The sequence below is a fragment of the Diorhabda carinulata genome, chromosome 8 (genome assembly GCF_026250575.1).
Source record: "Diorhabda carinulata isolate Delta chromosome 8, icDioCari1.1, whole genome shotgun sequence".
NCBI lineage: Eukaryota > Metazoa > Arthropoda > Insecta > Coleoptera > Chrysomelidae > Diorhabda > Diorhabda carinulata.
The window spans coordinates 5,341,532-5,594,281 of record NC_079467.1 but is presented as its reverse complement, the minus strand read 5'-3'; the positions used below and the strand labels follow the sequence as shown (position 1 = coordinate 5,594,281).

General features: G+C 32.8%; 1 protein-coding gene and 1 long non-coding RNA gene across 2 annotated transcripts; both read left to right on the top strand.

The window, feature by feature from the left end:
- The first annotated feature begins 13,729 nt into the window (after window positions 1-13,729).
- LOC130897133 (uncharacterized) lies at window positions 13,730-145,025 on the top strand. The gene is made up of 9 exons (XM_057805761.1): window positions 13,730-13,905; window positions 20,406-20,549; window positions 29,119-29,268; window positions 47,858-47,945; window positions 56,683-56,803; window positions 136,877-137,044; window positions 140,792-140,967; window positions 141,328-141,711; window positions 142,341-145,025. The coding sequence occupies exons 2-9, from the start codon at window positions 20,477-20,479 to the stop codon at window positions 142,507-142,509; spliced, it is 1,329 nt and encodes a 442-aa protein (XP_057661744.1). The 5' UTR covers window positions 13,730-13,905; window positions 20,406-20,476; the 3' UTR covers window positions 142,510-145,025.
- A 10,247-nt stretch (window positions 145,026-155,272) lies between these two features.
- Window positions 155,273-167,845, top strand: LOC130897394 (uncharacterized). Its single transcript, XR_009059699.1, has 3 exons — window positions 155,273-155,320; window positions 155,382-155,479; window positions 162,788-167,845. It is a non-coding gene; the product is annotated as an uncharacterized LOC130897394 (long non-coding RNA).
- The last annotated feature ends 84,905 nt before the right edge of the window (window positions 167,846-252,750 follow it).

Here is a 252,750-nt window from a genome sequence, read left to right as displayed (position 1 = left end):
CTACTAAACCTTGGCCGAATGTCTTCGCCTTCTCAACAATCATTGGTACTGTTACCGGCTTTCCTTCAGAACGTACTGCACTAATCCACTATCTATCATCTTTTTGTTTGTTAATGTCATTAATAGTTGATGAGCCAATATTAAACTCATTCATAAAAACATTTCTATTCTAGCCGTTTGATGATTTCTAGTTTCTGATCGAGAGTCAGTGTTACGTGTTTTCGTTTCTCTCCTTTTGAGCTCGAAGGCTTAGGTTTTGAAAACATGGTCACTGTACAGTTAAAACAAAAATCATTTTATTTATAGACAGTTTCAAAAGTTACGTTTTCTACGATGTGAAAGGACAAAAAACAACAACACATAAAAAAATGGCGAAGACGCTTCGTGATTGATTAACGGAGCTGCACTGCACCTGAATTTGTTGTGACAGCTGAGACTAGCCGGACGTTAGATGTTTTCGAAGAATACCGAGCGCTTCCAGATGATCCCGAACTATCCCGAAAACTTCCGAATAACTCTTAGCGTTTTTATTTACTTTAAAGACACACTTTTGGAGAAAACCAAAATTTTTAGGATTTACCGGAGCGATGCCGGACTATCGGGACTATCTTCAAAAAAAGCAAGTATTGTATACATACAGATGTCCAATTTTGAACACGTGGATGGGGATTGAGTGATTTTCATTCATTTTTTTTTTCATGCCTTTCAATGTAACTTTATTCGTTCTTGTTGATATCATATTGTGTCTGTTGAAATTTTTCATAAATGTGATAGATAGTTAACTTTATCAATCAATCAAAAAACTGTTTCAGTTATTGGCCACCCAAATCAAGCCTAGTCATAGTGGTAATGCTTTTGCTGCTAAGATAAACTTAAGTGTGAAAAATAAAAATTGAACATTATTCTTTCTGTGGAGAAACAATTTAGAAAACTAAGAAAACGTTATGTAAACATTATCTTGGAAGTTCTCTGTCTGTTGGAATGATTTATAAATAATTCTCTATATTTAGAAGTGATCATATGAATACGAACTTATTATTTCGTGAATGTGCAGGTCAGGCATCGGCAATATGGGACTCGCGAGCCACGTGCGGCTCTTTGTGCGTCTGCGGGTTTTTAGTCCCAAACACAAATATTATTGATTTTATAAAAAAATTACAAATCGCTCTGAATTTATTAACAATGATTAAGCATCGATTCTATCTCTCGGTGACTTGTATTCGCTTTTACTGCTTCGTGATTCCAAGAACAAACCAGAAGAAAAATATCAAAGATTATCCGCTAAAACATTACAGAATAGCTAAAATGTTTTCAAATGTAACATATAGGTAGGTGGAAGATATTCAACTTTCTTCTGGCTTATCACTTGCTACCGCTGAGTTATGCAAGATAAAAGATATGGTGCGAGTTGCTATTTTGCCAGATATATGTCTTTACAAGGTCCAAAAGAAGAGCTTCTAGGATTGCTACCGCTCTCGGAAAAAACCAGAGGGAAAGATATAGAGAATGCAGTGCGAAAATGCCTTGAAGACAATGACATGAATTTAAATAAAATCGTTCCAATGCAACTGATGGAGTCAAAAATATTAGAGAAAAAATGAAGAGACAACAACGATTCTTCAAGGCGTAATAAACTATGAAATTCTGTTTCCCAGCAAAATACACCAAGAAGCGCTTTATGTTCAAACATTTAAGGCGGAAATAGTTGAGGTAATGAATTTGGTTAGGTTAGGCATCTTGTCAAAAGCACTATACTATCGATAGCTTAAAGAATTGTTAAGCAAAATGGAGACTCAGTGTAGGTGTTGGAAATCCAGTTTTTGTTTTGGTAAAAGAATTGGTCCGTTCTGAAGGAAACGAAAATCAAATCTTTTTGCTGAAGCTATTCAGAACGGTGAATTGATTCATTTCAATTTTTAAAGTAATATAGAGATATTGTTGTTGATAGAATAGAAAATTTTCAGAGAGTAATCGAATTAGAAGAGTTCGAAGTCCAGAAATGTATATACGTAACGCAACAAAAGTGGGCAGTTTTAAAAGAAATGTTGTAGGTTGAGAATCTTGTATTCGATGCATGGTCCAGATTACTACAGAGAGGTAAAGAAGTTGGAATTTGGATTGCTGTTTATCTTCGAATTGACATTCGAGGTCTGGCTATTAAATAACGATACTGCGCGCCCAGAGGGCGCCCTAGGCGGGTAAAACGAGTTGTGCGTTAGGTATCTACGTGATGTAAAGACTAGAAGTGTGCTATAGCGCACCAGCTATGAAGCTGCCAATGAGAATTCGATCCCAAAACGACGCGCCAATTTGGGAGCGAATTCTCATTGGCTTTTGAGAGATGCGCAGAGCGAGTCGAAAAAGAGCCCTCGGGAAGAGCACACCTTGTAGTCTTTACATCATGGGTATCTAAATATTTTGTCTATGTTCGTCCTAAAACACGTTTCCGTCACTATTATAGTATTTTACAGGAGCGGTTTGAAACCAATGTGTTTTTTTCTCGTCCCGAAAACCATGTGTGACGTAAAACAGGGGCAACGTATCAATCTCAAATTTCTCGTTAAATTGAAAAAGCTCCGAGTGAGTGCTATAAATTGTTGCAAGAGGCCTATGGAGACAATTTTCTATCCCGTGCGCGTGTTTTTGAGTTGTGTAAGCGCTTTAGAGGGTGCCGAGAGAGAAAATCAAACTTAAAGGCAATGTTGATCGTTTTTTTCGACATTAACGGTACCGTGATGACTGAATGGGTTCCAGAGGGTCAGACTGTCAACCAGACTTACTAATTGTCAGCTTTGGCAACACAGTGAGAACGAGTTCGTAAAAAGCAGCCCGAGTTGTGGAAGAACAACTTGTGGATTTTGCACCAGGACAACGTACCTGCCCATAACGCGCTTTCTGTGATGCAGTATTTGGCCAGTAAGCGCACTCACTGGTGGGACGTGCTATTTTGTACACTATTCGACTTTTCTACGTTGGGCGCAGGCGTATTCGAAGCTTCCACGAAATCTCTAAAATACTCTGACTCCGATATAAAAAAAGGTTTGTTGCAAAAAAAAAACTTTCCTAGGAGTGAGTCAGCTTCTTTTTTCTTGTTTATATTGATAGGAATATTTCCAAATCTGAAAATAAATCGGAGCGTTAATACATGCTCAAATTTTTCTTATGGGCGAATTTCAGAGTAATATTTTATTATTATTATTTATTCACCTCGTTATTTCACCCATGGCTCAAATGTATTTACAATTAACATAAATGTATTCGAAAATCGTATTTTCGAATACAATATTTTTTTGGTTTTACGTTATAATGACTTCTCGTTTTATCAATATATTTGAAAGGTTATGTTTTTCTCTACTACAACCTGGAATATGGTGTAGAAAAGTCACTTTTTCACACTTTTCTGCATTTTTTACATTTTACACGTACAATAAGTGATAAATATAAAATGCTTTTGGTTTTCCCACTAGTGAGCGCACTCCAGTGCTCGAACACCCGCTGTACTCGCCAGATTTGGTACCGTGCGACTTTTGTTTGTTTCCGAAGATAAAATCTGCTTTGAAAGGGATCTGAATTGAGTCGATGGAAGCGGTAAAGCAAAAAAGGGCAGAGCTCTTAAAGGCACTTCTTCGATCAATGGAAAAAACGTATGGAAAGGTGTGCGGCGAGGAGAGAGAAGTATATTGGAGGGGAGCATTCGAATGTAGAATAATTTTTATGATAAAACCCTTTTTCGCAACTAATTTAATAGCCAGACGCCGTATTCGTGCGAGCAAGCTGAAGTGCAGGTATATAATTAAAAGTAATGTAAGAAGCCAATTATCAAAAGAAAATTTAGAGTCATGTTTGAAACTTTAAACCACGAGTTATGAGATAAATTTATCCAATTTTGTTTTTATTTTAAGTACAATTAACTTTGTTCGGTAAAGTTGAAATTACCTTACCTTGAATGACCATGCAAAGCCATTCCTCCCATTAAATTTGTTCACCCAATTGGTTGCTATTGAAGTACAAATTAAATAATAGGTAACTATTAATAATTTCTCAAAAATATGTAGGTATGTATATAATCTAATTTATTGTTACCGTAACATACTACAAATATATGAATAATTAGATATTTTTTCTTATGAATAGGCGATTAGTTTTTTTATACCAGAAATCTTTATTTACGCAAAAACGATTTATTATTGTAATTTCTGCACTCCTGACTCAAAAAGTTGCCGACCACTGGCTTAGTCAATTTTTGTTTATATGATGGTTAAATGGTGTAGTTCTGTGATATAAAATCGACATAAAAGTATGAGTAGGACACAGAAGTCACCAAAACAATCGTAAAAAGTATAACTGATTTCATTCCTATTTTAAACAAATTAGTAAAAATAAATAAAAAGTTTCAATTAAACATATTGTTTTCTTCACGATATACAAATTTTACACTTAGAAAAAATTTGAATATTTTTTTATAAAAAATAAAGTATAGATTTGAAATAATGTAAGTGGACTGTATTAATTGCTGATAACGGGCGTTTTACTTGCGGCCCGTCAGCGAATTAAATAATTTCGAAACAAAAAAATCTTGAATTTTTTTGGCAAAAATATGCAAAACAAATACGGAAAACATAGATTGTTGACAAATTATTGTGAATCAACCTTATGCGCTGCGTGTGAGGTTGCCAGAGATTGCACTACCTGCGCTCGGAACTGTTCGGTTAGTGCTCGAGTGAATTCGGGCGAAAGTGGGGTAGTCGAGGTGAGGTAGACGAGGCAGCGACGTGCGCGCGCGCCTCTCAGGTCTCAGTCTCAGGTCTAATGTTATTACGCAGTTTTCATAAACATTACTAAAAACTGTTCATAGTATTCTGAGTGAAATCTAAATGGTATCATTATGTATTACTTTTTATTTCACATTTGTCATTATTAGTATGAAATTAATAACGTATTAAGTACCTACTGTCTTTTTTGTTCAGTTATACAACGGAGCCCACCCGTCGTACCAGAGTATTATATCAAATTCGATATGAACAAGCCAGGACCTAGTGAAAAACGCAAGGTTAAAGATGAAAATCGATAGTTTCAAGACATTTGGACGGAGAAATAGTTTTTTGTTATGTCCCATAACAACATCGTTTGTTTAATATGCAAGAATTCGGTTTCTATTTTAAAAAAATCCTTCATTGAAACGGGAACTAATTGGTCAGCCAGCTATGTTTACGAAACCCGTTCAAGATTCTGAGACTGCTTCTGAAGTGAGCTTTGAAATTTCTCGATTAATAGCGAAAAGTTGTCGGCCCTTTAAAGATGGCGAATTGGTTAAAGATTGTTTAGATATCGCTGCACATAAAATGTGTCCGGAAGTGGCCAAAAAGTTTGAGAAAATTCAACTCAATCGGATGATCATTCAAAGAAGGATCACGGCTTTATCGACTGATATAGAACAGCATTTAGGTATAAAATCTAAAAATTTTTACGAATCTACTGACATTAGTTCCACTGCTCCACTTTTAATATCCTTACGAGGTGTGACGCAAGATTTTGAAGTCAGTGAAGAGCTGATTGTTATGAGTTCTTTGACAAGTTAAACAAAAGGAAGTGACATGCTCACGGCCCTTCTACAAGAATGCTCTAAAATGGATTTAAATTTAACAAAATTGTGTGGAATTACGACTGACGGAGCTCCTTCAATGGTTGGAAGCAAATCTGGAATAATAACTTTGTTGAAAGAATATTTGAAAAGTCTAAACATAAACACGGAAGAAATAATGCAGTTTCATTGCATTATACATCAAGAGGCCCTCTGTGCAAAAACATTGGGATTTGCAGACTTGATAAAGGTTGTTGTTACAACAATAAATATGGTGTTCTGTTATTTTATACTGAAGTAAGGTGGTTAAGTCGTGGATTGACACTAAAGAGATTTCTTAATTTGATAGAAGAAATTAAAATATTTCTGGCGGAAGAGAAGAGGGACGTTCCTGAACTCGTCAATCCTGACTGGTTGTGTGACGTAGCTTTTCTAGTCGATATCACAAGTCATTTGAATGTCTTAAACACGCGTATCCAGGGTAAGGATCAACTGATTTCTAAACTGTACGCTCATGTTTCGTCTTTCAAATGCAAGTTGAGTTTTTTCAGGTCCCAAATAAATTCAGCTAATTATGCCCATTTCCCAACTTATAAACTTATGTTGAGAAAATAGATATTTTGATGATCGTTTTACTGATTTCAAAAAAGTTGAACTACTGTTAGACATTTTCAGCAACCCTATTAACATTTCCCCTGAGAATGCACCCGCGTCAATGCAGCTGGAATTAATAGACATCCAAAATGATGCGAATTTAAAAAAGAAATTTAATGAAGGAATTTTACTCAACTTCTACAGTTGCCTTGATAAAAACAATTACAAAGAATTGAGAAAAAACGCAGTAAAATGCAGCAGCCTATTTCGTTCAACTTATATATGTGAACAAACGTTTTCTCTCATGAATCTCAACAAAACGAAAAATAGGAACCGCCTAGCCAATTAAAGTTTGGAAGCAATTTTACGTGTGGCGATCTCATTTGGAGCCAGATATTAAAAGAATCGTGAAATCTATGCAGTGTCATGCATCAAAGTGAACTTTTAGTTACATAACAATTAAGTTTAGTTTTATAAGTTTAATTACAATGTTTAATTAAGTTTGTTTTTGATATTATATAGTTATATTTCATTTTTAATATAATTTATATTCAGTTAGTTTTGGAATTATATTATCTGAAATTAAATATTATCCAGCTGTTTTTATTCACTATACACCCCATGACAGCAATATTATTATTTCTCTTAATACAAAAAAAAGAAAGATCATTCTGGGATCATTACAGCTACAAGCCAATGTGATCCCAGAAGAAGAACAATACGAAAAGGAAACACACACACATGTTGTCAATCTCTACACCAAATTTGTTATACATATCAGGTGCGGAAACTTGAGGGCGAATGATGATTTTTATTTGTAGTCTGTGCACCCCTGATCTAAGCCATCTAAACCACAATTTTCGGTGGTCTAAATCACGCGAAAAATATCATAAATTTGAATCCCCTCTCAAAATGTTGAAGTGATTTAACAGTAGTTTCCGAAGAATTAGAAAAAAGAAAACTGATTTAAAAATTTGAAAGTCGTCTATTCTCAAATTATATTATATAGTGGGGAAAATGAGGAAGTATTTGAGGGATATGGGGAGGCGGGATGGTAAGAATTCAAAAAATCAGGAAGTATCATTAGAAAATGAGAGGTGACTGAATGTCATCCTTACTAATATTATAAATGTGTATGTAAGTTTGTTTGTTACGCTTTCACGCCAAATCTACTCAACAACTCATCATAATGAAACTTTGTACACATATTTTTCGAGGTATAGTCCAGTCATTTTAGATATTTGAAAATTTCCTAGTTATCTGAATTTTTTTATACATATTTATTATGGTGTTGTTATGAGGATGTGAAAAATTATTTCTAGTAGAATTATATACAAAAAATGTCTCATGCTTTTGTTTTGTGAAGTCAACCGTAGGAGAGCGCAGATAAAGCAACTAGAATGCACTCACCTAGTACGGTATTGTATACCAAGGCGTAAACTGTTTGATATACATATATTATAAAGGTTTAGGAACTTGGTAATATCTGCTACAACTTATCCAAATGACCTTCACTGCAAGATGTTTCGTATTTAATCGTTGGGAGACCCGTCCCTTCATACCTGTTACTGCTTTTCGAACTGTGTTCAGTTCCGTTGAAACTTTCTTGAGGGTTAAACATGTTATTTTAGTTGTTTTTTTACTTTTGAATAGTTTTCATAATGAGTACTCCAAATACTTGATCGATCTACATTATTTAAAAAAACAGGTATAAACAATGTTAAAACAAAAATATATTCGACTGATAACCTCAACAACTCTCTACATTGCAAGAAAAATATTCTATTTCTTCTGTCATTCTCAATGCTAGAATATATTTTCTACTAGCAATATACGGAGCTCTAAATTCAGAACAATCTATAGATAATTACAAATATTGCAGCTTTGCTGAGCTAACATGTCAAAGTACAGCTGAGGAATTTCCTTTATTACCACTTACTTCTTCAACATCTCAACAGCATTTTTATCGAGTACATTATTAAACAGAAACCTGACTAGGAAGAGAAATTGACCCAGAACGGTGGAGCACACGATGATCTACTGAACTCCATCTTTTGTAATTCTACGAAAGGTTGTGGCAGTAAATCTGGATGCAAAAAATTGGATTGAGGTGTTAGAAAGTTTATGGACAGTCATGCTTAAACACGGGATATAAATATATAATTTTTATATAGATATAAAAAAATCTAAAAAAAACATGCCTTGCATTCTATTTCGTAAATGGTGAGGAAAAGAGTGCATTTTTATGATAAAATTGCGATTTCGATGATTTTCTCCAAAAACGGCTATTTTACAAAAAAATGCACGAAACGTTTTATAGATAATTTTACTAGGAACAATGTTTATGAAAAACGCTATTGACCTTCGAGGAATAGGTCGCGAGATATTTGCAAAATCAAATCACTAGGAATTTTTCCGCAGATAAAATCCAAAATGACTGGTCTAGTATTAGAAATAACATAAAATACTTTCCATAAAAAATATGCTTTACGGAAGATATTTGTCAAAAAATCTCTAGATCTAGTTGCTTCAACGCCATCTAGCATTTCAGTAATGAAGTTCCAATCCAGAGTACTGTAATTCCGTTGCACTGTATTACCGACGGTCACGTCTACATCCAATTCATCTGACTATAGATTTAGTTGTTTCAATTTCTCTATATTTATTATTATTTTTCTCTGTCATTATAAATGCAGTATAAAACCATTTAAATCTTTGAGGTTAAGTATGATTTTTGTGGTTAGATGCTATTCAATATTTTAGTTCTTACTCTTATTCTGTTTTTCTTTAAAAATTCCTTCTAAATGAAAATATAGTATATCCAAAGATTCATCGTGGGCCGTGCAGCAAAAGTTGCACGAAATCAAGAATCTTCGGTCACGCAGATCTGAGACAAAGTATATTGAGAGCATCTGAAAGTCCTCTTCAGGTACGAGTTATTTCAGTAAGACAAGCTACGCAGCAGGCAGATTGAAGAGCGATATAAACTCTAGATCAATCGCAGGTGAGAAGAATTCATAATGCAGAAATGCAGATCGCGTAAGTATTGGTCCGTATTACATGGTACTGAATACTTCAATAAACTATACATCAAGGTTGAGAAACTTCATTGTATCTGGTAATTTGTAAAAATTGTTAATTCCTGCCAAGCAATAAAATATAGCAAAGCCGCGGGTAGAAGCGAGCTGAAAATAAAAATGTTTATATCAATGAATAGTTGCTTGTTGATTATAGAATATTAACCCTTAACCGGAAAGGTGGTGTCTGGTAGACTATTGCGCACGTAAATTTGTAAATTATTTGACCGCCATGTGATCCTTAAGTGATTGTACAGCTTCCTCATTTCATACTTTCGAATTTCTAACGGAATTAGGACGAACAATAGAAATTGAAACCAATATCAGGCGACACCTTTCTGTTAGTGTAAGTTTTCTTACATTATAATTATAAGGTTTCGATGATATAAATTATGAACATAATGTGATGCAGTGGTTTGATGAAGCCGAGTGGTATAGACGAAATCCTAGAAAATGAGTATTCGCAATTCGAACATGACAGTGCCTCTGAAGTTTCAGAAAACGAGGAAGAGGACACTGCAAGTGGAAACATGGCCTCATAAAATTTGGAAAACTAAAAAGTAAAAGTGAAAATGCGGGGTGTCAGGAAGAAATACAAAGCCTGAAATTATTGCTCACTATAAATAACTGCAATTAAGGTGAAGTTAACAGAATGGACGAAAAATGTGCCAAAAGTGCAACGAGTCGTCGTACTCGCCGATGACTACTAACAGTATTCTTTCGTATTTTTGACGTTGCATCAGTCCTTTAAAAACATAGATACTGTTAAAGAAAAATATCCATTTGCGAAGAAACTAGCGAATCAATTAGTAGAGGAGCATACTATAAGAAGAATAAAGTGGATACCACAAGTGAATCCGTACTCCGAGGAACGAATTACTCTAGAGAAACGTGAGTCATGTTCATCGAATGACCAGATATGTGCAGATAAAGTGCAGGTTCTTAAGTTGCTTACAACGATCAAAGCCTCTGTGTGATTTTGTGAAAATTAGCGGTTGCTAGGAAGATAATTTTGCTGCTAAATACAATTAATGGGTTGTTTTAGTTTTTTTTTTATATTATAATAAAGTGATTTGCAAAATTTATTTGTACTAGAGGACAAATTTTGTTTATCTAGAGGCGGTTTGAAGAATGTGTGTTAATTTTCTGTTGAAATCAATCAAAATTCTTAAGTTATATTGATTATGCTACATTTTTTTTTCAACTTGATATACTTGTCCTTCAATAAGAGCAGAATATCAGTTTTTATTGAAAATTACATATTTTTCTAGGAATGTAGTTATTTTCCTAGTACCCAGCAATAGGAGTATCTCAGGCGCCACCTTCCCGATGGTGTACTAAAAGTCCAAACTTTCTGGTTAAGGGCTAAAAAGCTTGGTTAACTAGCAGATATAATCAAACTCTAGAAAAAAATGATTTGTATATATAAGCTATTTCCTTGTAGATGGTTCATTTTTGTTAGAAAGTTTCTCAATACCAAATAAATCAAAATATTCATCATTTTCGCTGCCATCGGTAACCAAATTTGTCTTTATCTAAATTTATAATTAGTTATTCCCTTCAGTTCCTCTTTTCATTGGGTGGAAAACACCAATATCAATCTTGTTGCTTTCAATTTAAACTCACAGTATTTCAAAACTCATATTAGTGGCTGCAGCAATATTGAAGCATTGTATATTGAAGTATTAAATAGTGGAAGATTAGAACTATATAAGAAATGGAATATACCTTAGAGGTATTTCTTATGAAACTTCCAGCTTCTACACTAATTATTCCGAATATCATACTCTATTCGTACAAAAGTATTGGTCTTATAATTTGTTCTTCTGCAGTTCCTGTCCAAACATTCACTTTTTCCGAGCATTGATTATGTCCTTCTCTCCTCCAGCGTGGATTTTCATTTATTTATTTTACTTACAGTAGTTTGCAATGTGGAAAGCAAGCAAACAACAAAGTTGTGTGACTTTTGTTATTGTATCCTTGCTCTAGCTCTATATTCAATCAAACTCAAAAATCTCCAGATTAATGTGAACATCGAAGTTGGTCTGAAAGTGAGGATGATCATATGCGGGATGAGGTGATTTCAATTGGTGATCCTTCTGTGAAGAAAAGAGATTTAGGAAATATTTTGAACAGTAATGCTGCTACAAGTCTTGATTTGGCAAAAGCCAAAGCTGCTGTTGTATTGACCAATATATTGAAAAATTTAAAATGTGACCCGTCCAAACTGTATGTCAACGAATCATCTATTGGGCTCAATTAAATTTAGAGTAGATATGAAAATTCAAAAAGTGAATTTTAGTTAACGTAGACAGTTCACTGGGATGGAAAAATTTGATAAAAATTTCAGGATATGAATAGGTGGATACATTGCCTATAATAAGAGATGGAGGAATGCTTTTTTGTCAAAAAATTTCTACAATTTGTAGACAAAAGCTTTTAAAAACTAAACACAAACATAAAAATAACTAAATAAAGTATAGTTCATAGCATAATTGAAGTCGTTTACATAGAATAAGGCACTTTCCAGTAAATATGCCCTCAAATAATTATGGTATGCGGGAAAACATGGTATTGATTTGATTTCAATTGGCAAGTGATGGTGCATTTTTTTGCATTGTAAAATATTGAGCCCTTAACTAATTCTGAACATGGAGCAGGTAGGTAAAGGTCGTACTTACTCCGTGTTCCTAAGTGAATAGCCGTGCAACTATCTTAGAACAATCACAAAAAGTTGTTGAAGTGGAGTAGTTTATGCTTGAGTAGACATTATTTACGGGGGAGAATATAGCATCATTCGTGCATTTGTTACTTAAAAACCCAAATCTTTCTATGAACTTAGATAACGTGGGAAGTAATGCAATTCGACGCTTGATTTTTGTCTCCTCTTTTATGCAGAGGTATAATTATAGTCGCCTTAAAGCAATTGGGAAAAGTGCCATTTTGAAATGAAACGTTAATTGAAATGGTAAGGTGATTTAATGTGCAATCGGGCAGAATCGAAAACATTTTTAACGTAAGTCCATCAGTTTTAGATGAGTATTTATTTTTGATGTCATTAATTGTACTGCAAAGCTCTGCTAAAATTATGGGCATAAAGAAGGAACTGTATGAGTTGGTATAAGCATCAAGGAGATAAATTTTTGGCTGTATTCACAAAGGAATTACCAAGGTTATATGGTGAAGTAGAGATTATACTTGATGAAAAAGCGTTATTTCTTATATATCACAATGGACCATGTTTCTTTAGAAACATTACGAGAATTGGCGAGTCTCCTATTATAATAAATTACTTTGGCAGCTCTTATTGTCTTATGATAAATTTTTCTGAATAGTTTCAAGTAATTTTTGAAGAATACACTATCCGAGAATTTCCTTACGTGAGATAAAGATCGCCTTTAGTGGACCAGGGTTCATTTTGCTTATTTTTCATACTTCGGAGGGGAAAAAATTGGATGCCAGACTAGTTAATGTTTTTATGAATCTAGAAAATTCTAACTCACCAATGAGCATGTTTCAGTCAGAAGATATAGCATGTACCATTAGCGATACTCTGAAGTATTGGGGAATCACAGATGTCAAGTGTATGAGATTTGATACGACCTCAGCAAATCACTGAATTCATACGGAGCGTGTGTCCTTTTCCACCAAAAGTATAAAAAAGAAATGCTGAAAATATTTTTTATTGATATGCAGATATACGACCAATACATTGAAAAATGTAAGATGTGATTCATCCACATTTATTGTCAACGAATCATCTAGTTGGCGCTATAGAATTCAGAGTAGACACGAAAGGACCAAAAATCTGAAAAGTGAGTTTTCAGCTAACGTACCTTCGACAGTACCATTAGCGATACTCTGGAATTATGGGGAATTGCAGATGTAGTCAAGTGTATGAGTTTTCATACGACCTCAGCAAATAAAGGAATTTATAGGAAGCGTGTGTCCTTTTTCAACAAAAGCTTGAAAAAGAAATCCCGACAATATTTTTTATTGATGGCCGGGTATATGACTGTAAGAATTATAACTATTCTTTACAACAAGTTTTTTTCACAGAATAGATCAAAATGACAAGGTGCCCCCTAGAAAATAAATAAAAATCTACCCTATCTTATTTAGGACTTCCCTACTGTATGCTTGTAATTGAATGATAAAAATGGTAATTGGAGATAGAAATCGACGGGTTCAATCATGTTTAAGAAAATTAGGATACCTTTCAGCTAACCTCCTATATTTTTTATTAATATTTGAATATATTTTTTTGTGTCCAATAAATTGGGAATATGGTATTTTGGTTATGTTACAATGACACAAAACTTTATGAAATTAAAACAGAGTAATTATGTTTCTTTGTTAAAATTATCCCACCAACCGCGCCACATTTATTCCTGACTCCATTCCTGTATCCCCGCTCTGTAATCAATGGTGAATTGCGACGCCGCACGAAACGCGAAATTATTTCGCAGCATCTCTCACAGTACCGGCGAGGTGTGTCGCGCAAAACAACCCCTTGCTTTTAACGTCGGTTTTATCCCTTTTTCTTTCAACTTCACAAGAAGTGGGTTTCAAGTACATGTGCAAAGATGGGTTAAAAAAGAAGATTGGTAATAGGTCGGTTTTATGTGCTGGCGTTTGCTTTTTAAAAAGCAGGTAAGTATCACTTAATTATGAACTCTTTTGTCTTTTACGAGTTTGAATACATGTTGATTCTAAAACTATGCCATCTGTTATAGTTTATCGAATGTAAATCGTTTTCTTTAATTGAACCGAGTGAGTTTCACTGATATTTGTGAGTAGTAGTGATGATTGTTGGAAAAAAAACCATTTAATTTTGGATAAAAACAGAAATAAGTGAGATATAACTAGTTAACACGATTCTTATATTCTTATACCTCAGCTGAAAGTTATTATTTATTCATAAAAACGCCAGGAAATAATTTTTTACCTATAAAACTCGGTAAACTTAATATAAACAATATTTAAAATAATTAACAATGACAAATTTTGGCCACATTTTTATAGTTGTTTGGGTCAAGTTCCCTCGTTTCAGACCGACAGTAATACCCCAATATATTTTCATCCCAGAATCCCTTAAAAAATCTTTAAAAATCATGATGAAAACGCTACCTCTGTTCATCATTCATAACTCCTAAGTTGTCAGGGAAATGTGAGATTAGAAAATGAATCTTCAATGTCATATTCACTCCTATCTCTTAAAAACTGACCTCCAAGCAGCTTTTCAACTGGCACATAAATAACTTCAAACCCCACACTGGGAACCTTTTATCACTTTGTGTATCCGTGGGTCAAAAAAATCTTCCCTTTTTTTTCTTTTATAATATTTGGAAATATTTTTTGTTAATACCGGAACGCATCACTATTCGTGTTTATCTCCTTCAAAAAGTTTGATGTGAAATAGGGTGAACCAAAGTTTTTGAGATCTACAAACAACTTACATTACTTACTATACTTTTTTCGAATAGACCATTCTTTTTTATCATAATGGTGCTTTCTGCCTCCGCTATCCCACAGACAAAGGAAACAAGAGCATTTGGTAAATCAACCTTGTAAAAGCAATAACCAAACGACTTTGAGGTCGTTGTATACTGTCCATTGATGTTCTTCATACTTTATCAATTTTATCAATGCAGGTATACATTGATTCATATTTACTACATTACCCAATGGTGTAAATGGTTTTCTATTCCTGTTGTGCAATAAAACAACTTTCAGACTGTACTTCACAGAATCAACGAATAAACGCCATCCTGATTCATTGCTTCAAAAAGTTCTGAGATGTAATTACATTAAAAGCAATCCCTTTTAAAAATTCGAAAGCCGTTCTTCTGGTTTCAAGTAACTTTCGTATCTGGTATCTATGAATTCCACTGTTGTACGCGAGATCCAAGAAGTGTTGTTTTTGATCTTGATATTTGTGAATCTCTAATGCGATTCTTTGATTCAATTCCTTAATTGTCCTCGAATGTCAAGTATGTTCTGGAAGGGATAAATCATCGGAATCATTAGAAATAGATTTAACTTCAATATCACTTCCATTGTCATCTTCACTTCATGCTCTATCAGAAATGCACAAAATTAGAAAAATCTCACAACAGAGTTTTTTTCTGGAGTTGTCTGACCGGTTATCATCAGTAGGTGTATCTAGATCAGGTAATTTATATGACGTAACTAAGATGGACGACTGCGGGAACGTTCCCGGCCCAAAAAGCGAGAGGTACGTGTATGGTGGTGCCAAAATATTTGGAAATTGTGCTCTTTTGAGTTTGCTGGCCACACGGGTACATTTTCTCTCTGGTATTCTGCAATTGGAGTCGTATGCAATCTCTAATATCACGAGATTAGGGAAGACTGTTGTACCTTGAAACACTTTTTTGAAATTTCCACACAGAAAAAATTTAAATAATTATTGCAAAAATTTGGGCCTTTCAATTTGTGTCCATTTATATATCAAATTCGCAAATTGAATTTTAAAAACAGTTATGCATTAAGAGTGAGTAGCACAAACTTTGTATTGCTTACATTGCGTTCTTGCACCTTGAATCGGACAGTAATAAAAATAACAAAATAACATTTAAAACATAAGTTCATTAAGAATTTATGAAAAAATTGTAAAAACTCAAAAACAACACAAAGTTTCTTCTTTTATGAAAATTCTGCATTTAAATAATAGAAATCTTTTTTTTTTTTTTGACCATATTCACACTCATAGATCTTTCACTTGGCCCAACGACCACAATTAATGCAGCGACTCATTTTTCACCACATTTATCAGCATTCGTTGAATTTCCGCAAAAGTAGCACTCTTTATCTGCACTATCTTCGTCATCTTTTGACACATAGGCAACGCTATTTTCACTTTCGGAAGAGGTCTCCACTGCTTGATATTTCCGTTTTTTTCAAGTTTTATTTAATTTTTTAGAATGGCGAAACTTTTGGAGTTGAATTTTTACCAAATTTAGGTCTTTCGTTACCGATTTTATTTTTTTGCTGAGGTTTCTTCTGATTTCATTCTTCTCTGGGGTGTCGGTTGCTATCATTGTTTTCCAGTCGTTCTCCCTTCCTGTCTTTCTGTTTCGAGGGTTTCTCCATTTAGATTTTAAGGTGTCAATAGTAGGGTCTTTATGCCTGATGACCCAGCTCTTGAATCATCTGTTGTTTCTTCTCTTTCAAAGCTAAAGACTCTCTTAGTAGGAAGATTAAGCTGTAGTACGTTATTTTCCAAATAGCGATTCGTTACATGGGTACCCGTAAAATCTTGATCTGAAAATATTTCGCTGTCCAGTGGATATATACCGGAAGATCTAAAGCCACTTGAAATATTGCTGGGCGTGAAAGCTCGAGGAATAGCTGTTCTCAGATACTCTGTTACTGAGTAAATGTCAAACGTTTTTCCTCCATTACTAAACAACCAAGACTCTATACCATGGGAGTAAAATGTTTTAAGAGGACAATATATAGTTAAATCGAGTGGCTGGAGCTTGTTTGATGTAGGGGTAGAAATGTTATCGCGGTGATTCCAGCATCCGAAGCTTTTTCGATTGATTCAATGGTCAAATGTGAATCGTGATTGTCCAAGAATAATAACCGTTGTTCATTTGACCTGCAGCTCCGATTGTTCCAGGAGGTGCGCCAAACAGCATTATGTCTTTGAAAAAACTCTGGAGAATATCAGCATTGACGGAATATAGTTACCAGTAGTATTAACTGCTACTATCATACTCACAAGAGCTTTCGGCTGATGTTGAAGTTCCTAGTTGCTTAATTCTTTTGGTGCAACTATTTTCGACTGCGATTGACAGTGATTACACTCGTTTCATCTAAATCCCAAATTCGGTTTGGAGGAATTGTTCCAAATCTGCTGTGAACATCTTTTATGTTGTCAAAAAATTTTTATACATTTTACACAACTCTATTAAAACTTGTCGATCTGCTTAGACTTGTTGATTCTGGTTTTCGAATTGATAAAGTGTTTTGACGCCTTTTTAAAAGTCGTTTATCCACTCCTCACCAGCAATTTGCTCTGCATTCCATGTAACTGGATATTTTTTTTATTGGACACAGCAAATTTAAAGTTAATTGTCTTTAAATGGTTTCAAGGTCCAAGGTACACCAGTTTTCCCTATGATGCATGGTTATTTATGACTAGTGTTGTCAACATTGTTCGTGACAAGTGCAGACTATTGGCAAATTGCCATAAACCGATATAATCTTTTATTCATTTTATTTATATAATTTTAAAATAAAATTTTCTAAGCAAGTTAAATAGCACAAACTTGATCGTTCCGAAAGTTAAAAAAGAAGTCCTTACCGATGTTTCTTTCGGTATCTATATTTAGTGGTACTATTTTCCCACACAACAACCCTTGACGCTTGGCAATAAATCAAGAAGGGGGATTCTCAGGATTTTTTTCATCTTCTTCCGCTGTCACTTTCTTCGAGTTGAAACAGTCCACTCCGGTGTAGTTGGTCCACTACTGATCTTAGCCTTGACGGCGATGCCACAGTCATCTCTCTCTTTTCTGCTTTTTTCACATTACTGAGTGATGTGTCAGTTTTCAAAATAAACCGCCCAGTGCGGCTTTGTTGGTCAGAAATACTTCCACAACATAGAAAATGAGTCTTGCAATTTAAAATGGGTCCGCTAGAATATCGCTTCACGGCATTAAGATTTTTTCTTTTTGCCAAGTACCATGAAAACAGAAATAGCGGAGAAATTATGCAAAATATTTTCCCTATCCACAAATTACACTCATATATCTTCCTTAACAAAACAGAGAATAAAAAAAGATAAAAACTGCATTCGTGATTATAGAAAAAAAAGGCATTTAGTCACCAAGTCCATGTGTCTACATCTTCCCACAGTAGTCATAAAGTAATATTGATTCCTCAAATTTAAGACGATTCAAGGGTCCACCTTTCTTTGAAAGGCTTATTTTTACTAAGGTGTTAAATCCATGGGGTATCACAGCACAGCAATTACAGAAAAAACACAAACGAAAAATGGCAGTGATGTGGTCACTTGTCCTCGGGGCCTCGCGCCAAGATCTTCTACCACTTCCTCTGCTCCCCTTGCTTCGCACTGCTTGGAGTAGAAACAACAATGGAATGATGCGCTGACCTCGGTGCAGAGTGAGCGACACACCGCATATATCACGAAAGATAGCAAAGCAGCAAACATGTAGTAACAGTTGTCTCGCGATTTTAAAACGTATTTGTAAGCTCTTCAGCTCTGGGAGATCAAATTGCCTACGTAGGCCTCTCTCTCTCTCACACTATCTCTCTTTTCTCCCCACTTTTTTTGTATCAGTGAACATTCAACGACCCCAGCATATCCTCAAGACATTTTTTTAGGTATCATGAAAATATAATGTTATTTATAGTTTTCTCAAAAAATGTTGACAGCATTAGACATAAATACCCACGCGACGTACTCTCATGATGTTAGAGGATGCATAAGACTCCAACTGCAGAAGACCAGAAACAAAAATGTACACGTTTGGTCAGAAAACTTAAAAAAGCACAATTTTCAAAGATTAATTCTTCGAAATGTTCTTGATTCTGGGTCTCTTCAGTTTTAAAATTAGTTTTGTTTTGATAGTTTTAAAAAGAAAGAAAAATTTTGACGTTTAGAAACCTAAAATTAAGAATATTTAGATATATTAATATATCAAAAGGTTTAAGAAATGAGAAATTGAAGAAATTTTCAAATATTTTGACACCTCTATACACGTACCTGTCGCTTTCCGGGTCGGGAATATCTCTACAGTCGTTCATATTGGGTTTATAATGTCAACTACCTGATCAAAAAACATCTACTGATGATAACCGATCAGAAGTGATTGTCTATCGAAATCCAGTTTTGACGCAAAAAAGTTTGTGATTTTCTGAAAGAGCATGAAAATATGAACAAATATTTGCGATTAGACCATTTTTAGTCGAATTTTTCAAGGAAAAATTAGACTGTTACGGTAGGCATTACTAGAAGAAAAATGGGGGGCACATCATTTTTCCCATGTTTTGAGACCTCCTGAACATGATTATGATGGTTTTTCGAATGTCTGTAGTTTATATATATATCTATATATCTGTTTAAGCTACAATTCTTATTTTCGTCTCTCGAGCAATTGCTATGGGTCAGATTTGGTTCAAAATTAGCATACATGGCTTTTTTGGCGGCGGATTGATGTTATTAGAGTTTGGTTGAAAACAAATGAATATTTCGAGGGGTCTCAGTGCAAAAAAGTGGTTTTTGACCTTTGCTCACCTCTGCAGGTCAAACGAAAAGCGACTGAAAAATGAAATTTCACATGTAGGTTCAATTAGTTGCGAGATGATTTCCTGTCTAAGGTCGAAACTTTCCATCTCCACCCCTCTCCATTTTATGGTCATTTTTGTTATATTTTCTTATTTTTTGGCAAGAAAAAGTTTAACTAGAGGGTTCGAACTTCGCATGCAAGTAGGGGTAATGTTGAAGAATTGTCTTTCTCGAGTTCAAAGTTTTCTTCTTCAGTTCTTCTAGCACAAAACGCCAGAAATCATTTTGATCGTTTTAATTGTTGAACTGGACCGCCTCCTATTTAATGAATAATACGAGTATGATCGTTGCTAGGGTGATTTTTTTTACCTCCCATTTTCGAAGTTTCTTGTCATTATGACAATTTTTTCTTTGTTGCCAATTGGAATTGAACAAGAGGGTTCGAGACCACCGGGTCTATTGAAATTATGAATTTTCATTCGAGAGAGAGAGTTAACTTGTGAAATGAAAAGTTATTGAGGAATAGCAAATTTTCCATATAAAGAAATAAGATTGAGAATTGATATCATTTCCAAGAAATTCATTTCATGGAGAGATTTGTTTGTGTATTAGTTAAATTCTTCATTCGACGAAAAATTCGACTTTCGTGATGGAGCTCACGGCTTTTTTTTCAGCTTTTAGTGGTTTTTAGCTAAAGTTCCTAGTCTATAACAAGTTGATAGAGTTTTAGAGAGAGAAATTTGAGAAACTCTGATATTATTTGTTTATACATCCCGAGGAGCTCGAGAACGTACTTCTCTGATTCTAAACAAAAACATGTTTTGGAGAACCTATTAAATCGTCTCGAAATAATATAATTTCAACTTCTTTTCAGATAATTCAAACAATTTTCGGAGTCATTTATGAAGAAATATAATTGCAATCGATTTTGATAGAGAATTCGTAATGACTACGACTCTCCCGATTTTTACAGCAATTTATTCAACAAAGCAAGAGGATGCTACAATTACAGTTCCAGGTAAGTTTCCATTATATCGGTTTTTGTTAGAAAGACGGCCATTAGCGTGATCAACATGGAGTTGAAGCCATCGATTTTCTGATTAAAATTTTTGAATAAAACTCTGAAGTTATTGTTGAAACGAACAAAGTGTCTTCGAATAAACTGCTATAAATTACTCAGGGCATGTTTGTTAAAATGCAAAGATCGTAAAAATAACATACATGATGTGAATATTTAACTTCATTAGGACATTCTGGTCTCATTTTCATTCATGCAAAAAGAACGCTAGTTATAAAATATTCATTATATGACAAAGTAGGTATCTGAAGTAATGGGAAAGAATTTCTGGAAATGTGGAACATGTTTCTTCTGTAAGCCTTTTCTGAACTGAAAAAATACGTGTCTTAATATGTCAGTGTACATGTATAGAATATAATAATTTAGTCAAAGTCATATTAGGAGAAAAATAGCTTCCATATATTTTTATGAAAGTTTATAACATATACAAATTATTATCTAACAAATATAAGGTAATTAAGATGTATTATCAAACGGACTTTCAAAAATTTAATCACGAATATATTATTAGACCAGGGTAAAAGCAATGAAGAGTGAAAAAAATAATAGTAGGATGAAACCTATTGGAAAAGAAGGAGGAGACAATGATAAAATGGAAGGAAAAATAATTTAAGGGTTATCTGAGGTCGGCAAGGGGGGGTGAGTTCTTAGGGGTGAAAATCGGTTTATCTTGATTTCCGGCAAAACTACAAGTCCTATACAGGGCGATTCATTAAGAATGTCCAATCTCTGAACTGTAGATTCTAGACCTCAAAACATGATGATTCTGCTCAACATGCCTTATGCAAATATTGCTAGTTTCCGAGATACGGGGTATTCAAAGTTTAAATTTCTCTTTGAAAATTGGCAATTTAAGTTTTTTGGCATGAGGAATCATAATTTGCACTCTAATTTAACATTGCTAATAGAGGGCGCTAGTTACACTTGTTTGTGTTAATTAAATCAAAGTAAACTTTTTTTGGGCTAAACTTACAACTAAAAAAATATTAAAAAGCTTTGAATTCTACAAACAAAGTTACTCTTCTTTGATTTGTGTAACTTAATCAGTTATCGAGTTATTTGCTTATGAAAAGTTCAATAAATTTTAATTTTTTCATAAAAAAATTTTATTATTCCTTAAATATGTAACAATAACAAATTTGTGAACAAAAATAAAAAACTTCAATACTTCAATACACTTTACGCTTTCGTAAAGATCTCTTAATATCAAATAATCCTTGTCTATTATTTTTAATTACATCCGCGGCTGCTTCTATTTCCGTCGTAGTTGTGGAAGAAAAGTAATTTTTTCTTTGTAAACTAATGTCTTCATTTGCGACCAAATTGAAAAATCCAAAGGATTTAAATCAGGGCCTCTTGGTGGCCAAGCAAATTCACTTCCACGACCAATCCATCGATGCGGAAACTGTTCGTTTAAGTATTGACGATCTTGTAAAGAATAATGTGGTGGTGCTCCGTCGTGCAAAAACCACATATTTTATCTTAAAGCGAGAGGTATATCCTCTAGTAATTCGTGTAAATGTTCTTGAAGAAAATCTAAATAAAGAGGTCCATTTAAATTGGTTGGCAGGTCAAAAGGACCTATTAAATACCCACATATTACACCACACCAAATGTTAACCTTAAACTCGTGCTGAAAATGTGTTTCCCTAATAGCATGTGGATTTCCAGAATCCCACAAATGATTATTTTTATAATTAAATATTCCTCGTCTGGTAAATATTGCCTCATCAGTAAAAAGAATTGTATTCAGAAAATTTGGGTTAACATTTTGTTTATCTTGTAAGAAATGGGCAAATTGTAGACGATTAGGTAAACCTTAAGGTAATAAATTCTGAACAGGAGTGTAATGATATGGATGCAATTTTTCCCTCTTCAGTATTATAAAAATAGATGATTGGCTTATACCTGTTTGCAGACTTAATCGGCGAGTACCGATATCTGGATTCTCCGTAACACAAATTAAAATTTCATCTTCTTCATCGGCAGTGATTTTTTTGTAGCACCGTGCTCAGTTTTAGAGCGTAAAGACCCCGTTTCACCTAAGCGGTTGTAAAGATTTCACTACAGTTTGTAATTGGCTTAATTCACGAATGTGATTTTGATATTGAGACATCTTTACAAAAGCGGATCATGAAGTAAAGTTTTTTATTTTTGTTTACAAATTTGTTATTGTTCCATATTTAAGGAGTAATAAAATTTTTTTATGAAAAAATTAAAATTTATTGATCTTTTTAGAAGAAAATAACTCGATAACCGATTGAGTTACATGAATCAAACATGAGTAACTTTTTTGTAGAATTTAACGCTTTTTAATATTTTTTTATTATTTTAGTTGTAAGTTTAGCCCAAAAAAAGTTTAATTTGATTTAATTAACACAAACAAGTGTAGCTAGCTCCCACTATTAGCAATGTTAAATTAGATTGTAAATTATGATTCCTCATGCCAAAAAACGTAAATTGCCAATTTTCAAAGAGAAATTTAAACTTTGAACACCCCGTATCTCGGAAACTAGCAATATTTGCATAAGGCATGTTGAGCAGAATCATCATATTTTGAGGTCTAGAATCTACAGTTCAGAGATTGGACATTCTTAATGAATCACCCTGTATAAAAAAGCCAAATAGCAAGTTGTAGGTAATGAGAAGATCTACAACTTTTTATTCTCACTTTTTTCACGTAACTCCTAAATTTATGTTAAAAATTCAAAAAGATTCAAGATTTTGCCTTTTAATTTTTATCTTTTACAAATTTTTTTTCACGAAATTTAATGAAAACTTATCTTTTTATATTTCAAATATATTCTAATTCATTCGAATTGGAATATTTATTTTTTCACGTTGTTTTGACATAATATCGAAAAAGACTCTAATTTTCGAACGAAAATTCTCCCGTCAAAACATCAGCCACTTTTAATTAATTCAAGTCGGTGAGATTTTAAAATCTCTACTTTTTGATGGTGTAAAAACCATGGTAAACTTTCTCTGAAAAGGCAAAAAAGAAGAAAAAAATTCGCATCGTAAAATTTATTTATGTACAATTTTTAGATATTTATCAAAATTTTACATTCCAATTAGTTATGTTTATGTAATATGGAATTTCACGTTTTTCTTGTAATAATAGTAAGAAAATTCAATGAATAATAGAAAATTGATTAAAATGATTAAAAAAAATTTCGAATGTGAGTTTTTTTGTCTTATTTCTGTATTTTCTGAGAAAATTTACCATGATAAAGGTAATATTTTTTCACACCAAGAGGAAGTAGAGATTTCAATTGATAAAAATCTCATCGATTTAAACATTTAAAAAAGCTGATATTTTGACGGGAGAAATTTCGTTCCAAAATTAGGGTGCTTTTACAATATTATGTCAAAAGAATGTAAAGAAATAAATATTTCAATTCAAATGAATTACCGTATATTTGAAACAAAAAAATGTAACTTCCCTCTAAATTTCGTGAAAAAAAAAGATAAACATTACAAACGAAAAACTTGATTTTTTGATTTTTCACATGAATTTTGAGATAATGTGAAAAAACTGTGGATACAAAAGTTCTTAGATTATTATTACCCACAACACTTTGCTATTTGAATTTTTTTCCATAAGACTTGAAGTTTTGCCGGAAATCAAGATTTTTTTACTATTTTTTATCTTTAAAAACTCACCCCTTTTTCCTTCTCGACCTAAATGTTTATTCTTCTATTTTTATCGCATTCTCCTCCTTTTCCAATGGGTTTCATCCTACTATTATTTTTTCTGGTTTCAAATATTAACGATCCCAACAGATTATATCACAGCTTCAAGGAGAAAAAATAAACACGTAGAAATTATTTCCAGAATCTTAGGCCTACCACTAGAGTGCGTATTCGGAAATATAACATGAAAAAAGCAATTTTTTTTGAAGTTTACCCAATTAAGTGGCACATTATATACGATAATCGAATTATTCAATAAATTCTGTGCAATTTCCATTTCACAATCTATCTCTTCAAATAAGAGGTGAGGGAGAGTATGAATCTTGTTATGAAAAAAATGGCTGGGAGTCCGGTTCTCCGTAGTCAATTTTTCTAAACTTGATGTTGTTTTGGAGAACTTCTGTCCAGTAATATACAGGGCGTTTCTAAATTCATACGACATAATTCAGGAAGTGGTCGCTTGTTTGAAATTAAGACATGACAAATTACCTTAGTCCACCCCTTTCCGACGTATAACCCTTAATTCAGTAAATATAGAAACTTGAAATTCTTTAATTTAAAGACACCTCCATAGAACTAACCAGGGTGATTTTTCCAATATTTCTGTAACATTATACGGGGGTGAAACTTAATTCATATCAAAACGCATGTCGATTTCTTTTTTTTTGCCACGAGATATCTTGATAAATGTGTAAACTGCTAGAATTTCTCTGCAAATTTCTTTTAGGCTGGTTCACCCAAATGGAAATTTATTTTGGATGGAAGTTCTTACATTGGCCTAACTGCAGTAATTTAAACTGTTGTTATATTAATTTAATTAATAATGCTAGTTGTCGTTATCTAAATGTGAAGCAGATATTTCTAGTAATGGGGACAACTCATTAAATAAGTCATGTAACAAATCTAACAATTAAAAACTGAAATAATTAAACTATATAATTAGCGGTGCCCTAGGTGTTCAAACCGTCGTTCATAATTTTCTAGTTCCAATTTCTGCCATTTAAATACTTCGTATTGCCTGGTGGTAGTGGGTCTACACTGTGTCCCATTTTGGTTGAGACTGCTCAGATATTTTTAGAGATATAGGTAGATATGCGGTATTCGCAACCTGTATCACTTTTTTGTAGAACTTTTAATTTTATAATCAAAAATATTCCAACGACTTTTTGTCCCTAAAACACAAGGAGAAGACAAAAATTTTCGCTTTTGGAGATGCTCTTATTCCTCGGGTGTTTAAAATAGGAAAATGAACTGCTTATAATAGATATTTTGACATAAAAGTCAGTGGTGTATTTAAAAAAATTTTTAGTGCAATGTTTTTCAGATTGGTCACAAACTTGGTATTTTTTAAATGTAAAAATTTTGTTTTCTGCATACATTGATGTATGTTTATATAGAAGGTCATGAATTCTTTCGAACATACATAAAAGTTGAAAATGCCAAAAAATGCATTTTAGAACGGGCAGAAAAATTGGGCATCACTTTATAATCGTAGCATAAAATTAGGTCTACCACTATGGTCCTGAATCAAAAGAAGAGGCTAAGAAATAGTTTTTTTTCCAATGCGAGTTAGGGCCCATAAATCGCACAAGTAAAACAATTAACGCAATGAGTTCAGATTGTTAGAATCACTGTTAAAAATCATTCTTAAAAAAATTTTATAACTAGAGTTGACTTCATTTGACTATTTATTGTTCTAACATTTGAAAAGTTTATGCGAGAAAATGATTCTTATCAAAATTTCGGGGTGAAGTTCAAAAAGTACAACAACATTAACACGAATTCCATTGTAGTTATAGAATAATTAAACCTTTTTCAATTAATAAAATCGTGTTTTTATATTGAATCATAAAACTTATCGAACAAACATGTTCAAGAATAGATTAGATTAGTAGAAGTATAAATGAGTGACCAGAAAAATTTCTCAAGGTATAATCTAAAATAAATCATAATTCATGCAATTATGGCAGTAAAGTTTGGAGCACCCTCAATCGAATGTACCGGGTGTCCCAATAAGAATGGCTCTCGGCCATATCTCGGGAACCGTTTATAGTACAGCTTACAGAAAAAAAAAATTATAGCAAAAGTGACTTCGAGAAAAATCTGGAAAGTATTTACAGAGTTGTAGGTCTACCGCTAGAGGGCGTAATCGAATACCAGACATTATAAAATGAATAATTTACAAATTTTGCCTAATTAAGATGTATTTAAACTATGATTATCGTATTCTTCAAGAAATTCAGCGTATATTTGATTCAAGGACTTTTAGTCTATCTCTTCAAATAAGAGGTGGGGGGAAGCGGGAACTTTATTATGAAAAAACGCCCGTAAGTCCAGTTCTACTTAACCTATCTATGCAAACTTAGTCTTTTTGAAGAGAGCTCCTTTCTACCAATGTAAAAGTTATAATTTCGAAGCAACATAATGAGTAACGTATACGCTAGAGGGCGCTATTTATTTATTTTTTAAATCTAGCTAAAATGTTAAATAGAAACATGCAGTTTTAATTAATGAATATAAAAGTAGACCAAATTAACAACATTATAGCGAAAACCGCATGTCGATATCTTTTTCGTATTACGAGATATCTTAAGAAATGTGTAAATTTTAAGCATTTTCCTTTAAACATAAATTACTCCGGGTTCACTGAACGGATTTCAACATTTTTTGACTCCTCAAAATTGTATTTCCTTATTCTATTAATAATAGTTCCAATTATTATGTCAATATTCTTATGCTATCACCGGGAAACTGCGTTATGGAAGTTAAAATGGAAATATAACTTAAGGTACCTCGCGAGTGACGACCTAAATGTTCAAATTGTCGCCATCATTTTCGATACAAGCGTTTATTCTTTGAAGAGTAGATTGAACAGCAGTCTCAATTTCTGCTCTCGAAATACTCTGAATGGCGTTTCGTATTCTATCGATCATGTTATCTGTAGTAGTGGGTCTAATTGCACTAACAAGATCTTTAATCCGGCTCCAGAGATAGAAATCTAAGACGGTTAAGTCTGGGGACCTGGCTGGCCAAAAAAAATAGGCCTCCACGTCCTATCCACTTATCAGGGTAAGCATTGTCTAAAAATTCTCCAACTTGTCTGAAGAAATGCACTTGACACCCATCTCATACATTCAAAGTAAACGCCTATCATATCAAATGCTTCTTAGTTTGTAAGAATCAACTTAGATATAACTTTCAAGTAAATTTTATATCGAATTTAATGCACACAAATCGCAATGACACATGAATGAACAAATTACTAGGTATATTGATTTGACACAAGACATATTTTGTTTTTTTAATGGCCCACTACTTGTTTTTATATATTTCCATTTTAACTTCCATAACGCAGTTTCCCGGTGACAGCATAAGTAATATTGACATAATAATTGGAGATATTATTAATAGAACAAGGAAAGACAATTTTGAGGAGTCAAAAAATGTTAAAATCCGTTCAGACAAACCGTAGTAATTTATGTTTAAAGGAAAAGGCTTAAAATTTACTTATATCTTAAGATATCTCGTAATACGAAAAAGATATCGACATGCGGTTTTTGCTATTCTGTTGCTAATTTGGTCTAATTTTATTATCCTTAATTAAAACTGCATATTTCCATTTAACATTTTTCAAGGATAGTTATATTTAAAAAAATAAATAAATAGCGCCCTCTAGCGTATACTCATTAGGTTGTTTCGAAATTATAACTCTTACAGTAGAAAGGAGCTCTCTTCAAAAAGACTAAGTTTGCATTGGTGGGTTAAGTAGAACTGCACTTACAGGCGTTTTTTCATAATAAAGTTTCGGCTTCCCCCCACCTCTTATTTGAAGAGATAGTTCAAAACTTGTGAAATCAAATATATGCTGAATTTCATGAAGAATACGATAATCATAGTTTGAATTCATCTTAATAAGGCAAATTTTGTAAATTATTCATTTTATAATTTTTGGTATTTAATTACGCCCTTAGGCGGTGGATCTACAACTCTGTGAATAATTTCCAGATTTTTCTCTAGTTTACTTTTGTCATAATTTTTTTCCCGAAGCTGTACTATAAACGGTTCCCCAGATATGGCCGAGAGCCATTCTTATTGGGACACCCGGTATGAACAATTATGAGTGAAGGTGTTATCCTTGAATAACTAACTAACTAACTTTTTCCATGAGGGAAAAATAAGCATCTAAGAAGAATTACGAAGTAGAGGATATCTGTAATGGGTGCTAATTTCAATAAATTTTCCCAATATCCCAGCATTTCTTGAACAGTTTTGCATTTATCGTTTACATCGTTGCTCTATGGGTACAGAAATTCTATGGCATGAGGTTAAATCGGTTCACCAACCCAGCGAAGGAAGTTTTGTCAAACTAAGTCAATGAGGAAGGTGTTGATTGCCGTCTTTTGTGTCCCATGTTAAGGCAATTGAAAACAGCCGTACTGAGTTCTGGAATTCTACTTTTGCACGATAACGCTCCTGACGCGCTCTAAGAACAGGAGAGCTTGTGCGTGAATTCAAATGGGATGCATTTCAAAATCCTTCGCATACTTGGATCTGTATTTTTCTGAATTGTCTTAAAGAACGATGAGGTACTGAAAGATCTCGTGACACATTGGTTGGTCGTCGACACATGAAATTCTTGATACGCCGAGTGCTTGATTAATGTAAATTGGAGATTACTCAATGAATTGCCGGTATTGTAATCCACTTCATTTGATTAGAAAAAAAAGGTTTGGGTGTTGATTGTTTTTGTTAATTCAGTTGTTGAATTTTTCTTAAATTATTCCTATTGCTCTATTTAATTCTATGATTTTAGGAATTTCAACGAAGATACCTGGAAATGGTTCATCCAATCCCCACATTACTTTGGTACCGCCTGCATTTATTTATAATCGGACGCAAAAGTCAATTACGGAACTACTCTACAATGGAACTGGATATTACCTTGAAGATGAAGATGAAACAGGTAATTTTCGTTATATCATATAATGTTATATTTGCGATTTGGAATCAATGTGTCGAAAGCAAAATAAAACTTGATTGAAATACCAGTAGTTGTTATTATATATCTAATTAATAAAAAAATGATTAATATGATTCATTTTAGTTCGGAAAAATTTTATTTCTGGTTTTGGTTCATAGTACTTTGCTGCTAGGGTTCCCCTCATTAACAACCAACCAAATCATTTACTCGTAACACCTGCATTTTCGAAGAAAAATTTAAAAGCTTGCCGATGAAATGTTTCTTAAAGCACTATTTTTAATGTACGAAAATTCTAACCTAACCAAATAAAATTTCATTGTCAAAATATTTTATTACTCAATATATTCTCCTCTTAATGGGATACATTTATTACCTGCAACGTCTCTAGACCTTTCAAAAAAAATGTTGCTTTCAAGTTCAACGGATAGTTCCTTGGTTCCCATTTTAAAACTTACAAGTCTAAATTTGCGAGAACGAAATTAATTCGTATTCGAACTTCACAAGCAGATGTCTTGATTCAACAAGTTCAAATCACCACACGTTTTTGCGTCTAGCAGGGCTAACTGGGACTAAGCTACAATTGTAAACACCGAAGAAATAATCATGCACAGTTAAAGAATAATAAATAAATCGGACCTACAAGTTTTAACTTGTCGCACTGTGTTCGTATTAAGTAAACAAGTATTATTTTGAAATTTAATGAAAGGAAATATGGGGTGGGCGGCAACTCGGTGTTACGTATTATCATTATTGTATTTAAAAATCATCACAATTTTTTGATCTCTTTAGAATTCCATCTTTTTCAATCATATCATTCGTCATTAACATAACATATGCCAGACATCTATTTCAGTTTCATCAACATGTGCTATGTTTGAGAAGATTGAATATCAGTACAGAAATTTTAATGAATCTTGTATAATCAAATTAAAAATTTATCAGAATATTTTGTTAAATTGAAAAAGTCTGTACTAGAAAAGTGCTTAGATATAAGTCCTTAAATCAAATTTTCGCTGACAGAAAAAAGACTAAATTTGTTACTAATCTTTAGAATAGAGTAGTAAGATGAAATTCAGAGTGTTTCTTACATTTAGTCTAATTCAATTCATAATTAATAATGAGATATAACATTGTCTGTCGTATTCGCAAAAAATGAGCTCATTTAACAATATATGTGGTGTGGAAAAATGACTCCAACTCTTATCCAATAATTCATCAATCTCTGATGTAAAGAATGGAAAGAAAAGGATTACCGAAAAATATTTTCAGATTACATATCTACGTACATGATCATTATTCACTAATGAGTATGTTAGGTTATATTTGAAGTGAAATATATTTGTTTCGGAATTTAGATCTACTTGTTTGTTCACATTCGACTAATTGTGGTGTGAAATCTGGAGTATGATTTAATGCTGACATTAGTGGTTAATTTTGAAAAGATACGCAATCCTCTTTAACACAATAGTAAATAAATAAACGCGGATCTCGCAATTGAGATTAAACAGATGGGGCACAGCGAAAATGTGGAAATAGTCCCAGTTATTATGTCAGAAACCGGCGTCGTGCGCAAGTATATTATGTGATCCGAGCCTAATCCTTTTGATACTTTGTATCCGGGATAGGTAAATAATACCGACTCTAAGCTAAGTAGTGCATAAGTATTTCGCATAATAATAATAATAATGCTTTTGTGAGCGTTCGTTGGTATCCATAGGCCAAAATTTCAAAAAAACTAGTTTTGGAATGAAGGAAATTTCAAATTGTGGGAATATTTATTTTTGCAAACCTTCTATCTCCAGAGGTTTCATTAGACCACGATTGTTGTTTCACTTCCTCAGTGTTAATCGCATCTCTGACTCAATAAACTAATTACAAGACCAATATAAAGAGCTCACAGCAGCTCTACAATTAATAAGAAGTTCTATAAGGCTGGCAACTAAGTATTTACGCTTTTAACTGATAGAGAGCCTTGTTCTATTTTTGGAATAACTTGTACTTGTGCTGTACTTTGCCATTTGTCACGTGAAACTGGTCATGAAGTGGAGAAACGAAGACTTTCAGCTTATTTTATTTTATCATTCCCGTAAAGGAAAGAAAGCTGGTGCGGCTCACAAAGAAATATGTGAAGTTTATGGTGCCGATTGCTTAACAGCAACAGCATTGAGTCCTTAACCCGCAACACTATTCGAAATTACATACTAGAAAGGACAATAGTTTCAACAATAACATCATCACCAGTGTTTTTGTAATATTTAACACTTTTTAAGTTTTCTCCAATCCGTAGTTTCTTGTAACACAAATCTTTAATCTTGTAACTAAACGTTATCAAGTCAGTCATACTCGTATAGTAAATCATAACATTAATTATCATCAGTTCTCTAAATATGTGAGATGTAAACCTTTGGAATACTGCCAGATTAATGCTTAGTCCAAAGAGCACTTCTAAAAACTTATACCATCCGCTAGTTACAAAGGAGATGTATTTTCTGCTATTTTCTTCCAATTTAACGTGGAAAAATCTATTGCGTAAGCCCATTGTACTGAAGTATTTTGCATTTTGTAGCTTTTCAAGAATATCCTCAATTAGCGGTAGCGGGAACCATATTATTAAGTTTGTGATAATTACAACACAATTTTTCTTGGACCCTAGCATGATTGAAATGACTAAATCAGATGGCTATGCCTTTTTATCCACTCTTGAACGCATTTATTAATTTGCTGCTTGAGATTTGGTCATTGTAGTGTTACCTTCTGGTCTCTCATTTGAGTCTGCAATATGTGATATATTCAGAACGTCAAATTCCCTAGCTTCCTCAATTCTTATGTGCTTTTTTTTGTATTATCATAATTCCAGTATCTGATACATTTACAAACACATCACTAGACTCTTGTATAACATAGAACTTCAAAGTAAAAGTTTCATCATTAACCTCATTATTCTTATTAAATCATCTTATTGTATTTACACCACTTATTTCGATGCCTTTAGCAGAATAGTATATTTATTCAACTTATTATCTTTTATAATTATGATAATTCCAAGCTATAACAGATATAACTATTATACTTAAAGTCTTTTTGTCTATTATCAATTAATTAACAATTTAAGTTGCTTACCAAAGTCCTGACTCTATTATTTATTTAAATATTGATAATTATTTCCCGTTGTAGCTATATCTCCGAAATTATGGCATTTAAGTACAGAAAATATTACATGAAAAATAGTCAGTATTCCTTGAGGACATTTAAAAACAAAGTTCAATGTTTTTCCGGAGAAAGGAAAGATCTTACAACAATATAGATACTACCATAATACCAGCCGTACCATTGCGCACAAAAATTTATTTAACCATATGCTTACCTAGAACTAAGAAAAATTTGTATTGGAACAATGATATAAGTGAATCAATTGATGGCTACTCCCAAGGAAAAAATCGTTAATGATTCTTTTATAGACTTCTGTAGCCTAATTTCTCATTGTAGATTAAGCTATTGACATATATTTGTAGCAATTTCACAAATTTATATTCTAGGATAAATATTCTTTCCATATAAATTATTTCAATCAACTTTTTATTGACTGTTTTCTTTCTTTCCTTCAAATAAAATGTTTCACTGATAATACAATCTTAGGCCACTTCTTTCGAAAGTTTAGATATATGTTATTGACAATTTCGATTTACATCTAATTTTAACAGCTTTTGCAAATTTGAGGCTGCCAATTCAGCAAAAAAAAAGAATTTGGCCAACCTATTTAAGCTGGCTTTTGAGATGATTTATATACGGTAACGAACTAGCTGTGTCATAACGTTGAATAATGAATGATCAAATGAACATTAGCTTCCACTTCCATTTTATTACGAAGTGAAGAGCTCAAATGGAAGGTCACTTGTATATTAGAATGCGTGTACTAAGCGCCAAAATATTTTTCGATTATCATCAGAATATTGCTTCTTATTTTTTTTAATAACAGCACGATATGAGAAAGACATGTGGAAACCAATCAAAACAACAAAAGATTTAGTTTAGAATGAAAAACTATTGTTTTTATTCAAATCATAATCTTGCGAATTTTGAGAAATTTCCAATTGCCTCGAGGTGCTGAAGGCGTAAATAACGACAAGATGGTGAAATTTGTAATACATCAAGTTGATATAAGCAACGTTGTAATACGAAGTTTCTAACTATCTTTTCTTCCGTCAACAAAAGTATAATAAAGAGATTCTTTCAGAAAGTTGAATACATTGCAATTGTTGTTTATGTAATAAATGAAGTTAGAACCAATACCTTCTCTAATGTTTCATGAATAATTTTATACTTTAGTAAAGTAGTTTTACGATTCACGTTTCAAATCACAATCGTTCAGTTATCAATAATTCATCATTCATTCATACATAACATAACAAAAAAAGTGTTTGTTTGATACGAGGACTGTTATAAATACACCGTTCAGAACACCCCTAGACCAACACTCACAATCACACTGTCGGACGCTCGTTTCGTGTTTCGTTTCAGTATCTGAAGACGATAACTTGGTTATCGAAACACGCGTCAGATGGTGTAATTGTAAGTGTTGGTGTGGTGATGTGATGTGATGTGAATATGTCAAACCTGATATTGCCATCAGAACGATTAACTTTTTTAATAGTGTTGTCATGTGAGTGCTAATTGAGTTGTTCACAGATATTTAAAACATCATCTCGAGCCATCTTGTTCTGCTATTTTTTCCAATTCAATTAAGGTCGCACTTCGCTATAGAATGAATTTCATGAAGGTCGTCCAAAATCAGCTGTTAACTGATATTGCAAGATCGTCATGTGGGACATACTATGAGATTCGGGAATACTTGGGCATTAGTTACACTTGCACACATTCAATATTGCATGAGCGTCAAAAAAAATATGTTCATGTTAGATACCGCACATTTTGACAATAGATCTGATGTGTATGGTATTATTGGTATTATAACAACTTTGTAAATTCTAGTCTTAGTTTCTGTTCTAATATGTTTGTTTCTCCATATTGGATTATTGAGGCATCCTGCTGCTCTATTGGCTTTATGTATTTGTTTTTTTGCCTAAGTATTTAGTTTTCACAATCCGTTCAATGCTGGTACCGTCAATTTATATCTTACATCTAATCGGTTCTTTGCTAATGACCAGTGTTTTTGTTTTTTGGGATGAAATGGCCATGTTTAACTTCTTTGCTTCTATTTTCAACTTGTGGACCAATCTTTGTAGGTCATCTTCACTTTCTGCTATGAGGATAGCATCATCTGCATAGCAGAGAATTTTTATTTCTCTATTTCCCATCTTATAACCTTTCCTCCTTTTCACTGCATTTATTATTTCATCCATTATGAGATTAAAAAATAGGGGTCTTAAGGAATCTCCCTGCCTTATACCCGTGCCTATGTTTATTTCCTCTGTGAGTTGTCCGTATATTCTAGCCGGTATTTTGTTGTTTTCGATTGTTTTGATGATGTCTAACGGTATTTGTCTATTGGTGAACCATGTATTTTAATCTAACTCTGTTAAAGGCTTTTGTCAAGTCAATTAAGCAAATGAACGCCGGTCGATTATATTCTAGAGCTTTCTCTGTGATTTGTCTAGTTACAAACGCTGCGTCTGTACATAATCTTCCACTTCTAAAACCTTGTTGTTCGTCCTCAAAAGATATTGTTTGATTTATTAGTTGGATTAAAATTTTGGTTGTCATTTTTAGAGTGGCGTTTAAGAGATTGATTCCTCTATGGTTTTCGGGTTTTTATCTGTCACCTGTTTTAACATTGGAATTAGTATACTTGTTTTCCATTCTTCGGGTACTTTTTTGTGTTTCAATATTTTGTTAATGAACTGTGCCAACTGCTCAGTCACTGCTTTCTCACAATTTTTCAAAAGTTCATTTGTTATTCCATCACTGCCTGTGGCCTTTCGGTTTTTTAGTTTTCTCTGAGCTTCCTCCACTACCTTTATATTTATTCTGGTCTCTTCGTCAGTTATGATTTCTGGTGTTTCCGGTTCTTCTGTTGTGAGTTGGTTTCGTGAGTACAATCTTTTTAGGTAGTCTATCTAGGTTTTTATTCCTATATGTTTTACTTCTACTATTTCTTCCATTTCTTGCCTCTATCCTTTTATAAAACTCCACATTTCCTTTTGTAATCCTTAGAACTCATGTTCTAGATCTTTTGAGAAGCGTTCCCAATGGTTATTTTTAGTCATTCTGACGAGCTTATGCGTCTCCTTGGTAATCTAGTTCTCATATGAGAGTGGTGTTTTTTTTGTCATATATTCATTCATATGTCATTTTTCCCTTATTTCCTTACAGAACCAAGGCGTTTTCTTCTTTTTGAGCTCTTTATTTTTACCCACTGTTCTCTCGCCGAGGAATTCCTTTGTGGTTTTTAGAATGTTAGTATATAATCGATCATGGATCTATGTCCTCTTGGAAAGGTCCCCATTTTCGTTCCTGACATCTTCGTTGAATCGTTGTTTTATCCCTGGGATGATTTCATTTCCAATTCGAGCATTGAAGTCACCCAAAACAATCATGCACTCGTTTGATGGCATATCATTTATTGTTCTCTGTAGGTGTTCGGAAAATGTCTGTCCGATAGTTTTTTCTCTATTATTTTCCGCCGCATATATTCCTATGATATTGACTAGCACTTCACCTAATCTCATTCTAATTGCAACAATTTTCTCTGGTACGTATTTGCACTCTTCAATCTGGGTAGTTAATCTTTTCTGAACTAATATGGCGACCCCTTCCTTGGCTCTTGTTTCCTTTGGTACGCCACTGTATATCATTATGTAGCTATCTAACATAGTTTGACCCTTGACTTTTTTCCTCGTTTCTAGAAGAGCGCATATTTCCACCTTTGCATCTGTGAGCTCCTTAGCAAGTTCCTGTTCTCTTCTATTTAAGGATTTGATAAGTTGCTATTCTTAATATATTTTTTCTTTTCCATTGGTGGGTTGTCTGGCTCCTTGCATTGTTCATCATTGCTAAATCCGTCCTGTTTTTCTGAGGCACAATCTTGGTTCTATGAGCGGTAATGTATTTAAAGTCCTCTGATAAGGTGCTAACCTGGTCCATATAACCAATCCACCCAACAACCCTGCAGGCAGAGTTGACACCATTCTATTGGAGAAAAATAGATGTTTGAATGGTACACCAACATTTGTTTGCCAGAAGTTCTAGAAAAATCAGGGAAACCAATCGCGTTCATATCACATTTTTGGAGATTGATCGGAATGCTTTGACAATTGGTTGAAACGCATGCCAACGTTTATTGATCCCAATGGAGAATATTTTGAAAAACAATAAAGCCGTATCCAATTATAAATATTTGCTTTTATTTGTTTATCTCAAAACTTAATTAGCAACTCTCGTAGGAGTTAGTACGTACGTACGATAAGTTAGTGAATTATAGCATGTCCCATGACATCTATTAAATGGCGACTTCCATTGTGTATACAGTGATTTAGGTGATTTCGGATGGGTATGCTGGCAATGTCATCTCACCAATATTGTTCTTCAGGTAAGCAATGATACGGGGTCGATCGTCATAAGCCAGGGATTTCAAATAACCCCATAAATAAGAATGGCATGGAGCCAAATCTGGAGAACGTGCCATCTCTGAGAGAGATGAGGCGGTCGCAACAAATCAATTGGGCCTCGTGCTGTGTGTACTATGGCTCCATCTTGCTGAAACCACATGTCCCTAACGCTCATTTGTTCGAGGCTTGGAAGAAAATTTTCCTCGATCATGTTACTGTAACGAGCTGCACTCACGGTAACTACACACGTTCGTTTTCTTCAAAAAAATAGGGACCAATTATTCCTATTGCCGATATCGCACACCAGACAGTTCGCAATCAAGTGACTTTTGGTGAATTTCACGCGGATTTCCACCACTCCAAAAACGCATATTTTGTTTGTTGACAAAGCCCGACATATTCAAGTGACTGAAAAAAATGACCGCATCTTGAAGAAGGTTGTCAAGCACCACTTCACATGCGTTTTGACGGTAAACAAAATCGCGTTCAGTCAATTCTTACACAACAGCCAATTTATAGAGATGAAAATGGAGGTCTTCATGGAGAATTCCTCGACCAATGGTGTCAGAAATTCCCAGAGCAGCTGCATGTTTGCGATCTACCGCCGAGGAGAATGCAAAATTGTTCTGGTGGTCCTTTAATGTCCAAGTCTGGATTTAGCGACACTTCCGCACTACCGAAATGAGGTAGTGTACGACAGAATTGAATTACGGCCAAGAACAAGTAAGTGAGGAGCAATTTCAAAACGAGTGCGGAAGGCACGTTGTGTGGAAAAAATTGAGCGATTCTTAGAAAATAACTTTCAACGGCGAATGCCCCTTGCTCTCTCGACCAGAGCATGATGGTAACTGACTAGAAAGGGGACAAACTTGGGGACTTCTACCTCCAGATGCGCTCCCTCCCAGTGGTTTGCAACCACTAACTAGTTTCTACGTTATGACGTCTCATCAGAGTGATATAACAACTCTCGTTCAGGCTTGAGACCCGAACTGAGGGCAACGTCAAAGAGGCAAAAAACTATATGAACCAAATAGCGACGCTGAAAAATTGAAGAATACTGGGGTCGAAGAAGCTTCAGACCAGAAAAACGTAGAATCCCTACAAAAAGGTCTTCTAGTTGTCTATTTTAATGTTCATCTAATGATTTCATTAGACCAACTATGTCACAAAGAATGGTGTAACTGTTTTTCTGATATTTGGGAATCGATTTCAATCTCCAGTTCAGTACAGTTGAGCTTGGTATAGATCTAAAACTTACTTCGAACGTCAACAGACTTGTTTTTATTTCGATGAACTGAGCAATAACTGGAACATTCATACTGTTCGGGGCAGTAGTCACTTATTTGGAAATATACGAATATAGCACCAGCAGCGTAAATTTATTTGAATTGAGGCTCTCCAGTGAAGATTGTAGTAGTTGTGTCATCCAACTGGAGGTTGTTCCAACCACTCTTCTCGCGTCTAATGATCTTTTCATATCCTTATAAGAGTATTGTCGAATGTGCCTTTCTAAAAATGCACACATTAAGTTTTCTATATTCATCAATGCATTCTTGTCAATTGTACCGGTGCAGCCTCCGTAGATTTCTCTGTTTGGTATGAATATTGACAAGGATGGAGTGGTTTCCTCTTTAGGGTATCTGTTCTAATGTAGCTATTGACAACTACTCCTATCCATTTGAGTAAAAACGATGTGAGACTGATTGGTATGAAGGAGATTACTTAAAGATTACTTTGGCTTTTCTCCAATGAGGTGTATATCCCAACACTACATTTCTTCGGCCGACGCGGATCAAATGAGCTAAGATTCCTTCGTTTCCTTTCGAAGAAGAGCTGGGAAGATTCTTTCCACTCCTGGTTTAAAAGTGTTCATAGTCCGTTTTATTCGTTTTCTCCTGTACACGTTCTTAATTAAAGCTGCAGTTTCTTCTACAAGGAATAGGTTGACCTCACACAATCACAATCAAGCGTGTAACCATCCTAAGAAATCCATCATCTAGTTGGATATACATTTTATTCACCTTATAAGGTTTCAACGGAAGAAACCAGGTGTTATCTGTTTACATTTTACGACAACTTGTGTTAATGTCCTGTAATTTGACCTCATAAGACACTTTGACAGATCTTTGTAGTAAACCAATACTCCTTCTCTCTCCTTCTGGCACTCTCTCTGTTTAATATATATCTATGGATATTTCACGCATGCCGTAATGTCCCTTTCTTAGGAATGGAATCGATTAATGTTTGCTTAGTAGATGTCACATGTGGGATTTGACATTTGAATGATAAACATAACCTAAAACGTCAAATTACCGATCGGTAATCCTATAATGATTAACTTCAGGAGGCAATTCCACAGGTGTATCTACTATTGGTTCAGGTGCAATCGATACTCTTCCTGAAAATATATTTTTAAACTTTTATATATATTGGATAGAATCACTAAAAATTAATTATATTTCTTTTTTCTTGAGATTATTTCGAGTATTAGTATTAATTTTTGTTTAGTAGATGGCACCACGTGTTTCATAATTAAAAGTTGATATAATTTTATGGATATTTCATATTTCCTCAAGTCAGGTTACACTTTACGGCGTGGAAATTTTTTTTCAGTGTATTATCGCTTCCTTTTGGTTCTAACTTACTTATTGATCTGCTGTTTATCGATACTCTGTCTCCAAATTCTCCAGAAATTTCTCCAGCTTCCTCATCTAATACAACTGCTAGATTGACAGTACCGCCAAGAATTTCCGCTACAATTATGGCTTCTGTAACGGTTTTAGCTATGCTGGATCTTTGTGTTTTTCCCATATTTTGCATCACGCTTAGTTTTAAGAAAACATCTTCTAAATTATCGACTCCGAATTGATTTATCAATCGTTCCGGAGATTCTTCCGCTAAGAAATAACCACCTCGCATAAGACCAATCTGAAAAGAAATTTAGATGGAAAGTTAGGTTAGATTATTTAAGATTTATCATGTGCCAGAGAATTAGCTAGCAAAGTTTGAAGTAATTCCCGTTTTGTTTCGTTATGTCGAATCCTGCAAACGTATTCATGCATATTTCTCTTGATGTTGAAGAAATCCCGAACCATTAGTCAAACGATCAAAGAACTCTTCAAATTAGTATTTCCATTGCCGTTAAGTTCGTTGTTAAGCGTAATGGTCCGATCTGTACGTAACTTTAAAGAAACAGATCAAACAAGCGGACTAGACTAACAGTGTTTCTCAATTTACGAACTCAATAAATTATCTTAGCAAAAAGACTATCCTTTACGTGAAAACTTTCATAGAACTTCTCCAATAAAATTCAATTTGGAAAAGTAAGACGGAAAATAAAGTTTCAACGGCAATGGAGAAGTTTTATTCGGATACTGTTTGCAGAATTACAGTCAGGAAATTCTTTCTAGTCAAACTATTTAAAAGAAAACGAGGACTTTATATTCTGATTTATGTTATTAGGTACTATTAATAACAGAGAAATTATTTGAACTGAGAACAATATTGGAAACCAATACAAATTCTGATATATTCGCAGAAAAATTAATGATATATTTTTCTAAAGTTATAGCAAGATTTGTAACTAGAGATTGTTATGAACCAAACAATTTGGAGAATTTTGAAAAGTTTTGATGTGTAAGGATGTAAAGTATTTGCAAGACAAATAAAAACAAATGATAGAATTTATTCGATCAATGGTACAATTCTGTCAACAAGAAAAGTAAATATATTATTTTGACTAACTTTGTGTGATTGTAGTTCTCCTTTACAAAATTTGTCATAAATACGACGATTCAAATGTTCTGAATCTATTCCCGTTGGCCGATTTTTTTCACCACGTCTAGATTTTTCGATATGATTTTTTTAAAATTTCAAAAATTTTGGTTTTTTTTTAATTTTTTTTGCGCGTCAATGTTAGAAATAGTGTATATACGTATAAAATAAGGTCTAGCGAGTTGTAAGAGAAAGAAGAGAAGTGCCGAAGATGATTTTTATGGTAGTAAATACGCGCAAGCGCAGTATTCGCTGTGACAACAGTGAAAACTTTATAATTGTTCAAAATTTATATCCATTGATTTCGAGTTTTTTATATGTAGTTTTATATTTTGTTATGAGCAGAGCTAATAAATATAAAATAGATGTTTGAAAATTATTTTGAAATGGATTTTACGTAATTTTAGGTTATAAAATGACAGATCTGTTAAAACGGCTTATAAATTATATTTTGGATTTTCTATCGATGAGCGAGATAAGAGTTGGTTGCCAAAAGTATCTTGCAACAGCTGCTCCAGAACTTTGAAAGATGGGCTTGAAGGAAGCCACAAATCAATGCCGTTTACTATGCAAATGATTTGGAGTGAGCCTCAGACGTCTCATCTGCAAAGAGACCAATTCCTCGTGGGGAAGGCTCTTCCCCTCCAGCTCTACCAATTGATGAGAGATGGAAAATAAAAATCTGGTCTTCAATCTCAATCGAGTTTTCTTTCTACCGGTACATCTTCATCTCGATACACTTTGTCTGGATCTTCCAGTCCATCTGAAGAACCTCATCTACTTAAACAAGGTCACTCAAATTATCTTGTTAGAGACTTGAGATTTTCAAAATTTAAGGCGCAATTACTTGGATCAAGATTAAAACATTGGATAGAAGAACCAGAGTTTCATATTTTAATACGAGTCAAGAAGATTTTATGAGTTACTTTTCCAAAGAAAATGATTTGGTACATTGTAATGATGCTGCAAGGCTTCTTCAAGAACTGAGTTTTTCAGAAGATTCTAGTGAATGGAGACTTTTTATTGATGCTTCAAAAATAGACTTAAAATCCGTTCTACACCATAATAAATAATAAATACCCACCTGTGCTCGTTGCACATGCTACGAACATGAAGGAAAATTATACAACCTAGAGGTATTATTTTAAAAAATTGAATATTCTCAATACTGAATATTTGTACTGATTCAAAAGTCGTCGCTATACTTACAAAGTTCTGGAGTTTTCTTTGTGAGTCTCCTGAGTTCAAAAATGTATCTCAGAAATCTTTGGTACCCAATGAGAAAATTTTTCTGCCACCACTTCACATAAAGTTGGAGCACATGAAGAACTTTGCGAAAGCTATGAATAAAGTTGGTGCAGGTTTTCAATATCTAAAAACAAAATTTTCTCGAATCGGTGATGCAAAATTGAAGAAAGGAATTTTTCTAGGTTCGCAGATACATGAGTTAATGAAAGAGAAGTTTTTGATCCGAAGTTGAGGAAAGTAGAAAAAAAGCTTGAGTGGATTTTGTGAAAGTTTTCCATAATTTTCCAAGCTGAGAACGACGGACAAATCATTCGGGAGATTGTTTCTGCTTATAAAGCTTTAAGATGCAATATGTCACTCAAGATTCATGTTTTGGACTCGTATTTAAATTTTTTTCCTGAAAATCTTGGAGCAGTATCAAATGAACATGGTAGAAGGTTTTCATCAGGATATAATGCAGATTAAAAAACGTTACAGTGGGGGAATGATCAGCAGCAATGCTCACTGATTTTTGTTGGTCAATTCGTCGAGAAACTACAATAGAAACGATAAAAAAGAAAAAGAAACCAGAAAATAATAAGATAACTGACCGATATTTATTCATTTTGTGACTACAATTTAGGATTTTTCACTGAAAACTTAGAATGTAATATAATAATCCATACTTTAATAATGTTTGTTAATTAAATAAATATTATATTGGAAATCTACGTAAGGTGCTTAATTATATATCAGATTCCGTGTTTAGAGAACAAAATATGATGAATTCATGCATGATAACAAGAAGGAGAAAAAAAAATTTGCAGACTAGTTTCACGAAAAATTGATCTCGAGGTTTATAAGGGGGGATTGCCACTTAAAATTTTACATATTGAAAGTTCATAAGGATTTACTGATGATAGCCTTCTGATATTTGAATCAAAAGATAGGATTGAAAAGATACCTACAAGTTTCTGAAGAAAGAATTACTTACAAAATTGGTTACACAAAAGGAAAACAACTGAATTTCTTTCTTCCTTGAACAGAATAATTCATATTGTTGTGTGTAAGTTGTGATTTAAATCATCACCCGTGTTTAAATTCAATTGAAAGCGGCTGTAGTGGAAAATAATTCATAAGACTGTGAAAAATGCAGATGTTAGAGCCATAAAGAAAACTAAAATACCTGATTATTTATAGAAGGGTGTCTATAATTTGAAAGAAAGGATTCTAATGTTTGGATTCGGAGCAGTGAACTGAAAATCTTGTAATGGACATGAGATCATTATATATTTATTAATTCCTCTAATGTTATAATTTTGCCCTGGGATTACATGGTTTTTCGAGTATAATATATACTAGCATCCTATCAAAGCAAATTAATCCCTAGTGATCTTGCTTGGGCAGATATAAACAGAATAACATGAGAAATAAATAAAACCTTTAAACTTGTAGATTAACCTACCTGGTTTTTTTTTATCTTAATCGTAAGTCATTTTTACGTCATATAACCATAAAAATCATATGAACATGCCACAACCCAGCGACGTCATTATTTAACGCCCTCTTGATATATTTCATAGATGTATTATTCATGATAGTTTTGCAAATAAAAGTACCTACTGTATATAGGTAACAAATATATCTTCAAAAATATAAAAAATTCCATTTTGATCATTCAAAATCACCTTAAAAAATAAATTATCTTTGATTAATATGTGTTAACTTAATGTATTAATACGATATTCGAGACAACAGATGATAAGTCAGTAAGTTTCTGTCTTCTTAGCTAATGTAAATTGACGAATCAATCTAGTTATTCTAATTATTAGTAAACGCTATTCCTATGAAATAATTATTATTGAAATGGTTAGATTCACTATAGATTCACTATAAAGACAATTAACGAGAATACGGATAATCAATCTGACATAATTCAGATAAATTTGTTTATTTATTTACCAGAGTAACAGTACATTACGTTACAAGGTAATACAAATCACAAAGTAATCCGACAGAGGAAAACGAGTTTCTTGTTTGTCAGTCTGGAGACGCGAGACAAGTATGGCAAGACTCTGTTAGCCATACTTGTTTACCTTGAAAACTAATATGAACAGTTATGTTCAATGTAAGAGTATGTAACGTTTTTCAATAAAATAATATTTATTCTAATAAACGTACTTTATTTCTATATTGACTTTGTCATTTCACTTCGCCATATGCATCAGTGCACCATCACCAAATGAACTGAAGCGTCAACATAGGAACAAAGCAATATAGAGCAGCAAAATCTAAACTACGCATTACCGGGAGACGACACAAGATATAAGAAGCTCAACTTGCTTGCTAATTTCGCCAAGACAAGTTTAGTTCAGCTATTTAGCAATCGTGTAACAAAAATGTGTCATTACTGTCAATGGCAATTGTCAAGGTGAATTAACTAACATTTTTTACATTTTCCCAAACGCTTTCCTAATGTGTGCTCTAAATAGAAAAAATTTGTAAAATTCAATGCTCAACATTAAGTTATTGCTTGTGAGAAAATCATTTTCTGGAAAGTGATTTAACAAATATCAATAGAAAACATTTGAAGTATGAAGCTACACCGTCTATTCCTATCACTCATCTTCCTTCATTGTCTACTTCCATTTATGAAGATCACAGTTATGTCAAAGTTCATGACTGTATGGTGAACTAGTAGTTTTGACAAACAATGATCGTTTTTTTATTGTAGCTGAAACTAATGAGAACAATTTGTTACCTAGAGCATTGGTAATGTATCAAGTTCATCAAAATAAAATAACAATATTATAAACAATTTGAAGAATAATAGAGATCAGTTTGAGTGTTTACAAAAAAGGTCAAATAACGTACCAAGAGAACTTTTCCTGTTTTTCTGTACACAAGAATTATCAACAACCTTTTATTTCAACTTTGATAAATTGTTATGATTTTGTCAATTTGTTACTCCAACGCTTTGGTATTTTATAAATCTCTGGTCTCAATATTGCTAATTTTCGACATGTATAAATCGTCTTGATCTTAGGTCTCTCCTGCTTTAAAATTGGTCGAAACGTAAAATTTTTCATCTGTCTCTCAAAAATTATTGGAAAAAACTAATTTTGAAACAGACAATTTACAGACATAAACTATATAAAAGGTATAAGAAATTGTTTCTAGATGTTCTCGATTTTATGTCTCTTCTGTTTCAAAATTATACTTGATTTAATAATTTTTAAAAGATAGAAATAAATTGATGCTTCGACTAATTTCAAGTCTTTATCAAAATATGATACTCACACTGACAATTTGTACCAAACGCGACGCTCTTTGACGTTGTTTTCAGTTCTGATGAGACGTAATAACGGCAAAACTAGTCAGTAGTTACACCCTCTCCTTGCACTTGCGAGCCATTGGGGATGCTAATATCAACAAAAAGGATTTACATCACACTCTTCAGAGGAGTTGTAATTCAATATTCGTCGAGTCATTAGCAATAAAAGAAGTTTTCTCCTTTGGGAACGACGGAATACATTTTCGAAATTATTTCAGAGGTGAATAGTAGAAATCCTTTATTTTGATACATTTAACACACATCATTTACCATCGAAATCTATATTATTGGCGACTACGCTAGTTTTCTACCTGTCTTATGGTTCGCAGCTGGAACTGAGGATGGTGCCACTTAGCGTTCGCTAGGAAATGTTTAACTACATGTATCAAATGCGACGCTCTGACGTTGTCTACAGTTCGGGTTTCAAGCCCGAACGAGGGGTGTTTTAAACTGCTCTGATGAGTCGTAATAACGTAACTAGTCAGTAGTTACACCCTCTTCTTGCAATTGCAAGCCATTGGAGACATAAGAGAAGTAAAAGTAGTTGTTTTCTCCTTTCAAGCACGGCGAAATACATTTTCGAAATATTGAATTTCAAAATTATTTCAGAGGTGAATAGTAGAAATCCTTTATTTTGCTCTCTTAGGTCTCTTCTGTTTTAAAATTAGTTTCTTTTGATCATTTTTGAGAGATTGATACAAAAATTGACTTAACTTTAGTCTTGGTGAAAATATTTATATTTTGATAAAGATTGATCAGATTAATCTCGAGTTGGTATGATCACATTTGCAACTTTAATGAAGAACTGAAGCTTGTGAACGCTTTTGCCTCAGATTGATTTTGTGTTAGCTTAGTGTCGAATTTTATGGTTTAGATAGATGTGTTAAGGAAAGCTAACGTGTATAAATGTATTGATTGTATTGGTATCGAATTTTAACCTTTCAGTATTCTTTTGTCTTAAGACTGTCTAGAAAATTGGTTCAATTTAATTCTCAGAAATAGTATGTAGTTATATCTGAAGAGTATAGGAATATTCTAATATAGAGGAAAGTCTTCTAATATAGGGTGTTTTTTTTTTAAATACCATAATGAAAAAACAGAGGTAGTTTTAAGCATTATTTACATATATTATGCTTTTTTAGATACATTATAAAGAATGTGATAAGAAGAAAAATGCAGAATTAAGTGCAGTACCCCATATTAGGGGCATATTTTATCCTAATGTGGGGTACACCATATTCGCAATATCGGGTAACCAATTTTTAAAATTAGAAAATAAGTAGGTATATAAATAAGACATGCAGATGTCACAAATATACCGATTTCTTCCACAACTGGCACATTCAACATGAGACCATTTCAAGCAGCTCTGACACATTACCCATTATTCGCCTCTGACATCGTAACACGGATTTTCGCAATAAATACAAACAGTATCTTCTCCAAAGTTTCTTACCTGGTCGTTTGAATCTTGATATTCCGGCGTTTGTTTGCTATTTCTTTAGCAAATGACTTTTTCGTTTTATTCTAAGAAGGTTTAATTTTTTCTGCTGATTTGGTTTTGAACCATCTTTCTTTTGACGCCCGAAATTGAAGGTAAATTTCTTTTTTCTATGGTGACCTCTAGTTCCTCTTTGTGTGGAGTGCTAGTTATAAAACCACATTTCCCATTTCTTGAACTCTTTTTTCTCAGGGCTAAACTGTCTCTCAGGGGATTGCTGTCTTGGAGATATAACTTACTTGTCTTCCAGGTTTTTTTCTATTGGATCGTTGTTATCTAATCGTTCTTCCTCTACTATGTCTTCTTCTACTTTCTCCTCATCCCTCTAATTTTTCATTAATCAATTCTTTGAATGCGTTTCTATCAGGAGGAAACCTTCCAGAGTTTTTAAATTATATAGGATTTTTCTCCCCCCCTCGATAGCCGGATACAACACGTCCTGTGTGAAGCCTAAGCTGGTTTGCGATCTCTTGAGCGTAGAAGGTTTTGAATGGTAACATATATGCTACGTCGAAAGGCTGCATCCCATGTATCCAATGGGGAGGAAGGCATATCATGTTAACATGGTTTTCTCGCTCCATTGTTATTACTTTCAAGTAGTTTTTATTACCATTACACTACCATTTATTATTACTTTTGAATAAAATGTTTTAAATTCCATTCTAAACATTTTTTGTGTTGTTTTCAGATAATTATAATAGAAAGTATCCTTCATTACACGTCTAGAAATGGATTTTTTCTAATCATACGTGTACGAAAAAATCCTTATGCCCAGACTCCTCATGGAATATATTATTTAGGAGTTGACGATTTCTTGCCTTAGAAAATCTTTGAAAGCTACAATTCTGGAAACCATTACCAGCAAGATTATTGATAAGTCCGATTTTGTTTGCAATTTATCATATATTACTTTTGCTTTTAGCATTTTTCCCTTTGAGCCACATAATCATCACCAAATTTAAAGAAAAATGATAAAGACTACTAATTTACCAATGTATCCCAAAACACAAAGCTATCAATTGTACAATTTTTGAAGTAGACTGATAAGGGAAAAACTTTTAATTCGAAAGTTGAGTTAGGGTGTAGCTGAATGAAAAACAAATAAAGAAATTAAAGTACTCATAGGTTCTTTATTAGGTTTTTATTCGAAATATATTATTTTATTTTCAGGTTTAACTGATCTTCATACGTTGTTGTTAGCATGTTTCGCCACAACCGTGTTTTTGGCAGTTACTGTATCTACTGCGTTTGGAATTAGGTAAGTGAAAAATATTTGTTCCCGATCAAGAAATTGATGCATTAGGCGTTAAACTATTTCAATATTTTTGTGACCAATGAATTCTTCGTAACAATGTGATGTGAGATACTTCAAATAACACCTCAAATATCTAAATAAATAAATACTGTTGTGTATATTTTGCCATAACCAGTTAATTACAGTAGTTGGTTATTTAGTAAAAGCATAATCGTCAGGGTTGAAATGTTGTTTCAAATACAAAAGACTTTGAAAAGGTATAATTGTCCCTACAAGCCGCTGCAGTCTTTCGGAAACGGAAAAGTTTATTGTGAACTTACTACAGTTTTCAATATAAATTGGTGCTTGCAGAGAGTTGTTGACCATTTTTTGTTCCTCAGTTATGGAAATTCGACAACCACTTACCTTACTTAATCTATAAAATTCAACCTCACTCATTTCGACCTAACCTAAAAAAATTATTGTCATTCATAATCGAGACAATAAATATTTAGCTCAATCCATATCAACCTAGCCTATTAAAATTCAATGTCATTTATCAAATAACCAATCAATATTCAAGTTCATTCACAACAACCTAGCATAATCTAATCTATAAAAAGTTATGTCATTCATAATCTGATAAGAAATTTAAAACTATTTCTATAATAACTATAAATAATAATCTTAATATTTGTGACAAACGTCAATCTTAATTTTGGATTTTAAATCTTTACATTTAAGTTTCTTGAAATAAACAACGAAATTTAAAATGCTGCAATTATCAATTAATTAATCTAATTAATTTGTATTATTGTTATAGATTTATATATATACTTTTATATTGTACAGTCTCAGACGATGAAAACAAAAGTATTCGAAATCTCGGAAATATATTGGGGCTAGAGCACTTTGGTGTTTAATTTTGCCACAATCCCACTACGAAAACGCCCATAATACGGCTGGCAAAGATTTCGTTCTCATCCACCTTATCATTATAAGTATGTATCAATTCTACTCAGATATTTTTCTTTTCTACTTTTAATTAATTTTCCTGTTATTTTCAAAATTTCATCCTTATTATCTGATATTTCAGTTAAAGTAGAAGAACCAGAACTATTTTTGTTGATAATATAGAATTATCAATAAATAAATATTCTTATAATGTAAAAAGCGAGTTAATTTATTCAACTGATGTATTTAGAACATTCATTTGTATATTGTGCAATTTTTTGGTGATGTTACTTATTTTTAAATCCATGGAGAAAACATCTGAGTATTCTGCAGAATACTGATGGATATCCTTGCAATAATTCCATTCTTCTAATACGTCCTAGTCCTTATTATCTTTATAACGCGAAATATTCGTTTTATCCAAGTTTTTGAATATATAAGTTCCAATGTACATATATTTATAGAAATCCTTTTTTTATTGAAACAAATAAAAAAATGCTTGGTCTCAATGAAGTTTTATTATTATTTTCGATTAATACAATAAAATAAAACAGAGTTTTCCTGAAATACTGGCTATTTATAAGGTTTCAATTTGATATTGTCAGACACACATAGTTATGATACTGTTAAACAATTTAAAACTTTCTGATAAACTATATTTTTTGTTTTGTTTTGTTGTGCGTAAATAAACAAAGATGACGGTTTTCCGACCCTAGATTACGCGACGTATAATTGTCATTGCGCGAAACAGGGAAAGTAAATTTCCAACGACTGGCCTTGCAATTTATTTATGGTCATCGCAAAGGCCAGACATACCGGAAATTGTGAACGTAAATCGTACGGTAAATCTGTTGGAAAAATCGGTATACGCGGTTGTTCCATTGCACAGACGAGGTTGATTAATGTTACGCAGCATGATGACAACTGATCCTACTTTTACCTGCAAATTATGTGGTGATAATCCAGGCAATTCTTGTCGACTGATTTGAAGCAAACTCACTATCCCAAAAGAAAATTCTGAATGGTCGCATTGAGATCCTCGACATCTTTATTTTTCACCGCAAATTTAGCTCGTTCAACCAGCTAATTATGGTTATTAAACTGTTGAGCTATATCTGGGAAAACACGCTGAATAAGCTCCTCTTTTGAATCTGTGATGAATCCGTCGAGGTGTACACTGCGACTTTATTATTTCCAATATCTAACTGCTTCGCAAGCACATTTGCAGTTTTAATTTGAAATGTCACTATCACAAAGGATCTAACGGTAATCGTCACTCCCAAAGATAGAAGGATGCACTCTTTGTCTGAGGTATCAATCGACATAGAGGATGGATCGACATATTAGTTGGTTGTCAAATGTCAAATATTACGGTTGCGTTCAGATATTTTATTTGTGACAAAACATAAAGGAAAAACAAAATTTTTCTTCTTCTTCCTGCTGTGTATAGGCATCATTGCCTGTTTTTCTTCACGTCATTGCCTCTGCTCAGTCACCTGGGAGGTTGTCACTCCATCTTTTCCTAGGTCTTCCAAGGCTTCTTTGTCCTGCTGGTGATTTGTCCCTTGATATTTTCACAAACACACCTTTTAAACCTTCTCTGGACTTCCACAAATAATTTAACAAATCGGTTCAGCCGTTCTCGAGTTTTAGCGAGACTAACGAGCAACAATTCAATTTTATATATAGATATTGTTTTGCAGCTCCTTTCAGAAAAGTCAAGATATGGCATGGCTCTAGCTGTCAAAGATATACATTTTTTTATTTAGTTTACCTCCAGGTGTTTTGCTCCGGAGCTCTGTGATCTTCCAGAATTCGAGAGAATGGGTACCCTCTCCTTTACCATCTTCAGGTGTCCACTAAGGCAGCAATTCTCCAACAAGGCTTCTGTTGATATTCTTGAATTATTATTCTTACTTAAGTGATTCATTCAATAGACCTTCTCTGGTTTTCCCTATATACTTCGCTTCCTATTATTTTTTCCAGTTTCCTACAAATGATTCATCCGACACTCCTTTACCATGTTTGGCTCTTAGCAGGATAACTCAATTTTTTTCCCAACTCATTCGGGCATTCCACGAATCTTATTAAATTGGAGGTGAGAGTGCTAAAGTTTGCTTGGGATGATAATCTCCTGTTTGGGATAGTTGTTTTCTAGATTGAACTAGATTTATATATGTTTGAACTTCTTCATTTTAATAACTCATCTTTTCAAAAGGCACATATCAAATTTGTTCATTGCATGGTTATAAATGATCTTGCAAATCATCATACCCCAGTTTCCTAAAATTTGTTATCCTCCGATTTAGTCCAATCAACAATCTTCAATAGTGTAATTGCTGATATGAATTTCATTGTATTGAATATTATTTTTTCACAAAATGTATGTTCTTCGCTCATGTAATTAGAAAGCTTATTCGATTCATATATGAAGGGTCACCCGAACATATCCCTTTCAATTTATTTGTGTCACTAGATTACATAGCACTAATCTTGACAACAAAGGATCTCTGGTGTGGCATTTGATACTGTAATGTTTTTCTCAACATTCCTCGAAGTAAAAGGAACATTAAAATTCAACGACGAATCGTCGACAACAACATTCCAAATTACTTTGAGAGCAGCAGTCTGAATAGAAAAGTGAGAAATTTCTTACAAGAATAACAGTGATATATGCAAATTTTATGGAAAAAAGCTCATGTACTTATTACAAAAGGGCATGCTAAGACTAGCGAAATTTTTGATTTAAAAAAATACACTCGTCAGCGTATTCTTTTAGTTGATAGAAATAAAAGTAAATGATTGACTTGAATAGTGTAGTAGGCTTCGTATAGACTTAATAATTGATGGATGAATGTGCTAACAAATGAAAAAATTCATTACCATGTATTCAAAACCTAACCAAACACGATAATAAAGTCTAGTATTCAGTTAATTAGTCTGGTTTTTATTAATTGAATCATAAGTATGTAGTATTATGAATATTTTTATTTAAATTTTCTATAATTAGAAAGAAAATGAATTTTCTTTTGGTGTTCATTTATAGCAGGAGTAATCAAACTTTTGGGATACGTTGTCTACTCCACATTTAAAAAATCGAAGGCGGTCTACCAATGGCAGAACTAAATTAACCTAACCTACAGATTTACCCTTGTTACGGGTGCATTTTTTGTTTGAATTTTTCATATGGACTTTTTTTTATCATAGTAAATGATTCTAATAGTAATCCAACAAAAAATTAACCAAAAGTGCATTTCCGGAAGTGTCCTTCAGGAAGAACAACCCGTAAGCGAGGAATTCCACCTGCTTTGCGGGTTAGTATCAATAAACACCGATTAGGTCAGTTTATGCTAAACCCCCTACACCTATATCTAATGTTTATTTATTGTAAAAGAAAACACCAGAATTGTTGACAATTTTTATTAGAATAGCAAATAACAATATATAAAATTATTGATTCAAATTATTATTTTGTTAGACATTATTGGTTCTCAAGGAAATATGCATTCTTTAAATGTATTGTATTAAAATATTTTACTTCAATAAATATGATGAATAAAAAATAAATAAAAAGCAAAAATTACCCGGTGACTCCCAAGAATCTATATCGAACGCTGACATTTACAAAATATCCTTCGTTGTTAATCGAAATTTGCAACAAAAATTCAACAATTTAGTGAATAGTGTTTAAATATATCAAATCATGGAATAAATATCCATTGTATTATAAATTATACTTACTTATAAATAATTTTTGAAAAAAACTTTGAAAATTCATAAAAAATCACCCGGTTTGACGATTCGAAATAGAATGCTCCAACGATACTTAATGCAAATGTCACTATCTGAAGTTGTGAAAGTGAATCCCCTTCACTTATGAACCATTCGAATCTAATGGGAAAAGTTACAGAGGGATGTCCTTTCGTAAGGTCACCCGTAAGCGGGTAGCGTCGCTGCTGTCCTTCTGTAAGGACACCCGCAGCGAAAGTGTTAAACGTGATCGATGTTTGATTTTTATGATGTTCATTGCTGAAAGTAGATTCGCAAAGATACGTCAACGAATCTTCTTCAAAATTCTCCAAACACAACATCTAAGTATTCAGCCTAAGTCTTCGAAATCTCGGTTTGGTTTATGGATGTACTCATTCTCTATGTTCTTGAAGTTTCTCAATTCATGTTTTCTCAATTGAGACGCATACTTTTTCATCGTTTCTTTAAAAGTATGAATCGCGCTAATCATGTTTGTTAAGCATTAATTATTTCCTTGTAGATTTAGGTTCAAGTAGTTGAGTTTTACAGTGATATCGTAGAGAAAAGCTAGTTTCATGAGCCATTTCTCATCTTCCAATTCAGTAATGTACTCTGATTCAGTTTCTTCCAAAAGCGCCAGAAATTGACGTTCTTGAAGACATTGTGAATTGAATTCATGATTTGCATTATATCATTAGACTTTAGTATTTCTGAACACAAGGCGCTAGAACAAATTCGATTCCGGCCATTGCTGGAGCTCCCTCTGTTGTAAAAGAGACCAATTTATACAGGGTAATTCATATAAAGGTGATCTCGTCTCTAAAATAGATAGAAAACTGAAAATTATTTGTTCAGTAAAAAATTTTCGTAACACCATCCGTATTCAAGATTAAGGGCGTTAAAGAAAAAAAATATACATTTTTCACGATTTTGCCACGACTGCTGACAACATTAATTAAATTAAATTAAATTAATTAATGTTTGGGCAAGATATGTACCTGGATTTTTTAAACAATCACTAATTCGAGATATCAGAAGATTTAACGCTGAAAGAGCGAAGATCTCTATTTCCCCATGGAGGAGGCTCACCGCACTTTGATCAAAGTAATTAGTTGAGTAACCATTTTCCAAATCGATTGATTGATAGACATGCAGAAGCTTAGATTCATTGGCCTCCTCCGTCATATGTTTTTAATATTCCGAAAACGGTACCTTTTTGTACCTTTTTGGTGTAAAATTAAATGATGCTTAAGTTGACTTGAAATTTTGTTCAGTAAATTTAATATTGAAAAAGTTATGTTCAATACTACTTGACACGAACCGTGTAACCCCAAATATTTTTCAGTTTTCTATCTATCCTAGTGACGGGATCACTTTTTTTAAAAAACCTTGTATATTGGAAATCTTCTCTTATCAATAGTTTTTTATTGAATTGTAAATATCGTGGCCTCTAGTTTCTCCTTTTAATGGAATTATAGTTAACAATTCTTCTTTTGAAGTCATATCTTTAGAAACTATTCTCATAAAAACGCAGAACTGTGCAATGTCACTTATATCTGTGGATTTATCAAATTGATGTGGTAGGAACAAATTTCTAAATCGTCATTCAATAAATCCTCCAAATTACTATTCATAGCTTCATCACAGTATTACGCGACAAAGAAATAATATTTATTAACGAAATTATTTCAGGTTTGTTTTCAAAATCGTGAAAAACATTTATCCGACTTCACAGAAAGCTTCTTTCGTGAACTTTCCATCTTCGAATGGTTTATTAATACTTCTGTAGTAGCTTTATTTTAAGAATCCGATTGTTGCTACTCTACCACACCCTTGAGCATTTTGATAAATTCAAGATGACGCCCAAAAATCCTAGAAAGTTATACAAGATAGCGTCAAAATTTAGAGTTAAAAAGTTTACCATTTACTCCAATACCCTTACCTAAATATCTCAATCCTACTTAACGCATCCTGTAAAAAAATATACTATCTAGTCCAATACCCCTATCTAAATATCCCCATCCCACATATCCCAATGTGTAATTGTGCAAATAACTACTAATATCAAAGCCCAGTACCACGGAATTGGCAAAAAACAATAATAAAAAAATTGGAAGAGGGTTTTACTTTTAAATATTTGGGTAAATTAGATAGTAATTCAAAAGATGTATTTAAAGAGTGTACCGATTTTGCAACCCGCTATAACGTCAAATCCGTAGACAATGTGACGGCTGCAAAACTGTCTGTTGGACATGCCCAACTAAAAGCACCCTTATTTGCTTCTCTACCGCCGACGACCGAATCTTTTTGCGAAAATGTGAAAAGGGCGCATCTTCAGATGTACTTCTGGATGTCTGCCCAAAACCTTGTTCTTCCTAAAATTAACGTTACGCGATATGGATTGGAAAAAGATGACGAAAACTAAATTTTAAACCCAATTTCTGTCCCGAAAAATACTAAATTGGCACCAGATTTTATTCTAGAGCTTGCAAAATGCTTTTGCAAATCCAATGATCCCTGCAGCTCGAACAGATGTTGTTGTCTATCAAATGGGTTGTCATGTAGCCTGATGTGCAAATGCATGATGGATAAAACGGACGAAAATAAATGTAAAAATCCACTAAAAAAATTTATGGAAACTGCGCAAAATGAATCAGAAAGCGAAGAATCGGACGACGAATAAATTTATGTTTATCTGCAATATTTTTTTTGTTTGCTTGTTATTTTTTTGTTCAAAAATGTATTATATCTTTAAGTAATGTATTGAGTTTTAGTTAATATATTTATTTTTTGCTTGTTTTTTATTTTATTCAGTAGTTCCAGCTTCTCTCCTCAAGCAGTTCCCCTAAAAAAGTTTCTGTTTTAGTACCTATTTTGATCTGAAATTCGAGATTCTTATTCATAAAAACATATAAATAAATCGTTGTACGACTCGTTATTATTGAAAAATATAAAAACCAGCCCCCCCTAAAATACTCCCCACTCAAACAAAACGCCGCCAAAAATATTTTTAGCTGCAAATTTGAATCCAGAAGGTACGAAAACTCTATAATCGATGTGCAATATGTTCATATTTTTTGAAACTATTATTTTTGTATTTTTTTGCTAACTTTTTCATCGCCATCTTGAATCTCTCAAAATGCTCAAGGGTGTAAAGGTGGCATCAAACTGATTCTCAAAGTAGATATCCTTACGAACTAAAAAAAGTCAAAAAACTTTCGCTGTACTTCACTTCCAGGTTAAGCCAAAAATCCCAATTTGGCATCCAGACTAATATTACTGATTTAGTTTTGGTGCCCGGTCTCGTAAATAACGATTGCTGTAGATGTAAATTCGACTTCAATTCATGCATTTTAACCTCATCGAAGTTCACTGCCGATTGGAATACTGTAGCGTATCATAAGTGCATGGTTTTAAAATGTCTTGTTTGCTTTTTTGATAGTGCCACCGTTCCTATCCTAATGTCTTCCACGGCCGACTAACATCAACATCGTACCTTACACAGTGTTACGTTTTCATCAAATTGTTAATATCCGAGGTCATTATCAGGATGGTCACGCGGTTCACCTAAAGATGGATGTCTTCGCGGTCGACGTCTTTTGTTTATTTGTTTATATGTTTATTTTCATTTGTATTGAAATATTTACCTTCTATACTTAATTTTCAAATACCAAATAAGTTTTTTGAAAGTTGATAGATCCCGATATTTCCCAGTTTTTCCTACGGTCTTGTAAAATGAAGTTTCCGTTTTCCTACAACTGTAAGAGTTACATAAAATGATAATTAACAACTATTAAATTTGATAAAACTTTACATCAATACACATGAGAATAAAGTCAAACTTTGGAAGCGGTACCAAATATTATTATTTAAAAAATTTTATTGGTGAGTTTAGATGTGTCTTCCTTTATAAGACATAAAATCGAAATTAAAAATACCCGTTCCCTACAACAATTGAAAATAATTTCATTAAAAATCTGAGTCAATCCATTTCCATTATATTTGTCTGGAATAGAATCTTCCAAATTGAATGCTCCTTCTGTATTTTCCATTCCAGGTTATTATGGAAAAAGTATAGGAGAAGTAAACAAAACTTGAAGTATGACGGGATATTACACAGAGAAGGAACATCCGAATCAATATCAAGGCCATTACATTCCCATCTTCTGGAAGATAAGGTGAGTGAAAAATTTTCAATTTCCACGAAATCTGTGCTAAAATACTAATCAATAAGCTTGTACCTTACAGATATTTTATCTATAAGCAGCCAGTGAATATTATTGAGAAAATGTAGTTTAGGGAGCATATGAGGCACTGAAAAATTTTTTTTCGTTGTGTGTATCATTATCTTTATTCACAATTCTTATGTTTACATGAAATAATCCTTCGATTATCCACATAAAGTGAGGAAAATCCACTATTTATGTTTTTCTATAAACAGAGTGAGTTCTATGTATGGAACGCCTCAATTATTTCAGAAACGGCTTGTACGATTTTTATAAATTTTTGTGTAGAAGGGTCTTGTAATGCGGCCGGTGTTATGTTGGTATTAACATTGTTGTCAGATCTTTCATTTTTCCAGAAAAATAATGAATTTTGTTTTTTCAAATAGATCATCCTATATATTTTTCGCTTTTCGCAATCCGTGAGAAATACATATTATTTTTTATCCAATATTTCCTACATCTTTTTGCCATAATAATACAATTGGGTGACTATGACTGCTACGGACGTTTCAATTAAGTAAGTTTATCGGAAGTCACAATGGATCGTTTATCTGAAAACGAATTGATATTTCATGGTGTTAGGCATAGAAGTCAACAAGGAATGTGTAATATCTTTAATAATTTATATCCTAACCGAAATCCCATAACAAGATCTACTATCAGTAAATTAGAAAAAAGTGTAACGAAACTGGTAACTGACAGTAAGAGATTTATCCAAATCAGGGTGCAGAAAAAGTGAAAACAAATATTTAAATGTTTATGTCCTGTTCAAAGACGATCCACATTTGAGTACTAGACAAATATCCAGGGAACTGGATATTTCGCAAACATCCGTAATGAAAATTTTACGTGATAATAAATTCCATCCATACAAAATAACGTTGGTTCAAGAGTTGTCAGATGACAATTTTGATAGACATGAAGAGTTTGCTGCTCTAATGATAGATATATGTTACAATCAAAACGATCCAAATTTTTTAAGTAATGTTATGTTCTACGACGAGGCCACTTTTTGTATTAGTGGAAACGTAAATCGGCAAAATTGTAGATCCTGGTCACGTAACAATCCTCGTTGGATGCGTCAATCCCACACCCAATATCCCAAAAAACTGAATATATTGGCTGGAATAATACGCGACAAAATAATTGGTTCTTTTTTCATTGAGGGTAACTTAAATAGTCCGGCGTACTTAGATTTATTAGAAAATAGTATTATAACTGACTTGGCTGGGATATTTCCAAATCCCAGTAAGTATTTTCAATTACATTTGAAAAAAACTTCATTATTAAAAATTTTCGGGCATGGTGCCCCACCTCTCTATGCATGTGTGGTGGGGCAATATCTAAGTAATGTGTTTCCCAGAAGATGGATTGGAAGGCGTGGTTTTATTGAATGGCCCCCGCGATGTCCCGACTTGATTCCTTTAAACTATTTTCTGTGGAGTCACTTGAAAAACATCGTTTATAAAACAAAACCTGTCAATATTCAGGAATTAAAAGATAGGATTACTACAGAGATAAGAAGAATTCAGCAGTCAGGATTGCTGTATAATATATTGCAAAGTTTTAAAAATCACATGGCTTTTAGTATTGAAGTAAACGGACAACAGTTTGAGCATCTTCTGTAATCGCCTTTATTATACGTTTTCTAAAATTCGTTTTTTTCTGATTCACAAATGTGGATCCACTTCTAACATGACACAAACAATTTTACTGCACCACTTTCGTTAAATTTACTGTAACTTTGGTGGAGGTACTGTAATGTAGCTATAACTCCAAAATTGTGGCATTTAGGTACAGAAAATATCACATAAACAATAAACAGGATTTCTAAAAACACAAAATATATAGGGTGATCCATTTTAAAAAACAAAGTTTATTATTTTTTCGGAAAAAGGAAAGATCTGACAACAATGTAGATATCACCATAATTTATAAAAATCGTTTAAGCCGTTTCTGAGATAATTGAGGCGTTTCATACATAAAACTCACTCTGTATTTATAATAAAACGTTGATATAAGTAACATTCAATTTATTGTTTGATTTTCATCAACGTAAATATTCAAAGTAAAAAGAAAATAATTCTTGGCTTAGGAATAAAATTCGTGGGACATTTTCAAACTAACTTTGAGTTTTGTAATCTGAGCCTGGAGTCTTTTCCGATTACCGAAAACTATTTACCGAGTTGGACTTCCCTTTCCGTTATTTCTTTCCATTCTCATTTTATTAATAAGCTCTAAATGAGTCTCTACGGCCAGATTAGTGTTTCTCGGTGGGTCTCTTATGTAGGTAATTGGAATATAAATGCGGTACGTGCCTCTACTCGCTTTACTGGTGAGGCTTGTGAGGTGTAACCAGTAGATTTGGGTTCCATTCCTATTTCTTGGTCGTCCGAATTATTTTTCCGTTACTAATAATTACTTATTGAGGAAGTCTTTCTTTTCCTTCATTCTGCATGTTCCCCAATTACTTAACTCGCTCAAAATGGCGATTTTTTATTAGTTTCATTCCGAAACAAATAGTTTGAAAATGTCATAGAAAGCTCTCCTCGCTATTATAATAGTGACAATAATTCCCTCATCTCAAGCTAATTTTCAATTCAATTATTGCTGAGAGCGTTCATTTTTTTCACTTGTTAGTATTAATAACTTTAAAAGCGCTTCATAGTGTTCTTTATTTTCTGTTCAAATTGCTAGGTTAAACCCGTCTTCATTATGAGCAGATGATAGTTGCACTTCGGTTTTGTATGTCTAGTACTGCACCCTTACGTATTTCGCCCAACGGCTCTATCTTTCTTACTCTTATACAAAGGATACATAAAGAGATTTATAAATCCTTGCATACCTAACCAGGATAATAAGATAATTTGATCATACTGTTACATTATACAGGGTGAGTCATGAGGAACTCACATAAATTTACCATAAGTAGAGCGCCTCAGGGAGGATATCATGGGACTACTAAAAAGTGTCAACTCTTCTGCTTTATTTATTTATTGGGTGATTTGTGAAATTGACCAAAAATTTCAATTGGCTGTAGTGCTAACACAGCACATCTTATTTTCATGACGCCCTGCACTAGAGCTTAATTTGGAAATTGCAGGACCGGCTTTGGAAGAATAAATGTTTGGATTCGTAATGAATCTGTATAATACTTTTCTCGAATGCAAAAAGTGATTTAAAAACTAGATAAATATATATGCAACAATGTTGTCGCACTTTTATTCAATTTTTAGTGAACGATCGAAACTCATCAAATATATAACAACTATAATGACGTATCACATAATAAAGTATTAATTTAAACAAATTTTATGAATTGCTAGTATTTTAACTGAAGTGAGTATCTACACTATAACAAAATATGTATGTATGAATTCAATAATTGCTTTACTGTCATTTTGTATTATCTCTTAACAATTATTTTTCAATTTCGAAATTTTAGAACAAAAATCGCATTGGGTCATTATACATATAATACAATAAATGATTTATTTTGATATGGGAATACGAGCCCTTACGGGGCCTAGTTGCTGAGCTATAGGGTGCTCAAAATTTCAAATCAATATCAAAAATTTGCCATAAATCAAGAACGCCTTCAATTAATTCTCAAATTTGGTGATCAATATGCTCCTTGATGAAGTTCTATTTTGACATAAACAAACTTTGGAAAAATTTAACCAGTGGCGCGTTGTCAGGGTTAGTTGTCACTTTTATCTCCCTATTTTTTACGCTACTGAAGCCAATTTTTTATTTAATTTTGTTTTAAATCGCCTGATTATTTTTACTTGAAAAACTAATAAACTTTTATGGACGGTGTTGTAGAAATTTGTCTGTAAACAAAAGTATGCAAGCACGTAAGTAATTTACCAATTAATTAATTATTATTCATTTAATTTCAAATAATTATTAAGCGTAAATAGTTCGAAACAAATGAAAATTATTAATAATCGCAATTTTAAGCAAAAATATTTAACAATTCTAACAAAATTGTGAATGAAAATGAAAATAATAATAGCTTCTTCTTCTTCTACTTTTTGGAGATCTGTCGATCTATTAATTCTGAAGCTGCCTCTGCATCTTTTCCCGAGAGGTGGATTGCCAACTATCTTTCCACCTTTTAGGTGGTCTCCCGAGTGGCCTTGAGCCGGGCAAGTTGTTTTCTAGGACTATTCTATCCGTCTTACATGGTTGTACCACTGCCTCTTACGTTGTCTTCCCCATCCTACAATGTCTTGTATCCCGCACTGCTCTTTGATATCTGTGTTTCTTACTCTGTCTCTTCTTATTTTCCTCACTATTGTTCTCAGTGTTTTCATCTCGGCAACCCTCAGCATTTGTTTCGTCTTGTTAGTGTCCTCGCGGATTTCCGTGCTGTACGTCATGATGAGTCTGATACAAGACTTGTAGATTCTAATTTTGCTATCTTCACGCATGTACGGGTTGGACCAGACTATATCTCGTAGACATCCCGGTAGTGCGGATGCTTTGTTAATCTGGCTTCTTAGATCTTTAACTGGGTCGTGGGTATTTGATATGTCTATGCCCAGATATCTGAATTGCATAACTTGTTCTATGGGATTGTCCTCCACTATCAGCTTACATCTGAGCGGATCCTTCGCGATTGTCATACATTTAGCTTTGCTGATAGAAATGTTCATATTGCCATTTGCACCATAAGCACCATATAAAAAAACGATAGGATTCAAGTCATATGATCCTGGAGGCCAACAATTGGGTCCACCCCGACCATTTCATTTTCCTGTAAAACCGCTGTTTAAGTAATTTCTTGCCCCTCCATCAAAATGAATAGATGACCCATCATGTTGAAACCACATGTGTTGTCTAATATTTAACGGTACATTCTCCAACAATTCAGCCAACATTCCTTCAAAATAGCGCGTTTAAATTGCTCCATTTAATTTATTTGGTAAAATTTAAGGCTCGATTAAGCAATCTCCAGTCATACCCACCCACACATGAACCGAATATTTATGCTGAATGCTGAAATCCCCTTTCACAAACAAAGTGCGGATTTTCTTCATCACAAACGTGACTATTTCAAGAGTTGAAAATTCCTTTCCTAGTAAATTTAGCTTCGTCGGTATACAACACATATTTTGGAAAATCGTCTCAAATACATAAAGTGTCACGAACTATCAAAAATATGACGCGTGGATACTAGATTATAATTTGAAAATTTCGAGTAGTATTTAATTAACTGTCGACTTTTGTTTCGAGGCAAATTTCTACAACACCGTTCATTTTAGCTCCATTAAAGGTTATTAGTTTCTTAACTAAAATAATCAGGCAATTAAAAACAAAATTAAAAAAATAAGTACGCTCCAGTAGCGTGAAAAATAGGGGGATAAAAGTGACAACTAACTTTGAAAGCGCGCCACTAGTTGAATTTTTCCCAAGTTTGTTTATGTCAAAATATTACTTTATTAAAGAGCATATTGATCATCAAATTTGAAATAAAAATTTATTGCAATTTTTTTATTTTGATTTAAAATTCTGAACACCCTATATCTCAGCAACTAGGCCCCGTAAGGGTTCGTATTCCCATATCAAAATGAATAATTCATTGAGATATCTCTGTCGTAGAGCGTTGTCGGTCGAATATAGAAACACCCTGTGGATATTTACGCAACAAGTGCAAAAAATAATTGTTTATTGCAAGCGACAACACGTCGAGTGAAATAAACACTTTTTGCATATTTTTTCTACGTTTATGAAAAAAAAAATGTTTAATTTAGAAGTAAAAGAATAAAAAGCGTAATTTAAGATCCAAATATTTAATAATTAATTAACACTATCGGTTAACATTTAGAAACTTAGGAACTAGTAATTAGGAATAATTCAACTTTATTTGTACCCTTAATATTGAAAGTAAATGAACAATTGTTGCAATTTTCAATATTAATATTTCTTAGTGAATTATTGGGAAGTAAATCCTTCTTCAACCTCACCTCTACTGACAAAATTTCGTTCCTTGTTAGTTTTTGAACGTGGCAGTTTTACAATTAATAGTCAACCTACTTCTTCTACGTCTTCAATACTAAATTTTTAGAGCTCATCTCCACGACATGCCCCTGCGATGCCAAATATTGCAGCGACCTACAACAAGTAATTTTAAAATGTGTTTATAAATTGTAATCATATGGCATTTTAGGAATTGAATATCAATGGAAATAAAATAAAATCCGCAATTCTTTGAAACGCATTACAATCTCCCAGAAAAAAGACTAAATATTTCGCTCATTTGAAAGTTTATGTTTGTCTTGATCACAAACCTCTGTACTGCACTATTGGCAGATGAGTGCAATTAAGATTTACTTTGCCTATGGTGCACTGCATGAACGTAGAAAAATAAATTAAATTGGGTGAATAGACAAACTTCATGTATGTGTTTGTACTATCTCAACCGAGGCTGCACGAATAATACCTATAGATCTTCTAGTTGAAGAGAGATCGAGAGCGATAGGAATGACAGCAGGTGAGAAAAAGGCTCTTCGAAAAGAAACGGTACAGAAATGGCAAAATAGATGGAACGCCAGCGACAAGGACGTGTGGCTTCACAAACTGCTACCAGATATTACGCCGTCGTATGAGAGATCCTGTGGTGAAATTGGATACTATTTGACCCAAACAATGACAGCCCATGGCTACTTCCAAAGTTATGTTAGGAGAATAGGTAAAGCTGAAAATGACCTCTGCCTATACTGTAGCTCGGAGATAGATAATGCAGAGCACACAATTTTCAGATGTCCTGCGTGGGCGGATATTAGAAACTTGTCTGAAATAACAGTAAGAGCTGAGTTGCGACCAGAAAATATAGTGCAGATCATGATGGAAGCAGATTTTAAATGGAAAGCTGTTGAGAGTATGGTGGAAAAAATTCTAAAAAGAAAGGAACAGGACAGTAGACAAAGAGGTCCAAACACACAGCAACATTAGAAGATAATAGATAGACCCGAACTCCTCATCCCTGCATGCAGCAGGGGAAGGGAGACGTAGGGAGCAAAACAGAAAAGAAGGAATCACAAGAAAGGCAGCTCATCACTATGAAGAAATATTTGTTAATGGTGCCATAATGATTAATGAGTGGAGTTTAGATAAAAGCGACAACAGAGGACATACAATCCGTCCGAGCCCCACCGCGACGCAGAAACCCGCAGTGGAGGTGAAAGTTCCCAGCAAAACGATTTGCTGTGGAAGTGCGATAAGTCGTTTTAAAAAAAAATGTATGTGTTTATGTGTCGATTGTAAATTATCAAAATTTTAGGTCAAATAATGATACATTGTATCAACTGCACCAAATAAAGCAAACGTAATAATGTAATAATGTGTGTTATTTATGTGTACAAAAATACATATTTCTTCTACGCATATCTACGTTTCGTGTTATTGTATTAACTTTAGTAGAGTTTTTGTTATCACAGAATATGCCGACATAATTTTTGTTCATTAGTTTTGTAATGGTAGTGGTTGAGCTGCTGCTAGAGACTTCTTGATCGTCGAACTCCCTGTCATTCAACACTTGGATCAGATTTCAATTATTTGCTAGAGGATGCCACTTTTCCTAGTGGAAGAATAGAACGACATCTAGATGGTGCGCAGGAACATGACATTATCGACGCTGTTACTATGAACACAAATAAATCGAGAAGTTAATGTTATTCAATCAAAACTAAGTAGAGACTGACAAAAAAATCCTCTGTACTCATATCATAATCAAATATTTCAGCGACTACATCCTGAAGTTGAAATCTATGGGTTGGAATTTTGTTGATGGATTAGCAATCATTGAACAACGCTGTATATGACACTATTCACAAATGAAGCTCAATTTACAAGAGACGGGATAAATAATTCCCGAAATTCACATGTGTGGGCAGGAGAAAATCCCCATGATATTCGAGATTGTCGAGAGTTAAGATTTTCGGTTAAAGTGTGGATTGGTATTATAAATGACCAATTAGTAGGTCTTCACTTTTGTATGGTCCTCCCAAACGACAGGTCTATTTGGAATTTCTACAAAATATTTTGCCGAATTTGCCTGCTAGCGTGAACGTTGTTATCCGAGGGTTGTATTTTCAGCATGATGTCTCATCCCTCCACTTTTTACTGGTATTGAGATCACATCTGAATAATGTTTATAGGCACAAATGGATAGAACGTTGCTTACCATATTTGAGGCAACTAGTGTACACAGATAATATTTATAACCGTCAACAATTAATTGAGAGGATTATACTTTTCTGTAATACTTTTGTAATATCTTATCAAATTATTTCTATTTTTATGTTTATAAATCTTCTTGATTTTAGGTGTCTTCTGTTTCAAAATTAGTTTTTTAATAATTTTTGAAAATTATTAATTATTATTTTCAAAAATTATTAACAATTAATAAAAAGAGACCTAAAATTAAGAAAATTTAGAAACAAACATATTAAAAGGTCTAAGAAATGAGAAATTAAAGGAAATTATTTTTATTGTGTAAAATTATTGATCGTTAATGTTACGTTTTTGTTGTTTAATGTATATCGTTATTACATTTCTATACAGTTTGTAATTTTAATTGAATTACTCAAAATTATGACGTGAGAATTTAATCGTTATGCAACAACTTTGTAACATATGTCGCATTCAATGGTTATTCATGCTATCAAAAAATCACTTATTGCAATTCAATAACAATCCCTATCAATTCATATTTCCAAATCCAGTCCTGGAATTTTTAAGTTTAACCCATACTAGTGCTTTATAGTAGTGTAATGCATCATGAAATACTTTCAAAAATAAAATGAGCCGTGTTAGCACTATAGCTAATTGAAATTAATGGCCAATTTCACAAATTACCCTGTAAATTAATAAAGAAAGGAGTTGACACTTTTTAGTACCCCCATGATATCCTCCCTCAGGGACTCTGCATATGGTAAAAGTATGTAAAGCTCCTCATGACTTATCCTGTACTAGTAAAACATAATTTAAAAATGCGGAACATTTGAAAATTTTGAAAATTCCATTTATTCTAAAATTCTAAGCTTTCTCTCCAGAAATCATGTGGCGCTTTAGTGATTTTTCATAACTAAATGTCTATATCATTATACGTAATCTAATCAAGACAATCATCTTAGTTTTTAATAAAAGTCAACTGATGTGCGGATCATATTTCCACGTTTAACTATGTCATTTTGACGTATTTAGTGACTTGTTTATAAATAAGCCCCAATAATGAATTAATTTTTCACACTGTGTGTGTAAATATTTCACTTTCACATTGCTTATCTGTATAGTTAAATGTTGATATCTTCTGATATCTGAATTACAAATCTCCCAAAAGTTATTAGCGTCAATTATACGGGGTGTCCCATTACGAGCTAAAACTTTCTGCATTTGGCAAAATACTAATAGTAATATCATGAAAATTTCTACGTTCAGGTTTTCGGATACGATCTTTTTAACTTTTTTCCGGTTCTAGCGGAAATCGACTGTAACTTTGTTATTTTAAATGGAGCACCCTGTTATTAATACATTTTTGAAATCTATATGAATTTCAAGTATACTTTTGTCGAAAAATGCATACTTTTTGAGTTATTAATTTTTTTGTAAAAAATTTGACCGTTGTAGACCCTTATAAACAAACTATTTTTTTACAAGGATACTCTTAAAGATATGAAAATGGTTACTGTTCGGTTGCTTTGAATAAGATCAGACGTATTTGAATCTATGTTAAAAAGTGTTTCATTTTATACAGGGTGGGTATAAAAAGTGTGCAAAGTTTAATTTAACATAAATATCAAATTTCTTTATTTTTTAAAATAGAACCACTCGTTTTTTTCTAATTAAAGACATTCAAGGGTAAAAAATAAGGCAGGTGTGGTCTAAATTTTATTTTTACCTGTTGATACAAGCGCTAAGAAATGAAAAAGTATTTTTCTTTATCTTGTCAAGGTTTGTAGAAAAAATTGAATCAAATTGTATTTACTAATCCTATTCCAACTTTTATTCGTGTCCGAGATATTTGAGGCATGTACTTTATTTGCTTCAAGATATCCAGATAGACCACGATATCCAAACTCGTATACTGTTGAAAAAATCCTCAAGAATTTGAAGCTATACGGTTCATTTGAAGTAAGTAAGTAATTAAGTATTTTTTTAACAATGTGCGATTTCGATCGTGGTCTATCTGGATATCTTACTGTAAAGAAAGCACATGTTCTTGAAAAAACTTTGCTTTTTGTTTCTTATTGCTTGTATTAAAGGGTCAAAATAAAATAAAAAAATAATTTATAAGGGTCTGCAACGGTAAAATGTTTTACAAAAAAATTAATAACTAAAAAAGTATGCATTTTTCGAAAAAATTTTCAGACAAAAGTATACTAAAATTTTACGTAGATTTCAAAAATGTATTGATATATAGGGTGCTCTATTCAAAGTAATAAAGTTACAGTCGACTTGGGCATATTTGGAAATATTTTAGTTAAAAAGATCGTATCCGAGAACCCAAACGTAGAAATTTTCATGATTTTACCATAAGTATTTCGCCATATACAGATAGTTTTGACTCGTCGTGGGACACCCTGTACAATTACAACTGTTCTGGTTCGTAATACTTATAAAAATGAAGATCCGTTTCTTCTAATTCTAAGCACCATTATCTAGAATTACATTTACTGGTGTTTACAATGATGATTTCTTCCACCGCTTTCGCCATAAAACAAACTACAAGAATGGTTTGTATTATTGGTTGCCTATGACTCAATGTTAAAAATCTCCGTTTATTTTATGTACATCCACAACTTATCGTTTATTTCAATTCCACATTTGTTTTCTGATACAAATTTGGAATGTTTATTGTCTATTATCTAACGCATTGTTGTTTTGGAGAATTCTGCGATTGGTTTTCCCAATTTTTTCGAATACTTCTGGCAATCGAATGTTGGTGTACCATCAAAATTGAACGTTTTACTTTGCTCTAACGGAACGGTCGAACATTTTCCTCGGACTGTCTCGTACGCGAATTTTTTTCGATTTGACTCGTCACCTGTCACGATCTCATAGACGTCTTTTGAAGAACTGCCATTGAATTTTCTCAGCATTTCTTTGACACGAGCTTTTCTTGAACGATTGATCAAATTATGCGGTATTCAACGCGAACAAATCTTTTTGACATCCCAAAGTTCATGCAATATTGAATGGATGCAAGTGGAACCAATGCTCAAGTATGTCTCAATCGCACGGTATGTTACATTGCAAAATCAGTTAACGCACAACATCGATGTTTTCTGACACAACAGTTTATTTTGGATAACCTTCACGAAACTCATCCTGTATTTAATTGCGACCACAATTGAATTAAAAAAAAACAGCGAAAAACGATGGCTTCATCACCAAAAGTCGATGTGAGTTGTTCGGCACACTACTATTGATTTGATCCATGTCGAAAGTCATAGAAAATCATCGATCGAAAATGTTCGTGACTCAATTCCTTTTTTCACCAAGATTGGTTCAAATATCTGCAATAGTATGAAAATATGTCCAAGATTTCAAATGTCAAATTCATGATGGCAATATCAGATTTAATATATTCACATCAGTGTTGCCATATCTCAAAACTTAAGTAGATTTGATGAAACTAGATGATGATTTAAAAATGTAGAGATCACTTCAACTCTCGTTAAACTTTTTCGAACAAGTTATTTTTCATACCTGTAGGAAATAATATATAATTTAACGAGAAAGGAGTTTTATTCATTTTCTACGAGTGTGAAGTTCAATACGATTCGAACACTATACTTTTTCTACGACTTAAGTAGATAATAGAGAAATAATGTCACAAAAAAACATAAACTTAAATTTAATGTCATTAAAAATTTTGATTTAGGTACAATAAAATTATCAATTATACATTCAATGAAAAATAAACGGTATTTTTGTATCCTTGAAGGTTTGAAAGAAATATCTAATCAATAATTGATATTTAATTATTTGTTTCACAACTAATTGTAAGTAAATAGATCTGTCATTGTTTGAAAATTGATATTTCATAGGAAACCTGATTTATTGTGTAATAATAACTACAACTGTGACATAATAAAGTTATTGTTGAATTAAGTAGGGAAATGATATTGAAGACATACAATGTAGCTCATTGATCTATCAAGAACCGTTTAGACACAGCAGTTATGTGTAATTTCCGTAGAAAAAGTAGTTTTAGCTCATTTCATGTAAAATTTATGAAAAAATTAAAATCATCAGTTTTCGTAGCGCATTCAAATAGATAGAAAATGACTTGTTATTTCAACACATCCACAGCAACTATCCAAATATTAACACTATTTCTATTGGTTTTCTTTATTTCAAAATCTCCTATTGAATTAATCAGGATAGCAGGTTTTCCAGAAGTGATCAATCAGTCTCAATAAGCAATTCCTTCATCAATCATTTATTTATCAATAACTGAAATATCAATAATCTAAACGTTAAATCGAACTGATTCTTCAACTTTATCACAATTTTATGTTTCGAGCAACAACCTTTAACGTCTCTTTTGGAATCAGCTATTAACTACTTTGTGTAATAACACCAATTTATTCAGAAATAACTACTTGTTTTAATTTGAAACGATCCCGTGATTACTTTCACAACTTTTGCTTCAATTCAAAGTAAATAGCGTAATTTAGAAAGCAGAAAATTGAAAAAAAGCTCACCTAAAAAAACTCCGTTACTATTTAACAATTTACTCGTTTCTCTTTCTCCCTCTTTCACATTCAAGCAAAAACCATTTTCGTCCGGTCAATTGTGTCGAACGTTGTTCTGCCCAACGGAGTATATTAAAAAGAAATTCTCTGACGTGGAAAGTTCTAGTTAAAAAGGGGCTACGACCAAATTCGTGCATTCGTAATTCCACTCTCAGAAGTGCATTTGATATAGCCAAAACGAAATTACTGGTCCGTAAAATCAGGGGCGTCTCTGTGGGGATTAAATGGATATTCATTTACATAATATTACAATCTAGAATAATTTGGTAGTAAAACTTATCAAATGATAAAAAAGTGTTTTGGATATTCACAAGAATTGCTGCAAAAATATGGAAATGGAAAAGATTTTAAAAATATCTCTATGGAAAAATATACAAGATTCGAAAGTTGATCATCCAAGTATTCTAGAAATGATTTATTTCCAGAAAATAAAAAAATCATTATCAAGAATGGATCCCGCTAGATAACCGGAGTATTTGAGTACGTTAATTACTTTATTCCATTCTTCAACTCTTCCAGCTCCTTCCTAATTTTTAGATTTCTGAAGGAAAAAGATAAACTTTAATTAATGAAGACTGTGTATTGGAAAGTCCAACAGAATATTTGCCATAATCAAGAATTATTCAGGAAGTCAGTATTCCCTTTCAAAATAATTAATTCATTATCATGATGACATTTTTACATTGATGTGATGATTAATGTGATAGTACATGATCCCATTAAAGCAGAACCATCGTTATTTTCTAGAAGCCGAAAATTCCGCAGCATATGCTCCTAAAAATAGCTAGCAACTGGTCCTAGGTTTTGATTTTATCTAAATACTAATAGGAAAACCAATATACCTAATAGCATGTTCTATAAGAGTGAACCTCTTGATCAAACGGATGATACTGAATGTACTTTTGCTAATTATTTTGATTCAAAATAAATTCCCTCATCTATTTCCAATTATGATTATATTGATTCAATATATACATTCTTCCTCATTTTACTGAGTTTGAAGTTTCAAGTAGGGATGTGGGGAAAAAAAATTCTAGAAAGCGTAGCTAGTAAATTAGGCGAATGTTATCAATTGCTGCTCGTAATTTGGCAGTTGTCGAATGCCCCAAGTATAAACATTATGTCTCTGTTTAGTTCATATTTACTAATACAGGTATTTCGATTGAAAGGAAGTCATAATCAGGCAGAAAAGCGAAAAAAACTGGGAGTCAGTTTGCGAAAACTAGGCAGAAAATTCAAAATCTATAAGAAATTTGTGAGTAACAATCTATAGAAACAGAATGTAGTTCAAACATCAAGAAAATCGGTACCTAAATATTCTGAACAGCAACAAATAGAACAAATTCAAAATTCTCATCGACAACGAGTTTTCGCCTGCTGAAGGTTTGAAAATCTGACTGATATTTTACTTTTGACGGCAGTAGAACGGTGAATAGAAAGACTTATTATTGTGAGAAGGGAAGGAAGTACATTTTTAAGTGTATTTCAATAGACACAAAAAATTCAATCCAAAATGTTGGTATTATAGGCAATACCTTCTTGTGGTCGTTCTTCAGCATAGATTTGTTTCTCTGGAAATTTTGTAACCGCCAAAATATATTAAAAAGAGGGATCTAGATCTAGATTATTGTTCATGAAGAGAAAGCATCCTGAAGGAAATCTTTTATTTTGGCCAGATAGTGCAATTGTTCATTATGCAAAAAACGTTGTGGGAGCTTTTGCAAAGTTAAATATACTGTGTATTGTTTGGGAATGATCTTAATGTGTCTAAAACTGAGCCCAATTGAACGTTCTTGACGAAATTTGATACGACACGTTTATTTTAAAAATTGGGAAGCAACTATACATGAAGAATTGAAAAACACCAGATTTAGTATTTCATAAGTCTAATTAGAAAGCAAGCATATCAGGTGCTAATTTAGTTATATAAATTGTGTATAATCATAGTTATTTAGTAACCATTGTCATATAAAAGGCATAGTCCTTAGTCTCAAAGAATTAAAGCTGGTCCTGATGGTTCACCTGCATTTAACCACAAGATTAGGCAGCAGTTCTTGTATTTTTCAATTTAATTTGATAAGGAAAACTGAATGAGTTTGTCTCATTTGTAAAAAACATGATAAGGTTGTTATCGAGAGCAATCGTGCCTACAAAATTTTATCAGTCATCCAAAATATTTAAAACTCTTTCTAAAACGTTGTTTTCCACCATATGAAACCATCCATACGACAGTATAGTTTTCAGTTTTTTAGATCTACACTCTGAAATAAGCACCCTCAAATAAAGGTAGATTTATTTATGTCATCTGTACTGACTTTTTCATGGTTTTTCATCGCTTAGATCTCGTGTTTATTCCATGAAGCTATTAAGCAATACCTGAACTGATTTTTTTATGCCACAACTTATGTATAAAATTTTAGTTACTTACCAGGGATCTAGCTACTTAGAAAATTACGCAACAAAATTAGGGATTGCTATGATGCAATAGATGATATGGATTCTAGTATCATGAAAATATGAAAAAATGATTCATGTGTTCAATAATTGAGTTCAATGCTAATATTATTTTATTCCAATACATCAATTAGAAAGATTAATAGAATGAGTCTGATCATATTCAAACAAATCAACTGTTCAATGAATGAATCTCCTATCCTAACTAAAATATCAGGTAATAAGTATGCAATTACATACATTTTTATTCGCTTTCCATATTACAATGCTTCGTTCAGTTTTCGTAGCTAGAAAAGAATTAAATTTATTTTTATCCAAGTGATACTTCTACCTTATGTATAGTTCTTTAGGAAAGATACATAGGTGATCTGTGAAATTGATCATAAATTTTAATTAGCTTCAGAACTTTTTTGATTTTTTGAATTTTTTGATGATGTACAGTGCATTACTATCAAGCATTCGAGTGGTATAGATAAATTTAGAAACTCCAGGATAAGCTTTGGAAAAATCAATTTAGGGATTCGTATTGAATATGATAAGAGATTTTTAAACTATCATCATCTGAACTTAAGGTGTCAATTTTAATTGAGTTTCCACTTAATTTGATTAACTGCTATATCTAAAATTTTTTGTAGGTTTTGATTTGGCGCTGACTCGTGAGCTATGACTCGTTTGTGTAATGGTTCATTTATCAACTTTGTTCAACCTTCCATCGGTATTCCATTTTCCTGATTGTTAAATTAGATTTACGTTAATAAACTTTACTCGCATTTTATGAATAGAGAATTTCTTAATAAGTTGAATAAGACTGTTCGTGTTCAGTTCACTCCAACTATTTAGAAAATATGCTTCCCCAAATAGTTTTGTCATTCACTTCTAGTTTCCGAGTTTTCTACTTCTTGTTTAAAATGGTTTTGAAGTACATTGAGCTGTTTCTTGACTTTAGCACAGCTATTAGGATATAACACAAATATCTTTTTTTCCTTGACGTAAGCGTCTGCTATATTGACGGATTCGTCTGTAAGGAAACAGAGCTTTGTTTTTTTGTCCCGCTTCTGCTATAATTGTTTCCGCTTATTATTTTTGTATCACTCAATTGATTGACAATATTATTCTAATCTATATGGTAGTTATTCATCAAAAATTCAGCAGTAACATTCAATAAGTTTTTAGCTGTCAACAAGAGGACACAATAGATCCTTTAGGTCGCAGTGTATACGAGACCCCAAATCCATACATACATACATATATACAACATAGTTTTAAAAGTGTAGTCTTTATATTTCCGAACATTTTGTTTTCTCGTTTTGAACAACAAGTCTTTCAAGATATCTGCCAGATTTGGAATAACAGTGTTTTTACAAGGTGTCTTAAAAGAAAGGTCACATTGAAAAAAATGTTTGTTACATATCGAAATACATTACTTGGAAATTTAGTAAGTGAAGTAACATCATCCAAATAGAAGCCGTTGCGCATCCCGGCATTCATTTAATCGAGCACTAAAGCTGCCTATGACGGCTCGGCAAGTCGATTTGTTTGCGTGAAATATAGATTTGACATAACCTAACAGTAAAAAATCTATTTGTGTTAAATCGGGTCTGCGTTGAGGCCAACGTATGCCATCTCTCCTGGAGATTAGTTTGCCAGCCAAAATTCGTGGCAGTGATCTTTTGAACATGCGTGAAGTTGCTCCGTTCTACCGTCACCATTTTTTTTGTTATAACCCCTGAAAGTTTTACAGTTCAGGTACGAAGAAGTCGTCTAAAATCTGCACACAACGCTCTGAATTCACTGTATCTGTGAGTCACCTTTAATCTTAAAAAAAGTGAGGACCTTTAATTCCTCGCGCTGATATCGCAGCCCTTACGGTCATTTTAGGCAAATATACAGTCCCTTGCCAAATTATTGGACGCACTGTATTTTTTGAATCACTTGAATCCGCAGCTCAGAGAATGGTTTCCAAATGGAGAACCATTCACTTTCATGCAATATGGAGCTCCCACACTCGATCTGTCTGAGCTTTTTTGGCAGAAAAAAATATGCCTCTGTTAGATTGGCCGGGTAATAGTCCCGATATGACTCCGATTGAAAATGTGTGGGAGCTAATGAAAAGAGATGTGATTACCAACAAAACCCAGCTTTTAGAAAAGATTATTCATGTGTGGAATCATCATCCTCAAGTACAGGAGACAGTACAGTCTTGCATTGATAGCATGCCGCGCAGAATTTAAGCTTTCATAGCGGCTAAAGGTAACTCAACTAAATATTGATTTTTATTCACATTATTCTCACTTTTCTGTAAAATTTAATAAACATCTAATTTTCTAAATTAATGTTGTTCTATTTCTATCTAAAAAACAAAAAAAGGTTGAAATTTAAAACAATAAAACGGTACAATATCACTCGGTAATTAATATAAAAATATTAAACTTGCAGTGCTTCTAATAATTTGGCCAGGGACTGTAGGAGTTTATAATATGTGTGTTTTGGATTGGTTGTACTCCAATAGCGACAATTTTGCTTGTTGACGTGTCCATTAAAAAATATGAGCTTCATCCGAGAACAAGATGTTGGTTAGCCTTGGAAAGAGCTCTGCCATCTGGGTTCCAAATTCCAGCCTCTGGCCACCAGCATCCAGACACTTCAGTTCTTGCACCAACTAAATTTTATAAATGTACAGCTCTAAATATTTGTTCAAAATGCGAAATAATGATGATTTATGTAAATTTCAAGAACCAACAAAAAGTCACGAACAGACCGAGTATCACTGTGTATATTTTCGACCAGTCTAGAAGATCTTGGATGCCCGAATTTTGGTTCATACAGTGTTGATCTGGTCTCTTCAAACTTTTCGACCCAATTTCCAATCAGTCGAGTGACTGGCTCATCATTTAAGTGACGATCATTGTAAATATAGCAGAATTTTCTATTCGCTACAGTCGCCGAATTACCGTTTATTTAATAGATTCCCAAGTGTCAAGCTAGTGGTTCACGCAATATGCAATACAACGATGAACTTTCTTTTAAGGCACCTTTTATATAGAGCGTACCCCCACAACCCTCAAAATAAATGCTGCCAAATATACTAGTTACTTGATTGTTGTATTCTTCTTCTTCTTTCATTTTCCGCTTTATTCTAATGATACATGCAATGCTAAATCGAGATATTTTTATAATAAAATTGCGTTTACGGAAAAGTTGAACAGGTTTATTTACAAGAAAAATATGAAACAGAAGAATCCATGGATAATCTCAATATAGCTATTGATACACAATTCTTGACAGTTATTGGCACTGGAGTAAGAAGAAATTGTCTACTGCTACTCAATCATATGACGTTAATAGTGACAATGTGACATTTTTTGACGTGCATAGCTGGGTTAGTGTGCAGTCAAGTTCAGCACACGCATTTTGATAGGCCTCTCTTGCCTACTTTTTGACTATAAAACCTTGCGATGCAATTTCCAATTTCTACAGTGGAATGAATGCTGTATGCACTTCTTTTATGGAAAAATTAATATTTCAGGACAATATTAGTTATAATATGAGTAATCTATGGTTTGTGTATGGTCGTATTAGATGAATATTTTGATTTATATTCAATACATTTATGGAGTAAAGCGTATCTCATAAATAATGTTGGTTTCCAAAGTTCACTTTGTTTATTAGATAATCATACAAAAAGAAAGCCTGCCTATTCGAAGTATTCTCGTAGCCCATAGTATTCTGTGATTTCAAACCAACGCTCTTTGAAACCTTGGTAAAACCATTATTTGGACTTATATGCAACAAACTGACACACTGCATTTTCAACATTTCCTTTGGATTCAAATTTTTCCACGCCATGAATCTAAAATATCTAAAATACTGCCAAGTTCTTCGATCTTAACATTTTCTTGTCTAAAAGAACCCGCTTTCGATTAACTAACTGATACATCCACAAAATCTGTCCACTATATACCTTGACATTGATAGCTCGACCATTTGGAATGATTTCGAAATACACCGAAATTTCATAAATCTACTATATGTATGCATGTATGTATATGGGGTTTCGTATACACTGCGACCTAAAGAATATTTGTGCACCCCTTTCTTGCTGGAGAACCTCCAATCCCACTCCTTTTAAAAAGTATGTGGATAGAGGTTTCATCCTCTGTTCAACAAAACCTGCACACTAGATCTAGCTTCCTCAGGTGTTTCTTGAGGCGACAGTGCCCGGTAGAGGCCTGTAAGTATTCGTAGATTGTCCTTACTTAGGTTGATACATTCTGCAGATCTATTATGGTTAAAGTTTTCCAGATGAGTCCTTACCTATCTCAGCCCTTGTAGGTTGTCCTAATAATTGGTTTTGGTCCTATCTACCTTCTTTTCTAGTGATTTTCTTATTGTTGTGTAGCTGATAGCACAGAATGGTTCAGGTCCTACGAAGGGCTTGTCTGCCCCCACTTTAGCAAGCTCATCAGCTATTTCATTTTCCTTCGCTCTGGTGTGTCCCGAAATCCATTGTGGGGTAATGTCTAGCTCGTGTAATTTTTCTAGGCAATCCCAAACGAGTTCGGATTTTATGATATTGGAAATTATAGCTCAAATTGCTGCTTGACTATTACAAAAATTTCTGCGTGGAAAATGCTTTGTGCACTGCCTAGACTTTCAGAGTGTTTGTTTCTGGGCCCGTACACCATTCCAGTTTCGTCTGCTGTTCATTCCTTATATGGTGTTTTGATCCCACTCACTTTTACAGTTTATTATTGAGGTGAAATTCTGCTCAAAGCTTAACTTTTTCGATGCAACGTCCTGAGGCATGTCCCAGGGATGGTCATTATTTAGAAACGGATTTTCTTTGATAATTCCGTCTCTGAACATTGTTAGTGATGTTTTCTCTGCCACACTTTCTACAACTATGAGGAGATATGGGAGATTTAGAATCAGTTCTAGTGCAGCTGTTGGGTAAGACTTCATAGTCGTAGCTGCACATAACCAAGCCAGTCTTTGTACCTATGAAAGATTGTTCCTCGAGGTATTCAGACTAGTTCTAGTGCCCCAAACCACTGCACCATATGTGATCATTGGTCTCACAATTGCCATGTAAATCCACCGTAGTATCTTTGGGTTACAATCCAAATTTCTCCCTGCAAAGTTTCTGCACACCATCAGGGCTTTTATGGCTTTGGTGATTATCTCTTTTTCGTGTTTGTACCGTTAACCTACATAAGTGTTCGTTACATAAGTGGAGACGCGACTCTTCTATTTGCACTGTTTAAAATGGTGTCTTGCCCCACTTTCGTTTCTACTGTTCTAGTATATAGTAGTTGTGCCATTCATCTGGAGGTTGTCCTATCTCTTCCTCTCGCATCTAATGCTATTTTGACAGCGTTATGTGGAGTATTGTCAAAGGCGCTTTCTATGTTTAAGAAGGCACATACTACGTTTTTTTTGTACGTCAGAGCATTCTGAATTCTAGCTGTCAATTGTACCAATGTAGTATTCGTAGATTTGCCTGTTTGGTATACAAATTGACATGGATGGAGAGGTTCCCACTTCAGAATCTGTGTTCTAATATAATTGTCGACAGCTTTTTCTATCGTTTTGAGTAGAAACGAGGTGAAGCTGATTGGCCATGGCCCTGGTATGTAACCCACTAGGTATGCAACATGATTTTCCGCTCGAATCCAATTTTCTTTATGACGCGTTCTGGTAATTGTCCTTTGTCTAACCATTGATTTTCCATGTTCGGGTTGTTTAGAGAAATTCGGGAGGATGTATAATATCTTCAGAAGGTCAAAGCGAGTCGGTACTTGGTACTTCAAGCATTAAATCCCCACTATTGAAACGATTAAACCAACGCTCTGCCATTCCCTCATTAACTATGTCTTCCCATTCAATTTCAAATATTTTCCTCGCTACCACATTCTTGTTTCCAATAATGTGTTAACAATACAAAAATATCATAGTTATCATACTATTCATCATAAAAACGTACTGCCGTTATAAAACAAATGTTCTTAACAAGATTAAATTGAGGCGTATAAATTTTCATTACTTATGAGCCACCCTCTGTAATTCCAATTATAAATTTTATCTATACTAAAAAAAACATTCCAAATAATTAGAGAAACAATAACGGTAGCTGAATAATTTCATATAGCAATGAATCAATTTAAACCTACGCACTGTATACCGGTGTGCGTGCTCTTTTTATATATAAATGGTAAGTGGAATTCTTGTTTTGGCATTCGCAAGACCATCGGCATTCATCCATCAACCAAGAAATCGACCATCGGCCTGACCGCTTCTGCAATTACAATCATTCTCCACAAATAATGACGAGAAACAAACTCCCTGGTTGTCATATTCCGAATACGCACAGTGTGTTTTTACACGGCCCTCATTGTTCCGGATGTTTGTTCTTTATTTTCTTAAGGCTCATGTACAAATAAAATCCAACTATTAAACATGAATTATTTTCCGACATTAAATCCATAATGGAAGTTTTGATATATTTCACTACAACTTAATGTTTCAAGCTTCGTTTCTGTCCACGAAAAATAATTAGAATTAACTCCATTAATATACTAATTGATTGATTAATGTGATAAAGTTCAGTGCCTCTTTTGTCCTTTGAGATATCAATTTGGAAATTTGAGGGATTATAGCCATCATTAGTCTTCATATTTTTAAGTAATACATAATCTTACAGAGTGTTCCAGAATTCTATGCCATATCTAAGTTACATTTTTTATTGCATATGTGAAACTATAGAATTGTGATGTATTCTAAGAGGTATCCAAAAAGTTACAACCAATTTTCCACAAAAATCGAAATAATCCTGTACAAGGTAAGAGAAATTAAAAAATGAAGATATGTTTCGGCCAAAGCATTCGAATCGAAGTAAAAATTATGGAAAATTATTTTTTTCTTTAATATTTATTGAATATGGTACAGGGTGAATCAAAATACTAGCATTGTTTTCTCAAATGATTAATCCTGTATTTTAAGTTAGTATCGTAAAATACTACCAACATACTGTTTTTTATCAGGTATTCCCTATATCTAAAATTATGAATTGTACCTTTATTCAATCATTTCACATTTAATTGTATGTTGTTTATGATTTTACGAAATATTTTACCATTTTTGAATGAAGGGCGCAACTAGTTTGTTATGATTCAAGACGTCTTCAACAGTTCTCCACATTTAGCTGCATAAGTTGCTAGAGAAGTAAATAGGGCAACATCTAGATGGATGTCATAATTACTGGCCACTAGAAAAGAAATGAAAGTAGGGCAAGAAAGCATTTTTATCACCACAAATAGAATATGTGTATGAGGGTAAGTTGTATTGTCATACATGCAGTACTGACTGACCTCGGTACACCTTGTCAGGTATATGCCCATTTACGTATTTTGATAATATACTCTGTGATATAGGCGATGACTCACATATACGAAGAACTGGTGTCGATTATTGGAACTAAATGTTAACCTGAACAATTACCATCTCTGGGAAAAAAATTCAATCTACACAAGCAAGTCATTGGGTGCAAAACATAGGGGATATAAGGACTCACCCAGGTAGTAAACTTCTATAAACATAAAAAAGATAACCATTAAAGCCACAGAATACATGATACTGTTTAGATATTTCGTTTAGAACAATGAGGGTTGTAAGATAAAGATCCTGTTAATGCACTCTGCGATAAAATGACCAATAATCACAAATGGGGCAGTGGTCTGGGTACTAGAACTGCTGTAAATACCACGATAATCCATCCCGCGAAGGTGCAAAAACTGGCCTGCATATGTACAAAAAATGTCCAACGTCTACACTAGAAGTCATTCTAAATATTTCCATAGATCATTGGAAATCTTGGCAGAAAAAATCTCATTCAAAAAAATATCAAATCGGGGTTATGCCTTAGAACGTAAGTTTAGCTTTTCTCAGAACTAAGCTTAAGAAGCAAGTGAGATTAAAACGTCATTCTAGAAATGAACAGAGGCAGTACAACGAACGGAAATACGAAATTGGAAAATGTGTAGATCAACTTTACAGCAATTATTATAAATAGGGGCTGATGCCCTTATCCGATAGTCAAACATCCTGGGAAAGGTGAATGAAGTTATCCTCCTCCAATAGATTCCGGGACACACTGGGTTAGTGAAAAGAGAAACAGCAGATACACTTGCTACAGTAGGGGCGGATAAACCCTTTATAGGAACTTAGCACTTTTGGAATTTTGACATCGGCTACAGGAGAAGAGGAAGCACTAGAAAAGAAAATAGATAACGAAGCCAGTTACTACAGGAGTTGCTACATACAAAGATAGTCTTGAGAAATTATAACTAGAGAAGATCTATGAATAAATCTAGGCAAGACAATCTAACAATAGTGCAGGGAGTCTTGTCCTATGGGAAGAAACCTTAAAGTTTAAGAGACTACGGAACTCCAAAAAATTATACATGTCAGCATATGAAATACAAGATGAAGATCTTTGGCGACTAATGCCATCTCACATCTTGAACACCACGAAAAGGTGGGATTAATAGATCAGCTCTAAACTCTGGGGATCCCCGATGCAGCATAAGAGGGACACAATGGATTCTTTGGATCGTAGTATATATTACAACATATATATGATTGACATTTAGTTTTTAGGACTGAAAGACTGATAAAAAGGCATTACTTGTCTGACAGCACTATTCTGTAGATAACACTAGGCTTTTGTATAGTGACCATCTCTCTATGGAAAAAAAATTCAAGTCCAAAACATTTTGTAGTCACCACCAATAGGCAGTTTATCCATATTTTACAAGGTATGCTCATGTTCATCTAGAGCTTAAATTATGATCTAGCTTTATCAGAAAACAGAACGTTTTTCCAATTCTAAATAGGCCAGTACATGTATTGGGGTAATTTGCAATATGTAACCGTTTATTCGCTGGCTAATATGGGATTTTAAGCTTGTTTTCTGCTACCCAATCCCACTTCACGTAAACATCTCAGAAAGAGACAGTATTTGATATTTCAATCATCACATAATTCATTTTTTAGCAGAATCTGACTATTCTATTTTTCTTTTGTCCTAGATTTCATTCACTAGTTTCATTATATTGTTTGACCAAACGGCTGATTACTTACTAGAAGAAATTTGTCGCATTGAGTAGATGCTCTTACAAAAGTTGCTATTTAAGTTTTGAGATAGACAAACAAAATAAATATTTATAATTGGATATGGCTTTATTTTTTCTCTAAATATTCTCTAATGAATTCAATACACTTTTGCACGCGTTTGACATTTTTCCATTGTTATTGGCGTACTTCTAAAACATGTGATTTGAACCCATCATCCCCTTCTTCAGGTGTAGAAAAACTTTGTCAGTGATTTATTTCACTGAGTTTCTTGAGCCCTTCTGGCTTGTTTACCATTTAGAACTGACCTTTGTATGCTGCTCTAATGGGACAACAATTTGCTGGATTTGGCTCGTCTTGACAGACCCAAACAGTCGATTGTTGTTTGATTGGGGGTTCATATCTATAGATCCATTGAAAATGTCAAACTTCAAGATGGCAATGTCAGATTTGACATATTCACATTCCTGTTATCATAGCAACCCTCGTTGAGTTCGGTTAAGTTAAGCTTCTTCAATGGAAAATTACTTTGGGAATTCACTTTTTTTAGCCTCACGAATATAAACAAACAGGTACTGGTAGTATAGGTGAGTATCGATCATAAACACCTATATGAGCGGTGCTTCAATATTGTCTTGGAGTTCATATAATATGAAAAAATTTCTTACATTTATATTCTTACATATTCTATAATTGATATTTTCATTATTAATTATACAATACATTTTTCAATATAAATGAATTTTATGCTTATGGTGGAGTCGCTGGGTCGACATATTTCTACCCAACAACCTTAAGGGGCGGTGTAAGGAGCTAAACAGTCAGGCGGAGGAAGGGGCAACTACCATTATTATCATCAAACAACACGTATAGTATTGAGAAGAAGGAACCATTGCATCGACTCCCATCACCATCACGAAAAATTTGAACAAGTCAACGGCCGGGCAAAGACCGCAATTCTCTGGTCTACTGCCTCTGTCCCTGCGTCCCCCGAATTGCATTTTGGTAATTTCGACACTCTCTAGAGGATGTGCTAAGTTTAAAGGGACGTGGGACAGGTTTTGGAAATAGTTAATAGTTTTGCGGTGAGCGATTAAATTTACATTTGACGATTTAATGATTCAGCTATTTAGGAATTTATAATTTTAATGTTTCCTTTCTATAATTACAGATTTTGAAATTTCATAGAAAATACGTTTATTAAAATTATCTTCAGCTATGATAAGAGGAAGCTTTTATACAGAGTGGTGCGTTTCGTTTTTGAAAATATCACATTTTCGAAAATTTAACTACTTTCTTTTCAATGGAATACTAATTGATTTAGGAAGGATTTAATATGTTCATTATTATTTTTAATTAAATAAAAAATAATTCTAATAATAAATTAGCTTTTTGCTCATATCTCCTAAATTTCCCTGTCCTGTTCAAGTGACTATGGAGGACGTGGAATTCTATGCTTATATTGCACCTCAGAGTTTTCAATTGTAGCAGGTCTTCTACAAATTCAATATAGTTTTCGGTTTCTGCATCATAGAGGCCAAAGCTTTAAGTATAACTCGACACAAATTTGCCACTTAACGTCATTGTATTTTATTTTATTTAGGACTAGCGATTTGTCCCCTAAATTTGTAATATGGGCAATAGGTACCCCAGCGTATCATGTAATAAAATACATTTTAAGCTAAGTTTTGGGCTGTCAATGAACTAACGCCAGTTGTTTAGTTTGAGTTCTTGATATCTGAACAAAAAGTAATACCGTTTTCTTCTGAAAACCCTGTAATTCTTCATTTCCTTCACAATAGAAATTTACTTTAATGTCTGAAGAGAGCAAATTTTTTTCTATTAGTCTTGATACTAACAATTCTGAAGCTCGTTTAGAAAGATTCAAATATCTTAAAAGAACGTGTATCTCATTTCTGACTGGAATTTTTCCCTCATTTCCCTTGAACATCATAATGACCTTATCAGGTTAAAACAATGTTAGCCTTACTAGGACAAATCTAACGAAGTCAACGCTAGGAGCGCATGAGGATAACCCTATTTGAAATAAATTAATTTTCCATCGGGATTCTTTGATCGTGTTCATATAAGGAACATCTCAGGTTCACTTCATTGAAAAAATGATATTTGTTTGAAAAATTTAGATAAGTCGATATTTCCGAATATTTCTATTATCAAATCAGATATTTTATACCATGTACAAGGATATATTGAAAAATTCTTAGCTTACTATAAAACTAAACAAAATTTCGATGTCAAAATATTTTATTACTCAACATATTCTCCTCTTAATTGGATATATTTATTACAGCGAACCTGCATCTTTTAAACTTTTTTCCAGTTGAGAAAAGAGAGGGTGTTCTAGTAATGTAAACCCTAAATCACGAATTTTTTGCATGGCAACATGAGATTTGTAAGCAGGGGCGTTGTCCAAAACATCTCCGGATAGTTTTCCGCGTCTTTTCTTTTTAATTTTTTTTTTCCTTACAGTGGTCAGTAATGTCGAATAGTAATATCCAGTTATTCTTCTACCCTTATCCAAAGAATCAATCATGATTACTCCATGGCAATCCTAAAAAACTGAAGCAAGAACTTTTCCAGCAGATTTTTGGACACGAAACTTCTAGGTCTTGGAGAACCAGAGTGTCGCCATTCCATCAATTGTTGCTCTGTTTCTGGATCGTAGAAATGTACCCAAGTCTCATCCATAGTAACAATTCGTTTTCAAATCGAGCACATTCAAACATTTGGGGATCCATTTTGCAGCATTTTTTCTCATGTCCAAATTGGCGTGAACTATATGATGAACGCGTTCATATGAAATATTCAGTGCTTCAGATATCCGTTTTAGCCCAATTCGACGGTCTGTTAAAATCATGTCATGAACTGCAAATGATATTTTCGACGATTGACACAGAAACTAACCTTCCCGATCTATCATCATCTCCAATGGAAAATTTACCTCTTTTGAAGCTTTCAGTCCAGTTTTTCATGGTCGCATACGACATTGATCACCAAGGGTATTAAGCAAATCTTCGTGAATCTGCTTACCTCTTAAATCTTTTAAACACAGGTAATTGATGATGGCTCGATACTCCAATTTTCCTATTTTCACAATTTCGGTGGATATCTTTTTTCTTTTAATTTATTTCGTAACTCTGGTTTATTTTTTTGACGCCAAACATTACACTTACACTTCTAATAAGTTATTGTTAGTTGCTATGGTAACGCAATATTTTGTTTATGTATGGAACTGATCTAGGCTTACTAGATATCAATACATCCTACATCCTCGTAACATCTTGTAAGTTATCGTGTTAAGGACCATACAAGGTAAACCTGATCAGGATCTCAATAGTGATCTACGTTATATCCTGATCAGGTCCTTGTCAGGTCCTAACACTTCCCTTACCAGATTATGGAATTACGTGATAAGGTTTTTGATCGGGTCCTCACAAAAAATTCCAGTCGGGTTTTTGGGAAAATCCTTTTGGCTCATTCGGCATAGTTTCAAAATCAGCATCGTTCTAATTCAATTATAGCTAATACATTGTTGAGGAGATAAAAGCAAGTTGAATATGAGTTAATAAAGTCAAAAATTCAGTTTATTACACTGTTGCTCTTCTGATTATTCCAATGAAAGAAAATTTTCTTGTCTCATTTACAAAAACCATTATAACTGCAACATTGCTATTTTTGAATATTGAAATGAAACATGTAATTCACGAAACGAAGTGATGGTTGATATTTGAACAGAATATCAGTTTGGCTGTCGACCATATTTTTGAGGCACTCTCAGACGCAACTAGGTATTATTTGTTTTGTTGCCCTTATGACATAAATCATGGATATTATAGCTTCATTAACATTATATTCTGATCGGAATGATCGGCGTCAGGCATTAATATTTTCACTGTATGCCGAACACTCCTGTCGAAGTCGCTATAAATTTTATAGCAATATTACGAAAAAAACACACCCTAATTATTCGAAAAACCTTTATTTGAATAAAAGAAACACAAAAGTACTAAACTGGTAACATAATATGGGGTATACAAAAAACGTATTTGGTTTACTGGTAAATTATCATAAAATATCATAACAACATAAATAAATTTTCTCAAAGCAAACAAAAATATAAGGAATATCACACCAAAAGTAGATTGGTAACAAGATCTTATACCTAGAAAAGAAAATCATGTGCTTAGTTTACGGTAAATAACCAAGAAATTGCAAATCATAAACAAGTGGCTAAAAATATAGAAATTACCAGACTGACAAGAACTAATTTTGTTTAACAAAGTCTTCAAAGCACTTCACACACATTTTTGGGAGGCAATGTCTAGCGTTCGGTTTTTTTTTATTAGAAAGATGGACATCATCACTTGGGTCTAACAGATCTCCGATTAACTCGAAAGTAATAAAAACGGAGACGACGATTAGTCAAACTCATTTGCAGAACATGAATGGAAAGTTTCTTGTATTATCGTTTTTTTATTAGTATAGTGCGACAACATTTGATCCTGGTGATCGATTCTTAACACATAGTTATCATAGTTTAGAACGGCATTAGATTTTTCAGTTTCTTTTCCATTTTTATTCTTGAAAATTCAGTATTTTAATTGAAGTCGCGTTTGTCATTCCATTTTCCAATATGAATGCCATTAGAGAACCTAGAATCGTTTTCTCCTCTTTTTATTTTCGCCTTAGGGTGCCGGTGCAATAAGTGCAATTTCCAGCAGCATTGTAGCTAATTTAACACTGTTTTGAAAGTTGCCGAGGTTTACCGCGTGTCCTTGATCTAACTTTTCTTCAAGTGCGTAACTACTTTGGTTGCATGTCCAATTCCACCATATTCATCTGATGAACCCTCAAACATGCGAAATTTCAGCCTCAATCCTATCATTCCTGTACTTGCGGCGTTTATTTTTCATGTATTGTTTGAACTGTAAACGCCCTCCTCATAGCACCATAGATTCGTCTAACGACAATTCTATTCCCGGATAATAGAGACTGTTGATGTTTAGATTGAAAAAGCCGATCACAGACCTTATTTTACGTCAAGATGCGAAGACATATATTTCTTGACAAATGTTTCCAGAAAATGGGTATATTGAATAGCGGGTCCGCTTTCCAGTAGTCATGGTATGAATTCTGGAACCGTGAGGTACTTCCAATTTGTTATACGTGACTTTGCAGATGTTTCATTGCTAAGAAAAGCTTGAATAACATAATCATTTGTCTGGTCTACAATTTGCGTTAAAAAAGTGTCGTTAATTATACGGATGAAAAAATCTATAGGTCTGCATTCGTCCGGAACGGGTACTAAAAGCTCTGTTCTTTATTTTTTATGAACGTGAATTTGTTTAAATATACCAGTTTTTGCCCACTGGAAATTTGCTTCTGCAGTGAGCTGGACCGGTATTTACAGACGAAGCCAGTCGAGTTTCCAGCGACTGGTCATCATCATGTCCATCTGCATCTGAATCACTTCCTGCCTCTGATTCGTAGAGATAATCGTCGGACTCCGACAAATATTCGTCAAACTATGCAATAGCTCTTCATTCCAGAGTTTTTTTGAACAATTACTCTTTTTTTCTGCAGTCCAGAAAGTCCAGGTTGGGCATTCACGTTGAAGGACAACAACAAAAATAAAAAAAAGCCTAACCAACTATACCATCTTCTCGACATAGACGTAGTTATTAACTACAAAAATGAAGAATTATATGCAATCGAAAACCAATTTTCCAGATTTTTTTTTCGCGATTCTCTTTACCAAGAGTATGCCAATATCAATATTTTTAATACACTTTTATTACTTCCACTTGTATGTTTGTATGGTTTAAACTGACGTTTCCCCCAATCGGTACATATTAAAAATGACTTCAAATAGCAAATTGAAATAAAAAGCAAAAGATAAGAAATACTAAGAAACAGATAGTGAGTAATTCTCGATAAATGATAACTAATTAGATTGATCTGGAATTGGTTATGGGCTAGGAGCTTCATCAGTTCACTTCACTATTTCTTTGAACTTGGAAGAGCATCCCAAGCACTTTTTGTCAGGGAATGTCATATATATGCTTATGTATATCATTGGAATTCTAAAATATGTCCAAAAACTATTTGTCCGCGCTTCAAAATATCTTATTACGCTGATTATATTTACTATGATGAATGAATATTTCTTTTTTTGTATCCTTTACATGAGAGTAAGAATTATAGAGCTAATTTGCGACTACGTAACTGCGCAGTTCCAGACTCATAAACTTGAGAGGCAACCATCAACAAATCTGTACATATTGAAAACGGGTTCAAAATAGCAAATTGAACTAAAAAGCGAAAAATAAGAAATACTGCGAAACAGACTTTTAGAGTTAATTATTATAGTTAAAAAACGAGTAAACATGCTTTTAATAATAATCAGTATCTTGAGCGAGTTACGTAAATGGGAAATAAAGGAAAGGGGAGATCTATTTAGTGAGCAATTCTCGGTAAATGGAAAATAATTTGATTGACCAGGAATTGGTTACACGCTAGTAACTTTATCAGTTCACTTCACTATTTCTTTGAATTTAGAATAACATACCAAGTTTCTTCCTTTGTCTTAGTCTTGCACTTTTTGCAATACCAAGACTAAGTCCAATTTTGCTTATCACTAACAGAAGCAGGATTTTTGTCAGGGAATGTCATGTATTGCTTATGTATTGCATTGAAATTGTAGAATATTTCCAAAAACTATTCGTCGATTATGTTTACTATGATTAATAAATATTTCTTTTTTTGTATCCTTTACATGAGAGTGAGAGTTATGGAGCTAGTTTGCTACTACGTAAGCGCGCAGTTCCAGACTAATAAACTCGAAAGGCAACCATCAACACATCTGCACATATTGAAAACGAGTTCAAAATAGCAAATTGAACTAAATAGCGATAAATAAGAAATACTGAGAAAGAGACTTTTACGAGTTAGTTATTATAGTTAATCTGATATAGTCAGTATCGTAGCGAGTTACGTAAATGGGAAATGAAGAAAGGGGAGACCTCTCTAGTAGTAATTCTCGATAAATGATAAATAATTCGGTTAACCAGGAACTAGTTACACGCTAGTAGCTTCATCCTTTGAACTTGGAAGGGCATTTCAAGATTCTGCATTTTTTGCAAGACCAAGACTAAGACCAATTTTGCTCATAACTAACAGAAAGAGGATTTTTGTCAGGAAATTTCATTATATTGCTTATGTATGGCATTGGGATTCTAAATTATGTCCAATACCTATTTGTCGTTCATCTCTTAGAACAATATTGTTAACTAGAACAATGGACGGTAGAATATTTACCAAATAAATGGATATCAAATCTTTTTATGTATGTTAAGGATACCACACCCGAAATTTGAAAATTCGGTATAATTTTTTTAAATTTCTAATGATAATAAGTATATTTATTATTTTATTATAAGTAATTAAGTGGAGCTTGATTTTAAAATAGCATATTTGTATTAAGGTCAATGCAAATTAATGCAAAAATGGTTATTCTTGAGAAATATTGTATTAAATGTATCCAAATAAGGCGGGAACTTATAATGACTAGTAGGGGCAAACGATGCATTTGAATGTTTGAATAATTTGAATATTCTCTACTATGTTTTTGATTCAATTATGGAAAATAGTTTTAGTGGTTTCGTTACATAAACATAACACAAACGAACTGTTCTCTCCTCTTATAATGAAACCTTTCTTTTGTAAGGAATCTCTTGATTAAACGTCAAGCAGTACTTTTGTTGATTGCAGTAATCATTTCACTGAGCCGTATTTATAGATTTTTTAACGGTTCTAAAACCTGGAATGAGCTTTTTCTCTAATGTTAATATTGAATTCAAAGACAGTCCAATAAAGTAATATTTCATTTTCAGAGTTCAATGTTGTTATACTTTCTATTCCCATGATAGTCTTTTTAACAAATATTTGTTCTTAATTTGTGAAATGAACATAAAAAAATTAGTTGACCAATTATTTCGAATTTTGGTATAAGGATATAAATAATGACTCTGAATAATTTGTCTTAATACCTTTTCGCCAAAATAGTCATATAAAAGGCATTTTTCTATGAATGAAAATGGGTTATTTGAACATACTTAACTTTGGAAACTACAATTGTTAGAAATTAGTTCTCAAACAAACAGAGCTGTGCTCTGAAGACGAAAATTTGAATAGAGAATTCTTTATCTTTTACAAGATTCGTTTCACCTATGAGGAGATGCTGTATATATACAGGTAGAGCTGATATCAAACGTCTAAAAAGCAAAGTTGTTTACTGAAAATGATATACATTTCTCTCTTTTCCTTTGAACGGTGATACTTAGAATGATTGAATTTGGAGCATGAAATTGAAGTATTGAAAGCTTCTCTAAGGGGATTGGTACTTAAATAGTTTTGAGATATGGCAATACTGATGTGAGTATGTCAAGTTTGACATTGCCGTACTCTGAACTTGTTGTTAACAGATACGTGGAACATTCAACTTGGTAAAGAAATTGGATTGAATCTCGAACATTTTCGTACTATGATTTTCTATGACTTTTAACGTGGATTAAACCAACAGCTGTAAACTCATCAATTCGCTTCGACTTTTGGTGACAGAGCACCATCTCTAGCCACCGTATTTCGCTGAAATTCAAAATTCAATTGTGGTCGTACTTCACTAAAGGATTAATTTCGTGAAGTCACTACCGCTGTTGTACCAGAAAACATACTTGAACATTAGTTTCACTCACAAGCATCAATATTGCATGAACATTGGGCTATCAAGAAGATTGGTTCGTGTTGGATACCGCATAATTTGTCAATCGATCAAGAAAAGCTCATGTCGATTGGTGCAAAGGAATGCTGAAAAATTCAATCGCAGTGCTTCAAAAGATATTTATTAGATGGTACCAGGCAAATAATCATAAATCAATCGACAATAAATTTTAGGAGTCTTTCAATACGAGAGAAATCCAACACACGAAGCACTTCGAAGCAAATTGTAGCCAGTTTTTCTGGAATAACTGGACATCGTTCCCAGCAACGTAAAACGGTCATTTCTGAATGGTACGCTATTCTTAAATTATTTTCCCTCATTCTAAACCTGAAGAAGCGGTTGTTGTATTAAAATCACATGTTTGGAAGGTACCTCAATCGGAATGAAGAAAAGCTTCGACGATTGGTTCTTATGTATGCAAATGTATATTGATCTTAATTGAGAATATTTTGAAAAACGATAAAGCAATATGCAAATATGAATATTTCTTTGTTTATCTCAAAACTCAAGTAGCAACCCTCGTACAAGTGGTAACAGGTACCCATGTAAAGGAGAAGATTAATATTAGATGGGACCTTATGGCAATTGACATCTCGTTTGGAAGGTATTTAGACTAACAATTCCATCATACTATTTTTTTTTTATTGAAATAAATTTGACTTGCCCTTTTAATTAATGAAGTTTCAAAAGTTCGGCAATGGTTAATTGTCAAGTTTTTGAATTGATGTATTTATATGCCATAATATCTTGAATATTCAATTCGTTCGTTTTTATTGAGATATTTGAGAATCTACATGAACATAATTGTATGTGTTTTAGCTAACAAAGTAGCAGCTGTCTTATTTATTGGTGGAAGTTTTCATGCGGCTAATGCATTTTTAATGAGATATACTCCAATCGCCCTAAATCGAGAACTTATTTGAGGAAGCTTCTTCATAAGTTTCAACAAACGAGTAGTGTTCATGATGCCAAAGGATCGAGTTGACCAAATATTGGTATCTATAAGCAAATTGATATAGTTGCAGAAAGTGTAGAAAGCCCTTCTTGTCCAGTAAAGCCTCGAATAACCAAACTATGTTGTTTGTTTTGGTGACGAAAGTACTTTCTTCCTTAATGGAAATTTTAGTTTTAAAAATATGAGATATCGGAGTAACATAAATATTAACATGTTTCTTAAAAAACATACACAGTTGCCGTTGAAAGTGAATTTCTAGTCAGGTATTTTGGGAAACCACCACATAGTTTGGTCTCTTTTTTTGAACTCTAATTTAAACGGTGAAGTATATCTCTAAATATTAGGAAAAATCATCAAATTCTGGATAATGATCCAGATGAATTTGGTTACTTGGAAATAACATACCAACAAGATGGTACTCCGGCACACTATTACTTTGCAGTGAGACTTTAACTAGATGATGAATATCCTTGTAGATGGATACTAAATCTAAAGTTTAAGCTACAGCTCCCAACAATATTGATATTTTGAAACGATTTGTTAAGGAATGGAGGACAATTTCCCCGATATAGCACATCAAGTCCGACTAGAGTTTAAATATACGATGTTTTACTACCAGGAAGTACATATAGCACATTTTGAACAATTATTATAATAACTTGCTCCAAAGTATTTTGATGTATATAATAATTAAATGCAAAACTCAAATTTCGATGTCAAAACATCGTAAATCCTGAAAAAATTGGGTGTCACTCGTCATAAGGTCCTATTCAATATTATAAGTTTGAGTTTTGAAAAGAAATGTATACTATTTAACTATCATACATTATGTATGAAGACAACTTAACGTGAATGTTCAATAATATTTTCAGAACCTCCTTTTGATAGATTCGGATTTTTTATAAAAACAATGTATGATGTATTATACGAATCTTCAAACTACAAAAGAGAGCTGTTAGAGAGACTTCTTTTAAAGATTAAAAATTCTGACTCTTTCCTCCTTATTCATCTTGGAATCCGTTTGCTTCATTCGTAAGCACGTTTTCACAATTTCAGAAAGGTCGTAGCTTAGGAACGCGGACCTTCCCCTGCCTACTCCACGTTTAGAATTAGTTAAGGGCTCAATATTTTACAATGCAGAAAATGCACAATCACTTGCCAATTGAAATCAAATCGATATTATCTTTTCCCGCATTTCATAATAATTTGAGGGCATATTTACTGAAAAGTACCTTCTACTTTATTCTATTTAATTCCGGGCATGCTGCATACTGGTATAATTTTTGCTATGGACTTACATACGACTTATATACTAATTATTATCTATTAATAAGGAATTGTCTCAGGAATTACATTGCAATCCCAATTGATGAAAAAGATCCAAATATAAATTCGGTTTTTTTTAAAAGTCCTAAAGTTAGTTTATCGACTAGAAGAAAAATAATATTTCCGTTCAAAAACTCATTATTAGGTTACTGGTACATTTATACAAAATAGTAACTTAGTTCATTACAAACTTTATAACATAATGATAAGTTTTTAAGTTTCATCTGAGTAACTTTTGAAATTCTTTTTTCCCGATCGAAAACTTTTGTACAATTTTTGGAACCAAAGTAAAAGCTTCCTTTAATGAAACTGATAGACAATATTCTAAGCAGATTGTCTGCGTTTCTTGTAACGAATGGCTATTTTTTTAGTTAGATATGCTTGTTAGAAAAGAATTGAGTGTTTTTTTCTGTGACAAATATACCAAACGAATCTCTCTTTCTGTTTTGATGTGGTTTATTCCTCGGCATTAATGTATCTATGTGTTAAAATGAGTTCCACAATATTTCATTTCCGATATCTAGCCCACATATCGGTACTTTGGTCGTTGTTGTGAGTATTGATAAAGTGATTTGTCTGTCTCATTAAGTGCTGTCAAGAGTGTCTGTAGTTTTCTTTGTTTCCTGCAATCAGCTTAACATGAGATTTTGATTTCTTTCCCTTCTGTATCTTTTCATTTCATGTATTTTCTTACAGCTTCATTCATGTTAATATGGACTTTGAGCTTACGGAATTTCTTAGTTCCGATTTGAATTTAGTTTGCTTGATATATCAATTATTTTCATTGAGGGGTGAAAAATTTATATTGTATTCATATATTTTCCTATGATCCAAGAGATTGTAATCAACTAGATTAGTACTAGATATTACCTAAGAAATTAATGGATAAAATGATGTTTATATCTACCTATCCAAATTCCTTTGTTATCAAAATGAATTTGCTATTAGTACTTAATTGGAAATATCTAGTTATTCTCCGGTCTCCCCTATAACAAATCCTTTCGAGAATATCGCGTTAAAAATGCATCGAGAAATGTTTTTGGTGCTAAATAATGTAGCCTTGCTGGTATATTTGGTGACCTCAATTCAAAGCGTTGCTCTTTTTGGTTGGGGTTCAGACATATATCGAAGACTATCTACACGTTATCTTGTTCTCAGCGATTAGCTATACTCGAAGAGAGAAAGTTGCCAAAATCGTATTGAACACTTTTTTAATCCCATAAATATTCTCTACTACTTAATATGTATAATTTCTTCATCTCTGTATGTTAAAGAAACTACAAGTTGCGAAAGTGTTTGTTTTCAATAACTTATATAATTATCTAGTTTTTATCATTGACTCGGCAGAATATTTAAAATCTGTTTTTCATTTAATTTATACGAGAGTTGCTACTTAAGTTTTGAGATTAACAAGTAAAAATAAATAAGAAGAAATCATTGGATGCCAAAATACGGCAGATGTCCCATCAATTCGATGTTTTGACTGTTTGACTCTGCGATAGGTTTCCGTGATTTTTCCGAAAACTTCTAGCAAAAAAATGGTAATATACTAATCAAATAATCTACATCACACAATTATTATATGGAACGCGGGACTCAGGATAATATTTTCGTAACTTCTCTTTGGTTTCTTTGAATATTTTTTCACGTAAAATACAACGTTCAATCAACAATTCTTTTTTCTTTATATTCACATAAACATAGACTAGGGTAGAAGTCTTTAATATTGATAAAACGTGAAGAAAAAATATAAGATAAAATTCATTGAAAAAGAAGAAGAATATTGATAAAATAAAAAAAAATTACGGGCGATCTGACGTGGGAAAGTGAAAGGAGTTTTCAAGGGTAAAAACGATTTCCATAAAACTACAGGTCCTATGGAAAAAACTCGAATAGCAAAGTTGTGGGTAATTAAAAGATCTACAGCTTTTTTTTCCACATTTTTATCACACAACCTTAAAATTTATAATGTATGTAAAAAATTCAAAGAACCAAGTTCTTGTTATTCTATTTTTATATTAGGAAAAAATTCCCTTTTTCATGGAATTTGGTGGAAACTTACTTTTTAACGTTCCAAATACACTGCAATATATATTTTTTAAAATATTTATGTTTTCACCTTATTTTGACTTTATCGAAGAAGCAAAATATCAGTTTTTCATAAAAATTGGTGAGTTTTTTTAATTGAAATTTCTACTTTCTGATTATGTGAAAAAATCTTATAATCAACCTGGTAAATTTTCGAAGAAAAGGCATAAAAACCAAAAAACTCATATCCGAACATTTGTTTTGATTAATTTTCCAATTTTTGTTTGTTCATTAAAATTTTACATTCACATTTTCCGTGTAATTTGAATGTAAGATTTTCATATCAATAAATGTTCGGATATGAGTTTCTTTTCCAAGTTGAATTTTCGAAGAAAATGCATAAAAACCAAAAAAACTCATATCCGAACATTTGTTTTGATTAATTTTCCAATTTTTGTTTGTTCATTAAAATTTTACATTCACATTTTCCGTGTAATTTGAATGTAAGATTTTCATATCAATAAATGTTCGGATATGAGTTTCTTTTCCAAGTTGAATTTTCGAAGAAAATGCATAAAAACCAAAAAAACTCATATCCGAACATTTGTTTTGATTAATTTTCCAATTTTTGTTTGTTCATTAAAATTTTACATTCACATTTTCCGTGTAATTTGAATGTAAGATTTTCATATCAATAAATGTTCGGATATGAGTTTCTTTTCCAAGATGAATTTTCGAAGAAAATGCATAAAAACCAAAAAAACTCATATCCGAACATTTGTTTTGATTAATTTTCCAATTTTTGTTTGTTCATTAAAATTTTACATTCACATTTTCCGTGTAATTTGAATGTAAGATTTTCATATCAATAAATGTTCGGATATGAGTTTCTTTTCCAAGATGAATTTTCGAAGAAAATGCATAAAAACCAAAAAAACTCATATCCGAACATTTGTTTTGATTAATTTTCCAATTTTTGTTTGTTCATTAAAATTTTACATTCACATTTTCCGTGTAATTTGAATGTAAGATTTTCATATCAATAAATGTTCGGATATGAGTTTCTTTTCCAAGTTGAATTTTCGAAGAAAAGGCATAAAAACCAAAAAAACTCATATCCGAACATTTGTTTTGATTAATTTTCCAATTTTTGTTTGTTCATTAAAATTTTACATTCACATTTTCCGTGTAATTTGAATGTAAGATTTTCATATCAATAAATGTTCGGATATGAGTTTCTTTTCCAAGTTGAATTTTCGAAGAAAAGAAACTTCACCGAATTTTCAAAGAAAGCTGATATTTTGATAGAAAAATTTTCGTTTGAAAATTAGGGTGCTTTTTCGATGTAAGTCAAAATAAGGTAAAAAAATAAATATTCCAAATCAAATAAATTACAGTGTATTTGAAACATAAAAAATAAGTTTTCACAGAAAAATAAATTTTTGTGAAAGATAAAATCAAAAACAAATAAAGTCAATTTTGGATTTTTCACATAAATTTTGAGTTTATTTCAAGAAAGTTGTAGATCTTTTTATCACCTACAACTTTACTTTTTTTCATAGAACTTGTAGCTTTACCGAAAATCGAGATAAACTGTATTTTACCCTCAAGAATTCACCCTCTTTTGCAATGGGTTTCATCCTACTTTTTGTCTTGAAAATTATCGACCCTGAGCCATTAGTGAAACAGTTATATGAGAATAAAAACTAACCTATATTTATGTGAAATTTTGACATGAAACGTGCTTAATTGAATCGAATGCTATTTGAATTACTCATTAAATTTCAAATGTTCTTTATTCACATTTCGATAGTCGATTGCCTAATACTCGTAATTTAAGGTCACACGTCAAAAATCCAGTTTTATTTAGAACATTAAATAATTATGCTGGTTATAATTCAGTTTTATTATGTTGAAAATTAACAATTAATAAAGAATGACTTGAAAAAGATGTCGCGATTCGAGAAATAACTTACAATTGAATAACAACTAGTGTAGAAAATCGAATTGAGTCGGCTTTAACATCAATTTGTGAGAAGATTCTATTCTCTAAGTCTAGACAAGACGAAACAAATCGACATCACTTTTTTCCAGTTGAAAGGTGGCTATATTTTGTATACTTCCCTGGCAGAAGACTCTTCCTCAGATATTAGGCCTCAGTTAAAATATATAAATAACTGATCATTAGATGAAGTGAACAATTATTATTAAATTCGACGCCACCAGCCATTTAACGGACAAAGTTGAAAGTAAATGCAGAAAGGTAAAAAAGCTGGAAACACCTTATGGAATGAATTGATAAAACTGAATAAACGAACCCCGAATACGATTCTCCAAATTGATATTTATTGCTGTTAACAATTGAAAAGGTTTCAGCGAATAATAAATTTATCAAAAAGGGATAAAACTCGCCTAAGCAGCATATCCAAAAGAGCACACGAATAAAATAAAATCAAGCTATAAAATCAAAAGCTACTTAAGATTTCTATATATCAAAGATAAGAACTGGTACTTATCTTCAATTATTTCGTGCAATGCTGGGATAGCTGCAGCTCTTAACTGAATTCCAATTTGTTGGAGTTGCATTTGGTGTGTTGATAGTGGTGCACCGATTGGACCTTGGTAGTAGTAAAACTCGAGCCTGGTAGCTGTGGAACTGCGAAAAAAATTGGAATAAGGGAACGGGAATACAGATGAAAATTACCAAAGAAGGAACGAGTAGGTAGAACAAATTTTAATAAAAAAGAGTTTGTAGTTTAACAAATTAAAAACTGAATTTAATATTTTTTGAAAAAAATAAATTGCTTGAAGTAAAAGATAATTGGAATTTTGTCTATAAAAATATGTTGGAAATACTCACCAGCGAATATATTGAACAGAATCACGACAAACGATTTGAGTTTACACTTAAGTTGTAGAATTTAAATAGATTGAGGACCTTTTGGAATAGATATAAAAATTTTCCAAATAGGATATCAATAGCTAAAACTTGAATTTTGTAGTTCAAATAGAAATAAATATTGAGCCACAATACGTGAACAAAGGAAGATTCAAAATATTTAAAGAAAAACGTGACAAGCCGCATGGCGTGTTACAAGTTTCTGATAGATAGATTGGTCGAAAAGGATGGCTATCACGATCACCAGACTTAGTGCCTGTAGAGTTCTTTTTATCTAGAGTATCTGAAATTTATTCTTTGAGAAACTCAGGTATGGGATTTCAAATATTTGGAAATGAACTGCAACTGTTAAGATATTCGGACAGAAATGTTACGTTATATTAAATTCGAGCAGATACAAAATAATAGACATATCGAAAATTTCATGATATAATCGTATTCTGATTAAATTCTCATTACTAAACAGTCGATACTTTAAATATCTCGATTCACTCAATTTGTTGAAAAGTATGAGAAATGAGGATTGAGTGTTGTCCACTTGATATAGATTTGACGTTATCACACTGTAAAAAAGCCTACGAATCCTCTTAAATATTGGTACAACATGGCTTCTATCAAAATTTTTGGAATAATCTATGTGGGCCGAAATATAGAGGATGACATCATATATATTGGATATTTTGATAAATTTCTTACACTAAGCAGAAAATCAACGAAACAATATTTGAGTACATTTGTAAAAAAGGAATAGAAAATAGCCCAGAAGGAAACGGAAGACATATGCAAGCATTTTTTGATATTCAATAGTTTGATTGAATCATGTATGGAAGTCTTTTGATTTTGATAAAAAATTACTAGTTCATGATCAATTAAATCATTTCCATTTCCTAAAACCAGATAGTGTGACATGTACAAGTTGTGGTTGTCAAATTAACAAACTGAAATCATCTGTAAATCTTCTTTTTCGCCACTTATTAAGTCGCTTTCATTGTATTCTTTTTGACGATCCCTACAATACACATATAAACTTTTCCATTGTTGCAGCAAGTGAAAGCCTTCTCACGAGGTGTTGATATTAAGGTATAGGAATACATTCATAAAAATCCTACAAATCATGTTTCACAAAAATGTTATCAGCGTCTTTTGTAGTATCATCCATTCAACTCTACATTATGAGTCCATCATTGCTAGCACGATTCCGATCATCCTTGGTAATCGGTTGAAGTTAACTCGTCCAGACCTACGATTACAGCTTCTTTGACCTCTCCTAAGCAATTATGATGAATTCTTTCGAAGTGCAACTTTTTCTTGGGGAATGAAAGCTGTCGCTGGGAGGTTATATCAGGACTATATAGATTTTGCTTTCACCTTTCCTTTCAAACTAAGACAGAACTGTTAAGTATAGTGTTTGATAAGGGGTCTAATCTAAAAAATGAGATTGCAATCCATGATGGTGGCTGCTCAAACGGATGCGTATCAACAAACAAATTTTTCCAATGTTTTCATGTGCTTTGGACATTTAGCTCTGTTTTTGACTCCGATCGTTGAAACAAGGCGAAAACTTGTTATTGGATGAACATGCGTAGACTTTCTGTAGCACTTTTTGCGGCAGTTTTCTCTAATTTTGATAAGGGTCATTAAAACCAGAAGGTTTTTAAAAAATAGTGATGTTAATTGTAGGCCACGATCAATCAAAAACAGGTAATTCGATTCGATTAACAAACACAAGACACTAAAATACAACAAACCTAGTAACTATTACATTCGATTAACTGATGTCCAGGTACTCAATATTTTATATAAATATTATATTCAGGAGGTTATTATCGACATGTTGGATACTGTTAGTCGTTATTGAATGTGTAAGTTGAAAATATACTAGTGATTTAGAAGATATGATTTTATTAAGTTCCCACTAATAGGAGGGCTCTCACCTTTATTCCAAACATCGGTTTTGCTTGTGATCACTGGGTATTGTTCCGTTTCGTTACTAGTAAAAAGACTATAATCATGTTCAAAAATATTCCGCGGGCACGATTTACTTGAAGCAGTATCGGACTGGTAGTTTATAGCCGCATTCGTACGTCCAAGTAAAATTTTCATAAATTCCATCCACAAAATTCAGAATATCACATCGCCATATACTCATTTCGAACGGAAATGAGTATATTTCAGTCGCTTACATCCATACAAAGGGCATATATTCATGACTATATTTGCAGTCAACACTGTTCTACCAGCCCCAAACATCAATGGATTTTTATAGGAAAAAGAGCTGACTCCATCGAATGTGGCTAAGTTAGTTTCACGAATTAAAGAGTTTGAGATCTCAGTTTTGGTAAAAATTTACTAAGAACTTATATGATGGAACAAACCATTTGGAAATTTGGATTTTGGGCTTAAATATAAAATCGTTTTTTCTTAATAGCAAACCGTTAAATGATACTACAGATTATATAAGACGATGGTCCCAGAAGTACCTTGCTCGACCTAGAGATGGCAGTAGTTACTTGGAAAATACCACTGTATTAGAAAGTACACAAGTTTGAAGACGTTGAAAGGCCTTAGTCCAACCAATATAAATACTGGGCCAGATTCTACTCTGGGTGAGACTGCTCCTTCGTTATCGACAGTGAAATATTGTGTACCAGAGTTTAAACGGTGCCGTACGACCTGCGAAGACCATTATCGCAGTGGTCGACTAAATGAGGTGACGACTCCAGAAATGTTGAAGAAAATACACAAATCGATACTGAATTATCATCGATTCAAATTGCACGAGCTAGCAGACATAGTAGGCAGCTCAAAAAGTGCGGTACATCGCACTGGCAATGTTTCACAGAAAAAAGGGAAATTTTTGCGCTGTTTCATAACCATGGATGAAATATGGCTCAATCAATTCACATTCTAAACATAAGAACAATCAAAACAATGAACTGAAAAGGGAAAACCGTTCCATCTGCAGGCAAGATATAGCGTTGGTTGTTTGAGATGCGCGTGGGATAATTTTCATTGACTATCTTGAAATTTGAAAAATATCAACGGCGAGTATTATGCGAACTTATTACAACGTTTGAACAAATGAATCAAGCAAAAATGGTCGCATTTGGTTAAGAAGAAAGTATTGTTTCATCAAGATAATGCACCAGCTCACACATCCCTCATTGCAATGAATTAATGAATTATTAATGAACTGAAGTTTGAATTGCCACCTCATGCATCCCATGCACCAGATTTAACGATTCTTATTATGAAAAGGGTACATATAGAACATCGATGGGAAAAGTGAATGGAGCAATAATGAGATTATGTTGAAAAATGAATAAACTTTTTTCCAAAATAGTTGTATTTTCTTTGTTGAGTTGGGACCATTCACGTAAATGTGATTTTAGTAAAACAATTTCTTTTTCACAACATTCAAACCACTTCTCACTCTTTCATAATCAATAAATTTATTACATTTCAGTTTTTTTCTTTTTATATAATAAATAATTATATAGGAAAAATGTCATTCTAAAATCAATAACAAAAATGTTTTACTAAAACTATGAAAGCCAATCTAAACAAACAACGAATTGTTATTATGATATTTTTTCAATGTAATGATGCCACCTTATTATTTTCGCATTACCTGTAGAGAATCAGTCGTGTAGAAGCTACTCGTTTCAATGCTCTTGTTGCCTCTGGTTACCAGGATAATGAGTTGAAAAAAGATGAAAAAGCTGAAATGTTAACTGCCTGATATACCAGGTGTACAATTCATACACTAAACTCATAAACACCAATTTTCTCTGGTTATTGATTTAATCTCTAAACATCGATTACCTGGAATAAAATAATCACTGTTTAGCCAGAAACAGAAAAAAACGCGTATGTTGATTTTATATTGGACTTATACACAACTGATTTTTTTCAATTTGATAGGAATGTAAAACTGGGAGTCAACTTGTCAAAATTGGGCTAAAAATTCAAAATCGACAAGAAATATATGAGAAAAGTTCTATAAGAACAGAATGTAGTTCAAAAATCAAGAAAATCGGCACCCAAATATTCTGAGAAGCAACAAATGGAACAAAAAAGTGAAAACTTATGAATTACGAGTCATATTTTACTTTTGACGGAAGTGAAAAGTCTTTTTATTGTCAGAAAAGTGAGGAAGTAAATTCAGAAGTGTATTTCAAAATTTCAAGTATAAAGTGTTGGTATTGTGGAGATATTTTCTCTTTGTCTTTCTTTGGCTAGCATTTGTTTTTCTGGAAATTCTCTAGCTGTCAAAATATATGAAGAAGAGTGAGCTGGATCTGGATTAATGCAGTTTACGAGGAAAAATTATTGTGGGAGTTTTTCAGAGTCGAATATTCCGTTTATTGAGAAGTCTATGTCTATGGAATGTTTCTTATGTGCCTTAACTGAGGTTCATGGCGAAATTTGAAACGAAACGTATATTCGAAAGGTTAAATTTAATACAAAACTTTGTAAATTTCCACAAATTCTCATATACATACTAGTGAGCGACTCAAATCACAAGCTCGTGGTCAAAAGGCGGTAGCTTTAAACTTTTTTTCTGATTTTAACATCTCAAAACCATTAGTATTAGCTTTTGTTATTGAGTTATTTTTCTGACAGAAAAAATATCAATCGAAAAGGAATCCTAAACAATGAAAAAGGGTTGCAATTAACATGATGTAACAATGGTCCCTTCCCTGGTCCCAATAACAGCTTCAAGTTGCTTTTTCAGTTTCTTTACTCGATCATCTTCGATGTTATTCCATTTCTTCAGTGAGCGCACTTTTGATGTCCGATTTCGTGGCTGATGCAGGAAGTTCATCAGATAAACTCTTAGAAGGATTTGAAAACAAACGCTTAGCAATCGATAGTGGCAATTTCGACTGTGAATACTGCAGCACGGAACCTGCAGTAAGTGTACAAGAATTGTCCTGCCTTATAGGATGAAGTTTTTACCGGTGAATCTGGTGTAGGAGATGACCTTATCCCTTAGAATTTCTTCTATATATCGGCTAGCCGGTAATCCTCCCATCTGTTTCATTAGAAACCAATTCAGTTTCTGCTTCCCTTGAAATTATTTTCAGAGCCATCCACGAACCTTCTCCAGAAGCCACGTTTTTCTTTAATCAATTGCGCGAATTTATCTCTCATGTAGACTCGTCCTCTTCTATCACTACTATGAAGGGACACTTAACTTTCGTCTGTCTGGGTAGAGTCAGTCCAATTAATATGAGATCAGTTTGGGGCCAGTAGCTGGTATGGTTTGGCTCAAGATTAGCTGTCTTTTTTTGGTTTTCCAGCCAACTACAGCCACTTGTCGCGTTTCTCTGAGGGCTTGAGGAAATTGGACACTAGTAAGGGCGCGATTTCTAAGCGAAGTAGTGATAATGAATTGATCATCTCTCTATGATGTGTATCTTTTCCTTCCGGACCCGCATTTTAGATGAAAGTTACCAGTCTCTGCAGAATGACTTATGTCCAAGGCAGTGGATACTTCTCGCTGACTTTGGCCCGTGTCGCAATATGATAACAGCTTGAAAAGCTTTCTCATTTCTGTTCATTTTCAGGTAAAATTTCAATTTCAACAAAGATGTATAGTGGTGACGATTGATGGCTAACTGATAATTGTAGGACAGGTATAAAACCTTTTATAATGGTCTGTTACCCTTAATTAAACCAATCATAGACAAGCATAAAAAGGGTGATTACCGATCATAACATATTAGACTGTGAAAGGAAGAAACATAAAAATATTTCATATTATTTTGAAACTGATACATAGCTAACCTTCAGTCTTATTTAACCTTCCTGTATTGCGTCCGAACGAAACGGTTTTTTAATTTGAGCGGTGAAAATAATATTCCTTTAATTAACATTTGAGGCAAGATGTTACTTTTTCGCGAGGGCATCGACTTTGTGCTTCAAACACTAAGAGGCTCGTTAAACTTTGGACAAGTTTTTAGGACACGATTAACAAAAAGTGTACAACTACTGGGTTTGTATTCTCTTCATTATTCGTTCGTACTTTTCAACTCTCTTCAAGCGTTCGTTCTTTTCCGTACTTATAATTACAAAATTGCAGACACATGTCGTTTGGTTCTCTTTATTTTTGTTATATATATATATATATATATATATATATATATATATATATAAACAGAGTGTTTCAAAAAAGGAGTTGCTCTAGGATAGATAGAAAACAGAAAAATATTTGGGGTTTGCTCAGGCTCCTAATGCTGAGTACCCACAATTATTTAATTTCGAATCCTACAAGGAAATAGCATTTTCTCTGAGTTTTCCACGTCATTCATTGATAGTTATGACGTTGAGTCAATAATAATTACATTTTTTGTTATTTGTTAACCCTCGGACAGGATCAAGTACATGTCTTATTATAGTTCCCTTAACCAAAAAAGAGAGGATAGAAATTTTAATGACGGTAGGTTACTTGAAGCATTAGCTTCATTTAACGAGACGAGGAATACGCGATGTTGCAAATTTTCATATTTTGCTGTCAATAGAAGACAACGCAACAGAAATTGCTTTGTAATAGTCAGTAATTAGTCAGTCGTTTGTAGTAAAGTTTTTGAAGAAATAAAAACTGTACCCATACAAAGTTCCACTTGTTCACGAACTCTTGAGAAAGAAATTTTGTGAAATATTAATGAGGCATTGTAATGAAAGTCCAAATTATCTAAATACCGTAGTATTTCAGGACGTTTTGTTTAAGTTGTACAGTAAATCTACACAATTCTCCCTACTTGGCTTGGGAAAACTCCCACTAGATTCGATCAAAACACACCCAACGCCCCAAAAAAATTATATTTGGGTAGGGAAATTTATTAGTCCATATTTCTTTTATGGCATTTTATAGCATTGCTTCTAATTGCGTCATTTCCAGATCCTAATAATAGGGAAAATTTCATCTAATTATTCACAAATATGGTGGACTACCAATTGTTCTTGAATTTTTCTGGTGTTATTATTATCAATTAGAGTGCACGTCACAAGAAATTGTATTCTCTTATTATTAATGAAACCGTTTCACTCAATATCCGTCCTAACCTCTCAGTTTTTCCAAGGATTACCGATCACTCCTTAGTACCTCAATCATATAGAGAAATCCAACAAATTCCTTGAATTCAGCTACCTCTGTAGGTTTTGCGTCTCTAACTCTTAGAAAGCGATTGGGAAGATAACTGGAAGGTCTACTCTCTGTTGTGAAACACAGAAACTTGCTAGACCAAAATATATTTAAAATAAATTGTGAAAACAATGACATGTTATTAACCTTTGGGGAGTGTTTAGGAAACTATATTGCAGCTGTTATGCAGAAAAGTTTCCTCCAAGAAATTTACCAAATAAAAATACATTAAAAGCCATTAAACAACGTTGTCGGGAAACTGGGAATGTGATACAACTTTTTTTCTTCATCGCCCTTTCTTGAATACGGATGGTATTACGAAGATTTCTGCCTTAGTAAACCCCAAATATTTTTAATTTTTCTATGTATCTTAGAGACGAGATCACTTTTATTGAAACACCCTGTATATATTTATGTATGTTTCTAAATTCATGCGACAAAAATTCAAGGTGCTGCTCGCATGAAATCAAGATGGTTCTCTCTAATAACAACTCATCCCTTTCCATGATATCACCCTTAAAACCTGGTGACGAAATTGAGTTATTATTTTTTTCTTTAATATCATTAAAACTACCAAATTGAAATTTTGTGCCTCCGTATTTTTCCAGTATTCCTGTTACATCATATTGGGGTGAAATTGTTAACATTTATTTTATTTCAAATTCACACTTTTTTCAAGATGAAGTTTTACGCATTAACATTATAACTTGAAATCCTTGTTTTATGAAAAAAATTTTCCCAAAAAAAACAGAAAAAAATATATTACCATGGAAATTTACATTATCGGCGACCACGCTAGATTTCTACCTGACGAATTGTTCGCAGTTGGATGTGAGTATGGCGCCAAATAGCATTCGCTGGGAATTTTTAACTACATGAACCAAATAGTGACGATTTTTGACTTTGTTCTTGAAATTTCTAATCCAATATTTCATATTAAAACCTAAAAATAATTGATAAACCTAAACTCCTATCCCTCATATCTCTTTTTTTTAAAGGAAATCCATACAATTCATTTGACACTGACTTTAAGATGAGACACGACATAACAATAGTAATTCTGACAGTGCTGTCGTACCTTCCAGGAATCTTTAAATACTATGCAGATAGGTACTCTCTTGCTCCACATGTTTTCTTTGAAGGTCATTCCATGTATTATAAATCCGCCAAATTTTTAACAACTGAAAGCAACTACAAAAACAAATTTCTCAAAAACAACAAATTCTATGAAAAATTAAATAACATAGACACTGACTAACGCTATTTAATCCATAAAGTCAACTTCATATATAACGACCTAACCTAGTCTAGCTTATAAACATTCAATGTTATTTATAATCCAACCAAACAATATTTAACTTTATTCATAACAATCTAACCTATAAAAATTCAAAATCAATAATAGTCTAACCAACAAAAATTTACTACAAAACAAAATTCAAGTCACCAAAATTTTTAATTGATTAATGTTAGTAATTTTTAATATTGTTATACTTTGATCATAATTTGTTTCATTTTTTTGAAAGTCTGTGCCTTATGTTGAGGTCTTCTAATTCCTCAAGGATGCAACTTGGTATAGAAGTAAATCACCCCCAATCGTCATATTTGGGCTCCCGTAGACGCCTCTGCTCTAAATAAACGTTTACGTAGTGGGAATGTGGTAAAATTAAAAAACCTCGTTTTTCGCATATTTCCTTCACACTCATTTTTTTTAATATTCTTCTCTTCTTCGCTCAATTAGTCAATATGTCTCATAAACTACTTGACATTATATTTTTGCACTATAAATAATTTGAAACTAATGCAAATATCATTGTGAATCATTATATTGTTTACAAGAGTAAAACTGTAATATTTGAAATCAACTTGTAACCTGTATATTATGACAAAATACCACTCCTTTTGGTATCCTTCAGTTAATGACTTATAAAAAATTTCGTAATAATAAAATTAGTTTATATTCCTCATACGTAACTTGGAGTATTTCTCATATGATATACATCTAGAATATTAAACTTTTTAGGACAACATTTTCACAGAAATATCGTAAAATTTTAGTTTTACGATGCTTTTTGGAAAAATGAGAGATATGATCAGGTTTTATATTCGGTGAAATTGTTTCATTAAGTATAAGCAAAGCAAACAGTGCGAACTTTTGAGATTATATTTCACATACATCGAAATGACCAGGAAACTTAATTTAGCAAAAAATATAGGTAACGCAACATACTTGGTGTACCAAAAAGGGATCGTAAGATAATAGAATGGATGCGGTAATAGACATAGGATACTAGGCAAGAGCGACTGATAATAAATGAACCACAAAAACTACAACATGGTACCCACGATACATCAAAATACCCAGGAGAAGACCTTACCTACGATGGGCCTGTCATGGGACAACTTGGGCCCAACGATAAAAATCAATAGGCTCAAATGAAAGACCAATACATTAAACATATAAGGGAGGCCACAACGTGAAAATAGTAAGAATAGGCTCTGTACATATGATATACTCTGTTCAGTTGGAGTTTTTTGATAGAATTTTCACCAACTCTCAATCAGTCTATTAACCAGAAATTTTAGATACTTTGTCACTCATTCAATTAAAATGTGGTGTAGTCAAAAACATGGAGTGATAACTGAATTTTCTAAGAGACGAAATGTTATAAAACTTCTAACTAAAATTTTTAAATTGTACTATAAATGGCAGTGAAATGGTGGCGGGCTCAAATTCAACTGGAAATTATACAAATTAATATTTTTGTCTTTCTTCAATTGTATTCCGATCCATATTGATTCTATTTCGAAAATTCCATATTTTTTCTGAAAAAACTCATTTATATGAACCTTTATCCAGATGAGGTTTTAAATGTAAAATACCTCCTATGTTTGAATGGCTCGTGAACGCAGCTTATAATCTATTATTGGTTATTCGACTCTCCTTAATCTCGTGATTGATAAAGTCTATTTTTTGAGAAAACTTGTAAATATTTACCCTTAACCTACCTAACCATTTATTATTTGAAGATAATTTGTACCAAAACTCTTGATTTATTGTTTATTTTTGATCACTTAGCTTTTTCATAATAAATTATAGCTTGTACGAGCTTTGTGAAGTTCGTTGTTGTCAAATCTTTCTAGGATTACAATGAAATCGGTTATTTTAAATTTGTTCCTGAAATCCTTCAGAAATACTAAATATATCTAATAGCTATACTTCTAGGGTTGAAATTATATATTAAAATGATTATGACTACAAAGATAACTGCTTTGCTGTGCCAGTGCAATGTTAATATCAACAAAATGAGCTGTTACCGTCTGTTTACCTTCTCCAAATTCCCTCCTCCAAATGAAAAATATTTCCAGTAGATTGTCAATTGACATCATTGCACGTCCTTGATCTTCCTCATTTCTGTCTATTGAATGTAATCCACTGGATTATTTTTTTGCCACCTGTTTTCACTCCTTCTTATGAAGTGCCAAAACGATTTAAGCAATCTTATCTACAGAGGTATCATTTGCTTTCCTTTTGCCTTTAATAGTCCATTGTTATAGGAAATCATCTTTTTGTACGGATACTATAAAATAAAATCGCTCCCATACGTTCAATCCGGAGTGTTTCCGCGCCATTATTTTGAGCCAACTACCCTAAGTGCACAGACATAAACACACTTATATATGCATTGATATATCGAAGTTTTTGATGGATACAGGATGTAGAGTGTACATCAGATAATTCCAGAGAAAGTGGACTTTAAGTCTTCAAACTTCTACCGACTCTTGTTTCTATTGACAGATTTTCGATACAATTATCGTGTTTCATATATTCTTGCCATTTGAACCAAGAGAACTATGAATTTGTTGTTGTTAATTTCCAAGAAAAAGTGTTTCTTATTTGATTACTAAACTTTTTGTCAGAAAATTGGTCTCAATGCTTTAACATAATTCACAATTGAATTATTATGAGTATCAAACGTTAGAAGCCAGAAGGAATAGATCAGTATCCTTCACGATTGTATCACGTCATATAATTCGACGTGGGTCAGTTATTTAGATTGATGTCTAATCTTTCGAATGCGATATCTACCGTATCTTGAGACAAACTAGTGTAGCCGGAACTGAGAATTTATTGAAATTATGGAAATGAATGTTTGTCGTGTACACGTGTTTTTGAGAAGTTTCAGCGCTTTCAAGATTGTCGAGAAGATGTTTGGGTTACCCTTGCGCGTCAAAAACGGATAAAAACATCGAAATAGTCGGCAATCTTGTTCAATCTGACCGTTGGTTAAGAATTCGTGCGATAGTTTGGTTTATAGAAATTGATTGAGAATGTGTGCGACAAATTTTACATGAAAATTTTAACATGCGAAAAATTAATAACGTGTGATAAATTGGAAGGAACAATACTTCAGTCTGTTGAGGCTGTGAAAGAAAAATAGTTGCGTGTCCTAAAGGAACTGCCAGAAAAAGACTTCCTGCAATGTTGAACAATAGAAGATTCGTATAAAGCGATGTAGGGATAGAAGTGGAGTCCATAATATACGTAATATCAAAATAAAAGTTATATACAATATTATATCTACGACCGAATTCTTCTGCGACGATTTCTACTCGCAATGTCGTCTAACTGCTAATAAGTGTAGTCCTTGGGGCTGGGTAAATTTGAATATTTTTCTATAATGGGTGAAATCCTCACAATCTGGTTCACACCAATGGTTATTTGGTACATTTTTCACTTATGAGGCCACAAAGACACATATTTTTTGTGAATATCTAGGAAATAAGTATCTTTATTATCAATTACGATGAACATTCTTAAAGTTTTGTTATTGCTCTCTCTAATATTTATTATTAGAATATTTTTGTATTCTTTAACATCATCTGCTAGCAGATCGCATAACTTCTAACGTCGACCTGCTCTAGCAATCAAAAATTGTCATCACATAATCATAAAATGCAAGGTACAGGAATAATAAACTTGAAGTTTTATACTGACCGAAAATTAATGAAAAACCGCGTCTGGCATTACCGAGTTACTAACCTTCTTTAATAACAACAACTCAATGGCTGGAATTTGGAAAACCAATGGATCAATATACTCTAGCATGAATTGAAATAAAGAACTTAATAAGAATACAAAAGAAATACAAAAATCCGTGAGCACGGGGAGTTGAATTTCGACTGCCACCGTAGCAGATTAATGCTTTAAACACTTCACCATCTCAACCTGGCGGCCGATATTGTGAAAATCGAAAAATTCGAGTAGATCATGACATGATTTTATCAGAGCGTCGAATTGGGCTAAAACAGATATCTGAAGCACTAAATATTTCATACTAACACGTTCATCATATAGTTCACGTCAATTTGGACATGAGATAAAATGCTGCAAAATGGATCCCCAAATGTTTGAATGTTGACCAAAAGCGTGCAAGGGTAGAAGCATCGCGTTCGATCTGTGCTCGATTTGACAAAGATGTAGATTTCTTAAGCCGAATTGTTAATAAGGATGAAACTTGGATACATTTCTACGATCCAAGAACAATCGATGTAATGGCCACACTCTGGTTCTCCAAGACCTAAGAAGTTTAGTGTCCAAAAATCTGAATTTGAATTATTAGAAGACCACCCTTATTCACCAGATTTGACTCCATTCGACTATCATCCCTTTCCTCAACTGGAAAAAAGTTTAAAAGGTCGTAAATTTTCTTCCAACGAGGAGGTAATAAAAGCTTTGGAGGTCTGGTTTGCAGAGCAAGAGGAAACATTTTTTTAAAGGTCTGGAGACGTTGCAGGTTCGCTGTAATGAATGTATCCAATTAATTAAAGCAAAAAACGGCAGAGCTCCTCAAGGCACTCAACAAAGAAGACTTCCAGCACTGCTTCGATCAATGGAAAAAAACGTTTGGAAAGGTGCTCTTCGAGGGGAGTGGAGTATATTGAAGGGAAGCATTCGAATGTAGAATAATTTTTATAATAAAACTCTTTTTCGTAACCAGTCTCTTGATTTACTAGCCAGACCTCGTATTTTCCCCAACAAGTTAAGTATGAATAAAAAAATTATATGAAGCACGCCTCTGTAAACTCTATCCAACATAATGCATTGGCAATTTTTATTCAAATATGTCATGAACAATACAATGCATTAGGAGGTATTACCATACAAACTGTTTCCAATTTGGAGGTTACACACCTACCTAGTTGTTTTTCTAATGAATTTCAGCTTTGGCCTTGTTTGTTGACTGTTGTTATTCAAGTCTAAAATAATTTTATTTTTATTGTTCCATTGAACCCGTCAGGCTACTGCTAATCCTCCTTCGATAGGCAAAAAAATATCATTCAACTTTATCGGCTTCCATTGGGAGTGACTGAATGACCGCATAATAGTTGTTATAAGTATTTAGATACAAAATATGAAAAAAGGAAATTAGAAAGGGAATTAGAAAAAATGCCAATAAGTTTCACTTGAATATTCTAATGAATTTTTTGTGGACAAATGACATTATCACTTCGAATCACAGGATATTTTTTTAACTTAAGAAACAAAATATTGCACCCAAGTAGCACACAGCTTACCCTTTTAAGTCTTATAAATATTATAACTGCTCGGTGATAGATCTACGTATGTATTATAAACGTTTATTCTACCTGATTTCCAAGCTTTTATAAAAAAGCTTTATTGTTGTTTTTTAGGAGTTTAAGGAAAAACGTTAAAGTCATTTAATAGGTCCACAAGTAACTTTTTTCGCATTGTTTATACACAGAATCTGCTCGTTGTGCCAGGATCTATAAGAAGTTTTACATCGTCTTTACAACTATTCTTATAACCTTCAAAATATTCGATAGGATTGGCGAATTAGCGCAGTTATTGGAGTTGATTATTCAAAACATTGTAACGACTGGTCAGTGATGGCATCATGGTCATGAAAATCAATTAATGCATCCAATGAAATATATTGATAATATGTCAGTTGAAGCTCCAGTAATTATCACTATTGATATGAAAGTTCAAAACGAAAATTTTGGTACATCTTATGCAATATTTTTGAGCTCCTTTCATCCAAACCGATTGGAAAACTTTATGAATATGGAGAACCTGCTGATATGCATTAATTTTTCAGCCTTTTGTTGAAGATGCACATAATATAATCGAAAATATATTTGTTGTGTTGATTGTCTTATGTTAATATTTTTGTGCTAATATTTCGAGATTAAATCGACAATATATTTCAATTTGCAAATACAAAATCAAAGGTGACGTTGTTAATTAGCAATAAAATGATTAGAATGTCGTGTCATTTTAATATTGGCACCCATATTTATTATAGAACGACCGTATCTCAAAAAGATGTTAGTGAAACTATCATTTGAGTTAGTTTCTGAACTTAAATCAGAAAATCAAAATTTTGTATGTACGCTGAACTAATTTGTGTGGTATTTTATTACAGCAAAAAAATATATCACATGATGAGCTCGCGTTAAGCCGTTCATTTTTACTAAGGTTTATTTAAGGGTAGAAAACAGAACTTATACTTAGCCATATTCTTTTAATGGAAAGTAATTCGGAATGATGTAACATTTTTTGATGATTATCATAATATTTTCAAGATAATCATTTTTTTTACTTGTTCAGAACCTGTCCGTTTTCAGGAAATTTGTCATTGAGGCCGATGAAATTCATTAATGGCTTAAAAATGTTAATTTCCTTTTTGGTAGAATTATATGACTAACTGAATTTGTTCACTTTCAATGGGGTGTCGTTTTTCTTGGAATTATCTTGTAAAGGTTTTACAGTATAGTGGATTTTGTTGGTAAATTTTGGTGAGAGAATAAAATTTCATGATCAATAATATTTATTCTTCTGACGCCATGGCACACATGATCCAGAAAAATGACAAAATTCCTGAATATCATATTATTCACCTTACATGTACCTTTATACAGTTTTCAAATAAACAACTCTTTCAAATAATAAATAAATAATGATAGAATTCTTTACTGAGTAATAACTTATGAGAATTGTTTTATGGTATAGAATAGCTAGAACAGAGTTCTCTTGTGGTGTTACAGTAGCTCCATACAATCCGATCCATATATATGGAGCAAGAAACTATATAAACTAGGTTGTTTCTGCCAATAGGCGGATTGGAAGACGTGGAACGATCGAATGACCGGCTAGATCCCCGGATTCAACTCCTCTCGATTACTTCTAATGAGGTTGTTCAAAATTTAAAGTATATTTTAATCGACCAGACAATATTATTAATTCAAAAGTTATTGCCTCGGTTATTGTCAAGAAGTCAGTGGAGGTCATTTTGAACATTTTATTTCATTGTAAATTACATTGAAAAATACCTTCTAAATGTTATGAGACATTAATATCTTCATTCTAAGGAAATTTGTGATGGAGAAATTATCAAAATAAAATAGCTTAAAACTTAATTTTGTCAGTTATTATTGCACCAGAATTTGAAACACTCTATATTGCTGAACAGAAGAGTGAAATCCTTTCCCAACAAGGAGCCACACGACCTTCTTTTCTATTTTAAATTTTCGAGGGAGTGCTTATAATTCAGAGGGGGTGTTGTAGGGGGATAATATTTTCATACTGTAAATTGTCAATCTAAGAATACAAATCGACCTATTTCAGGTTTTTTTCCTCATAACGTTCGAGTAAATTGATTCTATTCTGATGATTAGAGCTGTTCAAATAATGCATAAACGTGGTCCCAACTATTTTGAGCACCGTTCAGCTTCTAAAATTTGTTATGTAAACGGTTATTTTTCTTGTACAGGAATAATTACACGACTTAATGTATGAGTTTATTATTTCCTTCTTTCCCTAGATTGCGAATTTTTTTTCTAAGTTTGAAATATGTCGATATCACAAGTTCTCACTTCGCTCCAACTCTTTGAAGAACTTCTGAATTGCATTCCCCATTCCATAGATACATGAATAACAATATCTATGGAGATACATACGAGGTCTGGCTATTAAATAACGAGACTGGTTACGAAAAAGGGTTTTATTATAAAAATTATTCTACATTCGAATTCTCCCCTTAAATATATTCTCCTTCCCTCAAATATACTCCCCTTCCCTTACCACACACCTTTCCATATGTTTTTTCCATTGATCGAAGCAGTGCTGAAAGTCTTCTTCGGTTAGTGCCTTCAGGAGCTCTGCCGTTTCTTGCTTCCATCGACTCAAATCGCGGCCCTTTCAAATTAGATCTTTTTCTACCCTTTCTAACCTTTCAAGGAAATCCGAGCAGATTCAATGACGCAAGAAATTTTGGCACCAACTTTGTACAGACTTTAGTTATGTAATGTAATTCCTCGTGTAAAATTTTTCTAAGCGTTTCTTTATCGGCATTTTCAGCCTCGGCAATCATTCGGATGCTCATTCGACGATCTACACGCACAATTTGGTTGATTTTGGTCACTGTTTCCGGAGTTGAAACAGTCACAGGGCAACCTTGGCGCTAGTCATCTCCAGTGCTCTCTCGGCCCTCATCAAAATGCTTACACCACTCAATAACACGGAGATTCCCAACGCACTACTCGTTTTTCAATAAATTCAAATCAATGTCTTAAAATGTATCCATGAGGAATGGATAAATGGAATGTTTTAAATGAACAAGGTAAAGTGACATACCGTGAGGTTGAGGCATCCTCGGGCATTAGTTTCTCTCGCATACATCAAAATTGAAGGCCATTTGGCTATCAAAAGATTTGTTCCCGTTGGATATCGCATAGTTTGACTGCAAATGTCTATTGTTGCACAGAAATGCTGAGAAAAGTCAATCACAGAACTTCGATTTCTATAAGATTGTGATAGACGACGAATCATTGATCTACATATATAAATCTGAAACTAAACAACATTCGACTGTATAAGTCTTTCAAGCTGAACCCAATTGAACAAAAGCTGTTGGCTCACGAAACAATGGTTTCCTGTTCTTTCGGAATAGCTACAGCTGTCACTATTCCATTAGAATAGCGTTGAAAAGCCAATTTTGAATTGTGTACCAGCATTTGTTTCCCAGAACCGCTCGAAATAATCAGGGAAACCATTCGCAGAAATCGTATAATGTCAAATCACGAAAATGCGAGCTGACACACATCAGTTCAAAAACGTTTTTGAACAGTCAAAACGTCGTTTTGATGGGTTATCCTCGTAGTAACGACGAATGAATTTCTAAAAATTATGCTAAACAAGACCATAACGAGAAATGGGATATAGACACAGAAGTAAACCTGAAGATAAAAAATACAATAACGATAATAATATTATGCAATTGAAAATAGAGAGAAGGATGGAGACACTATATGAAAATAATTGATGTACTTCAGAAGAATAGCGGGGGAACAAATATGTGAATGGAGGGATGAATCAAATAAAAGAGTAAGAATTTAAAAACCAACAGACTTAGAAAAAAAGTGGTGGAAGCAGGAAATAATATTAGAGAGAGAAGTATAGACCAAGAACAAAGTGGGTACACCAAATTAGGGAAGGAAACAGATTAAAAAGAAATGGAGAGGAGGGGAATTAAGGAATGTAAGAGGAATCGGAATCATAATTCTCGTCCAACATCTAGAAAACTAGGATTAGAAAATAGAAAAAAAAGTAGAACCGACAAAAGATACGTGAAAAAATGTCCTGTTTTAGTACAATATTCACAAATTTAACATCGCTTCAAGATCTCATCTTGGAATTTCAGACATAAATTTTGATGTATGTTCAAGATTTTCATTGAAGTACAAGAAGTATAGATATATACTATATTTTGAACGAAATTTTTGGAGGAAAATCAGATTCCAACAATTTCAATGTTAAGATTCCCAATATCGGTACTTTGGTGTCATTTCAATTCACTTTGTAAATGGCAAGACATTTTTCAACGATCAAACTTTGAATCATAATGGAGGCCTCGTCCAGTTACTTCTGATTTTAGATAGAAATTGACGACGAACGTCTCAAAATTGTAATTTAGTTTGAGTAGGACGGAGTTCTGAATGCTAATAAATGTTTGCAGAGTCGCAGCATGCAAGCTCTAATTGACATGCTAAGTAGATGCAGGGACGAATACATTTGAATTTCGCCGATAGTTAGAGATTTTGTGCTATTCAATGACTCTCGAAAAGTTTTGTTGTTAGGAGTATGGAACGCTTAAATTAATTCAGAAACTACTCACACGATATATTCATGAACTTTGGTTTGTTACATAGTTGATATCATGATGTCAAATTGTAATTATATCTTTCATTTTCTGGGAAAACGAGCTTTGTTATTTCAAATGGATTACCCCATATTTTCTGTTTCTGGAGTATATTAGACTATATTAGAATAATAAATTAAGAAGAGTATCATTTTGACGCCAAAAGTCAATAAGACCCGCGTAATGTCTCTAGTTACCTCAATAATATGTTTCCTGGAAAATAAATTAAAAGGAGTGAGTTTATCAGTTGGCCTCAACGATCGCTGCATATGAAACATATGAACTATTTTCTCCAGAATATTTCTCACCTCAACTTTATGTTTTCCATAATTAACATTCAAAGATTTATCTTACAGCTATTCACTATTTATATAATTGAAATATTGGTGGAGCCGCATAGGCGTTTTCAACACTATTTGACTAGTTTAAACATTTTGGTGAATTCGAATTGGTGCTTCCAGCAATGCCTCTATATGTTAGTTGGTAAGGAAAAACTCGATATAGAATGGTTGGTGTACACTTAGAGGCCTGGGACTCAATGTGTTATCACCCATTTTTCACAATTTGTAACTTTATCATCTACATAACCACCTTCTTAGCATTTTCCCCTTTAATAGGCTTTTTTAAGCATTTCCAACCCAAAATGAAGATATCTACTTTTTCTATTTGTATTTCTGCTATTTCTTCTGTATCCACTCTCAGTTTTGACGTCATTTTCCGTAACGCCAGAGCACTAGCAGAGCAGAAGTTCATCATCTCCTCTTTTCCGTTACACTTTTGCAATAGTTTTTTGTTGGTATTTCCCATTTTCAGAGTATTTTATCAACAGTACAATAGCCAGTAATAATCTTCCTCGCACTGAATATCGTGTCATCTCTTCTGTCTGACGATATATCCTTTGTTTGGCTATTAATTTATAAAATAGGACATTTTAGCTTCATGTTATTTGAAAAATTATAAAAAGTATAGTGTGCAAACTTTAAAAGATGCTATTTTGGTAACTTTGGAGCTTGTATAACCACAAGTTGTCGGATTTTCATTCAGTATAATGTGGTTTCAAATTGTTCACTTTTTCACTTAATTCTTTCTTTGATTTAACTTTGACAATGTCAATTTTACCACTCTCAAACTTCCCAGGATGTCAATTTTTCCCTTTCACTTATGTGAAGCAAGTTGCAAAAGAATTGCTCTTCGGTTTGGCATTAATAGGACTTTTCTCCTAAATCAATTACTACCTTCTTGACAAACCAAGAGAAAGGAATTTCAGTCCAATAACTTGTAAAACTGGGTGAGTAGAGTTATGGCTTGGGCAAACTACTCAAGATTACTTGAGATAGATTGATGGACCAAATCCTTCACAAAGCTCCTCACCTGGAAACGACTGGTGCGTTATGTTTGAAAATATAAAGGAAAATAAAATTACTCGACGTGTGGCACAGAATGTACCGAAGAACCGCGATTTAATATTTTCGGATGAAATCATGGATGATTTTTATAGTAAATCAACATTGATTGTGGAGAAAAATAATTAACAAAATAAGTCACAAAATATTTTGACTTGCCACGAGACAGGACTAAAGCAGGGACCTAAGAAGTTCTATGTAAGGGAAGCAGCCGCAATATAAGTAAATTGGTGGGTAATATAACCAAGGTATTGATGTATTGTGGTGCAATTGGTTACTTCTTGCCCATGAACAGGGTCCTTCATGACGAGCTGAATCGATATGGATATGGGAAAGTACTGATAATAGTGTTCTGAAAATTTGCTTGTATAGGTTTTCCGAAACTTTCTTTGCAGCTAAAATAATTTCAGTTTCATGAAACCGGTTATACCACTAAGGTTAAGTCAGTCAGGTTTAATATTTTTGGGCTTTGAACGGATAAAACTTTCAAAATCTGTGAAACGCGATGCTATGGTTTTTATTAAATTTTTGGAATCTTCGCAAAATTTCAATATAATATAATATATAAGGCATAGTATGCGTAAATTCCATCATTTCTTATTTATTTTATATTTTCGAAATTTTGACACATGCAGTCTTCTCTAAAAAAATTATATTTAAGTTTAAGTCAGTCAGGTCTAATATTTTTGAGATTTGTACTAATAATACTCACAGCTTTCAAAAACTGTGAAAACATTGACAAAAATTTATATACCTAGGGTGTTCAGAAAAAGTTGCCGAATTTCGCTATCTAAAAACTTAATTTTTTTAAATGGCAACCCCCATTTTTCTCTTTATCATTGGATTCTACGCTTTAAATTTAGGAGACTCCATATATCTCAAATTAATGTTTTATGTGGAAATTTGGAAAAACTGAATTTCTCATGGTTTTTAAATGCCACCTATCGATGGCGAACAACGAATAACATATTAAAAATTGAAATACTTTAGTCAATCAAAAAATATTTAAAAACACTACACTAAGAGAAGAAGAACAAAATTGAAATTAAGCTAAAGAAAAAGTTCGAAATGTTTGCCCCCAACTTCCGAATATTTATGAATTCTTCCTAAAAACCCGTGCTGAGTGGCGTATCGAATTTCTTGCGGTGAAAAAGTTCGAAATGCATTCCGAACTCTTTCCTGATAGTCTTCTTTTGTAGTTAGCGGCGAAGTATACACGATATCTTTTATACGACCTCAAAGAAAAGAATCTAATGGGGTGATATCCGGTGAGGGAGGAGGCCATTGTGTGCTATCCATCGAACCTAAAAATAAGTCTGTAAAAAGTTATTTACAAGCGCACTACCGTGTGGTGAGGCTCCGCCGTGCTGATACCACATCTGATTCCAATTCAGATTTAGTGGGTGTAAATAATTTTCTAATATTTCTAGGTATCTGTTGCCTGAAATAATTAATTGACTAAAGATTTTGATTTTTCATACGTTAACTTTGGTTATGCGTTGTTCGTGTCAATTAAAAACCATAAAGATTTCAGTTTCTACAAAAACCGTTAATTTGAAATATATGAATTTACTGATGATGAAGTCTCCTTAATTTAAAGCGTAGAATCCAATGGTAAAGAGAAAAATAGGGGCTGCTATTTGAAAAAATTAAGTTTTTGGTTAGCGAAATTCGGCACCATTTTCTGAACACCCTATATAAATTTTTGTCAGGGTTTTCACAGATTTTGAAGGCAGTAAGTATTATTTATACAAATTTGAAAAATATTAGAGCTGACTCACTTAAACTTAGATATATAATTTTTTTAGAGGAGGACTGCATGTGTCAAAAAATTTCGAAAATGTGAAATAGCATTCCGTTTGAAATAACGGAGTTTGGGTCCACTTCCGGTATAACCACAAGTTTCATAAAACTGAAATCATTTTAGCTGAAACGAGCATCTCCGAAAACCCATGCAAGCAAATTTTCAGAACACTAGTCCTAGTAATTTCCCATTTACATATCGATTCAGCTCGTCGTGAAGGACCCTGTACATAAATGATGAAGATTTACATCTTTTCTCAACTTGATGTAATTACGGCCAACTCACTGCTAGATACAATTGCTCACAATTGGTAACAGGTTCAGCCTTTAGACGTTGGCGTTTATAAATCAGTTAAACAGGGATGGCGTAAAATTTTTCGAAATTTTGATCAGGAAATCATTTTGAAAAACGGTTACTGTTGAGAATAATGTTAGTGATAGCCAAGACGAAGGCATAACATCACCGCCATCCACCTCAACGTACAGTCATCTACCATTAACCTTAGCAGTTGTGTCAGAAAATTTTATTGTTACAATTTGCAAGTTTTGATAGGACCTTGAATTATTGCCAACTTTGTAATTAACACAAGGGATTACAAGGTTTGTGTGGAATTTCTTCAGCAAAGCAACGTTTGTTTTGTTTACCCTAATGTGTAATGTGACATCTACAAACTTCTAAGAAAATGTCTCCATTTTTTTGATATTAAATGTTCCTGTTTCGCATAATATAAAAATTATAGTACTACATTACATAATAAAAAAATATATGTATACAGTTGAATAAAAACGTGTTTATTGTTTATTAATGTGAATGATGTTCACTTGGCAACTGATGTTTTTTTGATTTGTATGTGAGGATTTATTAACTTGAACAGAGTTAATTCACTCTCAAGTATAAGAAGAACAAGTTTGGGAATAAAACAATAAATAGAATAAAAGTTTTATTACTAACTAACGATTTCTTTAAAAGTCCAAAGTAATGAAGATGGTGCTACATTTAATGGGAACTATTTTTTCAGTAACCCTATTGAAATACTATTAATTTTTTAGCTCTAGGCTGAATTACATAGCATATTCTATTGAATATGTCTGCTTCACTTATTTACTGAATTACAAGTTTCCTCCGCCTTTCCAATGAGAAATACTTAGGACAAGGAATAGTGAGGTATAAGAAGATATTGAGGTCTTAGTGAATATGCGCCTTCCTTCAAACCCATTGGTGTGCAGAACGCTCACATTTTTGAAAGACCAGTAAAAAAAGAAACCTTGAATTTCGCATTCCAAAATTCATCGCATAACTGTTACAAATGATACAAAGAGAATTCAAATACATTTACGTTTGATTGATGCCGTATAATCCATTCCATTGACCATTTACGTCTTCATCTTAATGTCCCTAAACTGGAGGTTAGATAGAAGAGAAAACGTGATGAAATAGTTATATAAACAAATTTTAAAAGTCATCAAATCACTGAAGATGATAGAAATAAAAATTATACTAAATTACTATTATTCCAAATCGTCTTGATTCTTGAATCTCTATACTTAGCTTCCACGTTATTCAAAATCTAGAATGTTTTTATTATGGAATTTTCAATTCGTTGATAGAAAGCATATTCTGAAGAGCGATGAATTAGTCAAAAATGGAAGCTTATCAAATGAAATCATCTTTATATTGAATTTTTAGTTACTACTTTTAATGAAACTATTTTCACCCTTGTAGAACAAAGAAAGTGGGAAAAATAAGAATATTACGAAGTTTTCGCTTTATTTGGAAACTAGAATGTTTTTATTAAAAATTGATTGTCTGTTGGGATTTCTAATTCGATTAGTATTCTCAGGTCACTCACGAACTATCGTGTTTCGCGCCTTTAACACTATATGAACTTACCAAGTCAAGTCTTTTAGTAGCCTTTCAATCTTGTTTGGAACTCAATTGATATTTATTTTTAGATCTTTTGGTGAACCTATTCACAATTGATAAATAGTACAAAGTGTTAGTGATGTAGCTAGCCCAATCTTAGCTTATCAAATTGGTAAACCAAGAAATTTGAAACGAGAAAATGGTATTGATGAAAAAAACCAGCTGAGGAATGTTTAATTAACTAAAAATATTCACAGAATCGTAATAATAGTGAGAGACATCAATTATGATCAATTTTGAATCGAAAAACCTTGCGGAAAAGCTTTTTCTCTTTCGAATTCTGATACCAAAAGCGAAATTTCATTGACAGATTATACTCTAAAAGCACCGCTGTTGTCAAATAATGATAAATAAAATCAGCGACACACAGAAGTCGATCTCGTTGATATAACTTTGATTGGAATATACTAAGATCAATAAAAATTCTCCACCTGTGTCGTAATAGGAAGTGACATATAAAACAACTATAAAAAAAAAGATATTTAATAAAATTTTAAAAGTCTGACTGAAGATTGTAGAAATAATAATTTCACTTCAATTACTCATTTCTTAAGATATTTATATATGGTTATATTTCTAAATCGTCTTGATATTAGGCATCTTCTCTTTTAGATCTAGAAACATAAAAATTATAATTAGCTTTCACGTTATTCAAAAAATAGAATGTTTTTATTATAGAATTTTCAATTAGATTGATAAAAAGTATATTCTGAATAGCGATGAATTAGTAATAGAATCTTATCAAATAAAACCATCTTTTCATTGAATTTTTAGTTACGACTTTTAAAGAATTTCAAATATTTAGAACTATTTTCACCCTTGTACAACAAAGAAAAAGGGAAAAATAAGAATATTACAAAGTTTTCGCTTTATTTGGAAACTAGAATGTTTTTATAAGAAATCGATTGTCCTTTACCATGCATGTAATTTTTTTTATGAAAATCGATAGTTCAAAACTATAGGAATGGAAAGCGCGAAGTTTATTTGAATTTGCAAAGCCGGAAAAATTAAATTATTGAAAAAACCGATAAATATATCTGTTTCATGGTAAAGTATATTTCATTTACGAAAACCAATTTTTCTGGCCGGGAGAGACAGGCAAGCCTTTTTCTAAAGTGATGATGATGATGATTTTTATTATTTTGTTCGTTTTAGTTTCTTTGCAAAGGAAAAGAAACCAGACACAGCTCGACCTCCTGGACGACCACCTATAAGGTGGTATGAAAGCTGGTCCTCAGCATCCCAACTACTCCTGGCGAACCCTTGATGAAAATATAGGACCTAGTCCTAACGTAAGAAGAAGAAGAAGAAGTTTTAGTTTCTACTTTTAGATTATCTTAGTTTGCGGGCTGAGAAACGGCCGGAAATATCCAGCAAACCTAAAATCCATTGACTCTGAACTCATTTTCGATAAATAGAATTATAGTCAATGAATATAATCTAGAATATTTCTCTGTGGAAGTAATATTGTTCCTATCCAGTGATAATGTATCAGGAAGCAACTGAAATATTCAATAATAGACATCAAGGAAACAATATACACTATACAATAGTAATGAGGAATATGGAAATATTCAAAATAAACGTTAATGTTGAAAATAAATTCGATAAGAAAACGTAAAAAATCCGTAGCAAGTGAGGCGACGAAGTTAGATGTACCAAGCAAAATTCTAAATATTCTTTGCGAAAGAGGGCACTGTTGCTGCAAAATGTGGGTAAAAGAGTTTTCTCAAAAATTTTGGATAAGTTTCAACCATATAAACCCAAATTTATTCGTACAATAAAACATAGAGACTTTAATAAAAGAATAGGAGTTTGTTTTCGTATTCAAGAAAATATTAAAAGCAATCGTTTTATGTTTAGAAGAATAATGTTTTCAGACGAACCTATATTTAAGTGTAACGATGACATCTTAGAATTGTCGATTGTGGAGTGACAACAATTCTCACTTCAGGATTAAGATTCGTGATCAATATTCATTAAAAACAAATGTTTGGTTTTACTGAGATAAAATAATCCCCTTTTTTTGGAAATCCATAACTTTCTCAAATATATCTAAATTTGTACAAACTCAATTGTATGATTTTATTGATGACCTACCAATACATGAACGGTAACAAAGTTGGTACCAGCAGTACGGCGCAGTTATACATAAAATTTTTGACCAGCTATGTCACCAGATTTAACCTTGTTAGATTATTTCTTTTGGGGTTACTTGAAAGAGAATGTATACAAAAAATGACTGTTTGCAAAAGTCCAACATTTGGAAAGGGTTATTACGGAAACCATTAAGCCATAACCCCCAACATTATCAGAAATGTGTTAAGTGAATTTTGTCATAAAACGGAAACGTGTTTTGAAAAAGAAGGTGGGTACGTTGAGGCAATTGTGGTTGGGTATAAGCTAAGCTATTATCATTTTTTGTAAGTAAAGCTAATAAATATTATTCAGAATTTTATTCCTGTTAAGTTGTAGAATGATAAATATGATTATGCGTATCAATTATTTCAAGACATAAACAAAATGCTGCAAAAAAGAAGTTGTAAAACTAGATTGAAATTTTTTATAACAAATCAGTTCATTTTCGTTATTATAAAAAATTAAAGTACTCTTCTCTCGAGTGGAGTTCATATTGTTCATCATGCCTCATATACGGAGTTTCAGAATCTGTTGGTTGTATTTCAGTTTGTAAACCGTGCAGAACTTTTTCCGAAGAATACCTGTTTTCGTAATATTATCGATAAAATATTTCCCATATGGTGCGAATTTAAGTGGACACAGTGTATAACATTGAAAAAAATAGAGTGTTCATTATTTTATTGAATTGTTTGTCATCAAATATGATAAATCTCGAAACTATCAAGACTTCAATCGAAAAACTTTTCAATAATTTCTTATATTCTTATGTTATAGATTAATTCGATAAATATTTTAAAACGAACTCGTGAGACGTATAAACAAACAAAAGCGAATTTTTATGCTAAACTTTGATGGCCTTGGAATATGCAGCAGTCACAAGCGAAGCATAGAAATACATTCAACTTTTTTTAACTCGTAAAACAAACATTTAACATTTGGTGCCTGCCTAATTTTAATAGTCTTAAAAATGCAATGACCTCTATAGAATAAACTGTAAATGTTGAGCTGTTGTGTCAATTAACACAAAAAATTGTATAGGCCAGTTAAATTCATCGAATAATTCCGGAAATATCGGGCTCTCAATTCGTGATGATTTACTAAGCAACTGCTTCGATCTAAAATTTCTTGGAGTTATTGAGAAATTTACATTAACAGGAAATATATTAGAGAGAAGAAATATAATCATGTTAACGTATGAAAGCTAGATGGAATAAATTAGTTATTTCGATTATTGTACAAAATTAAAAAAGAATATTGGAACGTATTCAAACCTAACTATACAAGTATATTGTTTGAAACGTATTCTTATGAAAATCCACACAATTTCTACCCTTAAGTTGATGTTGGTGCTTAAATGCTAAGAATCATACGAGGGTTGCTAGACAAGCTTCTGCACCAACATAAAACGCAACATATTTTTACCCTAATCATTTTCAGTTTCTAAAATAGTCAATACTCTTGGTTTAGCGATGCTCTAGCCTTTTCAATACTTCCAAATAATATTTCTTCTCAAAATAGAAGTTCATGTATGCGATTACGACTTCGTCTGAAAAAAATATCTTTCCTGCAAGTAAAAGTTTGATTAAGAGGCAGGAAAAAATGACAGGGGGCTAGATCTACTATCTTGGCTGTTTTTTGCTAAAAAGTGTATTCGTCTATCTAGGTTTTATGTACAGCTATGAATCAAAGCAAAAAATCCAATTTATCTTGCTTGAATTGCATCAATAAGTAGTAGGATGGTTCATTCGGTTTTGGTAACAATCACGGTACCCAATACAAAGACAGTTTACGCATGCATAATTCTTCAGTCATTATATAACAAATATTTTTTTTATATACCGCTAGCCGCTTCTATCTCTCCAAACTTCTTACAATGCTCTTTCAATAGCATTTTGTACACTTTTTCAATAATATTGCTGGTTGTTGCAGCTTTTGACCATCCCGAACGCTCATCGTCAGTTAAAGATGACCACGTAAGAATTAAGCCGTTCAAAATTTACAGTCGTGACTGATAGAGCAGAGTCTGTGTACTCAGTGTCGAAGTGTCTAAGGGCCAAATCAAACTAGCGAATTGCGAGCGTCTTCAAAAAGTACCGAGCGCGCAACGATTACGCCGAGCACGCGCAGCGAATTCTTAGCGAACGCGCAACGAGAGAATGTGAGGAGACGTAGGTGCTCACTAGTATCATCATGGAATCATTGGGAAATTTGAGTATTGATACAGATCTACAGAGTGGAATTCAAAATCGAATTTAATGATCGTAATTTAAAAAAAAAAGGCATAGGAAGATTTAAAATCAAATCATCCAGACTATGAAATTGATGCCAAAATGAAGAGTTTTGAAAGAAAAACAAGCATATATCTAAAAGCTATGCTCCAAGCTATCCAGGATATTTTACAAGTCCAGAGCCACCCCGGAATAATTCATTGCAGCCAATTAATTCTTCACCAGGTGTTTTTGACGAGTAATAGTAATTTTCTAAATCCTGGTAGTTACTACTTGTTGTCCATTTTGATAATGAGTGTATTGTATGCTACAAATAGGTGACGGAAACGTTTAATTTTTGTCACGCCTCCACGATGTCCTCGCGACGTGTTCGCAACGTATTCGCGGCGCGCTCGCTTCGCTCCGCAGCCGATCGCAAACCGCAGTATGTTAAGACTGTAACTTCTCTTTTATTTACGTAGGCATCTTTGCCTTACTTTGAAAAATCTTCACCTACTTATACAATTGATAAATAGAACTTAGATGTCCAGAATAGCTGATATTTTTAACGAGAATCTCTCAACGCAAGCGTAAACATATTTCTTAAGACTGACATCCTCAAGTTGAGGTGGGATAATCATTGCCCATCGGTACATTTTTAAGTAATTATTTAGCACTATCTTGATTTTTACTTGAAATAGAACAATACCACCATTTCTACGCAATAATTCTAAATAGGTGGATACAACGATCAGAAGAATAATAATCTGTCAAGTCTGTCAATCATGATAGATGTTGGAAAATTTGCATAAAAAATTTGAATATCATTTTATCAGTTATAGAATTTATTCGCACTAGATAACTGTAATATATAAAATTGGATTGAACTTTATATACTATCAGTTTCTAGAAACTATTATAATTATAACAATTGTTTATTTTTGCGTTTACAGTGCAATTCAGTATGTTCCACTACGTGTTTTGAAAGTCTATTTTACATTGATTTGTATCCCTGCACACTTCTGGAATTTATTTCTTCATTTTATTCAATTAATCGTTTGAAGTCCTATTGAAACACTAACTCCCAAATTTTTCATTTGTTTACAAGTAACTCATGTTCGATCTTTTCTTTCCTTTTATAGTTTTTCCACTTTTTTAACATGTTCTTATTCAATCTCTGTTATTTTTTTGTAATACACTGAGGGTACAATCTCCTAATTTCTTTTTTCTCATTTATATCATAAGTTTAGAAAAATTGACAATGTAAGATTCAACACTAATTTAAAGATTATATATGATTATGTTGTTTCAGATTTTAATGTTCAATTTAACGCCACATGGTCTAGTTTTGCTCAAAATTAACATGAGAGTAGTTTTAATTCGTACCATAATCACGCGAGGATAATTTCGGCTAAGAACCTGGATTGATTTCCATTTGTTTAAGACTGAGTGCCTTTTTTTAATGTATAATTTGGATAAAATGAATTTTAAAGTTCTTTTTCTCTTTCTGTTTGTTAATACAGTAGTAACAATGTTATGAAATAGCTGAAAGAACTAACAAACGTCAATTTGTCTTATAAAGAATAAGAAACAATGCTGTATCTACACTTAGAGGTTGAAATTGAGATCAATAAATCCCAATCCTTGGAAAATGAGATATAAGTATATATTTCACTATTGCCTTCACAGCTCTGTTCTTCTAGAAGAAATTTACATCACATGTAATCATCTCAGGGCTTCAAAGTATACTTTGAGCAAAATTTTGTTCTGTACTCACAGTTCTTCACAGCATTAATGTAATCGACCAGTTGCAGTTAGTTTGATCTCCATCAGATTAGTATTCTCAGGTCGCTCACGAACTACCGTGTTTCGTGCCTTTAACACAATATGAACTTACCAAGTCAAGTCTTTTAGTAGCCTTTCAATCTCGTTTGAATTCGAATTGGAGGGAATCACTTTTAAATATTTTTCCAAGCAATGTAAACGTTTACTAATTTTTCATATTTTGGAACTCATTTGATATTTATTTTTAGATCTTTTGGTGAACCTATTGACAATAGATTAATAGTGCAAAGTGTTAGTGATGTAGATTCAAAGCCTTCACGCCCAATCTTAGCTTATCAAATTGGTGAAGCAAGAAAATTGAAACGAGAAAATGGTATTGATGAAAAGAACCAGCTGAGGAATGTTTAATTAACAAAAAATATTCACAGAATCAAAGTAATAGTGAGAGACATTAATTATGATCAATTTTGAATCGAAATACCGTGCAGAAAAGCTTTTTCTCTTTCGAATGCTGATACCAAAAGCGTAGTTTCATTGACAGATTATACTCTAGAAGCCCCGCTGTTGTCAAATAATAATAAATAAAATCAGGGAAACATAGACGTCGATCTCGTTGATATCAATTTGATTGGAATATACTAAGATCAATAAAAATTCTCCTCCTGTGTCATAGTGAAAAGTCACATATAAAACAACGATAAACAACATGACTGTGTATGGAGCGAGGAATTTTTTTACCTCATTAGTGCAGCAGTCCTTCTGCTTCTCCTAAAATAGTGTAATAATTGAATCTATTTAGTGTTTAGAAGAACGATGTCTAGACACAGATTTCAAATAATCTAGAGGGTGTTGAGATGTACACGTTGTTTTTGATTCGATGAAGAAAATATTCAAAGTTCGACCAATATTAGAAAGCACATTAGAAAATTTAAAGCACGTTGACAATCCAACTCGAAACTTATCCATTGATAAGATCATGTTCAATTAATAGGGGCGTTTATTCTTGGAGTTTTATTCAGCTAATAGCTCTAAGTTTGAAAATAAATTGCACCAACTCAAAATGATGGTTTCATTTGAAAAGTCCATGAATCATTCAGTCCACTTCTGTTGATACAGAACTATAACTACAAATATTATTGCTGCATTTATTGGTCTCAATATGAATAATGACTAGTTTAATAACTAGCGGCTTTAGTCTGCTCTCTGAAAATACAAACAACTATCCAAATACCAATAAATTGTGAACAAAGCAATTTCTCTGTCTGGTAGTTTATAACATACATTAATAATTAGAATTCCTGTACCGCTAATGCTTCAATTTGATTGTTTTTACGTAACGGTATTGCAGCTGACTTTTAAATTTCAAATTTCGGTTTGTCAATAAATTTTTCTTTGATGATACATAAATGAGATTTACAAAATTTTGAATTTCAGATAAAAGCCTTTTGTTTTCACTAAAATTTACTTGAATGATATTTTATGATCAGTACATGTAGTTATTTTTTCGGAATAAGTTACATTGTCGGGACTATAACACTAATTGAAAAAAAAAAAATCAGACACACCAAAGTGCATATGTAAACAAGCTAAGATGATTTTGTGAACTCAAATATTTGCGTTGTTGAAAAAAACTTTAACAAACAATTATCAAATTCTTATTTATAAAGTAACGAAACGGAGGACCATTTACAAAGTGCATTGGCCTCAATTCAATACCACCTAAAAAAATAAAACGTCATCACTAAATATTCATCTTGCAAATAAAATTTCCATTGACGTACGTGCAGGCTGTTTCCAAATTCAACCGAAAAAATTCAGAAGGTGATTCGTTCGAATGACGAGGGTTGTTACCTAAGTTTCGAGATATATCAACATTCATGTGAATATGTCAAATCTGACATATTCACATCAAGAGTTATTTGCGTTGTCAACAGATACTTGAAATTTTCGTGCGATTATTTTCTGTGACATCCGACGTGGATTAAACCAACAGCAGTACCTATGTCGAAAAACTCGCTTCGATTTTTGGTGATGAACCACCCTCTCGGGCCACATTGTTCCGCTGGTTTTCCGAATTCAATTCCGCGGTTTCACTCCACTACAAGATGAATTTCGTAAAGGTCGTCAAAAATTGGCTGTATGTCAGTAAACATCCATGCGCAGATCAAAAATAAATTGCGAGGTCAACTTGAAGAAGCGGTTGATGCGTTCTAATCACATGTCTTGGAAGTTGGTTCAAACGCATGCAAAACAGGATTGCTGTTAATAGAGAATATTTCAAAAAATAATAAAGCCATATCCAATTTTGATTATTTGTTTTTATTGGTCTATTTCAAAACTTAAGTAGTAACCTTCGTAAATTGAGATTGATTTTCCGTGCATCTACATATCCTTATTTCATCAGATTTCTAGATATTACACCTACCATGTGATGGGGAGTTTCCTTTTTTTTTAAATTTTTGTAAACAGGAGCTTTGCAATATATTACGGCTGCCAACTGGTATTTCCGTCTTTATCACTTTTATAAGGGGATGAAATTATCATGCTTCATTAGAAATCAGATCCAAATCAATTTTCTAAAATAAATATTTCTCTTGAAACAGATTTCTATTTTTATTTAATCATAGGCTTGTGAAAAAAAAAAAGAATAAAACCGTGAGTTTTGTTGTTTATTATATATTAAAGTACGCAATAAAAATGGAAAATAGTAGATAAGGAAAAGATAAAAAGGAAATTTTGTTCATATTTAATGTTAAAAATGAACGGTTCCCTAGATAAAAACAATATATCCTCCCGAAGTAATATATGTAACGCGTCCGATCTGTTCCTAGTCTATTATATACTATTATATTTTCTCATAAGAAAGGAATTTTTTCGCTCCAGTAAATATCCAATGAAACCAATTAATTTGAAGTCATCTGATTGGAGACAAATATTAAATTTTGATATAATTTTAAGAAGTGAACAGTAGAAATAATATATTTGTCATTTGACTCACCTCATATACCCTCAAAATGGAATCTAGACAACACTAGATTTCTGCCTGACCAGTGGTTCGCAGCTGAAAGTGAGGATGGCGTTCGCTGGGGAATGTTAAGCTACATGAACCAAATAGCTGCGCTTTTGGACGTTGTCTTCAATTCGAGTCTCTAGCCCAATAGAGAGTTTGTTATACCACTCATATGAGACGTAATAACGTCGAAACTATTTAGTAGTTACAACCCTCTCCTTGCAATTGGGGCCATTGATGATGATGACAAAAAGGTCGATGAACATCTCGCTCTAGAGAGGAGATGTAATTAAATAATCGTCGTGGCATTAGTCAGGAAAGCAGTTGTTTTCTCCTTTAAAGAACGGCAGTTTATATTTTCAAAATATTAAATTTTTAAATAATTTTTAGAGGTCCATCGAAATGGGTTTCTTCTGTTATAAAATCACTTTCGAGAAAGGTGTAGATAGGTGGTTATTCCTTCATTGATAAGAAGTGATGCGATTCCATGGTCTCAATCTGCCTACTCCTTGGAATTTCATCGAGGAAATGAGAAGCTGAAACAAAAAAATATAAAAAAATTAAAATAGAAAGTAAAAATAATATGCTTACCATCGAAAATACTGTTGACACTAACACAATCCCGGCTGGTATTGAGCTAACTGGTGGGCTAGTCGCCCGGAATTTGTAATTATAGGGTATCCATTGGCGAGTATATTATTCGCGGGAGAGGAGATAAATGTGTGGAGATTAGTTTCTCGGGGGTTTGTATAGTAAATGTTATTGTTGGCCGAAGTGGTAATAGAGCGAAGTGGATGAAGAAGGTGTTTGGACGTTTCTCTATTTCAATAGCTTCTTGAATAATCCTGGACTTGAAGGAGCGGAATGGAGCGATGTTTTTGGTTCTATTGGAATCGATTGTATGTACGGTACGGACAAAATATTGGGCAGACATGTGTTCCTTTGCTTTGATGGAAATTTGTCTGGCCAATATAGGAACGGGAGCAATCTGAGCAGGTAAACTCCATACTATCCATATGTATGTGGAGTTGATTCTAGGTCTCTTCTGTTTCAGAATTAGTTCTTTTTTAATAATTTCTAAAAGATAGATATTGTTGTTTCGACTTAACTTCAGTCTTTATCAAAATATATTATACATAATTATATTATAAATATTCTGATGAAGACTGAAGTTGAGTCGAAGAGTCAACCTTTCATCTCGACTTCAAAAACTATCAGAAAAATGTTTTCCACAGGTTAAAAATTAATTTATTAAAAGAAATTATAAAAAGGATTCGAAAAAGGATTACTGCAAGTGTCCACTTTGATGCCCATCTTAATCAATGCATTCAAGTCAACGCTGCTCAACGGAATTGGAGGTCGAGAAGGATGCGTGGTCCTTTTCCAAAAAAGCGGTTGTTGAGAAGTCCTCATCGGCAGGAATCAGAGGGTTTGCCTATCCATTCATCAAATGATCATTATGGTACTACCGCACGCATAACGCGTAGTGTGGTGAATCTTATCTGAAATGACGTATGCTCATCCGTCACGTGACCTTCAAAGAGTACGGATCCAAGAACCTCATGCATGAATACCTGCCCACACACACACACACACCCCATGCAGAATTTTTCAAGAGCGTTGCCTGATTTTTGCTGGTCTCCGTACTATCCTCGACACTTTGTTGATTCCTCAATCCGAACACTTCTTTTGATAGCTTCTAATTTTTCTAAGAGTTCAAACTCTTAGACAAATGAGAAGCTATCAAAAGAAGTGTTCGGATCGAGGAATCAACAATATATATCGTACCATCGTGTCAAAAGTTCCTATGAGAACAGTGTATGCAAGTTAGAGCTCCTCTCCTTTTTGGTTTCACGAAAAATCTATATATTTATCTAAATATTCAAGAATACCAAATTCCTATAATAATTCTTAAATTACTGATGCCTCTTTTTTCCACGCCAATGGTCAACGAAATTAAAGATTAGGACCCAAGTTCAATAAACATTTTTTCTCTATTCCTCTCCTTGTCTAAAGCATTGCTATTTGACTTTGCGAAATTGCAATGTCAAACACTCAACCGCCTACGACAACCATAATCTATACTCTCCCTTTCTAAAGCGCAACGATAGAAAGAGAAGGTGTTAGAAACAGAGCGTTCGCGGTTCCATTGCATTTTCGGCGGTTATTACACCCGTGTTGTGCACATTTTAAATGCTATCTATGCAATAATAGTGACTAGACGAAAACACTGCGTTATTTTTAGAAAGTCAAGGCCAGGACTGGGTTTCGGATTATTAGTGTGGGTTGGCTGACTTTTATTTGAATAAACTGTTGCGTTTTTACGATAAATGTATTGGAAGGACATCGCACGCTTCTGAAACAATTTTTAAACTCAGATATTATCATCAATATTCACTTTTAACCAATATTTTTTGATAATGAATTCAATTTCACCTATTCAATACTATTTTAATATAGTTTTATCGTGATAATTTCTCTTGATTTTATGTCTCTTTTCTGTGAAAAACAGATAAATTATCACAAAAAATCTATAACGAAGTCTAAGAAGTGAAAACTTTGAGTAATATGGATATTTATAGAAATGTATTTTTTATTGTTTTGAGTTTAAATCATATCAGATTATTTTAAAAATTATTTTTAAATGAAGAATAAATTAATACTACACACTCTTTCTAATTTCTGGAAATTCTAAATAACTACAAATGAATACTTTTATAGGAAACATCTTCACAGACAATATTTGCGAATACATTCAATCAAGTATTCATTTATTATTTGTGATCGAATGTAGTAAAAAGTAACTTAATCCAAGGGTTGTTACTTAAGTTTTAAAATAAACAAATAAAAACAAATATTTATAATTGGATATGGCTTTATTGTTTGTCAAAATATTCTCAGAAACTCATTTGAAGTCAATACACATTGCAATGCGTTTGAACCAATTGTCGAAGCATTTTTTCTATTCCGATTGAGTTATCTCCAATATATGTGAATTGAACGCATCTACCAGTTCTTTAAGATATAGAAAAAAGTTAACCTCGCAATTTATTTTCAATCTGTGAGAATAAGAAGGAATCATTGATTGCCAAAAAAGGACTGTACGGCGGATGACGCATCAATTTCATGTTTTCTGTTCAAAAACGTTTCTGTTTGAACTGATGTATGAAAACTGGCATTGTCGTAGCGGAGGAGGATTCGTGTTATGAAATTGGTTTCACTGATTATTTCGAACATGTTTGGCAAACAAATACTGATATACTATTCAGAATTGACGGTTGCTCTACTCCAATGGAATGGTGGTGACATATACATAGATCCATGATTCGTCGCTTGCTATGATCTTATCGACGTCTTTTGGAGATTAATCTTCTTCAGCATTTCTTTGCACCAATGGACACAAGCTTTTTTTGAGCGCTAAAATTATGCGGGATCCAACGCGAACAAATATTTTTGATATCCAAATGTTCATGCAATATTGAATATATGCGAACTAATACCCAAACATGCCTCAATCTCACAGTATGTCACATTACGAGGTCTAGAATCTACAGTTCAGAGATTGGACATTCTTAATGAATCACCCTGTATATGTATATATTCTCTATAACATAATTACTAAAATTTTAACGAAATCGGAGGGGTGTAACCTTATCCAGATAATTACCGAAATATTCATGATACTTGCCACCCTTTTATAAATATTGAGCGATAGCTGCTTATATTGTTATTTTACCAATCTTTGGAGAGTAAATTCTTTAAGGAAATTTTGCTATTGTTAGTTTGAGAAAACCTACGTTTCCAATTTTTCAGCTCAATTTGTACCCAAAAATGCACAGGAACGTCAACAATAATAGAAAAAAAATCTTATATTCCTCCATTCAATAATATATAAGCTAATTGAACTTGTAAATGCTGATATTTTCTCAATAATATGTCATTCGGATGTAAGTATATATGTTTTGATAATTTAAGCAAAGCACGACAAAATAATAATTATAACGGCATTTAATTTCCTTCCGTCCGTACATCGACAATGTTTTATTTTTGTAGCCATATGTTCGACCAGAATCCCAAGAAATTTCTCATTATTCTTCGAAATTTATCATATTACGAAATATGGTGGACCTGGGTGAGTGACCATTCCAAAACTCAACAGAATGGGCCAAGAAAATTACATTTTAAAATCCTCATTATCACGCACCTCTGTAATTTGTGATATTCTGATCATAATAATCGCCAGAAGGGTAAATTCTTTCTACGAGTTACCGGGTGATTCGTCAAACACAAATTATGTTTTAACCGGTGTTTGGAAATTTTATATAATAACTAAATATTATCTACATAGAGTAATCGATTACTGCATCTCTTATCAATGTGATTTCAACAATCAATATATTCAAATTGAACTTTTTAAATGAATAAACTGTTACATGTATGTAAACCAAAAAGAAAATAATTTTTAATACATGCTATGATCTGGCGGCATTAATAATTCACAGCTTTTGTTATATACAGGGAAAATATGAATTATCAACTTTTATAAAACAATTTTTTACGTGAAATTATAAACATCAACTTAAATAATATAATCTTAGATTGGTAGATTAATAATCGAAAGCGGAAATTCACAAAAAAATATGTAAATATTGAAAATTTGGTATATTAACATTGAAGAATGAAAATTCAAGGTATCAACGAATAATAGGTGAATTATTTAATTGAAAACAATAGATATCCTTCAAATTAATGTACTTGGCTCATAATGTTATCAACCCGTAAATAGTGAAATAACGATATCCGTTTGTAAGTCGGGTTAGCTCAACAGTTTTCTCGCTAGACGGCGTAAATGTCACCATTTTTGTACTTCGTTTCGTACTTCATTAAGAATTTGGAATTTGAAAATGTGTTACACCCCTTTTGGAATAGATTTTTTCTTAATTGATCATATCGAGCTATGTCAAGGGCTGCGAATAGAAACTAAACAACAATAGATTGTATGTCTCTCAAGAGGGGCCAAATCCAACAAAATTTGTCCAGAATAATGGAATGTTGCCACCGTTCAATTCTGAATGGTATACTAGCATTCATTTGTCAAAAGTGTTGGAAAAAATCAGGTAAACCAATCGCCGAATACGAATTATCCTCCACCACGACAATACGAGCTGTCACACATCAGTTCAAACGTATTTGAACAGTCAAAACATCGAATTGTTGCTACATCCGCCATACAGATCTTGTTTGGCACCCGATTATTTCTTTTTATTTCCGCAGATCAACAATAAATAGAATTTTTGGATAAATAATGAAAATATCAAAGATAGGAACATTGCTATCTAACAGTGAACTGGATCAAACAGTTATATATATTGAATTGTTGTGTTTGTTTGCGTAGAATTTCGAGAAAACCGTAGGCGACGACGGCTCAAAGAAAGGAGGAATTGAAGCTCCACAAATACTATTAAGGATTGTGATTAACCACATTCTTTGAACATCTGATGAAGAGAGTCAACGGCGAATTGCTTATACTGCCAGAGAAGGAAAATGCGAACGAGTGGAGTGGATTACCTAAGATCGCTTGACGTGATTCAAGACAAAGTGCAAAAAATTGCATACAAAATATTGCATAGACATTACAAATGTCTCTTGCCGTTGCATCGTGGTTGCCACTGATCGAAGTTCCATAACTAAAGGTGAACAATCTAGGTGAAGTAGACAAGAAAATAAAGTGGTCAGTACATCATTGGTAATAATTATATCTTCTTCTGCCTTGCTTTTGGAGTCTGATATGTAGAAAAGAGCCCACTGGTGATGGAGGACTGGTCCTGGCTGGATAGAATAAGGGGTGTTTAGCTATAGAATTGAGAGAGAAAACATAGACAAATTATTTGAGATTGGATGGAACATTTGAAAGACTTCTGAGGGAAATAAAGCATAGGATAACTGAAAAAGCGAAAGACGTAATATCTGTGTAGATTCGAAACTAATTTTTCCCTAGAATTGCAACTTGCACGCAATAAAAATGGCACCAAACCGATAATGTTCGGAGTGCGAATGTTGAGTGACATTTAAAGATGGACGGACGGGTTGGTCGAAAACCATTGCTCAATACAAGCATCAAACCTTAGCACGAACTAGAGACTATTATCAACGACAATAAGTCGAGTCAACGACCAATTGATTACATGACATTGAACGACGTCCAAGCTATGATGATTTGATTATATAAATATTTGTTTTATTCACTGAAAATTCATGATTGATTGTATTGTGGCGCTCTAAATGAATTTCCAAATATTTTACTAGTTATTTGTATAATGGAAACAACAATTCTATATAAAAAAACAGAAAATTTTCAAATAGGCAGCCATTTGAATTCAGATAGCAAATTGGCAGTCAAGAACTTGTTGATACTCTCAAAATTCCACCCTGTACTGTTCTAATTTCCTCAAAAAACAATCTCTCATCGCTTTGTCTCATATTTTCAGTTAATGAGGCACTCTTTTCTAATAAATCTGACATAATGAGGCTTTTTATTTTATGCAAATTTAATGAGCTTTAGAGGTAAGATATCACGATATCAAAATTGAATAAAGGGTCATAGATTGGGTAATTTTCCATGATTAAATAACAATTATTATTTCCCAAGTGAATTATTATATAACAAAATGTCAAAATTATTTTGTCTGAATATACCAGATCGATCTGAAGTCAAACTAGAACTATGCCAGGGAAGACTACTCCAAAACTGACCACGAACAGCAGTGAAGACAGATAAATCAAATTTTATGACGTCAACCTCCAAGTGAAGAAGAGTATACGTCGACACTAAACTCATGAGCATACAAACGACCCCAATGGCTACCAGGAAATTTCTCCCAGGAATCATTGTTCTTCGACTGGTACATTCTGGAAAGGGCGGGCTCTGACTATTATAAAGATCACTTCAAAACTGATTGAACTGTTATCAATTCGCATTTAAACTTATTACAGTATTCAATAACTTTTTTTGTTACAGAGTGGCTTGGAATCACATTTATCAGTTAATACAGAAGATTTGGAAATAGCTAATGGATTGGAGATCAATACGCAACTCAGAAGCAACACGCATTCAAATACCAATGGCAGCATTATCACCATGACCTTAAAAAATAATCATTTAATTGTGGAAACGGAAGAAAGAAATGTGAGTTAACATATGTCGTTCCTGATTCTTTAGGATATCTGTGAAATCCTCTGTTCCCTTATTTATTTTTCACAAGATAATATGCTTAGTAAGCCGCTAAAAACGCTTGAAACAACAGTATCATCATTAGAAATTTTTTATTATTATTTCCAGACTTGCACAGTGCACATTTGGTATCATGGACAAACATAAATCAATAACATGACGTTACATGATATTAGTATCCGAAAATATGAATTAGTGTTGAGTCTTAAAGCCGTTTGACATGAAGCAAGACAACATGCAAGGAATTTCATGCAATTAATTGCAAGGTCAATGTATTGCATAGATGAATACTACGCGTCGCTTGACAGTCTCTTGTTTTTATAACATTGTTGCCATTAGTCAAAATTTCAAGTAAAAGTGAACAATTTCCTAACCTTACGTTTTATTTAGCATTTGTGTGCGGATTAGAAATGAAAATAGCAATACTAGGTGAAGTAAACAAGAAAAAAGTAGTCAGTGTATCACTAGCAATTATTATAATATCTCTACCTTGCTTCTGATGAGAGCACCCAGACGATGGTAGGCCAGGCCTTGGCTGGATAGAACAAGCAGAAATATGAGTTTAGCTTTAGACTAAGACGGAAAAATATACAAAAATTATGAAGAAACAAAATGGATGAAGAAACAGTTAAAAAACTCCCGAGGAAAATAAAACGTGAGATAACTAAGAAATTCTTGACGAGAGAAGTACTTATTTGTACTTATTTATTATACATCAAACATGACTACTGAAATAACTAATGCGGTAAAGGCCCGGACTTCTGTTTCTATAAAGAAGGCTGACACTGTGGGTCAGGATTTGGTCCTATCTGGACATAAAATATCACCATAACCGAAAATTAGTTTGCTCAGTGTTGAGATTGGGAGCAAAAGGGGACCAAAAAGCTATATACTCCGTAACATCTTCTAATTCTCTACAAAGCTCGAATTTGTCATCTTTGGAGTATTGCTCGCACATTTGGAGTTCGGCTCACAAGCATACCCTAAGGGAGCTCGACTCAATACAGTAGAGTAGTATATACAATATAAGCAGTCCAAAGATAACCAGAAACTTCTCAGAATAATCCAGAGGATAGAAGAAAGGTCGCTGGCCTGACTCTAGCAAAACTAACACAGCAGATGCTCTTCTGAGCTGTCTATGCTAGAGCAGTATCTATGTCCCATCTAGAGCAGTATCTGCAAGACCTACTCGACAGTAAGACGTGGCTGATTAACACCAAAATTGCTTGCAGATGCCTGGTACATTAATTTATCGGGACTCTTTTCCTTGGAGAAGTCTAAGCTACCAAGACTGTTTTTACTACACTACAACCTACGAAAGTTCAAAATCAATTTTCACAGGCATCTCCACACGGCAGGAAGTACTCAAACTACTCGAGTTTAATAGGGTTTACCCTCTAACACTTGCTTTTTACATAAAAAAAAACAATTTGCAATTGTATTCAATTAATTCAAAATGAAATTTTGAAAATATGATAGACTAATTGGCACTGAAAGTATAAAAAGAAAAGTAAGTGAAAGTCTCAAAAGTGTACATAATATTGCAGAGTAAATTTGTATGAAAAAATCATGAATACTACAGTTGAATTGAATACAAACATTGTGTCAAATAATATATACAGCTATCATATAACTGTAAGAGAGAAATGTTTAATGTCAAAAAATTGTTACAATTTGTGGACAAAAGCTTGTAAAAACTAAAAATCAAAAATAAAAATAATAAAATAAAGATGAAAATAAAATAAACAGAGGAAAGGCAAGTGATTGTGCATTTTTTGCATTGTAAAATATTGAGCCAGTAACTAATTCTGTACGTGGAGTAGGTCGGTTAAGGTCGTGTTCAGCATTCCTAAGTGAATAGCCGTGCAACGATCTTTCTGAAATTGGAGAAGCGTGCTTACGAGTTAGGTAAACAGATTCAAATATAAATAAAGAAAAAAGAGTCAGAATTTTTAATCTTTTAAAGAAGTCCGTGCAGCGAGCTCTGCTGTGTAGTCCAAGTAAATATCTAACAGCTCTCTTTTGTAGTTTGAAGACTCGCTCAAATTGAGTCGCACCACACGTATTCCAGGAGGAAAGGGCATAACTGAGATGCGACTTAATAAGGGCATAATAGACTGTTAAGGAGGTGGATAAGTTCAGTTTTTTGAAAACTGATCTCAGCGCAAAACAGGAGGAACTTAATTTTTTGAATAAGGCGGCAATATGTAACCATTTCAAGGAATTGTCCATAACAAGCACTAGGAATTTCACAAACTCAACGACGTCATTGGTGGTGTTATTTAATATAAAAAGCTGCAATGTATTTTTATATGATAAAACGTTGGTTTTATAAACGTTAGGGCAAAGAAGATTAGAATCGCGCCATGATTTAAAGGTGATTAAATCACTAGATATGGTCCTATGAAGTGCCGTGAGATCAGGGTTGCTCCAAAAGACTAGTATCGTCTGCAAATAGATATTTTTCCCCACAGATATCTAGAAAGAAGAAACAAAATAGGGCCTAGTACTGAGCCTTGGAGCACTCCATATTCTATTGGTTTGTAAGATGACATCGTTGTATCAACCCTTACAAGTTGTTTTCTGTTGGTAAGGCATAAATAATCCGCTGGTACAAGCTAGTGAAGCATATAATAAAATAACTGACAGCATTGGGAATATAGAAAACTATAGGTCGTACATAATAGAACTAAAGTTAGAATGGACATTATTTATTCAAGTGATTTCTCCGATAACTGTGAAATAATTTAGATATTCCAGAGGCTAGAGCTTAGAGTACTGATTAGAGAAGTCTATACATTTGTTATTTTGAAAAGTTGCAAGTGAAACATTTTCTTAAGTAAAACGATAATGAATGACAACAAATAATTCTGTAAATAAAAGACTACCATCTGAATATGTCACTAGCAAGGCGTATAATAATTAGTGGTTTATTACGTTGATATATCAAAGTACTTTCTCAACTCCACTAATGAACAGAAATATTCATTAAAAGGGAGAATCTGAGACCGAAGAGCGCCATAAACAATAAATGCGAGATTGATACATTCCATAAAAAACATTACAATGAGATTTCCTCAGAGTTTATATCCTATTTTTTCTTTGTCTAGACGTCTAGAAGTATTTATAATTTTTTGCATTGCCCGAAGAACAATTTTTTCAGTCTAGCACTGTTTTGCGGCTGAATCAATCATTTGATTTCATACTTAATGGTTATGTCAATGAATTGATTATTGTTAATCTGTGGGAAAATATTTTAAACCTTCTCTCTTCAATAAAATTTTAAAACATACCTTTAATGCTATTAGATTACTAAATCCTTCCACCTCAAATTGGAAATTATGTATTCTCCATACTTTAAATTCTAACCTCTTCAATATTTTTCCCTATAAAATAAAGTGAACCACCTATTAAAGTTAAATTGAGGATTCCTACTTAAATGTCTTATTAACTTCCAGTTGCAGTTTGATTTGCACTCTGATCTCTTTTTATTTTGACTATAACAGCTATGCCCTCTCCTATTTGCTCTAGCTACTGCCATCTCAAACGTACTGCTCCAGATCTTGACACTCTGAGGATTTTACTCAATATTGTTTTACTTTCGATGTCACTATTAATTAGATTTACCTTCACCTATTTCATTAACTGAAATTCTTGTTTATTCCAAATTATGGATGTATACTTGATCATTTTCTTGTATAGGACCTTGAAGAAGACAGCAGAGAAACTACGATGAAATATTCCCCAAGTACCAGAGATGGAGTTTTTGTAGTAGAGGTACAGCAAGGAATGAGAAGGAGTCCGAGTTCTGGAGGGCCAGCGCATGGAATAATATCTGTCGGCGACCAGTGTGCTCTGGTACATAACCCACCTGATAAGTAAGAAATCATGCCGATGTTTATACCACAACTACACCAACACTAACAATTACACTGTCTGACGAACGTTTCGATAACCAAGTTATCGTCTTCAGAGACCGAAGGTGAACTAAAATCTAATAACTTGACTTACCTGTTTTATACTAAATTTTCCCACCAATTAATTTCCGCGGGGGGTGGCTTATTGGTGGGAAAATTTAGTATAAAGGTAAGGTAAGGTAAGTTAAGTTAAGTTATTAGTTTACCTTCAGTCTCTGAAGACGATAACTTGGTTATCGAAACGCAGACAGTGTAATTGTTGGTGTTGGTGTAAACAGTATATTCAGTATCCTTGATGAATTGTATGATTGATGATTTTAGATACAGTGATGACGAAACTATTGAGGAATTTGATGAGAGTGAATATTGCATTGAGATGATATCGCCAGATACACCTGATTCCGTATCGTTCAAAGCGAAAACGGGTTTAAGTCAATCCATAACCAGCCTAACTCATCCATCATATTGCTATACAAATCAACAATGTTATGACATAGACAATTATGGATCAAGTCAGTATAAGGGATATTCAGTTTGTAATGAACAAGCAATGCCTAAACCAATTGAGGACAACAAACCGAAGATAATGGCGGCTATTTATAAAAATACCCTCAAAAGAAGTCCTAGTACTGAAGACCTACACATGGCGTCCATAAATGGGGGATTGGTGGAAGATTCGGTTGTCCAAAAAGATTTATTGCAGAGGTAAGTGAGTTCTTTAATAGAGAGAAATTTGGACTATCTAGAAGATTTATTTATAGTAGTAGTATTACCTAAAAAGTTTTATACACACCAGTGGCTTGAGTAGATACTCTCACAGTAAACTGGTCGATCATATTGACTCATGGATGGATATGTTTCCATTTTGATTTTTTTTTCTGTAATCATAAAGTTAACATTTTTTGAATTTAAAATCGATGTGCTCAAGGAGAAGCTTAGTTTCGTTTTGGATTTGATATTAGGGTAAAATAATTGTACAGTTAATATTGAATGTAATAGATATAAAAATAGCCAAATATGAAACGGGATGGAACAAAGAAATTAAGAATGTAGCCAAACAATAAAATAGATAAAATACAGCGTAGACTAAGAGACTAAGAAATTGTGAAAGATAATGAAAAACAAATATGGTTTATAAGAATATTATTCAAAGCTAAATACAACAGAATCAAAGTGGAAAAGTTGAGTAAATCATAAAATAAAAACATCTTTCAATAGAAAATTCATTTTTTCTTAAGTGCTACTCCGTTATTGGAAACGGCTTTGCATGATATTTTTATTATAAATTATCCAAAGATTAGGTACAGTTTAATCCATATAATCTTATATTTTAGATCCATAAACGACAAAAGACCAACACCGGAATCTTCGAAAATAGTAGAGAAAGCAAACATCGCCACCGAATTATCTTCTAGCAATACTAACCCTATCAAGGAAGCGGAAATGACACCTGGAGATTATGAAAATGAAGAATTTAAATGCAACAGTTCGGCAGGAAGTTAAAGATTACTATTATTCAAAATAATATTTCTATTTGATACAAATGATGATTGAATGTATGTTATTATTGAATTTTGCAGTCTGGTGAACTTTTACACTTATACAGATATCACAAGATGGCATTTTAGGCATTTTATAAAGTTAACCATATTTCCCAGTAATTGTTTTACCAAAAAATTTATATATAACGTTTGTGACAACTGTTTGAAGTCCTCGATATGCGATTTCCACTGTTTTATATTTGATACTTTTTGCTTCAAGTGTTTTGTTCCCCAGTATTATTTTATCTATTCGTTGTCCCATCTTCTTCTGTGATTACTCTACTTTCAGTATTCCTCTTTCATTCTTTTTCGGTTTTGTTGATTTTTATTATATTTATATTTATATAGATTCATGAACGATAAAAGAGCAGCACCCGAATCTTCGAAAATAGTAGAGAAAGCAAAAATCGCCACAGAATTATCCTCTCACAATACTAACCCCATAAGAGAAGTCTGAAGATTATGATAATGAAGAATTTGAATGCAATAGGTCAATTTTCCAGACTATTCCATTAGTGCTCTTTCTCATTTCATTCACATTGAATTTGCGGAATATGCGAAATTAAAACAACTGGAAAATACATTTTTGAAGAATGTGAAATAAAAATTCATCCAATCAATGCTTAAACCAGATTCTTCTGCTTAATTCTGCATGATTGGGAATTTTATCTCATCTCTCTATCATTATAAACTTTGTATGTAGTTCGGGATGTACCGTACAGTGCGACCTAGAGGATCTTTTGTGTCCTCTTTTCTTACCGTACCGTAATGTACCTTAGAAAATTCAGATTCTGGTATGGTTCTAGCTGCCAGAGGTCTTCATATTCTATTTAATACGCTCCCAGGTTTAATTTTCTGAAGTTCCGTAGTTTCGTGAAGAGAATGTGAATAGAGGTTTCGTCCTCTTCGTAACAAAAACTGCACTCTTTGCTCAACCAAGCGTCTTCAAATGTCAATTGACGCCAAAGTGCCCGACAAAACTTCTATCAGTATTCGTAGGTTGTTCTTGCCTAGATGATACATTAAACATATCTTCCCTGGTTATAGTTTCCCATGAGTATGTTTACCTGTCTAAACATCTGTAGATTGCTCCAGTAACCGGTTTTGCCTCTATCGACCTTCTTTTAGGGTATTTTCTTTATTATTCTATAGATAATAACTTAAAAGGATTCAGGTTCTACGAGGAGTTTTTCCGCCCCTATTCTGGCAAGTTTTATCAGCTATTTCGTTTCCCTACACCTCAATGTGTCGCCGGAATTCATCGGAGGGTAGATTTATTCTCCTTACCTAGCTCATTCAGCTTGACCAGGAATTCCAAAAACCAGTTAGGATCATAAACTTTCATATTTTCTTTTGTTCATTGCAGTTCATTAGATGCACTGGGGATACCCTAAGGCTCATATCTAAAAATGCCTCTATGGCGGCAACCAATGGTGTTGAGCTACTATACCCAGATCTAAATCGAGATTTGGAGGAAGGATTTTATCATGATAAACAGGATTTTTTCAAAAATTTTAGATATTAAGGGAAGAACATTGATGCTTATATGATTAACATCAACAGAACAGTTTCAGACGTGGCAGGCTGGATTATTTTCGAATCTCTTCAAGTGACAATTCGCCAATATCGTTTAACAGTTTTTTGTCGATAGGTAGTAACAGAACAGGCTAGAGATGTGATGAATTCCATGAAAAGCCGCAATTTTTGTTCTTGGTCAGAAACGATGTGTAGCAGAGTCCCAAAAAGATATATTCTAATAAATTGAGCATAAATCGGAAGTATTGAACTTGATTTGGTATTTGGTAATGCATATAAATCCTTTTTGTTCAACATAGGTATTAGCTACGCGTTCAGGAAAAGGTTTTAAGGTTGAGAGAGAAAAGTATTGAACAAGCTTCATCATAGAGAAGCACTGTGATCTAGTACTAAGGATTGACGTCTAAGAAAATAGTCGGCCATATCTTTTGAAGGGAGTTTATGCTCTATACATTAAAGAAAAAACATTATTGTCAGCATTACAGATAAAGTGCGATAGCTATTTGATAATGTAAAATGAGAGCTCAAGCTTTTGTAACATAATTAGTTAACACATATTGACAAAGCTACATGATGCGATAGGGTTTAAAAATAAGGTTACGAATTTCATCGATTCTCATTATTATTTTTTCTATTATAAGGTGTAGTTAGAGATAAAAGTGGTTAGAGGCTGGTAAAGCAGACATCAGGAGCTATAATCTACGGTTTATTCTAAGATGGTATAGTTCTTCCAATATCAATTGCAGATTTTGTTTGATCTACCATAGGTAGATACCTCATTTTATAAATTCATTATTTTCATAAATACTTTTAAAAATATGTATATCTTATGAGAGAAAGTATTCGTTAGAAGGCAATCGAATCATTTTAAATTGGATGGCATTATACGCCGTTATTTAGACAGATGCAACTTAATTGTCCTACTTGGAACTAGAAAAAAAATCAATCACTTCCTTAACTTGCTACATTTGAATATTAAATTATAAAATAGATGAGTAAAATGTATCTGTCTCTAGGGTAGTTTGGTTTAAACAGGGTATCAGACGTGAACTGAGTCCTTTTTGTACCCCATTCGTCTATTAGAACTTCCGTAGTCTTTTATCTGACGCAAATAATCTTGTCACCATAGAACTAACCTTGACGATTCGCTTATTGCCATCCGTTTATTCAGTTTTTTGTGTTCAAAACCCCATGCTGACAAAACTTGACGCATTGTTTCTAACCTCGTATAATTGTATTTTGGATAATCTACTACCTTTTGCTGTATTACTTCTATAGTCATAACCCTTTTTTTCCTTATATAAACTAAATTGTCCTACTTATTGAATCTTGAGTAGCTTTGTCAACTGATTTCAGTTTTCCTTTACATATTTTTTGGTTCTGTGAATGATCCACAACAACCCCTTTCGTAACTACTCGATAAATGGAAAATTTATTTACTCTAGTTAACTCTCCAGTTTTATTATTATGATTGCATTATCAGATTGCTGAATATTGTCTTTTGTTAAAAATTCGATTATATATAAAATAACTTGCTGTGTTTGTATAAATCTTCATTGTTAAATTCGTACCTGTCTTTATTCTCACTACACTGTGCAATTTCATTGTCTTCATTCGCCCATGGTCTAAAGAACACCATAGTCATGTTTATTCAATGAAATTTATGAATTATATAAATCCCATCAAGCTACGCCACTGCTTATTGTGGACTGTCTAGCAGGAATCTTTCAAAGAAATTGTGTACATACGCCTTCCGACAGCTTTGGTCAATAGAAATGCATTTTTGTTTACGATTCGATGTTTTCATTGGTAAATAGTAGAGATGATGAGTCCACGTGGACTGACAGTATGATAGATGTTTACAGAATGAAACATTATTTTTCATTTCTTAATTCGGTATGAGTGCCGTGCGTATTTATGAAATATTGATTGTTCCTTGCATAACTGTCTTCTACAATTGATATTTGAAGAACTTTAAGTATCAGGGTATCCAATAAACAAATCCAGATTTTTCTCAACAGCACAATTTGATTTAAATATCAAGTGATACGTAACACAAGACTGCATAAATTGAAACATGTCAATGGCCTAATACCAATAGCCTGTATCTGATAAATGTCACTTTTACCGTAGTCACTTTACATAGTTTTGAAATTAACAAATTTCTGACAAAGCTTTATAGCTATTGTAGCAAGTATAATTAAAGCAATTGCTGTTTCATAACAAATAATTAGATTTTGTCAATTTTTGCATTTTTTTGGTAGATACGGGATATTTTACTTACTTCTCATAAATTTTAATGAAACGCTAAATACAAAAATTTTTTATTAATATTTCATTTTCATTATTGGTATCGAACGATTACAATTAATCTTTTGGTATGTTGTCGTTACAATAATGACAGTCAGTTAGTGAAAGGGATTTCGAATCTTGCAAGTGAAGAAACTTATCTTCCTTTGTGTAATTGTGGATAATTTACTATTTACATTTCTTTTGGACTCATACGCGCAAGTAATGGCCTGTATTTGTGATTATGTTCGACTTTATATAAAATTTTTCTTTCATGTGGATCGTAACGCAACACCCTATAACTGTAGGATCATTTACCATTTTTCCTGGCCGAATGCTTTTATAGGCTATTGTTGCTATATCATACGAGTGTTTTTTCCAGAAATCAAGTGTCAGCAATCAGGCTTCAATAGGAAATGGTTTGAGTCTTACTTCTTCAGTAATTTTTACGTATTCGTTGAGCGAAGAAACTTTTCGATTTTTCAGTTCAGTTTCTATTGAATCATGGACACTGTCGCACTAAGTGTGTCCGTACTTAACTAACTAACTGACTTAAATCGCCTTTGTTTTCATCCCAACAATACTTGACGGCATCATGGTTCTCCAAGTTATAAATAGTAAAATTATGGACAGATAATTTTTTCTTATAGTTAATTGCTCTAGCGTTTAATAAAGGATAATTCTTCATTGCCTGAAGGTCCATTGTGAATGTGTAATGTTCTTGGCGGCTGCACTGGGTTTATCATTAGATTTATGATCTCGAGCTAATTTTTTTTCTCGATGTGGTTCAACTAAGTTTGCTGATCGATGTTACCGTCCTCATAGAAGCTACATGTATCACAGTTATCTTTCTTTGGTCTGTATAAACTTAAATTTAAATCACAGAATATTTGGTAAAATATAGCAGTTGATAACTTCTCTTTTTTGTAGGTTGCATTGTATACTGAAAACCTATTTCTAAATACAGTGTTTTCACGACAATAGTAAGATGGCTTTAGGAAAACTACTGAACCACTCCACTATAAAGTTTCTTCTATTTTGGTTTGAGGTTCTATGGTTAATTTTTGATTCTTGGGCGGTAGTGTCAAGCCCATGCTGGGTTTCTTATATCAGTCATGTATCATGTCTTTTTTCAACCCAAACGTATTTAGAAACATGCATTTCTTTCCTTTTTTAATTCCTCAGGTAATACCAATATGTCCTTTTTCTCCTTGACGGTTCTTCACCTTTCGATTTCCTTTTTGTGTTAGTATATTCAATAGCTTTAAAAACCTAACCTAACCCAACCAGGTGAAGATGTCATTTTTGTAATTATTATTATCCTTGCTAGTATGTAATTTCGAATGGTGTTGCGAGTTGAGGACTGTACAAGAGTTTTTTAAAATGCCAACGTTTCGATCTTACATCCTAACCTAAACGTTCATCTTCATCAACGTTTCAGTTACAATGTACCATATATTTTTAGCTTTGTTAAAGATCAGATGAAAGATCGAAACGTTGACATTTTTAAAAACTCTTGGTCAGTTTTATTTTGAGTCCTCAACCTACAACATCATTCGAAAGTATATTTCATATGACTCGTAATATATGATTTTTTTAAACGATAATCTAGTTTTTCTCAGAAAGTAGTGAGCAGAAATCTTCTTTGCTCTTCAGAAAATTCATCACAAAAATGTTTTGATGATTTTCGACAAACCACAGATGTGCAATTATTCCTCATTTTTCTGGTTGAAAGCAATATTCCATGAGATATTTCTTTATTTCTGTACCTTTTGTGCCCAGCATATTCCATCTCATGCATTCTTCTGTATTTAGTTTTTTTTGTATCTAATTCGGTTCATCTGGTCTATTTTTTTCCTTTTCTCCTTTTCTCGTGTATCTCCACTTTTATTATTTTCACTTCTAGGCTCATCAAGATCCGTTTCTCCTTCATCACTTGATTTTTCCGATGTGTCCACATATTCTAGATAAAACTCTGAGTCTGGATCAACTTCATCATTCTTTTCTAATTCGACAAATTGCTTTCCACTTGGTGCCTTCTCATTGTTGATGCTGTGAACATCAGGGGTTTCTAATAGAGCTTCTATCATAATATCCGCATGGTCGACTTCAACAGACATATCTTTTATTGTTGTAAAGGCCTCCTTTTCATTTCCATTTAGAGTTTCAGGTACTAACTGTGGTTTTTTTTCACGTATAAACAATAATCTCTATTGCAACTGTTGACTTTTTTCATTATTATGAAATTGCGAATCATTTCCACTAATGTTTCCATCTTTACTGGAGTTTGCTAGTGGTACTAAAATTCCACTTGAACTAACTTGATATGTAGCAATATGAATTGAATCTGATGGCAGAAATCTTCAAAAATACTAAACCGTATCTAACAGATCTACTAAGAAATCTCTGTATAACATCCCGAATCGTGAATGGATATTTTGAACATACTTAAATCAGATTATGTGTTCACTAATTGAACAAATTGTAAGTTAACGTCATTACAAAGATTTATTTTTTGAAATAACTTTTCTTGATATTATTTTAACACTCACTGAACAAATTCTTTACTGGCAAGATTAGCTAGGTTACAAAAATACTAACGTACTAACAAATTAAACTAAATTAGAGTATTAAACTAAACTAATTTTTATATAGTTTGAAAGGAAATAGGGATACAGAGTTTTGCAGTAGGTTCGAGAATATCCCCATCATGTCGGCGCACCAAAACAAAAACAAAAATGTGAGATACGGGGTATTGTTATTAGAGTATCGATGTACTTAATTTCATTTCAAATAGAAAATATTTCGTTTGAAAACTGAGTGCCTGCAATTTAGTTTCTTATTTTAACATTGTCCTATATCACTATAATTTATATGGATGATAACAAAGTATAATTTAGCTTAGAAAATTATAAGAAAGATTTGCCGTTTTATAACAGATAATATAGAAGAAATCTTTATTAATTAGAAGTTCCCATTGCGTGCCTCTGTATCTGCTTTGACTATATCAATTTTTTTCTATGTGTCAACTTGAAAAACCGCACTTTTATTGTTTATTAACAATTTCATTTCTCGTGTCGTGATAAATTTTTCTTAAGAAACGTTCTCTTCTCTATATCAATGTATAATTTTTTATCATATTTTATTTACACAGGATACCGAAAAAGAATACAAAATGAAAAAATAAATTGTGAGTAGGATGACATAAAAAATAATTTTTGGCATAAAACATTCAGATGGTTATCAAAATATCTTACGATGCTCTTAAATATCGTTTTAGGGAGAACCGAAATTGCACGCACGCAGTTTGCAAGCGAAATTTTTTTTATATATAAAATGAAATTACATGTTTTCATTTATGCAGTGCTGCATATTTTATGTATCGCCCGAAGTAATGTTACATACAGAGCAGCTGATGATTGTAAGCTGTCAAATGCACTGTTCTAAAAATACACAGGGAGAAACTCGCAATAACTTTTTTGCATTCAAACGTTCCATCCACATGTTTTTTTTTCATAAATTTTATTAGAAGTAAGAGTTGGTAAAAGCTTTTATATAATTCGTTAAAATTTATTGCTACTATTAAAATATCTATCTTTAGGAAAGGAAGACATCTACATTCCTTTTATTCATGCCATTTGTGGTATTTACAATTATAGACTCAAAAATATTCTTTATTTCCAGCAATTCCAATGCCACATTTAGAGCTAAAATGCCCCTAGTTTCTGATATTTTATACCCTCAACAGCTTCTTCAGGCCAATTATACGTATAGCCTCTGGTAACGCTAAAATTAAAAGTTATTCAAAGTAACCATTCTTCAACTTCCAATATCGGGTGTAACTCTCAATTTTGGTTCGTTTTTTCCAAATCTTTCTCATTAGTGTGTATTATTTATGTTTATTACAAACTTTTTCAGTATTCCCACATTTCAAACAATCGTTCAATCAAGAACTGACTCATTTCTTCTGGTGAGTCAATCCATGTTCCAACAATTTACCTTTATCAAACTAAGGTTCCTTGTTTGGGTTTTCCGCTTTTTTTCTAATTACAGAACTGACTCGAGGAGGCTGACAATTTTAAATACTTGGGAGTAGCAGTTAACAACCAAAATGAACGAGGAGATGGAATTACTCAAAGGATACAAGCAGGCTACCAAGTATACCATGAACTCTGGCTTCTAAAGCTTTGTAAGGAAATCAGTAGACATACCAAAATTAAATTCCACAGAATTTGAAGAAAAGAGAATCTAACAATCTAACACTCGAAATAGAAATGATAAAAAAATTTATGTGCTAAAAAAATTAGGTGACGGACAATACAGAATCCATATAAATGCTGAAATTAAAGAAATCTTGAATGAAGAGACTATCACCAGATTTATAAAATCGTAGAAAATACGATGGTTGGGATACATAAAACGAATGAAAAATAATGATGAAGCTAAAAACACAGAAGAATGGTAGCACTTATGAAACCGGTCCATAGAAAGACCAAAAACCCAATAGGAAAGTCAAAGTTAGAAAAAAATTGAGAAAGAGACGTAATACATTGTTAGTTTGAATAGACTTCGATCTTTAACCTACGCTTCTAACAATCTAAGTGGCTAGATGTAAACTTGTACAGATTTCTATTTTGATTTCATTTTTACTTCGATATTCATGATGTAGGTGATCTATTAATCAATATAAATACGTAAATTGTCAGTGACAATATTGTGATAAGAACCGCAAAAGGTCAAATATTTATCTGTCTATAAAAAGTATAAGGAAAAGAAACTAATTTTAAATCAGAAAAGTCCTAGAATCAAGACAATTCAGAAACATTCCTTCCTTCCAGGTCCTTAAGAGTCTTCCTCGTCTTCTTTTGATCTGAGGTTGATACATCAGTGCTTTCTTCGGCCACTTTCTACTCCATCCTCATCACATGTTAATCTATATTCTCTCTGAAGTCTTCGTCGTATGTCTTGATTTCCTATATGCTCTGTACTATATATCCTGCACGATCTTCTCAAATACTCCTTTTCCACTGCCTCTATTGTTTTCTCCTGTCTATCTGTCAGTTGCTAGCACTCGTATCCATATGTTAGAATGGGCTCCACTATGACTTTATATATTGTCATTTATGTGCTAAAGTCAATTTTTCCTCATCCAAGCAATGAGTTCAGGATTTGAGTAGCTTTCTTCCCTTGTTGCGCTATATTTCTTATATCTTGTTTTGTTGTTCCATATTAAAAAATTATCTTCCAATGTATTTGCATTGTCCACATCATCTAAGCTTATTTATTTGCATTTCGGGGTCTCCTTGTGCGATTCCTACCTATAGATATTCTATTTTTAACATATCCATATTCAAACCCCATTTTGCATATTAGTCGTCCATTTTGCATGCATATAATCTGCATCGTCTTCGTCGCATGCTATAACAACTCGCTCGTCTGCGAAAAATAGAGTTTTTAAGCACTCATTTTCTATATCAATTCCCATTCTCGCAATTTTAGATCTCCAACTACTCGGAGGCTCCTGGTTTCGATATGGTACTTCCTTGCTTGACAACACCTTTTGACTTTCAGTATATGTTCTGAATATTACTGAGGTCAGATTCCTTCAATATATTAAACAGGGTTTTAAACGTTACAGGCTGTCGTAGGATTTTTCGAAATCTATAAATACGAGGTACGTGGCTAGATTCCTGGCTTAACGTTTCTCCAGTATTTGCTGTAAAACGAATGTATTACTAATACATGCGTCTCCCGCAAAAGATCCGTTCTGTTTTTCCATTTCTATTATATTTTTTTCAATTCCATTTTTCAATACTTTGCCGTACAATCACGGTAATTACCAGACTTCTTCTTATCTACTTTCTTGTATATTGATGTGATATACGCCAAATTCCAATTTTCGGACAGTGCGTCCTTATTTAACAGGCACTTTGATTCGATTTGTTATAATTTCGTGTAATATTTGGGATCCCTGTTTCGCCAACTTAATAGGAATGTTTCCGGGCCCTGCTGTCTTTTTATTTTTTGGCAGCTACAAAACTTTCTGAATACATCTACTGTAAGCTACTTCTTGGTTATCAAATTGAATATCTTTATAATTTAAATTATGTTCAGATTACCGTCAACAGTTTTTTATAATGATCCTTCCATTCATTTATGTCTAGTAAATTGAAATTATTTTTTTGCTTTTCGTCCTTAATCATGCTTCTGATTGTTTCCCACGCCATTGCCACCTTCGTTTTACCAATATTCCTATCAACCTTTCCACATTTCTTTTCCCGTGTTTATTTTTACTTTTTATGATTTCTTTTTTTCAATTCTATTCTCTTCCGGTACATATATTATTTTTTGTGGTCTGCTTAGTGTGAATTAAGGATTTCTCTTTCTTTTGTACCAGCTCCTTTTTGAATACCATTCCGGATTTTTTATATTCTGTGTCTTTATGTATATAAAATATAACCAATAAAAAATCGAATCTCTCTAATCAAAGTTCCGTAACTCATCTTACACCAAACTTGATAATTTCTGAACTGTTTTAATTTTTGCCATAAAAAATTATCCCAATTTGAAAATAACATGGAATCTGGATTTATTGTCAGTTTATAGAATCACCTCGTATAAAAATAACTACGAATTATTACCTTCTCTACCATCTCGCGAGTAGTAGTATGTAATTTATTTTATTTTATTTAAGGGCGTTATAGCTGAAGCTCGAAAATATTTGGAAGTCGAAAACCTGTTCATCCTTTTATTAAGGTTTAAAGACCTTGAGGTCACTACGGGTTATGGTACTCTCTCGCACACCAACTCCGAAAACTACTTACGAGGTTCCTATTTAACGATTTGTATTGAAAAAAAATCGCGCTTGTTGCGGATAAGAACTGAATTGCACGGGAAATAAAAGTAGTTTTGAGAAACTTATTTCATGTTTTTGGTACCTATTCATTTGATTTCGTACTACTTATGATTCGGATGTATGTCTAATAAGTGCCATTTTTGTTTATTTTGTCGTCAATAATTCCGACTTAGTAATAATCTCTGTAGATGTAGATGAAGCTAGAGTGTCGGACTAGGCTAGTAAACAGAGTTAGTCTTGAGGTATGTCAATCCATTCCTTGCAAGTTATTTGAATTTCTTCCATTTATATCAACAAGCCAAAAATAACAAATACCATGATAGTTTGTTTATGGTATAACACAGCATAGCATCTATATGTAAGAATAGAAGGGTCCATTCAAAATTAGCATATTCCGATAAAAATTGATATTTGACATGTACTGTTGGTGGAACTGAATAGAAAGAATCTACTCCGTTGAAGTTATACGAAAAACTTTTTGAAGGCGTGATAACTTCAGATATTTCCGGAAAAACTCAGCCTTTTATCAATTACTGAATAATCTAAGAATACATTGGATTGTAGAAGAATTTTTGAAATTGAGAGTGCCCTAAAAGTGACCGGAGACTAATATCGTTTCTACTCGTCTTGATATTTAATTGTAATTTGTCAACACATTGTGTAGGAAAAAGAGGGACGTCGGGGACCGGAGGAGCAGAGTGAAATTTAACTTAGAATCATACTAAACTTGTGTGGCACACAACACAGACGCCATTGTTAATCGAGTTGTCTTCGTTAACTAAATAAATATTATTTTTAAGGCTAAGTTTGTGACAAAACTCATCATTATAATCCAATCACGTGTTTTTTTCGTAACTACTGTCTTTAGGGTGCAAAAGACTGGTTATTTGGAGGCACAAAGGATTGGTAGATTTGGGGGCGCATAGGACTTGAGGTCCTATATACCTCGCTTCTTTTGCTTTGTGATATTTCGATTTTTAAATTTTAACGTTTTTGCAGATGATGCGCAATTATAAAAAGAAAAAGCCAAATCAGAATCGGACCAAAATAGATATATAGAAAGCAGTTTTACCTGTTAGATCTAAACAAATGTCGGCAAATTTTGCATTCAAAAGATTTGGAATCCCTGAAACATGCCTTTTACGAAGACTTAAAAGTAATATGGAAGTGAGCGGCCCTCGTAATGATAATTTTAAACTAGTTTTTTCGCCAGAACAAGAAAAAGAATTGGTTGCTCATATTTTGGATGTACAGAGTGAATTTTATGGTTTGACCGTTTGACCTTACCAAAAAAATGGGTATTCCGCAACTAAAACAAGAAGGCTTGCTGAAAAAAAATTAGTTAAACGGCTTCCGCAAGCGAAATATCTAAAAGATCTGTGATCGATAAATATTCTTTGCAACCAGATCAAGTATTTAACTAAGATGAAACAGGAGTAGATATAATACCTAAACCTAGAAATATTATCGCAAAGAAAGGTCGCAAACAAGTTCGCCGAATTGTAAGTGGCCAGCGTGGATTTAACATAAGAATTACTTGCGCAATATCAACAGCTGGACAATATATTCCGCCTTTTATAATTTTTCCTAGAAAACGTATGCCACTCACAATAATTAGAAGTAGTCCAGCAGGATCTGTTGTATAAACGAATGGAAGTGGATGAATGAACTCAGAACATTTATCAAATTTCTGGAACATTTCGTGTGGTAAGCTGTTTTACTTTTGGACAACCACACATATTATAGATAGAACTCTAGAAGCTACAATATACATCATACAAATCATGGTTTCGTCGTCTTCACATGGGTGATTCCGTTCTAACTGTGATTTTTTGTATTCAAAATTTCAAGATTTTAAAATTTAACTTTTCTAACTTTTTTATGCATATTATTCATCTATTTTACTGTAAAAATAAAACTCTAAGAGGAATTTACTACAACTTCAAAGTATCACGAGCAAGACACAAATGTCGGATTTTGAGTTCCACGGTACTGACTCATTTATCCACGGTACTGACATGGTAACTTAAGATATTAAACAACAAGTGCATCAATTTTCCTCAGTTTGATCATAAACATTAGAATTTATAAGGTAATTAGTTTAAATCATTTGTTACGACAAAAAAAATTAATAATTTATCGGTAAATTCTAGGAATGGACATGACACGGTACTGACATGGTAACTTAAGATATTAAACAACAAGTGCATCAATTTTCCTCAGTTTGATCATAAACATTAGAATTTATAAGGTAATTAGTTTAAATCATTTGTTACGACAAAAAAAATTAATAATTTATCGGTAAATTCTAGGAATGGACATGACACGGTACTGACATTCAAGTGATGTAGTATAAGTTTTCTTTAAGTGGCAAGTTATATTGTATAAAAATAATGTTTAAATATCTTAAGAATTATTCAATTAACACAAAATTTTTATTAATTGATTATTAATTAATGACTAGTACAAAAAAACAATACAGGACATTGAATATCACAGTTAGAACGGAATCACCCACATATCAGTCATCGATTAAGTCTGAGGGTGAAATTTGTGGCTAACACACCATCCTTCTCAACGGATTACAATCTATGATATTGTGGAAATATTTGGTAAATCCCTTACAAGGAATGCTACTCTAGATAAGGCTATTAAGGGAAGAGTTACTGGGATTAGTCCATTTGATCCAGTCATTTTTTTTAAGAAGACTATAAGCCTTCTTAAGTCACTGAAGTAGTGGAACATTCGACAACCCATTATTTTGAAAAAGAGAATATAGAGACATAATAATAAATTCAGTCACAACAGATTTTTATACGATGACCCTCAATCTTCAGCAAGTGTCCAAGAGATGAATATAGAATCAAATCGCATCAGAATCTATGTCCCAACTTTCTCAGAAAACCATTTAATCAGAATGAAAAACTCAGTATCCAGAAGAATTAACATGCTCACCTATTAAAAATTTGAAGAAAGATGAAGAAGAAAGAAACGAAAAAACAGAATCACTAGCAGCCTTCAAAAAATTATGCAAGAATTGGAACGAGAATAAAAATGGTGAAAAAAATAGAGGGAGACTGGGCAACGTCAAAATTGAAAACATTGTGTCAACTGATGCTAGCAGTGATTCTGAAAATATTACAGACCAATAATCCTTATTGCATTACTGTGCAGAAACATTCTCCCAATCTAAATCTTACGAAGAATGGTTTCAGTGTAGAGTATGTGAAAATTGGACCCACAATGTTTGCGAAGGAGCCGAAGAGGATGATGATGAAACTGTTTGAATAAATTGTGAATAATCTAACTTTTCTTAAATCACAAAATTACTTTTCATTGACAAAAATAATATTTTCCCTAAATTACAAAATTATTTTAAAATTCACTGTTCCGTCCATTTTAACTATTGCGTTTCCATGTATTCCTTTTGTTATCTTTGATATTCTTCTATTTTCCCCATACTATCCTTTGCCATTTTTAAATCTATTGAATCGAATTCTTCTCCCTACTCTATTTTTCTTTCTATTAAGCTTCTTATTACGTATATTTTGTTTTCCTTTAATATATGCTCATTCAGCCTTCTCCATTTCCTTATCTTTGTTTCGATAGTTCTCGTATATGTTTTTAAGCCAACTGACGATAAGCATATTTCTATGGGGTAGGAAGTTCCAATTGGAAGTCTCGAATAACTTTGAAATATAAAAAATAATTTTAAAAACTTGTAATTTGTACTTTGCAAAATATATAGGACAAACAGGCAAACGTATATATTCAAGAATAAACGAACATATTCATATTCGGCACATAATATATAATACAATGTGTGCTCTGTGCTAATATAAGAAAAAATGGATAGAAAATTTATATGAATAAATACAGAATAGAAAACTAGATCTCGCAAAAAGATTACAATTTTTCACTTTTTTACTAGCATATATACAAGATGGTTCAATGTAATTTCAATTAGAAGTCTTGGAGAACTTCAAAATACAAGAATTGATTGATAAAAGAATTTGATAAAATTGTAATTTTCACATTAAGAAATATATAGAACAAATAAGCAGACATATAAATTGAAGGATTAACGAACTTTGACATACTCGATAAAAAATATGTGAAAAAATGTGTGCCCTCTGTGTTAATACAAAGAGAAATGATTAGAAAATTTGTAAGAATTGATATACAGAAGAAAAACTATATCTCTAAAAAAACTATAACTATTTGTGACTTTTTTACTGATAATATATATATATATATATATATTCAAGATAATTCATGGAAAATTCCAATTAGAATACCTAATATGTAAATGTTATCTATCGTTTGTTTCTCTTTGATATATGCACTTTGAGTCTCCTCCATATCCTCATCTTTGTCTCGATATTTCTCGTATTTGTCTCGTCGGAAATTCCAATTAGAAGTCTTGGATACATTTAAAATACAAAAATAATTTGAAAAAAATATTACTCTGTACGTTAAGAAATATATAGGACAAACAGACAGACGTATATATTTAAGAATAAACGAACATATTTATAATCATTTTACTATTTCTTATTTTATGTTGTCTCCTCGATAAAATTTTCTATTTTGATTTTCTCTATCGTTTCCTTCATTTAACTCTCTTTTACTCTTGTCGTATAATTTCCCTTCATCCTCGAATTCTTTTTCTCTCATAAAGTTTCTACCTCTGAGGCTGAACTTTTGTTGAAAAACTCCTTCCATACCTCCATAATATGTGTCCCGTGTTTAATTTCATATTGTTCCTTTTATTCTCTTATTCTTCTCATTTCCTCTCTTTTCCTTCCTCCAATTGCTCTGATTTTGTTCCAAAAGCTTTTGTTGTCGTCGTTACAGTTATTTGTTTTTCTCCAAATTGTTTATATGTTTTCTCCTTTGCTTCTTCAACTTCTTTCTTGACCTTGTTTCTATGTTTTCCTATATCTCTGTTTTTTATCTTTTCTATTCTTAATATAACTCTTCCATGTTATCTTTTTCTGAGTAACTATTTTCCTTATTTATTTTGTTCAACATATAGTTTTGTGGTTCTTTCTTCTTATCGTCCTTCTCCCGCAAATTTCTCTCGCTTTATCATAAGTTATTTCTTTGAATAACTTCCATGTTTCTTCTAGCGTTACCTCTTGATGTAGTCACCGAATTTTGTTTGCGTTGCTAATCGATATTTCCTTCTATTTTCTTTTGTTCTCAACCTATGTATAGACATTCTTTCATATTCTCTGTTCTCTTCCGTCTTTTCTTCTCTATCTATCTAGTTAGCTGAATTATCTGAATAGCTCTACCTATCTATCTTAACCATTCTGATCAATGTATGTAGACGTTATATGTATAGAAAAAATTATACAAATTTTGTACCATTCAAGGTAACATCTGGTGAAAAGAACTAATTTATAATATGCTTAAATATTGAAGAAATAGCTACAATGATATGAGAATTTTTACATTCATTTTATTGATGTGAATGCAGAGAACCAGTTGCAAATATATCGATAAATAAAATTGGAACAAGCAGGTGAAAAAAGAGAATATTGTGCTTTTACCAATAAAAATGTATATAGAGTGTAAAAAGTTGTATTAACTTCTTTCAAGTTTCAATTTCGAAATATACTTTAGTAATAAGACGCACATACATAAAGAGCACGTGATAGTTTCAATAATTATTTTTTAATTCTAATAAAATAGATAGTATTTATATTCATAGAATTTTCATTCGGAAAAATGGAGAACTTGATAAATGATACGTTTGAATCAAGTTGATATATCATTGAAATTTAAAATTGTAATTTCTACGAATATAACTCATATTTATTTTATTATATTTTGCATTTTCAGTGACGTAGTATTTTTAGTTATTAGAAATTATAGTGGACGATGATATCCAGTTATAAAAGTGTCACTGACTATTTGCTTCTTCCTGACTAGATGCTCATATTGTACAGAAGAAATATTTTTAATAATAGTAGTAGATATAAATTATTTATTATATATATTATTAGGATAATTTGAAAATATCCCCATACATCGAAACACAACACGAGTCATTATGCTCTATCTCTCTAAGATAACAGTTCTAAGATTCTGAAGCGTAATTTCGTTTTTTTTTTGTACAGGGTACCACAAAATTCACCGGTCTAGAATGTACATGATTTCATAAAATTTTTTAATTTCGATGTGTTCACTAAGTTCGTGACATATGGAAAAACAATTAACTATCGATATAATGGACACAAGTTATTCCTCATGAATGTTTCTGTATCGCGTAAAACCTAAATTGAAACCATTAGATATTGGAATTGTGTAATCGTATAGGTACAATGTACTGTGAATTATTTAAATTATGCTCAAAAGTAACTTAATTTTTTATAATTTTTATAAATCGTTAAATAATTTCAAATGTACAATTATATCCTCAATAATCAAATATTTTCTAGTAAATTGAATCACCAGAATTAAAACTGTTGATTAATGTCTTTTTGTGTCATTTGAAAGATAATATATAGGGTGATTGATGACTGTGATACGGTCTTTGTCCTTTGAGATATCAATTTGAAAATTTCAGGTATTATAGCCATCATCAGTCTTCACATTTTGAAACTATTTACAACTCTACAGGGTATTCAGTTAATTTTGCAATCCTTATTATGATTGCTGTATTCGTATATCTAAATCTTCACTTTCAAATTCATACCTCTCTTTATTATTATTACACCGTGAAATTTTATTGTCTTCATTCACCCATGGTCTAAAGAACGCCATATTTCTATTAATTCAAAGAAATTTATGATTCAAATGAATCTCACCTAGCCACGCGACTACTTATTGTAGATTGACTAGCAGGAACATTTCAAAGAAATTGTGTACATACACCTTCCGACACCTTCGACCAATAGCAATACATTTATGTTTACGATACGATATTTTCATTGGTAAATAGTCGAGATTATGAGTCCATGTGGTCTGACTGTTTGTTAGAATTTCAGAATTTCATTTCTTAATTTGGTGCCGTGCGTATTTATGAAATATTGTTTGTTCCTCGCATAACTGTCTACTGCAGTTGATTTTGGAAGAACTATACCAACATACTTCTTCTTTTAACCAACATTTCCTCTATCTAAAATTATTAGTTCTCAGCAAAACAATAATTATGTACGTATATCTAATCATTTAACACTTGAAGGTGGGGTTGACTATGATTTATTTGTCAAAAACTGACATTTCATCTTTGCTGTTTGGTACTGTAGAGGTTGAATTGAAAATAAGAAAAGAGTATATTACAATTGAATTACAGGAACGAAACAATGAAAAACTATCCTATTTACTACAGTATACGTAGGTACATGTCTTGATTATCGCAATAAGCGAAAATTGAAGTTTCTTACATTACGAAGAATTTTTATTGAAAAATTCTGAATATAATTCCGTATTCTCTACATCATGTCATCGTTGGTTGTTGGAGGTATTTTGTACACTTGATTCATAATCTAACTGGATCATTTCTTCCGATCCATTTCCCAGAAAAATCAAGGGTCATCTATGAAACTCATCATTTGTGAAGAATTTCTACGTTTACCAATCAAAATGTGATTCATAACGTTATATAAAATTTGTTACTCTGCTTGAAACCAAGAAAGGCCAGCTTTGTCCTTAGAATTGAGAGCTTTGTATCAAATTTGTCCAAGGATTTTGTGCTGATAACATGGTAGGGTACTGCTGTTGATCCAGCACAAAGGAAATTTATCCAAATAACAATGAAAACAAGGCAATAAATGGTCGTTTTCAATTTTTCCACTAACAATATATAAAATATTTTCAGATGATGCACCCATCTACAAAGAGTAACATGAAAATTTTCTCATTTAACTTCATTAACGGCATAGTAACCAACAAAGTTAATAAGTTAAGCTAAATGGAGGGGCCCATGCCTTAACTAAGCATAATTTCCTGCAGCATCTCTCATTAGGTTTTGGACTACTTGAACATGTCGCGTATTTTTCCTCGTTTTCGGCTTGACATCCTCCATTATACACTTTGCAATATAAGAGGCAAAACTAGAGGGTTTTGGTACAAAATGTATGTTATTTTGACGTAACCAATTTTGAGTTGCATAAAGACAAGATTCTAAGCCCAGACAAAACATCTTGTCATTCTCAACGTGATGATGTACAGAATCAGTTACTTTAGTGAAATAGATAAGGTCTGGGTATCTCTCTTGTCGAAATTGCACAACAGACCAGAAATTTATCAGCGAATTTTGCTTTTTCTCCTTGTTGGGGCACTCTTCTCTTAAATTTTCAAAATGGCAAGTGTGAAGAATTTCTTATCATCCATAACATTCTTCTTACTGGACTACAGCATCTTGAAATCCATACTACTTGGTTAGCGGTATATTTAGGACTTTATCTGTATTTTCGACCATTTCTTGCTAATTTTCGCCACACGGCACTCTCTGAAGTATTGTATTCACTTCCTAATTTTCTTACGGAAACCCCGAATTTGTCTTTTGCTCTTCTTATCAGTATTTCTGCTCTTTTTGGGAGGCTAAGACATGATATTCCTTCTTCACAGACGAATGTAGCACGGTAAATGCTTCTATGTGAAGTATTTCGTTTTCTCTTAAGATCGAACCACATAATCCACGCCGTGACGTGACGTGACGTACCGTAAAAAAGACTTTGCTCTATTCACTTTTCAATATATTCTGTGTGTACTTCATTTTTGTAATATGAACGATGAGTTTCTCATCGAGTTGGTTCGGAGACGTGTAGTTCTTCAAAATATGAAGGAACCTAAGTTGTCACGTCAACTTTTATGTTTGAGCAACCACCGTATTTCTCCCTTCAGTCATCAGCCGATATTTTTTTCCACTGAATGTCACGATACGGTCCATCACATCATGACACGGATATGTGTGGATCGACCTTTCATGCAACTGGCATAAACAAGGACTTGTCCAACTAATGTCAAGAAAATGAACAATTTGGTTATCTGGAAAAATCAATATTGTATTATAACAACCTATATTTAAATACCTAAATTGTGCGCTAAAACTATTACGACATACGTTAAATAAGTTAACTATTCATTAGATACATGTTGACAATTTCAAATGAATTTTCTTGTTCGATATTATGGAAAACAAAGTATTCTACTTCTGAGCACAACTACTATCTTAAAAAAAATTACATCTTTTGGCTGATTTTTAGATTTTGCGCTATACAGTTTCTTATATGGTGCTAAAGGGCACGAGTACGATTTCCATGGCGTCTGGATTTGACCATGCCATTTAAATCGAGCCAAAATAAGTCGAAAATGAGAAATAAAACTTTTCGATATCTCGCTTCGTTTTTGAGATATCGATATTGAAGTTTGAAAAATTTATTTTTATTTAATATTTGTATATATCAACCTAACCTTCTCGTGGTGCACTTTGAGTGTGAAAAGTTCAAAAACCGTGAATTTTCTATAGCCAAAATTGTCTAAAAATTTGCTTCGCGTAAGGATTATTTTAGTTTTATTTTATCATTATTTTTATTCCTTATAGGGGGGCTTCGTCCCCTTACCTCACGGGTGCTTCGCTCCTCGACACCAAGCCGCGAGGAACGGGTGAGTTTGGAGAAGGGAGATTAGGGGCAGATAAATTCGGAGCGGTTAGATTTGGAACGATTTTTTACAGTCATTCTTCTTATTCGGTTCATTTTTATTTATTTTTTCCTAATTAAGCCAAATCCGCTGTTAAATCGCGGCGCCACGGAAATCGTACTCTCCCTGTGCTAAAGTAGACACACTGTTTAAGACCAGTCGGCATTTTATAAGCTCGATAGAATTCAGGAAAAGGTAAAATGTCGAAAAACTATTATAATATGCTTAGTTTCTGATATTTCGATAATTTCAATCAACAAAATTAGCAAGATGCCGATCTGTGGTCAGATTTAGTAACACATTCTCTCTGAATTATGCAATAATACCAATACATCAAAGAAAAGTGAGTAAATAAGAGAATATCGCTTATATAAACGCTAGTGTAGCAGCAGATCTTAATGGAGCTTTGTCTATTCACCACATAGAACCATTTCTACAAATTGATGATTGCCTATACCTTTATGAAATGCTATAGGTATAGAAACTGGAGCCACGACATTATAATATGCGTTGATAAATGAAATTGCCGCTTATGGAGTGTAACCATTCCAAAAGAGATCCTAAATACTCCATTAGATTCAGATAAATACAGCAATTGATTCAATTTATACGTTAGTGGAATCATTAGATCACATTTCTTCAAAAATGACGCCAGATTTTACGTTATAGTCAAAGTAGATCTCATCGCATCATAACTGATAAATTTTTGTTTGGAAATATAAATGACATTGGTTCGAGTATCATTTGGTTTCACCTTATCGGTGCTACGTACCATACGTTGACCGTAACCAATGAAATTGAAATTTGGAGAGAAGTTGATTTCGAAAATTCTCAATTGGCATTTGAAGTCGTACGCTTCAACATCACTCGATTATTTCTTGTGAGGTTATGTCAATTTTCTGGTTGATACTGATTAATGACCAACAATGCTCCAAAAAGTGACACTAAATTAGTACTGCATATTGATCTTTGGATTGAAAGAATCTTATTCAAATTCTTCTGATGTTTTTATCTTTCCAATTTCTATCAAGCTTGGAAAAATTGAGTGAAATTTTTTATTACAGTTATCTTTAGAGAGTAAACTAAAATAGGATCGTATCTTTTACTTTTCTTTATATTCCAAATTATGGGAACATCGTACAAATGATAATACAAGTGAAACTTGTATTATCATGAAGTTCCATGAAGATCCTATGAGTAATTTCTTCACACACAGAACTTTCATATTTTCAGACGATTGTTTTATTGAATCTGATATTTTCTAATTATAGTCTCTTTCATCAACTGTGTATATAGTGGCTCTCGAAAATTTATTAGTTTTAAGTGAATATAAATTGATCCACTATGATTCATATATGTTTAATTGGGTATATTCTGAGGTAACGTATAATTATACGGGGCTCAATATAAAAACAATTTCTTTAATTTCTCATTTCTTAGACCTTCTGATATACAATTATAAATGATCGCAAATTGGAAATTGAACCAATTTTTTAGAGACATTTTACGAGAAAATTGGAAGTTTTCGTTTTGTCAATTTAATAAACAATATAAACAGTATAGAATAGAGCATTAAATGATATACGCTGAGTAACATTCCAGAAGGACTTTTGAAGACTTTGAAGGCCATTTCCCAGTATTGAAAATTCTTTTTTAGGCCGATTAGAAAATATATAAAGTGGGTGAATGATAGAAGGCCATTCTAATTAGTGAACTCATTTCTTTCCTTCATTCACTGGATGTATTTTTCTATTCTCATCTAATTTTAATCACTTAAGTTTTATAAAGCTCTTCCAGATGGTCTTGCAAGGAACACGGCCCAAACAATGCCAATATTCAGTCGTTAAACTTTAAAATAAAGTTGTACCAATAAATATATTGGCTCTCATTAAAACTATATGATGAGCTCTATCATTCAAGCGAAAAATTAAATTCTCAATATATTTTTATCATCTATTAAAAATTCAACAAATATCATCGTATAATAATATATGTATTAATGAGATTTATTTAAAAATAGTAATACCTGCCAACGTGTTTTATAATGAAATTAAAAACTAACCTCACCAAAATGGAATTCTTATGAGTCCATTCTTCATACGACCAGAATGTTCCTAGGAAGGCCAAACTAACAATTATGACTTCACCTCCATCATATTAATTATAATAAAATAATAGCAACTACAGACTTGTTGTCAGGAATATCTTGTAACTATTTTATGTATACGAGGGTTGCTACTCAAGATTTGAGATAAACATATTGTTTTTCAAAATTTGTTCCATTAAGATCAATACACTGTTGCATTTGAACCAAAACATTTTTTCCATTCCGATTGAGGTACATCCAAAACATGTTATTCTTCAGGTGTAGGACTTTGACTTCATAATTTATTGTTGTTGATCTGCGGGAATAAGAAGGAATCATTGGGTGCCAAACAATATTTGGTGGCCGACGAATTCGATGTTTTGACTGTTTTTGTTTGAACTGATTTGTGAGAACTCGCATTGTCCTGGTGGAGTTCACATGCATTGATCCATTATTCGTAGCCTGTAAAAATCTCATACACGTTTTTGGAACCACTGCTATTGAAAGTTTAGCATTTCGATATCATATTATGCGGTATTCAACGCGAACAAATCTTTTTGACAGCCAAAGGTTTATGCAGAATTGAATGTATGCGAGTGGAGCTGATGCCAAGAATGCCTCACATTTACGACTCAAAGATAAATTATTTCCAGATATCAACAGACAGAGTCAGACAGGGCTGTATACTGTCACCACTACTTTTCAATTTATACTCGAAACATGTATTCCGAGAGGACTTTGGTGAAGATGTTGAATAAGGTATAAAAATAAATGGGGTGACCGTATAAACTTCCGATACGCCGATAACACTGTCCTCGTAGCTGACTCAATGGAAGGCTTAGAAAAGTTATTAGATCAAATGAATGAGAAATGTCAGGAGCATGGAATAAAGCATAATACCAAAAAGACTAAGTACATGATCATTCTTTTGTATGGTGTGGAAACATGGACATTGACGGAAGCAGCTCTTGAAAAGCTCGAAGCTTTCGAAGTGTGGGCATATAAGGGTATGCCTCGAATCAGCTGGCAGGGTAGAAGTTATGGTGCAAATGAGATAGAAGAGACATTTTAAGATCTGTTAAGACCAGTAAATTAAAGTATAATGCATCTTATCATCCAGGGAAAAATAGAAGGAAAACGGATTCGTGGAAGAAGAAGAACATCATGGTTGAGAAATTTACGTCAGTGGTTCGGTTTGAGAACTAGCTCACTCTTCCGAGCTGCACCGAACAAAAACCAGCAAATCACGGTAGCTTAAGATGGTACTTCATCAACAAAAGTCGAAGCGAGGTTATCGACATACTGCTGTTGATTTAATCCACGTGAATCCACCATAGAAAATCATCGTTCGGAAATGTTTCAAGTATTCAACTCAAATGGTACTTTATGATAGCAGTATCAGATTTGACATATTCACATTGGTGTTGTCATATGTCAAAACTTAAGTACCTACCCTCAACACAAGACTTGTTATTTTTTCCTGTTCGGTAAACATAGTTGAATTTTCAAAACTACCTTCAATCATAACAATGAGAAATAATTCATGACATTAAAAGACAATGAACTACATTTGTAACGTAAACATTTTTTTAATAATTTCCACCGACTGTAATTTTGTAACTATTATACGAAAAATTACGTGTGTTTGATAATTCTCAATTTGATATTGTCAATACAGTAGATGATAGAAAAGTTGACCGTGAAAACCCATCAATATTTTACGTTATCTCATAATTTATCTTCTAGATTTGATAATAACATTATAGTGCTGTAAATAAATAATTTGTTATATATTTACCGTCCAATATTGAATCAGAGTTCATTTGAATGTTTTTTATGAATCATGTTTGATTATTGAATTATGATTAAATAATTTTTGTCCCGAGTCTCAAAACTTGTGATGATTACTTTTTAGTCTAAATCATTCCAAAAATTTGAAATAATGTGGATCTATATTTTACTTATACTCCATTTTCCATACAACTGAATTTTCACACTTCGAAAATTGATTGTATGCGAAATGTAATTGAAATAAAAATTTTGTTATAATAAAAAATACATTTAGTTCCAAATTAGCGCACTACGATATTATTTTTGCAATTTTGAAAATGATAATAGTTTTTATTTCGATATAAACTCGTTCTGTAATATCTATTTCGTCATATTAAGTATTTAATACTGAATTAGTATTGATAGTATAAGGTTTGCATTCTAATTATTCTATACTGCATAAAAAGTGCACAGGAATAGTTTTTTATGGATCGAGGCACTGAAGTCATACTTTTTGTCACCACGCTGCAGATAAGTTGCCGAGGCAACTAACCATGCAAGTTAGTGTCGCGTTGCATATTATATTTTTTCCGAAATCGCCCAGATTCAGAAATATTTGAGAAAATATTTGGAATTGAAGGGAGCAAAATAGGTTATGAATAAAATAATTATTTTTAAAAAATATGCATGAAAATCTTATTCCTTTTCATTCGTTTATATTAATGGTAATTGAACAGTTTGAATTATTTGTAATGTGAAAAGTTTGTGAGCTGGTTGACGTGTAATCGACTGCAGTCAAACATGAAGCGGAGGGCAGTATAATTAATTCAGTGTCTAGGCACTGAAGAGCGATTTCACTACCGATTTCAATCGAGCAATCGATCAAAAAATTGTGTGTGTCAGCTCCGACGCACGACTGGAGTTTACTCCTTAAGTTCGATAGTCTAACCAGATGCAAAAAGAGTTTATTTAACTTAAAAAAGATTGGTTGATTGCCGGAATATTTTGGGCTTCCTTCATTAATTTTTTTTTAATCTGTAAGCTCGCTGTCTCTCGGCTGGAGTTTTTGGAGGTTTAGATTTTTTCCTAATCAAAAAATATAAAAAAAAATTAGAAAATTTATAAATGCATAATTATAAAAATTTTAACCGACTTGATAAAAAATTGATAGAAAAAGGTTTTTATAAACATTTTATCATATTATCTTAATAATTAACAAAAATGGTTATAAAAAGATAATTATGTCACTAAATCTTTTACATACAATAATAAATAGTACATGAAAATTATTTAAATAAGCTAAAAAATAACTTTTCGAAAGAAAATTATATAAAAACATTATTATAATGAAAAAATATTGTCGATTTTTCTGATAATATTATCGAATTATTGACTACAGTTGTTAATATTTAAAAATTATTTATAAAATAAATCATAATAACGTGGAAGAATTTATAGACATCGACAAAAAAATTAATTTTTGGTTAGATTAGAAATTTTCTATTTTATGTGGATGCGCTCGATAATTCATATTGGGTTGATTATCTAATTTTATGTGTTGTTTTCAAATATATATTTATATGAACTACATCGATAATTATTAAAATATTTAATAAATACAAATTGCACATGCTCATACATATAATTCATGAATTATAACGTACCTTGCAACCACGTGTTTGTTAGATGTTCCGGCAATATCATCTACACCTCTTTCTGCCATAGTTATTTGAAAATACTTTCAGTTCACTTTAGCGGAACACAATGATAATGAAACTTCACAATGACAGCAATATAAGTATGTTGACACTGACAAATTAGAAAGTTGCGCATCATAGGGTACGCACCAAAAACGTAACGAGGTCATTCATCGATAGATTTTACTCCTCACATTTTTCTCATACCGGGCCCCTTATATATGCAAATCGATTCTTAAGGAGTAAACTCCAATAAGTATTATTTATTTACTACCGATTTTGGAATAGTTATTTACGTAACTAGTTACGAAAAAACCGATATTGTTCGACAAGCGTAATATTTGCCAAAACGAGCACCAGCTACTTGCGCGAGTTTTACAATATTGCTCGTTTCATAACGTGTTTACGTATAACGTTTTATCTAATTCCGCGCTTTTATAATATTTAATAGAATTTTCAATTACAATGAAAATATTAATGTGGAATCAAATGGCGCTAGAAGTTGTTACCAAGGATACAACAAAAATTTTTGAAAATAAGTCAAAACAAGTCCAAAGTATGGAAATGTCTTCTGATAGCGAATCAGACGTTCCATTTAAAGTGAAAAAGTCTGCAAATGCTGCAGTGGGTAGTTTAATACCTGAAACATCAAGAAGTATATACGCTCTAGCCTACCAAAAATTTGAAAAATGGTACGAATTGAAAAATATAAAAACACCAACTAGTAGCTTATTTTGTAAATTTAAGGCGTCGACTTTGTGGACTACATATCAATCTCAAGAAGTACATTATGCTTTTGGTTTGGCTGAAGAGACGGCCAGCAGAATACCAACCAAAAAAATCGGAGAATTCGACAAAGGAGAAGTATATAGAAATATTAATTTTTTCAAAAGTGCCACTTAATTTACGATAAGTTTATAATTTTTATTAAATAAATCTGTTCCTTAGGTCGCAATGATAATAGGGATTGCAGGAACCTGCAGGAAGGCTGAACTGACGTCCTTACGAGAAGAAGACGTAGTTGATGGACGCATCGTTTGAAAAACTACATTTCAGACAGAAAAAGTATAAAAATATTAAACTTCCTGCTGTAAGCACAACAAATTTTTTGTGCGATATTATAATGGAAAATATGGTATGCAACCTGTGAGCAGAAATACCATTGGAAAATTACCAGCAAAGACTACTGAGTACCCGGGTCTACCTAAAGTTAAAGGATACACGGGAAATTGTTTCAGACGCTCGTCAGCGTCTTTCCAGGCAGACTCGGACATTTTAAAATTAGAGCAGCACGAAGAATGGAAATTTAACAGTATACCGGAGGCTAAAGAAGACAATAATTTCAGAAACATTCTGAGCCAAGCCCCAAGCATACATATGGATATCACAGCTTCAAATAACATTAACGTTAGACAAGAAGCTCAAGAGAATATACACCCAGAAAACTGTGTCTTTATTAATGATGTTTGCAATGTTTAAAAAGCTTGAAATACTATTGAATTGAAATTATTAGTCAATTTAAATAGTTATATAATTGCCAGTTTTTACGCTAATTAATAAATTATTGTTTGAAACTTGAACAGTTACGTAAAGTTCTTACATAACTTTTCGTAACTGATACATGAAAAGAAACATGATTTCTTAATGTCAATGAGTGATTTAAAGTGTCACATTTCAAAGCGGAATTAGATAAAAACTTTTTTTTATATAACTGTCCCAACAATGACATTTTTATGACTACTAGAGAAGGTAATTTTCGATCATATTTCCAAAACATTATTGTTTTTTGTACCTCTTTTTTGACTTCTTAAGAAGATTGATTCAATGCCACGAGTTTTGCCTCTCAACAAAATCCTCAGATTCACTTCAACTCACTTATAAATTTTCTTGATCGAAGTTTTGACACCGCTCAAAACTAAACATGCTATGCAATCACTCCTTGATAATTTATTATAAAATTGAAATATGTAATGCGTCATTAACTAAGCATAATCTCATTTGACTTGCAGGTGTCATCAATAGGTAAAACCTACTTTTAATTATTATTATTCTTTCATGTATTTTGTCTTGTCTCCATGATGTTGGCGATCACCTCCTTATGCAGGTCCAGTCTAAAATATTTCTGAGCTAGAACTACGCTTCTTTCCAATTTCACGGTGCGTCTGGAGCTATAATAGACGATATTTATCAGCTCTCAAAATATGACCAAGATACGATGTTTTTCAGCATTTTACGTTTACGGTCGTCAAGATTTGCCTTTCGATTATTGCTCTTCGTAGTAAATTCTCGTTTATAACATGTTGTGTTCATAAAATACGAAGCATTATTTTGTTTGAAGGCACATTTCCATTGCCTTCAGTTGGTTCATCGTCCTGACTTAGGCTCCGTACAGCATTATCGACCATAAATTCAATCATGCGTTGTCTCAACTTTAAGTTCAGATTGTCGGTGCAGCGACAGGATCTCATATTATCAAAATTTGCTCATTAATACCTCGCAATTTGATATCAGCAGACCGTTTTTGGTATTAATAATATATATTCCTGTAGCTTCTTGAGAAATTGTCACTCCATTGATGATGTTCCATTCTGCACGCTTTTTATTTACATTATATTTACTCTTGAATCTGCCAAAAAAAGCAGTAAATCTTCCAAAATAGTCACCTTCCTTATATTCTCCCGGTTCCGGTAGATTAAAAAATTCAGCAACCATGGAGGAAATTTTCCAAATGTATTCATGCCAACTGGGTTCGTAGTGCATTAATAATTTTAGTATTTCAGAAAAAATTGATTAATAATAGCAGAAGGGTGTCATGCAGTATATTTATCGAAGTATTCAATTTAAATTTAAGTAATGCAAAAGTAACTCATTTTCCTTTTATTTATATAAAGCAGCACAGCAGACTTTATAGGCACATGGCTTGTACAAGTCTCTCTACTGCTTCTCTCCAACTCCTTTTGTCACGGCTGCATTGCGCCAGTTCGCTAGCCCTAATTTCTGTAAGTTTTTCTCACATGCATCTAGCCATATTTTCACGTGGACTCTCCCTTCTTCTTTTTGCACCTTCCCCACTTTTTAAGGCTATTTTCAGTCACTTGTTGTTACTATATAGTCGATCTCTGCCTGAATATATAACCTTGCAATCTCGGCATTCGTTCTTCTTCATTTATCTAGTTCCACTCGTATCCCTACAAAAATTTTTCTTGACACTCTTCTCTTCCATACATTTAGTCTCTTTCTTATTCATAACCCAACATTCACTACTATTCACCCTAGGTTGTATAACTGTCCTGTAAATTCCTTACTTAATAGTTTTCCTAAAGCACCAACTGTTTTATTGTCTGTTGCCACTCTTTTGTCGATTTCTTTACTTTAGTCTCCTTCACTTATTACCGTCACTTCCAGGTATTCAAACTCTTGTACTCTATCAAACTGGAACTCCTTTTTTTAGTCTGTTGTTATTATTTTCCTTTTAGTTACTAATAAACAATGGCTTAACTATGTCGGCCATGTATTCCGAAAATAGTAACAGCTTCCACCATCAATGAGTTTTTATCTGGTGTCTCATTTATTGATCTCCGATATATTTTTTACATTTTTCCTATAAGAATGCTATTTCTTCAAAATATTTGCTTGCAATAACTCTTTTTCAACAATGCACTCGACTTTAACGTAGCCTCTTTAATATTTAACGGAATACATGGTTCATCACTGTACAAACTGTGCGTGAAGGGTTGTGTTGGTTACTAAGGTGATCCAACATCATCTAACTTGGTCAATTATCGTGAAAGGCAATTGACCGATCTAACGATTTGTCTAAATCAACTGATGCTCATTTAAAAATGGCCAATGGAAGGTAAACAAATGCTTCCGATTTGTGTTTCAGAACTTATTATTAACAGTTTTATTGATAAATTGCTTCTTAAAGGCTTGAAGTTTCTCCCAAAATATGGCTTTATTGGTTTTTTTAGACTAAACAGTGTTGTGATTAATCTAGTTAAGCAGTGAATATAGTCTGAAAAGCAAGTATATTGAAAACATGTGGATAATGATCAAAATTTTTACTAAAGCTTCTTTCATCTAATGAAAAGGGGTGAGCTCAGCTGTTACTGGGTTATCAACAGTGGATATTAATCTCTAAAAAACTCTTATAATACAGAATAAATTCAAGTATTCTAAATTTTGTGAATTACTTGAAAGCTTACTAGCAGACTTAGAAAGCTAGCAAAAATACTTACTCTCAGTTGTATTAGTTCCACTAAAATAGATCTAAGAAGTATCTAAGGAGTCCTTTCAAAACCATGAAATAAAAAAAATACAAAACACCTCTCACTATAGGATAAACATTGGAAAATCGATTGTTTACTTCACGGCCAGCATTTTGACGTAGATCAGCTGTTTTCTTGGATTGCCTACTGGTAATTATCGTTAAAACGTTGAAAAATATTCAATTGACAAAAGACGTAAAAATGTTATTTTATTGGAATACATCTATCTACGTTTTATCAGAACAGAACATTTATCTTTGGGTAGAGTCCAAAAAAAATTTGAGTGAAATCTACTTCCTTTGATTCATTGTCTTCTAAAGATCTTTTGACAGAATACGGATGTGAAGTTACTAAAATTTTTGGCAATTACACAGTTTCTCATCTCTCAAATTGAAGAAATTAAATCAATACTATGTATTCAGTTATGAATAAATTTTGTGAAAATTTCAATTTTATTTTGAAAAAGTGGTGCGCTCATTTTGTTTGTAACATACCTTGTGCTATTTAGAAAGTAAGGAACGTTCCCTTCTGCCGTCTCTAGACTAGTGCTGATCAAATAGAGTTTGGAGTGTCCAATTTCTCATTATTCAAAATATACGTCACAAGTGAAAACTCCACCAGCTATATGGTGCGATTGTTGTCAATAAAACCTCAAGATATTTATCGAAAGTGTTTGAAGTATATAAAAACAATGCCAAAAATGAAAGTAAGATACTGAAATATTGCATTCAATTTAAAAACGGCCGTTAGAGTTGTTGTTGAAGTTAGTGACCGAGTAGTCTAAAACGATTTCGCTCAGTTTTCCACTGGCGGTAAGGAATTTATGTTTGAAAATTCATATTAAACAAATTTTGTACAAGATCGGTGCAGATTTGCTTACCAACTATGAAGAAGGTGGGGTATGGAAGCAACGTTCACTTTATTTGTTACCTTCATGGCAATTAATTTCCAGATTATTTGTGTTACCTTAAAAAACTTTAGGCGGTACTATGTACATCCTTATCAGGGTAAAAAAAAGAAGCTAAAAAAATTGATATCCAAAATATTTTTTTTGTGCTTGATAATATCTCACCTCACATAGTCTACCCATTTCAAAAACTTCTAGCTATTTCGTAAGAATAAGCAATTAGAAGAGTAAAATTTCAATCTTTATTTCAATTCGAGATAATAATTTTTTTGTACATGATTTTTATCCTTAAGCGTTTCTTTCTGTCTGAATAATTATTTGAATATAATAGAGTTGTGCAGAAGTGGTAAATTAAATGATGTTTGTCGAATAATTTATAAAAAAAACGCTGATGCCCGTTAATTGATTTTGCGTGGGAGGCGTATCTTTTCAAATGCAACTGTATATCGTGTGTAGGGTCATTGCAAATCTCAACACGCTTCTTTTTCTTTTATTTTAATTATTATACGCAAGCTCCAAGACGACGATTAGACCCGTATGTGGAATTCCGAATAACCTCAGCCGGTTTGTTATTTTTGATTCTAACCTTTCCAGATAAACCTTGTTTTTAAGACATCGCAAAGGAAATTAATATAATAGTCTATGGATCTTAGTGATCATTCAATTATACGCAGGGGTTCAGTCCTGTTCCTTGCATATATTTCATCGAAATAGTGTTTTACTTTGATCGTTGCGAACCATATCAGTTAGAACAGGTACGAATATCAAAAAGTTGAAATAGCGTTCAGTTGTGAGGTTTTCTGAAGGAAAGTATTGATACAATTGCTGATACCTGCCCATACATTTAATTCCTGCGGACACCGAGAGCGAACTTCACATATCCTGACTCGAGATAATTTTAAATTTAAATAAAAATTACTTCATTGGGAAAACCTTCATTCTTCTGTTCATTTTTCCCAATCATCTCCTCCCAATATTCTCTATGCCTATTTTAGACATTTTCCATAATCTTCATAGATAAATCTAGAATATGTGACAAGACACTTCACATTGTACCATTCTCGTTTTGTGAAGTATCCCACTTAGAGTACCTTGTGACTGTGATTATCTGTCATTAAATAAAGTAGAAATATCATTCCTGGAATAAATTCTGGCCAATGTTAGTGTGGCGTTATCAGTCTTAAATAAAAAACATCAATATAATTTGTTGAGATGACTTAATTGCAAGATTTTTCAATGATCCTACACATAATAAACATTTGCATCTGAATAGAACTGAGTAGTGTTGCAGCTTAATCTTAAAAAAAGAAATTTCATATGATTGAGAAAGATAAAATCAATAAACGTGTTCCAGAGTTTTTTATGTTACCTGTTGAAAAGAAATTCTATTCCGGACTTTCACGCAACTCTATATTTAGTTCTTCATGATAGTAAATATTGTGATATAAGTACTGCATGCGAGTGATATTACAAATTTGTAGAAATTTTTACTCATGTGCACACAAGTATGTAGAAAGTATCAATAAAACTGATATATAATTTGTATTTTAACTTATTTGGTATGAAGATCACATTGTTGTGAATTTTGACGAAAATTAGATAGTTTTTCCCGTCAAGAAAAATACATTCTCTGTTTTGGTTCTGTTCCAAAAAATTTCATGGTGTACACTTTTTGGGAGTGAAATTGTGGCGAACGTATTAAATAGCAGAAGTGCTTGATGATATTGTAAGTATAGAAACTGTTTTATAACATGAATATAACTTGCGCGGGCCTAATCTCTAGCGTAGCTCCACTAAAATCTGGGCATTCGAAATCAGCTTGCTTCTTTGCCGTGGGACAAAGTGAACTTCTTTTCGGTCAAAAACGTATCACTTGGATTCGTGTGAGTGAAAAATAGAAGGGGGTGCCATGAAACCAGTTAGAAGGTAGAGGTATGCACCTATATTGATTTTTGGGGCTTTCGGAGGGCTATGAAAAAAAGGAAACTAGGAATTGCTTGAATTCCCGGGATCGGAGAATTATTGTTTTTATCGAGGAAGTTATTTGGGATGAGTAATGTCTTGAATGAATGTGAAACTGTATTATGTATTCTTAAATGTATTCTTATATATTCTTAACTTGTCTGTAGTAGCAAAGCCAATTTTTTTAAAGACATTCGTGTTGAATATTGAAAAAATTGTACAAATGCCACTGAACTATTTTATTTTCAACCAAATTTAACATATATGGAATCAGTTATTCAGAGTAAGATCTCGATTTCACCTATCATAATTGGGAATGCGGAAGAAATTAAATGAAAAATGAGTTAATATTCCAGCTGTGAATATCAATTACTTATTTACTTATAACTAAAGATTCTTTCCTAAATACTAAAGTTGCTGTTAGCACCTAGGGTACTATCCTTATAGACGACACTAATAAATTTTGTTGTTAACAATATTAAAGCACTACAATTGTTCTTTTTATGTTTTTAATGATGCAATTCCAATGATTTTACAATAAATAATTGAAATATTGAATTTTTATGTTGTATATGATTGAATAACATAATGATACTGTTTTGACTTCTATCTAGTAAATTACGTACAGATAAATGAGATAAATCCATTATTTTGGGTTACTATTCATGTACAGATCTTTTCTTTATATTTTAAAAAATGTTATACTTTTGAAGTTTACTGCAACAACTGGGATATAATATAAAAGCTCATGATTACAAAAACTCAAATATAGTATAAAATGTGAAACTGAATCACAGATCTAATCGCAAGCGTCACTTTATGTCATTTAAATCGAAAAGTTCAGTTTTTTTCAAAGTACCCTTGAAATATAGCCATGGAAAGAAATTTATGATGTGAGATCAGATAATCTGGCCATACTATCGATCCTCACCTGCCTATTCACTTAATGGAAGATTTTTCATTAAGAAAGTACCTAGCATTGCGTTTGTAATGGGTGGTGCTCCATCTTGCGGGAACCATATCAAATTAACTGAAGGTTTCCTGGATCAGGATATAAATTTGCTGAAGCTAAAATAACATCAGTTTAAAGTAGTTCAAATGTCCGAAATTAAAAGGTGAAATTATTGAATAAAGTGCAAGAAATCTGGAAAAACATAAAACTTGTCAAAAAAAACATCTGAAAAGGTAAAATTAAGCAAAAGAAAGCTGCAAAATGATTAGAAGGTGGAAAAACATCATCAAAGGAGATCAAATGCGAATTTAAAAGGTGAAATTGTTAAAAAAGTGCACAGAACCTTAATAAACTTAAGAAATATCATTAAAACCATTTAAAAATGTGAAATTGTACAAAACCGACGAAAAATGATTATAAGGTCTTGCTTTAACTAAAATATTCCTCCATCAGAATGGAATTTTATTTCTCTAAATTTTCAGCATATGCCTTTTGAAACCATCAGCTTAAAAGGTGTACAAATAATCATAAATAACGTACGAAAATAAAACCTTTCCAAGATATTTACTGCTAAAATCTTTTATTAATTAGACCTGTGTATAGTTTTCTTTTTTATCACAAAACAAATTTTTTTAAGTTGACACTTGTAGTGTCTACAAGACATTTGATGTGAAATGTTATTATCCTAATGTACATGGTGTCTCCCGGGAAGGTATACTACTTTGTTTGTTTCTAATTTTTGATTGAATGGAAAAGAATGGATCTTATATTGATAAATGTTCTATTTAATGTCGGCAATTATGTATGGAATACAATATCAGAAAAATGTCCGCCTCTGTTAGCCTCATAATTTTTTGAGCTGCTCCAGCGTTTCTGGTTTGTTTGCATATCCCTTGAATTTCAGATATCCCCACAAAAAGAAGTCTGTAACATCACCATTTCTTGAAATAACTTGTTGTGGAGTAATTCCATTGTAATCCTGGCTGTATACGACGTGGCACCGTCTTGTTGATACCATATGTTTATTAAGCCCAAAGCATGCAGTCGTGGCATTAAAAAGTTTTCAATCAAATCACGATATCGCTTCCCCACTGACAGTTAAACGATCTTCTGGAAGAAGCTCTTGTGTCAACTGAATCTTAAATGGAAACAAATGCAAATCGTTTTGCAAAATTGTGGCCAAAGTTGTTCTTTGAATATCAAGCTTCTGAGTACGGTGCGGCGTCGAATTGAGGTTGATGGATTCTTTTGAATACTTTATTGAGCAGCAGTAATGCTTTCAGCCGATCTTGCAGTACATTGTGGTCCATGCTTGGACCTATCAGCTATCTTCGAAATCATTCACTACACGATAAATAGTGCGTCTTATTGGCACGTTGTTTCTCCCAAAAATTCATCCAGTACCACTTTGTGAATTTAATTCAACATCTCTGGAGCCGTTACCTCATTTGGTCGACTACTGTGGTGCTGATCTTCGCAGGTCGTATTGGTTGGGCTAGTGCCTTTCAAATAAAAGTAGTGTATCACATAACGATGACTAATTTTTTTATGTTTACAAGTTCATTGAAAACGATCACTATTAATAGCTGCCAAACAAATACTACAAAACGTGGCATCTCCAAACTTGGAACATATGCTGTATAGATTGGTTACATTCTAATAGAGTGGTATTTCTCAAGCAACTAATGCCACCTCTAGGGCAAGGCAGGTACTTCTGGGACTATCCTTTTATGAACTAAGAGGAGTTGAGCCAGTTCTTCCAAAGAATACTCAATCATATAATTAGAAACATGAATATGTAGAAAAATACTTTACTATACATGTTTAGGTATTTCTTGGGCGATTTCACGATTGCTTAAGCATAAATGCAGAAATCGATGATACATTCTGTATTTGTACTAATGTTACAAATTACTATCTGTTAAATTCACGCAATTTCTAAAGTTATAAATATATTTTTTCAAATCTTCGACTATTTTAAACGATTTATCGTCATTGATTTATTACTATTCCTTTCCACTTTGTATAGGCCTAAATTTTCTTTATCTTGAGGTGAATCGATTAACTAAACATTAATAATAAAATGAAACCAACAAAACACAAACAAAAAAAGTGTGTTGAATCGGAAGGGGCCGGCCAAAATCAAGCTTTTGTGAAGGAGATTCATATAACGGTTTTAGAATGACTTAACCGATTGCCGAAGAAAAAAGAAGAAATCTACTTGTGGCTTATACAACTTTCTTTTAACAACCGCTTGTTGTGATATAGGAATTATTGTACTGTAATTTTCTTAGAATTATAGGTTGATAAAAATTTCTGATAATTAGTTTTTGTTATACGAGTGAAATTGTAAAAATCAGAAAAATCTTTGTTTGTTTATTTTTGTAATTGATTGGATAAGTTTTTCTTACAAAACTACAATAAAATGTTTTATTTTTGAAGCTTTTATTTAGTTCCACCTGTCCCGTTGTCTGTAATTAAATCAAGTTGAATTTAGATAGTGACCAGGGTCTGATGGTTGATCTGAATGGTGGCGATGGGAACTCCGTAATAAAACGATGCAACCCCATCGAGTTTGAGCTCCTTCAATTCGTCTTGTCGAGTACTTTGAGACTAGATGGTAACCAGGGTCTGACGATAGAGATAGGAGGTGGTCATAGGAACTCCGTAATTGAACGACACAAACCCATCTAGTTTGGGCACGTATAATTCATATTAATGCGTTCTTTGATGCTAGATAGTAACCAGGATCTGATTATAGAGCTGGAAGGTGGCCATGGGAAAACTGTAATTAAACGTCGGAACCCCATCGAGGCTGGTCTCGTTTATATCGTCTTGACGAATACTTTGATACTAGATGGTAACCAGGGTCTGATGATGGGAGTGAATGGTAGCCATAGAAACCCTGTAGCTAAACGACGCAAATCCATCGAGTTTGGAATCAAACAATTCATCATCTTCATGAGTACTTTGATGCTAGATAGTAACCATGATGATGGAGATGGAAGGTGACCATAGGAACACTGTAATTAAACGACCCAATTCCATCGAGTTTCAGTTCGTTTAATTCGTCTTATCGAGTACTTTGATATCAGATGATAACCAGGATCTGATGATTGAGCTGGAAGGTGGCCATAGGAACTCAGTAATTGAAAGACGCAACCCATCGAGTTTGAGCTCAAATAAATCATTTTCATGAGTACTTTGATGCTAGATGGTAACCATGATGATGGAGATGGAAAGTGGCCATAGGAACTCCGTAATAAAACGACGCAACTCCATCGAGTTTGAGCTCCTTTAATTCGTCTAGGCGAATACTTTGATACTATACCTTAACCAGGATCCGATTGTCACAGCAGATAATGAACGACAGAAAATGACTACCCAGAGGAATTTGCAACGTGGTAGCGTTTAATACTTCAATAACGCGTTAAATACGTTTTGCGATAAAGTGTGTAATATTTGCATAAAGAGATGTTATTCCCATCAAGTGACCAAATATTAATGATGTGTTACCGATATAATAAGCACGTCCGTACCTCCTTCTAAGTCATTTTGGAACAGCATGGAACCTGGGCCTGTACCTCTCGATATACTACCATTATCGCTAGCTTAAAAGCGCCTTCTTTCTCGACTAATACTATTTTTAAAAACTGTGAAGTTTGACGGCTTATTTGGACAAAATGGATTTCGCGGCCAAGCAGTGCTCTTTGCTCTAGATCTATAGGATGTTATCGAAAAACTGCCATATATGTGTTGTCTATATCTGTAGATAAGTGTGAAGTTGTGATTGTTACAGAGCATCTGGAGAATTTAAATATAACTCGTGAGTTTTCAGTGTCTCCCGATAATGTGTTCGAGGACATGGTTGGTGGCTAATAATGATTTGTGATTGGAAAACATAACAGTTAATTAAGACATTTTTAAATAAGATAATAGTAAATTATAATCTTTTTGGTCGAAACTGCGATGTACAGTTTGCTGTGGCACATTTCTTCTTGCAGCGCGCCAATTGCTTGCTTACGTCACCAGCGCCGAGTTTCGCCCGACAAGCTACAGCAGCATCCACACCACTTTGTTTTGTTTTACCGTCGCGTCGTTTAAATTGTTTTTTTTTTGTTAGTCTGGATCGAAAAAAATTCGTTATGAATATTGTATTGTACAGAAATGTACCCTCACTTTCACTACACCAAATAAAATACTATTATTAGTATTAGTATCTCTAAGAAAGAAAAATCAGGAAAAAAATGGTGTGATGCAATGAAAAATGACAGTGAAAGGAATTGTTGTGAAAATTATTTTGAGGAAAATACAACCACTCATTTTTTAAGTAGCATATCCAAAACTTGAAATTTACGATACAGGGTAGCTTGTCGTATTATTATTACAATGATGTGTTACTTGTGTTACTTGTGATTTGATTTTTTTGTTTTTTTTTGCATTGGCGTGGCGTCCAGGCGGAATCTAGCCTGAATATTGGGGAGACTCACGTATAACAAGAAGCAAATTTGACCACTAGAGTAATGTTTTCAAGTAATAACTAAAATTGTTCTGATTTTCATTACCAAATGATCAAAATGTGGTTGAGACTTTTTTTGGTTGGTTGACACCTTTTGCTAGTTATCAGGCATTAATTAAATTGAATTGATTAAATCTCGAGAGATACTATAAATACTATTAGAAAATAATAGTATTTCCCTATCTCAGTTTAAATATTTTGTGATAAAAATCAGACACTTTTTCACTCAAACACCGTAAGTCTAGCAAACTCGTTATAACCTTAAATTCCTCGGCAGGAGACTTCCTTAGGAAGTGATATTAGGCCTCAGTTAAAGTATATAAATAACTGGTACTCAGATGGAGTGAAAAAATTGATATTAAATTGGAATCCACCAGCTTTTTAACGAAGGAATTTAACAATTAATGAAAAAAATACGGAAAAGCTGGAAACATCTTATGAATTGAATTAAAAATAAAAATTGAACAATCTAAAACTATCCTCATAAAATGATAGTTTCATCAACAAATAAAATTGAAAAAATAATAAATTCTCATAATATATAATATATATAATAATATATTAAAAAAGCAACTTAAATTTATTTATATATTGAAGAAGGCTGGGACTTATCTAAGGAAATCTGGAATAGTGCAGCCCTCAACTGGATTCCCAATTGTTGGTGTGAGAATTTGTAGACTGGTGGTTGGAAACTTTATGGCTGAAACTCCCAGCTGGCAGCTGTAGAACTGGTGGAAAAACATGAAATGAGGAAGGAGCACAGAGGGAAATTGCGGAAGAAAGAACTAGTACAAAGAACAGATTTGGATAAAAGCAGCTTATGCTCTAACATATAAAAATTTATATTTTGCAAAATATATCCAAACAGGAATCTGTTTTATTCTTTTCGTTTTGTTCCCCAAATAAATAGAAAATATGAATTTATATGAAAATTATCATACAAAATTTGCTTAAAACAAAAGATATAGATGAAGATAAAAAACAAAAAAAAAACTTACCAGCGAAATGAAGAATGAAATCTCCACAAATTTACTAAAATTTCATTTGTTTTGAACTCTTGAGTGTAGATAGGTAGAGGACGATTTAGAATTTATTTCGAGGTTTTATTTAATTGGGAGGAAAGTGGCAGATCGATAACAAAAGTTTTTTTTGAAAACTCGAATGTTAGAATAAATAAAACCGAAGTGATTACTGTGCCACAATACGTGAAGAAAGGAATACCCAAAATGTTTGAAGAAAAACGTAACAAGCCGAATGGCTTCTTTTTTTAGTGAAATCTGTTATTATTTGATGAATGGTAGCACAATTTTCATAAATTTCATGATTTTCATTGCAATTTTTGCCTTAGCGGAATCTAGCCACGTATAACAAGAAGCAAATTTGACCAATGTCTTTCAAGTATTGGGTCAGGCGTGGTAACTCTTTCACGTTATTCAAACTTTCTTTGAGCAAATTTTCTAGATGGTGGCTACGGCGCGGCGCTTATTGGAGTATTGTGGACAACTTGTTAGTATGTGGTTGATAGATGTTATTATTGTGATAATTTGTACAGCAAAAATAGCAAAAACGTCTAATTGATAGTTATATTGAAATCTAGGGAAATTTCACCTAAACGGTATCAATATTTAATTTCGCAATAAGAAACTATACCCTCATTTAATCAGAATAATTTCAACAATGCTGTCGAAATCTCGTAAACTATCAATTCATTCCACTCCATCAATAAATATTTTACATCCATTTGTTAGTTGATACCTTCTACCTTGATGAAACCCCAAAAGTACCGTACGATGCGTTGGGTACGTCGCGTACTTCGACCACGATAAATTAGTTCTTGGAAATTGTTTGGTTTTGCTTTTTTTTATTGTCTGTAAGCGGAGGTCGGATGCATTTATTCGTAGAGAAAGTTTTTGGGTTTGAAACAAATGATTGCAAAACTACCGATACAGAATAGGACTGAATCGAAAGTTGGTAATTGCATAAAATTATTACACAATAAATGACACATTAACAAGTTTAAACACTTACATATGAGCAGAATTAATAGTTTACTTGACGCGAAACTTCAAGTAAAAGAACAATCACACAACCACAAAAAATATAAAATATAAAATAGAACTATTTTATTATTATATTAAACTATACATAATTAATGCCATAAAGTTCAGTGCCTCCTTTATCCTTTGAGATATCAATTTGAAAGTTTAAGAGATTATAGCCATCATTAATCTTCACATTTCAAACTTATTAACAATCATAATTTTGTGCTATATCAAAGTTACATTTTTCAAATAAAACACAATATATTCTATTGCATATTTGGACTTAGCTTGACTAAATATAATATAGGTTTGTGATGTACGAGAGCCGTTTTTTGTCAACCTCCGATAGGCAAAAAATGAAAGCCAAGTTCATATAAAACAATAATGTTATTACCAAAACATTAGTACACCTACAGTTACTTTTCGACATAATCACCGAAGATATTGAGAAATTTGTTATATCTGTGGACAAGCTTTTAAATACCCTCTTCAAAGAAAGTTACCGCCAATGTAGCCTAATCGTTCAGTAATAATAGAATACAAGAAAGACCTGGAAACTTCTAGAAAATCCGTAGATAAAGCAGTAATGGCGAATCTGTGGTTTTATTTAACCATTCCGTCAACTCGTTGAACCAGGTCATCTGAAACGACAGATTTGCGTCCTTGACCTCCTTCATCATACACATCATTACGGCCATCTTTTGAAGTTTTCCCCATACACAGGACTCATTCTCTGATAGATTTGTGCAGCACTATGGACTTCAGCCTGTAGAAAACGAATCACACTTCGCAATTCACATTTGGCGGGAGCATCATTAATAGCGGACTTTTTTACGCGGCTGTAGCCCAACGCCGACTGACGCCTGAATGTCGACAATAGTGGAGAGTGTAGTGCGAGAGCTTCGCAGTCGCCTACAGCGCATACCCGCTTCCTTCTGCCCGCGTAGCGTCTGCACGAAGCGATCGGAGGTTGAAAAAAAGACAGCCCTCGTATTTAAAAAGTGAAAATGAAAATCGTAACAAGTTCGATACCTGTGCAATGTAAGAGACGTTGAAGAATGAATATCTGTTGCTGCCAAAGCATTGAAATAGCTGTAAAAATTTATTGAATCTAATATGGGGTGAAATAAAATACTGATACATTATTTTCTCGGTTCAAACTATTTGTCCTATATTTTATGAAAGTACTTGCTATCAAGCAAATCTCATACCTTAAAGACTAAGCCAAAGTCAATCTAAGAACAGAACTTGGAACCATGACTTTTTGAGAAGAAAACTTGATCCTTGATCTGAAGTAATAGCTAGGAGAAGAGTAAAAATAAAGTATAGGAATATAGTGGAAATTGAAAGGGCTTTAGGGGTTTAGCGAAACATGCTGCCACGAGAACGCTACCGGTAATTTCCATTTCACCAAAAGTGAAAAGACAGAAAAGGTTGAGACTGCTTTCTCAATAGGTGGTTGGAAACCCCCGACATGCGGCATAGCAAAATTCTCTCCAGAAGACTATCTAAGTCACTGGGGAACATTATCATCCAACTCGAATGAAATAAGCTAAGGTCATCATAAGGTTGATTATGATCACTAAAATACAGTAAAACAACTCAAAGTGATTAGTATCTAGTAACTCCACTACACGTATTATTAAGCTGCGCTTCTCTCCGTAATATCTGGGAGAACTTTCTAAAAAGGAACGTGAAAGAACACATCGAAATGAAGAAGACAGAAGAGAGTCCCAATAATATGTTCTGCAGCCCACGAATTGTCCTTTAAAAGGTCCGGGTAAAATAGCCGAAGCTAAGCGCCCACGTTAGTTAGAATCCAATTCCAATGAGATATTCTATCCCATAGTCTTGAAAATGTCACACCAGTGTTAGTCACTTTTTCTGACTCAAGTGTGGTAATCATTTCTATCATAAAATGTTTGAAATACTGAAATATTTACTAGAAATGTTTTTGATTGGGATTTTTTAGATTGATTATTTGATTCACATTCTTTGTAATATTTCAAGACTAGAATCACTAATCATAATGAGTAAATATGTTAAGCTGTCCCTCAATATGAGGATGGATTACTTTTATGGTGGCTTACAATCTTCAATTCTATTCTTCTTATGAAATAATGAAGCTCTGTAACAATCGGTTTTCTATATAATGTACTTCCCAATATTTTCCTCTCATCTATAGAACCTATGAAAGGACTTCTCCACTAACCTTATCAGTTTTTAATACTTGTTGAGCTCTTAGCAGTTCCGAAGAGTTATATAACCTATTTCGATTGTGTATATAAAGAATTCATCTAAAATTACATAAAGTATTACTGTGACTATTATTTTCATGCGTCAAATACAAATGCTGCAACTTATTTAACCATTTGGTCTGACTTTACTTCACTGAATGTTTAGAACACGGAAATGATATAATACTAGCTCAGAATTATGTGCTGCTGGAATTTTTGTGAAGTTGGCAACTGAACGAGATATTTTTTCCTCTTTCCATTTCTTTAATGCAATATTGTCATTAGGTCTTCTACCAGAGCTATCTCTAATTTTAGAGATACTGCTTTTGCGTTTAAAGTCACTAAACAACAATCGACTCTATGGGTCTTCTAAGATTATCCAAATCCAACGAAAATTGTTCACAAGATTCCAAAGCAAATGGTCACCTGTTTATTCGGAATAACCGTTCCATTAGAACAATCGATTCTAGATAGTACACCAGCAGTTGTTTCCCAGAAGTGATAAAATCGGGGAGACCAATCACAGAAGACGAATCATTCTCCAACATGACAAAGCGAACTCTTATACATCGAATTAATAAGGCATCCGCCGTATAGACCTTGTTTGGCACTTAATGATTTTTACTTATTCCCGCAGATCAAAAGTAATTTGTGAAGTCTACGTTTTTCTACACCCGAAGAAGCGTTCAAATCTCATGTTTTGGAGGTACCTCAATCGGAATGGAAAAAATGTTTTGAACAAATGGATTAAATGCATGTGGATTGATCATAATGAAGCACATTTCGAATAACAATAAATATTTGTTTTGATTAGTCTATCTCAAAACTTAAGTAAAAACCCTTGCACATCTGTAACTAACATGTTACAGTTAATAAGGATAATATCAATAATCACAAATTTGAGCTAATAAACATTAGTGAAGAAAACTATAATCCGTTTATCGACATTCCATACATGTTAAAAACAGATTGGAAGATACTGAAACCAACGGAAAATAGATTTCAACCTACCATTGCTAATTACATATATTGATCATACATAACTGCTAATTGTTTCTTCTGGCTGAAAAAGCAATATGTACTGCAAATTATCTGGCTGTGGTATAAGGTTTGAATATATTTGTATTTTTAAACGTCAGTCTTTGTGTGTTTGTCTGCCAGTGTTGACCCACTTTTGCTTTACTAACCGATGGTTAACAAATAGACCAGTTTGTGAGTCTGTGAGAATAAATATAATTGGAGAGCAGACATAGTTTAAACATGTTAAGGGTTAAATATATTAAACTATTCTTACTTATAAGTGTTCTTAAGGGAATTGGGCAGTGACTTGACAGTAACAGAAGCGGAAAAATGAGATGAAAAAAGATCTTTTCACGAAAATTAGATCTAATGAATAAAATGGATATTAAATAGAAAAAATGGGATATTGTAGAGTATAATTACCTTTATTACGTCAAGAATACATATACAACTATATATGCTTATTATAAATTATCTTGAAAACATCAGATATGATTTTACATGAAATTGAAATTAGAGTGTTTCCCATTCTGTATTTTTTATTTGTTTCATTTCATTCTCTATAATTTCACATAACGCTGTTTGTAGCTTACAGATACGACCACAAGAGACATATAAAATATTTGCAACTATCGCAAAAAAGCGTATATCCATTTGGAAAAACTGTATACGCGGAGGTAAGTTCTATAGATATAATGAGAAGAAAACCGGTATTATGACCGAAAACAAATTGAATCGAAATTAATAGAACCCAAAGTCGAAACCTTCCATCATTTACATTATGATTCATCACATAAAGTGAATGATATATTCTCAATTTGAAATTCCGTAGAAATATTTGTTCAAACATTCTAAATATTCCTTTGTTCACGAATTCCGGCACAGTAGTCACTTCAGAATTATTTATTTTGACATAAGAACTTTGAAGAAATTCATTTGTTATCAACCTTCCACTCCATTCGAAGGAGTGAAAAAAGCTCCAGTTTCGTTGCTAAATCGTCCTCTATCTATCTACACTATAAAAATTTATTTATTTATTTGGAAAACAGAACGTATAGAAAAGAACAGATTCCTTTTTTTCTATTTGTTAAAGTATAATCTACTTTCTATAAAAATCTGTTCTACCTACTACTTCCTTCTTTAGTAATTTCGTTCCTCATTCAATTTTTTGCGTAGTTATACAGCCGCCCGTTTGGAGTTTAAACACCCCAAAGGGTTCAACTGGTGCACCACAATCATAACAACAAATTCAACTTCAACAACTGGGGATTCAGTTGAGGGCTGCAACCTTTCCAGTTTTCCATAGAAAAGTCCCAGTTCTTATTCTTACTATTTAGAAATCTGAGTTATTTTTTGATACGCAGTTAATGCGAATTTATTATTTTTTCAATAAATTTATTTGTTGTCGAAACTTTTTTTACTGTTCACAGTTATAAATATTAGTTCGTTCCCCCCATCTAAGTACCAGTTACTCATATATTTCAACTTAGACCTAATACCACTTCCTGAGTAAATAAGGTTACAATGTCCATGCAACAATTCTCTTATACAATACATCCATTTCCCTTCTGGATATTATTGAGCCCTTTAATTTTAGCAGTGAGGAAACTCAAATTTTGCAAATGGCAAACACAAAATATGCGCATAAATATGTGAATCACTTAGTGAAAATATACATAAAAATCTTGAAAATATGCAAAAAACTCTCATACTTCATTGATTCACTTTAAAATGAACAGATATTTCATTTTTTTCACATAGGTACTGAACTAAACCTAAGTATACATAAATTTATAAATGGAAAAACTTCTTTCCTCATCAACTGATGTAATAGAGGCGTTTTTATACATGGTGCTTATTTTCTAAATCAATGGATTTAGTAAATTGTTCCTAAAAAATATTAGCTACTTGGCTGAGAAATTGAAATCCACACATGTTTGAATTTTTGCTTGACAATTTGAAAAACTGCATCAGATTGTTTTATTAGTTTTACGCTTCGGGTTCATGACAAATTAGATTCCTTCATTTTTTTATTGTTGTAGTGGAAACAAAGGTATTATTGGTTTTTGGAGTGTTTGTTAATTTTTATTTATAAAACTAAACCCTTAGGCGCTTTAAGGAAGATTTTCCCATGTCTGAAATTGTTTCTCAATACCTACAGTAACCTTGTTTGAAGCATGGACACGTACAAAGTTGGGGTGAAAAATTTTCAAATTTTGCCCAGCCTTTTTCATGTACGGTGCTGAATGTGACAAAATTAGTAACAAATTATCTGCAGGAATAAGCATAGTATGGAAAAATTTTGAAATAGTGCAAATCCGGCCACTGTCAGTGCATTTGAAAGCAATGAGGTAAAAGTTTGGAAGAATATCGTCCTCTACAATCAGTGGTTTCATCAAGACATATGTCAAAATGTTTTTTTCGTAATTTATCAATTACTTCTGTATATAAGGAACTAACATCGTTTTTTCGTCGGTCTGATTCACTGGTTATATCGAATTTGCAATAATTTTAGAGAAAATATATGAAAATTTGCTCACGCAGCTCTGACAATGGAATATTTGATGTTATCATTGCGTGACCTAGGTCTGCGTTAAATTTGTCTTGTTCGTTAAACTTTTTGGCCATTGGTTGGAAACATTGTGGGTTGTGATACATCTCCAGACTTCATCTTACCCAATTTAGTGATTTGAGCTGAAGATTTCTCGTGTTGGACTTTTTGAAATTTTTTTTCACTTGGTATCTGCAAAAAAAGGTACAAAAACAAATACCAAATCAAAAAGCAACAATATATTAATTATTGGATATGAATTCGTAGCAAATAAATTCAGAATTGGCATGGAACTGACTTGAGGTATTTTGTTAATAAAAATTGATGAAACACCTCAACACTACAAAGTACAAATGGATGTTATCTCTCCATAAGCACAAGATAAACATGAGCTAACACAAATTGGTCCTCACGCTATGTACACCGCCAAGGAGAACTCGTAGTGAAGGGTTTAAAACGCCATATTTTGAATTTTAAATAGAAATACTCATACATTTTCTTTGAAAGTTTTGCTACCTGCTTTAATATCAGTTTCTTTAGAACTGCAAAAAAGTAATGTACAATATGCTATTCACTAAGGATATATGCGAATATTGAGAAAAATAATAAAATATGTATATGCGCTTTGCATATTTTGCTTATCTAACAGATTTCCAAATATCTGACTTTTTTGTACTCTTTTATCTTTTTTATGCATATTCTTCTGTAGGTCATGACCTGTTGATAATTGCTGATGTGCATAATTCCATCCACTAATAATTATTTATGTCAATATTACTTTCAATAACCAGCGAAAGTAGTTGTTCAAACAGACCTTTTTTTAAAGAATGAACCAAAAAGTGTTTTGTAAAGTTTAAGAATATGAGAGCATCATCAATCACCTCAAGCAGAAAATGTTCCCGAAAGAGACTTGTTAAAGTGATATTGAACCATTCGGAGAAGTGGTTTTCCTCTGGAGGGCATAGGCTGGGATGTGATAGAAATAGCTTGCTAAAAACAAACTATAGATGAAAAGAAAGGTACAACTGCGGCTGCACTATGCCCTATAATCGGCCATTTGGCTGATGAACAAGTTCACCAGGTTACAGGGAAATAACACAAAACCAGAAATATCCATGAGTGATGGGGGGGGGGTTAAAATAAGAGATTAATCTTATAACGATAGGAGAATCATCAGAAAGAGAAAGGGGTAGTTACATGGAGAATAGTTGCAATAGAATTTAACGTCAAACAATGGAAATGTAATCAAATATTTTCTGCTTTTGTGATATTACAAGGTTCGCTAGAAACAAACATTTATAATTGGATATGATTTTATTGTTTTACAAAATGTTCTAGATTAAGATAAATAATCTTTTGCATGCATTTGAATCAATTGTCGAAGCATTTTTTCTATTTCGATTGATTTAACTCCAAAACGTTTTTTGAACGCTTCAACCGCTTCTTCAGGTGTAGAAAAACGTTGATCACATTTAACTTTCGATCTGCGGGAATAAGAAGAATTCATTCGGTGCCAAACAACTGCGACTGTACGGTGAGAGCTCGTATGTCCTGGTGGAAAATGATTCGTCTTCTGTGATTGGTTTTCCCGATTTTTTCGAGCACTTCCGTCAAATAAATGCAGATGCATCATTCAGAATGTACCGTTCTACGTTACCCTAATGGAACGGTCAGAACATGTCCAGTTATTTCGAAAAAACAGGCGACCATTTGCTCGGAAGTGATTTGTTAGCGAATAATTTTTTCTGGATGTGGCTCTTCTTGCAAGACCCATTGTTATTTAGTTTCGGTTTCATATGCATAGATCCATGATTCGTCGCTTGCCACAATCATCATTTTTAGAGCATCATTATTGAAGTTTTCCAGTATTTATTTCCACCATTCGACATGAGCTTGTTTTTGAGTGAATGTCAAATTTTGCGGTATCCAACGCGAATAAATCTTTTGACTGCCAAATATTCACGCGATTTTGAATGTATGCGAGTGGAACTGATGCCCAAGTATGCCTCAATCTTACACATGTGTCACATGAATATCTTTCAATATCAGCTTATGCACAGCATCGATGTTTTCTGGTACAACAGCCGATTTTGGACGACCTCCACGGAATTGATCCTGTAGTAAAGTGCGACCACGCTTACATTAAGAAAACCAGTTAAACACGGTGGCTCTAGATAGTGCTTCATCGCCAAAGGTCGAGACAAGTTGATCGGTACATTGCTCTTAGTTTAATCTACGCGAAAATTCCATTTTTTACAAAGATAAAGGTTTCAAGTATTTGTGAACAACTTAAATACTACTCATATGACACGTTCTCAGTACGTTAACAATTAAAAAGTCAAACTTTATGATAGCAATGTCAGATTTAACATACATCAGTGTTGCCATATCTTGAAACTTGAGTAGCCACCCTCGTATAACAAAATATATTTCATAAGTTTTCTGATTTCCTAGATAAACTTATTCGTTGAATTGAGCTTATGAATACCATTACGAGTTATCAACAACAGTGATATCAAGTTACTGGCCTAAATTACAAGAGTAATATTTATGGGTCTTGAAGTTTAGTATTTCCTTTAGCAAGAAAAAATAGTCCAATTAAACATAAATAACGACAAAGTAATTTAAAAAAAAAACATAAACTGACTTGAGCTGCTGAATTAAACGTCTTGAAATTTCACTATAAATATTGAACGAATAACTAAAGATTATTCGTAAATATGTTTTTACGTAATCAATTTTTGGATGATGAGAAGTGTTTTTTATTCTAATACAAAGACAAGTTTCAGGACAAATCAAAGACAATCAGGTTTTTCGTTTTTCATTATCAATTCCCCAAACTATTGATTGCAAATAAAAATGTTTTATACAATGTTGCAGAAAATAATATTTTTTAATTGACCAAAACAAAGTAAAACCGTACAAAGTAGACAACATATCGATTACAATCCCAGTTCAGCTTACCAATGATCTGAAGACTAACTTCAAAAACCTCATCCAAAAATTTTGACTCTCTTTCATCTATACAGTCAATCACAACTATATTTACCGACCATCCAATAGTCCAAAATATTCATGACATCTACCAAACTCTCATTGATCTTGATATAACAGTCTCTCTCATCTGGCTTCAATCGCAAACTGGAATTTCTGGAAACTAATTTGCAGAGCTCCATGCCAAAGAAGCCGAAAAGAATCCACCTGAAACTCCAGTTCAGCTAGCCAATGATCTGAAGACTAACAATAAAAACCTCATTGAGAAATCTTGGTGCGATATATGGAGCAAGAACCAGCAGTTTGATATGAAAACCAACCTCAAGAAAGCATTTAACTGCCCGATGGAACTGACGGAAATCATAGAGTTTCTTTAAGCCACCAATCTGTATGAGGAAATATAAATAATTTACGTAATGTAATAGATTTTGTAACAGTCCTTAATGTAACTTATGTATCATATGATTGTTTTTGTGTGCCAATGACCAGCCCTGTTGATGCACGTTAAACTGAACTAAAAAAAATCCTTTCCTCATTTCCTATATTTGATGGGTTCACTTTTTCATTATCTCAAATACCTGGGTTGTGTAAAAAAAACAACCTCGAAGGATCCCTATAAAATTAGCTAGTAAGAAAATAGACTAAAAATTTATCGAAAAAGTACTAAGTTATACAACTTAATCAGCCTCCGTATGATACAGATGTATCTTCCTGTGATATTTGGCTATTCTCTACAGATTGAAAGTTATGCTCCAAGAACACTGGTTGTACGATGAAGAAACTTTAAACAAATAGGAATAATTCCCTGGAGGTAATTCCGGAAACGAAACTCACTTTCAGAATTTATTTATAAAGTAAGAGAGAGAGAGAGAGAGATTCGTTGGATAGAATTTGATAGGATAGGGAAAATTTTTATAGGAGAAGGAATTTGCTGAAGTGGGCCCTGATATAGTAATTGCACCTCTGCAGGGTTGAGCTTGTGGGATTGCGAGGGATTGTGTTTGTTAACTTTTCTCGAAAAGGAAAGCTAAGATTCAGGACTTTTGACTAAAAGAAAACGAAAAGAGAGTTTGCAAGTAAAAATGGTTCTTCTTGGTCTGTTTTTTTCTTTGATAAATTTTATTCACTTATTTTTTGATTTTTGAATAAATTTATTAATTTTTTTGTTTATTTTGAATTTAAAAGGGATTTATGTATAGAAAATACCATTGAAAACGGTTGAACTATGATATATTTTATTTTGTGACATTATTGTCAGAAAATATAGTTCATCACATGCGCCTGTCATGTAAAACGTTCCATTATTTATTTCTATTTGTAACAAAGTGAAAGAGGGTGTTCTTGTATAGTCTATTTGATAGAAACATTATAGCACTCACACTTACAGTCCCTGGCCGAAATATTAGAGATACGTTATTTGTTTTATTAATTTTATGTTTCTTAAAAATTTCTTTGCTGTAATTTTCTATACAAACTATAATATTATTGATTTCTATTTTAAAGATTTCTTGTAGATCACCTATTTGTACTCATTTTTAACAAAGTGGAACACTGTGTTGACAAAGTGATACATGAACGTGAACAAGTACAAACCTGAATCAGAATCGCGTAAGGTACGGACGTGTTTCTGTGGCTTTATGGACTGTGATTGTTTATTTGACAGTGTTATAGTACTCACTTAGTTTATTTTGTATAGAGTGTCTTCAAAAAAATGATAGGACTGTTCTCATTATGGGTAGAGAAGGAAATCTCTCACAAAGTATACAAGCTGAAGTGAAGGTTCTTGTGAATGCGAAGACATTTACACACTCTGAAGCTAATGTACGACGCATTGAATAGAAAATTGAGTCAGTGGAGGATCTATAAAATAGATTTGCTACCACAAAGGTGATAAAACTCCAAGATGCTGGCATAGAAGAAAATTGGAGAAATTAGATTTTAAAGCTTGTCGCCCTACCAGGAAGCCCAAGTTAACAGCTGCAATAAAAACAAAGCGACTGAAGTAAGCCAAACAATGGCAAGACAAAGATGTGTACTAGAGATCAATAAGATATTGTCTTTCAATAAAATATTGATACATCATTATCATTTTCAATTAAATAAAGCAAAAAAACATGGAAGTTCATATATTCTTTCTATTTTTGACAGGTCTACTTCAGTGACAAAAGCACATTCGAAATTTTGGAAAATGAAGCTGTGTGTATGCGTAGTCGTCATGTAGAAAAGCATCATCCTGACTATGTCACTTCAACGATTGAAAATCCCACCAAAGTAATTATTTAGTCAATCATCAGAGGCAAGGGCACTGGATGTCTCTGCACTTCATAAAAGGAATATTGAGGCAAGAATGATTCAAACGAGTATCACAAAAACGGTTGATACCGCAATTCAGAGAATGGTTTCCAATCACTATCAAACAAGATGGAGCTCCCTGATACACTACTCTGTCTATTCAAGCTTCTTTAATAAAAGAAAATATCCTTATGCTGGACTGGCTAGATAATAATTGAGTGATGGGAGGAATTAAGCCCGAAACGAAAGAAACAATGCGGTAGAAAACCAATTTTTACTCCAAGCTCAAAGTTATAGTTGAAGAAAATCTGTCTATATAATAGATTTGCTATCACAATGGTGGTAAAATGACAACTCCAAGATGCTATCGTAAATGCTTCTGAGCGCTTTGTTCGAGGAGAATTGTATTTTGAAGTGGACCAAACAATGGTAAGACAAAGATTTGGACTTCTGGAGATCAGTAAGATATTGATGTTATATTATAATTTCATCATTTTCAGTTCAATAAAGCAAAAAGAATCATGGAAATTTTATATATTATTTCTATTTTTTACAGGTTTGCTTCATTGACGCTTTCAAGCTTTGTATGTGCGTCGTCGTTATGTGGAAAAGTATTGTCCTGACTGTTTAATTCCAACAGTTGAACATCTCATCAAAGTGATGATTAGGTCACTGATCAGCTGTAGACGCACTGGATGTCTCTGCATTTCGTAGAAGGAATATTGAGGCAAAATCGATTCAAACGAGTATCACAAAATCGGATGATACCGCCATTCAAAAAATGGTTTCCATCACTATCAAGCAAGATGGAGCTCACTGATACAATACTCTGTCTATTGAAGTTTTTTTGGTAAAAGAAATTATTCCTATGTTGGATTGGCCAAGTAATAACTCCGATATGAACCTAATTCAAAATGCATGGGAGCTGAGGAAAAGAGAGTTGGCTAAAATGGTGATCACCAACAAACCCAAAATTATTCATGTGTGCAATCACTCAGAATTAAAGCTCAACTGAATATTGATTTTTACATTATTTTCACTCTTTTCCACATCATAATTAACATATTATTTTCTGAATCTATGATGTTTTATTTATGTTTAATTGAAAATAAATCAATTTAAAACATAAAAACTGTACAAAATCAGAATGATGAGTATGTTGATATTAATATTATTCCTGATTAGCTTCATTGATTAATTTTGTTACAAATACATTTCGCAAAAGATTCAATGGAAACAGACGGTTGCATAAAAAGAGTGTGTATTTTATAATAATTGAAACGTGAGTACGTACTCGTAGACATAAAAGAGTTGAATGTGTTACTCGCCAAATTAAGTCAACTACCAAATGTCCAAGTAGATACTAAATCAACCAAACTTTCGAATATAATACAGGATTGAAAATTTATCGTAGGCGTAAAAGACATGAGCGTAGTAACTAAATAATGTAAATTAATTGATAGCTGTAGATAGATAATTGTGAGCATCTAAAAATGTGAAAACGGAATTTAGTGGTTGAAGACTATAATGATAATCACCCAATAGGAATAATTGAATTTCTGACAAACTCTTTTTATTGTTTCAAATTCTAATCTTCTAGGGTCCTGATAGTTGCTCTGTTGATTGGGCTTTAACTTTCTTTTTAGGAATCCTAGGGCTTGTTACAGAAACTACTAGATAATCAAATGACATCACTTGCTTTGAACATATACATATATATGTGTATCCTCTACAGGGCTTTTGTTTCCATCTAGTTGCCGTTTTTGGAACTCATATAAAATATAAAAGCCCTTGGAAGTGATAATATCTGATTGAGATCAATAAAAGGAATATAAAACAGTTTCTTCTTCTTATTTACAGAAGAATAAGTGATCTGTTGTATCTGAATCATTGTTGTTTTTCACATAAATATTCCGGTTGACGTTATTTCTTCTGCTAAAACAGCGTCGATAGTCCCGAGCTACCGTGATTGTTATAGTCTCATTTACACTATACGCATTGAGCACAATTATGAAAAGTACATTTCCTTCGAAAATTGGAAATTATGGGACATTGTGGTTTGAAATAAAAATTCAGTTTTTGATTTAGCAATGATTTATTTTATATACGTACATAATTATTACGTTGATCTTGAATCCAAACAGAAAATTTCCTTTGAAAATGATTAGAACTATGTTTATTCTCATAAATGAAAAATATAGCAAAATTTTTATTGATTCGTGAAATTTTTCATCTCAGGACCATGCGACATTGATTTAAAATATGGGTTGTATCCATTTGGTACCAATTGAATAAGTGTCATAACATCTTTATATTTATTATTAATAACTTTCTTGTCATTTGCAGGGGAAGAATAGCCAGCGGCATAGAAATGAGTCCGTTTTGTCGAGGTGCGCGGATGAAGTCAATACAAATGAAATCTTCAACAAAACTGGTTTTGTAAAGCAGCATTATCATAACGCATTTCATCTCACATAGTTGAGGTTCTGAATTTGTGGCCAATTTCCTTAAAATACAGGGTGACCCGGGACTTACCGCAAGAAAATCCTGAGTGAGTAAGTGACGTGGAAATAATGATGGTATATGGGAAAAAAATTCTCATACCACCCGTCGTTTCTGAGTTATATACCTTTGAAGGTGCGAAATCAAAAATTATATTGAAGTATACACAACTATCTGAAGGCCAGTGTTGGCTCATGCCCGTTACTTTTACAGGGACAACCTTTACAATACCAAGATAGCAAAAATAAATTTTCAAATAGAAAGGTATTCTTTGTTGAACTCTATAAAATTAATTGCTTAGGTTTTTAGATCGTTGTACATGCAAAACGCCAAAAAGAGATATTATGAAGAAAATTTTCATGAATTCTAATTATTTATTGAGAATAATGACAGGAGGTATTGAAACACAATAAAACATTTTTAATTGAACCTCACACTGTCGAACAGTGTTATAGTTCTTCCAATATCAATTGAAGAAGACAGTTATGCGAGGAAATGGGAAATAATGTTTATCCCCGTATAAAATTCGGTAAACCACATCGTCTCCTTCTTTATCTTTACAGTCCTTCACAATTCAATTAAATGATGTCTCTAGTTCAGACGATCCTGACTACCATTATTATTTATAAAAATACTTTGGAAGTGAAATTTTTTTACTTTTGTTCTATTTGCAAAGAATTTGTTTTCCTTTATGATTTTGCTTTGGAAAAAAAATGGGGTACAAAAAGGGGTCAGTTCATGTCTGGTACCCTGTTTAAACCAAACTCTCTTAAGGCAGATACATTCTACTCGTCTATTTCTCTAATTTAACATTTAGTTGTAGTAAGTTGAAGACGTATAATAATGATTTTTTTCCTAGTTCCAAGTAGGACTACAATCAAGTGCATCTGTCTAAATACCAGTGTATAATGTCGTCCAAATTGGAAATTTTATATGAAAATTCAAATGTGGAATAATTTGATGGTTATCCTACAACTAATCAAATAAAAACTTCAATAAATTTCGAGGTGGCACCTTTTGCACAGTTCCGGAGTCTATGGAGTATATTTCTTTGAACTTGGAAGAACATTCTGCAATTCTTTCTTATAGATTCACAATGGAATTTAATTCTATCGTTCATTTCGTTCCTTGTGATTACCGGTGCTGCATATACCAATCTTTTAAGAGATCCAGCTTTAGAGCAAAATGCATTATACGCAATTGATGCTGATCCCACAACTAGCATATGCAAAATGTCACTACAATTCAACATATCAACGACAACTATTCATAGGATTCTCCAGGAGCAACTTCTTTACAACGCAACGAGTTGATGATACAACAATAACAATTTACTGATAAAACTGGTTGCACATGAAACGGTTTTATTAATTCTCATAATTTACTTTTATGGGCAGATGAAAATCCTCACGGTAGGAATAATAGGAATAATAATTAAGTAGGTCCTCATTTTTTTGATAATGGTCAGCGATGCTTAGAATTTTTCCAAAATGATTTCCCACCCATGTTATGTGATATTCCTCTAAACATTCGCAGAGACATGAGGTTCATACACGATGGAGCCCCGCCACTTCCCAAATGATGTGGAAAATAATCTCAAAAATATTTTGTTTCATTTTTTGGGGAGCTTCCAAATACTTCAAATGTGACGCTATAGGGCAGAATCTTCGAAAGTTATTCCATGTTCCGTAGACTTTCCGTAGACTGCGTAAGTTTTTATTTAATAAGTTATAGGTTAACCAACAAAATTTTTCTACATTCCAATTTTTTCCTTATGTAAGTAATACGATCTTCGACAGTATGCAGTTTCGGAATATCCTGTATGGGTAATAAAAAATTAAGGAAGTTCTTTACACTCGTTCTTTTCATGACGAATGAGTTCTTCTTCTCATAGTCAGCTATTTCACATGTAAAAAATGAGTGAGTTATCTGGTTCTTCTCCGCTCTTTTGATGATGCATGTGTGAAGCCAACCAAGAGATCTTTTGGAGTGATTTTCGTGAAGTTAGGAATGATGTGTGGAAGTCAAATGTTAATCAACAAAATATTCATGTTAAGGTTTTGGCCAGTGTAGATATCCATTCATACTTATTGATTGCGCTTCCCACTTTTATTGACAGAATTTAAATGTCGTACACATGTTAAGGATCGATTTTATTATTTTATCCAACTTTCCAATCAGGATCTTCACAATTTCCTTGCGGAGACGCGACCTCGCAAACAGAGCTCACTATACCGGCAGAGTAATGAATCAGTAACTTAATAATGACATAGGGTGTTAGAATTTATAAAGGAAATTATAGAATGGAAATTGTTTTTCTGAGTTGAGCATTAACTGTCCACAAGACGCAAGGCTATGTGTTTAAAGTATGTCGTCGTTTATTTAGATTATCATTATTTGGTTGGTGCTGGAGAAATTTGTCTTGCAGCACATAGCCGCGTGTGGACCTTAGATGGTATTAAAAAAGAGGAACTTGATTGCTGTGAATTAACTGGTAAAGTTCTATATAATTTTTTATTATATATAATTCAAATAAATTATAGTGGGAACATTGGAATCACGCTTTTGTAGTTAATTGAATTTGAAAGTACAAAATAATTCCTAATATAAGAATGAAACGACTGGCGAGAAAATTAATTTTACTGTTTTAAAAAAGTAAGAAGTTTTGTCCGACATTTTTATTATAAAACAAAATATGCATTGTACAATATTTTCGTCAGTTATTTTCTTCGTATATTGAGAATTATTTTTTTATTTTGATTAACTATTAAATAAGTATGTATTCAAGTTTTTTCAAACTATATGTTATTTAGGACATGATTCTGTTTTGGAGCTACGATTCGGCCTATTTCTTGATATGTTATCTGAAATGTCCAAAGCTCCTAGTATCTTTTTGGTAGACTGCTTGGAGATTGTTTACAATTCTAACTACTCCATCATCAGCCTTTATCAATTTCTTATTCTATCTCTGACTTATATGTTAACATCTTCCACTTTACAAATTTGTCTTACATCATTGTTTCCATGATAGTCCTGTAATGCCTGTTATTGCCAGTAGTATTCTTATTTCAACTGTTCAAAGTAAAAATTGTTTCATAATATGTGTATCTCACAATGCTTTTGTAAGCTCTTGTTTTCTATTGATTGACTTGCTTGCTTTCTTATTTAACGTCCTTTGAGAAACTCTATGTCATATTTGTCTTCGTCATATGTATTTTCCTTTCTTTTTTTAGGTTTTTGCTACTGGTAATTTTGCCGCCAATTAGGAAAATTGATCTGAGAAATCATTGTGAGTAAAATAAAATTATCGCAGATGTTTTTTTCATTATTGCTAAAATTTGTTTTCATATTCTCCTTCGTTGGCTAGACTTTTACGAAAGAATGTGGAAATAAACGATCACGAATATTTCATTAAACTGAAGATACCAGCATCACCATCCCTATACATGAAATAGGAAAGAAGAAAGACTCAAGTAATTACCGAGACATATGTCTTCTAGGCACCATAATGAAACTACTAAGAAGAATATTAACACAGAATCTCTCGCAAAATATAGAAATAAATATTCATACTGAGACAAATTCCTATGTTTTGTTGAACTATCCCAGGCTTTCGACAGGGTAAAACTCAAATACGTTAAACGGATTCTATAATTCTATAAATAAGTCAACTAAAAAGTGATACATATAGTCAAAGGAATTAACTCCTTACCTTACAATAATACAGCACGACAACACACTCACAGATGACAATCTAATAATATCAGGAATTATACAGGGAGACAGTCTTAGTCCAATGCTTCTCAACCTTGTTCTAGACCGTATAATAAACGGAGTCAAAACTGCAAGAGAATAAACGATGAAAAGCAGCGAGTTCCGAATTGTATGCAGATGATGCTGTCGTCATATCAGAGAATCTCCTTTTCTGATTCAACCAAATGGTAGAACAGTTCAATATGAAGATATATATCTCCAAAACAAAGTCTATGACAAAAAGTAAAAACACAGTAGGCTGCAAATTTGCGACAGATGATAAAGTAATACAAGTTATGAACTTCAACTATCTAGAAACTATAATTTGAAGCAATAGAAACATCTACAACCAGGTCACCAGACTTCCTGAAAGTTTTCGGGAGGATATATGGCGCAGCTAATTCATGTCCTCAAACATCCTCCAAAACAGCTGGACACTCCATATAAATCTATGCAGCTTAAACGAGAGCGGATACAAGACATTTTCTCCAAACAAGATATAAAAACCTTTAAATCAAAAGTCGGTGTAACAGTCTGGGGCATAAAACGCAGTTCTGACATTAGACAGGCCTGCGATCAGATAATATATGTCAGATGAATACGGAGGAGAAGACGATGGTGGAAGGCATACGTCGATATAATGGAGAAGGATCGATTGGAGAAACAAGCATTCAAGGAGAAGCCAACTGTAAGAAAATTACCAGGTAGACATCCGAAACATGGAGATCGAGACTGAACAAATTGGAGAATATAGGTCAATCCCTAAAATAATGAGTGAAAGAAGGAGAAGATATCAAAAGATTGAAATGAAAATAACTAAAAATTACAAGAATCAAAATGGAAGTCACAATATTTTGCTTTCAACCGTCAATTTTATTTTTTCATTTGTGAGGCCTGACTGGTGTAGTGGCCTATTCATTACGAATATTCATTCAATACACTCTATTTGTATGGTACAAAGTTTTTAATCGATACTAACTTCCCGTTGATATTTTGCATGCTTATTAATTCTGATGACAATACATTAATCAATCGAAAATTAATTAGGCAATTAATTTCGTCCAACCAGTATGCCTCTGTACCATTTTTTCTATGACTTCCTCGGATATTGCAGATATTAAGGTTAACTTGAATCATTTGGAGTACAGATTGTAATCTATTCTTTGCGTCTTTTGACCCATATGCACCAGTTCTTCCAAATAGTTTTATAAACACCTTGTACCTCCTCAACCACGCCTAATTACCTCGTAGGATGAAAAAACATTTTTTTTTTCAGTTTTTTTGACATTAGGGGATGATTTGAACTGAGTACCATAGAATGTATATATTTGTAATAATATTGCTTTTTTACAAATAGACAAAAAGATTTGAAGTGCCGCCAAACATAGTCGTGATCTTATGCAGTATTCTTTGCAGTAGATTCTGTTTTCTGTTGCTCTATTTTTAGGATATAATCTTGGCCGTAACGAGAAATTTTTGAAGTAGAATTACGTCTACGGAAACGTTCAATATCGTTTTTTACAAAAAAAAAAAACAATAGAATCAACGTCGTCATGGGTTGTCCCAATGGAGAGAGGTAGTGATTAATAATTTTTAACAGTTTAAGGCACTAATATGAACGAAAATTGTGTTTTTGTGTTCTGTTCCGACAACAATATAAACTAGACACTAATTTTTAATTTCCGCAGTTTAATTACCGATGTAATTTTGGAAAAAATGTAATCTTGTTATAGTAGCTTTGTCGTATGAGAAAAAATATTCTTCCAAATTAATAGTAGTAAGTGGAAGTAGAGAAAAATTTCAATCTTATTGATATTTGAAGTATTGTGGTTGTTATGTTATGTCATGCAGGTGCTGATTAATGGAGGTATGTATTTAAAGAAATAAATGTCGATGTCCAATAGGATTCTAATGAAAAATAAAAAAACGAATAAGATGAGGCGATACAAATATATTGTATACGCTCTATTCAATCCCAAAAGACTCATAAACATATAAGAATAAAAAGACAAATTCCAAATAATTAAATGGTGAAATAGAAACGTCGATACAGCTATACACAAAAATCTGCATATCCTCTCTTTCCATTCTCTACAACACACAACACAACCACGCCTAAAATTTTATATTCTACTAATTCTGCTCCCTGCGCAGAATTACATTTTTGTGTGTGCCTTGCAGATTAAAAAATCTATAATTTTTACTATTTACTACTCCTCTAAAGAGATATAACTCGCCGGTTGCTAAGGCAACGACAGATGAAGATCGTAGCGCGCGGACCAGTAGCAGTCGTTCAGTAAAGTTTTGTACAAGTAATTAATGTAAAAACTTGAAAAAAATAATAGTGGAACTATTTCACTGTGCGTAGGTGATTACTACGCATTTAGATTTGGAATGAGAGGGTTGAACGGCACGTAGGGTGGTGGGTGACATTGGGGGGTAAACGAGGGGGGCGATAGGGAATGCCGTTCGCGAAAGAGAGCCCTTCCAGTGTTAAAAAGTTCCCGATCGATATGAATATGCTTTAAAATGTGGATTTTATTTCAACAGGCTGCTGGATATTTTAATGTCGTTTGGTCATTGACAGAAAAATTGCTTACAATCTACAATAATTTATACATATTATACAGTGTGCTCTTCAAGTAACGTAACTTGATAAGGTGACAGTTTTTGTTAGATTTACCAAAAAAATATTTTTTTGAAATTGATCTTGTAAGCATAATAGACTAGGGTAGAAGCCTCCGAAAATGATAAAAATTAAAAAAAAAATTATAGTAGGATGAAACCTATTCGAACAGGAGGAGTGTGTAATAAAAATGGAAAGAAAAGTAATTTACGGGCGATTTGAGGTCGAGAAGTGGAAGGGGGTGAGTTTTCAAGGGTAGAAAACGGTTTATCTCAATTTCTGGTAAACTACAAGTCATTTGGTAAAAAGTTAGCAAAGTTGTAGGTAATGACAAGATTAAATACAGATAAAATACACAAGTTTTTGATTTTTTAATCTTATCTTCCACAAAAAACTCACCTTTTTATGTTCCAAATACACTGTAATTTATGGTTTTTCCAACTTATTTTGACTTATTAACGAAAAAAAGTATTTATTTTACAGAAGTGAGTTTTTTGTTCGTTAAAATCTCCACTTACTGATGTTATGAAAAAGTATCACTATTACCATGTACAATTTTTTCAGAAACAGCAAAATAATCGCATAGCAGTACAATTTTTATATATTTATTAAAATTCTGCATTCTAATTACTTATGTTTATCAATGCAACATAAAATATCACGCTTTTCATGAAATTAGAATGTGAAATTCTAATAAATTCCTAGGAATGGTATAAATGATTGAAATATATCGGATGCGCCTTTCTTTCCTTCATTTTTTGACCATTGTGTTGAATGATATTTTTACACCATAGAAAGTAGAGATTTCAATTTTCAATTTTCGATAGAAAATTAAAGTGCCTTTTCGATATTAAGTCAACATAAGGTTAAAAAATAAATGTTCACAATCAAATAGATAAAAGGAAAAAAACAGAAAATATCAATTTTTCACATAAATTTTGAGGTTAAGTGAAAAAAGTGTTGGGACGAAAGAGAATTTTTTAATTACGCACAACTTTGCTGTTTTACTTTTCCCCATAGGACTTACAGTTTTGCCAGAAAAAGAGATAAACCATTTTAAACCCTCAAAAACTCACCCCTCTCTTCTACCTGACATCAGATCCCCCGTAAATTATTTTTCCTCCAATTTCTACTATATTTTCCTCCTTTTCCAATGGGTTCTCTCCTACTACTACTACTTTTTGGTTTCAAAAATTATTGACCCTGATCTATACATACACCTTTACTCAATAACAACAACATATTTTTGATACAGTACATCCTGTATATGTTTAAATTTTTCATAATCTAACTATAAAGATCAGGTAATACCTGTTTGCAAAGTTAGAATCGTTCGAAATAGAATTTTTGAAAAAATTTTCAAACCAAAAAAAATGATAGCTTCTTCTGTAATCAATTATTGTGTTACAATGTCCAGAATTACTTCCCATATTAATTAATGGTAGATGTTTATTGTAAATAGATACTGGTAAAAATTTAACCGAATCGGAAGAAATAACGATTCTTATCGTTACGGGGTGATCGGAAAAGAACATATGATGAGGTAGCTCACTTATTTAATGACATTTTTCAAAATTGCATTTAAATAACTAAAACCACAGTTTAGGGGTTTGTGAAACGTTATTAAGAAGTAAATTTCACAAGTATCGCCTTTGAATTAGTAGACTAAAGACTGTAACTAACGATAAAAAATCTTTGGACACGTTTTGTAGTGATTCCTTGTAATCCCATTCGGAAAACATCATTACATAATGATGTTAGTTCGTCTTTAACATTATTTATATTTATTATAAAGTTGAACAAGAATTCTGTCAAGATGATCAAAACTGCAGAATGTAATTTTGTGGAAACATAACACAAAGGTAGATGTAGACACTCATAACTAAAATATTTTTTCAGATAAAGCCACATTTAAGCTGAATATGTGTTAAATAAACAATTGTAGATACTGTGGTGATTAATTTTAGATTTATTCAGACAAATACCATTGAATGTTAATATTTGGCAGGCAGATATTATCTGTATTTCATTTAGCATTGCTGATCGAATTTATTCGAATATATATAAAAGTTTTCCAAGAAAGAAAAAACATTTATTCAACATTCTTGGTAAATTCGTTACGTTACTTAGTGAACACACTGTATACGGCAAGGCACGAATTTATTAAGCAACAACAACAGTTTTTCCGCTGTGTCAGAATTGTCCTTGCTGAGTACTTTGCAACGATATATTCATGGAAAATATATAAATTAATATCCATTAACCTTCTCAATTGTAACTAATATTGGTAATATACTCATGCTCAAAATTTTGAAGCATAGTAAATATTTTTTCAAGTAACACCAGGTCTTTTTGTGTTATTATTCAATAACCCATTAAAAATCTAATGGAGTTAGATCGGGTGATATAGTAGACAATTCCATTCCATCTCCAGAGCAATCGGCTAGGGAATTATCTGTTTATATAGTTTCTTATCTTTAAAAAAATTATATCGTTGCTCAATCAATCTGAAACTCATATAAAAAATAAATGTGTTCTACACAAAGTATCTATTGTGCAGAATTTTCCTAAAAAAATATCTACAAACTCAAATGCATCTGCACGTTAAGTAAAAACAAAACATTATCAATGAATTTTTTATCAAACTATCATTTATTTGTTTAGTCTTGTCATCTTCAGCCAGCCCTTAGATAAGACATACACTATAATGATGCTTTTTCAAAACTATTTGATACTCCAATATCCAAATCCGTAAATAGTGAGCACACTGTAAATGATGTATCGTAAACTGTTGACAAAATATTGTCTTCGAATGTTTGCATTAAGTCGAGCTCTATCTTGCTCCAATACATCCCTCACGTGTCATTATTCTCTTCCTATTCTGTTTACCGGGATACGTTCACGATCTGGGTAAATTTCATGACGTGATGTGTATACCTCTTTCAATTCTTCCAAATAATTTATTAAACGGAATCAAATTAAGATACAAATAGGAAGAAATAATTATATTTTCGTCTGCTTAGATCAGCAGCTAGGATTTGTTACGAAAGAGGAAACAATATTAAAATTTTAACTTCTGTGCTTTTCTTCATTTTTTTTTTTCATATTCACTCACAAAATAGAAATATTTTAATATTATAAAGATGACAGATTAGTATCTTTGAAAACAATGGATTAGACATATTGACAGTTTCATAACGCATAAGACGCCGGCAAGAGAAGTAGGTAGTCAAAATACCTCTTGGAAATTAGTTAAAGAAATTCATAATGTAAACGCGATGTTGACTAGTAAATATAAGTTTCTTGATGAATATAACCGCATGTATCCATCAAAAAACACGTCTTCTAATTGGATAATAATGTCAAACGTCTCTATTTTTATGTAAAACTTTACCGAATTGAAATTTCTGATGATACTGATACTAAACACAATATTTACTGCCACTATACTGTATTATCTTCAGAGACCAAAAATAAAGATTAATTCAGTTAATTAACCTCAGGTTTCTAAAGACGATTTGGTTATCAATATGAAGAAAATCTTTCGAATAATAATCACTGATCGGCAAAAAAAGATTTTTTTGTAGTAACACAAGAATGAATAGCTTTTTGTGATAAAATAGACCTATACAAATACGAAAATATGAAAAAAATAATTGTAACATGTAAGGTTTTTAAGTTACATTTATAGAACCATATTCATTGGTAAAATATTTGAAATTTATCAAAGAAAAAATTTCACGTTTTTTAAATCGTATATATTGACAATATTACATCTAATACACATGCCTCACATCTATTAAAAACAAAAACTTCAAAAAAAATCACTTTAAATATTAATTAGCTCTACTTTTTCCTTTTACGAGGGGTTGCACTTTTTCTTTTTAAAAACCAACAGTAATCACCCATCATGGCCGAATCCCATCGTCCTTGATACCGAATTTCCATTGTTCTAATATCTTGGTGGAACCTTTCACCCTGCTTATTCTGATACCTCCCAAATTTTCGGGAAAAATGTAGATGGGAACAGAAGAAATGAAATTTTAATGACATTCGAGCACCAAGGGACTTGTAGGCGTCTAGAAGTTCACCAACTAGCTGTTGGTAGTTTGGATCCCTATTGTTGCCCGAAAATCCCCTCACTACACTAACAAATGCCTTCCTTGCTCTAAGTTCCTGTCTGGTGAGCTTTTTCGCAAAATTATCATCGTCCAGCAAGCTTCTTATTTGTGGCCGAATGAAAATACCTTCCTTTAATTTGGCATCACTCAACTGGGGAATGACTTCTCTAAGGTATTTGAATCGATCATCCTCTTCATCCATAACCTTTATAAAGTTTTTCATCAATCCAAGTTTAATGTAAAGGGGGGGCAGAAGGACACTTTTGGGATCTACAAGGGGTATAAACTTAACATTTGAGATCCCGGTTGAAACTCACTTCTTGCTTGTCAATTCTTTTTTTCATGGTGAAGATCTACTGCCCGACTATCCCATAGACAAAGAAAACAGCAATCTGTCGTAAGCCCCCCTGAAGTCCCATTAAAATTCCAATAACCTTCAGGTCCCCACATATCTGCCACTTATACTTCTTCTAGTTCATTTTGTATAAAAGCAAGCGAATATTTTCCTAAGTTTTTTTCATCTGCACAGAATTATCAATTGGTATAGATGGTTCTAAATTTCCATTGGGTCGTAACACTTATTATACATAACAATTATTATCACCAGCACTCAATGATTAAAACTCAACACCATCTTTTGTAATTGTACGAAAGGTTGTGGTAGAAAATTTGGATGCAAAAAAATTCGATTGAGGTGTTCAGTTTGTGGAGATGGCCGTACCCAGTCATGCCTTAACGCAGGGTCAACAAATGATGGTAATGATGAAGATGTAGATGTAAATCAAGAAATGAGTACACTCAACGTTTTGTCCGCAATTGTTAATGAAACTGAAGATATCGTCAATGAATAAAAAAAAATTTAATATAATTTCTTTGTATTTACTGAATTCTAATAAAAAATTATTGATTTCCGATTAAGAAAACCTTTTATTTAATATCATGGAAAACGCGACTTCTTCATTCTACCTCGTAGGTGGTGAGGAAACGAGTGCATCGTCATGATATTGTCGCTTTCTCAGCGCTCTACTAAGGCTCTAAACGGAAATGCGAGAGAAATTTTCTGGAAATCATTTTACTAGGAACAATTTTCTTAATAACCGCTATTGACCTCCGAGCAATAGATCACGAGATATTTGTGAAAAATTGATTTTCGTAACCTTTTGACCTTTATAACTTTTTCTGCCGGCATAATATCGATGTCGATTTCTCACAGTTTCATTAAAACACCGTAATAAAGATGTATACAAAAATTCAGTTTACTAGGAATTTTTCCGCATATAAAACCAAAAATGACTGGACTATAAGGATGGGAGTGAACAGTTATACTTCCACCTTACATCAAATTTTTACAGACTATATAAAAATAGGTAGAAGTTCTGACAAAATATTACCAAGAATTTTTGGTTTGAATAAGAATATATAACAACACTATGTAGGCAACTGATGTAACTTTGAAGATATTAGGGTTTTTGTTGTGTCATCTTTATCGCAATTACCAGATACAGTATTATGATTCCACACTTCATTCAATTGACATATCATATATCAATTCTCATTACTGTAGATGTATAAATGATATACAGCTCTGCTTGCACGAGAAATGAAGTTATCTCTTTATGTACTTGTTGCCAGTACTGTATATTCACATTTTGTTCAGAATAACTTGCCTTTTGAGATTATACATATATATATATATACTATTAATGTGAATTGATACCCCACAATTTTATATTCACAATGACGAACAGAAATAGCATTTTAATTTCCATACATATTTTCTCATTTGATATTTCATAATGTTTCGCCGATAGAGTAAGTTGGATAGAAAGGGGGGCGGAAGAAGGGAGCTTGGGGAAGTGGGAGAGATGTAGGTACATCTGCCGCCATTAAAACGTACATTTTATAATCGATTTTATATAAAAGTTTGCTATTTTATAAAAGCTGAACGAACAGCCCAGGCTCACAAAAAGGGTGGAAAACGTTGGAAGGGATGATGAGTTTCACCAACTACACAGCCGGTTCGCTAACAATTAGATTTTCCTGGAAATACCACAGATTTTGGAATATTTACAACGGGATTAATATCATTATTCAACATAAAACATGTCGTGATTTGTATTATTTTATTTATCATTCTAAGGTTCCACAAAATTATTTTTATTTTATCTTATACGGTGACGAAATTAAAAGACTAGATATTAGTTGTTTCTGTGGTGGAATGAATAACTTAACGTAGGTTGACAAACAATCTTAAACGTAGGCAGGCAAAAAATTATCTTTACTTTATATGACATCAAGATAGTGAAATGACTAAAGAATATTTATTCGAAAATTATCATTTTAAGAGAATAAGATACGTCTAAATTGAAATTTAGTAATATTTTGACTAACACATAATTTTATTGCATACACTTGGACAAACATCTTATTGTGGAGGTGGACAATAATAAATTTAAAACAGAGTTTTGTATGGATCTGGGCCTATGCTACATTTCCCAATAATTCTGAGTCATTGAAAATATCAGTAAGAACATGTTTGTCAGGTTCTTTTTATTCAAGTTTGAGCATTTCATGTAAACATTTGGCACAAACTTCTCTCATGTCATCCAACATTTGCAATACGGATTCTTTATCCAATTCCTACAAATTCTATAGCGCGAATACTCAATCGACATCAGATCAAACGAAATTTCCTATTTGCAAAATAATTCCTTCAATAAATGCCAAGCTTCATTTCAGGTTTTTTCAAATTTCACTTGTAATTTCGGAACTCTCACGCTAATGAAAGTTATAGCTATACTAATTTACAGTATGTATACAAGTTTTTGTTATCTAATAACCACATCTCGCAGCTTGGTAAAGGTTAAAATATCTCAGTCCCTTACGTGTTAAGTGTTTTGAGCAAAAAGTCAGGTGTATGAAGTTCTGTCTTCTTGCATGCCAATAGAATGTGGAGAGTCCCAAGGCAGGTCTTGGGGCTTATTTTGTTTCTTCTGTTTATAAATCGCCTATCTAGACATCATTAGTGAAATATGTGTTTTGAAGACCATATTGGTTTCTCTTGGGCCAACCCTCACATCACGGCACTTCATAGGACCATATCTAATGACCTAATCTATAACTTCTATCACTAAAGTTTTATCATATAAAACTACATTGCAGCCTTTTTTGTTAAATAACACCACCAGACGATACAGACGATACTAGTTTCTCTTGGAGCAGCTCTGATATCACAGAACTTCATAAGACTATATCTGGTGACCTAAATACGTTTCTAAAACTAAACACCAATGATGTCGTTGAATTTGTAAAATTCTTAGGGCTTGTTGTGGACAATTCCTTCAAATAGGAGTTACATATTGCCGCCTTATTAAGTTTCCTCCTGTTTTGCACGGAGAACAGTTTCCAAAGAACTGAACTTATCCACCTCCTTGAAAGTTTATTATGCTATTATTGAGTCGCATCTCCGATATGACCTTCCCTTCTGGGGTACCTGTCGTGCGACTCAATTTGAGCGAATCTTCAAACTACAAAAGAGAGCTGTGGCTCATTACCGGAACTTCTTTAATAGATTCTGACTCTTTCATCTTTGAATTCCTTTGCCTAATTCGTAAGTACGCTTCTCCAATTTAAGAAAAAATTTGCATTCCATGTAAAGAATTAGTTTAGAGCTCAAAATTTTACAATGCAAACAAATGCACATTCACTTGCCAATTGAAATCCAGTCAATATAATCTTTTCTCCCATTTCGTAATAATTTGATGGCATATTTACTGGAAGGTGCCTTCTACTCTGTAAACAACGACTTTCAATAATAATATTCAATTCCGGACATGCTGCATACTGGTTTTAATTTTGCTATAGTCTTATATACTAATTATTACTATTACCAATACCTATAATTTTGTTATTCATTGAGGTTTTCTTCTATATATTGAAATTTTATTTTATTTGTATCTTTATTTACTTATTTTTATGTTTGTTCTTCAATTTTTACTAGTTTTTTGTCTACAAAATGTGACTATTTTTTGATAACATAGCATTTTTCTATCTCTCTTACTTACGAAAAAATTTCTATTTTCAAATGAGAATTTGTATCACAAAACAAAAAGAAAATCTAAAAATTCAAAGTGCGTGAAATATACCAAGTTGAAGTTTTACAAGAGATCTTGCCTGAAATCGTTTTTCTACTAAATAATCGACTTCTAGCCTGTAATACTACAAAGGAACATACTCTACGTCGATCTAAAGACCATTACATAAATAAGCACCTTCGTCTACTCCTTGATGGCTATTGGAAGAAGTGACATAAAATATTAAGATACACCCTTTTCACTGACTACATCACCAACGCCAGACAACTGCAAACTGTTCTGCATCCTTTATGCTTTATATTGAACACACTTTTCACACCACCACTACACTAACAATCACAATTACACAGTCTGACACGCGTTTCGATAAACAAGTTATCGTCTTCAGAGACTGAAGGTAAACTTAAGTCCCTGAAGTAAATTTGAAATTCCAGCTTTCTTTATGCTTTATGCCAATACGGAACTATTTAATTCCATGTCCAAGCCAACCATAATTATGATTATATCATACACATTCTTGGTTGTTGTGGTAGATCGTGAAAATCAATTTGTATTTTGGCATATCAGCATCACTAGGATTTGTACTAGTCCAAAAATATCAAATTGTTATATATCATCAGAATTTTCCCCATAAATATACGTAAAAATATTTCAATTTTTGAAAAATACTGCTTGTGATTGATTTGATATTCTGTGGTTTTCAGCAGTATAAGAAAAAATTGTTGTAAAAGAGCTCGTATGAGTGTTTTTTTCAAAAATATCGTATTAGTATACAAAGTGGTCCTTAAGAGAGTGAGCTAAGTAAAAGATTACCATCGGACATAATTTGATTGAATAAAATTGGACAGACTGAGAAAAGACACGAGGTAAAAAATTAGATAAAATATATTTCAGATACACGACTGTGTATCTAAAATCTTAAAATCTTGAAAGATTTTGAAGCATCTAAAATCATAACATTATTATATAAAGAATGTATCACGAAATGTCAGCAGGATTTTTTCGAGATAATCATATCATCATCATTAGTATAAACTGACAAATATAGCTTCAAGTTAAAACGTAACTAAGTGCAATTTTATAGTAAAAATCAAGATACCCAGCTATAAAGTAATTTAAACTTGTTCATTGGACATCCTAAAACTCTTTTCGGAATCCATATATAATTCGATGTGAGCAACTTTAAAAATCGGAGTTCAAAAGTGCGCATTTTTGGCCAATAACTCGTTTCCAATGCTCGTTTTATGCTATTCATATTCATTATCAATATTGTAGAACATCAAATTCTGCACAACTTTTGTTTTACAAATTTTTTCATACGGTGAATCGTTACTGAGTTAGAGGGCAGAGCGTGCGTGGCTAGAATTCCGTTTGAAATCAACTGGTAGTCCGGATGCAAATAATCTCTTATAAAGTTTATAAATTATTACTAAGAATATAATTATAAATAATTTTCTTTTTTTAACAATAATTACATTATATTTAAATATTTTTTGCTTAATTATTTATTTCCAATCAAGTATAAATTAATTTAATAGCACTTACCTGCCCGTGTAATTCCAAAATCGTAGAGATAAAAATTTTAATCATATTATAATTCAAATCTTGTAATTATTCTTAAATAAATAAAAAATAATCGCAAAGAAATAAAAATGTAATGTTTATTAAAAAATATCATTCGATATATTTGTGATTGTTAAAATTAAACGAACAAATAAAACATAATTATAAGGACTGAAATTCCATGGTCGTTATCGTCTTTATTATAGTCTTCAATGATATTTGTTTCCAATACTTCGATGATTTCTGAATCAAAGGTCCTGTCTTCATTAACATCAGTTTTATATGGTACAGCATTAAGACAAGCTTGTCCATTACACTGGCCACTACCAGTTGATTTCAAACGGGATTCTAGCCGCGCGTGCTCTGCCCTCAATATCAGAAACGATTCACCGTATGAAAAAATTTTTGAAACAAAAGTTGTAGAGAATTTAATGCTCTACAATATTGATAATAGATACAAATAGCGTAAAACTTATAGGAAACGAGTTATTGGCAAAAGAAACAAAATAATTTTTTTGACTTTTGACCCTCGATTTTTACAAGCTCACATCGAATTATATGTAAGTTTCGAGAGGAGTTTTAGAATGTCAAATGAACAAGTTTAAACAACTTAATAGCTGGGTATCTCGATTTTTTGAAATTTTTGCCTAAATCTACCTAAAATAACTGGACTATTAAGCTTTACTATTTAAAACATGTTCATCAAATGTTTCTTTTCGTATACACTGATTTAAAACGGATTATATTTTGAACCACGTGGGGACTAAGGAAATAAACTACCACTACCTATCAAGCGATAAGGAAACTGGGTGTTTGAATTGTTCCGCCATTTTTTGTGATAATTTCATCAATCCGTTTCATTGGTTCATACAGATAATGCCATTTTTCACTGCTCTGCGTTGTAGCTAAAGTTAAGATTAACTATTTTATCCCCATAAACCAAAATTAATTTACACCCCTAATAATTGAATGATAAAGACACAAAATGTCATATGTCGAAGCTGGAAACAGAAGTATTATATTTTCTTGCAAGTAGAGCTGCACAGTACAAATTTTTTACTAATGTTAGTTTCCTTTATAAAGTAGTTCAACCTTAATAACGTATCTCGGCAGATGAAAATATTCTGCGTTCAACAGTCGAATGGTTTTCTTCAAAAGTCCCAAGGGTTAACTGCTTATTACGAAGTATTAGTAATTATTTGCCGAAAACTCCATTAATGAAACAGAAATAACAGAGGGTTTATTTTTTTAAATTGAGTTCTCTGAAGAATAACGTTAACCAAAGGATAAATACGAGTGAAGATACTGACCATAAGTAATTTAAAATGGCCGTATAGCGTAGAGTGAATTCCAAATTTAAGTTGTAGCACAGTGAAATTATGCTTTAGTTTCTTAGTTGACTAGTCATTCAATAAACTAGTGAGTTGAAATTTAGTTTACTAAGATATTTTATTTGACACGAACATAAGTAGTTCCAAGTAACTCAAATTCAAAGCTGTGAAATAATTTATAATGCCTATAATCGGGTTTAACTTAAGCTCATTTATTTGTTTCTCAATTAATAAAATTGGGCATAACCTACGCTCAACTATTTCATTCATACACATCAAGAGAATCAATCAATTCCAAACCTTCCAGTGTAACAAACTGATTTTGTAAAAAATGCAAATGAGGTCACCGTCAAATCCTTGGGGAAACTCGTATGGTCCTTCAAATAATGTTAGCGAATAATCCCGCACCAAACATTGATTTTGAACTCGTGCTGAAAATCCCGTTCTATTATAAAATAAAATGAAAAATGAAAAAATTTATGATAAAAATTGATATTTCTTCTTCTTCACAGGGTGTCATGATTACCAGCCGACTTATATTATTTCGTTAGGCAGGGATTTATCCATTCTCTCAATATTTAGGTCTGAGGCTAGAATATAATATTGTAATATTGCAAAAATGTATACGATAAATAACAGTTCAAATACCTACCAGAATGGGGATGGTGTTGACAATGAATGTAGAAATTATATATGAATTGAAGTATGCAGAATTGAAAAGTTCAATATAGTTCAATCATAGTTCATTATTGAAAATTTCAACGACGTAATTTACCCCGACGCTAATGTGGCGCCACTATTATTTAACGATTTCTACGGACAATTTTAATATACTTAGATTTTCATATCGAAAAGTACCACGGTCTTAGATACAGGTCAAGTAACCAAATCCAATCCAATATAGTGGCTTGGTTCTCTTGTTGTCCAGATTTTTAATGTTTTAAATAGCTATGGCGAGGTGCTGCTATCTAGAAATGCTAGAGATGGACTCGGGTAGGGCACGGTACATATAAGACCGTGGGGGTAGGGCAGACATTAATGTTTTAATAGTATCTTTATATAAATACTCATAATAAGTATTATTATTAAGTTAACACCCCATCACTCTTGTTTCCAGACCTGTATGTAAGACCAGGCTGAAGACATATGACTCAAGTGATATATGACGTTGCTGAGAGATGACAGCGGTTGAAGGTGGCGCTGGTAGCAGATGTCGGTTAACATTCAATATAATGAACGTTTCAACTATTCATGAAGTCACTTCCGTTCCAGAAGTGTCTGTCTACTGGTTGCTAGTTTGTAATCTTTGCTAAAATTTCGTAAGGATTATTATCTGATTATATAAAAAAATTCTGCAATGTGAAAACACGAAAATTATACAACATATTTTTCCATTAATACTTGTATACGTTTTTTCGCAAAATTGTGTTATTTCAATAAGAATGAATGCGATACTGAAATCCCTCTAGATGCGGAATTGGATATTACTTATCTGCCACCCGGTATCTATTTTTTTTTGAGGTGAGATACATCGAATCGTATTATTTTACCGAGTGTAGTTTATTCTCATTTGGTCCAGTATTTAAGAGTGTGTTAATAAATTTTCAGTAGATTGTTGTAGTAAAATTGATTGAAAAATGATGAGAGCAAATTACTTTCTGATAATTTCTCTCAATAAAAATGTACATTTACTTTTCTTATAAAATATTTTCGCGCATTTATTGATTTATATATATTAATATATTCTATCATATTCCCTTCTTAGAATTCGCGGAACAAAACAAAATTTAGTTCTCGTAAAAATAAAAAATAAACCGGGAAACCTTCAAGCCCTTTAGCAATTCACTCTCCCTTTTCCCCGGACATCTAAATCCACCAATACGCAATATTCCATCTACACAAAACATAAAAAAATCCATCCACGTGTTTTACCCAGAAACATTAAAACGAGGCCATCTCTAATATTATAAACACATAAATCTAAAAAGTAAAGCATATATCAAGCAAACAAGGGCTGCCAGATATCTCTCCGCTCCCCCCTAACAACCTCTCATTCTCCACCACTAAATACTAAGGAAAAAACACAGGGGCGCTTCTTTGGAATATCAAATCACCCAAATTTAGTTTCTGGAATAGATAATAATCTAACGATAACTGATTTCATATATGTATAAAATTAAAAACAAGTTGATAAGTGTGAGTACATATTTCTTGCAGAATCAATTTTTTCATCAGTAGAGTCATACAATCATTCAATCATTTTCTCTCAATGTATTGTGATGTTTCTAAGGCTTTCGGTTTTGTTAATCATGATATTTTAATTAATAAATTGCAGTACTACGGTTTCGGGGTAATACCTCTCGCCCCAAGGCTCAGTACTAGGCCCTATTTTGGTTCTTCTGTTTATAAATCGCCTATCTAGACATTAGTGATGAAATATGTTTCTTTGCAGACGATACTAGGTTCTCTTAGAGCAGCCCTGATATCACAGAACTTCATAAGACCATATCTGGTGACCTAATTACGTTTCTAAAACTAAACACCATTGACGTCGGCGTCGTTGAATCTGTAAAATTCTTGGGGCTTGTTGTAGACAATTCCTTGAAATAGGAGCTACATATTGCCGCCTTATCTAAAAAATCAAGTTTCTCCATGTTTTGCACTGAGTTCAGTTTCCAGAGAACTGAACTTATCTAACTCCTTAAAAGTTTATTATGCCCTTATTGAATCGCATCGCCGATATTCCCTTTCTTCTGGGATACGTGTGGTACGACTCAATTTGAGCAGCTATTCAAACTACAAAATAGAGCTGTTATATATTTACTCGAACTAAACAGCAGGGCTCATTGCGGGAACTTCTTTAAAAGATTGAAAATTATGATGACGCTTCCTTCCTTATTCATCTTTGAATCCGTTTTCCTAATTCGTAAGCACGGTTCTCCAATTTTAGAAAGATCGTTGCACGGCTATCCCTTTAGAAACGCGGAGCACGACCTTTACCTATCCATCCACGTTCATAGTTAGTTAAGGGCTCAATATTTTACAATGCAAAAATATGTACATCATTTGCTAATTGAAATCAAATCGATATCATCGCATTTCGCCATAATTTGAAGGTATATTTACTGGAAGGTGCCTTCTATTCTGTAAAAAACTATTATTCCAATAACAATATTACTCATAATTCTGTTATTCATTGTGGTTTTCTTCTGTATATTGGAATTTTATTTCATTTGTATCCTTATTTTTCAGTTTCTACAAGCTTTTATCTAAAAATTGTCACAATTTTTGGACAATAAAGCATTTCTCTCTCTGTCATTAGATTTTAATTGTACCCTAACGTCCCTATCGGAGATAATACTTATTTCCGGAAGAACCAGGTGGTATATAAAAAAATTCACCACCGCGTTGTTTAATAGAAAAGCGGTTTTTCCTGTTTAATTCTTATCAATCTAAGAATGCAACTTAAAAATCGAGATATCCTAACATTCGGAAATGGGATGAGGAAAAATTACAGCCTTGTATTAACCAGTATTAACCCTACATTTAGTTAACTCATCTTTTATGGCGTTTGAATGATGAATCCATTATTTCAATGTTAGGTTATTAGAACCCTCCATTACAACTTCACTTTATTATAATACGGAATAATTGTCGTCGCATACTTCGAGAAAAAACCATCTTTATCAGATCGAATAACTAAGTCTACAATGTCTTTCTCGTTTCTGTTTTTGGTGAACCTCAACTCGAAACCTCAACTTAACGATCAATCTCATGGTCGATGAACCTAAAAGCCTTTGGATGTTTTATAACAAAGCAGCGGAAGTTATAAAGCACTGATAACGGATACAATTGAAATGATGTATAATAGAGTTATAGGCAACTGGACAACATAAGAGTGAGGTCGCAGTTCTACTGGGTCAACAAGTAACATGGAACAATTTCGCCTGTTCCACAAAATTTTTTAATCCCAACAGCATGTAGTATGCGATGATACATGTTAACTGTTGTTATCCAATGTATACATCAGGACTTAATAAAAGTGAGCACCAAACTCGGGCTACATTATTTAAATATCGAGTCATATTTTCATAACTAAAAATAGGCAACTCTATCGTGTCTATGTTGTCTCAGTCAAACGGTGCTCTAAAAAATCATGCGATAGTCATACATGCCAAATATCGAGTCAGATTTAAAGATAGTCTAGGTGTGATGAAGCTCTGGGTCCCGCAAAATTCTTCCAGTGTTTTTGAGTATTTTGGAAGAGAGTATTTCAAACTTACTTCAACTTTTTTACTTCTTTGACCTTTTTACATGTTTTTTTATTGAATCGTCTTGATTTTAGATCTCTTTGGATAGAAATTCAGTTCAAAATAACAGGTGAAAATTTGACGTTTCAACCTACTTCGTTCTTTATCAAAATATAACTTGCCATTGACATTTGCGTAATTATATTAATCGATATATCATATGCAATTCTGTTCATTGGAATCTCATACAAGTCATACTTATCTGTCACTTTCAATGGCAATAACATCAGGTAAGAACTTTATAGACAAAATATGAGTGTATGCTTTTTCAATGAACAGTATTTTATACAGGGTGCTTCGGAATAGAACTCCAATCTTCTGGGAAATGATTCTATAAATAAATATAAAGAGAAAAGTTTGTATAACAAAACTTCCAAAAGTTATAGTAAGCGATAGATTTCGCCCGGATTCCTGATCCACAAATAATAGGAAGCCATATTAAATGTCTTGGCTCTGAAGTTGTCATCCAAATGTATTTGGTCTATACCAAATTGAATAAAATAGATTTCAGATCATACTTAATAAATGCATTAAAATTTCAAATAAAACTTATAGAAAATTTAATTCTGAAGAGAATGATGTTTACAATCTCAATAAAAAGTAGAGGCAAGTTGAAAATATTTTTATTTTACTGAATGAAAATAAAAAAATGAGCAAATCGTGTAAGTAACTTTTTATTGAGGTTTTACTCATCATTCTCTTCGGAATTAAATTTTTTGTATTATTTGAAAGTTTAATGCATTTATTAGGCATTTAACGAAGTTATTTTACTCCAAACGTAAAAAAGTGTATTGTAAAGTTAAGTTCTTTGTATTTTACGTCAATTAACGTAAAAATTATTGGACCAAACAAATTTGCTGACAATTTCAGACCCGAGACATTCAATATGGCTTCCTATTATTGGCGGATCAGGAATCTATCGCTCACTCGCTTATAAAGCGTTTTTGAAAGTTTTGTTATACCAACTTTTTTATTTATATTTACCTATAGAATAATTTCCCGAGTGATTGGAGTGCTATTCCGAAACACCCTGTATAATAGCCAGAGCAAACATTAGTATTGTAAGAGTACTAATGTCATAATGACGTATTTCATATAGTTATACACTTAATGAAATGATAATTGTTCGGCTACAAATTTTTGCTATAAAATTAGTAAAAGGTTTTTTTATTATGTACACTATTGGATTAGAATCATCCATATCACCAGATACGAGGGTTGCAACTTGAGATTTGAGATAGACAAATAAAAAGAAATATTTATAATTGGTTATGACTTCATTGTTTGTCAAAATATTCGCCATTAAGATTCAGAGAGGATCTTGATGGGAGGTTGGGTGTGGCCCTAGGCCCCGCAAAATTACAATCATTTACTTTAAAAGTCATATTGAATCCGTACCAAAATTTGCACTTTTTCCATAAATTTTCTGGAAATATTACGTTTGAAACAGTTCGAGATGATTTTGATTCACTTAAATGGACACCAGGTCGATTTTAGCCCCACTACTTCGTAATCGGATGCGATGTTTTATCACTTCTACCGTCGTACTACTACTAACATAATAAACAATGTAAACTACTCAATAAACGGATGTGATGATTTTTTTCTATTTATATTGATGAATTCCATAATTTTCTAATACGATTATCACCAGCAATAAAACGGATAGTTCCTTTTTATATTTTAATTAGTTTGTTGGCGCCGCCACTGGTGAAAACGGAATAAAATCGAGAGAGAAAGCTAAAAACGCAAAATAGAGATGCGAAAATATGTACAATGAGATCCCTAGCAAAAATTGTGTGTAGGAGTGGGGGGAAGGGCTACGGCATGGCGAGGAGAGGAAGATGAGGATAAAGGGTCGGGGGTAAATGTAAACTGCGGGAAGTCCCGGGGCGGAAGTACCGGGATAGAATGAGGAGCGGAGTAAAGGGAATCGGATCCAGCATCCGGTGGAGTGCCATTTGCACCCTATTTTTTTAATGAGAGCATGGAATGCAGATTAGTTCAATCAATGGAGGAAATAAAAAACTTTCGCTTGTATGACTATATTATTCATGAATGTGATTTTCTCAAACAAGCAGGAAAATGAGCTGGAACAATAAGAGCAAAATATGTAAATTTAAAATGTGTATTAACATAATAACGTTTTTTCTAAAATTCAGTTTACTCACAATCAGTAGTTTCAAATGGGCACCGGATGGTGTGATCGAGGCTCCTAGAATAATTGAAATCCGTAAATTCCATCTCAAGAAATTTTCGGAAAAGTGGAAAAAAACTGTCCCAATCAGACCATTCCTTTTTCACCAAAAAATCAATAAATTTGTGTTTCTAAATGCTCTTGATTTTAGGTCTCTTCTGTTTCAAAATTAGTTTTTTTATTAATTTTTAAATAAGACAAAAATAGTTTCGACTAATTTAAAAATTTAATATTGACACTGACAGTTTGCGTATTTATATTGATCAATATTGATCACCTTCATCATAATAACAAAATAAGAATAAAATCAAACTAGAACTTTCTTCTAATAAGAAAAATTAATTTTTCTTTGGCCCTTACATCTCAAAGATGTAGGCAGTAGTCAATTAAATTATTTGTAGTTTTATCAGAATTTACAAAATAGAGTCTTAAATTTCACTTAAATTATTTAGGTCTTTGTTATAATTTATAATTATAGCTTTTCCGTTCCTTTGAATGTGAACCATTTCTAAAAATTCTTTTTTTCGTGTATTAGATTCAGTTTCAAGAATTTTGATTCTTTATAATTGAATTTATGTTTTTTTTTGATATTTCATGGTTTTTTAATGCAGTTCTATTTTTTTATCGTATTGATGACCTCTTAGTCCATTTTCTAAATACTGAGATGTAAGGATTGAGGAAAAAATTGATTTTTCTTGTTACAACAAAGTTCTATTTTGATTTTAATCTTATTTTGATATTCATGATGAAGGTGATCTATTGATCAATATAAATATGCAAATTGTCAGTGTCTCTATCATATTTTGATAGACTTAAAATTAGTCGAAACGTCAATTTTTATCGATCTTCTAAAAATTATTGATAAAACTAATTTTGAATCACAAGAGACCTAAAATTAAGAACATTTAGAAAATATAAACATATCAAAAGGTCTAAGAAATAAGAAATTGAATAAATTCTACTTTATATCAGATACAATGTATGATCGAGATCCTCAAAAGAGTTTCATGAATATTTAGAAAAATTTAAAATCAATATTTGGAATTGTCGGATTTTGATACTAAGATTAGGATTTGGCAGGATTTGGAACAAAAATAAAATTAAGCTGCAAAAGGGTTGAGCTATAAAAGCTAGACTAATTGTAACTTTAACTTTTTTTCACTTTAATTACGTATAGGCTTGGTAAAACAAATGTTTAGTAAAACGTTTTAACATAAATTATCACAAAAATTGCATCAAGTATCATAAAATAAAATTTAATGTTTTGTAAGAATTGAACAAAGTTTTGTTATACTAGATCACACAATATCTCTATCAATTTCCTCATCAACAAGAATGCTTTCATCTTCTTCATTGTTGAGATCTTCGGTTCCATTGTTAAGACCTTAGACTTCTTGGTTTTCCAAATCTTGATAAAGTTTAAGCGTCTCGTGGTTTCTCCACCCTTGTCCAAAGTTTCGCAGCATTCTTCATTATTACAGCTTCAAGGCTAACCCCCTTGTTGTTGGGTTTATGTGGGACATATTAAACTTTGGTTTTGTGACAGATTCCTCTCGACAAGTTTCAGTTCTATAAAAGACTCCACCCTGGACAAAAATGTTATTTTTTTTATTCTTGTTTTTTAGCATAATCCTTTTTGATGCATTGAACTTGAAATGGAACTTCTTCATACTCTTCTGTCTTATTGTTCTTCTTTTTCAAATCTTTCTCAATCAATCCAAACACGCTGTCGGGTGGAAGAAATTAGTGTCCAGCTACGAGTAATGTAATTTCTATAGAACAAGAAACTTCATCCATTTTGAAGATCGTCACTTTTGAGTTTTAGAGCTGGTTTTCTCAGTGTTTAAATAGAGATAGTTCGCGTCAGAGCAGAATAGAAATGAGATCTTTGCCTCTGGTAAAATGTGAAACTTGTATATCTGGACTACTGCAAGTTACTCAAATGTCATCTGCGAATAAAGTGAATTTACCAATAATTAGTAAGTCTGTGACATCATTAATAAATAGCAAAAAAAAGGAACTAGACCCAAAACTGAAACGTCAGGTACCTACACCACTGCTAGCTGGCAATTGAAACTCTGCCATTAGCTCTTACCAATTAAACACCACGGATACCATAATATTCTATTTTCTTAATCAGAATTCCATGTTCAACACAATCGAAAGCCTAAACACAAAAAACTGAAGAGACAGAGAGGTAAAAATTATCAATGAAGTCACTTTTGCTTTTATGAACGTAATGAATGTAATTGAATAAAAAGCGCAAATGTTTTTGGTCGCAACGTTACTAATATTGCAAAACTCAAAAAGTGTACATTGCTGGAGATTGATGCCAGTATTTGATTGGTTGTTTCATTCCAAATCTAAAAAAAAGTCTGAATAATTAAAAGTGAACTTTTTCTTTTCCGGTTCCTCTAATATAAATTGATAGTTTCATGTCTCTTCCACAAATAATTAATTTTATACACTGTCCAACCAAATTGTAAAATGAATGTTTACTTCAATATACGAGGCATATTTTTTAAGTAAGTACCGTTTTGCGATTCCGCCGCCGCAATCCCAAGGTCGGCGTTCCGCACATGCGCGCTGGTTACCTACATATCTTGTCTGCGCACTGACCACATTATAGTCTGATTCTCCATTGTGTACGTTGTTTATTGAGTGTCCCGGACAAAACATTATGAGTGATGAAATGGTAAGGAAATGGGTGAAAGCATTTAAAGATGGCCGCACAAATGTGCATGAAGAAGGACGGAGTGGGCGTCCTTCGGTCGTTAATGAAGATTTGGTGTAGAAAGTGGTTGAAAAGGTGAAAGAAAACAAACGCTTTACAATTTCATCATTGTGCGACTACTTTCCTCAATATTCTCGTAGTGTTTTGTATCGCATTGTGACCGAGAACTTGAAATACCGGAAATTGTGTTCACGTTGGGGTCCAATAGTGCACAAAACCCAACGTTTAGGCAGTGCATTGACTTTCCTTGAATCGAAAGAACAATCCATGGAATGGCGACATTCATTATCACCCAAAACAGTGAAGTTTAAGCAAACAATTTCTGCCCGGAAAATCATGTGCATAGTTGTTTGGGACAGAAAAGGAGTATTGCTAGTGGAGTTTCGGCCTCGTAATGAGACAATCAATGCAGCGTCTTATTGTGAGACATTGAACAATCTGCATAGTGCAATCCAGAACAAAAGACGTGGCAATTTGAGTAGGGGTATCGTTTTGCTGCATGACAATGCCCGTCCACATTTGGCTAATCGGACCAAAGACCTCATCAAATCTTTTCAATGGGAAGCTCTAGATCATCCTCCCTACAGCTCTGATCTGGCGCCCAGCGACTACCATTTGTTCCTGCACTTGAAAAAACACCTGGGCGGTCAGCGTCTTCAAGTCAAAACAGTTGTGATACAGTGGTTAACAAGAAGTCAGGCGGCAGAATTTTATGAGGAGGGTATACAAAAACTGGTGCCACGTTGTGACAAGTGTCTCAATAATCACGGAAATTATGTAGAAAAATAGATTAAGGTACAGGCTTTCATGTAAAAATAAAATTATTGCGATATCTTTGCATTTCTTTTTTTAATTCCAAAACGGTACTCATATTAGTGAATTCCCATAAATTTTATATTAGAGAAACAAATAAACTTTATTAGCACTACTTCTACTCATACATTGAATCAATATTTTCGTAATGCTAAATATTTTCTACATACGAAAATTATTTGTCGTTTAATTCCAAATTTCTTATTGTCAAAAAAAATTGAATGTAGGTAGCTGAAATTGAGAAGTATTAGCGACAATACTATGAAATCGTTATTCTTTGGTATATATCTTATAAAGGATCTCCGAATAATTCCTATATTTTAATCAGCAGTAGTCTGCAAGCTTCGTTTCATCCAGTAACCTTGATATCTGTTTTATCTCGGAAATTACTGACGTATCGTTACCGATAGCTTCAGAATTAGATGTGAAATAATGAAGATGGGATGTGTATTTTGGAAGAAGGCATTCTAATTTTCATCAACTTTTTACTTCTTAGACCTTTTTATATTTTGTGTTGAATCGTCTTTAGGTTTTTTAAGTTTTTAGTTTTAAATAACAGGTGAACATTTGACGTTTTGACCTACTTCGTTTTTTAGCAAAATACGACTTGATATTGACATATTCGTAATTATATTAATCAATAGATCTTGTGTACTTCTGTTCATTGGAATCGCAAGTCTTGAGACAGATTTTCGAAATTATTAGCTGTATGAATTGACTTAACAATCGTTGCTATGTTTACCAATATTAAATTATAAGCTTCTTCACTTTGGCTACGGTACTTGCATTAAGATCTAGATGATTACCAGTCTTCTGATAGACCAGCCATCTTCCAAATTGACACTAATGGCAGTTTTATGAATTTCATTTGAGTTAAGAGATATCAAGTATCAATAAACTTTCACTTCAACTGAATTGGAATTGATTATTGAATTATCTGCCACTTTCAATGACAGACACATTAAGTAAGAACTATGATTTACACAGTCAAAATATAAGTGTATGTTTTTTCTAGTATCTAGTACAACAGCCGGTTTTGGACGACCTTCACTCAATTCATCCTGTGAGAAGTGCGACCACGATTGAATTCAAACTTTCCAACAACTCTAGTTGTTGAACAATATATCTTGCGCATCCTATAACCTTCCCAGCTGACTGTTGTGCCTTTGAACGCTTCGAACTCAGATGATGATGGTCAAATATTCATGCACAATTTCAATTTACGATTAGATTTAACCAATTTGTTGATGTTTTCGATGTTTTCTGGAATAACCACTTCAATTGGACGACTAGAATTTTCACCATTATCGGTGTCTGTATTCAGCAAACCAATAACAAACGGTTTTTTTCAATCGAGAAGAGTCCGGATAACACTTTTGAAGCCATTAATGAGCTTGCACGTTATTTCTTATCATCAAGAAGCAATGATAAATTAACACACGAAATTGTTTTCAATATATCATGAAATTCTACACATAGTTGGTACTTCATATGGACTTAACAATGCCAGCGCCATCTGTGTGTAAGATACACGGCTTATTGAGTGATGAAATATGTGATTGTTAGTGTGCATGTATTAAAATATACAAGAACGTTTTAGTATCAACCACATTATGAAAATTATGAGAATTGTTTTCTTCTGGTAACTTTAGACACGCTGTTATCTTCAACGAGAACTTTGGTATTTGCTCTACCTTTTGTGGTATGGGATATTACTTATAGCGACCATGCAATGTACCCTCGCTTTTGAAAATTCATAATACAGGTACACATTCCGTCAAACAACTTCTTCAATAGAACAATAATTATTGGACCCCGGGAATTCCAAGTTGTCTCTTTTTAGGAATCTAAAATTACCTTTTTTTAACCTCCTCAAAGCGAGCAGATCTCAAACGCTCACCACATCTCAGCGTTGCCTTTTTTATAATCTCCTTAATGTTTTGATAGCATGTAATTAACTTCAACCTCTCCGATGTACGTTTTTTAGAAAATCGACATACTTACACGAACGCAGGCAAGACGTTTTGAATCCAATAGAAACTTACTCTGTTTCGGGATATTGGAGCGAACAAATCTCGAACGCTCACATCTCAGCGTTGCTACGCTGCTTCTAGAGATTCGACACGCGCGTGTTTTTTTTTATATTTTTGTGTATATTGTGTATTTGATGTGTATATAATGAATTTAAGTAGTCATAGAAATTTGTTTATTATGCTACCTGTTCGCCATCCTCGACCCTAAGAGTAGTGGCCATATATCTAATATTAAAGAAAATAGAATACCATCAACTATTTACTAGAGTTACAAAAAACAGGTACAATAGTATTATTGTACAATAATAGGTACAATAGTATTGCCCATATGAAGCTATGACCTTTTCCCATCTTTCTGGCAATTTGTGGATCCCATCCCAAAAGAGCTGCGCCAGCTTGGCAGCCAAAAATGAATCGAACCAATTTTTGAAATTTTGCTCTGATGCAAACCGTTTTCCAGTGAGGGCGTTCTGCATCGACCGGAACAAATGGTAGTCAGAAGGGATATGGTTTGGTCTATAAGGCGGGTGAGGTAAAACTTCCCATCCACTGTTTTCTAAATAGTTCTTAACCGGAATAGCAACGTGCGGCCGAGCGTTGTCATGATGGAAAATGATTGCCTTGTGTCTGGTCGCATATTCCAGGCGTTTTTCGGCTACTGCTCTCTTCAAACTGATTGATTGTGTTCGGTAGCGTTCTCCATTGATGGTTTCACTCGTATTTAACAGCTTATAATACAGCACACCCTTCGGATCCTACCAAATACAGAACATTACCTTGGTAATTAGTATTCGGTTTTGCCTTTGAATTGGCTGGTTGGCCAGATTTCACATATGATTTTCTGCGCTTGGGGTTGTCGTAATGGATCCATTGTTCATCATCAGTAACAATCCGATGCAAAAATACTTCCTTCTGTGGCGTTCCAACAGCATTTCGGACATGCAAAACCGCCTTTCGGCGTCTCTCGGCTTGAGTTCATGTGAAACTTTTTCAGGAACAAAGTTCGACATATTTGAGTGAAAAAAAATTATTATTGTTAACGCTTCAAATGAAGGACATATACTGAACAGACGTATGATATCATAGCTTTCCAACGCAGGTTCGGAATATTGGAATAATGTAATATTATACAAGTTAAACCATCTCTTATTAAACCGTACGAATTAAGTTATAGACGAAATGTGGAACGTTGCTGCTCAAATCTTTTCAATTTTCTAAGTATTTTCTGCTTCTTCTTCAAACGATTTGGATTATTGTCTCCAAAGTTGGTCTCCAGTCACGAATTGCTCTACAGGAATAAATGATTCAACAAACCTTTTCTTCTTCAAATATTCCAACTGAACCTTTGGGATTTCAAGGTTGATTCATAGTGTGGTTATTATTGAAAGAAAACCAGTCTCTTCATGGTTCTTTTTCATTGGCTTTGCTAATAATCTGTTTCGACGTATGGAGACCAACTCAAAAACGGTTCCAGGGTCTTTTTCGTCTAGTTCTGTTTCTCTCATATATTTATATATATTGTAAATTATTTCGCCATTTTAACTATGAAAACTCTCCCACAACTATCCCAGAACCAAACAAAATTTCAATGTCAAAATATTCTCCTCTTAATTGGATACATTTATCACAGCGAACCTGCAACGTCTCCAGACCTTTAAAAAAAAATGTTTCTTCTTGCTCTGCAAACCAGACCTCCAAAGCTTTTAATACCTCCTCATTGGAAGAAAATATACGACCTTTTACTATAACTTTTTTTCATTTGAATGAAGAGATGATAGTCGGACGGAGCCAAATCTGGTGAATAAGGGTGGTGTTCTGGTAATTCAAACCCTAAATCACAAATATTTTGCATGGCAACATGAGATTTTTGTGCAGGGGCGTTGGCCTGCAAAAACAAAACACCTTTGGATAGCTTTCCGCCTCCTTTGTCTTTCATTTTTTTCCGTAGAGTGGTCAGTAATGTCGAATAGTAATCTCCAGTTACTGTTCTACCCTTATCCAACTAATCAATCATGATTACTCCTTGGCAATCCCAAAAAACTGAAGCAAGAGGTTTTCAAGCAGATTTTTGGACACGAAACTTCTTAGGTCTTAGGAAATAATTCTAGTTCTGAACTAACTTTTTAAATCATTCAGATTACCTAAGGCGTAAAAGTCGCTCACACTATGACTTATTGATCTATTGTGTACATTGAACTGTTTACCAGTTAGGTAGCAACGCCTTCAAGAAGTGAGTTACATATCTGAGAGCTATGCAGCTTACCTACTCTGGTTTTGAGAAAAGTAAATGAGAGTAGCCTTTGTCAATAGATAATCTCACTTCCAGAGAAGGTGCTTGGCGATTTTTTTCCCTTAGGTCATCTCTGTTTAATGAATTAAGCTTTTGAGCTTAGCAGAATAAGAAAATTTAGACCATTTATCGATGAAAATCCATAGTTAAATTTTTTGTTGTCGATTGAAGCTACTGTTTAATATATTATACACCCAAAAAGGATGTTTTAGAACCTACTGAAGGATTTTATGTATATATTTACAATACAAAACTCGTTTACCCAATGTAACTTCCTTTTTGCTACCGTTCAAATTGAGTATTTTGTCTAATCAAAACAGAAAACGCTGCACAAAGCAAATTAAAACGTTTTAATCATTTTTCCATATAGCGATATTAAAATGAAAATGACAGTGTATAACAAATTTGAATAAAATTGTGGGTATTTAATTAAAACGTTTTGGTGTAGAATAACGGGAGGAGTTTGAGAAGAAGGGGGAAGATGAATGGGTTAGCAGTAATTTTCATGTTTCATACAGTCAAAGTAAATTTACATTTCAAATGTAGAGTTTGCCGTAATGAGATATTTTTTGAGAAAATTAAATGGAAAAGTATTTGTTCAAATATTCATACCAAAACAGTTGCTTCCTGAATGTTTTTGATACAAGGTGATAAATTTATGTTTATCAATTTGTAGATATAATTGTAAAATCAAAAATAAGAAGACTTCTTAATTCACAAGTTTTTACAAGGAGGATACAAATCTTCGAAGGGATGAATTTAGAATTGGCTAGTTTCTATCATAACACTTTGGTGATATATAACATTGGTATAGTTGAATTCGTAATTTGACACTATAAGAAAGACAAATTATTCAATTTCTTGTTCTACAAAAGTCTTTAAGAAAATAAGACTTTTAGATAGCTATTATGAATTGTGAGTTCCTCGTGAACAGTTTGCATGTATTGCACTTACCAAAATAGTTTTTTCTATTATTATAAACGAGTTTTTTCCAAACATAGCTTTTTGCACCCAATGTTGGAACATTTGTCTGCGAAAATGAACAAAAGATATTTAGAACATGTTAAAATATATTTCAAGAAGGTATGTGACATTTCAGAGAAAGAGATGAGAGAATTTTCAGCATACCTACCTAATTAAATTAAATTAAATTACAGAGGAATAGACAGAGAATCCAAATTTATCGAGATTGCCTCTGTAATATCTGGGATTGCGCAGTTTATATTGTACATTGCTGACCGAGAGGAAATGATTCCCGTTGCTCGAGTTGAGAATTATGTCTCCTTCATAAAATCGTCCATCTTATTCTTCATCACCACTCTTCTTTATCACGGCACAACGTCCTTTTTCTGCCATGGTGGTGGTTTTCTCAGCAACACAGAGTTGTAGACTTTGTTTTGCCTGGTCGAATACACTGTTTTAAGGTACGCTTTGTTCGCTGGACCCTGCTGGTAATGATATCGGCTCATCTTCTTTCAGTGATTCCTCCACCGGCTCCACTTCATTTGACAATCCTTCTTCCCTTCATTCAGTTACGGTATTCTGCTGGGTAACATCCCTGCCTTCATCCATATCACTGAAAGGAAAGTATCAAAAAACTGTACATCGTCCTCGGTGTCAATTGATGAGGCTCACTACTCTGATTCACATGAACTCTGATGGCGACCGACCTCCACTCCACTCGGTCACTGTTATTTTGCGTAATTATTTCTGCTGAAAGACGTAAACGCAAAAATGCACAGCTCATTGAATATCCTGATTCTGCTTCGTCTTCGGCTCCAAAAATATTGAAGGCAAAGGATCTGTCACAAGAACTACAAAAACCTCAATTTCCTACCTCAGAAGATTTAATGACCTAATAAGAGATTAGAATTTGCATGAAAGTGAGGTAGAGCTTTCTGGTTATCTTTTGAAGCAAGGGAATTTGTTTATTAATGTCAAAATAATAGACCAATGAAGTTGGCATGAGACGCTTTCTATGTTCTCACCAAAAAAGATGACTTTGTTATTGTGTCGACAGAGGTATGTTTGTAGCAATTAGGATGCCCGGTGTTCTCAGTGAGTGGCATTTATTTATTAGAAGAGTGTGAAATAAGATCTATTATATAAGGGAAATGAATTTTCTTACAGTTTCTCATTCTGTATACTAGAGAGAAAACTATGAAAGTGTGGAAATTTTACAAGAAGATTTGAAACATAATGAGTTTGAGTGGCAGTTCAAAGGGGTGTTTAAGATATTAGTTTTCTGTCTCGTTTGTGGAATAGTAGAGAGGATGGTCATCACTATATTCAAGGATCATGGTCACTTGTATTCATTTCGGACTCCGGAATGAATACAACGCCAATAAAACGACAGTGTGATGAGGAACTACATTTGGAGAGTTTCGTGAAACAAAGTGATATGAACATAAAAGAAACCACAACACTCACAATTACACTGTCTGACGCGCGTTTCGATAACCAAATTATCGTCTTCAGAGACTTAAGGTAAACCAAAATCTAATAACTAATAACGCACACCTTGTTTATTGTATTGTATATTGTATTGTATATTGTATTATATATTGTATTGTATATTGTATTGTATATTGTATTGTATATTGTATTGTATATTGTATTGTATATTGTATTGTATATTGTATTGTATATTGTATTGTATATTGTATTGTATATTGTATTGTATATTGTATTTTATATTGTATTGTATATTGTATTTTATATTGTATTGTATATTGTATTGTATATTGTATTGTATATTGTATTGTATATTGTATTGTATATTGTATTGTATATTGTATTGTATATTGTATTGTATATTGTATTGTATATTGTATTGTATATTGTATTTTATATTGTATTGTATATTGTATTGTATATTGTATTGTATATTGTATTTTATATTGTATTGTATATTGTATTTTATATTGTATTGTATATTGTATTGTATATTGTATTGTATATTGTATTGTATATTGTATTGTATATTGTATTGTATATTGTATTTTATATTGTATTGTATATTGTATTGTATATTGTATTGTATATTGTATTGTATATTGTATTGTATATTGTATTGTATATTGTATTGTATATTGTATTGTATATTGTATTGTATATTGTATTGTATATTGTATTGTATATTGTATTTTATATTGTATTGTATATTGTATTTTATATTGTATTGTATATTGTATTGTATATTGTATTGTATATTGTATTGTATATTGTATTGTATATTGTATTGTATATTGTATTGTATATTGTATTGTATATTGTATTGTATATTGTATTGTATATTGTATTGTATATTGTATTGTATATTGTAATTACCAATAAATTGATATTTTATACTCTCTTATCAAAGTCAAAATCTTTGTTGACCGTAATTATTCAAAAGTTAGGTAATACATTTAAAAACGACTGTGTATGCTTATGGAATGGAGTGAATTGTTGCATTTAATTGATTATACTTATGAGTTGAATTCGCTTCTTAGGTATGCAATCCAAAATCGATTCCATTAAGCAGATATCTAGAAAAACTTGGTTTTCAATACCCTTATTTTCCGATATACAATTATTTAGAAATTAATATGCAAACACCTTATAAGAATACAACTAAACATGGAATTACCCGAATTAGAACATGAGTTACAGATTGATCACTAAGATCTATTGAAAGTTCCATTTTCAGTACACTTTTCCTTGTTAGATTGAATTAGAGACTATGCCAAGATAGTAATACTAGTAGACCCAGATAAAATTACGGAATTTCAGAATACAAGGCTTTGTTAGATGGGTTTACTTATATGTCAACGCCCGTATTTACATATAATGATGTGACTCAATCGAATTATCCAATGTAGGTATGCAAGAAGAATGGGATGAAATGTATGTTTATTTTCGTTGTTTTTAACGTTGAAAATGGCTCTTCAGGGTTATTTATCCTGAGGCTAATTTAAAACTAGCATAAATCATAAAGGAATGATATATTATGAAAATATTTCAATATCCTAAAATTGAACATAATACCTGTGATGCTGTTTATATTGAACTTTTATTTCGATATTTAGGAAATGGGGTAAAGAGTCATCGATAGCGTAAAATCATAAAGATGCGTAAACTAACGATGAAATGGCAAAAAAACGATGAATGATAATTTTTTTAAATGAGCCCATAAGAAGTAATCGAGAGGAGTCAAATCGGGGGATCTAGCAGACCATTTCATCGTTCCACGTTTTCCAATCCACCTATTGAGATAAACCTCGTTTAAGTAATTTCTAACTGTACGTGCAAAATGCGGTGCAACTCTTGTTGGTAGTAAATAGATCGATCTATCTCATTTGGATGATAACATCAGGAAAAAGCCTGTAATGTACGCACTAAGAAGTTAATCAAAAAATCTAGATGAACCTCACCGGTGTCCTCAAAAAAATAAGGGCCAATGTGATTTACGCGATGATACCTAAGGTGAAGAAGTTTTTATTCCGAGGATCCCGATGACCGTTTTGCTTTCGCCATGACCTTTAACAAATCACAAGGTTAATCTTTGGAAGTTTATGGTATGAATCTGAAAAATCTCTGTGGCATGTTAACGGGTCGGAATACCATGTACGTAATTTCGTCTTGCGCCTGATAATAAAATAAAGAATGTCATCTATCACGAGGTGATTCAATGTAAAGTGCAGCCTATGCACTATGCATTGAATGAACCATTTTAATGGTTTCTGCTGGTGAAAATTCGCGCCTGGAAACAAAATACCATTTAAAAAAACGTAGGTTGTAGTGAGCCATGGCAATTACAGTACCAACCTGTAGATAAACCAAAAAAATTTCACTATATTCATTCTAAATTATATAATTTGATGTAATGATATATTTTTTGTAATATAATTTTTACTACTTACATGATTTTAAGGCTCATTTTTGAACGCTGCTCAACTTCTCAAAACTGTTTTATATTGTACTGTCAACAACTTTTTTTTGAAAATTAACATGTAAACTGTTAAGAAACTCGTCTACGACATGCGCCGTGAAGTCAGTCTTGTCTGATTATAATGGAACTCTGAAATTTGGAGAATACCTCGAATCGTTTAATGTTTGTCGGTCCCTTCGATATTGCCTTTGAGGAATAATTTTTATATATAGCGGCGAGTTGCTTATGTTATTGCTAGACCTAATTTTTAGGAAAATCCTTTTATTAATTCGATTTGTTTGTTTACTTTCTGATATATATTTGAATTATAATATAAGTTAGTTAAATCTAGTGTAAGTGTTTAGATGAATTAAATAAGTAATAGACAATGTTTATAAAGTCATCATAAGTCGTCATAAATAAGAAAAACATTAAAATACAGTCACGGACTGCGTCATCTTCATTTTTGATTGTCAATTCACAAGAATCTGCAATATATGTTACTCAGTTTGTTGTCATATTGCCAGTCCTTGATGTGTTAAGGTCCAAAACGAAGAATGTAGACAATCATTTAATAGAATTAGTTATTTTCAGAAGAAAATAAGTTGTTAGTTAGTTGCAAATTCTGTAAATTCATAACTTAACATGAGAATACGGCTGACAAAGACACAGAAGAAATTATATAACTATATAAGATGAACTTTGAACTGTTTAGCAGGATATAATTACAAAAATAATGTTAAGAAATGTTGTCAATATCACCAGTGAAAATATTACTTGGAAACCAATAAGGATACCATCGTTTTTGTATACTGTATATATTAGAATACATTTATGGGAACAATACTGGCTGCAAAGAATTTTTGGAAGGTGTAGATAAATGCATATGTTAACCTAAACATTTGGGTACATTGTACCCGAGCGTCGATAAAAATAATTTTAAAAATAGCAAATCCTGCTTAGAGTGCATATAACATATATATTTTTAAAACGTATTTAGAATTTTAAATTTAGTTCGCCAAACATTTTGCACATAGAACGATGTACAATAATAAAAAAGCGATGCCACAGGCGGATTCAGGACATGGAAAAAGGTGATGAATAATAATCAACTTGATAAAGCCTAGAAGATAGTGTTAAATACGAAGGCATCTTTTAAAGCAATACTTATCGTTGTAACAGACAATTCATAATGAACTTAGTCTATACTTTTATGGTGAAATGAAGATTCTAAGTACTTGATCATTACTCAGAATTTTTCCATCAGTCAGTTTTTCTCGTAAAATAAGTGATTGGTATAAATATTTCGTGTTTTTACTTTTGAATGAATTCTAAACGGTCAACTTTATCGAAGAAAACATTTCAATCTCTTTTGTAGAACGTTAGATTTTCTACAAGAAATAACTGTAGTATTTTTATCTATATTTTTTTCAGTGGAAAATAATGAACTGCAAAAGGTGTAAATGCTTAACAGCTCATCATAAAATTTTTTACACATACGAGGATGTATTGATATCTAGTTAACCTAGACCAGTTCCATGCATAAACAAAATATTGCGTTACTATGGCAACGAACAATAACTTATTAGAAGTGTTAGTGTAAAGTTTGACGTCAAAAAAGTGAACCAGAGCTACGCAATAAATTAAAAGAAAAAATATGTCCACCGAAATTGTGAAAATCGAAAAATTGGAGTATCGAGCCATCATCAAGTACCTGGATTTAAAAGAGTTAAGAGGTAAGCAGTTTTACGAAGATATGCTACCTTTGGTGATCAATGTCCTTATGCGACCGTGAAAAATTGGACTGCAAGCTTCAAAAGAAGTAAATTTTCCATTGAAGATGATGACAGATCGGGAAAGCCAGTTCCTGTGTCAGTCCCCGAAAATATCGATGCAGTTCATGATATTATTTTATCAAAGCGTCGAATTGGGCTAAAACGGATAACTGCAGCACTGATTATTTCATACGAAAGCGTTCATTCTATAGTTCACGTCAATGTGGACATGAGAAAAATTGCTGCAAAATGGATCCCCAGATATTTGAATGTTGACCAAAAGCGTGCAAGGGTAGAAGCATCGCGTTCGATCTGTGCTCGATTTGAAACCGATGTAGACTTCTTAAATCGAATTGTTACTATGGATGATACTTGGGTACGTTTCTACGATCCAGAAACAAAATAACAATCGATGGAACGACGACACTCTGGTTCTCCAAGACATAAGAAATTTCATCTCAAAAAATCTGATGGAAAAGTTCTTGCTTCATTTTTTTGGGATTGCCATGAAGTAATCATGATTAATTATTTGGATAAGGATAGAACAATAACTGGAGATTACTATTCGACATTACTGACCACTCTACGGGAAAAAATTGAAAACAAAAGACGCGGGAGGCTATCCAAAGGTATTTTGTTTTTGCTGGCCAACGCTCCTGCACAAAAATTTCATATTGTCATGCAAAAAATAAGTCGTAATTTGGTAATAAAAGATGTGGAGGTCTAGTTTGCAGATCAAGAAGAAACATTTTTTTGAAAGGTCTAGAGACGTTGCAGGTTCGCTGTAATAAATGTATCCAATTAAGAGGAGAATATGTTGACTATTAAAATATTTTGACATTGAAATTTTGTTTGGTTCTATATTAGGCTAAGAATTTTCCAATATATCCTAGTATTCTGGACGTATTAGAAGTAACATGGGATACTTTTATGGAAAAAAATATCTTTCACGAAAGATAAAATTATTATTTGTGAGACATTGTATATAGTAACTTAAAAATTGATAATCACAACCAAGCAAGTTACTTACGCAAAAAGTACAAAAAGTAAATATTTATTGCACACGAAGTATCTAATTAGACCGTTAGGCGGAATTTGACAACACGTCGAGTGCAATAAATATTTACTTTTTGCACGATTTGCATACGTTATTTGTTCTAAATTCATGAAAAAAAAATAATTTTGAACTTATATTTCTAGAACTGTGGATTTACATTATCCAAATCATAGTAGTCGTCAACGCGTTTCTTTGACACATTCACTTTTGTGCTTATAAATTTTAATCATATGACATTTCAGAAAAAAATTGAATTTTTTAGTAATTTCTTAATCCAGTACATAATAAATATGATTGATAATAAAAAAAAATTCGCAATTCTTTGAAACGTATTAGAATCTCACAGAAAAAGAACTGAATAATTAGCTCATTTGAATGTTTATGTTTACAAACTTCTGTACTATAATGAGAGATGAATATTTATAGCACTAGTGCAATAAAGATCCACTTTTTCCATTAAATATAGTTCAATAAATTGTTTATTCTATGAACATAGGAAACTGATAGTTATGATATTTATTCATTTCTTTTGTAATCTCTGATACTTATTTAAAGGCTTCAATGCAAGCGACGCCGTGGATTAAAGCTAGTTATTTATACTAATATCAAAGGTGTAATTTTGAGCAGTAGTTATTTGAATACCACTAGAAGTGAGAGCTGGACTCAACACATTTTTCGTGACATTTTCATTAACATTATTATTCAGCGGGTATCCCCCAGAAGTATCGTACTTGGATGATTAAAATCAATTTCATTAACTTCAGTGACTTATATAATTTCGTTTGAAATTTTCAGCTTCTTGCATCAGATTGCTGCACATATCCTTCAGCGATAATCTTCCAGCCTCTGTGTTGGTTCAAAGCAAGAATGTCTCCTCCAGAACTTGCCAAGTTTCTTCTGAAACTATGCCCGGTATAATTCATGGCATTAGGCAGTTTTAAAAGTTCTGCAATTTTCTTTGGAATCTTAGTAATAATATTTTTTCTAGACTATAGACAAAAGCACATCACTATCAACAATCATCTAATTATCTATGAAAATATCTTTTTTTTGGCGTGAAAGCCTGTTGCAAAATTAATCAGTACGCCCCTTGACACCAAACTGAGTTATTTTTTTGTGCACTTAAAATACATTGAACACTAACACTCATTTTTATTTTTGTGTAGGCAGTAGAAGTGCATGTTTGAACGTTAACCTATTTTTCAGTTTATTTTAACTATACATCTCTGGGGTCACACACAGGATATTATGACTAACAGTCTGGGTGCTTATCAGATTCATACAGAACAATTTCTAAGAACCTCGTCAATATGAAATTAGTTATACCATTTGCTCAATTATTATCGGAAATATGAATAACTTTTATTTTTAATTTTGTTGAAAGAAATGATTAAAATTGAGTATGAAATAAAATAAACAGAGATCACTATAAAATTTAGAGGTTATTTTTTTATTTTCTTATTTCTTAGAGCTTGTGATATGTCCATTTTTATCTTTCTTTCAAAAAATTATCAAAAAAAACTAATTTTGAAACAGAAGAGACCGAAAATCAACAATGTTTAGAAACATAAAACATGATATTAGGTCTCTTCTGTTATGAAATTAACTTTTTTAATAATTTTTGAAAGATCGATAATAATTTAGACGTGTTGATTACTTCCAGTCTTTATCAAAATGAGATATGCTTATTTATATTAAACAATAGATCATGATTATAAAAAAAATTAGAATGGAAATTCATTTTTTCCTTAGTTTTTCATCTCAAAAATATGTAGCAGTCATCAATTTAATTATTGGTAGTTGTATTAGAGTTTACAAAATAGAGTTATACATTTTACTTAAATTGTTCAAGTCTTTCATAATTTACAGCTTTTCGTTCTTATCAATGTGAACCATTTCTAGGAATTCTTTTTTTTTCGTATATTAAATTCTGTTCCAGCATTTTTTGAATTTGTGTTTCTTTGCTATTTCGTGATTTGTTAATGTAGTTTTATTTTTTTATTGTATTGATGAACTTTTAATCTATTTTCTAAATACTGAGATGTCTGCCCTATGCAGACAGCGTCACAATTAATACAAGGCACTTGATATATAATATAACTTCTGTTTTCTGGTTTTTTAGATTTTAATTTTGTGAAATATTTGGATGATGTATTATATCCTTTATGACTTATACTAATATCATATTTATTGAAATAATTATACAGTTGTTGGGAAAGTCCTTGTATATATGGTAGGGAGAAATGTTTTATATTCTTATGTTTCGTTTTGTTTCTTAATTGATTATAGTGTCTGTTAATCCTTTTCTTGAATATGTTGTTTATCATTTTTTCCGGATAATTATTTTCTTTTAATGCAGTTTTTGCTTTTTGAATAGCTAAGCTTCTAAATGAAGGATCTGATAGTTGGATAGATCTAACAGATAAACTTATCACTGATCTTTTTTGTAACGAATTCAAGTTCAAATATCTTGAGGACCAAGTTGGTTTCGTATACTGTTCGGTTCTTATGTTATTATTAATTTTATATAATGTGACATCAAGAAAATTGATTTTATTATTTTGTTCCACTTCCATTGTGAATGGAATATGTATATCAATTTTGCCTAGAGCAGTTACCTCAAGATTTTCCATTACTAATTGTGCTGTAACACTTGAAATAGAAGCTCCCATAGCACAACTATCAATTTGTTTGTATATTTCATTTTCATATCTGTAGTATGTTGTTATAAGTTCCATAGCTCTTATAAATTCGCTGTGGGGTATTTCTATATATTCTTTAATTTTGTCCAATTTTTCATTAATATATTTTTCGTAATTGTAATAGGAATATTTGTATATGAAGAAACATCTAACGAAATAAATGTTTATTCCTTTAAACTTTCAATTTTTTCTTTGAACTCTCATTTATTTTTGATTTAGTGTTCGTTTTGTTTTAAAATTTTTTCAAAATATTTCCCAAATAATTAGATTATGGGGTAAGAGGAGTTTGAGTACTTAAAACAATCAATCGAAGGGGAATGTCAGGTTTTGGCAAACCATATATTTTAGTGGGTAAGGCATTGTGAGTTTTCAATTTTTCTTCATCTGATGTCGAAATAAAAAGTTGTCCTTCCCAAGACCGAATTTTATCATTATTCTTAAGGACTTGTTCAATTTTTTTGTAAGTTGTCTCATCGCTTAATAATTTCATCATTTCATTATTAGAATCTTTTGATTTCATAATAACAGTTTTATTAGATTTATCTGATTTCAAAATTTTGAGATTTCTGTTTATTATACAGTATATATTACAGAGACCTACTTCGTATGCTAAGTAAAGAAGTCTACATTGATATCTCTCCTAGATTTTGATGTATCTTCTGGTCTTTCTTCCAAAAATATCCTCTCAAAGAGGGTTTTGTTGTGCCGCATGTCTGTAGCTCCCAAATTACCTAGAGTGACTGTTCTCCAGTAGCTCTCTGAAAAGGTTTTGAGTTTGTCTCATGTCAGTGGTTTCCAACTTCCTATTCAGAAAGTTGCCAAGAGTTGTTCTGTTCATTAGACTTTTGATGACAGTGCTCAGTAAGCAACCTAATGATCAGCCTCAGTTTATTTCTTTAGAGTTAAATGTTAAAGGCTCCCAGTAGGTTGAATAGTACTAAGTTATAGGTGTGTCACATGCCTGTGATTTTCATTAATATTTTTGGAAAGCTGTTCTATGCCTTAGATTTGTAAGGACAGTAGGCAGTAATCAATTAAATGATCAAACTCAGCTTTTTTCTTTGGTGCTAAATGTAACTGTCTCCCAGTAGCCTGAATGATACTTTGAAGTGGGTATAGGTGTGTCACATGCCTGTGGTTTTCTTTCATATGTTTAGAAAGCTATTCTATGAATTAGATTTTTTAAGGAAAGTGGGCATTCACCAACCAAATGATCAAACTCAGCTTTTTCCTTTGGTGCTAAATGTGACTGTCCCCCAGTAACTAAGATGGCCCTTTGAAGGGGGTAGAGGTGTGTCACATGCCTGTGATTTTTTTTATATGCTTAGAAAGCTATTCTATTCCTTAGACTTTTAAGTGGAGTGGACAATAATCAATTAACTTTTTTCTTCGGATTTGAATGTGCCAGGTGGATTCCAGCTACCTGTTTAGGAAGTTACCTAGAGCTGTTCTGTTCATCAGACACAAATATTTTGTGCAATATTTGGATCTAAAGATAAAACTTCATTCGCTTCATCTGGTATGTCAGTATCAGTTAAATTTTCCATCCTCTTTTTATTTGAAAATTTATTGAAAAGTGATTCAGCTCTTTATTGATATTTTCCTTCAAATTTTTGTAGAATAATAACAGGAATTACTTATTTTAATTGTTATGTTTTCCGAATCACTTCATAATTTTTCTTATTAGAGTAGTTAATTCGGTAATAGATAGTTCTATGACTTAATCGTGATTTTGATATTCATGATGCAAGCGACTATTTGTTAATTTTATACGGGATAATTTTAAATTTAGAATTGTAGGTATCTACTTATTTTTTTGCACCTGAGTAGAAAAATTATACACATCACATGAGAATCCTAGAAAGTTCAGTAGTTCGCTAGAAAGAAGTTCGTTACCTTATTAATTGCGACACACTGTGAGTGTTTCCCAGGAAGTATTTCATTGCAGTAGTTGCATTTTGGTTTGGAATCCTTGCTGATGAGTTGACCGGGTGTAGCCTAGGCGTCGTCGATTTTTAGGTATTAGGGACCAGGGCTTTTTTGACTTCGTTTAAATTAGTTGTCGTACTTTTCCACTGGTTTTCCCAAGCAATATTTACTTTTGTTTTTCGATAAAGAATAGAGGTAGTCGGAACGTTAAAATTTTCAACTATTTTTAAAAATTTATTAAAAAAAATTAATTTTATAACAAAAGATCCCTAAAATCGAGAAGATTTGAAAATGCTCCCAAAGAAAGAGCGGAACGTTAAGTGTATCTAAATTAAAAATGTGAAATTTAATCGATGTTTGATTATTTCTTTCCATCCAAAGAACCTATCAGCGCAAGAAATTAGAGGTTACCTGATTAAAAGAGGTTATGATCAAAAGCTAGAAAAAAATATATTCTATTCTATTCTAGATATTTAATTTCTTAGTTCTTAGTCCTCTTCCATATGGTTCCTCTGATAATTATCTCGATTTTAGGTCTCTATCAAATGAAAGTTATTTGAATTTGACATAACCAGTTATGGAGAGGTAGAAGATGAGGTAAGAGGACAAGTAACTGAAGCAAATAAAATCGCGGGATGTCTTCAGAACGTAGAACGGAGAGGAAACACCTAAGACAAAAAACAAGGCACAAACTTACAAAACCACAATCAAACGTATAAGGACCTATACATCAGAAACAAGACCAGAAATATCAAAAACGAAATAACTGTTGGATACCACAGAAATGAAACTTCTCAGGCGGATCTCGGTAAAAAAATTATTAGTTCATGAAAAACGATTATGTGACGTAGTTAACATTAACGAATGGGTATCACATCGAAAAAAAAAAACAATGGAATCAACATATCAGTCGATAGACAGACGATAAATTGATAAAAATAGCAAATCTCTAATTGGAACACAAAGTAGAGGTAATCCCCGAATATGGTGGAGTGACAATCTAGAGCCAAAATGAGGAAGATATCGAAGAAGAAACATCAGAGATAATTCCTACGATGTAGAAGTCCGGTCCTCATTCAAAATAAGATTGACGAACATAAGTCAATTTCCAGTACAGCTCCTGGAAATATCTTTCACGAAATTTAATTTGAAGCAGAACAGCATTACATTAGAATTGTAAAAGGACTTAACAAGCGTATTTCAAATATGGGGCAAATAGTTGAAAGCTATACAAAGTTCCACGAGAGCTGCCAGTACATCCAATCATGCCGAACTGTCTAGATGTTTCCATAATTAACTCGAACTTCTGGACCGCTTCAGAATAAGTGAAGATAATATACAAAGTTACGCAAAAGTGTGAAATATAATTGCTGCTATTCAATCAATACCTTATAGGAAAACGGTTGAATCCGTGAATATATTCTACGTTGGCCATAATAAAATAATTTTTTTTCTTTAGCTACAACACACTCTTTACACTACTACTACACCAACACCAACAAATTCCACTGTCTGACGCGTGGTTCGTCTTCAGGGAATCGAGATAAACTTCTTGTTGATGACGTTGCGTATGTTCACATGTATAGTGTGGATCTCATTGTCGTGGTGGAGAATGATTCGTCTTGTGCGATTAGTTTCCCCGATTTTTCATTTTTCTTTCTTCTGGCAAACTAATGATGGTTGTATCATGCATTGATTGTTCTACTTTGCTCTTATGAAACCGTGGCGACATCTCCAGTAATAACTGGAATGGAATGGTCCCCCGTTTTTGTGGAATTCCATAAAAACAGGGGACCACTTATTTCGGAGTGCTTCGCGCGAACGAATTTTGTTGGATTGTGTTCGTCTCGGAAGATCCATTTAGTCGATTGTTATTTAGCTTCGGGTTCATATGCATAGATTTATGATTCGTGGGCTGTCACGATCTTATAGATCTCTTTTGAAGCACTGCGATTGAAGTGACCAATCGACACGAGCTTTTTTTGAGCGATTGTCAAATTATACGGTATCCAACGTGAACAAATCTTTTGATAGCCAAATGTTCATGCAATATTGAATGTATGTAAGTTAAACTAATGCTCAAATATGCCTTAATCTCACGGTATGTTACATGACGATATTGCAGTAACTTTTTACGCACAGCATCGTTGTTTTCTGGCAAAACAGCCGATTTTGGACGATCTACACGAAATTCATCCTTTAGCGAAGTGTGATCACGATTAAATTCAAAGCACCAGCGGCTCAAATAGCAATGTGGTTCATTCTTGAGTTCGAAATTGCTTCACAACGAAACCTATTATTGTTTCAATGATCATTCTTCTTATTCAATGACATGAAGTTTTAAAAAGGTTAAATAGTTAAATCTTGTTAAGGCTACATTTTGGCTCATTTTTCAACCAAAAAAGTTGGAATATTGAATTGATGATTGTGAGTTGAAAATGTAACAATTTTCTGATACAACGTCAAAGATATTTGTGTCATATCCGGTGAAAATTAAAACATTTAAGCATTTAAAATAGGTGTGTTTGTCGAAACGTTATTTTATTTACATAAATTTTATTATAATCAATAATGGGTTGTAAACAACTACAAAAGATGCAGCTAATTCCGAATTCTGAACGCATCCAAATATCATTATTGTATTTATAAATGTTTAAATGATCTATTGTCAAGAATAACCTCTAGAATAATAATATTCTTTCAAAGTGTTACGATTTATTCAATAGTTTTTTTTATTAAAAACTTCTTTAATCTATCGGTAAAATCAACTTCTGTGATAAGTTAAGCGTGACAGAATTTGCAATTTTTATATGATCGATGGAAACATATTCAATGAAAACGACTATTAGCTATTATTTGCATTAAAGGAAATAATCTATTATTAGTTTTTAGGTCTTTGTTTATTTTCACGTTGGAAATAGCATCGTCATATATTCGATATAAAGTTAATTCTATCACCGTATCTAGCTGTACTAATAGAATATTGTATTCTGTTGCTTCTAAGTGCTTAACAGAATAAATCCAGCGTGAAGTCCTGCGTTGCTAGAGATATAGTTTATCTTACGACAATAAACTGATGAGTTTATAACACTCTAGATGTTTTAACATTTTCGCTGCGGATCGAAAAAAAAAATAAGCCCTGTGCGGATTAATCGCACTTTATTTCATATTTATTTTCCAGCAGAATAAAATGAAGCATTGTATTAACCGTTTTTTTTTTTATCAAATTTCTCCAAAGCGTGCATATGCGTCCTCCGCACATTTTATTAATATTCTGGTGGTGCACGGAATACGCACATGCGTGTCTCACTTTTCCACTATTTTATTGTATTTTATTGATTAACAAAAACCGCAAAACGCAAAAATACTTATTTTTAAACTTAGAATCACATAATAAGAGATAACATATCAAAAATAGCAAGTCATTCTAATAAAAACTTTTTTATATATATTTTCAGACTATGAAATAATTTTAAAAATGTGGTAATATATAACAAAAATATTTCTAGAATAACTAGGCGCATTATAATAAAAACATAAAAAGGAAATTATATTTTTTTATATTCTGTGAAACATTCTTCCAAACATAAACCTGGCTGCTCAACATATGATGTGCAGTGATAAACCGTATCTTTTCTTTTTTTGTTTTTTGTTTTTCGTACATACACGACACATTTTTCTTTTTCCTTTTTCATTACTATGGACAATTTTACTTGGCAAATGCTCAGAAATTTTTGGGTACGAAGCGGACTCATCTTCTTCTGCTGGCCAACCAAAAGCCAGTATTGATATCTAGTTAGCCTAGACCAGTTTCATGCATAAACAAAATATTGCGTTACCATAACAACGAACAATAAATTATTAGAGGTGTCAGTGTAAAGTTTGACGTCAAAAAAGTGATCCAGAGTTACGCAATAAATTAAAAGAAAGAAGATGTCCACCGAAATTGTGGAAATCTAAGAATTGGAGTATCGAGCCATCATCAAGTACCTGTCTTTAAAAGAGTTAAGAGGTAAGCAGATTTACGAAAATATGCTTAATACCCTTGGTGATCGTCCTTCGTATGCGACCGTGAAAAATTGGACTGCAAGCTTCAAAAGAAGTAAATTTTCCATTGAAGATGATGACCGATCGGGAATGCCAGTTTCTGTGTCAGTCCCCGAAATTATCGATGCAGTTCATGACATGATTTTATCAGACCGTCGAATTAGGCTGAAACGGATATCTGAAGCACTGAATATTTAATACGAACGCGTTTATCATATAGCTCACGTCAATTTGGGCATGAGAAAAATATAGAGGCCCTTATACAGGTCATTTGCGGGAACCGGATATTTTGAAGTGGATTGTACACGGGCACTCATGGTGGGAGAGGCACGTGACTGGTATCTAACGTTTCCTTTGTTCATAGAATTTACACTTAAGTCATTGAGATGGAGCCGTTGATGCTAGACCAACGCTTGTACGCGTATGACAGTTTTGTGCTAAATGTCGAATCCATAACTGCTGTTCAGCGAGATTTCCGCCGTCAGTTTAATAACCATCGTAAGGCAAGTATCGCTTCTCGTAACACAATATTGCGATGGATAAAGAATCTTCGAACAAGTGGATCAATATTGAAAAAAAAAAACCACCGGGTCCCCAACGATTTGTCGACAAAATTGTAATCGCTGCTGGGAATCTTGCTCTTTTATCTGCTGCACGATGGCTATCTTGTAAGGATGGATAGATGGATAGATCTGTATGCAGAATTCGTCTTACTGTACTTGTGCTAATTTGAAGTGCTGGTGAATGCCTCTGAATAGAGTGGCGTGGGCTTCTGACAAGGGCTTCCATTAGTCGTTCAATGTTCTCCGGAGTGCTAGCAATTCGTTGCGGACCAGGTGTTTTTTTATTATTTTTATTATATTGATCCACTTGTTCGAAGGTTGTTCACCCATCGCAATATTGTGTTACGAGAAGCGATACTTGCATTACGATGGATATTAAACTGACGGCGGAAATCTCGCTGAGTCTAGCGTCCACGGCTCCATCTGAATGACTGAAATGTAAATGCTATGAACAAACGTGCTTTTCCCACCATGAGCGCCCGTGTACAACCCACTTAAAAAACATCCGGTTCCCGTGAATGACTTTGAACCCACCATACATGAGGAGGGTACTCACTTAGCCCACGGTTAACTGTATATCTGTGTCTGCCATGTAAAATTTTGCCGTGATAACTATTAATTCATGAAAGTTAAATGATAAAATATATCAATGACAGATTTAGTCAATTACTTTCAAAATTATATAGATAGATCAGATAATGATCTAGACTCAGGTCTGGTCAAATACATAAATGGTAGCTAACTACGTGCTCTTGAACTTTAAACTGTAAAGATAACTTGTGAATGTTGGGGTCCAGTTCCAGTTTCAGCCCCATCTCTTTGTTCATTAGCAGGGCTAAACGTACATAGAAATAATAGTTTTTTTTCTGCTTTTGGAAGCATATTTCAAAATTAAAGTTCAAATCTTTGTATCAATCAAAACGATCAACTTCATTCAATTGTTAAATTGTTAAATTGTTAAATAAAAAATAAGTGGAAAAAAGTTTGTCTCAAATATGATACATACTTTCATTTTTAATTATGGGTAGAATGGGGCCTCGGAAATGGGACAAAAAAAAAGAGATAAACGACAGTTTTTTATTACATTTGAAGAGATACAAAATAAACATAAATACATATACGTACGTAAATATTAGACGATCATATACACTTCGACCCAAAGGATCTATGGTGACCCCCATTCTGGCTTTGATACCGAGGAAATCAGTATTTACAGCTGATATATTAATCTTGCCAGTCTTAACAAGTTCAGAATGTGGGATGACTCTTACTGCCAGAGATGTTCGTCTTCTATTTCATACGTTCCCAGGTGTAGTGGTCTTTGAAGAGAGTGTGCATAGAGGTTTTGTCCTCTGCGCAATAAAATCTGCTAGGTCTAGCATCCTCAGGTGTCCACTGACGCGACAGTCCCCTAGATAAATACATCATTATTGTGAAACTCCCACTATATCGTTTTCTTTTGTATTTTCTTGAGTGTTTGTATACCATGTATGTTTTTCAACTTTATTATGGTTATTACAAAAAAAGTTTATAATTGTTACTTGTTTCACTTTTTGATGCACAAATGCAGTTTCTGTAACGCAAATGAGGAAAGTTATATATACTACTCACAAAGAAGTTGCATGGGTGGAAATATGAAAGTTAACATTAAATTTACCTGTATCTTTCAAGAGATGTCTTCTTCGTTCATATACTCTAATAGGGTCTAATGGAGCACGTATGTTTAATATATATTAAAAATATAAACCCTTACTCTTGTAAGTACACCTATTATACCTACCTTCAATTTTTTTCTTGTGTTTGAAAGTGTTGTTGAATTGGTGCTTGTGGTGGGAACCACAAAGGCTGAAATTTTATGAACAAATTCTCAAATTTCCCTTCATGTGGATCATAAAACCAGTCCGGGTTAGCCAGACAATCCTCAACTGGGCATCAGTAGAAAGAGCAACTCTGTACGTGAATAAAATGAAAACGCTTCTTCGCGACTGAACATTTGTTAGAATGAGATTCACAAGTTGGTGTTGGTAGGCATCCACCACAGATCAACCCCCTAACCACGCATCCATTATATTATGTCTATTATGTCAATGCTGTTCTGTGATTATCAGAACATCATAGCATCTAGTGTTACCTACCGTCCAGTTTATAAATGCAGTAGTTTTGCTAATGAATCAAGAGAGTGCGCTCCGTTGCATTTACTCACCTTGGTTGGTATAATGGTAGTATAACCAGTGTTGTCAGTAATATTTTAACTTTTGAAAGAGCAAATCCGTAAATTATATAAGTAAGTAAATTATATAGGTAGGTATTGATTAAAAATGAACTTAATTATTGTAAAAATGTAACTTTCATTATTTTTAAATAAGCAAACTCGTATGTATATACAGATAATAATTAAACATCTCCGCCAGAGCAAATCATAAAATCTTAAATAGTTTCCTAATGAAACCCTTATCGTGTTTTAAATGAACCTTCATCTGGGGTTTTGCCCTTTTCACTGCACCTCAATTATTCGTTCGTTCGATTGATTTTCAACCCTTCGAAATTGAAAACTCAATTATATAACAAATGCTCTAATTGGCGCGGTATATTCTTTTTAATATTTAATTGGAAATCTTGAAATGAAACTAGATTCACGGTTACTTCTATTCAGAAAAGATTTTCTGTTTCCTTAAAGTTTTTTAATTTCCAAAGATCTGAGGCGTTAGAAAATGATTGAGGTAATAATTTTCAGTAGCGAAAAAATAATTTTATTCTCACTTTAATATTATTCCAATTCCAATAATAAGTAATTTTTTTTTCTCAGTTTTGTTAGGAAATTATATGAAGTTATATCCCAATTACACTTGTCCATACTATTATCATCGACGTAGACAGATCATGTGAGATACAATTACATCAAAGGGATTTTAGTGTAAAGGGATACGTCAAGTTTGATTTTCTGAGGCAATGAAAAAGTTGCCCCGAAATTTTCTTAGAAAGTTGTTGAGTCGACACAAACGTGGCCCACATAAAAAAATCCACATATATTCTTCTTTTAAGGAAACTGTGAAATATCGAATATACTTCCTTTTATAATGAATATATGATAGTAACAAATCCACTTATCTGTATCTATATCTGTAACAAAGACCTATGCTGCTGTTTTTAAAAAGGAGGCTGGCACCGCAGCTCAGGATTTGGTCCTGTCTGGACATAAAATATCACCATCACCGCAAATTCCCTTGTTGGGTGTTGAGGTTGGGCACAGTATATCCCGACATAGTCACGTAGTCAAATTAGCTAAGACATCTTTACAGTAACTTGAAACCCTCTGTAAGATGAAGAAGCTATATACCCAGCAACAGCCTCTAATCCTCTACAAGTCCCAGATTAATCTTAGTATTTCTTTCACATTTAGAGCTCGGCTCAATACAGGAAAGAGCAATTCAACTTATAGGCGACCCAGAGTTGACGAGAAGCTTGGACAGCTTAGAGCATAGAAGAAAGGTCGCTGACCATTGTTTTGCCAATACTACCACTGCAGTATTTGCAAGACCTAATTGACAGGCAGATGTACACCGAGTTCACCTGCAGATGCCTAGAGCTTTAATTTATCGGGACTCTTTCCTTTGGAGAAGTGCAAGCCTTCGGAATCAATTACCAAGGCACGTCTTTGCCGAACACTACAACTTACAGAAGTCCAATATGAAATTACCCTCTTGTACTTGCTTTTTAAATAAAAATATAGATAATTACATATTGTTTACTATGCCTTTGGTTCCTATATTACGTTTTAATATTCGAAATGTTGCCACCACGTCACACTCCAATAGTATACCCGCAGCAAACGGTAGGCCACACTGTGACAAAACGCCGAAGACAGTTTATAGTTATTATTTGTTTTCTTCTTTCCAGGAGTAAAGTAACAGTACTGTGAAAGGGCATCAAATTGGCGTGAAACGTTACCAGATAAATGCATTGAATAGGTGAACAAGGGAAGACATGAAGGAATGATATGAGTTGTTATGTAATTCATATTCAAAATATGAAGGGTATGCCTTTCGCTGTAACTATAGTTTACAATAAAGCAACCAACCATTACAATAATTGCTATTTTCACCTTATAAATACCAAAGCATGTTTGATAGAGATAAACAAAATTGAATTTTCAAATGCATCTTCTACAATCAGTTACAGTATGAGGAGAACGCTTATGGTACCCAACATCGAAGATATGAATTTTGTACTTCTACTTCTTAGCGTGCCGTATCAAGTCCTCTTGACGTTGGCGATCAGCATGGCAAAACTCTCTCTACCTTGACCTAGTCCAAATAACTGTCCTGCTTCTCTTATCCCAGTTCATTCTCTAATATTCTTCAACCAAGAGGCTTGTTTCCTTCCAATTTCTCTACGACCCTCAACTTTACCCATCATAATCAACTGGAGGATATTAAACCGGCTATAATGCATTATGTGCCCCAAATAAGCTATTTTCCTGCATTTAATGTTATCCACCAGCTGACGAACCGCATTTGCTCTGTTAAGGACTGCATCGTTTGTTTGCATAGCTGTCCACGGTATCTTGAGCATGAGTCTATATAACCACATTTCAAAATCCTTTAAGCGATTAATGGTACGAGCTACCTCAATTCTATATTTTATTTCCTTATCGGGATCCAGTGGCTCAGGAATGTAGCAACCAAGATATTTGAAACTGAACACTCTTTGAATCGTTTGTCCGTTTACCTGTAGCTGTGTGTCATGGTACGGCAAGCGACTAAATACCATATATTTTGTTTTAGAACAGTTAAATTTTAGACCCATCTCTCTTTTCACTCTGTCAATGGCGTTTAAAAGGCATTGCAATCCATTCAAATCGTCATACAGTACAACTGTATTGTCTGCGTATCTGATTGTATTTATATATTGTATTTAAGTTTACCGTTAATTTTTACTCCATATGATAAGTGGTGTCTAGCTTGCTTAAAGATTTTATCTGAATACAAATTGAACAGAAGTGGTGAGAGTATGCAGCCTCGTCTGATTTTGCATTCTTCTGTCAATTTTCCGTTGATTCGAACGTCCTCTCTTTGGCACCAATATAATTTTTAGATGATTCTAATATATTTATTAACTTGTCGATCGAATGCCAATTCTTAATTCGTAAAGACTGCAAATGCATATTTCCGTTGGCCTCGACATTTTTGTAGTAATATATTCCGTGCCAAAAGTGCTTCTCGTGTTCTCTGAAGCCGTATTGAGTTTTGTCTTGATCTTCGCACTTATTTCTGATTATAGCGTCTATCAGTCTAGAGTCGCTACATTGCTTTGGGCGTTGTTTGTTTGGCAAAGTTATGAATTTTGTACATTTATTAGAAAATCTTCCAGATCCTATCTATGGCTAATGAATTCCATTACGTAAAATAAACTAATTGATTGGGTTCGTAATTTACGCTTATCAAAACAGTGAGTTGTACTTCTCGAGTAAAACCTGTTGAGAAAAGCTACAAGCATAACTTCGTTTAGATAGAAAATGTTCTGCACGTTACAAAGTTGTATGTCCTGTATACGTTTGGAAAATGTGAGGTTAATGAATGAGCTAAGAATAACTCATATTTCAAGAAATTGGGGTTCCTCTATTTGGTCATTCTTTACCAATGAAACAGCTATTTGTTCTAGTTACCTCGGTAGTTCCAATGAAGGAAAAATATGATAATTTGTTTAATATTTTATGTATAATTAGAGGAAAACGTCTTGAGCTATGACCTTGAATATAGTTGCGCAGAACTAAATGGCAACGACGCACAGAATTAGTAAAGTGAGACCTGAAAAAGTCCTATTGGAAGTACTATAAAATGGGCTTGCATCTTATAGCCAAGAAGAATTGGGATAAAAATTAAATAATAATTCTATTTAAAAATAGAATTCAAAACAATGCATAATTTATGCTCAAAACGCATTAAAAGCTCATTACAGTCTTAATAAGCTAATATTACACTACATCTAAAATAAACATTAGTGAAAAAATAAAAATTTATTCCTCGGTTCAGAATCAAAATTTCATTTTTTTCTAATGAGCCGAACGTGAATGCGAGAATCCCATGATTCCAGAAAAGGCCTTCACAGATGAGTTTGATATATTATTTTTTTATTTACTGTAGTGCACTAGTGCTGAAAAAATACTTTACCTACTAATGTGTGATGATTTATTTAATATTATTACTCCAATACAGTCACTTCTGCATTGCATCTTCTCTCCATGGAAAAGTTGGAATGGGTTCTAGCAGCACATTATGTTAAGAGATTATGATAAACTAAAATAAAAATTTTAAGCGCCTTAGGTATGAATCCTGCTTCACCTCCAGCATGTAGGATAATAAGCCTTTCATCTTTAGACAAATTTCTTTAAGGAATTTTTCCATCCAATATGTAATTGGCCGCCCCTTTTTTCGTATTTTTCTCTAATGTTATATTTCCCCATTTTTTTCTCTGTATTCCTCAGTTTTCTTCCATCTGAATCTCATTCTTTTGACAAATCTTCAAAACAAATCTATTTTGCCAGAAAAATTGATCCCAGTTTCGTTTTCTACTGATTCCGAGATTCTTTGGTAGGCCTTCCTATGTATCGTTGTGTGTGAATATATAATTCCCCGAATTATTCCTTTCTCAAATTTATCAACAGATCCTTTGAAAGTTGAAGGTTTGTTGAGGGTTTTTCAGGTCGGATTCATTCGTTCACCTTGAGATTTTCGGAAAATACGTTTCACCGAGACTACTCTCTCCTGCAAACTTCCTTCTTTATTTCTTTTCTATTTTCATACATTACTTCCTTTATTTTCATAAATTTATACACATTGTATGAGATTTATCGAGCTTGATTTTGATTTATTTTTCTGGTAACCAAAGATATTGAGGATACAATTAACATTAATCTTAAAATTGCAGCAGGTTTCTGCTAAATTTAGAGTTTAAAGCCGCATATGCGCAGAAGATACAACCTTTGGAGCAGCTGATCCGCCCTTAAGATTATTTTTCTCGATTTTAGAGTTGTGGAAATAGGAAATCGATTCATTTGGATGGTACAAATTTAAATAAATACGTTTTCCTAGAACACGTTTATATCATTTTTCTCACTTTTTTAGAGGCGCAAAATAGTCACACATATATTTAACAAGGGAAACCAACTGGGACTTGAACTCCAAGAAGTTGAATAGGTAATTACTAGAAAATCATA

Coding starts and splice junctions, on each gene's coding strand:
- LOC130897133 (XM_057805761.1), top strand. CDS start 20,477: ATGACTACGACTCTCCCGATTTTTACAGCAATTTATTCAACAAAGCAA. Junction 20,550..29,118: donor TGCTACAATTACAGTTCCAG/GTAAGTTTCCAT, acceptor CTATGATTTTAG/GAATTTCAACGAAGATACCT. Junction 47,946..56,682: donor TCTACTGCGTTTGGAATTAG/GTAAGTGAAAAA, acceptor TTTCCATTCCAG/GTTATTATGGAAAAAGTATA.